The sequence below is a fragment of the Hemicordylus capensis genome, chromosome 5 (genome assembly GCF_027244095.1).
Source record: "Hemicordylus capensis ecotype Gifberg chromosome 5, rHemCap1.1.pri, whole genome shotgun sequence".
NCBI classification, from domain to species: domain Eukaryota; kingdom Metazoa; phylum Chordata; class Lepidosauria; order Squamata; family Cordylidae; genus Hemicordylus; species Hemicordylus capensis.
The window spans coordinates 134,133,631-134,421,988 of NC_069661.1; the positions used below are offsets into that span (position 1 = coordinate 134,133,631).

Here is a 288,358-nt window from a genome sequence, read left to right on the forward strand (position 1 = left end):
AAGTGACATGTGGGGAGCAGGGAGGGCAGGACTGGGATGACTCGCCCCTGGTGCTCTGACACTTTGAGCTGCACCCCCAAGACAGTGTTTGGATTCAAACCAGAGCCAGCATGACCAGTAACAGTAACTTGTGACTTCACAGTCAGCCACAGAATTCTGCCATCATGGTTCCCCTTGGAAACCTGCGAAGATTCTGCAGCAGGCTCACTTGGCAGCGTTTTAGATTAGCTGAAGCATCTTCGATGAATTGGCTGTCTTCGGCTGTCAGTTTATTAGCAGCTTATCAGCTTAGTTGTCAAGATGGGTGGCTGTTGGTCATGTGTGGCCTGTAGGTAAGTCTCTGGCATGGTGGGTGAAGCCAAATCTAATGGTGGTGTGGACTTGGTTTTTAAAGATGCCCTTCCGTTGTTTTAGCCTGTCTGGGCAGAGAACTGAAGCCCAGCCTGCTGTGTTCACACGTGTTTGTGCTCCCTGTGGGAACTGCAGTGGTCACAAGTTCACCACCACTATTCACACCACACAGCTTCTCCTTAAAATGCAGGTGGCCCTCGAAGGTCACCTGCTTGGCTGATTTCCACTGTGTTTCTTAAGCTTGGAGGTCCTAGACTTGGAAGTCAAGCTGTATCACTCAGGAGCTACTGGCTGGCTCCTGTGGGCCCACTTGGGGGGTTATGGGGAAATCCTGCCCACCAGTTGAAGCTGACTTCAAAAGCTGCCCCCCACCACCCCCATGTTATTTCCAAGAACATGCCTAACCTTTTCTTCTTTCATGTTCCCATAGGTCTCACCCAGAGGCAGAACCAAAGTGAGTTGCTCGCTTCTCTACCCTTGACTCCTCTTAATGCTTTTGGCTCTGGTGTGGCCAGCTGAAGGGATCGGGGGGGGGGAGTGATGAGGGGGAGGTGTTCAGACATAGCCCAAACCCAGGTGTGGCATATATTGCCTCATCAAGGTGAGCCCATCTCCTTTCCATGTTCAGAATGCCAGTAATTGGCTGCTGAATCAAATGCCAATTTCATCAACTGTCCCCTTTAAACCTTTGGCAGGCTGCCTCCCTCCTATTTAGAACACAAAACAGCATGTATGTGTCCCTTTGGGGGGGACCTTTTAAAAAGTGGGGAAACTACACTGGAGAGGGGTGGGAAAGCTGGCCTCATGACTGTGAACTACGAGAGCAGGCCCACCCCCCGCCTGGCCACAACCAGTCAATCCTCAATGAAAAATACTCTGAGCAAAATGCAGTGAGTGACATTCAATGGCAATTACATTCACTGCTCCCAACTATGGAATAATCCAAAATTAGCAGGGCCAGCTAGAAGGATTAGGGGAGAGGACATACTTGGCTGCATTTGAATTAAAATTAGAGGGAGGGCACATACTAGTAATACCCCTAATAATACTAGTAATACCCCTAGTATTACTGGGGGAGGAGACCCTCTCTTTCCTGTGATTTGCTACTAAGAATATTTCTCCTTATCTCTGCAGGGATGAAGATGAAGAGGGGGCACTGACAGGTAAGTGGATGATGAGAGTGCCTAGTTCTCCTCAGGGCTCCCCAGCCCCCCAGGGAAAGCCTCCTTGGAGAACTGTTTCTCTTAGACAATGGAGAGAGATGGGCAGACATCCATCTGATGGATGGATAGCAGGAGGGCAGGTTCAGCCACCTCTATCCTTTGCTGTTGATGCAGCCGAAAGTGTTAGAGGAGACGGGGGGGGGGCTCTGTGAGTCACATCTAGCTATCCTCCATTCAAGGAGGAGATGGGGAAAGGGCTGTGGCAGCAGGCAGGTAGGTTTGTTCATTCTCCTTTAGAGGTTGTGCACTTTTGAAAAAGTCCTGCGAGAACCCTTTGCCCACACCCAGCCCCAAAACATCCTCTGGGTCTTTTTCTCCCTGCCTTCAAGAAGAGGAAGGTAATTATTTCCAAAGTATCTCATTTTTTGACAATTACATGGGTCAAGATGGAATTGGAGGATCACCTGAAAACAAGGGCAACATTTCCTGGCCATTGTGCTCTGAGCTTGGTCCAAAGAGACTCTTTCTTTCTCCGACAACAGTTTTCTACCTCTAGGAGCCAGGCCCGCATTCCTGAGATCACAGCTATGCTTCCTGCTTATGGCATCCAGGCAGATTTTCAAGACCCCCAACCCACTAGGCCAAGAGGCTGTAACTGGGGGTTGGTTCGTGAACCAGAGATAGTCCATGTCAACCATCAGCTCCCATTCTGCTCAAAGGAGAAGCTTCTTTCCTCACACAGAAGGGAGAGCCCATAGCCCAGTAGTGGAACAATTGCTTTGCATGCACAAGGTCTCCTGTTGAGACTTCATCATCTTCTGTTAAAGGATCTTAGCTAGCTAGGAAAAGGCCTCTGCCCAAGAGTGGCTGCCAGCCAGAGTAGGGCAAAGAGAGCCAAGAGTATGACTTGGTAGAAGGCAGCTGCACTTGTATGTACAGCAGACAGAGCCTGGCCATTGCATTCCCTTCTGAAGTGTACTTGGTGAGGGCTGTCTTGCCAGTCAGTGCTATGCAATGTACTCCTCTTCATTCCTTGCTTGGTTCCTTGGGTGGCCCACCTCACCCACAATCCCAGGCTACTTCCCAGCTGGCTAACCTAGGCAGAAAAGGGAGGCCATTTCTATCAGGCCTACAAGCCACAATCATTTCCTGATTCCTGCTTTATTTCCTCTCTTTCAGATCATCCCAGAAACCCAACCCATGTTGCACCATTTTCTGGGGGACTCCCCAGTGTTTTGGGGGACACTCTGGGGAAAGAGCTCATTGAGGAATCCTCCTTGCCAGAACCCCTTCCAGCACTTCACATCACCAATGACATCCTGGAGGAAGAGCTCACTGAGGAACCCTCCGTGCCAGAACCTCTTCCAGCACCTCGCATCACCAACGACATCCTGGAGGAAGAGCTCATTGAGGAAACCTCAGTGCCAGAACCCCTTCCAACACCTTGCATCACCAATGACCTACTGGGGAAAGTGCTCATTGAGGTTACCTCAGTGCCAGGTCCTTCCATCCTCACAGACACTCCAAAGGAAGCAGCTTCTGTGTCAGAGCCCTTACTAGAGCCTTCCATTGCTTATAGTTATCTTCAGAAAGAAGTAGAACTCTTCAAAGGGTTACAGCATGACTATGTCCAGCAGCGTAAGTATTGCGACACCTCAGAAACCTTTTGCATATACACCCCGCACAAAGATCAGCTGCAGTTTTGATACCCAGCCCAGATGATGGACTAAGCCCTAACACTGCCCTTTTTGCAAGTCACCAGCACTCAGCCTGGTCAGCACATACAACATTTGTTGCTTTTTGTTCTCTTTGTTGCAGAAAGGTTTGCTGCATTTCCCAACAGTTCCCTCGTTCTCTCCGGGCCATCAACCTGCAAATTGGACACATGCAGACAAGGCTCATCCGCAGTGAAGTTAGGCTGCAGTGGTGGGAAAGGGAAGGTATGTTCACAGCATGCCCCTGAAATTGCTGCTGGGCTAAGAACGGCTCTTTTGTTTATTTCATGTTGAAATAAGTCTGCATCTAAGGTTTCGGGGGGAGGCCTGTGAGTGGGTTGTCAGTGCTTGCTGAAGTGTTCCTTCGTTTTCTGTCTTTCATGTGTCCAAGTTCCAGTGCCTGTAATCCAAGCAGCTTCTCAGAGTGAGCAGTGAGGGCAAGTGATGGTGGGTGTGGTAGGATGTCAGCCTTTGCAGCTGACCTCCTGCTTCTTCTCTCTTGCAGATGTTCCTGCAGGCCCTGCTGCACTTCTCCAGCCCTCTGGGTCTGATTCATCATTGTCCTCTGCCTCCCTTGAGGTTGCCTCCATCCCACCCTCCACCCCCACCTCTTCCCTCCTCCTGCATCCCTCTCCACCTCCTCCTCCTTCCCCACCTCCTCTGGAGCCGGACCTCAGCAATGTGAAAGAAACTCTGCAGAGTTTGGTAGAGATGCAGGTCCATCAGCTGCGTGACCGTAAGTCTCACAGAGGCAGCACTCCATAACCTCTACCTTTTCCATCCTCATTGTGATTTTACAATCTAAAAAACTTAGTCTAAAAACAGAGGCAGGGATACAATAGAAGAAGTAGAGGGAAGCTGAGGTGGGGGCGAGATGTGTATGTATTTCAGCTGCACCTCCTTAGGACCAGGGAGACCCAGGTTTGAATTCTCATCCAGTCATGAAACTCTCTGGGTGACGTTGGGCCAGTCACTTGTCCCACAGCCTAACTTACCTCTTAGGGTTATTGTGAGGAAAAAATAACCACGTATAAACCTCCCTGAGCTGCTTGAGGAAGAGCAGAATATGAATGCTAAAAGGAAAACAAATACCAGCCCTTTTGAGTTTAAGCTGAGATGAAACAGGAAACCAAGGAGGATGATATACAATTGTGCATATTGCAAATCCTCCTTATAGTGTCATCAATGTACATGGGCAAAAGTTCCCTGCCACCAGGAGCATACAGTCTAAAGTTTGGCTTTGGAGAGAGAAGTGAGGAAGAGGAGGAATGGGAGAGGAAAGCATAAGGGTCATTCAATTCAAGCCGATGGAGCTGCCTTTACTGAGGCATTACGCCAAAGGCTGCGCAGTGGAGGCGGGTTTTCAGGTATCATTGGAGGGATAGGAGAGAGACGAGGGGCCACATCTGAGTGGCTGTTCCAGACCCAAGGGTCAGCGAGAGGGAAGAGAAAGAGTTGTTTTAGAGAGCAGGAGACCTTCAGGTGGCTCCTGAAGACAGAGAAGCTGGAAGAGCAAAAATCAACCTGACGAGGTGTAAGTTCACCATGGGGCTGGGTACATAGCCATGGAGGGTTTTCAAGACAGAGAGGAGGAGTCTGTGCTGGGCATGGAAGGGGACTAGAAGTCCGTGCAGGGACTGACATGGTGGAGGACAGGTCCCTTCACCCTGTTTGTTTTCTCTCCTTCAAGGCCAAAGAGACCTCCGCAGCTGCCAGGAATGCTTACAAAGCTTCAAGGCACTGAGGGGACAGTTGAGGTGGCTAAGGAGCAGACTGGCCAGGGTGGAAGCCACTATGGGGATTGTGGTTCCTCCAATGGAGCTGGACGTTGCTGAGGAAGAAGGGGAAGGCAAATTAAAAGAGACAACTGTGCTACTATTTACATAAGTAGCAATAAAATGCTGTGTATATAATTTTTAAAAATTAAATATTTGTTTTAATAGGATGTAGAGATAGAACAGCAATAAAACTAGCATATTTATTGTTTAAAAAAATAAAATGTTTTATTTTAAAGAAAATACATTTGTCTTGCTTTGAATATTCTTTGGGTAGAGTTGGGTAAAAAGGTATTTGGGTCAAACTCAGCTACAGAAAAGATTTTCTTGGCCAGTCCACTCAGGGCCAAGAGATGTTTGAGAGGTTCAAGATGTAGCTCAAGATAGACAGTTCCTTGCCAGGAGGCTCATACAGAGCTTGTCTGCCCCAACATGTATGGCTAGGAGGCTGGATTTTGGCCCTGAAGAGAGATCTGCCCTGTTGGAAGAGGATGGAATGGTGATGCGGAAGAGGAAGCTTGATTCAGGGCAGGGCTGCACAACTCCAGCCCTCCAGCTGCTGTTTGGCTACAGTACCCATCAACCCTGACTATTGGCTACTGCGACTACTGGGGACTATGGGAGCTGTAATCAAACAACAGCTGGAAGGCCCAAGTTCGAGGCCAAATGTTATTCTCCAGCCCTCTTATTTTCCACCAAGAGCCAAAGCAGCAGCTGGAGGCTTAGATCCAGGCGGAGTCAAACTGAGTGACTGATTTGGCCCTGGGGGAACAGCTAGGAGGTGGCACCTCCATTTCCTTTACAGGAAGAAAAGCCGTGGGGGTGGCTCTCTGTAGAGCATGACAGGAAAGAACCAAAAAAGGCGGCCTCCATATCAGGCCACCTCACAGGAACTTCCAGCCTTGCTTGTACTCTGGCAGAAGAACCCAAGGAGACCACCTTTATATCATGAGAGCTCTGTATCAGACCTCCACCCAGGGCAATCCATCCCTGCTGATACTTCAGGGAAAGAGAATGAAGAGGCCCCCTACATAGCAGGCCTCCTCCCAAATGCAGGATCAGCAATGAGATTAGACCTTTAGCCTCCAGGCTGTTTTTCTGCCAGAGAAGAGAGAAGAAGGAAAGCCTGAAAGAGAGCACTTGTCACTGCAGATGTTAGATTTGATATGACAATGAAATAAGACAGCAATGCAGGGACCACTGCATTAGCTACACAACTCAGTGGTCGAATGCCTGTCCTTGACCATCTCTAAGAGCCCTTAAAGATGGACAAGTGTAAGGAAAAGAATACGTTTGCTCTTGAGGCTCATTGTGCATGCACTGAGAAGAATCATTAGAATCAACAGAAGATGCCTTCTTAATGGGATACATTGGGCTGAGTGTTTGCACCTAGAACAACACATCACCATTGGAGTGCTGTGCCCATGAATGCAGTAATGCAAAGAGGTGATGTTTCAGACAAATGGTGCGCCTGATTCAGACAGCTCTAGGCAACAAGCTTGATACTCTGGCAATGATTCAGGAATATCATCCAATCTTCAAGGTCAGTTTCCTTTTAAAAGTGAAAGAGTTTCTGTAATCCTGACACCATTATTAAATTTTATTAACATTATGCTAACTGGATGGTCATACATTGATTTTCTTAAAAGGATTCAATTTCCTGGCCAGAGCGACCAACATTTAGTCTACTAATTGTTTTAACTTAAGAGAAATAAACAGCTCCAGGAGATATGACTGTTTTGGATGCCCCTTAATAAAAATGGAACTACTTTTATAGAATTTCCTTATTTTGACAAGACCAGATGGCTGAATTTTGAAAGCACATTTAGCAAATAGTTTCTCTCTCTCTCTTTTCTTCTGATAGGGAATAGTTCATATCTGTAACAATATATGCTAGCCCAGGGCCAGCTCCAAAAGTAAATGGGATATTTGGCCCGGGGTCGGGGAGCCAACAAATCAGCAGCTGAAAGTCCCTTGCTGTTGCCTAGCAACTAATACAAATCCCTTTGCCTTGGCTCAGCAAAATTGCCAAATCAGATCTCAACATGGATATCACAAGCCAGTGCACACCTAACCATGACAGTGCCTGCAACGAGGCAAGAAAGGATGCATCTTGTCAAGAGAAAGGCACACCACCTGCATTCAAGGGTGGAACTTAGGGGGGCAGCCAGGGCACGTGCCCTAGATGCCACTAAGGAGGGGGCGCCACACCAGTTCCTGCCACCCCCACCCCATTGCCCACCGGCCCGGCCCCAGGGCCCCTCAGCCACTTGCCATCCTGCTTGCCTTGCCCTCCGGCTCTGGCCTAGGATCCGAGCGGCCTGAAAACTGCAGAGAACTCTTCTTCTCTCCCCGCCTCTCAGCTGATTGGCAGGTGGGCGGGGCTTCCAGAGAGCCCTCCATGTAGGCCTCCCTGAAGCCTGAACTTGGCATTCCCCAGCAAGCCAGGAAGGAGGCAGGAAGAGTTCTCTGCAGCAGACTCTCTGCCCAGACCATCCAGCACAGCTTTTGCAAGGTAGACCATCAATTCCTTTTTGTGGTTACCCCACCCCCACCCCAGGTCTATAGGGATCTGCTTGCCATAGGGCTTTGATATGGGCGGCAGGGGGGGGAGACTGAGATGTCTCTGAATATTTAATTTAAAACAGATTGAAAAATTTCTGGCTTTAAATTTCTGGCTTTTTACTATCTAAAAAGGTCTGTTGCTTGTTTCATGGCAGAAAATTACAAAAACTTCTGGAACAAACAATATTATATTCATTCATTCATTCATTCATTCATCCTATATAATAAAAGGCTAAGTGAGTGGCCATGGCTTTGGAACGTTGGGGATCTGCGTCCCTGCCTCCCTGGGCTGTTCTGGGCCTGCGCGAAGCGCAGGCCCAGAAGAGCCCAAGGGACACAGGACTGCAGACACCAGTGTCCCACAGCCACGGGCGGCCATTAGCCGGTGTGTGGCGGCGGGGGAAAGTGGCCGAGGCGGCGGCAGAGCCGCCGCCTCGGCCATGAGCTGCGGCACGGCGAGAGGAGGCCGAGGCAACCAGAAGCGGCCGCCCTGAAAAAGGCGAGGGCAATGGCGGCGGGGGAAGATCGAGACGGGGGACAGGGAAGCTGGGCGAGGTGGCGGCAAAGCCGCCAACGAGGCCCCCGCCCGCTCACAGCCGTCGCCGCCGCCTGCTCACCCGCCCTCCCAGCTGCCCAAAATGAAGCTGGGCGAGGTGGCGGCGAAGCCGCCAACGAGGCTCCCGCCTGCTCACAGCCGCCACCGCCGCCTGCTCACCCGCCCTCCCAGCTACCCAAAATCACCTTCCCCGCTCCCCCCCAAAAAAAGATTAAGGGCCAAAATGGCCCATGAGAAGGTTGCCGCCCCCGCCTATCGCCCTCCCAGCTGTTGAAGACCACCTTACCCGCTCCAGCCCGAGGGAAAAGAGAGGAGCTCACGAGCAGAGCTCCTCTCTGTGCTAAGTCACTGCTCAAACTGCCGCTATGGACGCAAAGGACGCCTATTGCGTCCATTGCGACAGTATAGGCAGCAGCTCAACACAGAGAATAGCTCTGTTTCCGAGTTCCTCTCTTCTCCTTCGGGCTGGAGCGGGTAAGGTGGGCTCCGGCAGCTGGGTGCGCGGGAGGGCGATAGGCGGGGGCGGCCACCTTCTCATGGGCCATTTTGGCCGTTATTCATCCACCCCCCCCAAAAAAAAGTAAAAGCAAAATAAGGAAGAACAAAAACAGAGAACAACAACAAAACAAAAAACAAAAAGAGAGAGGGGACAAGGGTGGGGGGAAGAGACAGAAAGAGAGAGAGAGACAGAAAAGACGGGATAGAAAGCTAGCGCCCGTTATCATAACGGGCTTAAAAATACTAGTTCATATATAAATGCACTTATGTTCAAGTTGTTTTGCACCCCAGGATGTCTGAGTGAGAACTGTGAAGCATGTCTTGTGCTTTTATTTTATTTTATTTTTCTTGTGTGTGAACTGCTCTCCAATAACTCACAGGACTTCAGGGTACATCCGGCCAACATGTGAATGCAGCACCTCCATTCCAGAGGAGATGTGTGTTAAAGGGCTTTAAAAGCCTCGTGTGAAAAACCTCCTGGAATCAAACTTTACTGAATTTGTTCAAGAATTCTGAGAAAACAAACATAGGCTCACCCTGCATGGTTGAAAGTCTCCTTTGCTAATCTGCAGCGAGGAGGCCATTTTAATAATTAGTGTTTCTAGTGTTTCTAGGCATTAAAAGCACAAATATATAGTACTCACTGTATATCACTATATATTGTGAAGTGTCCGTGTGAAATTCAGTGAAATGTATTTTCAGGCAGCATACTTATTTTGAAATATCCTTGGGGGCCTGGGGTGTGTGGAGGCCCTGGACTTTGAGGGGCTGGGGGCCCATTTTAAAATCTCATCTTGGCCCATTCCAACCTTGCTATGCCCCTGGCAGTCACTACACATGGGTTTCTGCACAACACCTGCACAGAAGAAACTTCCATGTAGAAAGTGTGTCTCTTGTAAACTCACCTTGAATTTTCCATCCATGACTGGGATATCTGAGATTAAGAGTCAATAATAAAAGAACAGCACACTGCTTGTGACAGGAAGGGGCAAATTACAATGATAGTCTGGCAGGGGCTGGTTTTGGCCCTGGCAGAACTTGGCTGTCTGCTCCTATTGAAAATTCCTCTGTCTAGTGTGGCAAACTAATGTATCCTCCTCCCTCCTGGTGTCAAAGTAAGCACTAGAATGGTGAATGTACATATACCCCATCATGAGCCAACAGTCATCACAAGACAAAGGCTGGTAGGAATCATTCACTGGTTTATAGACCCCACCGCCACCTTCTTCCCTTATTTTGCTAGTGGCTATTTGGGCAGGTGATCCTCTAGTCTAGGACAAAGTCATGTTTTTTAAAAAGCATGATATGAGACAGAGAAAATGACACCTGGAATCCTCACATAACTCCTGACTGTTGTTCTAAGTCTTTTACAGAGATGGCTCATGTTTTCAGGTTTTGATCAATAACCATGCCTAGATGGTACAGAGTTCCTTTTAACAGGGATTTCCAGATATTGTTGACTACAAGTCCCATCATTCCTGTTAGGACAAGGGGGCAATTTCAGTGTTTGCCCTAGGCGCTATTTTCCCTAGATACACCTCTGGCAGGATGAACCTACATCAGCCAGGTAAGCTCTTTTGAGGATGATTTGTTTGCTCTGTGGGTGCAAGTGTTGTTTGTCATTCACACCATCAGAGGAGAACCTAGTTTGAGGAAATGTTTTTTTCTTGGGTTTGTCAAGGGAAGAGTTGCACAAAATCTAACCCACACTGTGAATTATGTCAGTACACAAAATACCCCACAGAGATAAGAATGTATTTATGGAAACATCAGATAATTTGGGGTGTGGGTGCCTTCTAGTGCTATTTATTGTGCTGTGTCAGCTTGAAAGCCTAATTACAAGTGACTTTAGAACCCACTTGCCTATATGCACCTGGTGTATACAAAGCAGGATTTATTTATTTATTTATTTGCCTTTCTGCTTACAAATGTAAAACATATTTTTCTATACTATTAGCAAAATACTATGGTTGTACTTTCTGGGAGGCATATGGAAGTTAAACATATCTTGTATTGCTTTTTGTAAAAAAACAAAACACTTAGCAGTTAAGTAGCACATTTGTATTTATTTCAGTGGTTTTTTTTTGAGAACTTTCACTCATTGAGCATACACAATGTACCAAGAAACACTCTTAAAATGGACAGTAGAAATCAGATTCAGCTTTATTTGTAGGCAGAATTTCCTCCCCTCTGAGTTTCAAATATATGTTTGAAAGGTTTAATTTTCAAAGAACAGGTAGTTCTTATAAAAGTGTTCAGAAGTGATGAAAAATGAATATTTCATTAACCTGGTGGGAAATATGTACTTATTAGGATTTGGCAAAGAAGACAGTTCCTTATTCTGGAACTTACAAAGGCAGCAATAAGTCCATGAGCAGGGGGGCAATCTCTAGAGGTGGGACAAGATTAAGAGTTTGGTTTCACATGCATGTTCATCAGAGGATGGCAACAGTGCAGTAAGCGGTTATTTGCCTGTGTGAATAAGTCTTCCTAGATCATGCACCAACAAGAGAATGTTTATACCCTATGTTTATACCCTAATCCGACTAAATCTAATCACTGTCTGTCCTATTGAAATCAATGACTGACATTCAGTCGTGACTAGGGGTGTGCACAAATTGATTTTTAATTTGATTCAAATTCATTTTGATTCTGATTCAAATAGATTTGGCCCCTTTTTTTAAGGGCTGGGGGCACCAAAGCGGGTTGGGTGGCAGGGCCCCATGGTTGCCAACTGCCACCCAACCCCCAAAGGAATTGGGCAAAGGGGTGAATTTTTAGGAATGTTTTAAGTATTGTGGATTCTTGGTTGTGAAATGAGTCATTTCACAACTGAGAATCCACACATAAAAATTCCTAAAAATCCACCCCTAGCAGTGATGGCAAAAGCTCGGACAAAATGGAGGCTTGAATCACCGAATCAATTCGAGCTTGAATAGAAGGTGATTCAATTTGACTTTGAATCTGGTAAACATCCTCAAGGGTGATTCAATTCGAGGTTGAATCACACGAATAACCAAATTTGAGTCAAATCAATTTGGCCATGAATTGATTCATACGTTCTTCTTTGTGACTAGCTGGATTGAGCCCAAAACCTTTTTGATGAGGATCAGAAAGTCACTACATGACATTTGATATTGAGTAATTCAGTGATGCATGACCACCTGCACCAGTCCCTTGATTGCATTTTTAGTGCATCTGATCTATGTTTTTCCAGTGCTGCTTCTCTAACTGTTTGCCCTGCAAATGGAGCAACCATGACTTAATAGTTTTGCTTTCCTGGAACTTCTTCTTGTACTTATAGGTTTAGCCTACAACTCCACACTGGTAACTTTAGATACACTCATACAAACATACCCTAAAGATTTCAAGTTGGGGTGAGAGGTACTTCCATCTATTCAGATCCAATGTAACTAGGGGTTTTACTGAAATGCTCCCCCACATTTCTGCAATATTTTAGATACAAGAAATGGAGACAATTTCAGTGGGAATGGGGTCTCCAAGAGTGTTGCAGAAAATTTGGGTGGGGGGCAATCTATCTTGCTCTTATTGATTTTTAATGCATTAAAAATGGCCAGAAGCAGGCAACATACACACTGCCCATGATTTTTTAAAGGAATCTTCCTGCTCTTGCTTTTGGCAAGCTCTCTGCTTTCTTGAACCTCCTTGCGGCTTTATCAGTCCTCTTATGAAAATGACAGGAGTTCTGATTCCTGTCCATTATAACAATAATGCCGGAACTCCAGAGATTTGCTTGGATCAATGCTTCTGATTCCTGGCCCATTTATAACATCTGTTGACTGGAATCATGTTACTACCCACATCATCTCTGGGAACTGGTACTGCTAGAGTGGGATGTAATCATGTCACCATACAGTCCCTTTTATTGGCAGTACTGGTGTAGAGTGGAAGTAGTTCTGTGTCATGTTGGTAACATGAACCAGGCCAAAGTCATGGAATAATGAGGCAGGATGAGAAGTAAGAGCCTGCTTGCTCTTGACTTGATCCTACCATTAGGGAAGAGCTCAATAAGATTGCATGAACAGAAATTTCAAAGGAAATTTTATTATTTAGTGCTGGAGTTCTTGATCATTTGGAAAGTCAAGTGTAGTCAAACATGTTCTTTGGATTTCAGGAAAGCAAGTTTTAAGAAGTTCAGATAAGTGCTATTTAGGATTTCATGGCTAAACACACTAACAGGAAAGAGGCCCAAAATGAGTGGGGGTTCTTGAAGAAAGAGTTACTAAAGGCATAGTCACAAATGATTCCAAAGAGAAAAAAATTGTAGATGTTTTTAAAAACCAGTGTGGCTTCATTAGTGATTAACTTTGTGATTATCTGAACTTTATTTAAAAACACGTAGAAGAAATAGAAGGAAGAGCAGGTCACCAAGGACCAATACAGGATGTGTAGGGACAGTAACAGAAAAGCAAAAGCTCAGAATGAGCTGCTCCTGGTGAAGGGTGTTAAGGGTGACAAAATAACCTTTTTTGTGTATGTTTTGAGAAAACAGGTGGCTACAGTAGGTCCACTGCTCAGTAAGATACAGTGAAATATTACTGTAAAAACGGTGACAAAAAGTAGAACGGCTCAACTCCGGTCTTCTCCAGAAAGGGGGACTGCATGCAACCTCACAAAAGCAATATGAATGGTTTAGTCTCTATCTCAAGGATTAGGATCTATCTCAAGAGTTCAAGGCCCGATGAATTGCACTCGAGGGGACTAAAATGACTTGCTGATATACTTTTGGATTCTTTATCATCTGGGGGGGGGGGAGTATGGGAAATGGGTGATGTGCCACAAGACTGAAGTTGGGCTAATGTTGAGTTAACATTGACCCCATTTCTTTAAAAAAAGCGGGGGGATATGTTGATTTGGCTTAGATACCAGCAAAGTACAGTAATCCCTCGACCTACGAACTACTCGACATCCGATGTTTTCGAGTTACGAGCGACAAAAAAGACCGGAAGTAGTTGCCGGTTTAGATTCAGCTTACTCGACCTACGAATTTTTAGATGCGGCTTCCTCGACTTATGAATGTTTTCAGACTTCCGTGGTGCGCTCTTCGACTTACGAAAATTTCGACCTCCGAACGTGCGTTCGGAATGGATTAATTACGTAAGTCGAGGGACCACTGTACCACCTAAAGAACACTGATTTAGATAGTATAACAATGTAGCAAATAAACACACAGAGCAAAGCACATAACATGTAAGCATCTTGATGACAATGTGGTATAGTAGAAGCCAGCATGGATTCATAAAGAATAATTTATGCCTCATTAGTCTTAACTTTTTTTTTAATTAAAGGGGCAAGGGAGTACTCTTATAGTTAAGGCAAGTAGTGTTAAAAAAAAAATCCATCATTATAAGCCTCAACATTATATTCCTTACATTTGTTGACATTTGTTGAGCTAATCACTTAAACTTGGCATGTAAGATCTACTAGACAAGGTCTACAAGTATGCCTAATTTCAATGTGATCTGAAGAAAATTGCCACAGGTACAACTAAAACAAGTTAAACAGTCCTGAAAACTGACACACTGACTAACCCCTTTTTGCCCAAACTTTATCGAGGCATATCATATTTCTTTCAAATTTGGTGAAAATGACTGATGTAGTCTATTCAGTCTTGTCTAGGAAGAAAGCCTTTTAGTGGTTTGGTGAAGTTTTGAGCAGCAGTTCCTGCCCCATGAAAGCCTATTGCTAGCAAGTGCTGGCAACTTATACAGACCATGTTTGATTTGATAATGAAGCCAGATGCTCACACATTTGCCAGTACTCCAACACTGGCTGGAGGGGGAACAACTAATGGATTCTGTTGCAAGTGCAATGCCTGCTCCTTTAAGCATGGAGTGTGAGCTCTTGGGTAAGGGGGGCATGCAGTGGGCAGCTGGAGGAAGACAGGTGGGAAGCTAGTGCATTCTGGGGCAGGGGGAATTCTGGTAGTTTTGGTGGCACAGGAATGATTTTGGAAACATGCACATGCACACACAAACACAAGCAAACATAAACAGAAAAACAAATACATGAATGCAGCACGCATACAACCCAAATGCCCATGCAATACTAACACACACACACACACACACACAATCTCAATTCCAGCAAAGCATTTAACACCATTCTCTAAATTTTGGTTAGCAAAGTGAACAAATGTCAGATGCTTTCAAAACTGGTTAGAAAAATGTATTCAAAGAGTGCTCATCAAAAAGCTCCTCATCAAGACAGAGGGAGGTATTTAATGGGGTGGGGGTCATTCCTGGGTCTGGTACCTTTTAACGTATTAATGGAGGGAATCATCAGATTTGCAGATGACAGAAAAGTGGGAGGGATGGTTAACATAAGAAGACAGGAATAGAATTCAAAATGAACTTGATAGAATGGAAAACTTAAATCACACACACACACACGCACACACACACACACACACAGAGCCTGAGTTGCCAGGATACTTGGAGGATATATTTGGCAGTATCACATACATGAAGGATCTAAAGTTTGCAGTGTGTGTGTGTGTGCGCGCACACACACACACACGCATACACAGGAGCACACAGATGTAAATGCACAAACATATGCATACAACTCAAATACATGAAAATACATACATACGCAAACACATGCACATGACAAATATGCGCACACAGAGAAACATATACATGACAAAAACATCCATGCACATGTGCACACACAAACACATGTACAAATACACATATGTAAACATATGCATTTGTGCGTACACAAAAACACACTCATAAACACCTGCACATGTGAATGTGTGCACACATGTGCATACAAATGCAATGCAAACATAGGACACACATATACAAGGAAGTGTGCATGAACATGTGTGCACACTCACACAGGTTAACATACACAAGCACACACATAAGCACATGTAAACACACAAACACATGCACATGTATTTGTTAACCCAAACACAAGCATTCATGTACAGAAACAAACACATGCACTTACACACATGCACACACACAAAAACACAGGCATACACACCAAACACATGCACACAGTGCAAAGACACGTATGCACACAGCTGTGTACAAGTGAAAAGTTACAGGATATATTAGTTCGAGATCCTCTCTTTACATAAGAACTTTTTTCAGAGTAAGCCTGTCCAGGATTGCAGCATCCTTTTTCTCCCCACCCCGCCAAACCTCTCTTCATCAATAAACAGGAAGAGAGTGACTCCCTTTGCTCTCAAAATTATCTGTGTCCTACTGCCTACTCCCCAGTCAGTATGTTGACAGGAAAACTGCACTTGACGTCTGTTAAAAGAACCCATTTAATTCAATGGGCTGAGACACTTTCCACCTAATTTATAGAAAGAAAACAGAAGGAATCTTAAGGACATTTAACCTATTTACTGCCTATTCACAAAATCCTCTTCAGCCATTCCCAGCTTTCTAACTTCTTTTTCCTACCTCCTAGATTTTAGCAGGGAAAAGTCTTTGCTTTTACAGTGGGAGCATTTTTAGTTCAGCTGGGAAATTGGAACCTGATGCCTTAACAGATGTGCCACATGATCAATAATGATGTTGTGCAATGCCACAAATTCTGTTTACTTACAACTAGCCCTCCATACACCTACATGGACACCACGGGGCATCTTTTCTGTTGACAGGCATCTTGCCATCCTCCCCATCTTTAGTTGGGCCTCAAAGACCAGGTTGTGAGAATGCTGTGGTCATAATTTATCTCAATTCCAGCAAAGCATTTGACACCGTTCTCTAAATTTTGATTAGCAAAGTGGACAAATGTCAGATGCTTTCAAAACTGGTTAGAAAAATGTATTCAAAGAGTGCTCATCAATAAGCTCCTCATCAAGACAGAGGGAGGTATTTAATGGGGTGGGGGTCATTCCTGGGTCTGGTACCTTTTAACGTATTAATGGAGGGAATCATCAGATTTGCAGATGACAGAAAAGTGGGAGGGATGGTTAACAAAAGAAGACAGGAATAGAATTCAAAATGACCTTGATAGAATGGAAAACTTAAATCACACACACACACAAGCACGCACACACGCAGAGCCTGATTTGCCAGGATACTTGGAGGATATATTTGGCACTATCACATGCGTGAACGATCTAAGGTTTGCAGTCTATCACAAGTTGAACATGCATCAGTAGTGGCACAGTAAGGCGCTGCACAAGTGTTGGATGCATTAACACTGAATGTTGGATTCATTAATCGAACTACAGTTTCCAAGTCCTAAGAAGTAATAGTTTCACTAGGCAGTTCTGAACTGGAATACTTTGTCCACTTCTGGACACCAGACTTTAAGAGGATGTAGATAAGTTTATGCAGGTTCCGAGGAGGACAACAAAATTGGTCAAGGGTCTGAAAACAAGCCTTATGATAAAAGACTGAAGGACCTTCTTTAGTTTGGAAAAGAGAAGGCTGGCATATAGGATGATACTCTTCAAATATCTGAAGGGCTGCCAAATGGAAGTGGGTAAAGACTTGTTCTGTGTTGCCCAAAGGGCAGGATTAGATCAAATGGTTTTAAGTTACGGTAAAGTGGGCTAGTTTTCAGTTGAACATTAAGATGGACTTCTTAGTGGCAAGAGCAGTTTGACAATGGAACTATTTATCAAGCAGAAGGGGTCACTGGAGGTCTTCAAGCAGAGACTGGACAGCTGTCTGTTGGGGATGCTCTAGCCCTGGATTTCCTGGGTTGCCCAACCTTCTGTGCAACTGAGCCACAAGTCCAATTCAGAGTTGGAGAAAAGAGTGCTGGTCTAGTGTGTACTATAGTGGATGTGCAACCCCCAGCTCTTTGTTGTAGTGTTGCCTCTAGTGGGCAGAGCGAGAGAGCAGCCAGGAGGACAAGGCCTGATCATGTTCCATATCCTAGGTTCACAGTTCTCCATAATCAAATCTGACACCCAATCCTGCTGCCTGTGTTGCATGTAGTACCTATGCCTCAAGTTGACCACCAATGAAACAGAATGTTGCTGCAATGGGCTCAGACTGCCTCTGAAGCAAACTGGTAAACCCCACTCAAGCAAGTAGGGCAGACAAAGACACCTTCCAACAACTAAGGTTCAGTGGTATCATTTTTCTTCAAACCATGATTATCCACATTTTATATACATCCCTGTCACGTCACTTATTGATTTGGGACAATCCCTTTCCTGTGTAGCTATACATCCTTTCCCACTTGAATTTCTTCTTATTTTGACATTTCAGATGAACCCCTTGCACCATCCAGCTAAGAAGAGATTTTCACAGCATTTCAAAGCTGCATTCCTAAGTACCAATTAAGCTCTCCCCCCCCACTACCCCCCACATAATCCTTCAGATAATGCTCTGTCTGCTCACGTCCACATTGTAGCCTGATGAACTGGAATAGCTGTGGCCAAAATCAATGAAAATTCCATCAGAATCGGACTCGATAGACTCCAAAATCTGGTCCACTATATTCTCAGGGCTGGCTGTAGGGGCTATGGCAATTAAGTCTGGATCCCTGACCAGCTCATATGCCATGTTTTGATCATCTCTTGGATAAAAGAGTCCTTTTTGTTTTTCAGGTGCATTGAGATTGCTAGTGCATTGCACTGAGTCAGCAGAATGCCTTTCTGGCTCTGACTGTGAGTTCTTTGTCATAACCATAGAGTTCTTGGAGCCATTGTCCATGATGGTCGTGAGGTTGGAGTAGTCTTGCATTGCTGTGCATGAAGTCATTTCAGAAACGGAGTGCCTTCGGATGCCAGTGCCATTTGGGGCTGCACCTTCAGTCTCATACTCAGCCACTGGGGTCAGCAAGGGATTGTTGTAACTTTTGGATCTCACCACAGGGTTCTTGGCAACAATGTCCCCCAATTTAGAGCGTCGAAAGAAACGTTTTTCTGTTCAGAAACATACAGAACAATTAAAATCTGTTGATGTTACTACTACAACTAGAGGCCTAAAAGTCGACTGGTTATTTCAAATCAATAAGTTAACATTATCCTCCCTCACCTCTGCTATGTGCCTCTTCTCCTCTCCTTTTCTCTGGTTTTCAGGGCCAAACTATTTGTGACATGAAACCTATCTTTTATAGATGGGCTTAACCAGGAAGTGGACTGCAAACAGTCCTTTTTTTATTAGAAAAGCAGTCATGGGATGGGGATTTGGGATAATCCTGGCCTCAATCAATCAATCAATCAATCTATCTATCTATCTATCAAATTTGTATACCACCCCAAACCTACATCTAGTGTTGGGGGGATTAACATTGCCCCGGAACAATTTTTATGCCCCAGATCTCTCTGATGTGGCTATTTGCTCACAAAGTAGCTATTTGCTGTAAATAGTTGCTACAGGGGCAAATATTTATTTATTTATTTATTATTAGTCAAATTTGTACACCGCCCCAAACTTTCATCTCTGGCCACTGCAAGAGGCAATCTCCCTGTACCCATTCTCTCATTGCCTTGCATCACCTGCACTATTTCCAATGGATGTCACATCATGTGATGCATTTGCACAACTTCATATTGGAGCAAAACTGATGTGTTCTGCAACAAAGGGACATTAACAGGTGTCAAGAGGCCCTTTATTTTTATTTTTTTAGATTTTTCTCTTCACCCTTCGCTCAGCTGTGCATGACTCTCTTCCCCACCCCACCCCACCTTGTATTCCTGCAAATTTCCTGTCAGTTGATGGATGAGAAAAAATAGCAGCAGCACATTATAATTCTCTTGTATATCCCAACCCAATAACTAATAACTCACTTGTATGTCTAACCCAACAACTAAAAACCAACTAGAACATTTTAACACAGGCTTAAAATGATAAATAAAGCTTAGTCCAGTCAACCACTTTCTACATTTCTAATTGTGTGCTATACATACAACAAGTAAGGCGAGTGGCCTGGAGAAAGAAAGGTACAATTTCATCTAGCATACCCTTGCAAAAGCACTTAGCTCAATCTACCATTGCATCATGACAAAGAAGCATATCATGTTTTAGATGGCTGTATTAATGTTACCTAAAATACAAGAAGAGTGTGTGATGGGACCATCGCTGGAATATAAGCCATATGTGCCCAAGTAAGGAGATACAACTTTCTGTATCAGAGATTCCAGTTTTAAATAATCTTCAGTCACTGCTTTGGATTCATGAACACCCTAGAGATTGAGAAGAAGAAAACTAGTGTTAATTTTCTAGACTCAAGTTAGTCATCAGTATAAACCAGGGACAAATCAAATACTTCCTTGTCTATCAAATATAACTGTAGGGATACAAAATATTTAATTTATAGCCATAGTGTCAGGCACTATAGATCTCATACCAGGAGTCCTACAGATCATACACTGACTTCCTGCATCAGTTGAGGCAGCTGATTTGAGGGAGGAATTGCAGGCAGTTCATGATTGGACTTCAACATAACAATCCAGAATCCTCCTGGCCTGGAGATACCAGTACATCTATCCCATGTTCCTGTCTGATAGAAAGCTCCTATATTGGCTGCATTCTAGTCTAGATAATGTATCACTGAGGAAGACCAACAAATCATCACTGCATTATCACTGCAGGTAGTATTTCACCTCCCAGCTTGCTTGCCTGGAGCTTTTCCACACAGGGCTTTTATCTCACATCTCCTCCAGAATGGAGGGTGTGCATTCACATATCGGCCAGATTTACCCCCAAATCCCCGTGAGCTATCAGAGAGTACTTTACACACAATTTGGGGTTTTCATTGCACATTAGAGTGTAGACCAATTTATATCTGGGGTAAAAAAATCCACTTTTTGTGTCTATTTTGGGGGGCAGCTTCGAACTTGCAGTAAACACCTTGCTGCCTATCTGCTTCAAAACACTTGCCTGCCCTTAAGTTTGCCACCAAGGCTGCTTCACATCAGGGGTTCCTGGACCCCATGATAGAGCTTTGAGAGCTAGGCTGTTTGTCTATTTCATTCAAATGCTAGAACTTACAGGAAATGCACAGGATATGTTAAGCTAGAATAAAGCTAATGCCAGTATAATTAAGATGAAGCACTGTTTCAACGTTCTGCCAGTATTAGACCTGGTCATAAAATTCAAACCATCTATCAAACCTGTCCGACAGTTTGCAGACATCAATCAGGTGATAAGAGACACCACCCTCCAAACTTGCTGCAGATTTTTTGAAAACTGGCTTAGATATAGCAGTTTAAGAAATAATTCCTGTAAAGAGAAGTTTGCAGTGATGGCTACTTTTTTTTCACCACAGACAGAGGTGCACTTAGGTAATTTTGGAGCCTGGGCCTAAAGGCCTTTGGAGCCCCCCCCCCCACTGGATGTTAAGTCTCCTCCCCCTACACACACACACACACAGTATTTTAACACATGGGTTCTTGAGGGCACAAACAGCAACTGAACTCACAAGAATGTAAGAATATAAAACAGGTATATTAATGCAAATATGCATTACCAGAAACTTTTCAACATGTAACTTAACATATTTCCATCCCACATACTTCTTTCCCCACTCCCCACTCTGACTCTAAAGCACCTGGCACAGGTCCTAATCACACTTGGCTGCCCGGTACAGTGCGGGCCATCAGCATCCATACCACCCATGACAGACTAAGGAGGGTTTGGGGGCCCGCAGGGGATGTGGAGGCCCTAGACTTCGGTCCCAAAGTCCAGGAATAAGAGCGCCACTGACCATAGTTAACACATCTTTTAAGGTTTAATATCCATGCTTAGAGGCTATGTCACTTATGTACAGCTTTTAAAATGTACATCTTTCTAGACAGCAGGAAATGAGACAGACACTAATGTTATTAAAACATACCACAACTTTATTAAAAGAAGGAAAAGAGCCAAGGCGAAAAGAGCTTGCATTATCAGCTCCTGAGGGGTCTGGCCGGAAGGAAGGAAGGAAGGAAGGAAGGGAGCACACAGATTTCCAAACCTAAACAGGGTTGGTTTTCCAAGAATTGGGGAGCTGTTCTCTAGGGAGGACCAAATACTAAAGCAGAGTATGAGTTACCATATATAGTTTTAGAAAGGAGCAATTTTACTCGTGAAGTCTAGAGGTTTAGGGCCTATTGGCAAGCCATTATACGTTGACTATTTCAGGAGGTGGCAGCAAAGATCTTATTTCACCAGCATCCTGAAAGGATTTGAATCAAGCAGAAGAACTGTGTGATTTATCGGAAATTTCTGTGGACACAATCCTTAGTTCTGGACACAGTGTGAAGCAGGTCCCACCCTCCTGGACCATTGTTTTTTGTGGGTGTTTTTTAAAAAGAAAAAAGTGGGGACAAACCTTTTATCTGTCTAGCTCTGACTAGCAGTGGCTGCTCGAGATAAGGAGAATCCTGCTTTCCTTTCAGTCAGGGACTGAACCTGATCTTCTACATGCAAAGCAGATGCTCTACCACTGAGCCAAGGCCAGCATCCCCCACAGGCAGTATCCATGATACTGAGCACATGAAGACATGCTTAGCTTCAGCAAGGCGGCTGTATCATGTGCACCTCTGTGACTGCAAAGCACCCCAGAGATGTACCTTGTCCTATGTCTGATTTTCTCATGAAAAAAACTATTTTGTTTTACACCTTTTTGTATCTCCTTGTTCACTGTAACCTTAACATCCTGCTTTCTTATGAAACAAAAAATATGCCAGTCATTTAATTCCTGGTATTCATAATGATTTTTCTGATACATACTATGCTATGTAAAAGTTAACTACTTTGCATGGTGGAGGAGTGGGGCGGGGGGAGGTTGCCACCTTTCCCTTCCTCCTCACATCCTCCCCCAGCAGTGAGAGAAGACGAAAAAATCCAGTCAGTGCGGTGTGCTGCAAAGAGGAGTGGGGGGGGGGGGGAGAATGAGAATTCTTCGCCCACTGCAGCAACGAAGGTGAGCTACAAGGCTGGCCTATGCAAGCACTTTCGAGACTAACATCCTGAAATGAACTCTTGGTTTATAAAAGCTTTTGTCTAGAGGTGTGCACGGAACTGTGGAACTGCGGTCCGGCACTGGGGTGGGGGTTCCTTTAAGGGTGGGGGGAGGGTTTACTTACCCCTCCCGCTGCTTCCCCCCTCTGGTGCATGTATTTTAGTCACTAATTGGGGCGTCAGGATACCTCCCTGCTGCCCCTTCCCCCGCTCGGCTGCAAAAGGCTTCAGGATCCAGAAAAAAATCCATACCTGGAGGATAAGCAACATCTGAACTATTGAAGGAGGAACTCTTGCTCGGGAACGGGACAACGCATCTTCCAGTTTAATATTGAGAGTTATAATATTCCTGAAGTGCAAAAGAGCCAGTTGTCGGACAGAGGGTTCCTTTCCCTAAGCAAAAGATGCAATCAAATGGAAGTGTTCAACAATTGGTAATCATTACTTTCAGATTATCACATGGAAGGCAGATAAGTACATTTAAGTCCACTTTTAAAAAATTAAAATGTTATTGGATGCATATGCATATACAGTGGTGTGGGGACAAGAGCAAGGTAGAGTGGCCATCCCTCAGCCGCCAGGATCTAGGGGGCTGCCAAATCACCCCTCAGCCAGGGCACCCCCTTGCCCCCTCCTGCACCCAGCTGGTGAACTTACCCACTGGGAGCGTGAGGCACACCCCTCTTCTCTCCCAGCCAGCCAGAATTTCAATGACTGACTGGGCAGGATGGAAAGAGTTCCAAACAGACCTTCTCCAGGGCATTGGCTACGCCCCCCGCATCTGACATCAAACACAGGGGGTGAGGCCAATACTGGGGGTGGGGCCTGTGAGCCCCTGCAGAGCGTCCCCAGTCAGCGGTTCATGGAATCGCTGACTGGGAAAGGAGCTCCCGGTACTGTCCCCAGTACTGGCCACATCCCCTGCATCTGGCTTTGCATGCGCAATTAGAAATCCTAGAGGGTGGGGGAGACGCCAGAGGACTTTGTCCTCTGGCCCTGGGCAAACTCCCTATGCCCCCAAGCATATGCTTACATATGCAAACAGAAAATTTCTGCATAGCACAACTGTTTGAAAATTATACCAAATCCAAGTATCCATCATTGTCAGAAACAGGCTTTCTAACAAAGGCATTTGAAATATATTGGCTCACACACAGAGAGTGATGCCAGTGGAATGCAGACTCTGAGCTTCCTCTCCAGGGTGTTTTTCACACAGGGCTTTTAGCTCACATCTCCTCTGGAATCGAGGGTGTGTGTTCACATATCAGCCAGATTTACCCCAGTCCCTGAGAGTTATCAGGAAGCACTTCACACACAATTCGGGTTTTTCATTGTGTGTTAGAGTGTAGCCCGGTTTATAACCAGGATTACAAAATTCATTTTTTGTGTTGGGGTTTTGGGGCAACTTTGAACTCACAATAGAGCCTCGCAGTAAACTCACAATAAAGCCTGCCATGTGAAAAATACCCAGGAAGCCCTCTGAGCTTCCCGAAAAGCCCTTGCCGAAAGCTGCACAAAGCAGGGGAGAGAACCCAGAAACTGGGCAGAGTTCCACTAGCAATGCAGGTGCTTCTGCCCAGATCTCTCACTGAACTTCAGCCACCCATGCCACATCCCAAGTCCTGACAAAAATTCCTTGACCCTTTTCAAGATCAAGGGCTTGGGGGGAATGCCTGGGGAGGAAGCAAAGATTATGCAGACTTTGCAGTCTCTGGAGTGTTACTCTGTATGAAAGCCATTCTCTGTATGAAAGCCATTACTCTGTATGAAAGCCACAAGTCTCCAGATAATATATATTTCTTGATCATCATTACTCACTTTTCTTATAAGCATTTGGCCATTCATCCATTTTGCTTATGACCAAGACCCAGTTTTTGTTGGCTTACTTATGGCAATCAGAAATATGTATGCAAGGCATCACAATCCAATATGTAGTATATATAGAGAGAGTATTTATAAGCTTAATGTAGTTTAAACAAAATTTAATTGGCAATACATGGGATCAAGAACAATTTCTAGTTTGAATATTCCACTGAGTGCTCAGTTTTTCCAGAATCAGGACTACTCTTCAGAGCCTTTTTTCCCATCACATGTGAAAAGCCTCTTATCTGAGAGGCAACAACAGAATTCTTGATTTTGTTAATTTCCCCTGGACATCTTTATTTCATTTTGTTATATATACTTTTTGATAGAATATCTTGTCACAGAGAGTTAGGGATGCAAGAGTTTACAATGACTTATATCTAAGTTTGTATCTTGTTCTTGATTCTCCCAGTCTTGCCACCTGTAGGGCAATGGAGCCTACTGCAACCACTGATTGATCTTGACTTCATCCAATCACTCCATTTTACAGGGCCTGCTGTTACCATGACAATCTAAAGCAGGCAAGTCCCTACAGGGAGACAACTAAGGTTGATGTGAAGATATTTGACTGGTGTTAGCTAATTTGATGGGGTTTCTTACAGCGCTTGAAATCCAGGCTGTGTTCTTGGAGAGAGGGAGGAGAGGCATGCTTTGGATTCTAGAGCCAGCAATTGCCTCACAAAGCTCATAAGTTCACAAAGAGATGAACTGCCTGACTAGTATACCATCTAGGGGAAAAATGTTTTAGGAGATTAGTGCCAACTTTGCCCTTGTTTATTTAATTGACTGCAGTGTTACGTTCTGATTACTAACCCTAATTCTTCAGTTGAAATAATCTAGTGTATTTTGATATGAATAGATTCTGAAGCATTGCTATTAGGAACATAGGAAGCTGCCATATACCGAGTCAGATCATTAGTCCACCTAGCTCAGTATTGTCTACACAGATTGGCAGGGAGTCTCTCTCAGCCCTATCTTGGAGATGCCAGGGAGGGAACTTGGAACCTTCAGCATGCAAACATGCTCTTCCTAGAGCGGCCCCATCCCCTAAGGGGAATATCTTACAATGCTCACATGTAGTCTCCTATTCAAGTGTAAACCAGGGTGGACCTTGTTTAGCAAAATGGGCCAACTCATGCTTGAGGCCACAAGACCAGCTCTCCGCCTTGCCTTGGTCTTCTGCGTCCAAGCTATAAAAAGGGTGGATGCATGGTACTGACCCTCTTCAGGGGCTCGATGAGCAGAGACTGGCAGTTGGAATGATAGCAACTTGATACTTCAGTAAGATCTCTCCTCGCCACCATTACAACAGTTTAATGCCACCACTTTTCAATAGAAGTTTTCAAAGTGGTTTGCATGAAAAATAAATAATAAATAAGAGTCCCAAAGGGCTCACAATTTAAAAAGAAACACAAGTTAGACATAATAATAATAATTAGCATCTGGAGGGATGCTGTACATTAAGTAGGGATGTGCATGAACGGCTTGTGCAGGCGTGGGTGGGGTGTAGTTCCCTTTAGAGGTAGGTAAGCAGATCCTTACCTGCTCCGCTGCTGCCCCGCCACTTTTCTGGGCTCAGCACTCCCTCTAACAAAGGCTGCAGCGGCTGCAACACTGTTCCCTCCAGTTTGTGTGTGTGGCGTCGGCACACACATGGCCGCCGCGCATGCAGGGAACAGTGCTGCAGCTGCCGCAACCTTTACTACAGCACAACGGCAGGGCGGCAACAGAGCAGGGAAGGACCTGCTTATCTGTTTGTAAACCCCCCCCCCCCAAACAACAACAACCAGGTTGCTCACTTGTAATTTATGATCTGGTAGTGATCCGTGGTATTCATAAGGAATGAGTTCTGCACCTGTGCAGGGACCTTGTGGGTAAATAGACTAGTTCCTCATGATACCCACTCTGCCCTGCATGTGCTCTGTGCTACTGTTGAAATCAGCAGTTGGGTGTGTGTGCGTGCCATTTTCTCAGTTTCTTGTAGACTCCCATATTCTGACGATCTTCTTGTGACCCTTCAAGATAATTTTGTTTTTTAAAACTACTGCCGAGGAAAGGTTCAAGAGGGTCTTATGAATACGATGGACCACTACCAGATCATAAATACAGGTGAGCAACCTGTTTATCTGGATCATGATCCATTGCATTCATAAGGAATGGGTGATTAGCCAGCTTCTAAACATGGTGGAATGCCACCTAATGGTGCAGCGGGGAAATGCTTGACTAACAAGCAGAAGGTTGCTGGTTCGAATCCCCACTGGCACTATATCCAGCAGCGATACAGGAAGATGCTGAAAGGCATCATCTCATACTGCACGGGAGGAGGCAATGGTAAACCCCTTCAGTATTCTACCAAAAAAACCACCAGAAGGCTCTGTGAGCGCCAGGAGTCAAAATCGACTTGATGGCACACTTTACATAAACATGGTGGAGGGCACAGTAGATCCAGAAGCCTATAGCAACACCCTTCTAAGTAGGCTCCTCCCCAAACTGGCCTGTTCTGCCAATCTCAGGTCAATGGCATAATGTTTTATAAATGGCTGCTGAGGAGACCATGTCGCAGCAGCACAAATATCTGCCATCCTAAATGTGCTGCTGAATGTTCTCGTTGAATGTGCTCTTATTGTGGGTGGGGGATCCACACCCTGCTGTTTGTAAGTCTGCACAATCAACTCCACCAACCAATGTGCTAGTCTTTGTCTCAAGAATGGTTGGCCCTTGCCTTTTCCTTTACAAGCTACAAAAAGTTTGTCTTTTTTATTGCTTTGAGGTTTTTCCAAGTAATTATTATTATTATTTTTACATTTTATATCCTGCTCTTCCTTCAAGGAGCCCAGAGCGGTATACTACATACTTAGGTTTCTCTCACAACAACCCTGTAAAGTAGGTTGGGCTGAGAGAGAAGTGACTGGCCCAGAGTCACCCAGCTAGTATCATGGCTGAATGGGGATTTGAACTCGGATCTCCCCAGTCCTAGTCCAGCACTCTAGCCACTACAACACGCTGGCTTACCAATATAACAGTGAGTGACATACATCCAAATAATGCAGTACCTTCTCCAGTGTTGTCTAAGGATTTTGAAAGAAGGTTAGTAGAGTTATTTCTTGATTTTGAGCTTTTCCTTGATTAATTTTAAATTTTTTATTGATTACTTGTTTGTGGATATCCATCTATATATTTAAATATTTTACTTCCTTATTGTATTTCTCTATGCTATGAGATGTTGTTATGTTATGTTATGCTGACCTTGGGTCGCAAATAAAGAACTTTGACTTTGATTTAGATGAAACTCCGTCACTACCTTTGTTCGGAAACAACAAAGTTGTTGTCCAGTCTCATGACCACTTGCAGATGGACTCTACCGGAGTGTACGGGATGCCTGTATGCAACACTGTCAACTCGCTCACATGCTTGTCAGTAGTGATGGCAATTAAGAATCTGGTTTTTTAAGTGACCAATTTGAGAGTCGCTCCTTCATTGGCTCAAAGGGGCCTTCAGTTATGGATGACAATACCAAGGACAAGCTCCATTGGTTTCCTTATTGGTGGATATAAATTGTTAATTCTTTTTTAACAAAAATTTGCAGTCAGGATGGAAGAATACCGTTGATCCATCCCACCCCCTCTGCTTTGACGGTATAGCAGCTAGATGGACCCTTAGGGACACATTTGCTAAGCCACTAAGCTTCAACAAAGTCATGTACATCAACACCTGCACAGTGGCCTTTCTAGGGGGGTAATCATACTTACGTGCATATAATGCAAACCTTTTCCATTTGCTCTTATAATTTTTTCTTGTTGACAGTCTTCGATTAGTAAGTAAAATATTTTTAAAAACCTGATTTTCCATGCTGTCATTCACAGTCTTCACTTCTAGGTATTGCACCTTCCCGCCTTCCTGTACCAGAAAGTCTGGCCAAGGAGGAAAGCTGTGGTAACTCCTCCTTGAGAGTTTGAGTAGTGGTGCAAACCAGGGCTGCCATGGCCACCAGGGCATCACAAAAATGCAGGTTGAGTTGTCCCTCATGATCTGTGCTAGCACACAATTGATTAACGGTTGTGGATGAAATAAATATAGGAGGCCCTTGTTCCAATGATGTTGAGATGCCTCCCAGTGATCTCCTGCCAACTCCTGCAAGTGAGCAGTACCTTGGACACTTTCTGTTGGCACCAGTCGCAAACAAAGTCCACAGTTGGATGTCCCCACAGGTCGAAAACCTGCTGGAAATAGATGCTGTTGATCTCCCATTCATGGCATTGATCGAGCTGTATCAAGCAGCTGAGGTCATCCGCTAATATGTTTTCCATGCCTCTTACTGTATGTCCATGGCTAGAGGTTACACTCCATGGGTGCTTTATCATTCCCAAATTTGTATGCTCAAGGCACCAAGTGAATGGGATACTGTCCCTCCTTGTCAGTTGACACCACTGCCATGCCTTTCGTGAATACACGCGGGGCTGTTGATAACCCAAAGGGAAAGACAGTATATTGGAACACTGCATCTCCTACTGTAAATCTTAGGTACTTGTGGTGGTTCGTTTGAATTCTCATGTGGAAGTACGCATCCTTCAAATCTAACACTGCTGCCCACTCCTCTTTGCACAGGAGGGGCAGTATCACCTTCAACATCATCATTCTGAACTTGCGTGCCCACATGAACCAACCGAGACCCCGTAGGTCCATGACTGCCCAAATCCCCCCATCCCTCTTTGGGAACTGAAAGTAATGGGAGTAAAATCTGGACAGTCTCTCTGTCCACCGCACAGGGATGATTGCCTGCTTCTCCAGAAGCACCTGCACCTCTTCCAGCAACGTAGGAGTTCCTCTGGTATACTTCAGTCCTGAGAATAGAGGCAAAGCTTTGAATTCTATTACATAACCAGTCTCAATAATTTGAAGTACCCACTGATCTGATGTTATGTGGTGCCATGCTTGGGCATGGCTTGCCAACTTGACAGAATTGTCGGCAACCACAAAGCAGGTGTTGTGTGGCTTTGGCAGTCATCTGATGTTGTTTGTGCGGTGGACAGCTGTTTAGATCAAATAATCTGCTTATAATTGTCCTTGGGGAGCCTGATGTTCTGGCCCTTGTTCTTTTGGCCAAATCCTTTGATATGGCCAGTATTGATGATGATAATCCCGTCTGTCGTGCTGTTTGTATGTTGGTTGTTGGTGACCATAAGGACAGTAACGAGAAGATGTCACAGAATAAAATGTGGAAGCCATGAATGTTTTGGCTATGAATTTTGATTTTAAAAAATTGATTCCATCGTGGAACCCATGTTCTCACTAAAGAGGCCTTTTCCATCAAATGCCAGATTTTCTACATGATCACGCATGTCTTGTTGCAAGGCCGTGAATCTAAGCCATGAGTGACGGCGCAAAGTCACTGCAGTTACCATGACTCGTGACTCCGTTTCTGCCAGGTGCTTGAACGCACTAAGTTGTTGTCTAGTAATAGCAGTAGTCTTCTCATATAACTCTGCAGACCTATCTTGCAACTCTTCTGGTGTTAGTTAAGTGGAATCTTGCAATAAAGTGTCCCATAATAAGTTATTGAATTGAACTACACAGGCTGGATAGTTGGAAATTCATATAGCCAAGCTTGAAGTTGTATAGATCTTTCTACCAAATACATCCATTTTTCTCCATTCTTTATCTGAAGGTGTTGTATCCAGTCTTTGATGATGACACATAGTGAATTACCATGGAATCTGGGACAGGATGACAAAGCAAGTATGCATTTTTCTTTCTTGTATCCTATATAACCCTTGTAAGCACTTAGGTGTTGAGTTCTGTAGCACCTCCCAAGATGTCTGGGCCACCTTATTGATCACAGGCAGCATAGGAAGGGCAACTGGATAAGAGGTCTTTGCTGGTGACATCATATTGAAAACAGGACCTTTCCGGTCCATCTCAAGTAGCTTTAAGTCCATGCCCAATGCCTCTGCAGTTTCTCTTATGAAGACATAATAGCCTTTAACTCTTCTGATGAGGAAGTAGATGTTTTTGGTGGCACATCTGGGGATGGATCTGATAGATGGCTTGTGCTGTCAGAATCTGAATCCGCAGAGTCTGAAGAATAATCATCATCGTCCCCTGCCAGGGGCGGAGGTGATGCCACTGGTCTTTTTCTTTGGGAGCAGTGGCACTACCGGGTTATCTGGTAAAGGAGAACTTGGCTGCATAGGTCGTGTCTGGCAGACAGTTGTGTCAGTCTGAATAGGTGGCAATGCAGGGGCACTGTTTAGTAACCCAGTATCCATGGAGCTGGCCATAGTTTGGAGGTCCAATCTCTCTGGAACAATCATGATAGGCTGTTGAATTACACATTGCGCCTTCCACTGGAGGTATTCTGCATAAACATCCGGTAGATTAGGCGGTGCTGAATGCTGAAAACCACATGAATGTGTAAGCTCTCTTTGACTTTGCAGTCCTTAAATATTGTGCTGCTGATGTCATCATAGCTGGTGCCATTGGTCTCAATACAGGGACAGTATGTGTCACCAGAGGCTCTGGTATGCGCAAGGGAGACATCATTTGGAATGGCATTGTAGATGTTGTAGTGATGTGTAGTGCCAACATTGATGGAGTTTTTGGATGTGACATTGGCACCTTGACATCTTGTTCAATGTCGAGGCCACTACTAAGAAATCCATGAAAAGTTGAACCTGAAGCGGTGCTTGCTGAGGAATCCAGCATTGCTAGTAAAGCAGTGTTTTGGTCTAAGGAGACATCATCATCTTGTTCATGCTCCGCTGCCAGATCCAAGAAATCTCCTTTCTCCCCCATATTCTCATGTCAGGGAGTAGATGGGGGACTGCACTGGTGTTTGTGCTGGAGACAACAGAAGTAGTCTTCTGGTGGTATCACTGTTAGAGGAGAAGCCGCCAGATTTGTTGCTGATGCCAAAGGCTGTGTCAACATAGAAGTCAATATCGACATCAAAGTTGATGTCACTGCCGTCATTTGGTCCGAGGTTACGGTAGATGTGGAAGTCAGAGCCTCATCAACCCAAATGTCAAGATGCCAACCGAGTCACTCCTGACACCAAAGGCGGGCGATATGCTTGCATGGCAGTCGATGGTGTACTGATCTTTGGTTTGCTACGGTGCTTCTTATGGGGAGAAGATTTGCTTTCCTCATCTATGGAGTGTTTGTCTTTATGACGGTGAGCCGACTTTGAGACCTCCTTTGGTCTTTTGAAAACAGGCTTTACTCAGCAGAGGCATCCCTCGGCAGAGGTTTTGAAAACAGGCTTTACTCCCTCGGCAGAGGCATCCGCAGATCCCTGTATGCTCAAAATTGAGCTCGACATTGAGCATGACTGCGACCCGGATGTCGACAGGTAACTCGGTCTCGGTGTTGTCGGACATTAACGCCTTATCGTATAGTGCCATAAAAAGGCAGAGCACTCTGTTCTTCATTGTTTGTTTTGAAAATGAGGAGCATATTTTGCATGCTGCAGTGTTGCAGCACACAGCAAACCAAACACAGCAAACACGAGTCATGATAGTCCATAGATGGTAACTTTGCACAGCAGTCTACACATCTCTTAAAAGTTTTTTTCAATTCTATGTTGACAAGTAATGCCACAAGGCTTTTGCCCCGCGGCAGCAAAAGTAAAGTCCGTTTAACCAATCCAATATGTTAAGCAAAGAATTATCTCAAAACAGTCCTACAGTCAGTAAAGTACAAAGTATCAGTATTTCTTTCTTTTCTGTTTGTTTCTAGATAAACTGAGACGCCAGCAACGAGGTGTTGATAGAAACTGAGAAAATGGTGCCCCTAACTGCCGATTTCAATGGAAGCACAGAGCACATGCAGGACAGAGTGGGTGTCACAAGGAGCTAGCCAATCTACCAGCGAGGTCCCTCCCTGGGTTGCAGAGTAACACTGCTGTGCAGCTGAAGTCCTGGCTCCCTGTAAGGACAAACTCTTGCTCCACTCTCTGTGGAGAATGTGGACCAGTGTTTTAGACATTTTGTTCACAAATCTTTCTAAAACCATTTCACTCTGTTTCAAAAGTGGCTTGACAAATGGTGGAGAGGAAGCGGACTGCTCTTCACAAATTCCTCTTGGGCGTGCAGAAAAGGTTACTTGGTTCTTTAGATTATGGCAGTCTTTGGAGGTAACTTGCACAGCTATTCAGGAAGAACAGAGGGACTTCTGAAAGTCAAAGCTATAATTTTATAAAACTAAATACCATTCTTTGTAGACAGATACCATCTACGTAGGCAATTTCTTGTGTTGAAAGCACCCCTCTCCGACCCACAAGTATTTTGTAGGAGTATCTCTTCCATCCAAGTAAGTATCTGTCGAAACAGTGAACTAGGCTCAACCAGGTCTCTGGTTCTCTGTTGATGAACCAGTCAAGTAGCTTATTCTGGTTTTTCTGGATTCTAAAGTAATATTTTACCTGCACAGGATAGAATATAGCCTGAAGCATGGGCAGGACATCACTGAAAAAGAAATCCCAAGTTTCTGCCAAGGTATCCAAAAGTTTCTGTCCTATAAATAAAAACAAAGTGGTTTAGTCAAAGGGCACTGACCAAGGAATGTTTTGAATCTTTATTTATTTTGTTTATATATCCCATTTTAGCCCATGAATTCAGAGCAGCTTACAGTGTTTTTTCTTAAATGTTCATAGTCCTGTCCCTATGAGATTCACAATCTAAAATATTAAAAGAGATGCCCTGCTTGAAGGCCAGCCTAAGACATCTTCCTGTCTGAAATTCAACCCCATTTGTAGATGGGTACTCAACATTCTCAGGTCATGCTGGTGAGTTAGTGGCAGAGCAGTGGCAGATACTCTCAGAGCATGGCAGCAGCAGCATGTCTAAGTGGAGATTTGAACCCATATCTCCCTGGTCTAGGTGCAACACTAATAGTTACACCACATTGCCCTTTTAATATGGGGACTTAATTAAAACAGCTATTCCCTGAGACAGCTTCATCCCTGACAAGATGAACTAGAAAAGTAATGGCTTTCTTATTGGTTCAATTATTTCTTTGTTGCCTTTATATACCATCTTTTTGCTAAGTCACTGTTGCAATAACCACATTTCCTTCCTGTAAATTAAAGGTGTCTCTGTTCCCAGTGTGCATAATGCTGAAGGAGACATGATCAGAACAGGACTTAGAACCCTTAATTCTTTGTTCTCATCTGCACAGAAAGCTACTCATCTGTTCGATGTCAATGATGGGCGGAGAAGGGGGCATGTAGGGAGTACAAAAGAAGTCTGAAAGCAATAAAATCCCAGAGCCTTTCTGAGCTCAATCATCCTCTCCTCCTCATTTGCTTGGAAAGAAATTTGGGGGAGTTGAGAATTCATTCAGGATATGCTCTGGTGCGTGTATTAGGCATGAGAAGGGGACAGCAAACTTCTCAGCAGAGCATGGAGCACCCTCCCAATTATATCTGTAAGTCCATTGAAGAAAGGTTCCTGTCTGGCTTCTGCTCTGCTAGTGGAGGCAGTAGCAGCAGCAGCAGCAGCAGCAGCAACAGCAGCAGTTTACTTTGCATGAAGAGCAGCCTCAATCTGCTGTCTGGCTAGATGGCATGCTGCTCATTGTCATCCTCATGCTGGATTTTAGGAGGAGGAGGGAGCAAAAAAGGAAGTGGTAGGAGATAGAGTATCTCCCCAACACTTCCTCTCCCACTCTCTCTCCTCCTCCTCCCATTGGAATCCACTGTGGGAGGACAAGGGGGACAGAGGTCCTGTGGTGATGATGGGATTACTTCCCACCACCTGACTGATTTTCATACCCTGAAATATACCAAAAAAGATCAGGTGTTCAGGACAGAAAAAGCTCTCAAGTAAAGACCTTTCATGTAGGATAAAGAGATCAACTGGAAGGACATGGAAGTACATAATACACAGGAGCAGGAACACGCAAGACATTCAGTGCCACTGTTCTAAGCAACTGGTACAAGTCTCTAATTATTATGGAGCGTGATCTACTGCCTCATGGACAAGGATTGCCATTTAAGGCTGCACAGTAGAGAGCGGAAGACACCCAGTCCCCAATGGTCTACTGCTCTGATGAGCAGAGGTGCACCTAGGTAATTTTGGAGCCTGGACCTAAGGACCTTTGGAAGCCCCCTTCCATTGCAAATTAAGCATCATCATGCTCCACTGGGTGACCACACCACCCAGGAGAGACTAAAGTGGATTGTGGGTGGCGGGGGGGAGAGCCCAGGGGCTGTGGAAGCCCTGGACTTCAGCCCCAAAGTCCAGGGGTAAGAACACCTCTGCTGATAAGCAGGAGACATTTGGGGGTAGGTGACTCTTTACTAAGAATGGATCCAAATGTGTGCAGACCCAACAGATCATTGAGGGAGATAGGCCATCCTTCTGGTGCACATATCCAGAATGTGCCGGAGAAGTTGCTGAGACTTGTCAAACCAATCACTATCCTTTCCTGCTAATCAATGTGGGAATGAATGATAACAGTAGAAGAAACCTGAAATGAAACATGAGGGCAACACTTTCAACACTTTGTAGAAAGGTGAATGAGTGGGGAGCATTTCACTGATCCCCTTCCTGTGGACAGTCAAGATGCAGGAGGAGAATGCAGGATCCTGCAAGTAAACAGATGTCTAAGAAGATGGTACTGTCAACCAAGGTTTGGAGCCCTGGAACACAGCCTATAAAGAGGACTCCTGGAACTTGATGGAGTGCACTTCACAAGGACTGGGAAGAATGTGTATGGTAGGAGCCCCACAAACCCCATCTGATGGGGGAGGGAGACAAAAGCTTGGTACCAACTACCAAACATTAGGGAAAAGAAAAAAAGTGCCAAAGGCCGAAGCAAAATGGAGGATGAGGCACTCAGAAATTCACAAGTCACTACATCAAGCAAGCCAGACAAAGTTGATACCTACAGTCTCTGATGTCTGTATACTAATGCACAGAGAACAGGAAACAATCAAGAGGAACTCAAAATCCTTACGCAGGAGGGCAAATAGGCTCTGATAGGTATCATGGAAAATTGTTGGAATAAGACATGATTGAAAGATAGTACCTGAAGAATAATTTTTTTTGAAAAAGAATATACCCAACAAAAAGGGAGGGGAAATTGGGTATTTTCCTAACTCTCAGATTTCTTTATCTGTCCCATAGCTGCATTCAGTCACATAATTTTATCATTGGCTGCCAATATGTTTCTGAGCAAAATACAAAGTGCTGGTTATTAACTATAAAACCCTTAACAGCTTGGGTACAGGGTACCTAAGAGAGCACCTCTTTTGTCATGAACCCTGCCGCCTATTAAGATCATCTGGGCAGGTCTGGTTATGGTTGCCACTAGCTTATTTGGTGGCGACTTGGTGGTGCCTTCTCTGTGGTTGCCCCAGGACTTTGGAATATGCTCCCTGTCAAAATAAAAGCATCTCCATCTCTGATTCCTTTTTAAAAGACCCTCAAGACACATCTCAGGCTTTTAACTGAAATTAATTTAAAACTGTTTAACTATTTTTATTCTGTGAAATTGTTTTAATTATTTCAATTGTGTTTATATTTGCCACATTTTAAACTCTTTACACTGCCTAGAGATGCACATATCAGGTGGTATATAAATAAATAAAATAATTAGTAGGTAGTGAAACAAAAATCATTGTTTTAACTTTTATAGTTTTCAAGAAAATATACTTTAATGTTAGCCTGGCAACAATGGAGACTGAAAACACACCTCATTGACTGATATGATTATGATATTACTTTCTTGTTCTGCTCTGGAGCAGAGATACTACAGTGTATTCAGCCGAGTTTTCTCTGTTTTCTTATTTGCTGCTCCAACCAACAGTTCCTAAAATTGTTAGGGTTAGAAACTACATGGCAGGGGGAAGTGGGGGATTCATCCAATGGGGAGGTTGCAGCTCTGAGTTGGGTGGGATACTGCTGGGCTGGGGGAACTGAGGAACTCTCTCTGATACTGCAGGCCTTTGGTGTATGAGGTGGCAGCAGCTCTGATTTGGTGTGTGGGTGGAATACTGGAGGGGCCCGGAGGAACTCTTTCTCTAGCACCATCTCTAGTGATCCGGAGATGGGTGTGGTTTGTGTGGGGGAGCAGTACGCAAGCAACAGACAGCTTGTGGGGTGGGGGGGCCTGAGGAACTCTCTCTGATACTGCAGGTCTTTGGGTGTGTGAGGCGGTGGCAGCTCTGATTTGAGAGATATTGGAGTGGGACTGAGGAACTCTTTCTCTACCACTGTGATCCTCGGGATGAGGTTGGAGCATGGGGGAAGCAGTAGGCAAGCAAAAGCATCTGGGGAGGGGGACTGAGGAAGTGTCTCTGATACTGCAGGCATGTCGGGGGTGGCAACTCTGATTTGAGGCTATCTTATCTGCAACAATTAGACATCCCCAGATATAGGTTGGCTTTTACACAGGCCAGATGTAGATGCCTTTCCTCTGCCGTCCTTGAAGGTCGCTACTGTGGGACTCCTTATGCGGAGTGTCTATGCCCCTGTGGTGATGGGGAAGTTGAAACAATCGAACATGTTTTGCTTTATTGCTCTTTTTATAGGGACTTACGTTTAGAACTAATATCTCCACTGTTGGCGCTTTCCCCAGGAAATTCGCCTAGCCAACAAGTGGCTTTCCTGCTTGAGGACAGCAAACCTGCCATTACTCGGAAAGTGGCGGGCTTTTGTGCAGCAGCTCGAAGAGTGCGCCAGTTTTTAATTAACAGTCCTAGTTCTGCTGTATAACCTTTCAGTTATAACATTGTTGATGGGTTAGACTGTTGACTTTTTTTAAAAAAATATTTATATTGTAATTGTATTTTCCCCCACTTTGTTGTGCTGGTCATAGACCGTAATAAACTTTGAATGCTGAATGCTGATTTGAGGGAATACTGGAGTGGGGTCTCTACCACCATCTCTAGTGATCCTGGGAGTGGGATTGGAGTGTGGGAGAGCATGGAATGTGCGTTTCCGAAAGGGAGAAGACCCTGCGCTGGGAGGCCAAGAACATGAAGATGGGAGCAGAGCAGGAAGGGGATAACTAACAAGTGTGGGGAGAGTAAAGTGCCTTTTATATTTGTTTGTTTGTTGGAGGAGAACCCTGATCTTATGGTACTTCTGCTCCAGAGATATCAGACAGATCTATGGCATCACTCAAATTAAGGTAGGGATAAAATCATCCCCAGCACTCCTGCCAAGAAATATTCCACCTTCCTTGGAATCCTGCTTTTTAATCCTGGGTGTATGGAGGGAGGGCAGTCTGCAGTTAACAGTAAGGCAAGAAACACAATCTGTAGTTAATGGCGGTAGAAATAAAAAGGCACTCTGCACATGTGTTGGCACCACTGCTAGCTATTCTTTGGCTCTACTCGACAGCAAATTCCGGGCAGATCTCATCCTGTGTTGTGTGTGTGTTGGTGGGGGGCAGAGCAGAATCCTAACCACTTCACTTGAGGCTCAAAAGAGATAGACAGATGGGCAGATGGAATATTTCTTGGCAAGGGTGGTGAGAGTGCTTTTATCTCTACCTTAATTTAAGAGATGCCAGAGATCTGCATGATATCTCTGGAGCTGAAGTACCATAAGAGCAAGATTCCCCCACAAAAAAGAAAAGGGCACTTTACTCTCTGAACATTTGTTAGCCAGCCCCCTCCTGCTCTGCTTCTATTTTCATCTTCTTGGCCCTCCCAGCTCAGGGTATTTTCCCTTTAGGAACATGGGAGGACTCGGGAAACAGATTCCTTGGTCTTTCAGTGTAACTAAAAAAACAGCATCCCCTTGTGACGTTGTTGTCTGTAGCTTGCCTTGTGCTCCCCATGCACTCCAACTCCATCCCCAGAATCACTAGAGATGGTGTTAGAAAAGGTTCCTCAGCACACACACACACCCCTCAGTATCCCCCCAAATCAGAGTTGCCAACACCTCATACACCAAAGGCCTGCAGTATCAGAGAAAAAGAGAGTTCTTCAGTTCTCCACCCAAGCAGTATCCCACCCAAATCAGAGCTGCAGCCTCTTCATTAGTTGTTAGCAAAGTCAGATGAATTCCCTCCCCACCCCATCTCTCCCCTACCCCATTTAGTTTCTCTCCTTAAAAAAATAGGGCCTGTTAGTTGACAGAAAAGAAGGCAGAGAAAACCCAGCAGAATAAGCTGTGGTATCTTTGCCACAGAGCAGAACAGGAAAGTGATGTCATAACTGCCTAGAGACCTCGGCAGTGGGCGGTATACAAGCATGCTAAATAAATAAATAATCACATAAGCCAATGGAAGTGAGTTTTCATCTCTTTCTAGGATTGCAGTTTTCAGCATACTTTAAAGTACTTTAAAAAAAAAACTATAACAGAGCACTGATTCCCGCCCCACTCCCACACACTATTATTAAAAAAAATTTTTTTAATTAAAAAATTGTTTAAACATGGCACCCCCCTTCAACTGGCACCCAGGGCACGTGCCCTGCCTGCCCCACCCTAGATACGCCCCTGGACGTCCAGACAACTTGCTTCCAAGGACGCACATGCACTGGGGGCTGCAGCCTACCAAGGCAGAGTTTTGTCAGGAGGACATGCTTGTAGCACAGGAGGGAGCACACACGCTCCCCAGCCAGACTTCCCACCTCCAAGGCTGGCTGCAGTGGCTGCTTGGGGAAGATGGTGGCTGGCTGCTGCAGTGGTGGGGCCACTCTCACTATGTAGCCCTGCCTGTCATTCCTGCTTTCTCTAGGTTCACCTCCTTGCTTGCCCATGCCGCTCCTTCTGGGGCGCAATCTCTATGTGGCGGAGCCAAAATATGGGAGAAACAGCATCCTGGACAGGATGACCATTTCCTCCTGAAATATAGGACATTGTGTGTAATCTGAGACTGTTGGCAGCCCTATCTGTAAAGAATATACATATAATTTACCTGCACAGAAATGCATGAATCTGAGCATGGAGGCCCCGCAGAAAATATCTGAATAAAAATGAAAGGAGAGATAAATAGATAGACAGATAGATAAAAATATCATTGTGGGAGTATTCCATGTTGAATAGACCACCTGGCCAAGCAAAATACATCAGCAATGCTTTCTTTAGGCAGATTTTCAAAGAGGCAGGTAATAGTAGCAATAGGGTACTCAACTAATCTGTCATCTGCTTGAAGTCTAACTCTGCTAAAGTAGAGTGAGCTAGTGAGTTCTTTAACTCCTTTGCTGATAACTTCACCTTTCAGAAAGTGGAAGAAGAGGTTCAACTACTCTGAACTTTGTTCTTACCAAGAGGGAAGCATTGGTTGATGAAATGAAACAGTGGGAACGTAATCATGCCATCTGAGAAGTCATGATATCAAGGGATGGCGAAAGGTCAGGAAGTAAGAAGTGTACCCTTGATTTTAGGAAAGCTGACTTTAATGATCTCAGAGAAAACAGAAAGAATTCTATGGTTAGAAATTCTGAAGGAAAAGAGAGTCAAAGAGATTCTGAAAAGTGAGATACTGAAGGCACAATCACAAACAATTCCCATGAGAAGGAAAAATGGGAGCACTCTCAATAAGCCAGGTTAGATGTACAGAGAATTCTCTGAACCGTTGAGTAGCAAACAGGATACATCTAGGAAATGGAATGAGAGGAATAGAAACAACAAAGAGTCCAAAAGAACGGCCCAAACCTGTAGGGATGGTGTCAGAAAAGCTGACTCAAAATGAACTGATGTATGTCAGTTCCAAACGAACAAACAAGGGTAGAAATGCAAACTATAACTGCAATAAGTGCTATAAAATAATGTAAGCAAACACTTTGTAGAATGATTAGAAAATAGTTTTAATACAATTAATAGAAAGATTATTTGTTGATATATAAAAGCCAATACAAAATGTCAATTGATGTAATAGGCCATGAAAAGGTATAATGAAAAATCAAAGATAATATAAACTAATGTGTAGCACTAAAAACTTCCAGTAATCTTCCTCATGTATATTCGGTTTTTAATTGTAAAACGCCCAGAGACACAAGTTTTGGGCGGTATAGAAATATTTTTAAATAAATGAAAATATTCATCAATGATATACCCACATCAAAATAATATTTTGAATACAGAAAATGAACAGCAGACTTTGAATTTGATGCTCCTAATGAACCTTTAAAAAAATTGATGAGATGTCAATAAACAAACACTACAACAAGGTTGTATTCTTGCCCCTGTTTTATTTAATTTTTATATAAATTCAATAGTTTTACATATGAATGACCTTGCTCTTGATCCCCCTAAACTTGCGAATAGACTTGTTTCGTTACTGCTTTATGCGGATGACATTGTCCTATTATCTCAAACCAAGATAGGGTTAAGCTGTGCCTTAACTTCCCTGAGTTCCTATACTGTGAAGGTGGACTTGGAGGTAAACTATACCAAGACTAAGGTGATGGTTTTTGCAAAACGCCCCCAAACCCATAAATGGTCCATAAATGGACATAACATTGAGCAGGTCAAGGTTTTTAAGTATTTAGGGGTTGTATTTCATTCCAGTGGATCCCGGAAAGCTCATCTTAGCTTTGTTTCTCACAGTGCCCAGCAGACAGCAAATGTGATTAAATCTTTTTACTTCTCGAGAGGTGCTCTTTTTGTCCCAGCGGCTGTCAAATTATTGAAGGTTAAAATATACCCCCAAATTCTTTATGGTGCACGAATTGAGCCTTTTGATAGTTTTACATATTTACATAAATTTACAATCTTAGAAGCAGTCCAAACTAAATTCTTAAGGGCTATCCTTCAAGCCCCTAGAGGCACAGCTAACGTGGCTCTCTGTAGAGAGGTTGGGGTTACCACCTTGAAAATGAAAATCTGGCTTTGCATAATCAAATTCTGGCTGCATTTGGTTTTCTTCCCAGTCAGTTTAGCGCCTTTAGTGTTAACTGACAGCTTTACATCTAAATGGGAAATTGCTCTAAAAACAAAATTACATCAACTGGGCACGTCCCAAGAAGACCTTATAGCGAGGGGTTTAGATCAGGCGATATGTTTTGTTATGCAACAACTATTAGATATAGATCTACAGGAGGAGTGTGCTTGACTACCAAGGGGAATTTATATAGGTTCTCAAAATTTCAGCCACAAACCGGCTGAATACTTAGATCACATGTTTTTACCCAAGTTTAGGAGAGCATTGACCCTTGCTCGTTTGAACGCCCTTCCCTCCACACTCCTAGACGGGAAATATAAATGAGTCCCATATGCACTGTGTCATTGCCCTTGTGGCTCAGGGGATATAGAGTCAGTTCTTCATGTTATTCTGTATTGTCAATTTTATAGGGATGCTCGTAGTAAGTTTATTGCTCCTTTCTTAAAGAACCATCCTGGTCATACAGATCAATTTTACTTGGATGTTTTATTGTCAAATTTTAAACTTGTTACTTCTATAAACGTGGCCAAATTCTGTTTTGTTGCATCCAAACTTTGTAGAGCTTGTATTAGCAATCTGAATATTTTGTAAATTATAATTGTATTACTTTAAATGTTAAGCTGGTCGAAGGACCGTAATAAATTTACTGCTACTACTAATAAACAAACACTTGTTTGTATAATACACAAAGAACTCTGAAAAAGTTGGAAAAAGTATTTGAGAACAAAATGCTTACTTACAGGTGTTCTACAAAAAAACAGAACTCTCAATATGCAACCAACAATCAATATTCAACTAATAATATTATTCATTCATTCATTCAAATTTCCAGTCTTTATTTTGAAAATAAATACTGTGACATGAGCATAAGCCATGCCATTTTGTATGCTAAGTAAATGTCTGAAGCAAGTAGGTGCTTCTCCCTAGCATTAGGCCAGAGCTAAGAGCAGGAACCCCCTCCGTAGGAATGAGTGTTGGGCCTCGCTGAGATAAGCCGTTAGTTAAAACCCAGCTGCTGAAAGAGCAACAGCTGCAGGAAGAGGCCTTCGCAGCCCCCAGTAGAGATAAGATAAGTGAGCATACCAAGGGGGCTCATGTCATTAGAAATTGAGACCATATGGAGTGGAATTTTCCTGAACTTTTTTGGAAGTATGTAAATCTTTCTATACCATGATTGGATGAATGTAAATGCTGAGGGGTGGAGAAAAATCTTTATAAACTCTTGTTAGTCTGTAAGAGGCACGCTCCCTGGATCTTGGCCGAGAGGCACCAGGGACGTCCTCAGCGCTGTGTAATAAATAAACCTTTTTGTTTCCTTCACCATCCCGGACTCAGTGTTGATTTCTCAGGTAACATTTCCTGGGGGCTCGTCCGGGATGGTCAAGCTGGTCGGTTGACCTGCCCAGTGCAGCCAAGTGATTTCTCGCCCGACCACCGGAGTCAACTTCTCTCGGCGCCACTTCCCTCTTTGGAAGGAGACGGATTTGGACCCGTGGGTAAGGGCGACGGTCACTGGTTGCCACACGGGCGCGGAAGGAAACACAGAAGAGGAGAATTAAGGTAAGGAACCTCGAGGAAGGGTGGTAGGACGTCGTCCAGCCTACCAGGGGCACTGGGAGTGGGGGACACCACTCGCGAACCAGGAACGCACCCACAGGGAAAGGAAAAGAGTGTTAGAACAGCAATAGAAGGAAGGGAGGGCTGAAAAAGGCCCCCCTTCAGGACGTAGGAAACCAAGATCAGGGGGCCGAGACACCACAGAGGGTGTCGGAACTGACTTGGGGAAGAAGGAGAAGGCGTATGGTTGTGAACAGAGTGTAAGTTTGGTGAATGCAGAAGGGGCGCCCACAAGGGGCAAACCTACCGTGAGTGTGGACCTTGTCTCTGACAAGGCGGGACGCCCTATTAGGTTCATAAACCCGGCGACGGGAGTGAACTGAAACAGGCGGCGCGAATCTGGTGTCGGTGTCTTCCTACAAACGTCTAGAGTGAGTGAGAGAGTGAAATCCAAAGACGTCTTTTGGTTCTCTTCAGCCCAAGAGGGGCAAAGGGGGAGAAAAAGTCCAAGCAGGGGCGGTTTAATCTTTCAGCTCGAGGAGGGGGAAAGAGAGAGAGAGAAAACAAAAACAAACAAAAAAAAAACCCACAGCCGAAGTAGGGCTGCCTGGGAAGGAGTGACTTAAGCCAAGAGCCCAAGGAGGGGCGGCTTTGAGTCAGAAATAAACAGTCTAAGCCCGACCAACTCAAAGGGGGGGCTATGGGTAGCAGAAATAGCAAGTACACAAAATCTGAACGGATTTCATGTACACCTTTGGAGTGTGTGTGTTGAAAAATTGGGTGATTATCATGGGAGCAAAGAGTGCTCTTAGAAAACATGTTTTGAAATGCCTTTGTATGAAAGTTTGGCCACTATGAACTCGAGTTAGAGGCCTCCTGACTCCGAAAATAACATCCTTTTGCACTTGCCTCTGTTTTATAAGTGTTAAAGAAGGAAGAATGATTTGTCTTTTGCAAAAATCATTTCTCTCTCTGTGTTCTGTTTCCAAGTTGCTTCCAGGCTTTGGTTGTCACGAAGCCAAAAGATAACTGTCCTAGCTGCAAAAGTTTCTCTGAACAAAAGGCTGCTTTTGTTCTTTTTCTTTTTCCATCTCTCTTCAACTATTTGAGTTGGAAAAGAGGAAAGAAAATGGAGGTTTGAAGGAATGCATATGGGAATTGCGGACAAAAGAAGAAGGAAAAAACTAGAAGGAAATACGTAAAAGGGTTTTTTGTTGGAGGTTGTTAACAACAACAAAAAGAAAAATGCTTGAAAAGCACCAGTAAGTTATAAGATTGTGATGTGGAAAGGTAATATAGAATTACAGGTTGTTTTCATGGATAACTGTGATAAGGTTGTTCTGTTTTAACTACTTTCTTAACTGAGTTTATGGCTGACATATTTAAAATGCTATAAAATTCTTTGGGATTCATATGAAGTTTTCTTTGTTTAGTCCTTTGTTCTGTGAAATACACAAGACGAGCCTCTGTGTGTGTGTGTGTGTGCGCGCATGTTTCTGAGAGGGAGCCCAAAGCTCTGGTTCTGTATAGGAATTCAACCCACATCAATTTTATAGCTCATCCCTGTGAAGATGAGGTTTCTGTTGTATTTATTCTGTTTATTCTGTTGTATTTGTGAATGTATTTATACCAGTGACATGTTTTGTTTTGTTTTTCCTTTCTGTAAACTGTTCCAGACCAAGCTTGCTCTGACATTGAATTCCAAAATTCACAATTATTATATTAATTGAACATAAAATTGGTCATGGCCTGAGCAACACAGGGAACTTTCAGCGGTCGGCTGACCAACTGAGGGCTGGATCTTCCCACCTCTGCAGAAGTGCTGCTTGTGGCTAAATGCATTAGGCATGAGAGCAAGCTCTAATTCATTCATTCTTATATCAAGTTAATTGTGATATTTCTGCCACTACTGAGTATCATAAGCCTTTATATGTTATGTTTACTGAATTCCTTGACAATGATCTATCTTATCTTACCTATTTCTGTGAACTCAAGAGGTTCTCCGAAAAGCAGTTTGTGTTCCAGCCAGATTAATTGTGGGTGAGAAGGAAAAATGGATTTTAAGATAAATGAGTCTAATTGTATTACTGTCATGTTTGCAAAATCTATGCAATATTTCTGCTAGTTGAATTTGATGTAAACTGAAAGCTATTAATCAAATGGTCTAAGGTTCAAAAAAAAATTTTTTTTTAATTTGACTCATCCACCAGCCCTGCTTTGCCTTCACAGCAGCTGAATCTTAAAATCCCAGACATGAGATTTAATGAAAGGAATTTTGTTTTGCCAATCCTGCAAGTGGCAAGGAGTTCCAAAGCATCGGTTTGCAATTCACCTTGGAAATTTCCCAGCTAAAAGGGATTAGTCTGGGGCAGTAGATGGCTGACTCCCTCACACATGACCGAATATCATGTGACTTTGGTGAGGATCCTGGGGTTTCCATGGCTACTACTTTGTTCTTAATCCAGCTAACTTACTTCCTTTTGAGTCTACAGAAGACCAAGAACATGATTGCTTGCAAGCTGTGGACTGCATCTATGTCAAGCCATCCTGATCTTAAAGATGAACTGTACACAGATGGAGGCAGCTTCATGTAAGATGGACAACGTAAGCTGGCTATGGAGAAGTGACTGACCATGCTCTTTCTCCAGGTATCTCAGTCAGCACAGCTTGCAGAGCTCATCACCTTCAAGGTAATTTTTACACAACTCATGGGGCCACTTGGAAAGAAAGAAGATTTTAACAGTGGGAAACAAGGAAGTAAAATATGGGACACAGATATCAGAACTCTAGACTGCTGTTACACTACTAGAAGAGGTTGCAGTCATCCATAGCAGAGGTCACCAGAGGAAAATGACCCAGTGACAAAGAGTAATTGGATGGCAGATGCTGCAGTTAAAACTGCTGCTCCTTCTATTCCTGTTTCCAAGCATCTTTGATTCCTGTGCTAACTATCTTGGCACAACCCCCCCACATATTCAAAAAAAAAAGGACATCGACTTTGCACCACAGCAGGGGGGCGCACTTAGAAGAGGATGGCTGGTAAAGAACAGCAGATGGATGTGGAATTATTGCAGAACCAATCCTTTGGTTTTTTTCCCTAGTCAATACAAAGACACTTTTTGTGCCTCTTGGATGTACCCTTTTGCAGAACATGTGGCAACAGCCTGTGTAATTTGTGTAGTAAACAATCCTGCTTTACCAAGGTATAGTATCTCACTGGACATACTGTGTGGGCTATCTTTTTCCTTGTCTCGAGAGGTTGTTTTCACTTTACAGAAATGTCAAACCCAAACTTGAATCCATCAGTGACTGGTTAATTATGAGGCTAAAGATGGAGAACTGGGACACCACAACTATCTACACGTTACTGACGATGAAGTCAGTTATACTGGATGGAGATTGATTGCCCTGACGAAGGACTGTAAGTATGATTGTCAGCCAACGTAGTGCAGTGGTTAGAGTGCTGGATTAAGACCGGGAAAACCCGAGTCCAAATCCTCATTCAGCCAAGACACTTGCTGGGCGACACAGAGCCTACAACTCAAATGATTTGGCCTGCCTCACAGGGTTGTTGTAAAGAGGAAAAACAGGATGCAGAAGAGAATGTGAGATGCCACATGGAAACTGGACTTTGTTAGCAGTGACTGTGATTGACCTGAAAGGCTTTAATGCCTCCTCAAAACCCCAAACTCATAAGGGGGGTGAAAAATGTGAATGCCTTTTTTCTTTTTGACTTTATTGCTTTGCTATTGCCCAGGATTGCTGTTTTGTTCTCGTGAGATAAGCCGTTAGTTAAAACCCAGCTGCTGAAAGAGCAACAGCTGCAGGAAGAGGCCTTCGCAGCCCCCAGTAGAGATAAGATAAGTGAGCATACCAAGGGGGCTCATGTCATTAGAAATTGAGACCATATGGAGTGGAATTTTCCTGAACTTTTTTGGAAGTATGTAAATCTTTCTATACCATGATTGGATGAATGTAAATGCTGAGGGGTGGAGAAAAATCTTTATAAACTCTTGTTAGTCTGTAAGAGGCACGCTCCCTGGATCTTGGCCGAGAGGCACCAGGGACGTCCTCAGCGCTGTGTAATAAATAAACCTTTTTGTTTCCTTCACCATCCCGGACTCAGTGTTGATTTCTCAGGTAACAATACTGTTAAATACCATTTGCAAAAACAGAGAGAGAGTGTCATAATCAGCTTACTTTGAAATACATTTTTTTTTCAAAAAGCTGCTATTTGGTCAAACTAGATCACATATGCTTGATGAAGCTTTCTAGTAGGGATGTGCGTGAAACAGATTTTGTGTTCTGTTTTGACTTCCAAAATGCAGACAAAATGCAAACCCATATTTTTCAAAAGAACAAAACTCAAAATGTTTTGAATGTTTTGGCCATAGGGAACAAGGGCCATACGGATGGGTGCTACCTATCACCCAACCCACAAAAGAAATGGGCAAGCAGGCAATTTTAAATAAATGTTTAACCTTTCCCCCAAACCCCCATAGGATCAGAAGCCAGTACCAGAAAACCAATCAGCAAGGGAAAAACAGATCTACAAAATAGTGCTTGAAACACTGAAATGTTTCAAATAAAAATGGATTTGTTTGGTTCCAAGCTTTATTTAAATGGTGTTTTGTTTCAAGCTCAAGACACTCGAAACGGTCTGTTGCGAGTCCAAACGTTTCAACATGGTAACATTTTGCACATCCCTACTTTCCAAACCGTGATTTAGTTACTTCATTACACTTCCAGTTCCAGTGTGTTCAGACAATGAATTGCCCTTCTTGGGCAACAGCAGCGTGGAATACTGGAAATTTGGAGCAGCTGTGTGGAAAACTAAGTGAGTTGGAGGTGTAGTTATGTGCCTGGGGGTTGCCTTTGGTGTCAGCTCTACTCATCACATCCCCTTCATTCCACATCTGGGAGAACCTCTGCAGTCCTCTTTCCTGTGGCACACAATCCAATTCTGGTCACTTGCTGATGTCTGCTGGTGGTTTCCCTGACATTTGCCTCTGCCCCCCCTTAAAAAAACCCTTCAACGTCATATGCACACTTCTTTGTATTTTCACCAGCCTGCAGACCCACCAGGCATAACATATGTGATGTGGGTATTTGCGGGGAGTGTGTGTGTGGATTGGGGGTTGCTTTACCTCTGGATTTTTCCTGGGCACATGTGTCTTGTACATGTGGGGTCACTTTTGAAAAATATATATTTCAAATACAGGTTTTCACAAACTGGCAAATACATTTCAGTTGCTCTGTATTCCTTCTCTAGTTGACCTTCTATGGGTCATTTTCTTGGGGGAGGGGTCAGTGTCAGGGATTTTGACTGTGATTTAGTTTTTGGCAGGTGGCCGCCAAGTTACTTTGCTGGATTTCTACTCAGCATGTGTGTGTGTGTGTGTGTGTGTGTGTACACACACATTTTTTTGCACAATATTTGTGCATATTCATTGTTTGCATGCCCAAGAAAGCATATCACCACTGTATAAGTTCAGTTTACAAGGTTTTGACTGTGTTGCACTTTTGTGCAGGTGGTAGCCAAGGTACTTTGCTGGGTTCCTGTTCTGCACTGCTTGTATTGTTTTAATTAAACTGTTTTTAGGAGTTTTTGTAAACATTCCCTTCTTTTGTATGTCCAAGAAAGCTCACTATGGCAGTAAAAGCTTGGTTTTGGTGGGGTTGACTGTGCTTCCATTTGAGCAGGGGGTAGCCAAATTACTTCACCGGGTTTCTGCTCTGCACTTGCTTTTTAAATTTAAAATGTTTAGGTCTATTTGTGCAGGTCTATTTGTTTAGGTCTATTCTTGCCTGCCTGGGAGAGCATAACATGGCATTAAAATCTCAGTTTTCAGAGTTTTGCTTCTGCTTGCCCTTTTTCTTATTCTTGGTCTTTTCTGGTTTTTGCCTGAGGAGCATTCATGTCTGGAAGAGGTTCTCAAAATGGCAGCATGGGATCATGTACTACCTTGTCATTTTGTGGCTCCCTGCTTCTGCCCTCCATTTTGTAGGCAGTAAGATGAGGAAAACATTCTCAATTAAAGGTAACAGCCATGAAAACCAAGATTTAACATAAGAATATATGAATAGCCCTGCCAGATCAAGCCCAAGGCCCATCTAGTCCAGCATCCTGTTTCATACAGTGGCCCACCAGATGCCGCTGGAAGCCTACAGGCAGAGGTTGAGGGCATGCCCTTTCTCCTGCTGTTACTCCCCTGCAACTGGTTTTCAGAGGCACCCTGCCTCTGAGGCTGGAGGTGGCCTATAGCTCTCAGACTAGTAGTTGTTGATAGACCTCTCCTTCATGAAGTTATCCAAACCCCTCTAAAAGCTATCCAGGTTGTTGGCTGTCATCACATCTTGTGGCAGAGAATTCCACAAGTTGATTATACGTTGTGTGAAAAAGTACTTCCGTTTGTTGGTCCTAAATTTCCTGGCAATCAATTTCATGGGATGACCCCTGGTTGTAGTGTAGTGTAGTATATGTGAGAGGGAGAAGAATTTATCTCTATCCACTTTCTCCACACCATGCATGATTTTATAGACCTCTATCATGTCTCCCTGAAGTCATCTTTTTTCTAAACTAAAAAGCCACAGGTGTTGTAGTCTTGCCTCAGAAGGAAGGTGCTCTAGGCCCCTGATCATCCTAGTTGCCCTCTTCTGCACCTTTTCCAGTTCTACAATGTCCTCCTTTAGATTTGGTGACCAGAACTGTACACAGTACTCCAGGTGTGGCCGCACCATAGTTTTGTATAAGGGCATTATAATATTAGCAGTTTTATTTTCAGTCCTCTTCCTAATGATCCCTAGCATGGAATTGGCCTTTTTCATAGCTGCCACACATTGAATTGATGCTTTCAACGAGCTGTCTACCATGATCCCAAGATCCCTCTCCTGGTCAGTCACCGACAGCTCAGATCCCATCAGCCTATTCCTGAAGTTGGGGTTTTTCACCCCAATGTGCATCACTTTACACTTGACAACACTGAACTGCATTTGCCATTTTGTCGCCCACTCACCCAGTTTGGAGAGATCCTTTTGGAGCTCCTCACAATCAGTTTTGGATTTCACTACACTAAATAGTTTGGTATCATCTGCAAATTTGGCCACCTCGCTGCTTACCCCAACTTCTAGATAACTTATGAATACAGTAAAAAGCACCATTCCGAGTACAGATCCCTTGGGGACCCGACTTCTTACTTCCCTCCATTGTGAAGACTCTCCATTTATACCTACCCTTCGTTTCCTGTCCTTCAACCAGTTAGCAATCTACACATGTACTTGTCCCCTTATCCCATGACTGCTAAGTTTTCTCAAGTGTCTTTGATGAGGAACTTTCACTGCCATGGTAAGTTTCTCGTAAAGGCAAAAGGGTGAATGTGAACAAATATACTCTCTCTCTCTCTCTCTCTCTCTCTCTCACACACACACACACACAGAGACAGCAGAAACCCAGCAAAGTAACTTGTCTACCACTTGCCCAAATGAGAAGCACAGCCAAACGTCCCAAAACTGAGATTTATTACTGCAGTATGCTCTCCTGGGTATGCACAAGGGTGAATGTGCACAAATACTCCTTTTAAAACAAGTTAGAGCAGAGCAGAAACCCAGCAAAATACTATGGCTACCACCTGCCCAAACATTCAAAACACCAAAAGGATTCTGCCCCCTTCTGCCACACACTTCAACATGTGCTGTGTATTCTCTGCTGTGCAACCCCAGCAGAAGCTACAGTACTTGGCAGCATTTCTAAATGTGTGCATATACTCCAAAACAAAGCAATTTAAAAAAAATACTATTGACATCAAGTTTGTATTTCTGTGTGATCCCTGGGTACCAGGCATACACAGAATGGGGGTGCGTGGGAATGAAGGAGTGATATTTAGGCAATGGCGGTGGGGAAAGGGTGAGGGATTCCAGAGAGGATGGTGTGCAGGGGGAGAGGAAAGCAGGAAGAAGGTGAGGAGATAAAATATGTACGGTTTCAATATGATGGAACAAAGGCAGTCTGTCTGGACAGCCCATAGTGCTATCACACAGTAAATCTTCCCCTCTGGAAAATCGCTGTGAATTCAGATCTCAGCGGTTCATTCTTGTAAATGGCGACAGACAGTTGGTTTTCAAACTGCTGTAATAAATGCTCTGAACTACCAAAGAAAGCTGTGGCAACAGAAAGCTGGTTTTGAAATAGCTGTAATAAAAGCACAGTAGGCTCTCTTTCTCATATATATAAACACTCTTTGTTTTGGAATATCTATGTAATACAGTGTTATCCACAACCATAAGTACAAACTTTCTATAATCATGATTGTCAAGAAAATGTTTGATTAAAGCAAACCTTCCATGTGGAATCCCTATTATCTTTGTACCATGTGGGTGTGGGTCCCTATTAGAACTCTTTCTGAATACCTGGCTTTTTATTGAAACCCTTTGGTTACACAACAGAGAAGTTACATTAAAGATACTAAACTATGGAGCTATTCACACGATTGATCAAAACCAGGCTACTGGAGGTCAGCCCGGTTTTGATCAATCGTAGGAACCACTAGGCTCATGGGCAAGGCCGGTGGTTCCCTGGCGGCTAGCCTGCCTGGCACACTCGGGGTGCGGGGGGAGGGCAGGGGAGACCCCAGGAAGGCACTGTGCCTGGGGTTCAGAAGGTTGGGTCACTGCATAACAGCGCTCCCCTTCCCCCAATCCCTGGAGGTCCCGATGGAGCTGTGGCCAGGCAAGGGAGCACCCGAATGGACCAGCCACTCGTCTGGGCAGCTCAACCAATCATGTGAAGCGCTTCTATGTATGATGTATGTACAGTTGGTGTGAAGCACCTCTAATCATCTTATTTGTTTGTTATTTCTCTTTGTAAACCGCCCTGAGCCATTTTTGGAAGGGCAGTATAGAAATCGAATTAATAATAATAATAATAATAATTAATAATAATCACACCAATCATGTGAAGCACCTCTATGTATTAATATTGTAGAATATATAGAATTGGAAGATGTATGCACATTATATGTAGAAACATTATATACTTCCATGATGGAGCCAAGACTGTAGTCTTAAAAGGAGGAACCTCAGAGATCTGAACTCAGAGTGAGTATGTGGTTTAAGGTTTGACCAAATGCAGGCTTTTTACAAGTAGTTTTTCAAAGTAAGTTGACTGTGGCTCTCTTTCTTTTGGTGTTTAGTGCGAACAGTTAAAAACAAAGATCGGAATTTGAATATGATTAGCTGAACATTTATTGTTGGTTAAATGTTGAGAGTTCTCTTTTTGAGTAAGACAGCTGTAAGTAGCCATTTTGTTTCTAAAGGCCTTCTTTCTCATGTTTTCTTAGTTCTTTGTGTATTATATAAACAAGTGTTTATATTTATTGACATCACATGAAAAATATTTTTAAAGGGATTTATCAGCAGCAAATTCATTCATTCAACCAATCAATCTTTATTACAGTCTCAGACCAAATTCAAAGTCTAGGGTTGGTTTTCTGTATACAGAACAGTTCTTTGGGGTGGGGGCGTGTATCAGACATGAAGATACATGAGGAAGATTAATGAAAAGTGACATAATTAATACTGCAGTTGGCTTATATTATCTTTGAGCATTATTATTCTTTATGGTATATTACAATTGACAGTTTGTATTGGCTTTTATATATCAGCAAGTTGCCTTTCTATGCATTGTATTAAAACTATGTTTCTAATCCAAATGATAGGAGGCTTGTAAGGGATGCGAAAAACACCCCCCAAAAAAGGGTTTTCATGGATATGTCTGAAAGGAGAGGAAGGTCAAGGATCAGTAGGTCTGTTGCTTGGAAAAGAAAGTGAAATGGTAATAGCTGTGTGAAGGAGGGAACTGCTTAATGCCTACTTTGCATTTGTCTTCTCCCATAAGGTAAATGTGGCCAGCTGGGCAACAGATGCACAAATGAAGAAAGAAGAGAAATGCACCTCAAGATAGATAAAGACATGGTAAAGGAACACCCAGATATCTTAAACGAGCTTAATTCTCCAGGTGCTGATGAATTACATCTCTAGGTACTGAAGTAATTTGCAGATATGATCTCAGAACCAATGTCTGTAATATTTGAGGTGCCAGTGGACAAGCAAATGCTGATCCTATATTCAAAAAAGGGGAAAAGGAGGAGTTAGAATACTATAGACCTGTCAGCTTGGTACCAGTATCTGACAAGATTCTAGAATAGATGATTAAGCAGTCTGCTTGTGCTCACTTGGAAAAGGATCTGATTTGTCAAGAAAAATGTTATGCCAAAATAATCTCCTCTCCTTTTTCAATAGCTGCTAGTTAAGTAAATCATGGCAATGTTGTGGTCATGATATAGCTTGATTTCAGTAAAACATTTGAGAGTCTCCCATAGTAGCTTTGTTGACAAGATGGTAAATGTGGGCTAGATGATGCAACTGTTAAGAAGATTTACAGTGAGTACTCATTAATGGCTCCACATCATCCTGGAGGGAGGTACTGAGGGGTGCCACAGGGTTCTGTCCTGAGACCTTGTTGTTCCACATTTTCATTAATGACTTGGGGGCGGGAGTAGAGGGGATGATTATAAAATCTGCAGATGATATGAAACTGATGGAGATAGCTAACATCTTAGAGAGTCAAATGGAGATTCAATCCAGTCTACACAGACTTGAGTATTAGGTCAAAACTAACAAGATGGTTCGACAGACAAATGTAAGGTCCTGCATTTGGGTAAGAAAAATCAAAAGCATAAATATAGGATGGGAGACACCTAGCTAGGCAGCTGTGTGTGTTAAAGGGATCTTGTTAACAAGATGACTAGATGACACGTGATGCAGCTGCTAAAAATGCTAATACAATCTTAGGCTGCATGAAGTGTCCTGATTGTAAGAACTAACCCCTCTACTTTTTGGAACCTCAACAGATGAGGGCAACAAAATGGTGAGGGGTCTGGAAACAAAGTCCTATGAGGAATGTTTAAAGGAGTTCGGTATTTTAGCCTGGAGAAGAGAAGACTAAGGGGGAATACGATATCCGTCTTCAAATATCTGAAGGACAGTCACATGAAAGAAAGCGCAAACTTGTTATCTCTTGTTCCTGAGGGCAGGACTTGAACCAATGGGCTGAAATTACAAGGAAATTTCATGAGCATATTTCATGAATGCACAAAGGAGGAGGAAAGGGAAGGAGTCTCCTTGCCCTGCCTGCTTCCTCCTCTTTCTGTCTCCTCCTCCCCATGCCACGTGGGCAGAGGAGAAGGCAGACAGGGCAAGGAGAGGCAGCAAGCAGGTAGAAGCAGCCAGGCAGCCAGAAAGTGCAGATGAGTGGGAGCATGAGCAAAGCACATGCCACTAATGAGACCCCTCACCAAAGGGGGCAAACACAGGTCTCCCCTGTGTTAGCAAAGACAGTGGGTAGTTGAAATAGAAGGCCTCAAAAGTCCCAACTAACATCTGATGATTCAACAACATTCACATAGCTATTTGCATCACAGAGGTTTATAACTGAAGGAAAAATGACACTATTATTTCCATTATTATTTCTCCAATTATAATTGGAGGTAAAGGAGCTGTGGAGGCTGCAGACAAATCCCATTTCCTTGTTCAGCAGGCATTGTATGTTTTTAACTTTTGTAAACCGCCTTGGGGTTATCTTTTTAACGAAAGGCGGTATATAAATGCAAAAATAAATAAAAATAAATAATAAATGACTATTAAACTACTGCTGAGGCAGAAGCAGAATGTTGTTATGGATTCTGATCAGTGCTCTCTAACAGGGATTCCCAGAAGTTGTTGACTACAACTCCCAGAATCTCCAGCTGCAATAGCTTTTGCTTGGGAATCTGAGAATCTCTGTTAGAGGGAACGCTGGTTCTTATCCTAGTGAAGAAAGTTTTGAAGATGAAGAAAGTTTTGATTTTGATGAGCATTTTGGATGATCAGCAGCCATAATTGGTGGCTCAATTACCTTCATAAAACCGTATCTTGTCCCTCAGGATCACCATGCCTTTTGTAAGCAGTTGGTTCTGTAAATAAAATGAAAAATAACTTCATTTTCCTTACTCTCTTAACCTGAATCCATTGCAGATTTTTACTCTTATATTTTGACCATGTAGCACTTCTCTTTTAATGGCAGTTTATTAAAAGAGGTTTGGTCATCATTTTTGTTCATTTTTGGAGCATTTGGATAATGACAACAGTGAATTACAGGTGGCCCTCATGATCTTCAGTCCCAGCATCCGCGATTTCATGTATTCCAGGTCAACCAATGGTGACCCAACCTGGTTATTTGCATATACAAAAATAGTGAAAATCCACCTATCTGCAGTTTCTAGTTCTATTCACCATTTTGCTGAATAGAGCCATTTTGTGGCTCTTTCTTTTACCCTCCCCCCCCCAATTTTTCATGGAAAACTGGTGGAACTGGGGGTTTGAGGGGCATTGCTGTACAGCTGGAGACCTGGAGAGCATGGCACAGTACATTATTTCACTTATTTGTGCCTCCTCCCTGATTTTTTTGTTCTTCTAGTAGTCATCTGTCTGTTCACACACGGGCTCTGGACCTGCGCAGGAGCATTCTTTGGAACTCTCAAGCTCTTCCTGATTTTTGGCAGTAGTTCTGCCACTCCAGCCTCACTCCAATTCCGCATTTTTTAAAATTTTATTGATTTTTACAATACCTTAACAATCAATTTACACTTAATTAAGTAAATATAGCCTCACTCCAATTCCCACTCAGTTCAGTTCAGGAGTCCACTGATCAATATGCTGGCCTTGGTCCTAAATAAACAAATAAACAGAGTCCACTGATCTGGAGAAAAAATAGAAGATAAAGGAGACTGCAGTGGGGCTGGATGGGAGAGTGTGTGAACAGACAGATGACCACTAGAAGAACGTCAGTTACAGGTAAGCAACCTGTTGTTCTTTGGCGTAGTCTCTTTCCATCACACATGGGTGCATAAACAAGCTTACCTGAAAGGAGGTGGGATGGCAATCACTGAAAAATGGAGCGGAGCACTGTCCTACCAAAAACTGCATCCTGATGAGTGTGCACATCCAAGGTGAAGTGCAATATGAATGTGTGCGGAAAAGCCCATGTGGCAGCCTGACAGATGGTGTCCAAGGGCAGGTTGGCATCAAAGGCAACTGAGGTAGCCAGAGCCCTGGTGGAGTGGGCCTGCACAGGACCTGGCAGTGGCTTCTTGGCGAGAAGGTAGGCCAGTTTGATGGCTTCCACAATCCATCTTGAAAAAGTCTGTGATGAGAGTTGATGGCCCTTAGTGCGCTCAGCATAGGATATGAACAAGTGGGGCCCCTGTTGGATCTGTTTGGTCTGTTGGATATAGAATGCCAGTGCTCTGCAAACATCTAGGGAGTGAAGTTTGCAGTCCTCTGCAAACATCTAGGGAGACCCCCAAGGTCTGTTGAGGGGTTCTGGAAAAACATTGGCAGAGAAATAGTCTGGGCATGGTGAAACGAGGAGAGCACCTTAGGCAAAAACTCTATATCTTTTCGAAGTTGTACTTTATCCTTAGGTAAAACAAAATAGGATGAATCCACTTGGAGAGTGCGCAGTTCTCCCACTCTACTGAGTTGAGTGCAACCGACAGCACTGTCTTCCACTTAAGGAGTCGGAGTCGAATTTGCACCAAATGACCCTTAAGGATGTGTTGAAACCCCCTCAGCACCTTGAAAAATGCCAATAGTGCTAAGTAATGTATGTGGCGCAGACCTTCTTGTGTAGTCCATTCACCCCGAAGCATGGTGGTGGTGCAGTGGGTACCCCATCCTGTCTCCAAGGCATTGGTGGGTACTACGTAGTCTGGTGTCAATGGAAAAAAGAACGTCCCTGTACTTAGGTTTCTGCCGGAGGACTACCACATGAGAGAACGACGGATAGTTGGTGGAAGATAGAGTCTCTTTGCCTGGTTGTCCCTTAAGGTATCGAAGTGGGCCAAGAATGAATGCTGAAGCATCCACATATGGAGTCGGGCAATGGGGAGGACCGAGGCGGCCAACGCCATCAGACCCAACATCTGTTGGACCTTCCTTGCTGGAAGGCAACAATTGTGTGACATGTGACGTGCTAGAGCGGTGATGCTGTCTACCCTCTCTAAAGGTAGATACACTAGGGCCGTTACGGAGTTGAATTTCATTATTATTATGTCATGCCCACTGATTACCTAAGTAATATAACATTTCCTAAATTTAGGCGTGCCTTGACTCTCGCACGTCTTAATACTCTTCCAACAGCTGTTCTTAAGGGAAAGTTCAAGGTGACTCCTTACTCTTCGCGCCTTTGCCCTTGTGGCTCAGGTGCTATTGAGTCTACTGCACATTTTATTCTCTATTGTGACTTTTGTGACAGGGATGTTCATTTAAATTTTATTTCAACCTGGCTGAAGTCATTTCCTGGCCGTTTGGATGACTTTTATCTTGATTTACTATTGTTTAAATTTGATATTATGAGTACTAATTCTGTGGCCAAGTTTTGTTATATTGCATGCAAGTTGTGTATCGCCATTTTATGATGTCTTTTTCTTTTCTCTTTCTGTTCTGGTCGCTGATCGAAATAAAAGCTGACTGACTGGCATATCTGAAGTGAAGCAGCGACTTCACGTGAGAGCAAGGCTGCCAATCTATAAATTCTAGAGGCTTGCCAATTCCTGGTTTAAATTTGTCATCTACACCAGAATATTGCCTTCTTTTGTTCAACCATTCCAGAGCAATTTCACTATCTTTTGTAAAACCTACTTTTCAGACACTGCTCTTCATAAAGAGGCAACTGTTCGTGCATTCTTTTTATTCATCACTTCAATAAATTCAAGACCTTATTATTTATTTATTTATTTACACAGTGAGACAGGTGTTATTGACTGGTTTGTTTTATCCAGACATCGGGTCCTTCCCAAGGACCTGGGATGGCTGAATTTTATTGTCAATGTTGTTGCAGTTGTTATAGATATCATCACAGAATATAGGCTGTTCCCAGTAAAGTTGCTTTTTGTAATTGGCTGATGGTGATTTCTGTGGCCCCTATGGTGTTGAGGTGCTCTTCAAGGTCTTTTGGAACTGCACCCAGGGCGCCAATTACCACTGGGATTATTTTGGTCTTTTTCTGCCACAGCCTTTCCATTTCAATTTGTAGATCTTTGTATTTGGTGATTTTTTCTATTTATTTTTCTTCTATTCTGCTATCCCCTGGTATTGCTGTGTCGATTATTTTGACTTGTTTTTCTTTCTTCTCGACTACAGTGATATCTGGTGTATTGTGTGGCAGATGTTTGTCTGTTTGTAGTCGGAAGTCCCATAATAATTTTACCTCTTCATTTTCTTCAACTTTTTCAATTTTATGGTCCCACCAATGTTTGGCTACAGGTAGCTTGTACAGGTATTTTTTGCAGATGTTCCAGTGTATCATCCCTGCTACCTTGTCATGCCTTTGTTTGTAGTCAGTTTGTGCGATCTTTTTACAACAGCTGATTAGGTGGTCCACTGTTTCATCTGCTTCTTTACAAAGGCGGCACTTGCTGTTTGTTGTTGACTTTTCTACTTTTGCTCTTACTGCATTTGTTCTTAGTGCCTGTTCTTGTGCAGCCAGTATTAAACCCTCTGTTTCTTTCTTCAAGTAGCCATTCTTAAGCCATTGCCAGGTCTTGGTGATGTCTGATTTTCCACTTATATTGTGCCAATGTTGACCATGCATTGGCTTATTTCTCCAATTTTCTGCTTGGTTCCTGACTTGTTCTTTCTTGTAGGCCTGCTTTGTTTCATTGGTGTTGAATAGTTTCTCGTTATTGACCATCTGAAGTGCATCTTCTTCACTATCCTTGATATTTTCTTCAAGGCCTCTTTTCTCTTCCTCTACTGTTTGATGGACTTGCAGCATTCCTCTTCCACCTGAGCTGCGAGGGAGATATAGCCTATCGACATCACTGTGGGGGTGCAGAGCATGATTGATGGTCATGATTTTCCTAGTCATACAATCTAGCGTCTCTAGCTCTGCCTGGGTCCAGTCTATTATTCCTGCAGTGTATCTGATAACAGGTATAGTCCAGATGTTTATGGCTTGTATGGTGTTCCTGCCATTGAGTTTGGACTTGAGGATTTTTCTAACTCTCCTGATGTATTCACTTCCAATTTTTCTTTTAACTTCAGTGCATGCAATGTTATCAGCCTGGAGAATGCCCAAGTATTTGTAATGTTCTTTCTCTTCAAGGTTCTTGATCTTGCTTCCATTGGGCAGTTCTATTCCTTCTGTTTTTCTTATTTTCCCTCTGTTCATTATTAATGCAGCACACGTCTAGTCCAAACTCCATTGCTATATCGCTACTGCATATATGGATAGTGTTTAGCAGTGATTCGATTTCTGACTGGGACTTTCCATACAACTTCAGATCGTCCATGTACAGCAGATGGTTGATTTTACTGGATGTTTTAGATGTTTGGTATCTGAGGCCTGTTTTGTTTAGTATTTGTGAAAGTGGGGTCATGGCGATTACAAACAACAGATGGGATAGTGAGTCCCCTTGGAAAATGCCTAACCTGTCCAAGTGTCTTGCCATTGATTGTTAACTGTGTACTCCACATGCTCATTGCTTTTTTAATAAATATCTGAATGTTTTTGCTGACACCAGTTGTTTCTAAACATTTTAGTATCCATGTGTGAGGCAATGAATCAAAGGCTTTCTTGTAGTCAATCCATGCAATACTTAAGATTTCTTTTTCTTCTCTTGCAGTTTTCTAAAATCATTTTGTCAATCAGCAGCTGGTCTTTTGTGCCACTGGTGTTTGGACAATTTCCTTTCTGTTCAACTGGAAGCCGTTTGTTAGTTAATAAATGTTGCATCACTTCATCTGTTATTATTCCAGTTAATAATTTGAACATGATTGGCAGACAGGTTATCGGTCTATAATTACTTGGAAGTGCACCTTTTGTTGGGTCATTCATTATGAGATGAGTTTTCCCAGTTGTTAGCCATTGTTCAATATCACCTCCTTGCAAAATGTGATTGAACTGTTTTGATAGTTGTTTATGAAGGCTTGTTAGGTGTTTAAGCCAAAAGCCATGCAGTTCATCGTCGCCTGGAGCAGTCCAATTTTTAATTTTCTTTGCTCTTTCACTTATTAATTCTGGTGTTATTATTAGATCTTGCATTTGTTGGTTACATCTTTTGACTTCTTTCATCCAGCCTGCTTTTTTATTATAATCTATTGGATTGTCATATAATTTCCCCCAGAATTGCACTGTTTCTTCTTTATTTGGTGTTTCTATGTTTCTTGCAGTTTCTCCTTCTATGCTTTGATAGAAACATCTTTGATTCGACTGGAATTGGAGATTCTGCCTGTGTTGTGTAATTCTGGCTTTGTATCTGCTAATCTTCTTTGACACTGCTGTTATTTGCTGCTTTATTATTTCCAGGACTTCTCTAATTTTCCTTGAATCGAGGTGGTATTTTTGGATCAGATACTGTTTGGTCTTTTCTTCAGCTTCTTGTCTTTCATATCTTTCAATTTACTAGCATCTGATCTAAGCCTGGAGATTTTATTTTCTAATCTAATCTTCCATTTAGGTGATGTACCACTTCCCTTTTTTACAGGTCCACTGATCTTATATCCGAGCTGCACTGTACATTAGTTGGTTTGTTTCTTGCAAATTATTGGTTGTTATTTCTGCAAGTGAAGCATTGACATCTTTTAATGCCTGAGCAAGTTGTTTTTTGGCAACTGTTTTTAGCGCTGGAAGTTTAACCCTGGTGGTTGTTTGGTTCATGTGCTCAGTTATTTTTTGCTTTAGTTCTTGTTGCTTTTCTGTTAAACGGCATTCGGGTTTTTGAGGTGAAGGCAAAGGGGAGCTTAACTGGTTTTGATTTTGAAACAGTTCAGCAACAGTGGCATCCTCTGTTTCCAACACCTCCTCCACCTGTGCCTGAGCAACTTCTTCAGTTGGTGGTAATTCTTCTTCCATATCTTGAGCCTGTGTTGCTCTTTGCAGTTCTTCCAGCTCAACTCCTGTGAATACTTTATTTCTTATTATGAATCTTCTCTGGTCTTGTAGCCTTTGTTCTGTTATTTCTGTATCTGGATGCTTCTCTTTCCAAATTCGTACATTCTTTTTTAATAATAATAATAATAATAATAATAATAATAATAATAATAATAATTCAATTTCTATACTGCCCTTCCAAAAATGGCTCAGGGCGGTTTACAAAGAGAAATAACAAATAAGATGGCTCCCTGTCCCCAAAGGGCTCACATTCTAAAAAGAAACATAAGACACACACCAGCAACAGTCACTGGAAGTACTGTGCTGGGGGTGGATAGGGCCAGTTACTCTCCCCCTGCTAAATAAAGAGAATCACCACGGTAAAAGGTGCCTCTTTGCCCAGTTAGCAGGGTAACCTCTTCTAGTTGGACTAGACATGTAATAGCAGATCATTATTTCCTTGTTGGCATTTTTCATATATTTTTTTCCGGTTAAGCAACGTTTCTTCCAGTAACTTTGCAGTCTGAAGATCCTGAGTCCTGTTGCCCACTTGCCACCATATGTCCAGGGACTCCAGCACCTAGCGCGGTCCTTGTTGACCCGGGAGACGGTTAACAGATTTATTAAAGTTACATCTCACCATATTGTTGATGGGAGAGGCACTCTTTGTCTGGCTTCTCTAGTGAGACCTGTCCAGTATGGTTGGACCTCTGGCATAGCTCTCACTTTCCTCAGACCACGCAAGCCCCACAACCACGCCAAGGTAGTGCCTCACTGGGGGATGATGATGATGATGATGATGATGATTAATAATTCGATTTCTATACCACCCTTCCACAAATGGCTCAGGGTGGTTTACACAGAGAAATAATAAATAAATAAGATGGCTCCCTGTCCCCAAAGGGCTCACATTCTAAAAAAAAACCCCACAAGATAGACACCAGCAACAGTCACTGGAGGTACTGTGCTGGGGGTGGATAGGGCCAGTTACTCTTCCCCTGCTAAATAAAGAGGATCACCACAGTAAAAGGTGCCTCTTTGCCCAGTTCGCAGGGAATAATGCCAATGAAACGAATGACCTTCATGGGAATAAGATGTGACTTCTTGAAATTGTCTTGGAGGCCAAGATCCCTCAATAAGTGCATTGTTACACAGAGATTGTCCAGTAGCAGATTTCTTTGGAATCTGCTGTCAAGAGTCAGTTGTCCAAGTATGGCAGAACTTGAACACCTGACTCCTGCAGGTAACCCACTACCACGGCCATGCATTTCGTGAAAATGCGAGCAGCAGATGCGAGGCCGAAAGGAAGGGCTCTGAACTGGTATCCCATCTGTCCCACCTGGAAGTGGAAGAATTTGCAGTGTTGAGGATTAATGGTGATATGATAACAGGCATTCTTTAGGTTGATGGAGGCAAACCACATGTCCCTTTGGTGGAATGTAAGGATATCCTTTACTATAAGCATACAGAATTTCTTGTAACAAAGGTGAGTATTTAACTCTCAAAGGTCGAGGGCCACTGTGTGAAACAGAATGCTGGGCTAGATGGGCCTTGGGCCTGATCCAGCAGGGCTGTTCTTATGAGGACAAGATGGAGTTCTCCATTGTGCTTGGGGACTGCCAAAAAAGGGGAATAGAAACTGGGTACCCCTTCACAAGCCACCAGTTCCATAGCATCCTTTTCCAAGAGAGCAGTCACCTCTCCGGCCAGTGGGGTTATGGATTTGGTAGGTTGCACCTGGAATGGTAAGGCAGGGATGACTTTGAACTCCAGAGCATAGTCCACATGGATGATGATGATAACCCACTGGTTGGAGGTGATAGCATCCCAGCAGGACAGATAGGGGCAAAGGGAGGAGGCATGTGTTGGGGGTGCATCCGGGAGTGTCAGGCACATTTAGTGTAGGAGTCTGTTTTGGGCCTCAACTGGGTCTGCTTCTGAGGCTTAAAATGCTGGTATTGCTTTTTGTAAGACCCTTGTCAGTTTCTCTGAAAGGAAGATTCAATCTGCTGGGAATAAGAAGAAGCTCTAGACATGGAAGGTCTCATCCAACGGTATTGCCTTGACGTTTTATTCAAGGAAGTCTGCAGGCTAATGGAATGAGCGGTATTCCTGAGCTTCTGGACCTTTTTGAAAGTTTCATCTGTGGTAGGCCCAAAAAAGGCTTCCCCATCAAATGGTAGACCTTCAATTCTTGTATTAGCCTCTGAGGTCAGTCCTGATGAGTGCAGCCCGGCATGTCTGCAAAGGGCCACTGAAGAGGCCATTGACCTTGCCACGCAAATCAGCCTGATGCAGGGAAGAATATAGCTGTTGTTTAGGCAAATAAGTAGCCTCCCCACGAATTACCTGAGCAAGCTTTCTCTGTTCGTTGGCTAGCATGCCCAAGTGAGAGCCTATCTCTTCCCACATGAAAAGGTTGTACCTGCCCATGCATGCCTCGTAGTTTGACATTTTCAGCTGCAACATAGTGGTAGAATAAATGTGTCGGCTGATGGAATCCAACTTCCTACCCTCCATTGTCCACCAGTGCAGAGAGGGCTCTGTGTCTCGCGCGAGACTGGGCTGCTTCCACCATAACAGAATTCGACACTGGATGGCAAAGCAGGAATGGGCAGTCATCATACTGAATCTTGTATAAGCTCTCGATCTTCTTTGATGTGGGATGATTAGCAGAGGGTTTAGATCAAGGCTCCCTGGTTACATTCAGCAAGGGCTTAAATACTGGGAGAGCAACAGGTGTGTGTGCCTCCGAGTCAACCACCCCCCAAATCGGATCCACATCTGGTTTATCCAGTTGTTTGATCTTCAGACCCAGGGATGTTGCCATCCTTTGGACCTGCTCAGAGCAAGAGCGAAGGTCTTCAACAGAGGAATTGGGGTCTGGAACATCCCCTAATGGTACAGAATGGTCGCTGGATTGTGAGTCATCAGATTCAGGTACCGAATCTGGGACAAGATCCAATGTGGGAGACTCAGGTGGGGTCTCAGGTGCAGGTGGCTCCTGTGGTTCTGGTTGAGAAGGCAATACCTGAGACACTGGCCAAGTAGGCAGCAAGGGGTGAATAGGAGTAGTGGGTGGCAACGGAGCTCTCGGTTTCAAAGGAACTGTCACCGTCATCGGATTTTGGGGAGGTGGGACTGAACTGTTGATGTCCTCACCCCGATGCGTGTCAGGGCATGGCCTCCTTGGCTTGTGATGGCATCTGGCTGCAGACGAACTTGCATTCATTCAGCATTCAAAGTTTATTACGGTCTATGACCAGCACAACAAAGGGGGAAAATACAATTACAATATAAATAATTTTTTTAAAAAGTCAACAGTCTAACCCATCAACAATGTTATAACTGAAAGGTTATACAGCAGCACTAGGACTGTTAATTAAAAACTGGCGAATTTGAATGATTCATAGTATAGCCCCTTCAATCCCAGGGTCAGTCTCTGGGATAAGCATGATGAGAGCTGCCATAGTGCGGGTCATGATAGTGCTCCAAAGGCGGGGACGAATGATGGTACCAAGAGTAGTAGCCATCCCTGGTTCCATGTCGCCTCTCTTCATATGGATCCCAGAAATCATCCCAGTATGACCGGTACCGAGGATAGTAGGCATTTGGCTCATATGGGTCAGGGCCATATGGGTTGGACCCATAGGAGTCTGAGTGATCAGGCTGAGTATCATACCCCGATGAGCTATGCAGAGGGTAGTTAGACTCGTGTCTGGAGTCCTTAACAGGGACAGGTAACACTAGTTCTGGGTCAGGGTCCTGAAGGGTTATGGGCTCTGATGGAACCTGTTTCATCACTTTCTTCTTCTTTTTTGGTACAACAGGCGGACCCTGGTCCAGTAGATGGGCAGGGTGCTTTGAAGGGGACATAGGGGCATCTCCTGGTTGCAGCGCGTTTTTCTTTTTCTTGGAGGGTTCACCACCCTAAGAACCCTAAGAAAGCTTAGTGATCTGCAGGTGCACCGGGGAGACTTTCTTAGGCATGCCTCCTGCCCCTTTGCTCTGAACTATCGCCAATTGAACCAATTGGATATTGCCAATTGGACAGAGCGTTCGGTACAAAAGGGGCTGGTACTGAAGAAGGCAGCAGTACCAAGAGCCCTTTCACTCCCAAGTCTAGCCCTAGCCCTGGACCCCCACCTTGGGACAGGTCTCAATCACGTGGGTGGGTGTCTTCTGAGGTACTAGGTACCAAAGCCATAGCAGGAGCAAGCACCGTCTCCCTAAGAAGGGAGTGTAGGTGCAATTCTTACAGGCATGCTTAGACAGATTGCAACAGAAAATACAGGCTTCAACTCTATGAGATTTGCCGAGGCAGGTCAAGCAGAGCAAGTGGCAATGGTATCTTAGCGTTGCAGATTTGTGCAGCATTTAAAAATCTATCTACCGGCCATGCAGGAATGACCAGTCCGGGGAAAGGTGGGTGGCTCCGAATTCCCCACAGGAAAATATTAAGAGCGAAAGAGTGGCTGCAAAACATGGTTCATTCCATCACATTCTCCTCACGCGTCTTTTTTCTTTTATTTTCTTTTTACATTATTCCAGGATAATGGATGAGCACTGCCCCTGAATCAAAAGAAAAATTGGTGAAAGGAGGGGTAGTCACTGGAGAAGACTACCCTGAAAAATTCTGAGGGGAGGGAATGAATGAAAAATGGCAGTGAAAAAAGGCAGGAACGAGGCGGCGGGGGGTGGGGGGGAAACCCATGCAATAAAACAAGACACAAAAGGTGAAAGGCTAGAGGAATAATTGAGAAGTGGAGGCAGAATAAAAGGAGTGTCAAATTAAGAGTAGAAAGGAGAAAAAGAATTATTCAGACACTTATTCGATCAAGCAGAGCAAGAGAGCACTGAAGATGCTGCTGATCCTACGGCAGACAACGAAAAACTGAACTGAGGGGGAACAGGTGTAAGGCTGGAGGGGTGGAGCTACTACCCAAACCAGGAAGAGCTTGAGAATTCTGCAGACTTCTCCTGCACAGGTGGGGAGCCCATGGGTAATGGACAGAGACCATGCCAAAGAACCTAACCCCCCGCCCCCGAATTCCCATTGACTCATTGTCTCGTTATCCACGGTTTAGTTATCCATGGTTGTAGGCAAGACGGAACCCCCCGGATATCAAGGGCCAGCTCTATAGTAATTATACTGTAAATGATTTTTCATCTTAACGTTTTAAGGCTTTAGGAAGGTAAGTTGATTAAGTTTTAGAACAGTGAATGGACAAGCCATATTAAGACTCTTTGTTGTACAGGTTTCTATACATATGGGCTGACATCAAGACTAACACGGCACAATTGTTAGGGACATGTTTTTGAAAGGCATAGATGGCAGGGAAAATCAGCAAAATTTTCCTTGCCTCCATAATGCCAGTGCAACATTAGTCTGGATTTCAGTCATATACAGTGGTCCCTCGACTTACGAAGTACTCGACATCCGAAGATTTTGACTTACGAACGACAAAAAATACCGGAAGTCGTTGCCGGTTTAGATGCGGCTTCCTCGACCTACGAATTTTTAGATGCGGTTTCCTCGACTTACGAATGTTTCCGGACCTCCGTGGATGCGCTTTTCGACTTACAAAAATTTCGACCTATGAACGTGCGTTCGGAACGGATTATCTTCATAAGTCGAGGGACCACTGTACATGTTTTTGCATGAATGGCTGTATGTGTTTATTTTAAAAATTAATCTAGGTACAGACACTCTCAAATGTATAGTACAGATACGAAATACACTGCTGTATGTTGAACATTTGGTTTGGCAGTCTGGAGTTCAGGCCAGTTTGGCGGCAGGGGGCAGGGTTACCTTTAAGGAGCAGGGAGGGTGCTCATCCTCCCCGCATTTCCCCTGCTGACGCTGTCTCCAAACAGCTGGCGTGAAGTGGCAGTGTACCTCTGTGATGCCTCGGTCAGCGTTGGACCAGAAGTGGCCGGAAATATGGCGGGAGTGTGGGGGGGGGGTGCAAGCACCCTCCATGCTCCTTAAAAGGTAAACCCGCACCCCCACTGCCGAACTGGCCAAGCACCAGTTCATGCACATCCCTTGTATATACACGGATCATATGTATGTTGAAACATCACTTATTATTTGGACTATCGAGAGCTTAGCAGTTGTGTAGATCTAGTTGGACCATATCATTTCAGATCGCAGGTGGGGATCAGATGCTGGATTCCATTCTGTCCCTTTTCAGGCTTTCTCAGTGGTTTTAAAACATTTTATCTTCAGGGAACATTTTCCTGATTGACTTATTTGCTAGGAAATCCCTAGATATTGGCAGAGGGTACTGGGACATGACACATTCAAGTTGCTCCCACAGTTGCCCCATATTAATAGAGTATGTGCCTTAAACTCCCCAGCTGTTTATTTCCAAGATACTTTTCCGGAGCAGTGTTCTTCCATGGGAAGGACTGACAACCTCTCCATCTTCCACAATGACATATTGGGTCTGTATATAGCTGCCTCTGCCCCTCTCAGTAGTGAGTTACCCACCACTATCACAAGTGTCCTCCTCCTTGGGGCAGAGGTGGGTTCCTACCATCTGTGGGAGACTGAGAATCTTCCTACTTGTTCCATGGAAGCTGGATGGGAATCTTTGTCGATATGGCTGTGAATCACCTTCCATAGAAATAGCCTGGTATCAGTTGTTCATTGCCAGTGGCACAGAATATCTTCTGGTCTTCCTGCTTATTCCTAGCAGATGAAAGCACAGCTTTGCTATATCTCTGGAAGTTACTAGCTACAGCATTAGGGGTGTGGACAAAATGGATTTTGCATTTTTGTTTCAAGCTCAAAACAAAACAAAATGCAGACGGCTGAAATGTTTTGTTAAAACAACGGTTAAGCTGGTTGTTTCAACCAAATAAAACTTGAAAATTTTTGAGTGTTTCGGCCATAGTGCCAAAAAGAGTGCCCCGCTCTGTTGCCAGATTTGGCTTTTTAAAAGCCAAATTCTGGGTTACGGCTCATTTGACCCACGAGTATACCCCTTAGGTTCTGGCATCGATGCGAACTGCACCGTGTACTCACAGATAAGTTTGAGGGTCAACTCATGAGTAAAGGGTACTCATGCATGTTTTTGGAGCATGAGTTAAACTGAAAGCATCTTAACTTTCAGTTGAAACCAAAAGTTTTTAATGACTGAATTTGCAGCCTTTTAAAAAGGAAAATCTCACTGCACACTGTAGAAAATAGAAGTATAACATGGTGCTTACCCATACTGGCTAAGTGCAGTCTCCGTATTCAGAGGCAGTATACCTCTGATCTAGATCTACCTCTGATCTATGTTTAAAGGCAGTTTGACACTGCCTTGTGTGTTTTTGCAAGACCCCCTGCCATCTTGTTGCCATGTCATATTTCCGCCTAAGCCCAATTACCACCTCATCGCATCCTGCATGCCCTGACAAGGCTCCTTGCCTTGTCAGCGAAGGGAGAAAAATAGAAGCTCATAAAAGGATAGGGAGGGGAAAATAAAATCTGTTTTACTCTAGAAGTGCCAGAGTGCACTTCTTTGCGCTCCATATCAAACAGTATGTTCAGAACCAGGAAGTAACTTGCCAGGACTTGCCCCCACTTAGCTCTTGCTTCAAAAGGCTACAATTGTCAATCGTTGATTCATCCTGTTATTATTGGGACTTCAGAGACCAACAACTCAGGAAATATTGCAGCAATTTCCCCAAAACATTTATGCTCCAGCTGTACCTTAATTTTAAAGAAGATTCAAATGGACTTTATTAAAATAAAAAAGATATGTTATCTGAAACATATTGACCCCCTCTTTTTAGGAGCTGGTAGTTAAAATGCTCTATCAGCCATTTTTCAACAGTTCTGCACCAAATTTGGAGGGGTGGTGTCTCTTGTCACCTAGTTGATATTGCAATCAAGTAGATTTGACAGTTTTGATTTTTATGACCAATAGAATGTTCAGGGCTTATAACGGTAGAATGCTGAAATAACTCCTTATCTTAACTATACTGGCACTACTGTGCCTGTATAATTCTTTGTGCCATTAAAAAACTATGATTATTAACAGTGAAAAGAAACAGATGTACAGGTGGGCCTCATTATCCATGGTTCCAACAAACCGCGGTTTCGCACATCCACAGTGAGGTCCTAGAGACCTGGTTTCCATATGACTGCAGGTGCAAAAATAGGCAATTTTCACCTATACGTGTATAGGGCCACTAGAAATGACTTCCAGAGTCATTTCCAATCTTGAGGCAGTGTGGAGCCATTTTATGGCGTGTGTGTGTGTGTGTGTTTGTGTGTGTACACACACGAATGCCCGTTATTTTTTGCTAAAATTGGAGCAAATTTTGCAGGAACCTAACCCCTAGATTCCCATAGGGGTAAAGTTCCGTTATTCGCAATTTCCATATGCGCATCTATAGGCGAGAATACAACCCCTGCGAATAATGAGGGCCACCTGTATTTTGTTAGTAATGTGATAGCTTCATGTATTTGTCAAAGTGCTATGCCACGCCATGTTAAAGCAGTGACCATTTTTATTTCGTTATTTTCAAAACCTTTTCCTAAGTAATGCTATCTAGTTTTTTTTATTATGTTCAATACATCACTTGAATTAATAGAAACCAAACAGATTTTATTTATTTTGCAATTGCTTTGATGTGAAATCAGATTTGTACTGAACTGTGTTTTTTCTGTATAAAAGAGGATTCAGTCATAGTCCTTGTCTGCAGTTTAAAGGTTTACCACCACCATGAGAACTAGGGCTTCAACCTTTCTGTCTATATAAACATCCTCCAGTGTTCTTTTGGAGCATGCTTTTTGCAAGAGCACATGGGCCCTATATGAAACTTCAGTCAGCCTGGCATGTACAGTTTCTTAGAACGCAAATGTTCCTAGTTTGCTCAGCTCAATAACATGTTTCAGTCAAGTCAGAAATGCATGAACAAGTAATATCTATCACAACAAAGGAGCAAACTGTACAAACCTGTAAATATTCAGTAAAAAAGGATCCCATCTCAGTTTTCAGTAGCTGCCTGTTCCAAATAGAATAAAAAGATCCATATTATCATCACATTGTACTGTATATGTACTGTAATGAAATAGGTTTTTGGCTTACTCTGGTCATGCCAGAGTAAATTTGTACAATGTTTTGTACAAAATTATACTGCATATTAGAAGCATGATCTTTATGCATTATTTTTAGCAGTAATTAAAATTTCTAAAGTAAGATTTTTATATGAGTCAGTTCTCAACAATGTAAAACAATGTTGGTGTCTCCACTTCACTTTTCAAAACAAAAAACAACAACCAAAACCCTGATGTAAAAAGTGGATTTTTTACCCTGGATATAAATCAGGTTATACTCTAACACTCAATGAAAAACCCAAATTGTGTGTGAAGTGTTCCCCAGTAGCTCACAGGGACTTCAGGGTAAATCTGGCTGATATGTGAATGCACACCCTCCATTCTGGAGGAGATATGAGCTAAAAATCCTGTGTGAAAAATGCCCTGGTTGTGTTCAGGACTATTCTCCACACCAGTCAGCATTAAGTCTCCAGATAGTCTCTCTCTGTTCTTCAGCAAACATTTGTGCTTTGTCTCCTCCATTTTGGGGAGCAAAGTATGGAAGTTAATTGCTGGAAGGGAGAGAGGGTGCATGAGAATGAGGAAAACTAATCACTACAATGCCTGCTGCTTGCCTCTAGGTGGTGTGTCACTGAACATCCAGGGGAGGAGAGATGATTTTGTGGTAGCAAGCATGACTTGTCCCCTTAGCTAAGCAGGGTCCACCCTGGTTGCATTTGAATGGAAGACTTGATGTGTGAGCACTGTAAGATATTCCCCTAAGGGGATGGAGCCACTCTGGGAAGAGCAGAAGGTTCCAAGTTCCTTCCCTGGCTTCTCCAAGATAGGGCTGGGAGAGATTCCTGCCTGCAAACTTTGAGAAGCTGCTGCCAGTCTGTGCAGACAATACTGAGCGAGAAGGACCCATGGTCTGACTCAGTATATGGCAGCTTCCTATGTTCCTATGTTTGCAGCAGCAGTCTCTCTGGTTGTGCTTGCTGGCTGGCGCTCTCTCTCTCTCTCTCTCTCTCTCTCTCTCTCTCTCTCTCTCGCATGAGTGTTCATTTTTTCAGAGCATGCATGTTCAACAGGGAAAACCAGCAAAAGGGAGAGCCAGCACAGCCGGAGAGACCTCTGCCACAGATCCTGGATGTCCACTGCCTGCTACAGCAAAGAGCAACACTGCAGCCCAAGGGAGCCAGTGAGCATTGTTACAGCTGGTCTTCCTAGCAGTATGAGTGCCATTCAAAATCATTTCATTTGCTGCTTTTGTCACTTGTGCCATAAGTTGCTGCCCCTGTTTTAGGATAACCAAGAAACAACACCTAGGATGAAGTTGTGCAGGTGAACAAGAGATGGCGTTATATAAGACCATATTAAAAGTTCTGTTGGTTCCGGCTGATAGTTCATCAAGTCCCTTTTCTAGCAGTGACTGGCCAGATGCTTCTGGAAGACCAACAGAGCATGAAGGCAACCTCTCCCCAGTTGTATATCCCCATCAATCTGGTATTCAAAAAACAGGTTGCTTATCTCTAACTTATGATCTCCGTGGGGATCCATGGTCACTCACAATTGGATCTTCCGCACCTGCACAGTAGGCCCGTGAAAGAATCTTTAGTTCCATTTAGGTGATCTGGCCCTTTAAGGTATAGTGATATCAGAGCCTTCAAAAGGACCTACAGAATCAGCAGTCAAGCATCTCCCTCTTCGGTTCCTGAAACTACCGCTGCAAAGAGACTGACAACATCCAGAGGTAGAAGAAGACAGCGAGTTCACTGACCCGCCTCACCAATATGATGGCAACTAGGAAGGCAGTCTTCAGGCATAGCAGCCATGGGAGACAACAGTAAAGGTCGCCCTGAGCCTCTGTAAGCGTGGACAGCACCAGCGAAAGGCCCCAAGGCTCAATGGGTGCCCGCACCAGATGGTATAGGTTATTAACCCCTTTTAGAAAGTGTTTAGAGTCAGGATAGACAAAGATGGATTTGCCATCCCAGCCCTAGTGGTGTGCTGAAATGATGGCGAGGTAAGCTTTAATGGAGGTGTTAAAAAGTTCCAGTCCTTTGAGATAGGGGAGGTAGAGGAGTATCTGCCATATTGAGGCCTTGAGAGAATGCTTTAAAGGCTAGGAGAACAGACAGGAGCTCTAAAAGGTTATTATGGAGTTCCTGCTGCTCAGGAACTCCACAGGCCTCACAATTTCATAGTCTCACAATGAGCACCCCAACCCTGCATAGAAGCATCGGTAGTGACCGATACCATAGGGTTTAGCATTTGAAAAGGCATTCCTTGCGTCAGGCAGTCAGGCTGAGACCACCAAAGTATGTCTTGTAGGATATTATCTGGGACAACTAACCACTTGTTCTGGCTGTCTAGATTCAGCCAGACGACAGACAGCAGCCAGAGCTAGAGCCTCCTCACCCTCAAGTGTGCATTCGCCACAGTCATACATGAAGCCATCAGGCCCAACAAGCTCTGGATGGAACAAGCCCATTGCCCAGGGGCTGACTGGAAGGTGACCACCATGGAGGAGATGGCCTGGATGCGTTCTGCAGGTAAGTATGAATGTTTCTCACCAGCATCCAGGATCATACTGATGTACTGGAGGGCACACTGGGCGGGGGGGGGGGGGGTCGGGTCAAGACTAATTTTTTTAGATTGACACTGAGCCCCAGATCTGCCAGAAGACAGCTGTAGGTTGAATAATAGAGTTGATTTCTCCCTTGCTGTAAAAAGCCAGTCATCAAGATAAGGAAAGACAGATACATCTTGAACACAGAGATAGGCAATGACAGCCACCATGCACTGGTGCACCTTTTCACAAAGGCCGGACGGGAGCACCTTGTACTGGTAGGCCTGAGTGCCCAGACAAAAGTGCAAGAACTAGTGGCGCTGAGGACATATAGAGATGTGAAAGTAAGCATCCTTTAAGTCTAAAGATGCAAATCACTCCTCCTCCCAGAGCAGTGGCAATATTGACTGTAAAGAAATCATGCAGAATTTGGAGGTCCGGACAAATTTGTTCAGTTCTCTCAGTTCCAGGATGGGGCGGAGCCACAATCATGTTTAGGGACCTGGAAGTATCTGGAATAGAACCAAGTGTGCATGGGGGAAGGTGGAACTGGTTCTATGGCATCCTTTTGGAGCAGCGAAAACACCTCTTCTTCAAGGATAGGAGTTGCGTGGGTGTATTTTATGCCTACATGGGTGGGTACAGAGTCAAATTCAATAGCCTAGCCGTTGGTCACTATGCATAACACCCAGGAGTCTGCTGTTACTTAATGCCAAGAAGGTAGGAAAGGGGCGAGATGGATGCCAGCTGAAGAAACAGGGAGAGATACTTCCAGGTCCAAAACATTAAAACGACTGCTTTGGTTGTTCTTGAGATTTGGCTTTTTGTTGGCCCTTCTGACACTGATGGCCACCTGAAATATTACTTAGATCCACCATGGTAACATCCTCTATTTTGGGAAGGCTGAGGTTGGTACCTCTGTTTGAAAGTAGGACAATACCGCTGATGGTAAGACGAAGATAACCGGGACTGTGAGAAGGTCTTAGCAGTATAGAGCAATTTCTTTAGTTTTTCCATTGTGTCGTAAATGTCCTTTGAGAATAATCCTTCACCATCAAATGGGAGATTCTCAGTCTTTCCCTTTTTCTTGGCTCCAGATGTGTAGATCAGAGCCAGGCATGACAACAAAGTACAATGGATCCTGCCAGTACTTTCAACTCTGTCTCGATCAGGTGTTTGGCCATGCTTAGTTGTTGTCTCATGAAATCCACTGATTTCAAGAGGGTAGAAAGGAACCTGCCCTTAAAGGGCTCATGCAGAGCATTCTTCATCTTTAATGTTGTCCCATAGAGATTGTTGGTATTTGGCCATACAGGTCAGGTAGTTCGCTACCTTGACTGAAAGGCATCTTGAAGAATAAAACCTCCGTGCCATGGAGTCCAGCTTATGGCCTTCTTTATCTTCTGGGGCCGAGTGTTTCTGCATGGATTTGGATTGCAACACACAGTCCACCACTAGGGAGTTCGGTGCTGAGTGTTTGAAAAGGAAAGGGCAGGAGGCCTCCTGGACCTGATACAGGTACTCTAGTTTCTTACAGGAAGAGTAGGTGTTACCGGGGCAGACCAAGCCAAACAGTAGTATTAGAAGAGCAGGGGGATGAGCCACAGACATGGTAGATAGGTAACTGTACACAAGGTCCATGACCATAACCTCCAGTGGGGGAATCTCAAGGAGCAAGACCCTAGCCATTTCTTGAACTTGTACCCAATAGGATTTGGTTTCCTTGGATGGGGAGTTCGATGGTCAATTGCCAACATTATCATCGGGCGAGGTCCCCAGATGCACCTCTGACACATCAGAGTCAGGATCAGAGAAGTACGAGGACCCCCACATCGGAGTCAGGGTCCTCAGAAGAAGGATCCCTAGAAGCAGGCTGCAAGGGGAAAGACAGTGATGCCGGCACAGACGGAGGGCACATTGGCCCAGCATTCACTGGAGGAGTAGGTGTTAAGGGATGAGCCGGAATGAAGGGTAACTCAGGAGCAGGCAGCATCGGCAGCACTGCTGTGGGTGGCAGAGCCCTGGGCAGTGGAGTGGAGGGCCTCGAAGGCATAGGCGGTACAGCAGGCTTTTTGAAAGGATCCGAGGGAGGGATATTCAGTGGATCCAGCAAACCTCCCCTGAGACTCATGGTCTTCCAGAGTTTGTACTCCTCAAAATCATAAGGCAAAACTGGTGAGCTATATAGAGAACGGGCCCGAAAGCATTCTCTAATTCTGAGGTGTGATGAATCAAAGCCCCCTGGGGAGCTGTAATAGTCTAGAGGGTTGTGAGGAGCATGGGAAGCTGAGAAATGAAAACACTCCTTCCAGGGTAAAACCGAAGGACACTGTGGCGTATATGTGTACAAGCCACCAGTCAGCATCTTAGATATTGGCATGGGTGATTCAGGTTCCTCGGTGTCAAGTCCTTGTGACAGGGTGAACCCTTTAAAGGTAGAGCCTGATGGAGTCAAATTCGCAGATCCCAAGAGGCATTCCAGCTCCTGATACAGCAGGCTTTGGAGTGCCGGGGAATCCAAGGAAGGTGTCACTGGATGCTCAGGTGATCGATGAGAGAGTGACTGAACCGGTGTTGATGTTTGAGAAATGACTATGAGTGAAGACAAGCAGGAGAAAGACAATGTGGATCCGAAATCGTTACCAGCATCGACGTCTTTATGGAGGTTGAGGGTGTTGATGACGCCAAAGGCAAACCACAAGCTGGCGCCAATGAAGTGTGTGGCATCAATGTCAATTATGTTGAATGTCTCCGCACTGAGGGTAGATGAGTTTATGTCAGTGGAGTCTGTGTCAAGCATGCTGGCGCCATGGGTCGGGATCCCATTGACCCTGAAGGAGAGGAGCTTGGGCGTCCTGGACTCAACAAAGTCAATGAAGCAGTCATCAAAGACAAGAGTCGAAGGGAGAATGATGTTGCAGGTTGAGCCGAAGCAGGAGAGGGCATTCTTGTTGATGGCACAGTTGGTACTCTCAGCACTGAGCCCAACACCAAGCCTGACTTAGCACCAAATTTGCCATGGTTGACACCCCTGAGGAAGCATGTTTTTCCTTCTTTTTGTGGGGCTCTCCTGATGAAGAACGGTGGCAATCATGTTTATGCTTAAGCCATTCACACCCTCTTTCCATGGGTTTCATAAAAGTGCCAGTTGAGCCCAAGGGCATGGATGCTGATGGTGCGGGCGCTGAGGTCAATATCAATGACCTGCTAGATGCTGTGGTTTTTGGCAGTGATGGCCAGCTCAGGCTCGGCGTCCCCAGGTGAAGAATATTTTCATACAGAGACGCCTTCAGACAAAGTTCTTGGCTTAGTCGTGTCTTCTTCTTAAAAGACAGACAGATCTTACAGGCACTAGTGTTGTGGGAATCCCCCAGAAATTAGGCAGTCAGCATGCCCATCTGAGGAAGGCATAGTATCTTTACAGGTTGCATAGTGTTTAAAGCTAAGTCCAAGTACGGTCCAAGTCAGCCAAAAAAATATTAAAAAATCAGAGATAGAATGCCTAAGCCGAAGGGAGCCAAGTCCAGAAACAGTCCGAGGTCAGAATATCCAAGTTGAGAAACAGTCCAGAGTATTAAGCAGAAAGAATAGTCAAGAAAAGTCTGAGTCAAAAGTCCAAATATCAAAAAAGTTTCTAAACCTCTTACAGGAACAAGGGAAAACAGGAGCAGATCCTTCTCGAGGCAGCACGAGCAGCAAACGAGAAGGAACTGAAGAGGAAGGTGATAGACTGCCGGTTCTATAGGCATCCCTTGAAGGCTCTGATATCACTACGCCTTAAAGGGCCAGAGTGTCTAAACAGAGCTAAAGATTCTTCCATGGGCCTACTGCACAGGCGCAAAAGACCCAGTTGTGAGGGACCATGGATCCCTACAGAGATATCGTTCCTTGTGTTCATTCTGAATCTACAGCCAATACACTTTAATGAGTGATCCTGAGGTTTAGTATTACAATCAGTCATCCAAAAACCTTCAGTTTAAGATTACTTTACATTTCCATTTTCACTCATGCTCTAACAAGCATGCAAATTGCAAGTTAAGGTGCCCATCTTAACTTGCATGCCATATAAGCTGCAAAGACAGTACAGTTCTGTATATTATGCTGACCTCACAAATGAGGCTCCCAGCATCCAAACTTTACCTTGGTCTTTCAACTAGACATTGGGCTGGGGAGGGATGCATCCAGGCAGAAATGCAACCAGTGCACTTTCCATGATCACTTCCTGGAGGCCCCAATAAATTTCTGCCTGATGCATTTCTACAATGCACAGTGATTTTCAAAAATGCCACCTATACTAAATGTCCAGCAAGAAATTCATCAGGTCCCCAATCCAGCCACATCATTTCCTAAAAATACACCTGATGGATTTCTGTGTGATGCATTTCTGCAGGCACAGTTGTTCCTCCAAATGCTTTGTACTATAGTAAATACTAGCTGACCCCACACAGAGCATCTGTGCACTCTTTGGGGCCGGCGGTTACCTCCCCCCACCACTTCTGCCCGAGTCTCTGCTTCTGGGCCCAGCCACCTCTCCTCTCCACTGCCACTTCTGCACACACACACACTTTCTTTCCCCCTTCCTGGGCCTTGCTTCCACGGCCGGGCCCGCCACCTCTGGCCTCCATGGCTGGGCCACCGCCGCGGCAACCAATCCTCCTGGGTGCACCTCAGCCAAAGGCAGCATGTCCGCCGCCCAGCCAATCAGTTGGGCTCTGGGACGCACATTCCAAGGCACACCCAGGAGAATTAATATAACAGATTCAGGGAGGCTTTTCTTCACCAACTACCATTAGGCTGTTGCCAATACAAGAGCTTTCTTGACCCTCAATCTGAATGGAGGAAGGAGGAAAGATTGCTAGGTTAGGACACTTCCTGACTTTGTGGACTGTATTTAACTGTATTTCACCGCATGCCATTACAGAACAAGACGATGGAGAGCATTGCCTGATCGCATTAAAACATGCTGACACATTTCTTCCCCTAAAAGGACAAGAACATCTATTTTAAGGGTAGAGGTGAATATGTCTGTGAATTATGTGCCATCCTTTATTTGGCTTAATTTATTTGGCTTGGGAGGTCTTGGCGGGGGGGGGCACTGCACTGAGCCGAGTGCCTGGCCTTTTGCTCCTTCACTGGCTGGTGTCTGGTTCTCCAGTGAAGCCCCAGGTTGCTCTGACCACAACCTATAGTTAGGGTTGCTGAAGGGACACTTGGTCAGGCCACAGTTCAGACACTACATGATAGTCCATTGCTGATTACAGTGCTTTCTCTGGCACAGGGTTGAGCTGACTCCAGGGACAAGGAGGGAGAAACAAGCTTTGCAGATGGTTCTTTTCACAGAGGGATTCTGCGTTAAGATGAGCCATTGGCTGATACTAGTCTGTTTGTGGCAATAGTAATAAGCCAACTCCTGGCTGTCTGGATTCTGAGCATGTACACAATGTGCTGCCTGTTACAGAAAGCTCTGGAACGCTTCTTTGTCCTTTATCATGGCTGGTAGGAGAAGACCAGTAGTCACAGTGGTGAGACAACCAACCATAAACAGTAACTTTTTCACTGGAGGCTTTCTCCCTGCACAGTTACCCCAGCAACACTTGGTGGACAGATATCAAGAGCTGCTCATCATCCATGCACAACAGCCACTCCAATGTCATCACTTCCCCTGGTGAAAGATTATTTGAGGACTACAATTGAATCACTCAGAAATTCATCATAGGCACCTCTTTAAAGTAAACTGGAGAAGCCGCAGCTGTTAAATTTCTTCCTGGGTGCATCCCTCCCTTGCCCAATGTCCAGCTGAAAGACCCCTTAATTTGTATGTGGTAGCTGGGGTGCTTAAATGGCACAGGAATAGCACAGGTGTGACAGCTCCAACTGAGCTCCAAAAAATGAGAAATTTCAATTGCCCATGATGCTCACGTCATGAAGGCATGAGATCTGATGTCCAGTCTAAGCTATTGTACTGGCCTACAAAATAATAACCATGGAAACAGAATTTAGCTAGGTCTGCTGTGCTCCAATGCACTACCTGAGAAGGCTGGTGGCAACAGCAAAAGCTGAGGTTACAGCAATGTTTAAGAAGAATTTGGTAATGTGCCTATGAGCATATCATGAGTGTTGTTACCTCAGCAGGCTACAACTGCAATTAGTTCCAGAGCCCACTCTCCAGAGATTAAAACAGAAATGAATTCAGAGTCAATTAAAAGAAATCATAAACTATTAAATAATATTTTAAATCAACATGAACAAATTATTCACGTTTATTAATAACCCCCACTTTATTTTTGGTCATTTATTTGGCTTAGCTCTGAATGGGTTAGCTATGCCCTTGTTGCTCAATGTTTTCTCCCATCCAGTTTGTAGTCAGAGATGCCACCTCAATTTGCTTTGCTCTTGAACATAATCAAAATATATTTCGTTACTGCATCAAGTGTCACTAAGTTCCACTGATCAATTTGCAAAATAAATGGCAATGACTATGCAATCTTTTTCTGTTTGCAAACATGCTATTAATATACTATTAATATATCACTTTTCAGGTTTGAATAAAGTTCTTCTTAAATGATTGGAGGAATCAGATACTTTATTCAGCTGTCTCCAATTACTCCAGCTTTTGTTTCCAGTTTTGGCTGAGATATGAGGAACTGGTGTCAGTCTGGACAACTTTCTAGGACTGAAACTGCCTATTGAATCCAGCGCAGACTATCTGTGGACTACAGTTGAATAGGTGACATTTTGGGGAAGCACTGTGCCTTGTAGAGATGCATCAAACAAATGGGAGTTGTGGCTCAGCTAGCATCATAAACCTCTGGAAACCTTTGCACCATTTAAACACATGGCCCTAAAGCTATATGATAAGATTGCAGAGGAGAGCCTGGAAGAATTGAATGAACTTTGGATGTGTACATTTAGCATGTAGCATGATATACCAACGGCTCCTCAAAATGAAAGTAAGATTGCTTTTTCCAGGGAGAAAAGTGCTTTATTAGGAAGAATGGATCAACTGGAAAAAAGACTGTTGATGACTAATGAAGGAAGATCAGTGGGAAAGAAATGAAATAGGGCTCAGAAGTGAAACAGGGGCTAGGAGGGTATTTCTAGGGAGGAAATTCTATTTTTTAAAAGGGTGGGGGATTGATTGAAGGGGAGAGTGGAAAACATATCCTTCAAAAGAGACTTCCAGGGTGGATGCAATTTAACTCAGAACTCCTAACTGTGAGAATGGATATTTAGCAATGCTAACTGTGGAATGGGATTTTCAATTAGAATTGGTGATATAACCCCAGGACAGGGGCTGCTGAAGGCAAAATATGAGCTTCTAAATGCTGGTTATAAGGAATGTGACGAATATATTGAAACTTTAAATACTTGTATTATATCATTATTGAGTTGTGTTAAAACTCGTACACTTTTAAAGTCAAGTCTTTGTTTTGTGGTTATGGTTTCCCTTGTTTAACCTGCTACACAATATTATACTCTCAAACACAATTAAAGCCATCCCAATCAGCTTTCGTGGGATGGAAATAGGGACTGTCTATTGGCAAATCAAGACGGAGGGGAGGAGGTAAAAAAAAATACTGAAGGAAGGAAAAAAGATGGAAAAGAGGACAGTGCTTCAAACTGTATCTTTAAAAGTATCACAGAAGAGAACCTTTCAGCAGACGCGGCTTCTCCTTCTCTTGCATGATGACAATCTGCATCTGCTGAGATTCCTTCTTCTTTACACCTGTTGAAGATGCAGAAGCCCTGTCCTCTTTTTTATCCTGTCACCCTAAGATGGACAGTGGTTCCCATGTACGTATCTGTATTTATTGTGTACTTACTATTTCCTGTAACAGAGTTCCAGTGTCTGTACATATAAGTGTTGTTTTAATAATAAAATAATAACCTAAGATAGATACACAATTAAACGTTCTGAAGGCAGGAAGAACATAAATGATGGATTCCAGCTGAAATGCAGTTGGAATTGAGGATTCTTTTATTTCCACCCCCAAAGCCCAAAAGGTACTAGAGGAGTCCTTCCTGGGAGAGACATTTTCAAACCTCCGCTTCCTTTGAGGTGTTAATTAAACAACCAGGTTAGGGATATTTCCCTTTCCAAGGGAAAGCTAGGAAGAAATGGTGGGAGCAAAAAAGTAGAGGAATTTCAAATGTTGCATGAAAAGAGAAGAGTCAAGCTTTTCGGGGAGGGATGAAGAAAAATGTCAGTTTTTGAAAAAGGCTTTGGTAAGCAATGGGAAAGGTTGCATGGATTGAAACCTTAGAGAGCAAATGTGAAGATCTGTGAGAGGGCACAAGGGAAAGTAAATGTTTTAAATGGGAAAGACAATTTAGCAGTATTTGAGGAGCAAATAAATAAGGAGTAGTGGTAGTTGATTGTCAAGGGGATCCATTGTGGAGTTTTGAAGTGGGTTATAAGAATGAGAAAGTGGATTGGAAAATGGAAGGGGTACACAATCCTTGGGACACATTCTTATTGTTTTCTGGATTCAGAAGACAGTTCTTTTTATGCCCCTTTTCTCCTCCTTCTAATACAACATTAAGCCGCCCATCCCCATCCTTTACCAATCTGAGAGACTGACTGTGCTAAATTTACTGTCAGTTAACACTCTTGATTTTAATAGGACTTAGTAACATGCTAATTAAATGAATTGGTTGATAGAGCAAACTGTGAACTATTAACTTTGACTGCCAAGTGCTTTCATCTTAATTTCAGAGGCCACAGGACTCTCTCCCCACCACCCTTCCTTTTAACATTTTTGTCGCTAATTTGGGAGTGAAGCCTGGACATGATGTTACAAGAACCCTGAGGCAATGTAGTGCCCCTCATCTATTTTAACATCCTAAATCTATCCCACGCTGCCCTTTTTATTCCACACGATTCTTCTCTCTCAAGTGACTGTCTCCTCACCAGTGGTGTAGTCGCAATTTTTGAAGTGCAGGCACTCTGCAGGTCAGCCCCCATAGCCACGTCTATCCTGATGGCCATGTCCCACAACCATGCCCACCCCAAAGACCACACCCCCATGACCACATATCCCACTTGGATAGATGCAATAATTTGGGGGGTTCTGCTATGAAAAATTAAGGATATTTTCCTAATCCTACACAGCTTGAACCTCATGTGGTTATATGCTGCACATTGATCTTGACATTGCACAGAGTCATAGGAGAAACAAGAGGCATCTCCAGGTATAGCTAGGAAAGACCTCTGTCCTGCCTGAGACCCCAGAGAGACACTGCCAGTCAGTGCAGACAAAACTGAACTGAATAGATTAATAAGTATGACTTTCAAACATTTCATTGACAAAACATCTTCCACAAAGAAACAATTTTTCAACTATATCTATATCTATATCTGTCGCTAATCCCATGTGTGGCAGCTCTCATGAGATTTTGCGAGTGAGGGAAGGGGGAATGGAAGGCGAGCAGACAGTAAGAGAAAGTGGCGGCCAGGCTGGCCGGCCGCCAAGTTGCAAGAGGAAGCGACTGTCGGGGGAGAACAAACTGGGACTGAAGGGGCGGGGGGAGAGTTAGGGTCACAGATGCTCTGCACCAGGTCAGCTAGTACTATCTGAATTCCCTTATTGATAGACTTACCCCAAAAGGACACAGTTTAGACATATTTACAGAGGAAGATGGGTCTAGTACCAGCTCTTAAACATGATGGCTATGTTCAGAGGCAGTAAAGTAACAGTCATAATCTCAAGAGGCTTTCCTCATCCCCCCACTCCATTTCCTTCCATTTCTTTCTCCCCCCCCATTTTCTCCATTTCCTCCTCCCCTCTCTCTCTGTCCCCCCATTTCCTTCTCTCCCCCACCATTTCCCCCCCCCTCTCTCTCTCTGTTGAACCTCATCCTCTTGATTTTAGCCTGTATTAGAACCTGTTCAGATGAGATCAAATCTTGATTTTGTTTTCCAAGGTGTTAAGTATCCCTGCCCCCAAGCTTTGCATTATCTGCTAATTTGATAAGTAGTATATCTTATCAGTCTCTGGGCCAGTCACTTCTCTCTCAGCCTAACCTACTTCACAGGGTTGTTGTGAGGAGAAACCTAAGTATGTAGTACACCAATTAGGGAGGAAGAGCGGGATATAAAATGTAATAATAATAATAATAATAATAATAATATATGGGCATTTCTAGGAAATGATTTGGAATCCATGTCTGTTGAATGCCTGCCTGGACGTATCCTCCTCAGCCCGAACTCAAGCTGAAAGTTTGGGTGCATAGAGCCTAATTTCTAAAGCCAACATAATATATTAGGCTGTACTGTCAACTGCAATTTCCATGCTTTTTACAGCATGAGTGAGATTTGAAAACTGAAAGGCTTTTTAATCTTTGAATTACCCCCATATCAGTGAGTCATCAAATTTAATGCAAAAACCAATACTGTAGTATAAACATACATGAACTATTAGCAGCCTTCAAATATCATTTGAAATTCATTTTACAAATACAGGTATTCTACAATGCAGGTCACAGATTATACTAAAAGTAGAATTCATTTGTTTATTATCACTTTTTAATCTAAAGAGAATATAGTATTAATCTGATGTCAAAACACTTGACTCCAAGATAATCAATGTTACACGACAATTCTCTGACCCAGAGGCCCAGAGTATACCTTACAGTTGCCATTAGTATATCATTTCTGAGGATAATATTTTCAAGGACTCTCTGCATTACTCATGCTCTACTATTGTGAACTTCTATTCCTCTGCTCCACATTCTCACTCTTAACTAGGAGACTCTTAACATGATATAAGGTCAGTGTTGGCATGCTAAGTATCAACACAACCTGGGCAATAATTGGCCCTTGCATATAACACTGCAAAGATTATGAAAGTTTCTTAGGGCAAGGACCTATCTTTTCATGCCAGATACAAAAAAGAGAGTATATGATTCATCATATAAATCAATAAAACTAAAATAAAATGTGGTTTCCATTGAAGGTCACTAAAGAAAAAGAACCTGCAATGACAAATATGTCTTGCAGAAGATGCATAATCTCTTGAAGATTTTACTCACCTGACTCCTTCATTGAGATTGTAAAGCTCATGTTCTGGAAGCCCTTTTCGTTGGAATACCGCTATTACACCATTATGAATACTGCAGGAAAGAGGTTAGGAAATAAAATTATTAATAAGATATGAACAGAACATTCAGGAAATGTAAACAAGCTGTACAGCAAATATCCTTTAGGCACATAGTTCATAACCTGTATTTTCAGGAGAACCTAATGATTACATCCAAGGTACAGAAGAACAGACTCAAATGTGTTGGAGTTAGCCTGGTGGAGACAGAAGAGACTGAAGGTCATGCGTGTAGGCCATGTGCATACTGCTGCTGCACAAGGGCTGCTGGGGTGCACACCAGCACAGCACAAAGCTGTGTGGAACAGCGGATAAGCAGGTAAGGACCTGCTGTCCTCACTTTTAAAGGTGCCCCTCTCGCCCCCAACCCCACTGGCACCCTCCACCAGTCAGATTGGTTCAGCAACCCCACAAAACGGTTCGGCTTTGAATCTGTCCTCGAATCTCAATACGTGCACATCCCTAATGGACACCATGACCAATCTTGGTTTAAAATAATCTATGCCAGGCGGAGATGCTTGCATGGGCAAGGAAAGTACACACTCCTGAAGCTCAGGGATATTAGTTAGTTAGTTAGTTATTTACATTTTATATTCCGCTCTTCCTCCAAGGAGCCCAGAGCGGTGTACTACATACTTAGGTTTCTCCTCACAACAACCCTGTGAAGTAGGTTAGGCTGAGAGATAAGTGACTGGCCCAGAGTCACCCAGCTAGTTTCACGGCTGAATGGGGATTTGAACTCGGGTCTTCCCGGACCTAGTCCAGCACTCTGACCACTACACCATGCTGGCTCTCATGTTGTACAGAGCCAGGCTTTAACCATTTAAGCCTGGTTAAATTTAACCTTTTTTTTTTAACATAATGAGGCGATTCACATGAGCAGCAGAAACCAGGCTAAGGGAGCCAAGCCTGGTTTTTGCTGTTTGTGTGCAGCAATGGGAGCCACTTGGCGGCAAACACGCATAAATGCCCTCCCCCTTAAACGAGGTTAATGGAGTGAGCGCTCCGTTAACCCCGGTTTTTTGGTTGTGTGTCTGCTGCAGCTGCTTGTGTGTCTGCCTCAGGGAGACTGGACATCAGGTCTCATGCCCCTGTCACATGAACATCATGGGCTATCCAGTTTCTTCACTATTTGGAGCTCAGTTGGAGCTACCACACCCATAATTATCCCTGTAAACCCAAGTTTGTTTTCTTTAATTAAATTTGCTCACTTTTTAAAATTGTGGATGAGGCATAAGTGTTTGGGTTTAAAACAAGAGGCAGGCATGTGTGCTTGGGTTTAAAAAAAGCCATAACTTTATTTGACAAACATGGCAAATATAGCAAGCTGCTAGACCAGTGTGGAGGGAACAAAAAAATCACTGCTAAATGAGATGCCCCAAATGGGCAGCTGCTGAGGGGTGTCAGCCAAAATGCCCAAAGGAACACCTTTCCTGAACATGATGTTAAACCAGCCTAAAGGGAGGTGAGTGTGGGTCAGGATGTTACTACTGTTACTACTTTAAGCAGTACCCAATCCTTCTAGGCAGAGGCACATCAATGTTGCAGAATGCTGACCAATTACCGCTTGTCCCCAGGCAAACAGACAAATGATAATCAAATGTATTGAAGTTGTCCCATTCTCTGGTACAAGAATGGCCAGAGAGCCCAAGACAGCTACATGACAGGCAGACATATAGCAGGTGCAAGTAATAATAGAAGGACAGTATTTTTTTTTTAATACTTGCAGCATTACTTGCTTCTACCAAGTCCAGTGCTCTGAGTCCAACAGATAAATGAGAGGCACAAACTTGGCCGATAGAGTTTGCACCAGCATTTGAAGATGGGCGCTGTACCCAATGAAGTTCTGACTTCAAGTACCTGAAGTACAGACAGAATATCAACAGGTGTTGCTTGTACCCTCATGTCCTAGGCAAAGTTTTATTTTATTTATTTATTTTTACATTTATATCCCGCTCTTCCCCCAAGGAGCCCAGAGTGGTGTACATGGTTATGTTTATCCTCACAACAGCCCTGTGAGGTAGATTAGGCTGAGAGAGAAGTGACTGGCCAGAGTCACCCAGTGGGTTTTATGGCTGAATGGGGATTTGAACTCAGGTCTCCTGAATCCTAGTCCAACATTCTAACCATTATACCACGCTTGCACCTGTTGAATGTCTGCTTGTCATGCAGACAGGCTTGGGCCCTCTGGCCCTTATAAGAAACACAGCAACCCTTCCCCCTTATGAAGTTGGAGGGTGGTAAACAGGAGCACTGAGGACTAGCAGTTCCGAGGTACAATGGAGAAGGCCACTGACAGTTGAGGCCTGTGTGACAGAGGAACAGGCCCAATCTACCTCAGAGGCATGAGTTAAAGCATTCAAGTGTGATGGCTGCCCCAGGGTGGGGTGGGGCTGAGTCAATTAACCATTCTTGACAGAGGATCTTTTCAGCATTTCCAAGACCAACAACAACAGGAGCAGAGGACACTGAACAGCCAATGTTTGATCTTCTTCCCTTCTCTGCCCATTTGCTCCACCTCCTCCTTTCTCTCTGCTCACCAAAACTCTGCATGGTTGGCAGACTGTTACTGGGCACATGTAGATCTGACATTACCATTGAATCCAGTGAGAGTGATTTTCTTAATCTGAAGAAATTCAAAACATATCGATTTCAAAAAACCACATGAAAAACCCTAATACAGAAGACAGATTATCGAAAGAGACCTTAATGGAATCAGTCTGAGTGAACTATTAGTTAGGAAACCCCCCACTGTAAATCTAGGGTGAAAAACATGATGATGCAATTTCACATTTGCTTTTCAAACTCTGTTCCTCATAACTTATCCCATGGATTCATTAGAAAATGGACAGACTTGTTCAGCAGGTAATTCTGAGCTTAAAACTACCTGTTCTTGCATGAATATTAAATACTAATAAAGGAAAATCTTTGGGAAACCAAAGAAGGTGGGAGGTCAAGTGAAATAACATGATGGAATGTCATTTTACCTCTCCATAATATACAGGCACTGTAATACTGGAAGAGTGTAATACTGGAAGAGTGACTGAAAGTCAGTGTAATACTGGAAGAGTGATAAAGACAGAAGAGAAAATGTTTGTAACCAGCAACAAATATCTGCACGGATAGTTGAACTAGATTACCTCCAAGAACCCTTACAATCCTAAATGTCTGTTATTTATATTGCATACATTACAGTGCATACATGGCTACTCAGAAGTATATCCCATTGGGTTAAATGGGGCTTATTCCCAGTCAGGTAAGTTGGTATAGGATTTAAGAGACTGCATGAACAGTTCAAAGCAAACTGGTCTGCCACGAAATGGGCTGGTTCGATTGCAAACTGTACTGGCCTCCAGGAAAGGGGAGAACCCAGTTCAAAGTGAGCCAGTTCAATGGTTCAAGTGGTGTGGCAGGTGCCAATCTGTATAATCTGTTTTCCCTTTGGTTTTCTGCATTCTGACTGGCCTGAGATCTCTTTTCTCCTGGCTGATTTATCATTCAAAATCAAATATTGTCAGAGGCAACTCTGCCCCACTGGCTGTGGGGGAGCAAAAAAAGATGGAGTTTCAGTGTATTTACTCAGGTAGATACCACCTGCCTGCTGCCTCTGGATCTGGAGGAAGAGAGAGCTGCTGCCCTGCTGAATCACTGAGCTGACACTGCTCTTCTGCTGGGCCTATGCTGGAGAGTGGAGAGAGACATAGAGTGCCTTATCTGTCTCTCTCATTTTTATTTTTATTTTGCAGTACCAAGTGCTTTTTGTTTTCCCAAGTTACCAGCACTCCATTGACTTTAACTGGTTGCTGTGGGTCTCCCCACCTTTTCTTCTGCTGGTGGGCCCACCCCCCACTGCCGCCACCGCCACCTTTTCTATTATTGTCTGATAAAATTCAGATACAATTTTAAAAATAATTAAAAATCGCCTGATTGTTTTGTGGGTCAGGTGGTAGGTGATCATCATGCCATACCAGCCAACCTGCTTTGGTGTCCCCAGGAACTATCCATGGGGAACAATGGGGTGGTTCAAGTTCCCCATTGTTCCCTATGGGTGAACCACTCGAACCAGTTTGAGTTGGTTCATAGATCCGAATGGTCAGCCAGTCGATTCAAATGAACCAGTCCATGAACCCTGTAGTCCAGTTCAAATTCAGCTTGAATTCGCACTGAAGTGTGGAACACGGTCCACACATACCCCTAATAGGACTGCAACCAAAGACACTAAATTAAAAATATTGTCTTACGATGACTGAAAAAAGTGTTTTATCCAGTGTCTCTATTTCTTCTTACTGAGTTATGTGTGAGATACAGAGTAAGCATTGTTTTATTTTGACATCTCAACTTGAAGGAAATTTATTTATTATGAAATTGCTTTGTGGTTGCACTCCAACACTGATTATTCATACACATGGTTACAGAACTTGAGCTAAGCCCTTTAGCAGGGGCGTAGCTAGGGAAGAGGAGGCCCGTGTTCATCCCTCTCTCAGGCGGCCCCCCAGAGTGAGGTAGACAATGAAGAAAATAGGGAGGGATGGAGCTGGAGGACCTTGAGGAGCTGGTGCCCTGTGTTCTTTTAACCCTTTCGTTCAATTATAGCTACGCCCCTGCCCTTTAGTTAGACTCTTACTTGAAACCAGTAAGGGCTTATACATATTATAACATATTGCGGGAAAGGGTGGGGGGAACCTTTGTTCAAGGAGTCATTCTACACAGTGCATATCATTGCATCCAGTTATACTTGAGTACCATTCCAATCCAAACCTAATGTGCTTCTCTGTTTCTTCATCTACTGTAAGCAATCCATTCTTCTTTCAATAAGTTGCCAACTGCCAACGTTTTTTCTTCTAATGTTGTCAGTTGAAATAATGAGAGGATATGGCACATGATTGGTGAAGTGAATTAGTGGAACTTGGGTTGGAATTAAAGAATCTTCCATACACCAACTCTATAATAAACCTGTATTCAATGGGACTCACTTGAGATTGTGTTGAAGACTGTATCTGTTACCTATCGGTTAGTTGGCTAAACTGTACTTGAACTTGTGAAGAGGAAGGGAGGAAGGAAGGACACAATTCTTTCTGTCTTCCATATTTATGGTAACATACTGAAGCTATTCTCAAACCCAGCAAAAACAGGGCTTGAGGTCTGAAGGCGGGGTTAGCACACCTGTGTGAAACCTCAGTAAGCTCTCAAACAGGGCTCTGTTAAAACAGGGTTCAGTTCCCAGCCCCACCTCTAAGCCCAGGTTTAGCAAGCAGAGGGGGTTGCCTGCCCCCTCCCAGTGCTCGTGTGGAGCCATGGGACACTGTGGGACGCTGCTCAAGGCCCCCTCTCCTCCTCTTTACAGAGCTACCATAGAGCCTGGATACCAGAGTGCCCTGCAAAGCAAGCAGAATGCTTGGAAAAAGCCCACCCAGCAAAAGCACTGAGCAGCACTCTCTCCAACTTTCTTAAAATGACAGGCACCTTGCAAATGAGCTCAAGGGAAAACAAGAACATATTTTCCCCCATGCCATCCTCATGAGAGAGCAGCAGCCCCATCACCCATGCAGACCCTGCAGCTACCCTCCTGTTCCTTTCCCCCACTGCTGCACCAGAGGTGATACCCCCCACCCCCCAAGGCAAGGGCAACATCTCTCTTGCCCTTTCCAGGTGGAAACTGCACAGGTGATGGGGCTGCTGCTCCACCATATGGTAAGAAGAAGCCTGCAGCAGGGAGGTAGCACCAAGGGAGAGAGCAGCTGCCATGGGGAGAAGGGCTTCCATTGGCGGGGACTCCCTTCCCAGGGATAGCAGGGCCAGTGCACACAGCAAAGAGCGTTCCTTGCCAAGTAGGTGACATTATGGCACAAAAAGGCACAGGAGCTCAAGGCAGCAGCCTTGCAGATGTTTGGCCTCGGGCAGTGCTCTCTGCACACGCTCTGAAGCACTGTAATCCACATGAGCTCCCCCCTTGAGGAAAGATGCTGGGGCCAACGCCTTGAAACACAGCCCCCCCTTGCTTGTGCTAGCCTGCCCAATGGCCACCCTTGCCTGAGAGGAGAGAGGATGGGGTGTCTGGACAGTGAAGCTTGGGGGCCTTTGGTTGGGGAACAGGGTTTGGGCCCGGGATACCTGAGGGACCACCTGCTCCCAAGGGTTGCTGCCCGCCTGATGAGGTCATCTGAGGGGGCTCTGCTCTAGGTGCCAACAATGAGGGGGGCTCGGTTGTCGTGCACATGGGACAGGGCCTTCTCTGTTGCTGCTCCCAAACTCTGGAATGTTCTCCCAGTGGCTATTCGCTCCTCAGTCTCCATCACAGCTTTTAGAAAGCATGTTAAATCCTGGCTTTTTACCCAGGCTTTTATATGATTATCTCTGCTGCTGCTCTTTGTACTCTGTATTGCTTTTATGCTTGTGTTTTAAATTTTTGATCAGATTTGTTTTATATTTTTAGCTTAATATTTTGTGTGTGGTTTTTTTACAATCTTGTTTTTAAATTTTGCTGTAAATACCCTGGGATTGTTTTAATGAAAGGCAGTATATAAATTTAACAATCAATCAATCAATCAATCAATAGGCATGCAGGGTGTTGCAGGATGGAATGGCAGGGTGAGCTTTGTGGGGAGATAAGAAGGCTGCCTCTCCTCAAGGGAGGAAGGAAGTCCTGGTGCAAGATCCCTGGGAAGAAAGAAAATCTCCAGGCCCCCAAATAGATGAGTGGGGTGCAGAAGGATGGGTGGCAAGGGGCACCACTGATAGGATGGTGTGAGTTTGGAAGAACTGCTTGCTCAATCGCCTGCTCGCTCACTTGACTGTCTGCTTGCTCACCCCCTCCCCACCAGTCGCATGCTTGCTCGCCCCTCCCCGCCCGCCTGTTCACTCGCTTGCCACCCTACCAGAACTTTCCCCCAGGCCCCAGGCCCAAACATGTGTCCCTCATCCTGGCAATAAGATACTGGCAACTCTAAGATGTACGTGCATGCATGTGTCTAGGGAGCGTGTGTTTAAGGAGTGCATGTGTATGCTCTGGTGTGACATGAGTCCTGCACACCAAGAGGGATGGGGGGGTGGGACCTGAACTGCCAGGGATGGTGGCATGGGCATAAGCTGTGCAACAGTGCAGCAAGATCCCACACAGTCCCACAGGGACATCTATCTGACTCCCTGCTCCATCCGCCTCCACAAGTGCCTGCTAACTCTGCCCATGCTAGGGCTGTGAGAGGGGCATACTGTCAGTACATATGGGAACACATGCCCCTGGTCCCTGACACCTGAGGGTGTGCAGTGTACAGCCACAGTGTGCACTTGGCATGCCTTTCCTCACAGTGTAGTCATTCTGCGCAATAAAGGCACTTCCCAGGCAACCATCATGTGAATTCCTTGGGGAGCAGCTGGGGATGCATTGGGGGTGCTGGTGGGCTTACTAGCACGCAAGCCCTGTCCCATCTGCAGGACTGTGTTGCACAGAAGATGCAGAATGAGCTCAGCAGCAAGTGTGTGTGCGTGTGCATGCCCGTGCACACACATGTCATTTTTCCTTTGTGCAGCTGTGACAGAGGGGAGGGGGTCTCACACCATTGTGGCCATGGTTGTAGGGCTAACTCCTATGTGTGGGCAGGGCTAAGGTAAAGTGTGCCATCGAGTCGGTGTTGGCTCCTGGAGTCCACAGAGCCCTGTGGTTTTCTTTGGTAGAATACAGGAGAGGTTTACCATTTCCTCCTCCCGCGCAGTATGAGATGATGCCTTTCAGCATCTTCCTATATCGCTGCTTCCCAATATAGTACCAGCGGGGGTTCAACCAGCGGACTAGGTCCTGCATAACTGGCTCCCTGCACCCTCATTCGCATCAAGTTAGTTTGCAAATAATTTGCATATTGTGCAAATTAACCAATGCACTGGCCAATTGACTTGTATCTGCTCTGGATATCTACCAACAATAGTTGAGGTAGATACTTTTTAACTGATCATTTTATGCAGCACTAAACACCCAGACTTTATATTCCAACACAAGTTTATACAAGTATATACAAGTTTAGTTTTTAACCTAATTAGCTCTGTGCAGTGCTGTCATGCATTCCTCACCAACTGCTGGCTTGGCTACCACCCCATTCTTATTCTAAGCTGAAAAACAGGCATGGAGCAGGAAGAATTCATGGTGGTTTAAAACAAAATAAACACACACAAAACCAAAACAATATCTATAATTAATAAATGAAGACTACACTAAATCTGACATTAACAGAAGCAATAAAACAAAACAAAAAATGCACTGAGCTTTTCAATTAAGGTTGCAAACCTATACAAACGTACTTGGGAGAAAGTTTGGTTGAAACCAATGGTGCTTACTTCTGAGTAGGCATGCATAGGATTGCACTACAAAGCCCCAAACCTTACAAAATACACAAGTAGGCAGTGATTTAGATCAAAATGCAAGCTATCCTCTCAACTGCCCTCTAGGCTTTTTCTACTGGGGGGGGGGTACCCCAAAGGCAATATTCCTCAGTGAGCGTACTTATTGTGAATCTCTCCCAGGCAACTGCCTTCTGTGCTTCATCTGCCTTTCTCCAAGTCCAGTGATTGAGCAGAATAGTGCTTGCACATTTTGCTCCATATCTCAGGCTCTATAAGGGCTAGAGTTTAGCTTTAAAAAAAAAAAAAAGAAAGCTGGGTGTCTTGGCTAGCTAATGGGCTAAACGGATGCTGGGTGACATTCCTAAAGTCCATGAACTACCCAGAAATCCGGGGAGTATGGCAACCCTAAATGCCACCCAGTGTACCCTCTAACAAGGATTCCCAGATGTTGACTACAACTCCCATAATCCCCAGCCAAGGGTCATTGCAGCTGGGGATTCTGGTAGTTGTAGTGAACAACATCTGGGAATCCCTGTTAGAGGGAACGATGATGCCACCTAATTCTCTGCATAAACTTTCTTCCAGGAAATTATGCTCTTTTATCTCCCCAAAATCACAGCACTGAGAGGGAACAGAATATAATCAGACCCAATTCCTCACACTCCAAGACAGGATAATAATCCACATACTAGCTACTGCAACTGCTAGCACAATCACCACACAAATTTAATTTATTGTGCCATAATGCAATTTGCAGGGTCAGGGAGAACATGGAAAATTCAAGTTAAAGGGATCGCATCTTACCTTCTGCACCTTATAAGCTGCAAGGACTTTGTACAGTCTTGTGTATTAAGCTGGATTTACAAATGAGGCTACATGCAGACACTTTGCTTTGGTCTTTCACAGCTAGAGATCAGGCTGGAGAAGGATTCATCCAGGCAGAAATTCAACAGGTACAGCTCCCCCCCATCATTTCAAAGAGATGCCCCAATGGATTTCTACCTGATCAAAAATCAGAGGGATTTTTTTTTAACCTCTGATGTAAAACTCCAATGTAAAAAAGGAGTTCGCCAACACCATATATGCACTCAAAAGGCCCACATCACTTTGCTGCTGCTTCATGTTACCTCATAAGTACAATTACCACTTTGTCACTGCTTCAGATGCCTTCACTCCATTTGCAACCCTGTCCCTGCTGCCTCATATAGGCTTGAAAGCCCCCCTCCCCACCCGTGACTGCCTCATTTTGTTGTTGTGGGGATAAACATAACCATATACACTGCTCTGGGCTCCTTGGAGGAGCAGGATATAAATGTAAGCAATAAATAAAGAAGTCCATCTGCCCCACATACAGTTCCCTTGTGCTCTTCGTGTGCCACTCCCTCGCTGTCATGGTGGAACCACATTTCCCAGATGTCCCTAGATGCCTTCCCAACTTCTCTGTGCACCTTCCCAGGCAGCTCCAGAGGCTCAGGTTTCCACAGAAAAGCTTCCCACGCACTGCCAATGGAAGGAATGGCATGGAGATGGCCATGGTGAAAGTACCTGCTTCCATGTGAAACTGGGGGGAATGCTGTAAATGCATGGAGATCAGAGTGTCCAATGCACAGTCATAGAAGCAAACAGTGGGGGTGGGGTGGGGGTGGGGTACAACCACCAGTCACTGCAGAAGTTAATGAAAATTTAACTAAAGTTAATAATTATTAGCCTTGAATATTAACTTCAGTTAAGTTAAAAATTACCCAATTCTAAAAGTTTAACTTTTAACTAGGTTCAAAGAAACTAATTAGTGAAAAAGTAAAGTTGATGCATGAGAAGTGTGTGAAACACAGCAAATTGCCTACAAGCCTCATTTTTCATTTTCAGATGCATAAGCCCTTCTGTGGGCTTATGAGTGTACCCACAAGCCCACAGCAGCACACTGACTTACTTAGAACTCAACCTGCTTTACCTGAAATCACTGATATACTTGTCAGAATTTCAAAATAATAGAAATTTTATAATACCATCTTAGATCTTTCTCCTTGTGAAATACCTTGTGAAAGTCAGTGCAAAGTATACCAGAATACCTACACAGAATTGAAGATATTCATAGAAAGGTTAACAAATGAAAGCTGTTTCTGCAGAGAACCTCTGATGTACAATATACATCTGAATTAGAAATAACACTAGGGATGTGCACGAAATTCACTTGAATTGATTAAAATTCAAATTGAATTCGAACTAATTCGATTCAACTTTGGGTGAATTCAAATCAATTTGAGCGAATCTCCACTCTAGTCAATTCAAATCTGAATCGATTTGAGCAAATTTCATGCACATCCCTAAATAACGTAAGTGCTTGAAAATCCAAAGTGGAACGGAAATGAAAAAATCAGTTTATAGAAAAATGAGAAAAATGTTTATTTGCATCGTAAACACTGCTTAAATATGCTTATGCAACTTGAGCAAAAACTACATTTTGACATTTAACCCTTACATCATTTCACAATGAGTGATAACGTGCATGTTATTTTTGAAATAATCTCTGAACTATCTGATAGTATAAAGCAGGGATTCTCAGACTTGGGTCCTCAGGTGTTATTGGAATTCAACTCCCATAATCCCCAGCCTCAGTGGCCTTTGGTTGGGGATTATGGGAGTTGAAGTCCAATAACACCTGAGGACCCAAGTTTGAGAATCACTGGTATAAAGAAAAGAATGATAGTATAAAGGAGAGTAGCAGGCGCGTCCACTACTTCTGGGTACTCAGGGGCGGAGCCACCATTGGGCGAAATGGTTCAAAGAACCCAAGCCACCAATGGCAAGAAGCCGCTGAGAGAGCCCCACCCTGTGTGGCTCGGGCTCCATAGGAGCCCAGAGCGAACTCCCCCCTCCCATGCTCAGGCCGCGGAGAGCCCGGGCAAACTTTCTGCCAAGTATATCAGGCAGCTCTGACTGCCTAATAGAACGTTTTTCCCTTCCTCTCCCTCTCTGGAGGGAGGGGGGGAAACGTCCTATTAGGCAGCCGACCCTGCCTGAAATGACGCTCCGAGAGTGCGTCTGGGCTCTCGGCAGCCCAGGCCACGCCCCCTTGCACATGACAAAGTCACATCACGCGCACGGGCATTTCGGAAGTGGCTGCCGAGCGGGGCTGGACACAGGCTGCTGCTCAGTTGGCTCCGCACCTGTGGGTACTTCCGGAAAACCTAGCGAAGGGGGCAACAGGGAGGTACGCTGCTGCCCCAATGGCTGTTTCAGAAACTGAGCACCGGCAGGGAAAACGCAGCGGGGCGTGGGTAAGTGCATCCTCCCCTGCCCTTAAAGCTCCACACACACCCTGCCGTTGAACCAGCCCCCGACGGTTCCGTGCACATCTTTACAGTCTACACCAGAATACTCCGATACATGTTTACTCAGAAGTAAACCCAAGGAAAAAATGGATTTTCCCCTATCAGTAAGTTCTTCTATGCTTTGCTAAGGTGTTTGTAGGAAGAAAAAAGAGAGCACATATTCTTTCCTAGGAGAGCACATATTCTTTATGTTGTGTGCATGTTGTGTTTTTATGTATCTGTATTGGTCCCGATTCCTATGTGTGCTTACTCAGAAGTAAGCTCCAGTGAAATTAATGGACTTCTTCTCAGTAATTTATTCCAAGCTTTGCTGAGGGGTTTTGCTCCCCCTGCCTTTGATGAGATAAAAGAGTGAGGAAATGGTTGTTTCACTATACAAGTGCCAAAGTTCTCATAGACTCTCCTGATCAGTTACTTATGTTCAGAACAAGGTCACTCACTGGAAATTGCCAGGACTTGCCCCTCCCAGCTTTGGCTTCAGGACTCTGTGGGAACATTCACTGATTTGCATCCTTAGTTATTATTCACTGTTGTTATGGAGTTTTTGAATAGAAAGTATTCAAAAATAAGTAGATGGATTTTTTGAAAGCAGCAAAGAACACTAGCGGAATTTTGGGGAAACATTAAACATCAAAAATATGCATTATCTGCGGTGAAAGAAGACGGCCAACCTTCAGACCCCTGTGTTTAGGAGATAAATTTTAAACTGCTATATGTCCGACATTTTCCAGCAGATTTGCACTAGGCAAATTAATTAATTGGGCTTTTAGGCAATTGTGTCTTTTATTCCTTTTATACCTTTGTATGTCTTTTTATGCCTATTTTGGCCTTTCAATGCTATTTTGATGTCTTATACTTTTTAATGTCTCCATATGTCTTTTAATGTATCCCTCTGCATTACACTTTGCACTGTAATCATCTCCTGTATCTTATGGTGGTCTATGAACATAATAAAGAGGATTGATTGATGGTATCTCTTGTCACCCAGCAGATGTATGCCTAGATAGGGGGATAGAATGGATACTGTAGATGAGCAATAGAATGTTCAGAGCAATAGATTGTTCACAATGTTCCTTTAAAGCCATGTAAGCTATGGTAAATTGATGTGTATTCCCCTTTTTGGAGCAACTTGTTGGCAAGGTCATTTTAAAATTGAAGTTTGTGCAAACATTTTGTTACAACGTGGAAAACAGTTTAAAAGGAAGGTTTACCTGAGCAGAAAATCGACCCTAATATTGTAGGAAGTAGGAGAGTGCAAGAAATGGATTTTACATTTTGTTTTGAGCTTGAAATGAAATACAAAAATACTTGAAACATTTCATCAAAACAGTTGGCCATCCTCTCTAATAAAACGCTTGGTGTCCGTCCGTGGACGGACAACAAGCGTGCGTTCGTGCCTGGCCTGTTCTGGGCATGCCCAGAACAGGGCAAGGGAGGCACGAACGGCAGGACCCGGCGGCCATGTTGGGGCCGGGAGAAGGAGAAGTGGCCGCCGCCTACGCCAGGAGGAGAGTGCGGGAGAGGCGGCGGCGCAGCCGTGGCCACGGCCAGAGGTGGCGGTGGCCGCAACGGGGCAACTGGCGGCGGGAGTGCGGGTGAGGCGGCGGCGGGGCCAGAAGCGGCCGCCGCAAATAAAGGAGAGAGGCGCTGGGGGAAGAGGCGGCGGGGAAGCTGGCCGAGGTGGTGGTGGAGCCGCCGCCGAGGCCTGGCGCCGCCAGTAAAGCCGGGCGGGGGGGGGGAAACCTTGGGGCCCGATCCCACCATTCCCGTCCCCCCGCCAAATTACTAAGGGCCAAATTGGCCCTAAAAAATGCCGCCGCCGAACCGCCCTCCCAGCTGCCCGATCCCACCATTTGTACAGGAAAGAGGAGCTCGCTAGCAGAGCTCCTCTTTCTGCAAAGGCTCTTCTCAAACTGGCGCTTTGAGCGGAAAGGGCGTCCTTTCCGATCAAAGCGCCAGTTTGAGAAGAGCCTTTGCAGAAAGAGGAGCTCTGCTGGCGAGCTCCTCTTTCCTGTACAAATGGTGGGATCGGGCAGCTGGGAGGTTCGGCGGTGGGGCCGAAAGCATTACTAGCGCCCGTTTTTCAACGGGCTAAAATTCACTTGTGCTGAAATGTTTTGACAAAACAAATTCAAAACGTTTCTGTGTGCATGTGCGTGCACTGTGTTCATATGTTTGTGTTGTGTGCATATTGCATGTGTGTGCTGTATGCATGGGCATTTTGGTACATGTACATCTCTGTATGCACGACTTATTTATTTTATTTATTATTTATTTATTGATTTGATTTGATTTATATACCGCCCTTCCGAAATGGCTCAGGCTGTGCTTTTATGCATCTGTGTGTTTGTGTTTCTTTCTGTGTGCATGCATGCATTTTCAAAACCATTCAGTTCACTCCCAAACTCACCACTGCTTCTCCTCCACATTGCTCTGGCAACCTCCATCTCTCCATCCCATGTCCCTGCTTCCCAGAGAGCTCACATTCATAACCATAGACGGATGACAATAGAGGCAATTGCCTACAGCGGCGAATCCTGGGAGAGTGGCAGATCTGGGAGGGTTTTTTTTTCCTTTTTAAAAAACATTAAAACTTTTTATTTTAAAAAACGGTAAAACTGCCACTGTTGGTGGCAGCAAGGGTGAGATTATGCCTCTTGCCGCCCTACCGCCGCAGCAAGGAGGGTAGGGGTGGCGAGGATAAAGCCCCTTTACTTCTAAATGCCGCCATAGTGGCGGGATGGGGGGCAGCCAGTGACAGCCACACAGTGGCTGCTGAGGGGAGGGGGATGAGAGGCAAGTCCCCCCTTTTACATTAAAATGCCACCAGGAATGGAGTGAACTGGCCTGGGAGGGTTGTGGTGGGGGAGGAAGTTCCCCCGTGCCATTTTACCTTAAGCAGCTGCAGCTTTCATGAATGCACAGCAAGGGAGAACTTCTGCCCGCTCTCCTCTTCCCTCCCAAATGAGTGCACGCCCCGCCCCTGAAGTCCATGGATGGATTAATCAGCCCTGTTTATAACTAAAGCAATTAGCATTTCACTTGCAATATAATCCAATAGCTGTCCCCCGCTGCAAACATCTGAGGACCAGCAGACATGCCAACATTTCGACTTCATTCTCAGCAGGCCATGCATTGTATAACTTCACTAGAACTTGCTACTCATAGGCTTTAATGAGGCAGGGAAACCATTCTACATTTTGATCAACCAGTCGATCAATCAGTTCACAAAACCCAGTGGTGTAGCTGCAAATTCAGAAGTGCAGGCACTCACCATGATAGCTCCCAAAGTCACACCCAGTCCATCAGCCCCACATCCAATTAAAAAATCAAACAAATGACCTCTTTTATTATTCATATTTTATATTATTCATATTTTTAAAAATAGTGTTATTGTTTTGTGTGCAAACATGCAGACTGTAAAAAAAAAAAACCCCTTTTAAAAGAAACCTGTCCAAAGTATACTGGACTATAGTAGCACCAGCAATCAGTTATATTTTGAGCGAAGGTGATAAAAATGCAGCACTGTATAATTGGGTGGACACCCATAATTACAAGCTTTAGTTGTTTTACTATATGGCCTCCCAAACTGGATTAATTTCAACATTCTGGCTATCAGCCACTCTGGTCCTGGTGTCCCCAGAAGCACACTGAGTTCTTAGCCACAGATCAACACACCTCTTTGGTTGCAACTGTCCCAAAGGTAGCCCATTATTTTTATTTTTATTAACAGCAGCAGCTCTCCAAAGTTTCAGGGAAGAGTCAGGGATTGAACCTAGGACTTTGCATGTAAACATTTTAAACATATTCTGTACCACTGAGCTATGACCCCATCCCTACAGGAAGCTGCTGAATACAAAATCAGAACTTTGGTCCATCTAGTGCAGGATCTCTCCAAGGTTTCAGGCAAGGGTCTTTCCCAGCTCTGCCTGGAGATGCCAGGACTGAACCTCGGACCTTCAGCGTGTAAAGATGCAGATGCTATTCTGCTGAGCTATCCCCCACCCCATCCCCTTAGGGGAATATCTTACAGTGCTCACATGTAGTCCTTTCATCCAAATACAAACCAAGACAGTCCCTGCTTAGCAAAAGGGAAAATTCATGCTTGCTGTCATAAGACTACTTTACTCCTTCCCTGAACTGCTGTACTCTGAATTCAAGTGCAATTGGGAGCCAGCATAGTTTAATGGTTAGTATTAAACTAGGACAGGGGAGAAAGATCTGAGTTCAAATCCCTGTTCAGCCATGAAATCACTGGGTGACCCTTGGCTAGTCACTTCTCTCTCAGCCTAACCTACCTCACCAATTATGGAGAAGATTAGAGGGGAGTACAGGGAGCAGGTGCAGCCAGCTTGCCAGGAGAGGAGGTGTGGGACAGATGCCATTTGGGAAGTAGATCAGTGGGTGAGAGATGAGGGAGGGGGCAGATCAGTGGCAGAGGGAGTGAGGTGCAGCCAGACATCCAGCCGGGAGAGGGAGTGTGGAACAAGATAGGCAGCAGGACCATGTGGAAGCCTCCAGACATAAACCTGGAGCCAAGATGGATTCTGCTGTAGGGATGTGCACAAAACAGATTTTGTGTTTTGTTTCAAGCTCGAAACAAAATGCAGAGAGCCAAAATGTTTCATCAAAACAGATCAACCCAAAACATTTTGGGTGTTTCAGCCATAGGGAACCATCGAGAAACTGAAAACACTCCATTGTTCTCCATGGGTAGCTCCTACAAACAGAAACGTGTGTTGGGTGGTAGGGCATAATGGGTGCTACCTATCATCAACTCACCAAAGAAATGGGCAAGCGGGTGATTTTAAAGAAATGTTTAACCTTTCCCCCAAACTCCCAGAGGATTGAAAGCTAGTGCCAGAAAAACAATCAGCAAGGAGAAAAGAAGCCCTCCAAAATGGTGCTCGAAACATTGAAACATTTCTAATTGAAATGGGGTTGTTTTGTTCCAAGCTCAAAAAAGGCCCTTTATTTAAAGGATGTTTTGTTCTGAGCCCGAGACACTCGAAACAGCCTGTTTCGAGTCAAAATGTTTTGACATCAAGACTTTTTGCACATCCCTATTCTATTGCACTATACTTCTGAACCAGTAAAGACTTGTGTTCTATACAGGCCTGAACAGATCATATCAGTCATTTACACCAAAAATTGGAAGATATATAGTTAAAATGTTGTTGTTTCAACTTTTTGCCAATAAAAGCCCTGAATATTCTATTGGTTATGAAGTCAAAACCACTTGCCAAATCTGCCTGACTGGATGCAGACACCAATTAGGTGACAATAGACAAGAGACCCCTCCAAATTTGACCCTGTTTATTCTCTTGGATCTATCAGCAGCTTTCAGTACCACTGACTATGGTATCCTTTTGGATAGGCTGGCTAAATTGGGTGTGGGAAGCACTGCTTGGAGGTGGTTCCACTCCTACCTCAAGGCCTGTTCTCAAAAGGTGGTGCTGGGGGCAACTGCTCAATCCCTTGGCAGTTATGCTATGGGGTTCCACAAGGTACCATTCTTTCCCCTATGCTGTTTAACATCTATATGAAGCCACTGGGAGAAGTCATAAAGAAATTTGGAGTGAGGTGTCATCCATATGCAGATGACACTCAGTTGTATCTCTCTTCTTCATCAGACGCAAGTGAAGCGCTAACTGTCCTGAATCGGTGTCTGGATGCAGCAATGGACTGGATGAAGGTGAATAAGGTGAGGCTAAATCCAGACAAGACTGAAGTACTGTTGGTCGGTGGTTCCTCTGCCTGGGTGAATGCTGTTCAGCCTTTTCTAGATGGGGTTGCACTCCCCGTGACGGACCAGTTTCACAGTCTGGGGGTGCTCATCGATCCGGCACTGTCACTAGAGGCTCAAGTGGCCTCTGTGGCTCAGAACACCTTTGATCAGCTTTGGCTGATATGCCAATTGCGACCTTACCTGGACAGAGATTGCTCTGCCACAGTTACTCGCGCTCTGGTAATCTCTCGCTTAGATTACTGCAATGCATTGTATGTGGGGCTGCCTTTGAAAATGGTCCGGAAACTGCAGCTGGAACAAAATAGAGCTACAAGATTATTAACTGGGACTAGATGTTTTGATCATATTATGCCAGTGCTTCGTCAGCTGCACTGGCTCCCAGTCCGTTTCCAGGCCCAATTCAAAGTGCTGGTTTTAATCTTTAAAGCCCTAAATGGCTTGTTACCTGAGAGAGCACCTTGCCTCATATGTCCCTACCTGTACCTTAAGATCTTCTTGCCCCTGCCAAACGAGGTGAGGCAGGTGGCTACCAGGGAGAAGGCCTTTTAGATGGTTGCACCTCATTTATGGAATAGCCTCCCCAGTGAGGTTCGCCTGGCTTCATCACTTTGTTCTTTTAGACGCCAGGTCACCTTTTTGTTCACACAGGCCTTTTACATTCAGGTTTGTAAATCTGGATTTTCAGATTTATTTATTTTTTAGTTTAAATTTTTATTGATTTTAACAATATCTTAACATTCACATCACATTAAACAAATATTGACTTCCCGCTCACACCTCCTTGTGAATCATCAACTATAGAATTAACCCTTGCTATAATAATAATTCAAAACATATATCTTAAACCTTACAAACTCGATTTTGATCTATCCAACCTGCTAATATTACTAAATTTCAAACCCTGTTGTAAAATCAATATTAGAAAAATAGTTCTTTAAGTATAATAAGAATGGTTTCCAATCTTCTTTAAAGCATTCCAAATTTTGGTCTCTTATCAGTACTGTAAGTTTTGCCATCTCCGCATATTCCAAAATTTTTATCAGCCAATCTTCTTTTGAGGGCAGTTCATTACTCTTCCATTTCTGCGCATATATTATTCTGGCCGCCGTAGTAGCGTACATAAAGAATGTTAAGTTGGTTGTAGAAAACACTCCTTGCGTTATTCCCAGCAGGAAGGATTCTGGCTTCTTAGGAAACGTCATTTTGGAAATTTTCTTTAACTCATTATATATCATGTCCCAAAAGGCCTTAGCCTTCCTACAAGACCACCACATATGAAAAAAAGTTCCTTTAGAGTGTCCACATTTCCAACATTTGTTTGAAACATTTTTATACATTAATGCCAGTTTTTTAGGTGTCAAATACCACCTATACATCATTTTATAATAATTTTCTTTTAAAACATAACATGCAGTGAACTTTAAATCAGTTTTCCATAATTTTTCCCAGGCTGCCATTTCTATATTATACCCCACATCTTGAGCCCATTTTACCATAGTCATTTTAACCACTTCATCTCTTGTCTCCTCCAAAAGCAAGAGCTTATACATTTTAGAAACTATTTTTTCATCATTTTCATACAGCTCCTTCTCAAGTCTCGACATCTGATATTCAAATCCAACTTTAAGATCCTTCTTATAAACTTCATTTAACTGATGATACTGAAACCAATTACTAACCAAATTTTGTATTTCAATTAAACTTTTTAACTTACAGTCCTTTTCTTGAAAACATAACAAATCCCTATAGGTACCCCATTGCAATTGCACATTTACCTCTTTACGTACTAGAGCTTCAATCGGGGATAACCATAACGGAGTTTTAGGTTCCAACCATTTTTTATATTTTACCCAAACTCTCATTAAACTCCTTCTTATATAAGAAAATCTTTATGTACTTTACTTTTGTCATACCACAAATAGGAGTGCCATCCGAACCTTCTGTCAAATCCCTCCAGATCAAGTATTCTAGAATTTCTTAATATTATCCATTCTTTTAACCACATCAAACAAACAGCATCAAAATACAACCTTAAGTCTGGTAGGGTAAGACCGCCTCTTTCTTTTGCATCTGTTAAATTTTTAAAATTAATTCTTGGTCTTTTCCCTTGCCAAACAAATTTAGTTATATCCTTCTGCTATTGCTTAAAACAAGTTAAAAGTATTAATTATAGGAATAGTCTGAAAAAGAAACAACATTTTGGGTAAGACATTCATTTTCACCACTGAAATTCTTCCCATTAAAGATAAGTTCATATTAGACCATCTTTGTAAGTCAGTTTTTACTGTATTCCATATTTTAATATAATTATTTGAGAACAAAGAATTATTATTTATCAGCCAAACACCCAGATATTTAATTTTCTTCTCCACTTTCAGTTCACTTATTTCAAAAAATCTATCCTTAGATTCCTGATCCATATTTTTAGTCAACACCTTCGTTTTAGTCTTGTTTATATAAAACCCAGCCAACTGGCCAAATTGTTGTATTTTTTCCAAGAGTCTTCCGATCTTATCCAATGGATTTTCTAAAAAAACACACGACATCATCCGCAAAGGCTCTTAGTTTATACTCTTGTTTCCCAGTTTTCGGGCCTTGTATTTGATCATCTTCTCTAATATTTCTACAGAGCACTTCTAATACTAATATAAAAAGTAATGAGGAAAGTGGACATCCTTGTCTAGTTCCTTTTTGTATTTTACAATTGTCTGATAATTCCCCATTTACGATAATCTTAGCATATTGCTCCGAATAGATTGTCTTGATAGCCCTAGTAAAATTATTACCAACGCCAGATTTGGTTTTATTTTTAACTAATTTTAAGATGTGTTTTTAAGCTGTTTTATATTGTATTTTGTATTTTCTTTTTACCTTTTATTGGTCTTTTATGATTCAATGTGTTATTTTTATTGTATGTTTTATCCTCTGTTGTGAGCCGCCCAGAGAACAATTGGTTATATAGGGCAGCTAACAAATAAAGTTGTTTATTTTATTTTTTATTTTTTATTTCTTGTTTACACAGTAAGACAGGTGTTATTGACTGGTTTGTTTTATCCATACATCGAGTCCTCCCCAAGGACCTGGGATGGCTGAATTTAATTATCAATATTGTTGTTATTATTATAGATATTGTCACAAAATATAGGCTGTTCCCAGTAAAGTTGCTTTTTGTAATTGCCTGATGGTGATTTCTGTGGCATCATCATCATCATCATCATCATCATCATCATCATCATCATTATTATCATTTATGTGATCACCATATCTCTGTGTGCATTTTTGTCCATCTCTTTGCATATGTCCCTCTAATAAATTTTACATTTACAGACTGATACAAACCAAATTCACAGCACATGGGAGAGGGGACCTCAATGGGTTTTTGTTTGTTTTTACTGCTGGTTCAAAATAGCAGCCACACGAAGTACAGACAACACCCCTCAGTAACGCATGTGCTGACGGTTGGATACAAACCATACTGACAGCATGCAGGAAGGGTTCTGGATATGTCACCATTTTGAAAGAAGTGGAAAGTAGGCTCTTTAAGTTTCCCCTTTGAACTACTTGTTTGCTTTCTCCACAGGAATAAGCAGAGACAATTCACTTATGTGGAGAAAGTACATGGGGACAACACTGGGTTGGGATTAACCCTGCCCCCTACCAACCCAGCCTTTAAGCATCATTGCCCTCGTGCCCCAAGAGTCAGCCATTCCTGAATGCCATTCTATTCTTAAATAAGATGATAGCATAACTGATGTGAAGTAGCAAATTAACTGCCACCCTAACATTACTTAAAACAGTGGTGGTGTTGGGAACTCATGATGTGCAAAAAAAGCTCTAAATCACTTGTGTGCAAAGGAGTTCTGTTCTAGACTCTGTGTTGTTCAACGTGTTTATAAGTGACTTGGATGAGAGAGTAGAGGGAATGCTGATCAAATCTGCAGACTACACAAAGCTGGGGGGAAGAATAGCTAATATTTATTTATTTATTTATTTATTTATTTATTTATTTATTCATTCATTCAAAATATTAATACCCCACCCCTCCGGTACACTACTGCTCGGGGCGGCTCACAACAATAAAACAGATACAATATACAATAAAGGCAATAAAAGTAACCAAATTAAGTGAACAAGTTAAATGTCAGGTTAAAAACCACAATCAGTATTAAATTGCAGATTAAAAATTTTAAAGGCTAAAAATTGAAAATTATACTATAAATAAAATTATACTACAAAAATTGAAAATATACTACCAGACATAACCACAGCCCTCAACTCCTGCCTGTGGCTTTCAGTGGCATCTGGTGGGCAACTGTGCGAAACAGGATGCTGGACTAGATGGGCCTTGGGCCTGATCCAGCAGGGCTGTTCTTATGTTCTAAGGGGCATTAAAAAGCCTCTTTAAAAATATATGGTTTTAGTTGTTTTTAAAAAACACTGAGGGAGGGAGCATGGCAAAACTCTTCAAGGAGGGTGTTCCAAAGCCGAGGGGCCACAACCGAAAAGGCCCTGTCTCTAGACCTCACCAACCGGATACTAACAACACCAATATCCATTGGTGTTAGCACTGAGCACAAGGGGCATATGCTTCTATTGTCTGGCTGGGTGCCCCAAACTTATTACGGATGGGGCACCCCCCACAAGCACTTCCCACTAATCTTGTCTGGATAAAGCAAAATAAGATGGTGAGGAGGCGTGCTCTGGGTTGGAATTTCCAGCTCAGCAGGTGCTTCCCATCACTGCTTTGTCTGTGACTGAGCCTCTGTCCTTTCCCCTCCATATGGTTGTAATAGAAAAGGGCAGGGATGGAACCAGTGTTCCCTCTAAGGTGTGCGCGTGCGCTCACATGTTTTCTGAAGTCCACTCAGTTAATTTTAGATCCCGCTCAGGTTGAATCAAGTTCACATTCTGAATACGTGTGCACACACTGCCTTGATACTGCCGCCCAGAACAAAATTTGGGAGAACACTGGCTAGAGCTGGGCACCTTCTTCCCATTTCCTCCTCCACTCTCTGCCCCTTCCCTTTCAATTGTGTGCAGCTTCCAGCGTGTGGGACTCTTCCAGAGTGTGGGACCCTTGCCCTCATGCCCAATGGTATGTGAGTTATTCTGCACAGTGGAGGTGGTGGCACCCACTACCCCCTGGCAACCCAGCTATCAGGTACAGTGGAGAGAAGAGCATGTAGCTCTCACATCCAGTGGCAATCTAGCAGCTGGTCATGGTATAGCAGGTGGCAAGTGATCCTCATACCCAGTGACAACCCAGCTGATGTGCATGGGGGAAGGAGTGATAGGCGGCCCTCATGCCCAGCAACAACTTAACTGCTGGGTAAAGTAGAAAGGCAGCGGAAGGGGTGGCAGACAGTTCTCAGGCCCAGCATGTTGGGATCAGTGGAGGGGGCAGTGGGTGGCTCTCATACCTGGTGACAACCACGCTGCTGGCCTTGAAGGAAGGAGTGCCCTCCCAGCAATCTTAACCTCCCGAAAAAACCTTTATTTTAAAGGGGGGCAGTATCGTAAGACACAGTGCAAAAATTAGGATAACCCAATAACACAACTGAAACAGTATATGTTGTTTCATTGTTACAACGGTCTTTCACTCTTGCAAGATGCTTTATCACACAATATAACAAAACAAAATATGACTGTGGTGAACAAACAGTATACAATGATAGATTTTAAACCATTTTTTTATATCTCCGAAGCAAAAATGCTGAATGTCAAAAAATAATGGTTTGTCCAGTTATGCTGGCTGAAAACACAATGTTCCACAAGATAAGGTGGCTATGAAGCTGCAATAGGACAAAAACAGCTGCAAATTCTAGTGACTGAAAAACAGATTGTGCTAATTCTCTGTTAATGCTTCTTCTTCCATTTCAGTCACTATTACCAATTCAGGTCTAAGTCAAAAAGATGTTTTGTTAAGAACAATCATGATGATGTGTGCTGGATTAAATGGATTAAATTTTGAATATAATAACCTATTGTCAGAAGAAGAAGCATGAGAATCCGTATTCCTGCTGAGAATGGACTCTTCAGGTAAGTACAATGTTGCATTTCCTCCCTCCAACACAACAAATTGTGAGCCATTTGTGGGGATCAGTGAACCATTTTTTAAAACATTATGCTACGTAAGGCATTTTGAGTAATTTTTGTTTAAAAGTAGTATATACATATTTTAGTAATAAATGTAAGCCAAAGGCACAAGAAAAATAGAACACAGACCAATTAGAACTAGCATATTGAGAATCTATACTATATTTTTATATCTACATAAAAATGAAGCTTTCTTTTTAGTTGGGTTAAGAGACCACACACTCTCTCTCTCTGCTGCTGCTTTTCCTTCAACACACATACAACACAACACACACAATGCACACGCACACACTCACTCACTCTTCCTATGACCTTTCACTGTTTCATTCTGGGAGGAAAACAAGCCCAACTCTTTGTGGTTCAAGTTCCCAACTCAGTTCAAGTTCAGAGTGCAAAGGATCACATGGCCAGAACTAGAGAAGGGGACCAAACTGGCACCAGCAACACAAGGATCCTTTAACTTTTTCTCCTCCTCTTAGCTGCTACCCTTAGTAAGGGAGACAGACAGGAGAGGGAGAGTAGGGACCTGAAGGATGGGGAGCATTTAAGACATGTGATACTAGCAGAAAGTGACGCAGCTCTGGGGCTGAGCAAGTCACGGGTGATACCGTGTGCTGGCTGGCAGAGACCAGCTGGGGGAAGGCGAAAGTAGGGGGGCCAGTCAGTGTGTGCGCACGCATGCGCATGCATAAGCAGGGCTGCTGGAGAGGGGACCAGCTCTATTCTGGGAGCAAAAAAACTCCTGTGAGGGTGTCTTGGTGTGACGATTCTCACTTAATTCTTTGTACTCAGCTTACACATTAATCTAAAGTTCAGGAAGAGACATTAAGAGGAACCTGCTTTTCAGAGAGTTGTCAGAAAATAGATCAATGAATTGCTCCTCTTCACTAATATGGACGATACCACTTTTCATTTCAGCTAAAACCGTAATCCAGGCATAGTTTTCCATTTCCAGATTAGGAAATAATTTTCCAAAGTGAAAAGTTAGTGAAGAAAGGTGACCCAAATAAAGTTTCTCACATCTTCACTGATGCATAAACCGTTTTAAACTAGGAATCTTATCTGCACATTCACATGCAATTTTCCTCTGCCACAGTTCAATTTTTTAAAGAAAAAACTGCTTCGTTTTGTCACAGAACTGAAAAATATTATTATCTCTTGTCCAGGATTCACTAGTTGCTGGGACGGGGAGATTAGTGTTTAAAATATATAGATGTTACAATTAACAGTAAATATGTTTGTGAGCCTTTTATTTATTTTAAACCCTTTATATATTTTCGCTGCCACCACAAAATTAAATCTTAATTTGAGTTTCCAACACTAACTTTGGCATTGCACCCAAGTGGTAACATGGAGAGAAGCAGACGCAGTTGATACAGTTTTAAAATTCTAAATCAAAGAAAATAACTTTCTTGTGGTACAACAGCTTCAGTGGTTTCTATTTTCTACAATGTAGGGTCAAACACATAATGGTTTCTGAAACAAATGAACAACCTTAGTATTTACTTGCAAGTCAGTACACCACTTCTTATATTTCAATCCAGTATTCAACACTCTGGTACTTAACACTCTGGTACTTAAATAAGATGGGGTCAGTGTGTCAACAAAGTATTTACTGTAAAGTTACTGAGGTAACTCCAGCCCTATCTGAGAATGTCAGTTAGCTACAGCTGAATTTTATAGACACCTGTTTACTCCATTCTATAGCCTCTCCCTTAGGAATTCTCTCCAGAGGCAGTTCCTAAGTTTAAATTCCTTTTGATTGACAGTGTGTACTAGCCAATCACCACATCTCCGCCTTGCAGTGAAGAGTTCAGCTTCTCAAATATGTCACTTCAATATGCCAACTTCATGATGAAATCATTGTCACTAAACATGTGAGCATTGACATGATTTTTCTTGGTTAAGTTCCGGTAATGTTTATCCATCAATTTGAAAACTACAGGTTATTCACCCGTACTGTTGGTTCTTCTAGTGGTTATCTATCCTTTTTACACTAATGGGCTATGCGCCTGCGCAGAGACCTCGTTGGAACCTAACAAGCTCAATTCTCCTGCTTTGGGTGGGAACCCCACTCCCAGTCACTATATGCGGCTGCGCCACTCCCCATCCCCTCAGTCACGGAGTCATGCTTTAGTAGACCCCGCGGGGAGGATGGGAGGGCATGTAAAAGGACAGTTGACCACTAGAAGAACCAAAGTTACAGGTGAGTAACCTGTAGTTCTTCGACATGGTCTCTGTCTTTTACACTAATGGGCACATAACAAGCTAGCACCCAAAGAGGAGAGAAGAAACAGAAGCAATATATAATCTGCCAGAAGTATTTATTTCAGAAACAAGTACATCAACTGAAAATGGATTGCAGGACACTCCTGTCAAATACAGCATTATTCCATGCCCTGGCAACAATAGCATAATGATGGATAAATGAGTGAGGCGAAGCCCATGTGGCTGCTGCTTATGAGCCAATTGATAGCAAAGTTCAATTGTGGAAACTAACCATCTAGACAGGGATTGGGCCCAAACTTGAAGACTCTTACAAGGCCCATCATAAAGAATGAATAAGGAAGGAGTTTTCCCCCACTCAGCAGACCTCTGGACATAGAAGGATAATGCCCTTCGAATGTCCAAACAATGTAACCTTCTCTCTGCATCAGAGGAAGGATTTTGTGAAAACACAGGTAATGTGAGTGGGGACAAATGATGAAACATAGATACCACCTTAGGAAGAAACTGGACATCTGGCCTGAGCACAACCTTGTCCTTCTGGAACTGGAGGTATGGTTGATCACTCATCAGGGCTCGTAATTCACTTACCTTCCTAGCGGAGGTAATGGCCACCAGAAAGGCGACCTTCCGGGCAAGGAGACGGGGTTCAATTGAAGCCAAAGGCTCAAAGGGAGGCAGGAGCAGACCAGCTAAAACCACAGATAGATCCCAGGCTGGTGACATGACTGAGTCATCCGGCAAAATATGGGACAAACCCTTTAGGAAACTCTTCACCTTAAACCATGAAGCCCGGGTTGTTGTGGAATGCATCACAATGGCAGCCAAATGTACCTTAAGGGATGAAAGCTTCAACCCAGACTCTTTAAGGGCCAACAGATACGTGCATATGTTCGGTACAGAAGGATTAAACGCATAAAACTCATGCAAAGAAGCAAATGAAAAGAAACGAGTCCACTTATGATCACAGGATTTCCGCGTGGACTGTTTTCTAGCTGAAACCAAAACTTAGGAAGTTGGTAGGACCTTCCAGGCCATCAGATAATGGGGCCAAACATCCGGGTGAAGCACCCATCCCACCTCCCAGCAGGTGCAGTAGGGCAAGAAGGTGCTGCCAGTCCACAGCCAATCGCCTCAGGGCTGGAAACCAAGGCCTCCTGGGCCACCATGGGGCTATCAGGATGGCCCTGGCCCGGTCCAACCTCAGTTTGCACAGCACCCTCAGAATGAGGGAAAATGGGGGGAACACATACAGTAAAGACAGGACGAAGGCATCGCCTAGAGAGCACTCTCCTTCTCCTCCCCTGGAACAATAGAGGGCACATTGGGCATTGTACCGGGAGGCAAATAGGTCCAGAGTTGAGACTCCCCATTTTACAAATATGTCCTTGAGAACACCTCAGTCCAAGGCCCACTCATGGGAGGCTGCCGTCATCTTGCTCAAGGTGTCTGCCTGGACGTTCCGGGAACCCTGAATGTAGATCGTCTGAGGTGACAATGCAGGTGCCACACAACAATGCCAAAGGTCCAGAGACGTGAACAGAAGGCTCCTGGAAGACATGCCGCCTTGTTGATGGATGTAGGCCTTTGCTGTCGTATTGTCCGTTTGGATTGTCACTGAGCAACCCCCAATCATGGACAAGAAACCCATTAGAGCACTGAATAGGGCCAACAACTCCAGATAATTGATATGCCGGGTCCTCTCCCTCCAGGTGGGCCCCCCAACTGAGCTCTGACGTGTCGGTTGTAATCACCCATTGGGGTCGGGGAACCTGAAAGGGGGCACCAACATTCAGGTGCTGAAACTCAGCCCACCATGCCATCATCGACCTCACCCAGCAAGGGGGTGTACATTCCTAATGGCTTGGATCCCAAAGAGGATCAAATATGTCCAGGAACTACCTTTGGATAATGTGCATTTGAAGGCACGCTTGAGGCAGCATGTAAGTGATGGCTGCCATATGCCCCAATAGGCGCTGTACCGAGTGCATAGTCTGTGGGCTAAGATAGTCCGGCTAAGAAAGCGGAAGCCAGCATCTGGAAAGTACTTATGAGGGCATCCTGAAGGAAGACCTTTTCCAAGGTTGTATCGAATATCAGCCCCATGAACTGTATCCTGTGGGTCAGTTCCAACTGAGATTTATTGAAATTTATTTGGAAACCCAGACCCTGCAGAGTGTCTACAATGATCCTGAAGGTGTCCAGGACCACTTGTCTGGAGCTCACCAAGATGAACCAATTGTTTAGATATGGCAGTACCTGCAACCCTTGCTCCTGCAGGAAAGCCATCACTGGGGCCAGACATTTCGTAAAAACCCTCTGCGCCATCATGAGGCCAAACAGCAAGGCTTTGAATTGTTAGAGGATCCCCCCGATCTGGAAGCGCAGGAAGCATCGACGCTGAGGGCATATGGAGACGTGGTAATATGCGCCTTTCAGGTCCAGGGAAACCATCCACATGTCCTTTTCCGGTATGGTCATAATAGTTGGTACAGATGGGGCCAGGCGAGTCTGGAAGTGCCCCAAGTCATTGCTTCTTTTGGAAGGTGTTCGGGCACTGTTTCTGAAGGGACGGCTTACTAAGCTAAGGGCCCAACCCAACTGGTACTTTGACTGGAACTTGTTGCCATGAAAGGAATGTTCTGATGGGGACTGCTGTTGAGAAGGGGTCTTCTGTGGATGATAAGGCGACCACCTGGCAGTTTTTTGTGGTTTGGTGGTTGATGATGAGTACGACATGGAGTGCGCCATGCTCCTCAGCTTCTGAACTTTCTGGGGAATGTCATCCATCTACTCTGTAAAGAGGCTAGAGCTCTCAAAGGGCAGGTTCTCGACCCTGGCATGGGCCTCGTAGTTCAGTCCAGAGACAAACGCAACCAAGCATGTTGTCTGAGCGCCATGGATGTGGCTATCACCTTAGCTGCGCACTCCACTGAATGCCAGGCCAAATAAAGCTCCTGCTTCGTCACCTGAATAGGTTTGCGGATAAATGCTTTCACCGGATCCCTCTTGTCCTGCGGCAGGAGATCCAGGAAAGGACCCACTTTCTCCCACAAAAAGTGGTTATATCGGGCACTATAAGCCTGATAATTGGCCACTCTCAAATAGAGGGCTGAGGCCGAGTACAGCCGCCTCCTGAAAGAGTCCAATTTTCTGCCCTCTTTGTCACTCGGTGCTGACTGGCTGTGACTCCTGGTCCTTTGCAGGGAGGCCTCCATGACAATCGAATTCAGGGTAGGATGATTCTTCAGAAAGGCCGTATCATCCTGCAGTTGCACCCTGCAAAAAATCTCCAAGCACCTATTAGGCTGAGAAAGAGTCACCGGCTTTTTCCAATGACCCCCGAATGACCCCCAACAATGCCACGTTCAGGGGCAAAGCAGCCGGTACCCTGGCCTCTGAATCAATAAGACTGAACAATGGGTCCAGTTCTCCCTTCTGCTGGATACTGAGGTTCACGCCCAGGGCTGAAGCCATGAGGGCCACATACACGGAGTACTGTTTGAGGTCCTCCGACGAGGAAACAGTTTTTTAATCTGACTGTATGTCAAGTGAGGATGACCCCAGAGAAAGCTCTCTGTGGAAGCTAGTATCACTCTCATATTCTGACTCTAGAGGAGCCAACGAGCCTTGTGCCAAAGGCATCAAACCTATAGGGGAGCCTGGTTTTCTTCCCAGATTGTCTGGTACCGAAGTGGAAAGTTCTGCCGGCAGTACTTGGACAGGCACAGCAGCCTGTTGTAGCACTGGAGCTGAAGAGGGCGGTTCGCGTCACTCATTTTGATACCGAGGAGAGCATTGTGGTGAGCGGGAACACTGCCTCCCTTCCGAATGTGAGGGGGGTTCATGCCAGCCCCTCACAGTTCCAGGTTTCCCATACGTGGGACCTTCCGAGTAAAGAGGTCCATATCGGAGCCTAACATAGTCCAAGTAGTCAGATCGATAGTCCATTTGATATTGATCATACAATCCAGAGTCCCTGCACCAAGCGCCATAAGAAGGCTCAACCTCACTCAAGGAAGAATGATGCTCCGCTGCCCGGTACCGATCCATATTTGATGGATCACGACAGTCCCAGGACTGATCTTGCCTGTAAACCAAGGAGTGTTCTTCCGAGTCCCAACGGGCACTACAGTCTGTGAGAGATGCGCTCCTGGTGCCTTCAAGGGGGCAACCGATGCCTAGGTAGCCATGATGCGTCTTCCACAGGCTTGGCTGGGGAATAGGCCTCCTCTTCCAATGAAGCGTACCCTGGTTCATCCGTCACCACTGAAGGCTCTCTACTCGATTGAGCGTGAATCTGGGCTAAGTCCAATGAATCTGCAGCCAAAGGTGAGCAAGGCCATCTCGAAACCAACGACTTCAGTACAGGATGATGTGAGGCCACTTTAGGCTTCTTCCACAGGGGCCTCCGACGCAGGAACCAATGCTGCCTTCTTTTTCTTCGGTATGGGAGGAAGGTGTTGATCTGCTGGCAAGTCATGAGGCAACTTTGACTTCTTCTTCTTCTTCCTCCTCTTCAGTATCGACACTGAGGGATTCGGGAAAGACTTTGGTATCACCAGCGCAGAACGCTTAGGGAGGTCTTCCGAGCACACTGGCTCACTCGAAGGCAAAGGATGAGCACTAGGGGGTGTCCAAACCAGTATCGGGCCAGGTTTTCAGCCTCCACAGGAGCAGATACTGCACGCTCTGACTGCACTGATGAAGCCATTTTAACAGAGTGCTGCAATGATAAGGCTTCCAAGGAACGGAGAGCCAGATCCCACAGGGCTGCACGCAGGCGAGAAGCTCTATTTTTGCGAGCCTACTTCACAAACTTCTGACAATGAAGACAGGTCTCAATAATGTGGGATTCCCCCAGGCACAAGAGACATTTGGTATGAGTATCGGGGGAAGGGATCTTAGATCTGCAATAAACACATTTTTAAAAGTTCGTCCTGCCCGGCATAAACACTGAAGGCCAGCCGGCCACCACACTCTGTCCCAGCCGGGATCGGAGCTCCAAGGAAGGGAAAAACCCACAAAAAACCAAAACGCCAAGAAAAAAATGCTACTACGCGAAAGAGATAAAGAAACAAACAAAGAAAAATGAAGAAAATTGAAGAAGCAGGGAGAAAAACAACATGGGGATAGATAGATAGATAGATAGATAGATAGATAGATAGATAGATAGATAGAGCCTACTCGTTGTCAAGCTGCAGACTCCATGATGCTTACTGAAGTGTGGACGACGAAAGATTGAGGAGATGAGGAGTGGTGCAGCCACATAAAGTGGCTGAGGGCGGGGTTCCCACGCAAAGCAGTAGAATTCAGCTTGTTAGGTTCTGACGAGGTCTCTGCGCAGGCGCATAGCCCATTAGTGTAAAAGACAAAGACCACGTCGAAGAACCCATGAAAACTCCTCTGAGATACCTGTCTTGATTCACAGTAAATAAGTGGATTCTGCACCCAGCTCCTAACATAACCAAGAAAAAGTATTTGCCTTTGCCTTTAAAGGTCTTGTTTTGATGTTGCTCACAACTACTCCAAACAATTACAGCCGTTTGTAGACCTTTCTCTAATACTGAGCTCAAATCTTTGGAAGCAAGAGCTTGTCTATCAATAATGTAGTGTGTCCATGTGGCATCTGGAGCCCTGCCAGATGGCAATTTTACTTTGGAAGGTCAGATGTGCATTCACCTCTCATGCGAATTTACATAAAAGTCCCTGCGAGCTATCGGGGAGCACTCCACACAATTTGGGTCTTTCAGTACGCATTGGAGCTTAGCCCAATCAATGTCTGGGGTAAAATAATTCCACTTTTTGCATCAGGTCTTTGGGAAAATGTGAACTATCCATTCAACTAAGAGAAGTAACTAAGCAGGATATTTCACCCCTCTTAATCCCGTCATAAAGCCTGCTGTCTGGGAAAGGCCCAGGAGATTGTCTCCAAACTAAAGTTTGAAGTCTTTCATGATGGCCTGACATGGAGTGTGCATACTTCCACACAGCTGAGCTATCAATAATACTGAAAAAATCTTCAGCTTTACTGTCCTTATAATATCTTTAAAGAAGAAAAAATCTTCTTTGATTTTATTGTCATCAATGAATCTTATGTATAAGAAATAAAAAGTCAAGAAAGTGGGATAAAAGTTATTATTTTCATGTGGAGGTTTTCTAGATGGGGATTTGTAATTGTGACTTCTAATTTGTAATGGTAATTAAAATTGTAATTTGAATCTGCTTTTAATTGGTTTTTTATTTTCATTATCAGGTATTTTTTATTTTAGTTTAAACCGCCCTGAGTCACCTTGGAAGGGCAGTATATAAACGGAAGGAAAGAAGGAAGGAAGGAATAAATAACCAGAGTCACTATGGACTGTATGTAACAGCCACAAAAATCAATATTACTTCTGCTCTACGTTTTACCAGACAAGCAAAATGTGTGTACAATACTTTATGTGTGCAAATACTTTTAAAAAAATTAATTTTAAAAAGTACAAGCAAGTGCAAAGCAGAAACCGAAGGCAGTAACCTGACTGCCCCCTGCCCCCAAAAGAAGCACAGAACACCTCCAAATAACACTCCAAGAAAACGACCCAGATATGTTATGGCTATAGAAGGAATGCAGTGGTATTAGCTAACTCCTAGGAGGCCTTAATTGAGCAATACCACTTCCTCCCCCCCTTCCCCCCTTTTTGAGGCATGTGCTCTGCCAGCACCAGCACCGCCACTGCCTCAGCTCACCCACCTGCCTACTAGCTGCTCTACAGCCCCCACTCACTGCCAACATTGGCTGCCTGCATTTCTGCCACGGAGGGTGAATGGTGGGGCCCATGGTGGCCCCAGTGCCCTGCATTTTTTAAAAAAATATGGCTGCACAATGGTAGCTCAACCCCCAAAGAAATGTCCAGCAACTGAAATGTGTTTGTTGGCTTGTATAAGTGTGCATTCACACAAATATTCTATATAAATATATGTTTTCAAAGGTGGGGAGGAATACAAGGCACACATGTCCAGAGAAGAATCCAGAGGTAAAGCAACCCCCACCCCCACCCAAAAAACAGCCACACTACAGATGTTATGGCTGGTGGGTGAAAATACAAGTATGTATACAGCATGCAATTTTTTTTTTATAAAATAGAAGAGTGGGGGGTAAGGGAAAACACCAGGAAACAAGCTAGTGATTGGAAGTGGCCTACACGCCACAGTGTATTGCGAAGATTCTCCCATGTGCAGAATGCAGAAAGCATGCCAGGCAGAGCCAACACTCCCAAAGGCAGTCACCAGGCAGGTAGCCACACCTCCAACTTATATATTAGTTTTTCTCTACCTCCTACAATATTCCATGCTGCAATTTTCAGGACTGTTTAAAATGACAACTTTTAAAAAGCGCCTTGAAGGCCAATCATCAGGAAAAAAGTCGGGAAGGACTGTTCACCATCTGAACACCCCACAACTGTAATCATAATGAAACAGCTTTAAATCACCATTTGGAAAACTTCTCTACTAGTAACTGCAGTTTCTTTTCATTTCACATCTGAATGTTTTTCCCATTTTACGCAAAAGTTTGAAATTATAACTGAACAATGTAACTCAGAACCAAGAAATGAAAATAAAGGTCTTAGCAACAGGGAAATGGAGAAGGTTCAATCATCCACAACACTCTTCTACTCCTTTACTGGGCACCAAAGCTCAACACCCAACAATTCTGGCTTCAACAGGTTTTAAGGAGTACTAGCCGACCCCGCACAGAGCATCTGTGCACTCTTGGGGGCTGGCAGTTAGCTCTTTGCCCCCCCCCCCCTTCTGCCCCAGTCTCCACTTCCAGGCCCAGCTGCCGAAAGGCAATGCTCATGTTCCTTTGCAAAAGTGATGGAATAATGCCATGCTATGACCAGAGCCCAAGTAGCAATGAGGCATCCTTTGGACCAACCTAAGTGGGTCGCTTTTCTAAAAGTTCAAAAGATCCACTTTCTGCCTGCATTTGCATACTGGGCCTTTAATGTCACAAAGCCCCCACTTGGTACCGCTTGGCACAGCATGTTTACGTCTGCAGCGAGCAAGTCCCAAAAAATGAGAAAGTGTTCTCTGCCTCACAGTGCCCACTGTCCGTGTACGGGGGAGGGCACGGTTCACTCGGTTTCCATGGAAATAGGTGCCTGCAAGTTCCGTCTAGCAAAGGGTTAACTGTCAGGAGCTGCCTCTCCTCCCCACCGTCGCTTCTGCCCCCCTCCCCCCTGGGCCTTGCCTCCGCGGCTGGGCTGGTCTCCTCCGCGGCCGGGCCCACCAGTGCTGCCGCTCTCCTCTGCAGCCAGGCCTGCCGGACTCCCCGTTCATGGCCGCCGCCGCGCCGGTCTCCTCCGCCGGTGCTGCCGCTCTCCTCCGCGGCCGGGCCTGCCAGGCTCCCCGTTCATGGCCGCTGCCGGTCTCCTCCACGGCCGGGCCCGCCGGGCTCCCCGGCCATGGCCACTGCCGCTGGTCTCCTCCACGGCCGGGCCCGCCGGGCTCCCCAGCCATGGCCGCCGCTGTTCTCCTGGGTGCACCTTACCCAATCAGGCGCCCCCGCAGCCCAGCCAATCAGCTGGGCTGCCGGGACGCACATTCGAACGGCACACCCAGGAGAATTATATATATACTAGTGGGCCCGGGCACAGAGCATCTGTGCCTCTAGTTGGGCTCTGCCGGGGCCCACCACCGCCGCCCGTGGCTCCGGCCGGGCCCGCTGCCGCCTTGCCCGGCCCGCTGCCTCCTCCGGCTTCCCCCGGGCCGGCTTCCCCCAGCCTCCGGCTTCCCCCGGGTCTGCCACCTCCTCCCAGCTGGGCCCGCCACCTCCTCCGCCTGGGCCCGCTGCCGCCTCACCCGGCTTCCCCCACCACCTCCTCACCTCGCCCGGCCAGGCCTGGCGCTTCGGCTCCTCGGCCTGTACCTGTCGCTGCCAGGCCAGGCCCACCAGCGGCCATGGCCGCCGCCGCCGTTCTCCTGGGTGTGCCGCCAGGACCAATCAGGCGCCCCCAAAGCTCAGCCAATCAGCTGGGCTGCCGGGACGCATTTTTCCTGGGCACACCCAGGAGAATTATATATATAGATAGATAACTGTGCAGATTGCAAATATGATTAAGTGCAGGTTTCAGATTTTCATTCCTGGCAATATTATATATTCAGTCATCCAGGCCTGTAGCCAGCCTAAACGTTTAAGGAGGGTGCCAAAAAGGGTGGGGGAAAGTTTAGTTGCTCTTCATCACAATACAGTACAGGTTGAGCATCCCTTATCTGGACTGCTTAGGACCAGATTTTGGATTTTTCCAGATTTTGGAATATTTGCATAATGAGATATCTTGGGCATGGGATCCAGAGCGCCAAAACAGAAGCAGGGGCCAAACTGAGCAGGGAGTGGAGGAGGGGGGCTTTCCCTTTTCCCTCTAGCACCAAAGCGAGAACATCAAAAACATTAAAAAGCTTCACAATGAAAACAGAGCCGCAACTAGAGAGAATTACAGACAAAACCCCTATCTCTAACAGCCTTCTGAAATAAATAGGTTTTGACTGCATGTTTAGAAGCAGCAAAACTGAGAATCTGTGGGCAAGTAAGCTGAGGCGTTTTGTTGTTATTTTTTGTTACGGCGTGATGTCCGGATTTTGGAGCATTCTGGATTTTGGATGTCCAGATAAGGGATACTCAACCTGTATAGCAGTTTAAAGATTATTTATTTGTAAAAAAACTGGGGGGAGGGGGAAAGAAAAAATGGGGGGCCTGCCCTAGCCCCCTTCACTCTATGAGTCTGCAGTCCAAAAACCTTCTGTTTAAGATGAAAGTTAAGATGCTTTCAATTTTAACTCATGATCTAAAAAGCGTGGAAATTACAAGTTAATGTGCCCATCTTAACTTCTATGCCATATAAGTTGTAAAGACTTTGTTCAGTCTTATGTATTATGTTACTTTAGAAGTGAGGCTCCATGCACCCACACCTTTATACAGGAGTAGACCTAACCCTTGAAAATACACCCCATGCCCTTACTTGTGAGTAGACCCACAATCTTACTCTTGTGAAAACCTTGCTTCCTTGATTGCAACTAGGGTTCATTCTTACGCATGACCCTAATCCATGAGTAGCCTTTCCATCCTTACTAATGAGTAGATCCAACATTTATGCATAATGTGAGGGTCCATTCATGAGTAAGGCATCTATTCATGAGCAGGCATACACCCTTACTCAGCAATCAAGTCCCTTCTTCGCTCACAAGTAGACCACATCTTTACTTGTGAGTAGATCTGCACACTTACTCAAGAGTAATTCTTACCCCTTTCTCAAGAGTAGACCTACTCACAAGTAAGTGTGAGGTCTACTCATAAGGCTGAGGGACCACTCATGATACACTGTCTACTTTCAAGTTTGAGGGTCAACTCATGAGTAAGGCTGATGGTCTACTCACAAGGTGGGAGGCCTACACATTAGGAAGGACATTATGTCTACTCACACATAAGATTGGAGAGAGGTGTTCCCTCTAACAATTTTTAAAATGTCTGCTCTGTTAATTTTAGATCCCGCTCAGGCTGAATGAGGAAGGCCCCACTCTGAATGCATGTGCGCGCACACTGCCTCGATACTGCCACCCAGAACAAAATTCATTCTGCACAGAGATGAAAAAAATTAGAGGGACCACTGTTGGGGAGTTACCCATGAGTAAGTTCAGGTCTACCCATGAGTAAGATTGGGGGTCTAGTGGCAAGTATGAATGGAAGGTCTATTCATAAGTAAGGTTAAGTGTCTACTCACAGCAAGGATGAAATGTTCCCATGTGTAAAGGCACGGGTCTACCCACAAATAACACTGAGTTCTAATCATGTATACAGGTTCCAAGTGGGCCTGTGTAAATTCAGATTTTATGTAAAATTGTGCAAAATCGGTAAAAATCCCAATCCGATTGTTGTTGTTTTAAAATTGGATTGGTAAAGTTGGAATTAATTCCAAAATATTGAAATTAATTTCTGAAATACTTCTGAATCTTGGAATTAGTGAAATGGAATAGGATTTCCTTGCACAGAGGTGAATGTGGAAATACACTAAAAATCCCTTGTTGGTCCTAGAGCCAAAGACTGGGGGAAATAACACAGAGTCCTTCCAATGTGGACTTCATGTGCACCAGATTTCATAACTGTATGCCCATCTGTTCCAGAAATATAAAGGGGAGGCAAAGGGGGCATGCTATCACCCCTTTTGGTGAAGGCAAAGGACAGATTCTTCCACATGCTGGTGGAATTATGGTCCAAGGAGGGACTTCAGTTTCAGAAGATTTTGTAAAGTTCTGGCACTCACCATATTAAAAACAAAAATTTCAAAAATTCACCAAAGCTCAGGGGATCAACCAGTTCTGTTCACATTCACTACAGAGGACCCTGACTCCATGTGTGGCAAGTTTCAAGGCTCTTGGGTCAACTTGTGATTTTTTTTTTAATTTTCCCATTTATTTTCCCCAGAGCCCATAGAATCTGAATCTGATAATGACAAAATCAAATCTGGTCAAATCCGAATTTTATAAACACACACAGGCCTAGTTCCAAGCCGATCTATGGAATATAGCAGTTGGATAAATAACTGTGCCTTGTAGAGATGAGGACTGAAACATCAGGTATATCTGTAAGAAGTTATTGTGGCTGGATTGTGGGACTCTTGAATTTCTGGGTGCATACACTGTGCCTTGTAGAGAAGCATCAGACATTCTTCAGGGGCATCTCTAGCAAGTCACTGCACCTCTCAAATTCATGCCTGAATTAATACAACCCTCCACAGCCCAATCTTGAGCTGAAAGACTAAGACAAAATGTGGGTATACAGAACTATCTCTAAAGCAGCATAATATAAGATACTTTACAATGTCTTTACAGTTTATATGGCACAGAAGTTAAGAAAGGCACCTTAACTTGCAGTTTCCAAGCTTTGTAGAGCATGACTGAAAATTGAAAGAATCTTAAATCTCACCCTAAGGTTTTTGGATGAATGCATTTGAAGGCTTTTTGAAAAGGAAAATCTGATTATGCACTGTGGGAAAACGTAGTTTAACAGTGGCTCTTACCTATACTGGCTAAGTGGTGCCTCCATACTCATAGGCAGTATATCTCTAATGCAGAAAGTTCATCTTCAACGGCATCTTGCCGTGAGATCTGTACTGGGACCAGTGTTTTTATTTATTTATTCATAAATGATCTAGAAGTTGGGGTAAGCAGCAAGGCGACCAAATTTGCAGATGACTCCAAAATTATTTAGGGTAGTGAAATTCCAAACAGTGTGCGAGGAGCTTCAAAAGGATCTCTCCAAGCTGGGGGAGTGGGCAACCAATTGGCAAATGTGGTTCAATGTTAGCAAATGTAAAGTGATGCATGTGGGGGCAAAAAACCCCACAACTTCACATATACATCAATGGGGTCTGAGCTGTTGGTGACTGACCAGGAGAGGGATCTTGGAGTCGTGCTGGACAATGAGTTAAAAGTGTCGACTCGATGTGTGGCAGCTGTGAAAAAGGCCAATTCCATGCTCGGAATCATTAGGAAGGGGATTGAAAATAAAACTGCTAATATCATAATGCCCTTACATAAATCTACGGTGTGGCCACATTTCATATGTACAGTTCTGGTCACCATATCTCAAAAAGGACATTATAGAACCTATGGAAAGATGATCAGGGGCCTAGAGGATCTTCCTTATGAGGCAAGGCTACAACACTTGGGGCTTTTTAGTTCAGAAAAAAAACAGCTGAGGGGAGACATGATAGAGGTCTATAATATTATGCATGGTGTGGAGAGAGAGAAATCTTTCTCTCTCGCGCGTAACACTAGAACCAGGGGTCATCCTATGAAACAGATTTAGCACCGACAAAAGGAAGTACTTTTTCACACAACACATAATTAACCTGGAGGACAAATCTATCAATGGCTACTAGTCTGAGGGTTATAAGCTATCTCTAGCCTCAGAGGCAAGATGCATCTAAATACCAGTTGCAGGGGAACAACAGCATGAGGGCATGCCCTCACCCCTTGCCTGTGGGCTTCCCAGAGGCCTGTGGGCCACTGTGTGAAGCAGGATGCTGCACTAGATAGGCCTTGGGCCTCATCCAGCAGACCTGTTCATATGGCAGTTTGCCACCACCTTGTATACCCCTGCAAGGCCTGCTGCCATCTTGTTGCCACCTCATGTTCCCTCTTTAGTTCATTAGCCAACTCACCCCATCATGTATGCCCTCACAAGGCCCCTTGCCACCTTGCTGCCACCTCATGGGGGTGGTGGGGAGCTCATAAAAGGAAAGAGAGTGGGGAAGGGAACATTTATTTAACTCCCGAAGTGCTGGAGTGCTCTTAGATTCTCCTTATCAAGCAGCTGCATTCAGAACCAGGAATTCACTCTCCAGAATTTGCCAGGACTTGCCCCTCCCAAATTTAGCTTCAGAGCTCTCAGTTGGCATAATCAACTATAAACTATCTTCTTTGATTCCACTCTATTCAGAGGCTAATAATTCAGAAAATACTGGATCTCCTACCACCCCCAAAATTACAAAGAAGTATGCTTCAGCATATATTTGAATTAAAAAAAAATTAATAGGAATTTTAAAAATATTAGATATGTTATCTGATGGCAAAAAACATAACAAACAATGCAAGTCCCTCTTTTTAGGAGTTGATATCTTTGCCATTTTTCAACATACCTGCACCAAACTTGGAAGGGTGGTGTCTCTTCTCACATGATTGATGTGTGCATATTTTGATTTTATGACCAATAGAAAGGTCAGGGCTTATAGTGGTAGAATGTTGAAACTGTTGGAAGTTAAGGACTATGCGCTGTCTCTTGTCTCAAAGACAGTAGAAGACAGACTAGTGAGTCAGAGGGCTAGAGGGTCAAGACGTTGGTCATCCCTGCTCTACTGCTCTGACACTATCCCTTTGAAATGTAGATTGGTACTCTTAGGGATTAACTTCCTCCCTCTCTTCTCTTCCTGCCCTACTACCTTGCAACATGGCAAGCTCCTCTCCCTGCACCATGTATGCAGAGAAAATGCAGAATCCATCTGCATCCAGCTAGCTAGATAGATTAGAGATCCTAACTCCTCACTTTCCTATCTAGAATGTTCCCTAATAAATGCCTTATATATTGATTTGAAACTATGAATTGGCTCCAAGTTACTTTACTCTCAGCATACACACATGCCTACCTAAATTCCGCTGTGTTTTGCCTCTGTGCACTCTGCTATAATTGAAAAAGGGTTTCTCTACCAGAGAGAATTCCCAGCAGAAACAACTCCTTACCTTAACTGTACTGGCACTACTGTGCCATTATAATTATGAGAATTACAAGGGCTTGGAGTTCTGTTTTGGTTTTTTTAACAGATCTGATACGATCACTACAAACCTCATTTCTTTACCTTTTGGGCAGCAATAAGGATCTACCAGACTGCTCTATTTTAGGGGGATGAAAAAGAAAAAGAAAAGCCATGAAAACAAAGATGCGGAATGGCAGAAGAACCTTAAGGGCAGATCACACATGAGGAAGGTGAAGTTGAGTAATGGAGACTGGGAGAGAATGGAGACTATTAGAGATACCTACATACCCACCCATAGTTCATATATGAGAACAAGGAGACTCCTGCATGCAAATACCTGTGTGAGGCAAGGTCAGATCTGGGAGGGGAAAGAAAGAGAGGTGATAAAGAAAGAGGCTGAGCTCTGTAGCAGAGTCTCTTTTGCTGGGAAATTGCAACCTGTTCCTTTCCCACACTGTTAAAATTAAGGGTTAATATGCCTCCGATCATGTACAGAGTACCTTTTCCTGCAGCCACAACCTGTTGCTTCCCTATACTTAAAAATAGGTAGCTGCTTCCCCACCCTTCTTAACAAACTGTACCAGACTACACATTCTGTTCCATAATTTACAAAAATCCACTCTGTCATTTTGAAATCTTCAACTTTCCCCCAACTCTGCCTTTTGCTTGTCACATACTTAGAATCAAAGAATGGGGTGCTTCTGAACACATGCTCAGCCCAATATTTTATTTTTGGCCACAGAGTGAAGTGCCCACTTTTTCTACAACAACAAAAAAATACACTCCTGGTTTTCCCTAGCCACCTGCATTTCTGTGCTGCTTTCTTACCAGCCAGATGGGAATCAAGCCACAGGAACTTCAGAGGTAGTTGGTATATATTGGGCCAGTTTGGACACTACATCCAAGCTGGCCCTGCCCATAAACAATTAGGGACTTGAATGAGCACATTCCTCTCCCCATAGCATGCCATTCTGGTTTTCATTATTGTGTTCCAGGCCCCATGTAATAATTAAAACCTGAACAGTACACCAAGAGCGAGAAGTCCTTGTTAACATCCTGTTTCATGGTGGCACATTGGTTCAAATGTTAAAGCTGAATCGGCTCATTTGGGGAGAAAGAGGGAGCAAAGGAGACTGCAAAGGCAAAAAAATAAACCTGTGTGGGGAAAGTGGCTCCTCATACATAAAACCCTCAGCATACAAAGAGAGAGATTGTCAGTGGTATGGCCACGCCCCCACTCAGCCAGCCAATCAGATTTTCAGTATAGCTGGGAGGAAAAGGAGGAAGAAGGGAAGCTTACTACAAATAAAACTCCAAAAGCTTACTACAAATAAAACTCCTGAGTTATGATAATGTAGTGTATTTTGATCACAGATAGATTATCTTCATGTTTACAGTATTTGTCTCTGCAGACAAACATTGTAAGTGTGGACAGCACGGCCTTGAGGTTTCTGAGCACATTAGTGCTGTGGTTGGGCTTGTGGGAGCAGTCACGGCAGTCATTAAGATGATACATGGGTACAGCGTCCCTTTTTTAAAAATGTCTTAAGAGAGCTATGTAGTTCCTCTCTTTCCAAAAAGCAAACAATGCCATTATTTTTCCTCTTCTGATAGGAATAAAACACCTACTTGCACACAAAACAAAGCAACTAGGAGACAATAGAAAGAAAGGTACAGAAATATTTGAAATGTGTTAAAAGTCACCAACTGCCAGAATGAAATAAATGTGAGAAATATTAATTATATATTTCATATCAAAACTACAGTACTGAATAAGAGAAAATATGAAAAAACTAATATGGCAGGCATTTTCCAAATTTTATATATATATCTCAGAACTGCATTGTACATTTGTTTTAAATATATAACTGAATCAGAATTGAAGTTTACAGTCTGATTAGTCATTGATTTTTGTGAGAAAATAAGAGGGAGGGAGGGGATGCAAGATCCTACCTGTTCCAGGTGGCGTTGGAGCAGGCCCGTCGTTGCTGGGTCCCCCGCTCATCCAAGGCTGCCTGCTCTCTCTTGCCCAGATCACTGAGGCTGGGCGAACTCATGAACTTCAACCTGCGAAGAGTCCTCATGGTCAAATGTGTTGTTTGTGCGTGGCAGCTAGAGAAACACCATCCTTTTTACAACACACACATACGCAGCTGGAGCAGCAGCACCAATGCGAGCAGTTCTCTCTTTGCTGTTCAAAAATGAAACTTAAAAAAAAAACACAAAGAAAAGAGAACCAGTCTCTACAGAACACTCCTCCGTCAACAAGAAAACAAACCTTTAATCAGATAAACTCTGATGTCATGAATTGTGGTTAATGATTTCTCCAAGTTTTTTTTTTAAGATGAACTTTTTGCTGCTTTTTAGTACACATCAGGGGCCTTTTAAACTAGAAAGTTGCTTCAAAGTTTTTCTCCCTGCTGTCCCCCAAAAACAAAAAACTTGTTCAACATGTTTGTTGCACCTGCCCTAGCATAGGGCTTCTTCCTTTGCTGAATCCTCAGAGGGTTTTTCCCCACCCTCTTCTTTTGTAACTCGAGATGAAGCCAAACGGGGGGAGGGGGGAATCTACCCACAATATGTGACGTATGGAGAATTTACAGGAAAGTTTCATAACTACTGGTGCTTAGCCACATTTCTCCCTCTCTCCAGTACACAAATCTGCTACTTGCCTAAGAAGCTGTTTAAGCTGAAAGCATGAGATAAGCCATAGGAGTATGTCTGGACTGTTAAAGAGATAACCACCAACTAGGCATCCCCCCCACCACAAAGGTCCATGAACTACACCACTGATTGTTATGGGGATGCTACTTCCCACTCTCCTCCCCACAACAACTTTAGGAACATAGCTTTATAATAAGGTACATATTTAGCTTAAATGCTAACCAGTGATGACTCAGCTTGAAAGGAAATGAGAGAAAGAGAACACACTAGCCTCTATAACAATAGTAAAGCAGTTTGTTACTGAAATAATTTTAACCGGTCCAACTTCATACTCAAGCTGTGCATTTTCTACATATCCAGCTTTTACCCTGGCATCCTGAGAATTTTAATTCTCATGTAAAAATATTATCCAGCCTTCCCAGTACACAGTGAGTTATTGGGAGTAATTATTTGGTGATTACTCCGAGCCAGCACAAACATGAACAGACTTCCTGTGCAAATAATTTAACACATTTATACCCCATTTTTCCAGAGCTTGAGGTGGCTTCCAGCAAAACAATTTTTTAAAAAAGATAACAACACCAAGCCAGTCAATGAGTACAAGCTCCATCTGTTTCTATTTACCAGGGACAATCTCAGTTTTCTGGAATCCATTCCTGGTAAATCATGGCCCCCATTTTTGTTTCTTGTGGGCACTTCCTTCAATCTCCGCCCCCGCCCCCCCCCCCCGCCATGTGAGTTGCTAGAGATCATTCTTCAGGATTCAGTCCCTCCCTAGAGTTTCTAGAAATGAAGTTTCTGAACAAGCAGGTGGATGCATCATGTCTCTAGTACACCTGCATGGAGATGGTGCACAACACTAAGGCATTATGCAGTGCATAGAATAGAGTGAGTGCAATCCAGTCTTCAGCAGTGTGTAATAGCAGGTGGGATACACAGGGACTTGACCAGTAATCCTGGGTATGAGAATTGGTTGTTCTACATATATTCTTATTTTCATCTGCAAAATGTTGGAGGGCGTTGAACAACTGTTCAAAATCTAGAATAATGTGCTCTGTGTGCCCTTAATTACCTGTTTTCCATTTGTGGCATGCTTATAGTCAGAACTGTATGCCACATCTCCAAGTTTCTTTGGCTACATCCCCTACACATTCACAGGCATGTCCCTGTTTTCACTGGTGAAATTTTGGAGGATAAGCGATACAATCAACAGAAGCAGCAACACTGGATGTGCATTCGACAGTTAAAAACCATTTATAACAGAATGAAAATAAATAACCTATTTCCAAGATAAAGCTTAGTTCTGGTTTCAGTTACAGTACTTAAGAGTTGTTTTCAGAGTTCTAGAGGCAGAGATAATTGCTTGTTAATCCAGGACTGGGCAGATTTAAACTTTCTGGGAGCTTTCTTTCTTTTTTCGCTGGACCTTCAGAGTTACTAGTGTGAAATAGTGGCATGGGGAGATGTAGTCAGTCACAAGATGGCTGCATAGAAAGGTAGAGCCAGCTGCAAAATAGCAGCTTGTACAGAAACTGACATCAATTAAGGGATTATAACATCAAAACCATGGAGTTCAGGATAATTTTGCTGAAGCCAAAAGGGAAGGAGTAGAGCAAGATAATGTGCTCTGTAGGGGAATCAAATGGAGAGAAATGGATGCAAGGGAAAGTAGAAGCAACCCTGAGCATCCAAAGAGAGAGAGAAAATGTCACAGCCATGACCCCAACTCAACCAGCGAATCAGATTTTCAGTTTTGACTGCAAGGAAGAGAGAAGGGAAACAACCCAGCCTGGATTGTAGCTCAATCCAGGTTGGTAGCAAAATCCAGCCTGGGTGCTTTCCAGATTAGAACCTGCATCAGAGTCACAATGTATCTCCGAAGTCTGCTTCCGTACTTCCTGTGTTGTGACACCACAGTCCCTACTACACTGACAGCAGGGTGCCATTCACATTTCCAATGTTTTGTCTCGGATTTAATCACTGCAATTTATTGCTAAAATGCTATATGTCTGGCATAAAAAGGTTGATGTATTTTCCAGTTGTTAATTTCTGTGAGACTGCTCCCCCTGCTGGGTGCTTTGCTATTTATATTTTGAATGCGATTTGCCCAAACCAAAGCATTTTGCCACTGTTAAGCGGGTAATCTGGAAAGCGCCCAGGAGAGCTACATTAAATAAGTTCCAGAGTTACCACTAGCTCCCAAATTACCTGATGCCCACCCCTGTGTTAATCAACTCTTCTGTCATTTACTTTAGGACAGATACCCCCTCCTATCTTTATACTTTTCAAGTACCCACCTCAGCCAGTTATTCCTACCTTAACATAAGACACACTCCTTTGGTCAGATTCACAAAGCTTGGTTAAGGGCCTTGATACATAATGTGGATAGTGAGGCTATTTACACACACATGCAAAACCGGGCTAAGGGAGCCCAGAGATCCCAGCAGCACCACGGCAGCAAACCCTCATGAAGACTCCCTTGAAAATGAGGCCCTGTTTTCCGGGTCATCTGTCAGCCGCGGCTGCAAGCAGCCGTGGCTAGCAGACTCAGGGGGAGGAGGGATCCTCATAATGCACCGCGCACCCATGCAGTGCATTATTGGAGCTCTGAAGGGTGGGGTGATGCGTCCCGGTACCTCGACCCTCGGAGCTGCCGGAAGGAGCTGGTGCTCATCTGCGCAGGTGATACAACTGCCTAGGGACGTCGCAAGGATTGTCTGCGAGGTGGTAAGTGCTTTGGGGCTTCCTCCCCGCAAAAACGGGTAGCCCTTTCTCACTGTACATGAGAAAAGGCTCTATGTATTAAGAGTCCTAAACAGTTCAAGCACCACACAGTCAATGATACAGCTAGGTGTCTGCTCCCTGAAGGCTCCCTCTCTCTTCACTACACTTTCGCAGCACACTCCACTACACATTGCTGAGTACTGGACTCTGCATCAAATCAACCAAAATATCACTTCCAGCATATTACAGGCAGATGTTGTATGTATATGGAAGTTTACAAATCCACCAGGAGACATGCTCTCATACTAGGCAGTAGCCAATAAGGGGACACTTTCCAAAATGGCCCCATAATATTATTGTGAAAGTCCCTCAGTTGGTTGTTGAGCCTAAATGCTACACATGTCTCTCTCTTCAACCTTTCCAAGTGTTCACAGAACACATCACCAAACAATACCAAATACAGTAAACAAAAAACCTTCTTTTAAGATGAGAATTAAAATGCTTTCCATTTAAATTCATGTTCTAAAAAGCATGGAAATTAAATGTGCCATACCTATAAATTGTAAAGATTTTGTACAATCTTGTATATTATGTTGTCTTTAGAAATGAGGTTCCGTACACCCACATTTTGCCTTGGCCTTTCAGCTGGACTCAGGCGAGCTGCATCCAGGCAGAAATTCAACAGGGACAACTCCCTCAACCACATGTTATAGATGCCCCAGATAAATTTCTGCCTGAATTTTTCTGCCTCAATTTCTCTACAAGGTACCGTGCTTCCTCAAAATGCCAGCTATATACTAAATGTCCAGAGAAAAATTCATGATTCCTGATGCATTGTGATGCATCCAACTGCTGATGTATCCATAGCATCCCACAAATGGGCTGTTAAGTGTATACACTAGGTAGGTAGTGTACACTACCCTACACTAGGTCTGCATTCTCACAGCAACTAGCTGTAGCCTTCAAATAAACTGAAATAGATTAAACAGGCAGTTTCGATCCTGGAATTTTGCCCACATTAACAATGAAAGTTGCCTCAGCCAAAATTGGTAACATCATCTAGAGGAATTGTGGACAGCTGGTCCAAGTTTCTGATTCCTCCAAAGCATTTAAGAGGATTTTTTCCCCACCCTGAAAACAGATACATTAATAGCATGTCTGCAAACAGAAAATACTGCATAATCATTACCATTTATTTGCCATGTGATCTGTGGAGCTTAATGACATTTGATACAATAATGGCATCTATTTTGATTAAGTTCAAGAACAAAGCTAATTGAGGCAAATGATCTGACTAAAACTGGAAGTACTGAAGAAAATACTGAGTAAAAAGTGCAGCAGCTAGTACATTCAGAGCTAAACCAAATAAAGAAGGAAGTATAATTTACAAACATGTCCCTCTCCCCTTCAAATATATATTGTTCTTTTAGCAGGGGAGATGTGTCAGCATGTTCTGAGCTGGTAACCAAGCAATTCCCCCCATCTTCTTGTATGATTACAAAGTCAGGAAGGAATAAATAAATTGAATCATTTTGCATAGTAATGATATATTTGTAGAAGAAAATTTATAAAAGAAAAAATAAACCTTACTCAAGGCTAGTTTCAGAATCATCAGTCAACGAGAGAGAGAGAGAGAGAGAGAGAAGATACTAGGCTCATTCACATGACTGTTTGGGGGAGCGAGATGGTGGGCGGGGAGGAAGGCTGCATAACCTTGCTTTCCCCACAGATGATCACCAGGACATGCCAGGCACGCAGATCACGCACCCAGAAACTCTGCTGCTGCCCCTGGCAGCGTGCCAGGATGTATCTTTCCAGGGAATCCCACAATGCACTGTGCCAGTGTGTGGTGCATTGTGGGGATCCCCCCAGTGACAGGCAGGTGCCCATCAATGTTGCAGCACTGGCTGAAAGCAGCCGGTGCTGCACACAGTCAGGCAAATGGGGTTAAGGAAGAGCTCACTCCCTTAACTTCATTTAAGAGGCAGGCTTCCTAGGTGAGTTTGCCACCAAGGCACTGCTTGGCTGCCCTAGCCCAGACCTGGCTGCTCATGAGAACAGCCTCACTCTATGCTGCTTCTTAGACCCAGATTTTAAATTATGCCTCATCCTAAATAATTCCATATTCTGCAAATTTTTAACTGGCCCTACTCCACTAGTCAAGGCATTCAAAACAGTAATAAATATTTACACAGGGAAGGCCAAAAAGAGGTGTTTTGCAAACATAATCCATTCAAAATCATTACACAATGATCATGCACTAATACTGGTATGCCCAAATTGTGAGCCAACAAGCTGAATTCAGGCGACTATCTATCCAGATACTTGATAACCCCTCCCATGACAACAGCCATACCAACAGTGGGCTGCCATACATTTAATTAGCCATATGTAACTTGATGAGCCATTAATTATAAAGGTCAGTTCTACCAGCTGAGAATCAGAAGCTGTATCACAGAGATATTTTTTACAGTCATGGTGAGCTAAATTAGTTTAGCTCTTCACCAACAAATATATCAGCATGGTAATGCCAGTATTCACTGCACTATCATGTGAGTGTCTATGTATCATGGGTGGAGAGATAAAAACAGCATTCTGTCATGCTATTTCACCCAAGCCCCTCATCCATCCCACCTGTCTATGGCTTCTCAAAGCTTTCTGTTTGCACTACTCATGCTAAGAGGGACATTTTTACTCTTGGTATCGCTTCAACAAGTATGTCAGTTTTAAATTGAATCCATGGGGAAATGGCTGTGTTATGAAGATTAAAAGTTGAAAAGCAGACATGAAGCCTCAAAACACCAGTTGGGTGTTTTTCCCCTCCTTATCTTTATAATGCAATTTTTCCTTATCCAAATAAAGAAGTACAGATTAATTCAATTGCTTTGGGAAAGGTCTCTTTAGATGATATATCTTCTGTATGAGGCTCTTTGCTGGGCTTGTTCAAGAAAATATGTTTTGAATTTCTACAAATTAAGAAAAAAAGATGGTATTGTAGAGTCAAGTTGGCAAGTGCTCAGTTCAGTCATAATGTTTGTGAGAAGAAAAATGGAGGGGTAAGGGAGTAAGTAGGCAGAGAAGGGAGGGGGAATAAACAGCCTTCTGCCCTTGTTGTCCTGGAAATAGCTGTGAAGGACCTCTGAAGGGACTGGCTGGTGAAATCTCCCCCCACTCCCAGAGAAAAAGTGGCTTGAAAAGCTAACTGTTAGAGTTGAATGGTTCAACTCTGAGGTAAATGGAACAGGCTCAGTCACATGGGCCTTACATTTTTTCTCTGTCTGCTTCTGTTTTGCTTCATTTGACCTCAGAAATGGAGGGCCTCACTGCTCCTGTATGACTTTTACAACCTTATTCCGCATAAGGGGGAAGGGCTGCTGAGTTCCTTGTAAGGGTCAGAGGGTCCAGGACTTTTAACAGTTGTGTGGCAACAGGTGTAACCTTGCGTAGCATATAAAGGTGGAAGCAGCACCTGTTGACATTCTGCATGTATTTCAGCTGTTTGACAGCCAGAACTGAAGCAAGTAATGCTTCAGCTATAAAAATTACCACTTCACCACCATGCCTCTATGTGCCCCATTTTTGTTAAATAAAGCTATGGCTTGTTTTAAACCCAAGCACTCATAACTGCCTCTTTATTCTACCTGGCAATGCTAAAGCAATATTTTTCACTTTCCCTGATCTGAATAAACTTATACTGAGTGTGGCACATATGGTACCCCAGGGGCATAACTCTAACTGGGTGGATGTGTTCCAAGAACATAGTCTGCTCATGTGCACTCCGAGAGGAGGAACTGCCAAATGTCCTTCACCTGTTGCTCACTCCGTACCACTGCCACTGCTCTTGCCACCACCCTGCTGCTACCCCCACATTTGCCACTGCTGGCCCTGTCCTTGCCAATGCTAGCCCCGTACTAGCGGCTAGCCCTGCTCTTGCTGCTGCCCCCACTCTTGCTCTCTGCTCTTGTGACCCAGCTTCCCACCGGCTCCACTCTAGATGCCACCACTGGCCCCACCCTTGTTGCCTCTGCTGGTCCCACTCTTATCACCCCACTTGCCACCAGTAGGGATGTGCATGGGACTGGTGGGGGCTGGTTCGAAGGCAGGGGGTACACCTTTAAGGGCAGGGGAGGGTGCACTCCCCCCCAGCCATATTTCCCCCACTGGCACTCTCTTAAAAACTGGTCTGGTGGGGTGGCAGCGTACCTCCCTGCCGCCCTGTTCCCTCCTCAGTCTGGAAGTGACCAGAAGTCATGCGCACATGCACGGGGTACTTCAAGTCACTTCTGGACCAAGGAGGGAATGGGGCAGCAGGGAGGTATGCTGCCGCCCCACCGGACCGGTTTTTAACAGAGCCAGCGGAGGAAACGTGGCGGTGGGGAGTAAGTGCACCCTCCCTGCTGTTAAAGGTGTCCCCACCAGCCTTCTAACCGGCTGTACTACCAACTGTTCAAACTTGTTTGGAGGCCCATAAAGGGGCCTCTGAACTGGTTTGTGCACATCCCTAGCCACCGGCCCACTTGCAACTGACCCTACTGTTACTGCCACCACCGGATCCACTCTTGCTGGCCTATTTACTGCCAACTCCACTCTTCACATCCCGCATGCCACCGGCCTTGATCTTGAGAGATCAACAACTCTCATCATCTTTCACAATACAAGAAAATGATCCCTTGTCAATGGCTTTGTGAGTACATCTGCTAAAAGCTTTTCCATTGGGCAATATTTCAACTCCAGAAATACTGGACTCTTTTTTTTCTACATTACGTATATAATGAAATGCTTTTATGGTACATTACATAAATAATGGTATTTTGTGTCAATATGCTTTGTTCTGGATTTTGTCTTCGCCATTTGTGAAAGCAAAAGACAACTTTGATTGTCCTCAAACAATTCAGTTGGTTTTGGTTCATCAGCTCCAAAATCTTGCAACAATGTGCTTCTCCATACCACCTCCTGACGAGCCTAAATGGCTGACATATTCTGCTTTCATAAAGGAAAGAGCAACAGTGTTTTGCTTTCGACTGCACCAACTAATCACTCCACCTCCAAAAAAGAACAGGTATCCACTTGTGGATTTATGATCTGTTTGATCTTCTGCTCAGTAGTCACTAGTCTAGGATTACTAAACTCACTAGTCTAGGATTACTAAAGGAAAAGTGTGCCGTTGAGTCAGTGTTAACTCCTGGTAACCACAGAGCCCTGTGGTTTTCCTTCATGCTGACAATTTCAGTTTTAGATGAGCTGTACCTTTAAGGTACCTACCCAGTCTTTTAATTGCAATCCAGTTATATTTGGTGGATGTACTTTTACTACTTAAAATTCCCACAGCTCCAGCAATGTCTGGTCTAGTTATTGTAGCAATATATAGAAGTTTCCCAATTGTTTTCCTTTATTGCCTGGAAGAAATTCACTGTTTGCATCTTGCCTGAAGAAGCTGGCTTCCATTGGAATGCTGACTTCTTCGACATTTGTGAGACCCAGACATTCCAAAATGTCTTTTATCGTTTATTTCTGGTTAAGAGGATAACCTCCATCTAGTTCTCTTTCTATTTGTATTCCAAGATAATAGGAAATGTTCCCCAGTTGCTTTACTTCTATTTCTCTGTATAAGTGTTCTACAATTTCATTACTATCTTCTCCGTCTTGACAACAAACTATCAAATCATCAAGAGATATTAGTACATCTATTGTTTCTAAACCTTTAATATAGACAAGAGTAAGCTTTTCCTTGAATAAACTCTTGTATAACTAGCAACTGATTTAACTTTTGCTTCTTGCTCTTGCTTCTTGCTTTGGACAATAAGTGCTCTTTTGGAGCTTACACACAAGTTCCTCCCTACCAGGTTCCTCAAACCCTAGTGGATGCTCCATGCAAATGTCCTCTTTAATATCACCTTGTAAAATGCAGTTTTGACATTGCAATGGTCTATGTACATTTTCCTCGCTGCTGCAATACAGAGGAGCATTCTTATAGAAAAGTATTTTACTACTCTGGCAAATGTTTCATCATAATCCTCACCATATTTCTGAAAATATTCTTTGGCTACTAGCCTTGCCTTATAGAGCTGGACATCTCCTCCATCATGCTTCATTTTGAAAACCCATTTGCACCCTATAGTTTTTCTTGCCCATAGGCAGCTCCGTAAGTATCCGAGATTTATTTTTATAGAGAAATTGGATCTCTTCTTCTGCAGCTTTTCTCCAATTGCAAGCTTGATCAGCTGGTATTTTTTCAATATCCTCCCATATAATAGACTCTTGTACATTTTCTTCTCTAGTCGTACATGAGAGTCTTTTTGATGTAACAACTTTGTTGGTTCTTGCTGAGCACCTTATGTCTGACTGAGCCGTTAAAAAAAATTTCTGTAAATAGTTAGTGGACACAATAATTACATCAACATTTTTCTGATTTTTCTTGTTCAGGTTCCTTTTGCATCTGAATGTCCAGTTTAACATCTCATACTTCATCAGCAGTTGGCTTTTCTTTTTCATCAAAATACACCTTACTATGCATTTTTACAGTTCCTGTGCCAAGATCAAGTATTCTATACCCTTTACATCCTGGTGCATAGCCAACTAATATCCCTTCCTCACACCTACAGTTGAATTTGGTTCTTTTAGACTTTGGCACATAGGCATATGCTTTTGAGCCAAAAACTCTAATATGCTGCATATTAGGCTTCTATCCATACCACAATTCAAACTACTATAACTTAGTAGGCAATCTGTTTTGTAGATGTAGCAGTCATAATTGCCCCTCCCCAAAACTTACTGTGTAGTCCTGTATCCAGCAGCATGCACCTGGCCATTTCTATTAAAAACAGATTCTTTCTCTCTGCAACGCCATCTTGTTCTGGAGAATATGGCATTGTCATCAGATGTTCAATGCCCTCCATTTTCAGATATTCAGTTACCTCATTTCCTGTATATTCCCCTCCATTGTCTGATCTCAAAATTTGAGGCTTCCTTCCAAACTTATTGCAAACTCTTGCAATATATTCCTTCAATTGTTCAAGTACTTTCTTCTTCTCACTAATCAAATAAGTAAATGTATATCTTGAATAATTATCTATGAAAGTTAAAAAAATACTTGTTTTCTCCTGATGAATTGATCTGCATGGGCCCACAATATCACTGTGTCAACTCAAAAGGTTGCTGTGTTTCTCTTTCTTTGCACTGAGGAAAGGTGGGTTTAGTTTCCTTTGCCCTTACACAGCATGTGCACTTGAACTCTACATTACAGGGACTTATATTTGTGCATCTGGCTAGACCCTCTTTCTCTTGCTGAAGTATTGCAATTGGATCTCTGTGACCCATTCTTGACTCTAGACTCTAGACCTTGTAGAAGTGGAGTTATGGAACAACCCCTGCGAACTTGGCAAATCCCTGCTAACTTGGCAGAGTCACCTTTTAACGTGGTGATTCTCTTTATTTAGCAGGAGGAGAGTAACTGGCCCTATCCACCGCCAGCACAGTACCTCCAGTGACTGTTGCTGGTGTCTATCTTATGGTTCTTTTTAGATTGTAAGTCTTTCAAAGGAGCTATCTTATTTGTTTGTTATTCCTCTGTGTAAACCACCCTGAGCCATTTTTGGAAGGGTGGTATAGAAATTGAATTAATAATAATAATAATAATAATAATAATAATATGTGTGGTCACTATTTTTTTCAAGTGTTTGGATTCTTTGGTGTATAATAACTTTCCCTCAGTGAATCCCTGTAAGGATTCATTACACACCTTCATTTCTTCTATTCATTTTGACTGTCTTTGGACAATGCCAACTGTCAATTACACACACACACACACACACACACACACACACACACACACACACACCTTCAAGCCAGTCGTGTACTACTCAGTTTATGTTCTAGGAATTTTTTCAAGTGTTTAGATTCTTTGGTGTCTAATAACCTTTCCTCATAATGAACCCCTATGAGGATTCATTACACAACAAAGAGTCTAAAGACATCAAAAATTCCTAAAATATAAACTGAGTACCCTGTGGCTTGCAGGTTGGGGGGTAGTTTGTTTGTTTGTTTGTTTGTTTTGTTTTTTACATTTATATTCTGCTCTTCCTCCAAGGAGCCCAGAGTTAAGTACATAGTTAAATTTCTCCTCACAATAACCCTGTGAAGTAGGTTAAGCTGAGAGAGAAGTGACTGGCCCAGAGACACCCAGCAAGTATAATGGTTGAATGGGGATTTGAACTCAGGTCTCCCAGGTCCTAGTCCAGCTCTCTAACCACTACACATGAGATGCCACTAATTCCTCACTCCAACTTACAAAGCAGTGGGATCAAAATGAATAGAAGAAATGAAAGTGCGTAATGAAGACAACAAAGAATCTAAACACTTCAAAAATTCCTAAAAAAATAAACTGAGTACCCCAGTGTGTGTGTGTGTGTGTGTGTGTGTGTGTGTGTGTGTGTGTAGTGGGTGGGGGTGTAGTTGATAAAGGGCAGCTGATAGTTGGCACTGACCAATGACAGTCAAAATGAATAGAAGAAGGTGTGCAATGAAGACTCACAGGGATTCATTATAAGGAAAAGTTATTATACACCAAGTAATCCAAACAATTGAAAAATAGTGACCACACATTTTGCCCCATAACTCCACTTCTGCAAGGCCTACAACTTAGCTCTTTTCCCCCCAAATTAAAACTGGGGATCCATGTTAGGGTTAGGATAGGGCAACTTTGACTTCTCATTATGTCCTATGGTGGAAATATACAAAATCAGTAAAAGCGAAACAAAAACAATCATTAAAAATCAACCAGTGCCCCCACAGCCTTGAAATGTGGGTGGTAGGTGGCAACCATGTGGACCTACCCACCACCCAAATTTGGTGCCCCTAAGACCTTTATAAGTGGTCTGAATCAATCCAAATCCAAATCAAATCAAAATCGAATCTGTGATGATTCGTAGGGATTCGGACACAAAACAAATCAGTGGTGATTCAATTTGGGCACAAATCAAATAGAAAAAATTGATTTGTGAACATCCCTAATCTGCTTCCCATCCACTAGAAGAATGCGAAGCTTATAATTTGTGTCCAACTTTAGTAAATCTTTCTCTTTCTTTAATCAAATTGCTGGTTGTGTCTGAATCAATACAAATACCAGAATTACATTTCATAGAATTGGCTCTTAAATGTTTATCTGTATTAGCAACATGTTTTATTTGTCAGACTTATTTTCTTCTTGCTTCCATGTATTTTTCTTTGTATGCTAATAGGCAATAGCCTTCAAGAAAAAATGTTAACTGTTCTAACTCTTAACTGACCCAAACAGACCTGTTAACATCTCATCATCCCTTTAGTGGCCAGAAGAGGTTATTGCGGTACAAAGAGCAATACTTTAGAATTCTCACTTCTAACAAAAACTGCCTATATTGCCTATTGGGTTTGGTTGCCCCTGCAAGGAATGTTACAGTTGAAAAAAACAGTGTCAGAACACTGAAAGGTAGCTTACCTGATGAAAGGCCCAGTGATCAGCAGTAGTCCTAGTGTCACAACCAAATAATTCTGACAGTCTACAGAAGTTGTGTGAACTAACAAAGAGCCAGCAACTCTGCAAGAAACAAGATGCACTGGGTAAAGTAAAAAGTTTGTGAATAATATCTCAACACAAGCCTGAAAACTGGCTCCTGTCCTAGAAATTAAAGGAGCACTGACATGCCCATTTAATTCAGATGAGTGGCAAAAGAAAAAGGTCCTGCCATTATAAGCCTCAAAATTTTATGGCTGATAAATATGACACTTGTTGAGCTAATAAAATGAGACTTGACATGTGTGATGTACTTGATATAGTCTACAAATATTCCTGATTTCAAAGTGATCTGATAAAAATTACAGCAGGCACAGAACGTTAAAAAGTGCTGAAAACTGGCCTTTTTTGTTCAGTATGTAAACAGGTACCTTTATATATAATACACTAAGGTAGTACGTGGCACTAAGGTAGTATGTGGCAATACACTAAGGTAGTATGTGGCCATCCCACACAGGATGTGGGATCAGAGGTACCGATCAGATGTAACACAACAGAAGCACCATGCTGATTGGGTAGTGGGAATTCCATATGCAGATAGGGAAGAGCAGTGGGTAGGGGATGAGCGAGTGGCTCCAAGGGGGCGAGCAAGTGGCAGGGAGGGGACGAGCGGGCAAGCAAGCAATGGGGAGGGGGTGAGCGGGCAGCAGGGAAGGGGTGAGTGGGTGAGCAGGCAGCGGGGAGGGGTCGAGTGAGTGCGTGAGCGGCGGGGGGGCGAATGAGCGAGCAGGGGAGGGAGCGAGCAGCGGGAGGATGAGTGAGTGAGGGAGTGGCAGGGAGGGGTGAGTGAGCAAGCAAGCAGCGGGAAGGGTGCAAGTGAGAGTAGGTGGCTGACACTGAGCAATAAAGCAGGTTCTGTGGCGGGGGCAAGGAGAGCAACAAAGTCCTAGCGCACAGATTATCTGTGCGGGTTCAGCTAGTAGCATATATTTAATTAAAGCAAAAAAACCCTCCACATACACACTTGACTTACAGGGATAGTTATCGATCTAGCAACTCCAATTGAGCTCTAAAAAGTGAGGAAATTCAATGGCTCATGATGTTAAGTTTGTTTATTTACAGTATATATCTACCATAGTTATATACTGCCCGATATGTGTATCCCTAGGCAGTGTACATAATTTAAAATACACACAATAACTTAAAATACAACAGATGGGGATGTGAGACCTGATACAGGCATAGCAAAAGCATGTATAGGCAAAACATTACTTGCTTCCACCATGCTCATTGCTCTCTGCATAACAGCTGAATGACAAAAAGAAACTCAGCTGGTGAAGTTCTCCCCAGCATTTGGAGATGGAAAATGTACCTGTTGAAGTTCTGGCTGTCATGCAGCTGAAGTATAGGCAGAATATCAACAGGTACTGCTTGTATCCTCATAATAGGCAAAATTGCACCTCTAGAATGTCTGTCTATCATGCAACTGTAAAACGTCCTGGGCCCTCTGGCCCTTTCAAGGAAAGCAGCCTTTCCCCCTTATGAGGTACAAGGTTGGAGGGTGATAAAAGCTGAACACGAACGCTGAGGCCTAGCAGTTCTGAGGCACAATGAAGCAAATTAGAGGTGGCAGTCACTGGCACATAGAAGCAATAACACACTTAAGGAGCCAAGGCCTATGTGATTGAGCCTGTTCACCTATTTCCTTCAGAGACATTTAGGTGTATTTTCAAGACATTTCTCCTTCTCTGAGAGAGGGGAAAGATTTCACTAGCCCTGAAAGAGGCCCTTCTCAGCTGTTTCCAAGGCTAAACATGACAAAGGCAGAGGGCACTGAAAAGCTGTTATTTGCCCCTCCTTCCTTTTCTGCACAATAATCCCCCTCCCCTCAGAAATATTCTATACTAAATGGAGCATGTCAAAATCTGATATTATAGAACCTTCACAGATGAAGAAAAAGCCATTTTCATTACATACACATTATATTACACACAGTAAGTTTTGAATTTCTACAGATAAAGAAAATGGCTTTTTTCTTACACACACCCATAGAAGATGTTTGTATGGAAGACAGACTACTGGAAGAGATATTTCCCAAAGAAAATGAGTCAGACTGGGCTTCGATATTAATTTGCAAAACCTCCCATTGTAACTATAGGAAGGAAAAGACCCAACCTCGGCTTTTGGGTTTCGTGTGTGCTTTACAACTTCTGTTCCTCATAACTCAGTCATGCTTCCACGAATTCACTAAAAAAAAATGACAAACTTGTTCAGCGGGTGATTCTGAGCTTTAAAATACCTGTTCCAACATGAATAGAACAAAGGGAAAACAATGAGAAGCTACAGAATATTGAGGGGTCAGGTGAAATAACATGATAATCAGCTGCTTTACCTCTCTACCCATAAAACACAGACACTCTCATGCCTGCATAATTTGTAGAAATTTGTTTTTAAACTATTAATAAACTATTAATTTTTTAAAAACTGAGAAGAACCAATTTAGTATATATGCTGGTTTTATGTACAAATCAGAGTTGCCAGAAATAAAATATGAGCTCCATTTACCACATGTTGGGCATCCCCACCCTCCTCTGTGAAACAGGGTTGTTTACCCAGTCAAATAGTGACGTGCTAGGAGAGGCAGGAGGCTCCGGTTACTGGGACCACCCAAGTAATTCCCTCCCTAAGGATAGGAAGGGTTTGGGGAGGCGGGCGACGGCTGCTGGGGGTTGGGCTGGTGCAGCCCGAGATGCAGAGTGGTGGAGATGGAATAATGATGACTAAACATCATTGAGCCACTGAATTTCCTCACTTTTTAGAGCTCAGTTTGAGCTGCTACATCCATAACCGGTCATCCTCATCTTGAGGTGACAGAAGATATTTTTGTCCAGTTTCAAAAACTTATCTAGCACCTAATAAGGCTGATCAACATGAGTCTGCATAACTCCTGACTCTATAAAAGTCTTAAAACTTTTATAACATGCAGGCATATGGGGATTATTTCATCAGCACCCCCACTTTTTGTTCTTCATGGTTCATAGTTCAAAAGCTAGCTGTTCAAGATTTTGTGTCATTTTCACTCCCCCCCCCCCTTTTGGGTCAATTTCTAATGCAGCTTAAGGCTAGGGCTGTGTGCGACATGCGTTCGAAGTGAGCAGCGAGCACGGGTGTGCACCAGCACACACATGCACAGACTGTACTTCCTCATTTCCGGCCAACAACAGGGGAAGGGGCGGCAGGGAGGTACACTGCTGCCCCATGTATTTTAGAAAATAACGGAGTGCCGGTGAGGGAAAAGTGGCGGGAGGCATGTGCACACTCTCCCCTGCCCTTAAACAGCCACCCCGCCCGCCGTTGGACCACACCTCCGCAGTTCTGTGCACATACCTATAAAAAATGTATACCCATTAAAATCAATGTAGAAATTAGCCCTACAAACATCTGTGAAGGAGAGGAAAGCTGGTCTTGAGGTAGCAAGCATGACTGTCCCTTTAGCTACGCAGGGTCTGCCCTGGTTGCATAGAATGGGAGACTAGAAGTGTGAGCACTGTAAGATATTCCCCTCAGGGGATGGAGCCCCTCTGGGAAGAGCAGAGGCTTCAAGTTCCCTCCATGGCTTCTCCAAGATAGGGCTGAGAGAGATTCCTACCTGCAACTTTGGAGAAGCTGCTGCCAGTCTCTGAAGACAATACTGACCTAGATAGACCAATGGTCTGACTCAGTATATGGCAGCTTCCTATGTTCCTATGACCTCGGTCAGGGCTGTCTGGTGAAATCTTTCCCCCCTCCAGAGAAACATACATGTCTTGAAAATAAAAGGTAACCATTACACTTCATTGGTTTTGCTCATGCCTCTGGGTAGGAGAACAGGCTCAATCACGTAGATCTCAGCTTCTTAGCTCTGTATTGCTTCATTTTACCTCAGAACTGGTAAGCTGCAGAACTCCTTTACAGCTTTTACCACCCTCTAAATTTGTCCCGCATAAGGAAAAAGGGCTGCTGAGCTCCTTCTAAGGTCCAGAGAGTCCAGGACTTTTAACAGGATGACATTCAACAGGTGCAACTTTGCCTAGCATGAGGGTAGAAGCAGCACCTGCTGATATTCTGCCTGTACTTCATATGCTTGGCAGCCAGAACTTCAACAGGTACAGTTCCTATCCTGAAATACTGGAGAAATTTGACTGTCATTCAGCTCTTAGACAGAGAAGTAGGCATGGTGGAAGTAAGTAATGCTTCAACTATAAAAATTACCATATTTCCACCATGCATGCTATATTTCCCATTTTTGCCAGATAAAGTTATAGCTTGTTCTAAACCCAATCACTGATGTCTGCCTCTTTATTATGCCTGGCAATGCTAAAGCAATATTCTTCACTTTCCTTGTTCTGAACACACTTATACTGAACGTGGTACATATGGGACTCTCTCCTTTAAAAACCAAGCAAATTCAATTAATGGAAAACACTCATGATTTACAATAGTTATGGGTGTGGCAGCTACAACTGATCTCCAAAAAATGGTCCAGAGAGTCCAGGACTTTTAACAGGATGACATTCAACAGGTTCATTCTTCAGTGCCTGACTATGTTCACGCCATGAGGGCATGTCATCTGATGTCAAGTCTGAGATACTAGCCTACAAAACCATAACCATGGAAACACAGTTTGGCATGCTCCAATCACTATTTGCATATGCTAGTGGCAACAGCAAAAGCTCGAGATAAGTGTTACAGCAATGCTTGGGAAGAATTAGATAACATGTGCCTCTGAGCAAATGTTGAGTGCTATTACCTCAGCAGGAAAAAACCCAGCACAATTAGTAAAAGAGAATCCAAGAAGGAATGCCTCTTTGCATGATAAAGAAGTGCCCTTTTGAGTTCACCAACCCAGTGAAAATTCCTTTAAAATGCCTTTTGCCTCCTCCTGGCTCAGTCAGCTTAAGCCACTGCCGCCGCCACTTCCATGCTGCAGAGATCCACAGCCCTCTGCACATGTTTAGAATAATTCTCTAATAGTCCAGGGACTCTTTCAAAAATAACATGAGCATTATCATTCATTGTCAAATTATCAGATGTAAGCAGTTTCTACTATACAAGTGATTTCCCCCCTCATCTTTTAATAAACTGATTTTTCCCCATTTCAGTTAAATGTTGGATTTTCAAGCAGTTGTGTTATTTCTAATTCAGATGTATTTTGTACTTTTACCACATTTTGGTACCTAAAAATGGTAACAACTGGCATTCCCTGTGCAAACAGCTTTCATTTGCTATCTGACTATATCGCCTCTTTCTAATGCACTGACTTTCACAAGGTCCTTCACATGGAGAGAAGAATCTAAGAAGAAGAAACTTTTTATTTTGAAGATTCGGAAACGTATAACATTGTTTTAGGTAAAGCAAGGAAAGTTCTAAGTAAGTCATTGTGCTTCTGCAGACCTATGGGGTTGGGGGGTGGGCCCACTAACTGCATGTGAAAATGAAAAGGAATGCTAATAGGCAATTTGCCATGTTCCACACACTTCTCGTGAATCAACTTAACTCTTTTACTAGTTTATTTCTTTGAACTAGTTAAAAGATAAAAAGTGGAATTGGCTAACTTATCATTCAATTTAATAATTATTTATGTATTTGTTCGATTTCTAGACCACCCTTGTAGAATAGCTCCGGCTAATTTAAGGCTAATAATAATAAACTGTAACTATTTAAGGTTTTCATTAACTTATCCAGTGACTGATTGCTGTAATTGTCCCCCCCCCCACACACACACACTGTTGGCTACAATGGCTGCACATCAGAAACCCTGGTCCCTCCCCCCAGTGCAACATGGAAGCAGCCACACCCACTGTGGCCATCTCCATGCTAGCCCTCCCACTTTCAGAGCTGTGGAGAGCACTTCTGTGGGAACCTGAGCCTGTGAGGCTGGCTGGGAAGGTGCACAAAGAAGTGGGAACATCTGCAAAGTGTAGTTCCTCCAAATGCTACTGCAATGACAGCAGCAGAGTGGTACATGACTTTTGTGAGAGGTGGCAGCAAGGGGCCTTGCAAAGGAACTTGATGTGAGGCAGATGGACTTATGAGGGAACATGAGACAGGGGCCTAGCAATGCTATATGGGGCAGCAGGGGTTGGGTGGCAGTTGGAATTGTGGCAGCATCCAATGCTACAACGGGGGGGGGGGGGTAATTTTACCTACAAGGGGATGTGAGGTGGCAGCAAAGTGATACAGGACTTCTGAGAACATACAAGGTGATGGCAGACTGCTTTTTTTACACAGAAGTTCTACATTAGAGGTATGCCCCTTCCTATGAGCAGCCAGAATTCTGCATTTGAATGTGAAGGTTCTAGAACAGAGATAAACAGCCTATGAATATGGAGACTTCACATAGCCAGCAAGGGTAACCACCATGTTATACTTCCCCCCCCCCCAGTCCCCAGTGAGGTTTTCCTTTGCAAAAAGCCTGCAGGTTCAGTCCTCCAAAAACTTTAAGTTTAAGAAGAGAGCTAAGATGTCTTTACATTTTTCATTTGTCCTCTAAAAAGCATGGAAATATCAAGTTAAGGTGCCCATCTTAACCACCGCACCACAGAAGCTGTAAAGACTTTGTACAGTTTCATATATTATGCTGGCTTTACAAATGAGGCTCCATGTACCCACATTTTACCTTGTATTTCAAGGGCTGGAGAGGAGTGCATCCAGGCAGAAATTCAACAGATTCAGCTTCCCCACTGCTAGTTTAGGACACTTCCTGACTTTGTGCATTGTGTTTAGCGGCATCCTAGTTCAGAATATGATGGGGAGCCTTACCTGGTGGCCTTGTTGACACATTTCCTCCTCTAAAAAGGCAAAAACATTTGTTTTAGAAGTGGAGAGGAACATGTTTGGCAATTATGTTTGGCAATTATGCTCCTCCTTTATTTGAATTAGCTTGGAATAGTCACAGCTTGATTCTGAGGGGAAGAGGCTTGACACATTTAAATTCTTGGTGTGTGGGGGGTTAAATCCCCCAAATAACATAAGAACAGCTGTATGTGTGTGAACACTCCTGAGGAACAGAGGCGTGTTCATGCACGTATAATTGTTTTTACATGTTTTTAAAATCAGGTGTTGGGGACAGCAGCAGCAGCTGCGGCGGTGTAGTGTCACTGCGGAAGATATGGCAAGGAGGTTTAGTGATGTGGTCCACTTTTTCCCTCTGTGCATATATGATTTTGTAGATTCCTTATATGCATAGAGGGTTTTCATTGCAGACTTGATAATCTTAAGATCTTGTTTTTCTCTAAAACTTGGGGGTCACTTTTATTCCTGTATTCATGTTTTAGATCTTCTATCTTTGTGCCAATTAGTATAGCAAGGCAGAGATAACGTTTACTTAAAACATACTCCCTAGTTGACCACCTGGAGAAGGGAGGATAGATAAGATGTTCACCAAGGACGGTATTCTAATTAGAATGTCCTTGGCAGCTGGTCAAGTGTTTGGGTCTCACACATTCCATTGATAAGATGTACCCATCAGACCATCTCCAGGTGTTGTTTAAGAGTCTTGTAAAAGTATAAAAAGGCAGTAGACCTAGAGACCCAGGAAGGTGCTACACAACCAGCCGGCTTCAGGAGGTCCATCGGCCGTCATTTGGGGTTCCTGCCGAGCAGAAGGGACGTATGGTATATCCTTTGTTCTGTCATCCTCTTTAGGTATTATTCAGCTCTGCCTAATAAAACTACTTTGACATTTACCCTGGTGTGAGCTTATTGTCTTCAAATCCTAGAAGCAGAGGAGAGCTGGTCTTATGGCTGCAACCTAGTTTGGGCCTCTGCACATGCACAGAAACCATTTTCGTGACCTCTGCACATGCACACAGGCCATTTGCATCACCACATGAATCACATGCACAGAGACCCAAGCTGGGCCACAGCCAGTCTGGGCTGTCATTTGGAAGGCCAGGAGGGGGCTGGAGGAACCCCTGCCACCTCTGATGTTGCTGCCACCATCCCCACCGCCTGGTTTTTAAAAAGGTAAAAACTACCTTTTTTACTTGTGAAGGGGAATCTTTGCTGGATTCCCCTGTACAAGTATACCTCCCTGAGCTAGCCCACAAGCCAGTTCTTTGGACCAGGGGCCAGGTTTGAACTTGGGCCGCCCTGACCGGGCCAGTTCAATGTCGAGCCTGGCTTGTTGGGAGTTGGCTTGCACATTCCTACTTACTCTCCATGCACCCACATGGGGCATCTCTGCTGATGCCAGGCACTTCATCCTCCCCATTTTGATTTGGGTCTCCAAGGAAAAGTGTGAGTGCATGAAGGGCCAGTTGTTAACAAGCACAATTGGTTATATTGCAACACATCATTCTTATCACATGACATGTTTGTTAAGGAATCAGTCTTAGCTTCCAGTTTTCCAGCTCCCTGAAGCTTGAGTCAAAATGTGGTAATTCTGGTCTGAAAGCTGCAAGATTTTAAATCAGCAAATTATTGCTCTTAAGAAACACCTAATTTAAATGCATAAAATGCATCTAACAGACTTTATTACCTCACTGTTTCCCACTTCTTTTAGAGCACTCCCTTCTCTCACTCTGCCCCTCCCCAGAACTGGTTCAAAGCCTTAGCTGTAGCTACTGTTGGTTTTGCTGCTGGGCCCAGCTGACAGTTTTCTTCTGAAAGCACATCTCTCACAAGCTGCAGACTTGGATGGCAATCTTTCTACAGCTCAAAAGGACCAAGATTATCCTCCAGTCTAGCAGCTTTCTTACTTGACCTTCAGGCCCTCCTTAAAGGCAGAACTCTCCCCCTATTTCTTATTTTCTCCCAACTGCTCTTTTTCAACTGTCCTCTTGCCACTCAACAGCATTCTCCCACCTCCTTGTAAAACAGTGCGGCAAGTCGCACAATCAGTGAGACTTGCCTGAAAGGGGTTAGCGGGGAGAGCGGGCTTATCCCATTCTCCCCGCAGACGAGCACACCGGCCGCCCACGAGCAGACGAGCACGCCGGCTGCGTCACGGAGCCAGTGGGGGCTGTGGGGATCGCGCGACCCCCGGAAGTTCCAAGCACGCGGGGCATCCTGGAGAGACCCCCAGGGCTGGGAGGCTTGTTTCAGCCTCCTGGTGGGGGGGGTCTCCTCGTGTGTTGCCGCCGCACGAAGCTGTGCTGCAGCAATACACGATCAAATAGACGGGGTTAGCGGAGCACTCGCTCCGCAAACCTCCTCTAAGGAGAGGGCTACCTAAGCAGGTTACCTGCTTTGAGGAAACCGGGCTCGCCTGCGAGCCCGGTGGTTCTCACCCTCACCCAAAAGCGGGCCAGGCTCCCTTAGCCCACTTTTGTCCGATCGTGAGAATCTCCTCCCTAATTCACCTGAGTTCCAATCACCTGACCACTCATTTTTACAAAGCTTACTACAGTAAAGTAATTCATGTAACTTTTCTGTTTGCCAGCTGTAGCTACAATACACTAGTGTTACACCACCATTGCCCCAGAGTAGGTATATAAATGGAGAAGGACTGGCATGCCCTGTCCCCAGTGCCCCTTTAAGGGCACTGGGGCACTGAACACATTCTAGGGAACCACAGTCCCTTAAGGGCACTGAACTCATGCTAGGGAACCACAACCAATCACAATTCTCCATCACAGTGTGAGGTGGCCAGTGTGGGATACAGGTAAACCTGATTAGCCACAGGGGTCCCATTCTCCACTACAACTGTGGATAATGGGTCATTGAATCAATGGGTGGTTAGGTTCCTGGAGGAGCAGAAAATGGCAAAAATCAGTGGGAAAGGGTCCTAAGAACTTGGGGGGGGGGAATGTCCTGCCATGCTCTGTGGTGTCCAACAATGTCTCCACAAGTGTCCAACAATGCCTCCACAAAGTCCCAAATGTGGCATTTTCACATGATAAATCAGGATTTTAAAAAAAAATTCAAACCAATGAGCCACAGAATGTCTCCTCTGCTCAAAATGGTGGCTGGAAATGACCTTGAAGATCTTTTCCAGCCACCTCTGACCCATGGATACACAAAATTAACCCTTTGTTGACCCATGTTTTCTGCATATGTCAGGGTCAGGTGTCAATTACCCGACCACGGATGCTGGGTCCGTGAATGCCAAGGTTTGCCTGTATTGGATATAATATTGGTTTGAACTGGGCTCAAGTTAGCCTGCGAGTACCATTTGATTATTTTAACTTTTGTGCATTTCTAGGTTTGATTTTTTAATAAAGAAGTTTTGTTTAAAATAAACAAGAGTAATTCAGAGAAACTAATAGAATTTGAAATAATTTGATGGACAAAAAACCTGCCGGAATGAGACCAAAGTGCAGACTATTTCATTTTGGCTGAAGCTCCACAAGCCTAGAAATTGGAACCTAAGGCTGATGTCTTAGACATTCCACATGACCAGAAATGATGCTGTGCAAGTCACACACTGTACTCACTTACAACTTGCCTTCCATGCACCCACAGTTTTCCTTTGTCTTTGAGGTCCAAATTAAGATAGGTAGGATGGAGTGCCTGTTACCAGCAAAGATGCCCCACAAATATGTGGTGCATGGAGGTACACTAAAATAGTGTATTCTGGAGCTGTGAAATTAGGAAACTATCCATGACTCCTTGTAATAGAATCCCCCAAATTATTGCAGTTATGTAAGTTGGGGGCAAGGCCAGAGGAGCATGACCAACTGGTGGGTGAGGCTATTCGTATGTGACTATTGGGTTGGGAGTGGCTATGAGGGCTTTCATGGAGAGCTCCTTAGGCAATAATAGGCCTTTCTCCCAACTCCCATGGTTGGATAAGTTGATTGAGAGGAGATCCCATGTTTGGATAAGTTGATTAAGAGGGTGGTGACTTCTCAGCTTCAAGCAGATTATCTGGACCCATTTCATATCCTTCCTGTCTTAAGGAGACAATTATTAGACCTCTTCTGAAGAAGCCTATATTGAATCCCTCAGAGTTAAGCAACTATCCGCCTGACTCCAACCTTCCATAGCTAGGCAAGGTAATTGAGAGGGTGGTGGCCTCCCAGCTCCAGACAGTCTTGGGGGAAACCGATTATCTAGACCCATTTCAAACTAGTTTTAGGGTATGCTATGGGGTGGAGACTGCCTTGGTTGGCCTGATGGATGATCTCCAACAGAAATTTGACAGAGGGAGTGTGACTGTTGGTCCTTTTGGATCTCTTGCAGTCTTTGATACTATCAACCATAGTATCCTTCTGAACCATATGAGAGGGTTGGGAATGGGAGGCACTGCTTTGCAGTAGCTCTGCTCCTATCTGGAAGATTCCAGATGTTGTTGTTTGGAGACTGTTGTTTTTCAAAATGTGAACTTTCATATGGTGTCCCCCAGGACTCCATACTGTCTCCAATGCTTTTTAATATCTATGTGAAATCACTGGGAGAAATCATCAGGAGATTTGGTACCGATTCTGTCCGGCTCGCCCTCAAGCTGGACCAGGCCAAGCCAAGAGCCATTCAGGTAGGGTTTTTTAATTTTAAAAAATGGTGGACTTACCACCATTGCAGGACTTCAGGGGGTGCTGCCACGGCCGGGGGAGGGTCTGCTGAGATTCCCCCTCCCCCCACCAGCCAGTGAGTCAGTGTGCCTGTGTTGCAGCCTCCAAAATGGCCACCACCAATGAACAGAGGCCCCAAACAGGCTGAAAATGGCCCAAAACAGGCAGTTGGGGGGGGCAGCTGGAGAAGGGGGAACCTCAGCAGGCCACCACCACCCCAGCGACTGCAGCACTCCTGGAAGCCCCACAATAGTGCTAAGTCCACGATTTTGTGGGATTTTATATTACATTTCCATTCCCCCTCCCAAACCAGTCTCGCCCCCTCAAAGAACCCCAAAGGCCTGAGGTAGGAGTTCTGCTAATAAATTACTTATAATATTTATACATTATAAATTATATAATATTTATACATTAAGTAATAATTGCTGCTATGGTACTGAATACACAATTTTTGGGGGGACCTACATGCCAAATCTGGAATGAAAGGGAATTTTCCATTTTTCCCCCCCATCAAGAAATTAATATATACTTTTGAAACTTGACTTATTAGTTGAATATTAACTGAACTAGTTCATTTTTTTAAATGTGCTTTAAAAAAATCTTAACACATAAGGAAAAAACCCTACACACAGCTCCCATTTTAACTTCCGAGTCCCCTCCCTCCCTCCCCTGCAATACTTTGTTTTATTTTTATATCCATCCCTGTTGGCTTTTAGGAAACAACTAAAGACACATCTTTTCAGCCAAGCTTTTTAATTATTTGGTAGCTTTATGGGTATTATTTTAATTTGAACTGTTTATATGTTTTTAAGTTTAACTGTTTTAAACTTCTTGGTTTGTTCTATTGCTGTATTCTACCATACTAATTTGAATATAGAAGTATTATCATTTCCAATAACTGTTTGTTGAAGAACATGTTTGTTGCCTTGTTTTTATTATACTTTGTAATAAAGTCTGCAGCATGATGATACTATTTTCACCATACTAATTCGAATATTGAAGTATTATTAAGCTGCAGAAGAAGAGAGGTGGGGGCCTGGGGGCGAGGGTAGATTTAAAATGTGTGCGCTGTGATACTTGTGTCCGTGTGTGTGCGTGTGCATGTGTGAGAGAGATGTGCGCACAGTGCCTTGATACTGCCACGCAGAACAAAACTCTTCCCACACACTCATGATAAAAATTAGAGGGAACACTGTTCCATTGAAGTCTAAGGAGATTTCTTATCAGAGAAGTCAAATACAGGCCTTCTCTGTAGCCACTCCTGGACTGTGGAATGCGCTCCCTGCAGACATCCGTAATTTGAAATCTTTATTGGAATTTAGGAGAGCCCTAAAGACCTACCTGTTCGGCCTGGCCTTCCAGTGCTCTTAAATTGTTAAAGGGTCTTTGATGTTTGTGAACCACCCTGAGCTATTTTGTAAGGGCGGTCTAAAAATCGAATAAATAAATAAATGTGGGGGGCATAGCCAGGTACTTAAAAGATTTGGGGCTAGGCCTACAGCCTCCTTTTGATAATTAAACTCAATCATATCCCCCCAAGAATAATTATGTATGCTTTTAAAATTCTCTAATATTATAATACAGCACCTATAAAGGTGGAAGCAGCAGAAAGCTAGGTAAGGCTAGATGCTCTCTCCCATGCTCTGTGCAGGTGCCTCGCTGCTGCATTTGCTTTCTAGAAAAGGTCATGGAGGTCACTGATGCAAGGCCGGTATAGTGATTTTTTTTCCTTGGCCTGTCAGATTTTCTTACCCTATGCAACTGAGCATGCTCAACTACAGTTGAGCATGTTCAGTATGATTAAAGAAAGTAGCTTTCTTTTTTTCTGCCCACAATTCCTGTCAGATCTTATTACCATGTTTAAAATTGGAACAAAACACATCCAAATTCTACAGAAAAGCATGAGATTTCACTATCTGGCACCCAAATAATTCTGAAATACAAAGAGGGAAAGAAAGACTGCAATTGTGTTTATTAAGGCAAATTTAGTGCTGGGAAATGCCTGGAAAGCTGGCAAGAAAAGAGCACGCTCAGTCTCTCCATTTGTAGCCAATGCCCTTACCCTAACAGAGCAATGAAAAATTATGGCCCAGTCCATCAGAAAAAAATACTGGGAAATATTAAATCTGACAGAGTAATGAGAAATTATGGTCCAGACCATCAGAAAACATTACCCATTAGAAATGTTTACCCCAGTGCTGAAATCTGACAAGTTAATGAAAAGTTTCAGTCTTGTCCATCATAAAACATTACCCATCACTGAAGTTTCCCCTGTATTGAAACTGAATGGGTACTGGAAAAAATTGAAATCTGACAGAAAAATTAAAAATTATGATCTAGTCTAGGAATGTGCATGAACTGGTTCAGAGGCCCTTTTAGGGGCCTCCGAACCAGTTCAAATGTCCGGCAGTTTGGCCAGTTCAAAGGTGAGAAGGGATACCTTTAAGGAAGGGGAAGGGTGCTCTTACCCCTCCCGCCCCATTTCCCCCACCGGTGCTGTCTTTTAAAACGGTCCAGCGGGGCGGCAGCATACCAGCTTCCCACCCTGGTGCCTCTGTGGACCAGGAAGTGGCTGGAAGTGTCCAGCACGTGTGTGCAATCGTGCATGCACACGGGGCACTTCGGGCCACTTCCGGTCTGAGGAGGCACCAGGATAGCAAGGAAGTATGCTGCCACTCTGCCAGACTGTTTTAAAAGGCAGCACCGGCTGCAGAAATGCAGCAGGAGGAATAAAAGTACCCTCCTCTGTCCTTAAATGTATCCCCCCACCTTTGATTCGGCAGGTGCCAGCTCCATGCACACCACTAATCTAGTCTATCAGGAAACATTACTGAAAATCTGACAGAGTAATGAGAAATTATGGTCCAGTACATCAGAAAATATTACCCATTGGAAAAGCTTGCTGTGGTATTGAAATATGCATAGGTGCTGAAAGATTTCACAAAACATTATCCATCATAAAAGTTTGCCCCAGTACTGAAATCTGATAGGGCACTGAAAACCTACGGTCTCATTCATCAGAAAATATTACTAAGAAAATCTGATGGGGCATACGTGCATACATGTGTTAGTGTGTTTTCCTCTGTGTGTGCTTATGTGTATGTGTGTATCTTTGTCCTGTGTGCATGTTTGCATATGCATGCATTTGTGCTGTGCATATGTTTGTATGCACATGTGTTTTTGTATATTTGTGTATGTGTTTGTATCTCTTTGTATTTCTGTTATCTGCATGTGTGTTTCTGTGTCCATGTGTCTGTGGAACATGCATTTCTGTGTTTGTTTTGCGTACACATTCATGTGTTTTGTGTTGAGGTGTGTGTGCTGCATGCATGTTTGTTCTGCTTGCATGTGTGATTTGTGTGCATGTGTGTGTATTTGCATTGGTGTGTTCGGTTTGTGGTTCTGTTTGTGTGTGAATGTGCATTTATTTGTGTGAGAGCACTTTCAAATTCATTCCATACACCCCCAAAACTGCTTCTCCCCCATGTTCACTTTCCCTACCTGTCCATTCCATGTCCCATGCCACCCATTCCCATAGAGGTCACATTCCATCACTAATGGAATAGGCATTGCACTTGCAATAGCATCCACTAGCTAGCTCCCCCTGCCAATGTCAGACTACTGACAAATGTGTCAGCATTCCAGCATAATTGTCAAACTGGCCATGCTCTTTATAACTTCACTAGTACTTGCTAGCCAGGTGCACCTAGGTAATTTGGCCGCCCAGCCGCAAGGCCGCCCCCCCCCCCGGCACGAGCCTCCCCACCCAGCGTGAGGCCCCCCGAAACCCACTTTTGGGGGCCAGCCCTGCCACCAAACCTCCGTGTTTGTTTTAATTACAGCTGCCGCGCTGCCGAGGGGTGGCTGCTGGGGCATGAGCAGAGCAGTCCTTCTCTCCCCTCTCCGTTTGGCCCAGCATCTCTTGCCAATTGCGAGGCACACCTGTGCAGTTGAGAGAGATCGTCACAACCCCGGACTTGCAACAATCTCTCTCAACAGCGCAGGCATTCCTCGCAGTTGGCAAGAGACACTGGGCCAAACAGACACCCAGTGTCGCTCCAGTCACCGCCACCGGGGGTGGGAGGGGAGAAGGGCTGCTCCACTCAGTCTGCAGCAACCACCCTTCGGCTGCATGGTGGCTGTAATTAAAACAAACAAACAAACATGGAGATTCAACAGGGCAGGTGCAGGCTGGCTGCCGGAGGTCTCCCCGGACCTTGGAGGCCACAGACCGAGTCCCCAAGGTCTGGGGGTTAGAGAGCCTCTGTTGCTAGCCATAGGCTTTAATGGGGCAGGAAAACCTTAATAATTTTTGAACTGCTGCTCACAACTTCACCAAACGATTAGAAGTCACACTTCCTAGACAAGTCTGGACTGAGAGTCATTTTCACCAAGTTTGAAAGAAATATAAGCTACACTACATCTAAAAATTGGACCAAAAAAGGGTGAGTGTTGATTTTCACCACTTTTAAAGTTCAGGAGTCAGCAACCCATGACACGGCTGCCAAAGGCGGCATACAAAATTATCCTGACCTGAGCAGCACTCACACTGCTAGGAAGACCAGCTGCTGGCCTGCCTCTGGCTGGTGTATCACCGCTTGCTGTAGCATGCAGCAGACATCCAGGATTAGCAGCAGCAGAGATCTCTATGGTTGGCTGGCTGGCTGTTTCTCTTGAACTTGCATGCTCTGAAAAAATGAATACACACATGCAAGAGAGAGCCAGCTGGACAGCACAGCCCAAGAGACCTCTGACACCCACCTTGGATGCCCACTGCCTGCTACAACAAGCAGTGACATGCCAGTCAGAGGGAAGCAATTGGCACTGTAGTGGCATGTCTTCCTCATACATGTGTGCCCTCTCTCCCCTCCATCAACTAACTTCTGTACTTTGTCTGCACTCCACTTGGAGGAAACAAAACACAAAAGTTTGCTGAAGGATAGAGAAACTGATCATGCTTAATGCTGGATGGAGAATAGCGCAGAACGCTGCCAGTAAGAAGAGAGGTAGGGGCCATTCCTCTACATTCGTTACAGAAATTCACCAACATATTCCTTCTGATAGCATAAAATTTTCTCTTGTAAAAAGAGAACGAGGGAGAGAGATCATGTAGTAAGTTAACTCAATTATTTAAACCGATATTTTAGAGAGCTATGTCCCTAGTAAAGAAATTTCTTTCTGAAGTCTGTTCTCAGTAATCGGTAGACAATAAATAAAAACAGCAATTCTATATCTAGTGTGGATACAAGCTGCTTTTAAAAACTCATTAATACAGCAGGGTGCACTGCTATCACAACATTTAATGCTTGATATTCCTATTCAGCACCCCTACAGTGCTTATGGTTGAAGTACAATAACAATCACCATCCTCATCTCCTCCTACAATAACTCAGCCATGAAATTCACTAAGTAGCCTTTGGTAAGTCACACTCCTTCAGACTCACAGGAGGTTGCCAGAATAAAATGAGATTGTGAAGAACTGACTGATTAAGAATAGTTAATGTTTTTATATGTTGCTTGGTCTGGGGGTTAGTGAGTTAAGCACGGCAGCTGCTGCCAGGTACTTGGATTGACAGGAAGAGTTCTATAGAGGTGTGCTGTGGAGTCAGTTGAAAGTTAACTGTTGAGGAAGAAGCTGGGAGAAAGGGATTCACACTGGTTATGCTTTGAACTGTGTATTTCTTGGACAGGATTGATTTTTTTGGTTTGATTCTTTTTTCTTTGTGAAACAATAAAACTTTTTATTTTAAAAATTACTTTAAAAACATTTCCCTTTACTGGCTGGTGTGTTACTCTTTGGACCAAAAAGTTATGCTGATGTCATGCTACTGGAGTAACATCCCATGTCTACAGCATTCCCCCACTATCTAGGTCAATAAAGATATTCTAGGAGAGGAATATTGAAGATAAATGGTGGCAAGGAATTCAGGAACCATCGCAGAGATAATATCACTTATGTGCCTCAGAGGAAAAGTGAGATACAAACTTAACAAACAAGGGCAGGTCGTTTAACTTCTAATGAGGTTTGTGAATCTAACGAAAGTCTGCTGTGATTTAAACGTGCATGCTTTTCTCCTTTGATTTGCAGGTAAGCAAAGGGAAGTTGATTAAAGCTAGTTGCTGCAAACCCCAGAGAGAGAATTGTGAGCATCCAGTTCAATTGCAGATCCCTATTCAGCTCCAGACTATTCCCGTTTAATTAAGGTTCCTCCACCTTAATTCACTCCCACAAAGGTGTGGCAACCTCACCTTTGTAAGAGAACTGCAGTTTCAAACGGGGCGGGGGGGGGGGAGAGAATTAAGATTGAAGAGCATCCTAAAACCGTTTCCAAATGAAGCATGGCTGACGATTCCATCCTTCCTTCTTTCTTCAGGAATCTGGAAGCTCCAGTTTTGGATTTCTTTGCCCACCCCTCGCGTCGTCTCTATAGAAAAAGCAAAATCTGGGACGAGCAAGGCACGCCCGCCAAGAAAATCCGCAGCTCCTTCAGCTCCACTTCAGGTTCAGGAAGAGAGCAGCAGCTGCCTTGCAGATTTCCCCACCAAAATGGCCAGGAGAAATCAGCCAGAACGAGGACATAACACATACACCATACATACACACAGCCACGCGCGAAAAACAACTCGCTTCACTCACCCTTCTTGAATGATGATGAGAGATTTCCTTGCTTGCTACATGCCGGAGGTAGAAGGCGGCAGTGGCTTTAGAGGGCACAAGAGAGCAGCCTTACGGGTGATGTGATCAAACGCTGCCCAACTGAGTCTTTTGCGGCTGTTGCATTTCGCTGCCATTTTACCCTCCTCGGAGCCGACTTGCTTGATGTGGTTCATTCATTGCTCCCCCGGTCCCAGCTTTTGGTTCCGTTTGGCGGCTGCGGCAGGCAAAGGGGCATGCAGGACACTTTCTCCCCGCTAGCAGAGATGCGCTACGCCGGCAGGGAACGAAGGCGGCAGAGGGTCCCTCTCGCCCTCGGCGGGAGATCGGCCAGACATGGGGGGCGGGGAAGCGGCGAGCCGGTTTTCCCTCAGTTACAGTGGGAAGAAGGGAGGGGGAAACGAAGGCCAGAGAACACACGGCGGAGTTTGAAAAAACGAGGGTCCATTTTAGCCAGAGCCCCTTGGGCCTCCGAAGGTGTTTTTAATATTTCAAGGTAACGCCCCTGTGCATGGGAGATACATGTTTTGTTGACAAATAATCCTAGTATGTAGGACTTCGCTTTTATCAGCATGTGCAGCAGTCCCCCAGTGAAAGGGTTAAAAATGTAAGAAGTGTTTTTGATCATGCGTAGAGTGCTTTTCATTGGTGAAAGGAACAGCTTCTTGCTTTTGTGGACTGTTCGACGGTGCTGTGGAGTCTGGTATCTAGCACGACAGGGGCCCGCAGATGCTCTGCTGGCTGAGTTATGGTCTGAGAGGAGATGGGCCAGCAGCTAGGCGACTGAAGGGGTGAGACTTAGTCTGTACACAGGGCTAAATCTACACATCCGTGATGTCAGGGGCAAGACCTCACTCCAAATTAACTTCTAGAGTAAGGGAACTGTTCGACGGTGCTATGGAGTCTGGTACCTATATAAAAGGCTTAGGTGGTCCATGGTCCATGGCAAATGGTGCATGGCAAGCCCCGCCCACACAGTGCTTAACCACCAATTGGCAGTGACATTGGAGACTCAATGCCCTGGAATTCGGGCCTGTGTCCAGGGCCTCCACAGCCCCTGGGGGCCTCCCAGTGCTCTTTAGTCTGACCTGGGTGATGTGGTCGCCCAGCCACGCTTGATGATGCTTAATTGGCGGGTGGGGGGGGCTCCAAAGGCCTTTTGGTCCAGGCTCCAAAATTACCTAAGTGCACCTCTGGGCTCAATCAGCAGGCTTCTCCATTGGTGAGAATTCTGTGCCATGGCAACCAGGATTGAAAGAAATAAGCCAGAGGAAGAAATAAAGAGTGGGAGAGAGGCAGGGATAAGAAGGGAGGGGCAGAGAGTAAGAAAGAAGGGCAACATTGTTGGGAGGAGTGGTTTCTGAGGAAAGTAGTGCTGCTGCCACCACCGCACTGGAGAGTGGGGAGGTCTCTGGGGTGAGGGGGCTGTTGGGGGGATGAGGATAGCAGTGTGCATGGGCAGGGCTACCGAGGCCGGCGGGCTTATCCAGTGGTGAAGGCCCTGTGCCATGCAAGCAGCCATGGCGGTGGCAGTGAGGAAGGGCCAGGTCCGCCGCTGCCACTCCTGTTTGGGGTTACTGGGCCATTGGCTCAGGGAGGCAGGCAGGTGAGGGACGGGCCCAAGACCGGGCCTGTCAGCAGCCTGAGGGAAGCCAGCTGCCATGGTGGCGGCAGTGAGGAAGAGCCCCATCAATCGCTGCTACTGCTGCTGTTCCTGCTGCTCCTGCTCGGAGCCACAGAGCCCATTGGTGGAGGGAGGCAGCCAGGTGAGAGAGGGGCATGGGCCCAGGCCTGTTGGTGGCCTGTGGGTAGCGAGCGGCCATGGCAGTGGCAGCGAGGAAGGGCCCAGTCAAAGAGGAGAAGCAGGAGTGTGGCTGAGGATGGTGGTGGGGCTGTAAGCAATGACATAGGCAGGGATGGGTGGGAGAGGGGTGTGTGGGAGAGAAGCAATGTCATGGGAGACACTGGGTATTGGAGTAGAGAGAGACTGGGTGAGAAGCAATGACAGCAGAGGGGATGTGGCAGTGTGTGCAGGGCTCAGGTGAGGGTGGGGAAGCCTCTTGGGTGAGGGATCTGTGGTGTGGGGGCAAGGGGAACAAGCAAGCACTAGTGCACAGGTGCTCTGTGCGGGTTTAGCTAGTATTTATTATTCCTTTTCCTTCTCTGTTTTGAACTTGTTCACCATGGATCTGCCTCCTCGGTTTTAAAATATCTATATTACCAGTTGACTTACCATTAAAAAAACAAACAAACATAAGTTAATTGTGAAAGGAGCACTATTAAGTCTTGAAGGAAAGCCACTCCAAATGCCTGCCCAAGGTGTAAGGAGGACATAGGATCATGCACCTCAGATATGTGGGCTGGAACATTTTCCCATACTTTAGTTTTCCGTGGAAAATTCCCCATTGATAAAAATTTCTGCTTGGCCACATGAAAGGCTTTTGAGATACTATGTGGGAAATTGATATGGTGGGGGTTTTTTTGTTTGTTTTTACTGTATAAATAAGTCAAACAACATGCCAGATCAGATCACAATCTGTTTAGTGCACCAGGAAAAATTTGTATAGTGATTTTCTTGAGAAATAAATTAATGCAAAATTTATGCAAATGAGGATTTTTTGGCAGAAACGTTTTCAGTTCAATTTCTCTCTCCAGAAAACCTACATCTCTGCACCTTCTCACCCCGCCTCCCTTTTTACTTGTTTGGCAGCTCTTCAGGCCACATCTGTTTTCTGTTCCATTCTACCTTCATACAAACATGCGTGTTTTTATTTCTAAGTAAGCTGACTGGAGGCAGTGGCGTAGCGAGGGCATAGGCAGTGCATGTTCTCACGGGCAGCCCTCCTGCCACAGTGGCAGTGTGCTCCCTAACCAAGCGATGGCTTCCCTCCCCCCACCAGTGACATTAGTGGCATACTCCTACCGCCCCACTTCAATCAGTTCTGACCCCTGAGTCACCTGGGAATGAAGAGCGCACATGTGCCCTCATTCCCAGCTGCCCTGAAGTCAGAACCCCAAGCAGCTAGGAAGCAGCTGCAAAAGTGCAGTGTGGTGCTGGGCATTGGCAGCGTGGCACACCGCAGGGAGAACAAAACTATTAGGAGTATAGTGGTGGGCAGCAGGGGAGGGGAAGCAGGGCAAGGCAGCTCTGGAGGCAGGGCGGCAAGTGTCCTTGGTATGCGTTCACCCAATTGTAGCTCCACCCCAACTGGTGGAGCGTTTGGGGCCATGACACTGATAGCACTGTGCTCCTCTCTTCCTGGATTAGTTATCAGAAGGATGCGGTTACCTGCTACCTCTGCTATCAGGCTGTTGTGGCTCGCTTCACATTTTTTTAAAAAAATTATTATTATTATTATTATTATTATTAATTTACATTTATATCCTGCTCTTCCTCCAAGGAGCCCAGAGCAGTGTACTACATACTTGAGTTACTCCTTACAACAACCCTGTGAAGTAGGTTAGGCTGAGAGAGAAATGACTGGCCTAGAGTCACCCAGCTTGCATCATGGCTGAATGGGGATTTGAACTCGGGTCTCTCCGGTTCTAGTCCAGCACTCTAACCACTACACCACGCTGGATCTCTGTCCCCCTCTGTCTCTGACACCAGTAGAAGACAGACTCAGAGCATGCATAATATATATCTTCTTCTTTTTTGCTAGAATCCTGAAATCTACCAACTGAAGAGATACTCAAAATGGTGTAGGCAGGAGGGCTGCCCATGAGAACATGGAGCGATACATAGAGAGGGAGGAGAGCTGATCTTGTGGTAGCAAGCATGACTTGTCCTCTTTGCTAAGCAGGGTCTGCCCTTGTTGCATATGAACAGGAGACTACATGTGAGCACCGTAAGATGTTCCCCTTAGGGGATGGGGCCGCTCTGGGAAGAGCATCTGCATGCTTGCATGCAGAAGGTTCCAAGTTCCCTCCCTGGCATCTCCAAGATAGAGCTGAGAGAGATTCCTGCCTGCAGCCCTGGAGAAGCCACTGTCAGTCTGTGTAGACAATATTGAGCTAAATGGACCTGACTCAATATATGGCAGCTTCCTATGTGGTGACAAGGAGTGGAGCCAATTAGCTTCCTTACACCATACACTGGAATTAACTACATATACAGAATAAGGGATTTTTCCGATGAATGGGGAGGGCATCCTAACTTGACGGGTTGTCAGCCTTCTCATGCTTCAAGACAGGGCCAATCAGATTTCAGATCTGTATATACTATGCTGCTCCAGCCACACCCAACCCAGTTCCGGTCCTGTCTCGCTTCAAGACAGTCCACAAGCTGCCCAGTCTCTTCTAGCTTCTAGCTGCCTTAGGCTTGTTTTTCCTTGGTTATCCTCTCTACCTTTTTGGTTTGTGTCTCTGCACTTGTTCCACTCATGGAGCTTTCACATTGCGGCAGCATGCTGAAGGACGCCCTCTCAGAGGGCCTCCTCTCAGATGCTATGTTGGCACCCGCCTCTACGGTGTCTGGGACCGCTGCCGTGAGCACTGCTGGGCTTTCTGAGGGAACGATTGCTAAAAGCTCTGAGATGGCTCCGTGCCTAGAGCTCGTTCCGCCCCGAAAAGCGGCAAAGACCAAACACTTAAAGGGCCCAAATGTGGCCTAAAAGAAAAAGGAATGCAAGCTGGCCTCCGGCGGAGCTCCGCTTTGTGAGAGGCTTCAGCTACAGGCAGTACGGGCGTGGCTATCACTGACAACAGTCTCTGAGATTCCTGCCAAAACCATAGTGGCCGTTATGGTCTCTCCTCAGCCCGTGTCTGTTTCTAAGGCTTTACCTTTGGCCTTGCTGCTTCTGCACTCCTACGGGGGTGCGCTCAGAAACGCCTGAGATTATTACCGGGCCTAACAATGAGGCTTTGTCAGCCGGTGAGTTGCAGTGGTTGGGGGACTTTGTTGAAAAACAATGTTTGTCCCTGGTGTCTCCTTTGTTGGAACAGTTGGGTTCTTCAGGGCAGGTAGCTGCCATCGCTCCCCCACCCCCTGGGTGCCTTGCGGGGGGGGGAGTGGCATCTGAAGCCCTGGCTAAGTGCCCTAGGTGCCTTTCCTTTCCTTCTTCCCCCAATTGAAGCCCTCAGAAGGGCTATTCTGCAGAGCAAGTGGTTTCAGTTTTCCCTCCCCTCTAAAAGGAGGCTGCATAAAAGAAAAAGAGTGCCACTGTTGGATGAGGGCATTAGGGCACCTATACGCCCCCTAGTGGCTCCTCTGCCAGCAGCAGCCTCTTCTGTTGTTACTGCTGTGCCTCCTCCACCTCATCGCTCTGCTGCTGTTTCTTCTGACACAGTGTCCTCTGAGTCAGAAAAGGAAGAAGGGGGATTATCTGATGAACAGAACCCTCCTCAAGAGAAGCCCAGCTCTTCTCGTTTGTTTTTCCTTGTCAGAATTTGAGGTTTTGTTGGCCAAAGTGAAAAGAGTTATTGAGGATGTGTCCCCCAGAATCAGGGATTCCTTACACTTCAGGTTTAGATCAAGAGGTTTTTCCCTTTACCTCGGCTTCAACAGCCACAGTTCCTTTTCAGACTCTCTTCAAGGATGTAGTAGTAGTACTTTATTACAGCCAACAGCCTCTCAATACAACAAAACCACACACAAAACTACATGTCACTTCAGAAACATCAAAAGAAACTGCAATAGAAACAGTACAGTAAGAGTATCCTACATGAAGAATTTTGTCTAGATAAAATCTGCTCACCCTCCTACTATACTATGCCCGCATCAAACCTCTCAACATGTCTTCTGCGGAATTTACTTGCAATACAAAGAAACTTGGCTGCTTTTGTCGGGATGAAATCATCCAAGTCTGCAAGTAAAAACTCCACTTTCTCCTGACCTGAGGTCAATCTGCGATCTCTTAAAAGGGTGAAAATTAATTCTGTTCTTAGCTGCTTATAGAAACAACAATTCAACAACACATGTCCAGTAGATTCAACCTCTCCCGCATGACACGGGCACAATCTCTGGAGATAAGGGATTTTCAGAAATCGCCCTTCCAGGATGGCTGAAGGAAGGACATCTTCAAGGTGTAATGTTCGCAGAATGGGGGGGTGCCTGTTACCACTAAACCTGTTTTGACTTTTCCTAAGAAAGTATATACTCTACCGCCTGACATTATGAATAAGGGATTTTAACATCAGAACTTCTCAAATGGTCTGCAGAACTGGACAAAAACCTGATCAATGGCAACCACTTAATGCTCGTTTTGCAGGTGAGCAGCTGAGGTTGAGAGAGAAGCCCAAGGCCACCCTTGAATCCATGGTGGAGTCCCCCCACCCCAATTATTATTTGTAGTGTTTAAAGAGAAAGCAAGTTGTGTCAGCATTTTAAATCATAGTCCCATTTTAGAGCTAAGAAAACTGATTTTCAGAGATATACAAGTAATTACATATGTGCAAGTGTAACTTGGCAAAGAGGCACCTTTTAACATGGTAATTCTCTTTATTTAGCAGGGGGAGAGTAACTGGCCCTATCGACCCCCAGCACAGTACCTCCAGTGAATGTTGCTGGTGTCTATCTTGCGTTTCTTTTTAGATTGTGAACCCTTTGGGGACAGGGATCCATCTTATTTATTAATTTATTATTTCTCTATGTAAACCTCTCAGAGCCATTTTTGGAAGGGCGGTATAGAAATCAAACAAACAAATATATGTAGAAATATACAATTTTATAGTAACTGTGTTTGAATAATTACGTGCCTGGGGAAGCTGTATATCTCTGGCACTCATATTGCATGTGATATGAGTGCCATATCTCTCTATCTTGCCACTTCAGCAAGAAAGCAGACTAAAAACCTAATCTTAAACATTTTTATTCCAGTTATTCAAGTAACTGTATATTATTGAAGTCTCAGAAGTCAAATTGTAAATAAAACCAACATAGTTAACTTGCTGTCTTACTATCAAGAACCGGAAAATGGTGCCTAACCACACATCACAATAATTTTATTTTGTTGAGCATTACTAGGGCTTGGAACACTGTTTAGTTTGTCTTTACAGGAGATCCAACACATCGTCTGACTAATGTAAATTCTGGAAAGCGTTCTATGTACACAAAAGAGGAGGTTTGCCTCCACAACTTCTAGGGACGTATTTTCAGGAGATGGGCTGCAGATTATTTCAGGAGGTGGGCTGAGAGCCAGTGTGGTGTAGTGGTTAGAGTGTAAAACACAAGCACCATCTTAGAAGCCACACAATGAGTATTGGGAAGTGTAGTCCTTCCCAGTGCTCTATCCATAGAGCTCTAGGGGGAAAGTGTGAGGAAGGACTACACTTTCCAGCATTCCATGTGCACCTACCAAGCTACTGCTGTAAATACTGTAGTATATCACAACAATGATTATAAGACTGTACTATAATTCTAGTGCTATAAATATTGAAGGCCTGATCAGAGTAAGGGGGTTTCAGCCTGTTCTGGATGGGGTTGTACTCTCTCTGAAGGAGCAGGTTCTCAACTTGGGGGTTCTCCTGGAGCCAGTGCTGCTCCCAGAAAATCAGGTTGTGGCAGTGGCAAGGAGAGCATTTGCTTGACTTCAGTTGTTGCACCAAGCTGTGACCCTCCCATGGAAATTGCTGATCTGTAAGTCACACATGCATTAGCCACATCACATTTGGATTATTGCAGTGTGCTATACATGGGCCTGCCCTTGAAAAGTATTTGGAAACTACAGATGGAGCAGAATGTGGCTGCCAGATTGATCTCTAGGACTGCTCACAGTGCACATATTACTCCAGTCTTGAAGGTACTGCCAGCCTATTTCCAGATACAATTGAAGGTGCTGGTTACTATCTTTAAAGGTGTAAATGGCTTGGGCCCTGTGTATTCTATCAAAGACAACCACAGGGCTCTGTGGTTACCAGGAGTCGACACTGACTTGACAGCACACATTACCTTTACCAGGCACCTTAGGGACCATCCGCTTCCAGGTGAATGTACCCACCTAACTAGATCAGCCAGGAGGGCTCTGCTCCGCGTGCCGACACCTGCTTAGGCCCATTTGTTGAGCACCTGAAAGAGAGCCTTCTCAGTTATTGCCCCCGGGCTGTGGAACTCACACTCAGCTTAGACCTGCATGGCTCCCTCTCTCCCAGGCTTTAGGAGGAAAGTGAAGACTGCCCTTTTTATTCAGGCTTTTGGCCAATGAGTTGTCTCATGCTCTTTTTAAATTTTTAGTTGCAATTGTTTTGTTTTTATTGAATTGTTTTCATCTTGTTAATTGCCCTGGGGTCTTAGGCCGAAGGGCAGTATATAGATATAAATAAATAAATAATTTGGAATATACTACAACTAATTAATTGATTAGTAATTAAAATATGCCATTGAGTTCCACTGATCAGTTAGTAAAATAAATTATAATGGCTATGCAGTATTTTCTGTTTGCAGACATCATATTAATATACCACAAAAGTATATCTGCAAACAGAAAATACTACATAGCCATTATAATTTATTGAATAAAGTTCCTCTTAAATCCTTGGGAGGAAGCAAAGACTTCATCCAGCTGCCAGCAATTCCTCCAGTTGCTTCTCCCACTTTTGTCTGAGATGTGAGGATCTGGTATCGGTCTAGACAGCTTTGCAGAGCTAAAACTGTCTATTGAATCCAGTGGAAGTTATTTGAAGACCGCAGCTGGTTAGGTGGCCTTTTGGCAAAGAATTGTGTCTTCTACAGATGTATTCGCCACCTAATGGTGCAGCGGGGAAGTAACTTGCCTAGGGAGCAAGAGGTTGCTGGTTCAAATCCCCGCTGGTGTGTTTCCCAGACTACGGGAAACACCTACAGTATATCGGGCAGCAGCAATATAGGAAGATGCTGAAAGGCATCATCTCATAATGCATGGGAGATGGCAATGGTAAACTCTTCCTGTATTCTGCCAAAGACAACCACATGGCTCTGTGACTCGACGGCACAACTTTACAGATGTATTCAACAGAAATAGAGGGGAATCTCAAGCAAGTGATTGTGGAAGCTCTCCCTGGTCAGTTTCTGCTTGGATGCAGGTATCTACTTGGAGAAGAGACATAACTTGAAAAGAGGGTCATAAAGCACTTAGGTTCTATGGCCTACTGTGGAACTTTCACAATGTCACAGTGGTAATATTTTGGAAAGTGCTCCCTACAAAGTGTTTGAGAGTGTACCTCCCAGTGGATTTGCCGACTTCCACATGCGCATTACATCTATCTGCAGTATGTCACTGGTAGCAGAAATTAAATGTCTCGCCACTATTAATAGTGTGGCCATGAACAGCCACAGTTCCCTGGCATTTTGGAGCTTGAGTGACCATGGAAAGCCCTTAATTCAACATATTAAACTGGATGTTTTTCTGAATGTACTTAAGTTATGGTCCAGTACTGTTGATATTTGGGCCACTCCTAGCAATGGAAAAAGAACTCTAGTTCACTACATCCTTTCCAACACTAGTTTTTATTGCACATTCTTTTTAAAATAATTATGTTTATTTATGTTCTTATACAGAGCTAAATAGCACAGAAATGTATTTCTCACTCTTGTGAGTGATTCATTAGTGAATCAATAAACAACATAGACCAATACAATAATCCAAAGCAGTATACAAATCGTCTTTAGCAAGGGAGGAAGCAAGCTTATACCAGTACACAATTTTCTGGCAAGTAAGACTGATAAAGGGGAGAAAAGAATAGATTGACATATCTCATTTATGAAAGAATATCCTTCCATAGGCTTATCTGATCAATAAGGGGGTAACAATTATTTACATATTGAATGAAAGGATGCCATGTTACCATGAATTGATCTTCTTTTAGCAGACCATTAATCAATCAATCAATCAATCAATCAATCATATCTGTATACCACCTGATATGTACATCTCTAGGTGGTGCACACAATTTAAAACAATATTAAAAAGTAAAAACAGATTTAAAACCAACAAAACACAATTAAAACAGTCTCATAAAACAAGTTGTTGAAACAAATTATCAAAATTAATTCCTGTTAAAAGCCTGCGAGAACAGGTGCGTCTTGAGGATCTTCCTAAAAACAAACAGAGAAGGAGATGCTCTTATTTCAACAGGGAGCATACCGGTATTCCAAAGCCCTGGGGCAGCCACAGAGAGAGACCAGTCCCAAGTCACAACCAAACGATCCAGCGGCAACCATAACCAGACTTCTCCATAAGATCGTAATAGGCAGCAGGGTTCATGACACAGAAGGCACTCTCTTTGCCAAACCCTACCTAACCATCCTGATATTGTGAAGCTTTTTTCAGAGTTCCAGTTCTTTACTACCTCCATCCTGGTAGCTGCCAGGAGAAGCAGTCTGAAATCTTTGTGAAGAGTTTTTTTATAAGCAGTTTTGAAAACGTATAACAAAGCTAGTGTGGGGTCTGGTGCTATGCCTTACATCATAAAATCCATAATCATGCCAAAGACAAGCCTCCAATCCATTCTAACTTCTGGACACTCCCACCATAAATTTATAAGAGTCCCATGGCCCTGATATCCCCTCCAACAATTTGGAGAGAATGTTCTGTTAACACAGTGAACCGACACTGGTGTTAAGTGCCCCTTGTGAGTTAATTTGAGTGTGGCCTCTCATGTTCCCGCTGAAATTGTTTTGAGAGTTTTTCTACTCCATATTTCATCCCACTCAGAGTCTGATATTTGAATCTTAAGGTCAGCTTCCCACACCAATTTCAGGCCTCCTGATGAACCATTAACTTCCGTAAAGGATATTGTATGGAAGTAAAATTAAACCCTTTGTTCTGAGTGACTAATGAGTGCATATGCTTTCAAAGGCTTAATTGTCTGGTTGCTTCATTTTTCTTATGAAGAGATAAAGCAGAAGATATGATCTGTGCTTTCCAGAGCCAAGTTGGATGAAGTCCCACTAGTAGTTGGTTGAAAACTAGTAGAAATTGACTTACCACTCTCAGATAAATCTCACAGTCTGAAAATACCTCTCAAGTGCCAAAAGAAGTGCCATTTTTGTTTGTCCTAAATTTAAATAGCTCTGAAAAGAGGGAATGATTAAAAATAGGGGTTAGTGGGAAGGGCAAGAATTTTGGACCATAATTTCCAGCTGCATAATGTGGTTGCTAAAAGGGGTTCTGGATGTTGCTTAATTTCTTAATGGTTAATAGTAGAAAAGGTGGAGCACCTGCTGGGTCATCTTGCAGAGGCTGGTAACCTATTTTTCATTCATTATATATATGTTGTTTCAGTTGGCAAGAATCAAAATAGAGGTTAGGATTGGGGAGGCCAAATCCTGCTTTTGTACTGCCATACATTGTTTTTCAGTTGGTTCGAGTTCTTTGTTGCTGCTGCTGCAAAAACAATCTGTTCTGCTCTGCCATTTTTGGCACATCTGATAGTTTAAATATCAGGAGGAATCACAACAATTAAGCTCTGAAAATAGAAAAAGAAGCATGGTAGCACCATTATTTTTATGGTGACAATTTTGCCTAGCCATAACAGGTTAAGTCTTTTCCCGGAAGTCAGTTCAGATTTAACCTTTTAATGCAAAATTTGTGTTTTTTAATTGGGAAAGATATTTATTAATTATGATCCTTAAAATTGAAACTGAAAAACTGTAATTTAGAAAGGATACTTTTTTTGAGAACTTTTTTTTCAGATAAAGGGATAAAATAAATTAGTTTCGATTTGTTATAATTAAAGGGGCATGGGAATGCCGCTTTTGTTAAGGTGAGCAGCAAAACAACAACAATCAGATTCTGCCATTATAAGCCTCAAAATTGTACAGGTAGCCTTCATTATTTGTGGGGGTTCTGTTTCCGCCTATAAGCATGATTATGGAAACCACAAATAACAAAAGCTTGAGTCAATGGGAATGGGGGGGGGGTAAAAGGTGGGGAATAAGGGGGCAGAAATGAGGACAGTATCTTATTCTCCAGCTTACCCCCACCAAAAAGGGAGAGCAAAGGCCCTCAGCAAAATTCAGAATAAGTTACTGAGAAATAAGTCCATTTATTTCACTGGAGCTTACTTCTGAGCAAGCACAGAAGCAGAAATCCTACTTACTGAGGGGGAAAACACCCATTACATTACCTGGGACATACTTATGAGTAAACATGTAAAGGATTAGAACCGAGGAGGCCTATAAAGGGTCGCTGCCCGTATTGGTGGGCCCGCCCACCACTGGTGGAGTTGCTACTGAAGGGGTAGCAACTTTGGAGGAGTTGTTCCTCCCTTTGGGGGAGCCACTTTGGGGATAGCAAGGGCAAGGGCCAGGCTCCCTGGCCTAAGATTTTATTTGTGTCTGGGTTGATCTGGAGATAGGGAGACAGGGGGCTTACCCACCGACTGTAGGGCAGCTATTTCAGTGGTGGTGGGGAGTAGAAAAGGTAATTTTGGCAGGTGAGTGGGCTGTCACAGGGGAAGGGAAATCAGAAATCTAATTGCTTTTTTCCCTTCCGGCTATCCTGCCAGCTCTTTGACCTTGGGGAGAGCAGTGCAAACCATCCACAGAACTTCACATTGCTCCTTTGTAATGCCAGGTCGGTCCAGAATAAATCAGAAACCATCCATATTTGATTCTGGATGAAGGGGTCATCCTGGTACGTATATCAGATACTTGGTTGGGGGAAGCTGGTGGCCCGGCCTGGTCCCAGGTTCTCCCTCCAGGGTACTCTGTTGAGGAGCAGGTGAGAAGATGTGAACGGGGAGGTATAGTGGCTGTGGTCTATAAGAACAACATCTTCTTTACCAGGATCCCTGTCTGACCATATAGAATGCGTGTGCTTGAGCTTGGGAACCAGAGGTAGTCTGGGACTTCTGTTGGTGTGCCAATCAACCCACTGCCCAACATAGTCTCTAACTGAGCTGATGGACTTGGCCTCAGACATGGCATTGGAATCCCCCAGCAGGAGGACTTCAGTGTTCACTTTGTGACCAATTTGTTCAGAGAAGCTCAGGAGTTCGTATCGACCATGACAACTATGGGCCTATCCCAAGTTGTTTCGGGACCTACACACATTGCTGGTCACACTCTTGATCTGGTCTTTCACTCTGATTAGGGTGGTGTTCCGTGGGTGGGACTCCTGTGATTTCCCTGTTGTCATGGATAGACCACCATCTGGTTAAAGTTGCAGATATGATAGGCCTATTAGGTTGGTCTACCCAAGAAGGTTATTGGATCCAGTGGGATTCCAAAAAGCCTTGGAGAGATTTAGTGTTGGCTCTGCTGGTGATCCTGTTGATGCCCTGTGGAGAACTGGAACAGCATACTCACCAGGGCGGTATACATGATCGCTCCTTAGCTCACCAGGGTGGTAGACATTATTGCTCCTCTTTGACCCGCAACAAAATGCTGGGCATGGGGCTTTATCCCTTCCACATTCTCTCCTTGGGCTATGTAAAAGTGAAGGCCATTGTCATTCAGCGCCTAAAGGATATTGAGCATCAACGTCTGGTTGCCCTTGGAAATAGACGTTGTTCCCCCTTATATCTTGGCATCTCCTTCCCAGCTGGAAACCAGGCTGCCAGATATTTATCTCCCCTTCACTTTGTTAAATTCAGGTTGGCCTTTGCTAGGGCCAGGTTGAATGTATTACCTTCTGCTATACTCCTAAGCAGGTTTTCTAAAGATCCTACTGCTTTGGGGTTGTGTTCGTGTGGAGAGGGTAGCCTTGAAACTGTCATTCACATCTTGCTATATTGTCCCCTATATCGTGATTCTAGAAGAGAATTATTGTCTCCAGTTTTAGAGCAGTTCCCTGGCAGGCCTGACTCCTTTTATCTTAACTACTGCTTGGCTGACACTAATGATGAAGTCACCAAAATAGTAGCTAAATTCATTTATGGGGCTATGAGACAGACATCCCGCCATGGTTTTCTATAACGTATTTTTAGCTTTATTTGCATGCTTGTTTTTACATTTTTGATATTCTTTCTGATATTTGTTGTACCTCTGTATGTTTTTCCTATCATTTTTCTTCCTGGTTGGCTTAAGGCTATAATAACAAAATTGATTGATTGGTATTTTTATTGTAAACCTCCCAGAGGCATGAGTTTGGGGCGGAATAGAAATTTGTTAAATAAATAAATAAATAAATAAATAAATAAATAAATATGTTGATTTGCTACTTTACACCGCTTCAGCCATTTGAAAAATGTTAGTCAGTTTCACTGACAGATTGGCCCAGTTCATACGTACAGTTTAATTGTAGTTAAAGCTACCAGAGTTTGTAACTGTAGTATGCCCGAACGTGCAACACCACAGTTAAGCTTCAAAAGTAAATTCCAGTTTGCCCCAACAAATTCCAATTGCGACCTGAGGTTTTCTCCAAGGTTCTCTGCCGGAAGCGTTACACCTGAAGGCAGACCCGTCCCTAACTGCAGTTAAGCACCCATTTCCAAATTCCAGTCATACAGGCGGTGGTGCAGACCCACCTGAGGATGCAGCTGCTCCATGCTTTTGGCACTTCTCACAGGGACCCGCTTGGAATACCAGGCCCGTCCCTCCTGTCAGCTGCGCAGCTAAGGAGTTGCCAGGCTAACGGGATGCCAACACGTTCCATCCCAGACCTGCCATCCTGTAAAGCCACACAGCTGCTCAGGGCAAGCAGTCATGGGTGTCCACAAGCACAAACATCCCAAGTGGAAGCACAAGCAGGGAAACAAGAAGGGGAAGCTGAAAGACAGACCCAAGCAGGGAAGCTGGAGCAGCCAAGTTCTACTGTTCACAAAGAAAGGGTGGGGAATGGGGGACCAGACCTTCCCCAGGGAGGGGTTTCTACCTCAGGCTGACTCATGAGAAGACCCAACCAGGGAAGCAATCAGAATTCTCCTGAGTTGCTTCTTGATATTGCCCTGCCATTACAGATCAGGCCTGCTCTCTCATGAGAGTGACAGGTCATAGAGGCACATATGCAGGCCGGAGGGCTGCAGATGCCCAGTCAGGATACTATGTCTCTTCAAAGGAAGGGTACAGATGGTGGACTGTAGGATTTCCGGTCTTGGCAGATGGTGGACTGCAGGGTTATAAGCACTCACCTGGCAGTCAGGCCAGCCCCCGCACATATGCATGGTTCTCTCTGCCCACCACGCCCACATGGCTTGGCAGGGATTGCTGGAAATGCCATCCCCTTTGCCTGGGGTTCCTTGTGATGGATCATCTACATATGCCACAACAATGGCCCTGGCCTGGGAGCTTCTGAGTGGCTGGAAGGTTCCGCTCCACAGCCCACTGTCCATGCAACTGGTTTGTGTGTGAGTGTTCTTGGCAGGGTCTGAAAGGCAGACCCCCAGAAGGGATTCCAGAGTGGCCAAGTTCTATTTTTCACCAAGAAAGGGTGAGGAAGGGGGTCCAGACCCTTCCAGGGGGCATGTTTGCTCTCTAAGTCTTACTCATGAGAAGAACCATCTATTGGGCACTAATTGAAAATTTACACAATGGAACTCACGTTGTACAAGCTTGTGCTCTCATTGCATGCTGCAACTTTAGCCCAGAACCCCAAGGACCGCTCTCTCACGAGAGTGGCTGACTAAGGGGAGCAAGGGAGGATGCTCCATGAGGAAAGCTGTGGGGAGGAACACTCAGGCAAGTGCTTTCCTGATCTTGGCAATCACCGGCAAACCACTGTCAAGTCCTGTGCCCTGCTAACCCACCTGCCAATGTGGAGATGTGCACCTCTACCCATGGCCCCCAACATGAGACGCTTCCATCCCGGGATGACTGGAAACCAGGGCTCTCTACTTCTGGGAATCTCTGTGCCTCTAGTTCTACATACGCCACAATGCTGGCCCTGGCCTGGGAATTTTGAAATGGCTTAAAGGGTCCACTCCACTGCCCAATCATCCTTGCGATTGGTTTTTGTCAGAGTGCTCTGGGCAGGCTCTGAAAGGCAGACCCCCAGAAGGGATTCCAGAGCAGCCAAGTTCTGTTTTTCACACATAAAGGGTGGGGAAGGAGAGGCCAGCCCCTTCCCCTCAGGGTGGTGGTGGTGGTGGTAGATGTCTACAGAGCCTAGCTCATGACCAGGACAGGTCATTGAGGACAGTCTTGGGTCAGTTGAGATCCTTTTTCAAGGAAACCACCACCAGACCCAGGGTTCAGTGTCTAGGCATGAGAGTAACAGGCCACAGGGACACCCTCAGACAGCACATGAAATGGATTATCAGAGTGGAGCGGAGAGGAGAGTACTGCCTGAAAACAGCAAAACTGATTCAAGCGGGCAATCCATCCCCTTCTCCACGTAACACCTCGCTTATGAGAGTGTCATGCCATGGGTGCTCTGGATAGAGCAACGATGGTTTCTGGCTCACAGCCACGGGGATTGCCATCCCAGGGAACACATTTCTAGTCTTGGGGACAAAGGCCAAGTTGCTACGATACCATGCCCCCTTCCTACCCGCATTTCCATGTGCACAGGTGTATCCTTTCCAGTGCCCTGGAGCAGCAAGCCCACTCTACAACATTGTCCAGATAGGAGAGGGGCTCCCATCTCCCATCCATCCCCGCACCTGCAGATCTGCATATGGTGGTAGGGCGGACCGAGAACCGGGAGTCCTGAATGAGCAGAAAGCTTTGTGCCTGTGTCCATCCCTCCACCAACACCGTGCATGCAGAGAGGGGAAAGGGGGCATCTCGATGCCCTCTGAGTGCTTGCAGGTCTGCACAGGGAAGGAGTAGGGGGACGTTTCAGGGGGATCTGTTCTGTTTTTTTTACAAAGAAACGTTGGGGAAGTTGGGCCCAGCCACAACCCCTTTTTACTCATGAGTAAGGCCTTGGTCACTCTTTGTCAAAACATGATGATGGGTGTAGCGACAAAATGGCCACACAGACTGTGCACACACACAAGAGTGTCAGTCTGTTGGTGGTCTAAGCTGAGCTGTGTTGGGACTCGATGGGCAGGGATGTCCCAGAGACTACTTTCCTGCTCCCAGGGATGGCGGCCGAGGTGCCAGGGAAACCAGCCCCCTGCCTGGCCATCTGTACCTGTGCACAGGTGTGCCAATCAATTGAGGGAAGGGAGGGGGAAGGGAGTGATTGGACAAAGTGTTTTTGTTTAACTGATATATATTAGGTCCACAATTATGTCATAACCACCTTTTCCAAACCTCACCCACCTAGTTATATCTGTTTTGTTTTCTTTAGTCTAACTGCCACTGTCTCCTGCATGGAATGTTGGACTCATGAATCCATTACAGTGGACACCCTCATCTGAAAAGAAACTTCTTTGCACAAAGCATAATTGTTCTAAAAATCTACCACTACAAAATACAGTGATAGCCTCTGACTTAGAGGGCATTAGAAGGGGAAATAGATTAATTCCTGAGCAAGAGTTAATCAATGGGATTTTTTTGTTAATCAGTGCCCATTTACCCTAACCTCCATGTTCGTAGGCAGTATGACTCTGAGTGCCAACTGACTGGGTAGGCGGGGGGTGGGGGGAGTTCAGCTTCACAGATGACATCACTACAAGGGGGTGCATCAGAGTGCCACTACTTGTACACTGGGCTTTACTTTCTCAAATCATTTGACTTAACTCTCAAAAATAACTCAAACATTTTATTTATTTATTTATTTATCAATCACATTTATATACCACCCAAACTTTCGTCTGGGCATTATTAGAATAATCTGGGATATAAATTCACTAGAAATAATCAATAAAATATTTCCATAATGGCCTTGCAGTGCTGGAGTTACCTGTGTTTTTATTGATGCCTTTGAGAACCCCAAGCACAGGAACTCGAATGGGTAATGTATTTCTCAGATCAAGTGAAAGCAGAAATCACTTCTGTGATGTATAAGAATCACTCCAGATAAAATAGTAACTACAATAAATAGCATGTACCAGAAGGTGGCACTCATGAATTATGTTTTGGCTCTATGAGAAATACACAAACACAGAGATGTTTTAAATATCTTTGTGAGCATTAGGTCATGCTAGAATATTCAGATGAAAACCCTTTGGCGAAAAAGCCAGTGACAGTGTGGTTAATATATAAAATTAAAAATTAAAAAACCTACCAAAGTTAAGGTGAGCTCATTTTGGCTAAATAAAGCCTCACAAAGCTGGAAAATTGGAACCTAAGGCTGAACCCTTAACAGACGTGCCACATGATCAGTAATGATGTTGTACTAGGTCACCAATTGTGCTGGCTTACAACTTGCCCTCCATACCCACATCTTTGTGGGACATATTTGCTGGTGCCATGCACTTCATCCTCCCTATCTTGATTTAAGCCTCAAAGACCAAGGAAAACTGTGAGTGCATGGAGATAAAGTTGTAAGCAAGCACAATATATGACAGTTCACAACATCATGATGCATTTTTAAAGGTATCAGTCTTAGGTTCCAATTTCCCAGCTTTGTGGCCCTCAAGCAAAAAGGAGTGAGCCTCAACTGTGGTCTTAAACCAGCAGGCTTTTTGACCAAAGAATATTAAGATTTCTATGTATATTTCAAAAAAGACTGTTTGATCTTCATATATCTTTAGGATACTATATCTTATAGTTTAGAATTGTCTTGTTCTTAAGTGAGCCCTTTAATGTTCTTCCTCTAACTTAATCTGATCAAGAAATTCCTACATAATCTTTGTACAAGTCTAATATAACTAGACTTGTATATAAATCCTCTCTGAATAACTGACTTTCATGCTTCCCACAATATAACCAGATTAATTTCGGGTATACTGTTAATTTTAAAATATTGCTCTAAATAATTGGTAATAAATTGACACATTTCTTTGCTATATAATAAGGAATTCTCCAGATGTCAGTACCTTGAGATGCTCCATCTGTAAAGCAGACAGTTGGCAAAATGATCTGCATACATCTGTGGGTCAGTCTTTACAGTTCTTCTTGCTTGGGTTAAACAGGGGGTTGTGACAAATAAGTTAATGTATGCAAGAATAAGAATTATGAGGGACAGAAAAAGAGGATCTTCCCTTTGTGATGGAAGAACGCACAAGTGGTCAGATTTAAGGATTAAAAGCTTGAGGAGTTAAAGTCATTCACAAAATAGTGGTTTCTGGAAGCAGAGTAAGTTAACAAAATAGCAGCTCATACAAAAATTTATACTGACATTTTGAAAACACTTGAATTCCAGGATAATTTTGCTACAGGAGAGGAACAAAAGAAGCTTCTTTGTGGGAGAAGAAACTGGAGATAAATGAATGGAAGAGAATATAAAAGCAACTCTGAGTACCTAAGAAGGAGATTAAAAGTGGCATACTTTTAATCAGATTTGCAATATTAGCTCAAGGGGTGGGGGTAGTAAAATCAAAGCCTTGCAGAGCTATTTCTGAAAAACTCAAGAGCTACCAGTAGATCCTGAGCTATCTAATACTCATTTCTGGATTAAAGGATGAGCATGTATTATCCCTTTTATCAGAAAGACTTCTTTGGAATTCATCCAGATGCTATTCTTGATTGATTGATTGATTGATTGATTGATTAGTTCTGTCGAGATAAATTAGTTCTGTTGAGATAAAGTTGAGACAAACCACTCCATTAAGGCACCAATCAAGCTTTTCCATCAAAATATTAATTCTAACCCCCCCCAAAAGGATTATTATTAGGAGCATAAATAAATCCAAATACGTATTTTGTATTACCCTTTTATGCTTTTCCAAATATATACTGCCAAGGGTAGTGCAATCTTATCATGGTCAGCATTGTACAGCTGATACTCGGGATGAATACAATGGATTGCATTGTGCTAATATATCACCTGGATGCATTGAATGGGGCTCCCCTGCTTATTCAGAAGCCGCTTCCATCAATCTTGCAAGTAGAAATTAGCTGTCTTCTGGGAGGCTGCAGCATTTTAGAACATCACATTCTTTCCATTGTCTCACCACACAGTGCAGTGAGGAAGGAAAGCAGTATCAAGACTTTGTGTCCTTTCCCCAGCCCAGTGTATTTCTGTAGGGGAGGGGATTGCCACACCCTCTAATTATAGAGCATGGCTGGGTTTCCCCCCCTAGTAATGCATTGGGGAAAGGACACAATGTCTTGACTTTGTTTCCTTCCTCATTGCATTGTGGGCAGGAACGTAGCTATAACTGAACAAGGACAAATGTCCCTGGAGGTTTTTCACACATGGCTATATGCCTCGGTGTATCTGAAGAGCGAATCTGCTTTGCAGCAGATTCGAGGCATTTTAATTTGAGGGATTAGATGGACCATTGACATAGCCATCAACACCTTTGGAGAAAGCAGAAGCCCCAGAGGTTTTTTTGGCCCGAGACCAAAAGCTGCTGGAAATAGAGGATTTTTTTTTTTACCCTGGACATACCTTAGGCTAAGCCAGAATTCACAGCCTCCCTTTGGAGAAAAACAAAGCCCTTTCTGTCCTGATCCCTGATAGCCCGCAGGGAGGTTGGGTTAAATCCAACGAATATGTGGACTGGCACACTTCATTCAGGAGTGGATTTGGGGGAATGCCCTGTCTGTAAAACCTCCTGGGCCTGTAAAGGAGAATGGGCCTGTTTCCTGAGTGACTGCTGGCTCTTCGCTCTACCCCTCCTGCCTCTTCAAAGAAGATGGCAAGGAGGTTGGGGAACAGGGGCCCATCTTAACTTTTTGTCCCAGGAATGACAACATTGCTAAGGCCCTGATTGTGCAGCAAGACAATTCAAGGACAGATGAGAGCCAGCATGGTGTAGTGGTTAGAGTGCTGGACTAGGACCGGGGAGAACCGAGTTCAAATCCCCATTCAGCCATGAAACTAGCTGGGTGACTCTGGGCCAGTCACTTCTCTCTCAGCCTAACCTACTTCACAGGGTTGTTGTGAAAGAGAAACTCAAGTATGTAGTACACCGCTCTGGGCTCCTTGGAGGAAGAGCGGGATATAAATGTAAAAATTAATAATAATAATAATAATAATAATAATGATGATGATGATGATGATGTCTTGAAATGCTGCCACAGCAGCTTCCAAAAGACAGCTGATTTCTATTTACAAGACGGAAGAAAGCTGCTTCTTCAGTGCGCTCTCTCTCTCTCTCTCTCTCTCTCTCACACACACACACACACACACACACACACACACACACACACAAACAGCATATCCAATTCTATCAGATTGTATAATTTTATCAGATAAATTTTTTATCAGAATAGTTTCTGGTGGAAAATTCTCTGATATAACTTCCAATACCTCAGAATCTCTTATTAGCCTGATTCAATCCACAGGCCGAACAACGTCCTCCTTGATCAATAACCCATTCTAAAAAAGTTGAGGGTATGTTCATTTAAAATAATAGCACATACTTATTTCTGAATGAAGAGGCAGCACACACCTCCCCAGATTTAATACATGGAAATATGTATGACTTTCCTGTTTAATATGAGTTCCTTGTAGCATAATTATAGATACATGTTCTTTTTAATAACTTGGCAAATTTCCTACACTTGGGTGAGCTCAAACCTTTAACATTAGAGACTTTAAAACTAATTTGGATAATTAAAAAAGTTCTCTTTATATTAAAAAATAATAATCAGTTGAATATAAGCTTCTCTCATTTGATTCCAGGCCTGACAATTTTGTACTGTTGGGACATCCTGAGAATTACACTGTTTGGGAGCCAAAATTGTATGGCACACCAAAAACGTACGTGTGTGTGTGTTGTTTTGTTTTAACATTTATATGCTGCTCTTCCTCCAAGGATCCCAAAGCAGTGTACCTGGTTATGTTTATCCCCCATAACAACTCCAACTCCGAGTGGTAGGTTAAGCTGAGAGATAAGTGGCTGACCCAGAATCACTCAGTGAGGTGTGTGTGTGTGTGTGTGTATAAATTGAAGTTTATTTGAATTGGGCTTCAATTAATCCTTATGGAGAAGTTTTACTGTTAATTTTAGTGTACCAGCAAAAAAACTGAATTCTGTGATGGGAAGAAAATATGTGAATATATCATAAAAATTTGCTTAATCTACAACTTTTATTATTCTACCTACAGAAATCCCTTCTGATTTTCTCAGAAAACTCAATTCTTCAACTAATATATTTTACATTATGTCTCTACTTGCACATACCCACAACCTTGGGTCCAAATTACTTTGTCATCACACTAAAACAGAATTAACTTGCTTCAAGACAGTAGTGCAGTATGAGAATATGTTTTGATACTTGGTGATTGAAGGAGCTATCACTTTGTTAGTGTGACTTTCTACTTGGGGCTGCATCACTGGAGAAAACATTTACTTTTTGTCCACAGTATAAGTCCAGAAGACAAACTAAGGGAATAGCAAGGTCACTAGAATAACGATCCACATTGAAGTGTGTTTCACAGAAGTTTAAAAAACATGATTCTGCACTTTTGGTTTCATGGGTAACATACTGAAAATTGAAGGTATGAACATCCCTTAATCCCCCTTTAACTTAGTCATTAAAAAACTTACTTGGACCTAGAAAATCTGCACTGGAGCCAGGGATGTAGGGAGCTTGCTGGCAGCTGGGGACAAAGTCCTGACGGTGGTCCCCCAAACCGGTGGATTGCATTTGTGGGGGAGGTTGCAGAAGTCAGGGGAGGCAGGTTATAAAATGTTCAGTGAAAACAGTCAGTGAGGCTGTGGAGGAAAGAGAATTTTTTGGTGTGGCAGGTACACACCATGCCACCAGCTGGCTACGGGCCTGGGAAGAGGGTCTATTCAGATCCTCTCCTGATCCTCCTCATTCAGTGGTTCACTGAATCGCTGTCAGGGAGCTCCTTTCTCTGCCTCCTCCAGTGATGTCACGGGCTCATGACCCTCGGGACTCACACTGTGCAGGCACTTGGAAGCAGCTTGCCTGCTCAGGCCTCTGGCGGCAGCCCAGTTCAGGATCATTGGCTTAGCTGCTGCTGCCGCCACAGAAGCCCACACGATCCTGAGCCCAATGACATAAAAAAAGAGATTGGTATGGCAGGGGGCTACAGGGTGGCAGCATATTTTGAGCCTTTGGAGGCTCTGCAGACAGGAGAGCGGTGGGTGTACCACGCGAAGTGCAGGTCAGTGCCTGCCCTCAGTTTTTTTTTTAAATCCAGCTTTCCCTAAAGTATATTGTGGGGGGGGGGGCATGGAGGGGGCAAAGCCCTTTAGGTCTGGGCTCCTAAAATGTCTAGGTGTGCCACTGGTTGAAGCACTAACTGTTGTGGGGGGGATTCTTTCTCTGCCTCACTGGCAGTAAAGCAGGGAAAGAAGCCCTGAGACAGCCAGCATTTAAACAAAGCACTGGCTGGGCAGGAGGGGACAAAGGGTGCCCTGGGGGAGGAGCCAGATGGCGCCTTGGTGCCCCCTTCAGACCCTGGTGGCACAGGGACGGTCATTCCCCCTGCTCCATTGTCCCCACAACCCTGACTAGGGCACAGAGGAGGAGAGGCAGCTGGAGCCAGAAAAGAGTTGTGTGCCCCCAGGGAAGGAGTGAGGGCATGCCAGCAGCAGCAGCAACTACAGCTCCGTCACACACCAGAGCTAGCAGAGAACCAGGGAAGGAGCAAAGGTATCCCAGGGCCCAACCACGCTCTACTCACTTGTGTGGCTTGTGGTGGTGGCAACAGCAACTACAGCTTCATCAAGAAGCAGAGCTAGTCAGAAAACTGGCCACACTCTCCTCACTCATCACATGACTGGCATCGACAGCACAAACTGTGGCTCTGTTGAGCAGGGAGCCAGCCGAGAGCCAAGGAAGTGGCGAAGGCACACCAGGGCCAACCGCTCTCTCCTCATTCATCATGTACCCATGCTCCACCTATCAAGAGTTGCACATGGTTGGGGGGCTCCTGCGTACCCCTGGGATATAAAGTACTGAATCCCTTTGGGATTCAGAACCTCTAACCTAGCTGATATCTGCATGCAGACAGGTAGATTTGACAGACAGTATTCATTATATGACCGATATAATGTTCAGTGCTTATCACGGTAGAGTACTGAAACAACTCATCTTTAATTAAGACGAGGAGTTCTTTCAGCATTCTGATACCATAAGCCCTGAAAATTCTATATGTGATAAAATCTAAATTGTCTGTCCAATTGCCCTGAAAGTTTGCAGACATCAACTAGATGACATCACCCCTTCAAATATGGTGCAGATATAATGTAAAGTGGCTGAGATGCAACAATTTAAAAATTGACCCTTCAACTCTAGAAAACAGGTGTTGGCTACTAGGAGTATTCACTGGACTCTGCAATCCCAATGAATCTGCCCATGGTGCTACATGAGGTGGCAGCTCGCAGCACGGCCATCTCCCACTCTTGGGAGCAGCCTCTTTTGAGGTAACTGGGACTCATGGGGCTGGCTGGGAAGGCATAAGGGACATTGAGAAAGTGTGTGGGGACATCTGGGGAGTGTACTTCCTCCCAACACTATTCCCAGAATGCAAGGAGGTGGCAAGTGGCGGTGCAAGGGGACTCGAGGTGGGAGCCAAACCAGTTTGGAGTTCTGGCAAACCGGTTTGGAGGTCCGGCGTTCGGCTGGTCCAGCGGCTGGGGGGGGGTTACCTTTAAGGAGCAGTGAGTGTGCCCTTACCCCTCCCCACGTTTCGGCCACCGGCACTGTCGCTAAAATTGCTGGAACAGGGCAGCAGCATACCTCCTTGACGCCCTGGTCAGTGTCAAACCAGAAGTGGCCAGTGAGCATCTGAACTGGCCAAACACTAGACCGTACACAACCCTAGTCATATATGGAGTTACCCCAATTTCTTAGGATTTAAAGACAATCAACCATTTCATGGGCAAGGGAGTTTTAAAAAGGAGTTTCTTGTGATCTGATTTGCAAAGCCTTATTTTGAAGCAAGTGTATAAAAATAGACTTTTGGGGGGGGTGCTTAATGTTCATTTTATCAATTTGTGAAACTACTTTCAAGAAGTTGGGGTATATTAGTCCATTACAAGTGTATTAAAAAGACAATATGTAAGTTATTTATATATAAACTACTGTACTGTACTTATTTATATATGAACTACAAGCACAAAGCAAAATAAAATAGTAATGATTATAAGGGGAAATGTTGAGAAAGAACAATTTTCTCATATTTTGCTATTTAAGCCATTCTGAAAACGTTGTTGCTAAAAAAGCAGCGTATAAATATTTTTAATAATAATGTGGTGGGTGGGGACAAAGAAACCCACAGACAGAGACCAGCTTAGAGCTATAAGCAGTTTAGTATTTTCAATAACGCAAGGCAGGAACAAAAACAAAAACAGATCCATTTTGTAAGAGCATTTTTTTCTTCCCTCGTTATTTTTAAAGCTTTTAATTGTTTGCACTAATTTCCTCACAAGAAGGCATATTGATCATCTAGACCCATTTCAAACTGGTTTTCGGGTGGGCTATGGGGTGGAAACTGCCTTGGTCGGCCTGATGGATGATCTCCAATTGGGAGATCACAGAGGCACAGAGGAAGTGTGACTCTGTTGGTCCTTTTGGATCTCTTGGCGGCTTTCAATACTATTGACCATAGTATCCTTCTGGAATGTCTGAGGGTGTTGGGGGTGGGAGGCACTGTTTTACAGTGGTTCCGCTCCTACCTCTCGGACAGATTCCAGATGGTGTTGATTGGAGACTGTTGCTCTTCGAAATCTGAGCTTAAGTATGGTGTCCCACAAGGCTCCATACTTTCTCCAGTGCTCATCTACGTGAAACTGCTGGGAGAGATCATCAGGTCATCAGTATGCTGATGACACCCAAATCTACTTCTCCATGTCAACTTCTTCAGGAGATGGAATAACTTCCCTAAATGCTTGCTTGGAAGCAGTAATGGGCTGGATGAGGGAGAATAAACTGAAGCTGAATCCAGATAAGACGGAGGTACTTATTGTGCGGGGTCAGAACTCTAGCGACGATTTTGATCTCCCTGTTCTAGATGGGGTCACACTTCCCCAAAAGGAACAGGTTCGCAGTCTGGGAGTACTTCTGGATCCACACCTTTCCCTGGTTTCTCAGGTTGAGGAGATGGTCAGGGGTGCTTTCTATCAGCTTCGGGTGATAAGCCAGCTGCGTCCATTTCTTTAGATGAACAACTCAAAACAGTGGTACATATGTTGGTAACCTCCAGACTTGACTTCTGTAATGCTCTCTATGTGGGGCTGCCTTTGTACGTAGTCTGGAAGCTTCAGTTGGTACCGAATGCAGTGGCCAGGTTGGTCTCTGGGTCATCTCGAAGAGACCACTTCACCCCTTTGTTGATAGAGTTACGCTGGCTGCCAATAGGTTTCCGGGCAAAATACAAAGTGCTAGTTATAATAAAATAAAATATTATAAAACCCTAAACAGCTTAGGCCCTGGGTATCTAAGAGAACGTCTTCTTCATTATGAGCCCCACCGCCCATTGAGGTCATCCGGAGGGATCTGTCTCCAGTTGCCGCCAGCTCGGCTGGTGGCCACACAGGGATGGGCTTTCTCAGTTGCTGCCCCGAGACTGTAGAATGCACTCCCTACTGAGATACGATTCTCCCCGGCAATTTTTAGAAAGCATTTGAAAACCCACCTCTTCACCCAAGCTTTTTCTGTTCTTTAAATTTTTAAGGTTTTAATTTGTGGATGATATTTAAATTGTTAAATTGAAGTTTTTGTATATATTTTAACTTGTTTTATACTATTGTTAACTGCCCAGAGATGAAAGTTTGGGGTGGTGTACAAATGTAATAGATAGATAGATAGATAGATAGATAGATAGATAGATAGATAGATATTGTTGGGATGGGGAGGGTTTTTCTTACAAGTTTGTACTAGAACAATTTTGGCATACTCTGAAAACGTTTTTTTAATTTTTAAAAAAGTTTAAAACCCACTCTCAAACATACACATGGGGTGAGACTTCTCTTACATATACAACACAGAGATGGTTCATGGGAATGGTGGGGAGAAATACAGTGGCTTAAGCAAGGGGAACAAATCACACACAAACATACAAACAGCTAAGGGTTGGTTTTAAAAAAATGTTATACTTTCCTTCTTTGAGAGAGACAACAAGCCCAACAGCCAGCTTCCAGTGCTGAGCAGGGGAGGAGCACAAGACTCCAGGAGAACCAATAAGGCTGGGAGACGTCAGGACTAGTAGCAAACGGAAGTTAACACTTGCTTACACTCTTCTACTGACGATCTCGGTAAGATTCAACACAAATGCACAGGGGGTGCAACTTTACCCTTGCGCACACACACCAAGATACACCCCTGGGAATGACAACAGGAGATGAGAGGTCCCCCAAACAACCCAAAATGTGTAGATCTGCCTTTAATACTAAGCCAGCGGATTATTGCCAAGCTCTAATTACCTCCAAGTACCATAGAGCATTTACAATGGCTCGCTTTGATGTATTGCCTTCGGTGATTTTATATGGTAGATATAGTAGGGTTTCTTATTCTGAATGCTACTGCCATGTGATGCACAGGCCATAGAGGATGTGGGTCATGATCTTTTATATTGCAATTTTTATAGGGACTTAAGTGAATTTTTCCTCTGATTAAGGACCTGCCAGAGAAGATAAAGTATGTATCTCATTTCTCTTGTCAGACTAGCAAGCCAATGTTACCTACAGTGTGGCTAAGTTCTGTTTAATAGGAATGACTATATGACAACACCTAATGACTAATGTGGTAGAATAATTTACTATGTCGTATATTCGTAAAACTATATAGTTGCTATATTGTTGCATGGGTGTGACAAAGTGTCCTTTTCTTCATGCTTCTGTACTGGTCAGAGACTGTAATAAAGTTTATCTATCTATCTTTCTGTATAATCAACCATATAGTCCCAGCATTTACATTTGATAGTCGAGCTTGCTCTACAGAGATCATGCCTGGGGAGTAAAACCTACCTACCAACCTCCCAATTCCACCCTCAGTCCTGCCCTAGAGACCCTAACCAGAGATCCTACTTCTAGCCCTAACCATCTCTATTTGAACCTGTCAGTTAACTCTAACTGAATTTTATAACCACCTATTTACTCCATTCCAAAGCCCCTCCTAGAGGAGGTTCCTAAGTTTATATTCCTCTTGATTGACAATGTTGACTAGCCAATCACCACAGCTCCTTCTTGGGGTGGAGATTATGTAAAGGGGGAACTGGCTGGACAAAAAGGAGGGAGAAGAAAACTTAGCCCAGAGAAGAGAGGCAGATGATGATACCCCTCTTAGGAACACAGCAAGCTGCCTTATACTGAGTCAGACCACTGGTCCATCCAGCTCAGTATTGTCTACACAGACTGGCAGCAGCTTCTCCAAAGTTACAAGCAGGAGTCTTTCTCAGCCCAATCTGGAGATGCCAGGGAAGGAACTGCATGCAAGCAGGCAGATGCTCTTCCCAGAGCAGTGCCATTCCCTAAGGGAAATACCTTGCAGTGCTCACATGTAGTCCTTTATTCAAATGCAAACCAGGGCATAACCTGCTTAGTACAGGGGAAGATTAATGCTTGCTATCACAAGAGCAGCAATTCTCTCCTCTTAGCATATCTGCAGGGTTGTTTCATAGAAGAAGGAGCTGACTAATTCTCTGTTGTTCCTGAGGGCAAGATTAGAGCCAATGGGTTGAAACTATAAGGAAGCAGATTTAGGCTAGGCATTGGAAAGAGTTCCCTAACTGTAAAACTGTTTGACAGTGGAACAATCTGCCTTTTGCAGTGGTGGGCTCTAGAAATGTACGCAAAACCGGTTTTGCTGGTTTGGGTTTGTGCCTGGTTGAACTTGACCCAGTTCGAGTTCAGACTGAGCCAAATTGAACTGGCTTAGAGCTCTACTGTTAAAGGGAAATATGGTAAGGATTCCTCTTTCCCAGTAAAAGGGCAGGGAGGCTTGCCTAAGGGTACAGTGGGTGGGAGGCAGAGGCGTATCTAGGGAAAATAGCGCCTAGGGCAAGCACTGACATTGCGCCCCTGTCCAAACAGGAATGATGGGACTTGTAGTCAACAATATCTGGCAATTTCTGTTAAAAGGAACACTGTACCATCTAGACATGGTTGTTGATCAAAACCTGAAAACATGAGCCATCTCTGTAAAAGACTTAGAACAACAGTCAGGAGTTATGTGAGGATTTAAAGTGTCATTTTCTCTGTCTCATCTCATGCTTTAAAAAACACACACATGACTTTGTCCTAGAGGATCACCTGCCCAAATAGCCACTAACAAAATAGTGGAAGAAGAAGGTGGGGGGTGGGGGGTGGGGGAGCCTATAAACCAGTGAATGATTCCTGCCAGCCTTTGTCTTGTGGTGACTTTTGGCTCATGGTGGGGTATATGTGCATTCACCATTCTAGTGCTTACTTTGACACCAGGAGGGAGGAGGATACATTAGTTTGCCACACTAGACAGAGGAATTTGCAACAGGAGCAGACAGCCAAGTTCTGCCAGGGCCAAAACCAGCCCTTGCCAGACTAAGAAACCATTGTAATTTGCCCCTTCCCGTCACAAGCAGTATGCTGTTCTTTTATTATTGACTCTAACGCTCAGATATCCCAGTCATGGGTGGAAAATTCAGGGTCCGTTTACAAGAGACACATTTTCTACATGGAAGTTTCTTCTGTGCAAGTGTTGTACAGAAACCCATGTGTAGTGACCACCAGGGGCATAGCAAGGTTGGAATGGACCCAGAGATGAGATTTTAAAATGGGGCCCCAGCCCCTCAAAGTCCAGGGCCTCCACACACCCCAGGCCCCCAAAGATTTAAGTCTGATATTTCAAAATAAGTATGCTGCCTGGAAATACATTTCACTGAATACACACACACACACACACACACACACACACACTTCACAGTATATAGTGATATACATTGAGTACTATATATTTGTGCTACTTTTAATGCCTAGAACACACTAGCAATGCTAATTATTAAAATAGCCCCCTCGCTGCAGATTAGCAAAGGAGACTTTCAACTATGCAGGGTGAGCCTATGTTTGTTTTCTCAGAATTCTGAACAAATTCAGTAAAGTTTGATTCCAGAAGGTTTTTCACACAAGGCTTTTAAAGCCCTTTAACACACATCTCCTCTGGAATGGAGGTGCTGCATTCACATGTTGGCCAGATTTACCCTGAAGTCCCTGCAAGTTATTGGAGAGCAGTTCACACACAAGAAAAATAAAATAAAATAAAATAAAAGCACAACACATGCTTCACAGTTCTCACTCAGATCTTTTGGGTTGCAAAACAACTTGAACATAAGTGCATTTATAAATGAATGAATGAATGAATATTTGTTCCAGAAGTTTTTGTAATTTTCTGCCATGTAACAAACCACTTATAGGCCTTTTTAGAAGGTTTTTGTTTTTAAAGCCAGAAAATTTTCCAATCTGTTTTAAATTAAATATTCAGAGACATCTCAGTCTCCCCCCCGCTGCCCATATCAAAGCCCTATGGCAAGCAGATCCCTATATACCTGGGGGAGGGGTAACCACAAAAAGGAATTCACAGTCTACCTTGCAAAAGCTGTGCTGGATGGTCTGGGCAGAGGGTCTTCTGCTGCAGAGAACTCTGGCTGCCTCCTTCCTGGCTTGCAAGTTGGGGCCTGCCGAGTTCAGGCTTCAAGGAGGCCTACTTGGAGGCCTCTCTGGAAGCCCCACCCACCCGCCGATCAGCTGAGAGGCGGGGAGAGAAGAGCTCTCTGCAGTTTGCAGGCCACTCCGATCCTAGGCCGGAGCTGGAGGCAAGGCAAGCAGGACGGCAAATGGCTGAGGGGCCCTGGGGCTGGGCAGGTGGGCAATGGGGAATTGGTGGCAGGAATTGGTGTGGTGTCCCCTCCTCAGTGGTGCCTAGGGCATGTGCCCTGGCTGCCCCCCCAGTTCCGCCCATGGTGGGAGGAGAGTAAGTAACGTAAGGCAACAGCTCCCCCCAGCCCTGCTGGCCTCTCCCAGAGTAGGCAGGGCCAGCAGAGGCCTGGTTCAGGCCTCTATGCATGCATGGAGGCCATTTTAGTGACCTCCATGCAGGCACAAAGGCCATTTGCATTACCACTGCCACCAGCACTTGTAAGTAGTTAGTTACTTCCCCTGCCTGCTCTACTCTTAGGCAACCCCCACCCCACCCTTTACTGGTAAAGAGGAATCCTCATTGGAGGAGCTCTGAGCCAGCTTGGTTTGAACCAGGCCAAGTTCAACCCCAAACCTGTTGAGCCAAGCTGGTTCGACATCGAGCCTGGTTCATACTGAGCTGGCTCACACACCCCTAGTGGGCTCTCCTTCGTCAGAGGTTTTCAAAAGGAGGCTGGATAACCATCTGTCATAGATGCTCTGAGCAGGGGGTTGGACTACAAGACCTCCAGGTTCCTTTCCAACTCTAACATGCTATGATTATATGAACTGTGGGCTGTCACCTCTTGCTTGGGATTGGAAAGAATACCCCTTAGGGAAGAAGTCTTATCCATCTGGTACATCTTTGGAAAAAAGCTCAAAATTTCTATTCTTAAAAACACACACACACACACACGAACACACACACACCCCCAAAGAATGAGCAGGTGGGCTGCCTTGGTCCCTCGTGTTTTCTCTTTTCCACAGGAGGGAGGGAGGGGAGGACAGATTATACTGCTACTGCTGCTCTGGGCTCCCAATCTGAGTTGTCAAATATGGGGGCTCTGAGCTGATGCACCAGCTCCTCTCACCTCCTTGGATGCATCATCCCAGTATGCATTGTATACTATTTATTTGTTTGCCTGGAGACAGGCAATGATTTGTCAGCATTCTACATCATTGATGTGTCTTTGCCTGAAGAGGTTGGTTACTGCTGAAAGTGATAACAATGGTAACATCCTGAACCATGCCTATCTCTCTTTTTGCTGGTTTATGCCTGATTAACATCAGGTTCAGAGGAGGTGTCCCACTGGGCATTTTAGCGGGGCATTTCATTTAGCAACTTTTGTTCCCTTCCATACTTTCCTTAGCAGCTTGCTATAATTGCCATGTTTGTCAAATCAAGTTATGGCTTGCTTTAAACCGAAGCACTTGTGTCTTGCTCTTTATTATGCCTGGCAATGCTAAAGCAGTATAGCAATTTCAATTAACACAAAAATCTTTGCTTTACAGGTAAAGTTATAGGAGTGGCAGCTCCAGCTGAACTTAAAAAAGCAAGGAAATTTGATGGTCCATGGTGTTCACTCCATGGGGACATGAGACCTGATGTCCAGTCTGCGACAATTTTGTACTGCCCTACAAAATTATAACCATGGAAACATAATTTGGCTAAGTCCTCCATTCATTCTTTTACTAATTGTGCTGATTGTAATTGTTGCCTGCTAAGTTAACAGCATTCATCATAGACTCAGAGGCAGCTGGACTAGGACCAGGGAGACACAAGTTCAAATCCCCATTCAGCCATGAAACTTACTGGGTGACTTTGTAGCTCTCAGTCTAACCTTATCTCACAGGATTCTGAGTTTATTAGGGCTGTGCGAAACATTTCGGATACAAAATGTTTTGTACCCAAAACAGCATGTTTCGGGTGTTTTGTAGACAAAACAAAACACCCATTTTCCAGATCCAAAAGTTTTATATACAAAACAAAACACCCCTGTTTCGGCTACAAAACGTTTTGTTGTTTCGGACCTCCATTTAATAATAATAATAATAATAATCTTTATTACGGTCGTTGACCAGCACAAGTTGTAAAACAGTAATACTATACAGTAAATGCAATATAAGGAAAGTGTTGCAGTATTACAGAGATTAAAATTGATGTAGCATTAAGACTGAGGGGGAGGGAATCTAAAAATACAAAATTTTAAAACATGATATAAAACACAAACAGAATAGATAAAATGCATGTAAGCTAAAAAGGACTCAGCCAAACACTTTGTTTCAGTCAAAAAGCAGTATAAAATCAGAACAAATTTAAAAGAGGGGATAATCAGCATTCTATGGGGTCCTGCTCAGCACAGAGTCACTGAAAATGCTAGTAAAATACTAGTGAAATAGATTAAAATAAAAGGGCAGCTTATTCCTGCTTATTGAACAATTACAACTCCAAACACAGCTCAGCTCCCAATCTGGGAGGAGATATACAATTCAGGGGCTCTATAAAGTGTTAGCATTGAATTGGCTACTTTAAAGCTGGCAATACCTATCCCCACATGCCCAGCTACAACTAGCCGAGATATGAGTACAAATTGCTCTGGCATTGTGTCGTTTATTTGTCCATTTTTAGGCTCTTCCGAAAGCGAAGGGCTGCACTGCAAAATTTGGCTACCTGTCTAGTGGAAGAGGAATTACTTCCTTCCAGGAGCCTGGCAGTCATCTGAGGTAGATCAAGACCTGGGAATTTGACTGTCAGAGGGTGAATGAAATCCCGGCGCAGGTCTCTGTAGAGCAGGCATTCCAATAGTACATGGGTAACTGTTTCAACTTGACCCTCGCTGCATGGGCAAAGCCTCTCCCCATAGGGGATCCCTCTGTATCGTCCCTCTAAAAGGGCTGAAGGCAAGGCATTACATCTTGCCAAGGTGAAAGCTTTTCTAAGAGGGGGCACCTCCAGGGCAGTAAGATAGGGTGACCTCCATTTTGTGGTGATCTCTGAGTCAGTCTCCATTTTGTGTTTGACATCTCTTTGAATTTCCCACCCTTCCAGCCTTCTGATTAGTGACCTAAATCATGGGCTGACCTGATGACAATTCCCTCCTTGTTCCCCATTGGCTCTTTTGCTTCTTCCCACTCTTTACTGACCCCACATTGGCCAGGGGAAGGGTTGCTAACCCATGGGGTGCTGGGTTCTGCTGTTTCTGTGGTGTTCTGAGTGTAGATTCTCTGGTAGCATATGAGAGTGGATTCTTGTTTTTCACTGAAAATCTCATATGCTGCCAGAGAATCTACAATGAACACCTCAGAAACAACAAAACCCAGTACCCCACAGGCTTGTGGGTATGGGGGTGGTTGACACCCTATGTGCACTACACAACCCCTCGCTCCACCCCCCCAGTGGAATTATGGGGCTGCTGAAACCTCCATTATTCCCTATGGGAGAAATCTTAAAAGACACGTAAACTTCAACAAATCACAAAAGATCAGCCCTTTGCCCAATTCCGTTGAAATAATTCAGGAAGTTTCCTTGCCCCCATTGGGCACTACCACCCACCACACTCTGCTCTGGGTCATCCCTTTCCCCTTGATTTGAAGCAATACATTTGCTGGAATCCCCATTATTCCCTATGGGAAAATTCTTAAAGATGTGTAAACTTTAAAAAAAATCACACACAAAAATCAGTCCTTTGCCTAATTCCTTTGAAATTTGGGTGGTAGCTTCCACCCATTGGACACTACCACCACCACCCACTCTTTTTGCCCTGGGACCCTTTTTAAAAATCCAAATCGATTCGGATTCGGATTTGGAAAATTTGGCTACAAAACAAAACAAGGCAGATTCAGAAAATTTGGGTACAAAACAAAACGGGGATGTTTCGATTCGGATACAAATCGAAACAAGAAAATTCCAAAATGCACATCCCTAGTAAATATAAGCACGCACATTGCTCTGGCCTTCTTGGAGAAAAAGCAGGATTTACATTAAATAAATAAATAAAAATATATTACCAAGTACTTCTTAAACATCTTGAGAGGGGGAAGACAGTTTTGAAATGACCTTAAACAGAGGTAATATATTTCCTCTCCCCCACCACCACATGGTCCACGCAAGAGCCCTGTCTTAGCAATGGCAGTTGCTATCTCCTCCAAAAAATTTATCAGGTGCTAAGGACACAAGGTTTTTTCAAAAGAGAGAAACCCCTCCAATATGCCACCACGAACAGGAGTAAGCCTCTGGGGCATATTTCCCCCAGACAAAAACTTCAGACATTCTGGCAATTGCTTCTGAGCTGCACAAAAGTGCCTCAGGTTGCTGTGGTTTAAAGATTCAGTAATATTTGTAAATTGAGATTCATTCTGAAAAGGCCTATGCATCTTCATGCAGAAGTAAGTCCCACTTTGTTCAATGGGGTTTATGCCCTAGTCAGTGAGTTTAGGACTGGCATTTTAAAATTTGCTACCTGATTAACTGGGTATATATATTTTTTTAAATCAAGAGGTTTTAATCAATCTTACCAGCTAACCACGACATCCCTAATAAGTAGCCAAATTAAATCCCTAGGGTAGACCTTGTTCTGTTATTTTATAACACAATTTGATTATATTGTCCCTCTATTTTGATTGATTTTAAAGTGAGATTGTAAGTTGGTACATAGTAGCTGTATAGCTTGCTGTGGTTGTTGATTTTAAAAACGCTTAAAGTGTAGGGTGTTTTTTTAAAGCACCCATTAAGAGACAAGTTTTAAAACATTTGCGCAAACTGTTAATCTCCTCTAGGCATTAGATGTAGAGCATACCAAGTTGGCCCAGGTTAACTGCATTGGAGATACACCCACCTTCGTCTCAGGTCTGATCTTCATTGTCACTTGATATGATTGAGCATATGAAACTGCCTTATACTGGAAGGCATTGGTCCATCTATCTCAGTAATTTCTACAGACACTGGCAGCTGCTCTCTAGGGTTTCAGACAGGGCTCTTTCCCATCCCTATACATTTCCATCTAAATTTACATGCTTATAAGTGAAGTTCACGTGGTGAACAGTCAACACAAATGTGCATATGTTGTGTATACATAGTATACATGCATTTTATTATGACATTTATATTCTGCCCTTCTTCCAAGGTTCTTCCTTTCCACTCCTCACAATAGACCTGTGAGACAGGTTAGGATGAAAGAGAGTGTAACGTCTAAGGTCACTCTGAGGTTCATGTCTGAGTGGGAAATGATTTGAAACTGGGTCTTCCCACTTCTAGTCCAACACTCCAAACACATTATCTGACTCTCAGTCATTCAGATCTGTGCAGTAGTGATTGCAGGAACAAAGGAGGGATTTAGATCTTGGTTTTAGCTGTGCCTTGGGCCCCACAAAATCTAGAGAGAGCCACAACTTACACAGATTGCACAAATGAAATGTTACTAGGCTGATGTAGTCTTGCTCAGTATGTCAGCTAGTACGTTTTCTCTCCATCCTCTTACTCTTTGTGTTATGTTCTAGAGGGCCAGGAGCGTTACTTTTATGACCAAAATCCTTTCAGAAGCTATTTAGAGGCATTTTTGTGTGGCCTGAACAATAATTACAGTGATGTGGCTCACCTGCTGAGGTGGAAGTGTATGAAATAGAGCTCTTGTTGCATTCTTAACACTAAACTATATTATTTTCTATCTGAACACCTGCCTCAGAGCAGCAGGGGACAATGGCTCAGAAAAGCACACCTTTTTTAATGCACAGCTGCGGCAAATAATAAGTTTCTTTAAAAGAATAACTTGGAATTTGAAACTTCTTGGACTCAGCTGTTAAATTAATCAGCTTCTTTATTGTCTCAGATTAATTAAGTTACATGTGAGGACTGCTGCTATGAACATTTGAAGTACCCATACATAGAGTCAGTTGCTTTGTCCATCTAGAACTGGCCTGCTCAACTTTGCCCCCCCCCCAGCTGTTTTTGGACTGCAACTCGCATAATCCCCAGCTACAGTGGCCAATAGCCAGGAATTATGGGAGCTGTAGGCCAACATATGCAGGAGGGCTAAAGTTGAGCAGCCCTGATCTAGAATGACATTGGTTACTCTAGCAGTGACCTTCCAAAGTCTCAACAAGAGGTATTTCCTTGCCTCAGAACCACTGGGCCAATTCGAATGATATCTCAATTGTGCACCAAATCATGTGGAGAGGGATGATATAGAATTTTAGAGTTAGAAGGAACCTCAAAGGTCTTCTAGGCCTAACAGCTCAGTGCAGGAACAGCTGCAGTGAAGGAGAGCTCGCCATAGCACAAGACAGACTGTTCCACTGTTGAACATCTCTTATAGTTAGGAAATTCCTCCTAATGTCTAGCCTAAATCTGCTTCCTTGCGATTTCAACCCATTGGTTCTAGTCCTGCCCTCATGAGCATCAGAGAACAAGTCTTCTTCTAGAATTCTCTCCTATGTGTAGGGGAAGAATGGCAGTTCAGTCTCCAGTTTGGTGAGAAAGCAGCAAAGCAAGAGGTCTTGAGACAATTCTTTAGTATTGAAGAACTACAAGGATTTATTTAAAGAAAAGGTTACAAACAAATGAGAAAGAGCCTGCAGCTTATTTCAGCTGTCGCTCATGACTGAAGAGAGAGACCAAAACAAATAGCCATCTCTGGAGAGACAAAATGGAGACTAACACTGGAAGAACAAAGAAGGAAGGAGTCCAACACTTTTATCCATGACTCTAAAAAACCCCAGTGGTCACTATGAGACATTGCAGCTGAGAGCTGATGCTGCCAGGGCCCTAGCTCCAACGCTATGTGACAGCTCTTCAGATATTTGAAACCCATGACCAAAGATAAAACCTTGTCAGCTAAGGTGTGCTCCTAGCTAATGCCTGCATCTTTGAAAATTTGGTAATCTGTATAAGGGAAGCAGCATCCATGTCATCTGCTTAGCCAAGTGGTCTATAAAGAACACAATCATATCATTTCTCTCTCCTTCATTTTTACTCAGATACTTTCAAAAGGGTTTCCCTGCACAGGTTCATGGATTTCTGTGAAGGTGTCAAAATTCTTTACTCTCTCTCCCTTTTTGCTGGGTTTATTCCTTTTGTACAAATTATACTCTTCAAGTACTTCATTCAAATCATGAGTCTCTTCCCATCAATTTCCAGTGATACTTGTTATTATATTTACTTCCTGTGTTGAGATTTCAAGCTTGTTTCCCATACTTTCAACTTTGTGCATTAGTATACAGACACCTGTGACCTTGGGTATCACTGTTTTCTGGCTTCCTTGATTTAATGCCTTGCAAATTTTGAAATAACTGAGCCTCCACTCCGCTATTTTGTTTCTGCCTTTGGCACACATTTTCTTCTCCCTAATACTCTTCTTTATGTTTGGTACTTAGCTTTTCTCTGCTTCCCCCATTGGTTCAGTTTAAAGCCCTTCTGATGAGATTTGCAAGGCTCCTGCCAAACATATTCTTCCTAGTCCTTTTGAGGTACACCCCATCAAGTTCCAGGAGTCCTTCATGTAGGCAGTGTAGGCTGTGGTTCAAAAATCCAAACTTTTTTTTTTTACAACACCATCTTTGAAGCCAGCTGTTTACTTACAGAATCCAGCAAGGATACTTTGTGCATCTTGATGGTCCATGAGAAGGACCAATGAAAGCACTACTTGTGCCCCCTCCTTCACTCTTGTAGATCCGTTTCAAGTTTCTTCTGGCAGTCTCATAGATTCTTGCATGGATCAGCAGGAAACGGTAGTGGCTACTAAGTATGATTAATCTCGGCAACCCCTCCATCACATTCTTGTGCACTTCAGAAATACAACATATTTCCCTCAATGATCTATAAGGCCTACAGAAATGAAATTTCATTTCTCTCAGCCGTAAGTCATTCACAACCACCACGTGTTTCCTACTTGTCAGGAGAGTAGTTGAATTCCTTTCAGTCGTGGGAGATAGAGTGCTTTCCTCTCTTGTGTGTGAAGAATATGGGCTCCCATCTGCTGCTGCATTGGCAGCATCTACAGCTAAAGTACTGCTTAGCAGCTTCAGTTCAGCCAGATACTTTAGGGCATTTGAAACTCCTGACCTACTGTCTGATCCAGAATCCCTGAGAGTTTGGTCTAAACTCCATCTCGTCATAATTTCCACTCTGAAGAAAGCTATCCTTCCAAAACTAGATATGACCAGATTAAAGTGGAAATCGAAGTTAAAAGTAGAACTTGGCTTTGGCTGCAATAAGGACCTTAACACTGGACCGGAGGTTATTTTATTCTATTCATTTATTCAAAATATTTCTATACTGCCAAAAACTTGCATGTCTGGGCAGTTTAAAATGAAAATCATTTAAAACATCAATTCAAAATCAGTTAAAACATTAAAAAACATTAAAAAAAACATTTAAAACATTTATAACCCAGTATTAAAAAATCTAAAATTATGAATCTAATTAAAAGCCTGGGTGAATAAATGTGTCTTCAGTGCCTTTTTAAAAGTTGCCAGAGATGGGGAGGCTCTTATTTCAACAAGGAGTGCATTCCAAAGTCCAGGGGTAGCAATGGAAACGTATTGGCAGCCAGTGTAATTCTTTCAACACAGGAGTAATATGGTCTCTCCTAGACTAGATGACCCAGAGACATAACCTGGCTGCCGCATTCTGGACCAACTGCAGTTTCCAGACTATGGACAAACCCACATAAAGTGCAGCTCCACATAAAGTGCATTGCAGTAATCCAGCCTGGAGGTTACCAGCATATGTACTACCATTTTGAGGTTGTTCAAATCAAGAAACGGATGCAGCTGGCATATCAATTGAAGCTGATAAAAAGCACCTTTGGCCACCACCTCAATATGGGACACCAGGGAGAGGTTCTGATCCATAAGCACCCCAGACTGCATACCTTTTCCTTCTGGGGGAGTGTGACCCCATCCAGAACTGGCAGATCAAAATTGTCTCCCAAGTTCTGACCCCACACAATAAGTACCTCCGTCTTATCTGGATTCAGCTTCAGTTTGTTATTCCTCACCCAGCCCATTACTACCTCCAGGCAGGCATTTAGGGAGGTTATGCTTTCTCCCAATGAGGTTGACATGGAAAAACAGATTTGGGTGTCATCAGCATACTGATAGCACCCTGCACCAATGATGATCTCTCCCAGCGATTTCATGTAGATGTTAAACAACATTGGAGAGAATATGGAGTCCTGAGGGGCACCATAGGAGAGTTCAGATTTTGAAGAACAACAGTCTCCAAGAGACACCATCTGGAATCTGCCCGTGAGGTAGGTGTGGAACCACCGCAAAGCAGTGCCACCCACCCGTCTCTTCAGACGTTCCAGAAGGATACTATGGTCAATAGCATCAAAAGCTGCCAAGAGATTCAAAAAGACCGACAGAGTCACACTCCTTCTGCCAATTCCCAATTGAAGATCATCCATCAGGCTGGCCAAGGCAGTCTCCACTCCATAGCCCACCCGAAATCAAGTTTGAAATGGGTCTAGATGATCAGTTTCATCCAAGACCGCCTGGAGTTGGGAGGCCACCACCTTCTCAATCATCTTGACCGGCTATAGAAGGTTGGAGACAGGCCTGTAATTGCTTACCTGAGGGATGCAAGGCATGCTTCTTCAGAAGTGGCCCAGTGATTGTCTCCTTAAGACAAGGAGGCATCCTGCCCTCCCTCAGAGAAGCATTTATGATTCTCTACCAGGCCCTATACAACAACTTCCCTGCCAGATATTATAAGCCATGTCAGGCAAGGATCAAGAGGACAGGTGGTAGGCCACACCATTCCAATCAACTTGTCCATATCCTCAGGGGTCACAAACTGAAACTGATCCAGGGACATCACATAAGAGCAGCTGCTGGACACCTCAGCATCAGATTCTATAACAATTGTGGAGTTTTAATCTAAGTTGGCCCGAATACGAGAGATTTTGTCCACACAAAAACTCATTTAAAAGGTCAGAGTGAGTAATTGTTGGCTCCAAGTACTGATTCAAGGGGGAAGGGGTGCACATTAGCTTTAGCCCTTGTAGAAGTGGAATTAGGGACCAAAATATGTGGTCACTGTTTTTTCAAGTGTTTAGATTTTTTGGTGTATAATAACGTTTCCTTAGTGAATCCCTATGAGGATTCATTGCACACCTTCATGACTTCTATTCATTTTGACTGTTGTTGGACAATGCCAACTGTCAGCTGCCATGTGCCAACTACACTACACTCCCACCCGCAAGGCAGTGGGGTAGTACTCAGTGGCAACTCAGCTACTATTCATGGTGGAAGGGGTGGCAGGTGACTCTTATGCCCAGTGGCAACTCAGCTATACAAAGTAGCCACCAGATGCTGATCTCAGTAGAAAATATTCAGGTGGCCCTCACACCTAGCGGCAACAGAACTGCTAGGCACAGAGGGTGGGGTGGAGGTTAGGGATGTACATGAACCTGTTCGGAACAGGTACATGAACCTGTTGGCCCTTTTATAGGCCTCCGAACAGGTTCAAACATGGGGAGGTTGAAGTTCGAAGGCGGAGAAGTCTAACTTTAAGGCCGGGGAGGGTGCATTTACCCCTCCCCCCCACTTTCCCACTGCCAGCGCTCAGTGTCAGTAAAAGTCTTCAAGGCAGCAGTGTACCTCTCTGCCACTCCTTCCCTTCCCTCTCTTCGGCCAGAAGTACCGGGTGCACAGGTGCACGTCACGATTGCACACTCACACGTCGTGATTGCTCATGCGCCCATCTGACCGCGCAAGCATGCGTGCAACCCTTAAAGTAAGACCCTCTCAAGCCACCCCCACCTGGTTCTATGCACATCCCTAGTGCAAGGTTGTGGGTAGCCCCTTTGCCCAGCAGCAACCCAGCTGTCAAGTAGAGTGGAGAGGATGACTGACAGGTAGCTCTCACATCAAGCAACAGCTGCTGGCCATGGTGGAGGGTGTGTTCAGCAGCAACCCCATGGCCAGGCTCAATGGAAAAGGGAGTAGCAACAGCCCAGAAGAAAGTGGGCAGTCCTAAAAAAAAGTACTGTTACTCTTCCCCCAAACCCTCTGCTTTTGAAAAAGCAGTGCTGTGGCAAAGCTGCAAAAGAGAGAGAAAGAAAAAGTATGTTTCACAGGTGAGATGCTAATGCACAGCAATCCCCCCTCCCAAATATCATGCAGATGATTGCAAAATGGAGGGAAATATTAGAACAGAGCCAGAGGCCAGAGGCCCAATCCTAATAAAATATAGTAACACCCCTGGCCAAAACACAGCAGACTTTTGAAGAGATTGCTGAATACCTCCAAAGAGCATGAGAAGGTTTAAAACTGGGGGAGGCTGTGAGCCTTGGGCCTGACACTTACCTGGCAACACCCCTAGAGAAAAATGTTCACAGTATCAAATGAAACTCTCATTGGGAACAGGAACTCTTTAAACAGATCGTAAGTACTATTTGCTATCATTAAATGGTGCATCTTACATGAATCTTGTTTTTCTACTTTTCTAGATATTTTCTAGATATTCCCAATAGAAACCACAGATTTTACTCACTGCATTGGTGCTTCCCTTTAAGTCAAATGCAAAAATGCTGGCTCTAATGAGGTCCTACTTCCTATCTGAAGACTATAATTGCTACTTCCTTAGAACAGGAATGAAAGCTTTTCACTGACCGTGGCTTTGTTGCTATGGTGACATTTGGTGTTTACCATCTTACAATGTTTCACAGAGAAATAGGGTGAGAAAAGCCCTCCCCCACCTCTATAAGTGACGGCAGGTGTGTGTATTTGCCACTCTCCAGTCTGCAGATCCCTTCTAAAAAGAGAACAAATTGTGCTCTCTTTCATAATGGCCCTCTTAAGGAAGAAGACGCATTTGTCAGCTGAACAAAGCCTGATCTTCTCCATTGTCCTCTTCAGTCATTCTGCTGAAGTATTTGTCAACCATTCAGACCTTTTCTTTTTTTAGCCCAGGGGAAAAAATGGAACTTTGACACCGGGTCATCTTAGCAACAAAGGGTGCATATTAAAAAAACTATTAATATAGTTTAAGCATTGTGAGCTAGTATTCACAACACAATGGAAAGCATCTCTTATGAAGATAATCTATGTGTTGTTTTAAATCATCCATTTGCTCAGATTTAATGAAAATCTGTTTTGCTATTTTCCCTGACCAGAAATGAATACTACTGTGGACACCATACACCAGATATACAACTGGAACTCAATACTGTTTATACCAGTGGTTTCCAATTGAGGATGGGGGCGGGGGGGGGCGCTCCAGATATTGCTGAACTACAACTCCCATCATCCCTAGAGATGATGGGAGTTGTAGTTCAGCAGCATCTGGAGGCCCCCAGGTTGGGAACCAATGGCTTATACCAACATTCTAAGAGCCAGAAATTGAAAATGTATGGCTTGCTTAGTTATTTCCCAAACTTTGTGGGCTCCTTCTGTTCTCATGTTTGCTTCAATTCTAGCTTTCTCTTTTTTCCTCAGAATCTACAGTTAAGAGAAGCCATAACTTTAGAAGATAATGGCGGGAGGGAGCACAAGCCTCAGTTTAGGGACCCATTGCTCATTTCAAGTAGCCACTTGCTTGGATTTGGGTGCATGCATGTACAAAATATATTTTCCCTATTGGCTCACTGAAGGGCTGTTTGTTACCTGACAGACAACACTACAAAGCCTGTACTTTGCTCTCCTCTAGGCCAAGGCTGGCCTTTTCTTGGTGAGGTAGTCTCTTCGGAATGCAGATAACTGGGGCACAAACAGGGCAACAAGATATCTCCCCACCACCACCAGAGCAACTCCTTGGGATTGATCTGACCTTTTGCAAACGTTGCAAGGAGTTCCTCTCCTTACACTCCTGGCAGAACTTGCAAGAAGCACAAGGAGCAAAGCAAAGGCTGCTTGCAACTTTCCTCCCTCACTGCTTGCTCCCTATGCATTTTCAAAGCTCAGGAGGGTTGGTCTGGAAAGGGGGCCGGTTCCCACCAGGCACATGGGCAAGGCAGCACTTTGTACCTTGGCACTATCTTGGGCTGTCCCTATTCTCAGCTAATAATGCTGAGTCCTTTTCTAATGCCAAAGAATGCCTCTTTTTCTGTCATTTCATACAGATCGAGAAGCATGGCTATAACTGAATAAAAGGAGCACAAATGCATACCTGCCAACATGTGCCTATTTTCCGAAATAGGGACATGTTGGCAGGTATGCAAATGTCTCTGGGCCCCTGACCTGAGGCTTGCTGGCTGGGCAACAGTACTTTCTTTGCACTCGCCCTCCCAGCTCACTGGCACATAGTTGGCTCCTGCCTGGAAGACCTATCTTGGCTTCAAGCCAGATGAGTCCTCGCCAGGAGGGGAGGGGGGAAGAGTGTCCAGACAGCACCCCTCCCTCCTCCTGACTAGCTGGCAAGTGCTCAGATTTAGTCCAACACCCCCCCCCCGCATTCTCCCCCCCCTTACCTTTATTTCAGCTAAAATAGTAAATCCTCCTCCTCATTGTCTACGTGAATAATCACATAGTCAAAAGAAAAAGAAAAGAAAATGCAAAAAAGAAAGAAAGAAACCTTAATCATTTACATAGTATAGAAATAATACTAATTTTAGTAATAGAGGGAGGAGGGAAGCTTGCAAGGATATTTATTTGTCCTTTAAAATGCCAACAGTTCATTAAAATTAGACCAGATTCTACAAATTTCTCTTTACCTATCAAATGAAAGAAAACGAATCCATATGCCAACAAGGAGCACATATCAGTTATCCAAAGCTGGAGGTCAAAAGTGGATCTGTCCTTTCAGTGTTGCATAATAATTCTTTTAGTAACTCCTCATGCTTGAAGAATTCTTAATTCTTGATGTAAGGATAAATTCCATATTCGAGGAGTTTACCCCCAAAGTACATGAACATCTTTAACAATCAAAGATTGTTGCAGAGATATAGTAACAATCTTTTGAATTTCAGAACAAAATGAAACAACAGAGGGACAAGACCAACCATATGCAGTATGCGTTCCCATTTCTAAGTTACACCTTCAGCAAACAGGAGACTGTCAAATAATCTTTGGGGTATCCAGCAGCGTTCCCTGTAACAAGGAATCCCGGATGTTGTAGACTACAACTTCCATAATCCTCAGCCAGAGGCCATTTAAGGTAGGGATGATGGGAGATGTAATCAACAACATCTGGGAAGCCCAGTTACATGGAACACTGGGTTCCAGAAGATATGAAATAAAAGTTTGTGTTGAATCAACCTCATTCTTAGATCAAACAAAGCACATTTCACTTTCTTCAAAGCTGCTTGCCATTGATTTAAAAGATTAGAGAATTCAAGTTCAAAAGCAGTACATTTTAAAAACAGTACATGGGCATATTGAGCATACTCCGAGCATACACAGAGTGTGTCTCTCCTTTAAGCTTCTGCTTAATTGCTATTATCTCTATCTGGATGTATTCTCTACAAAGTAGAAGAGGCGTCATTATTGGCATTCTTTTTAAAAAATATACAAACAGATCTTGTGCCCTGTGGGATGCTGTGGATAGTGTCCAATTTGTGTGAGAACAATCTGTGTGCTGGGTGCACAAATGTAGAACCTCCATGTTCAAGACCATTCTACCACAAAATGCTGGTTTCTTGGTGCTGGGTAGGAATGGTTACTGGGCTTTCCTTCCTATACTTATTTGGAGCTTCATAGCATGAGGTTCTTGGTCTCAATCCTATATATTATTGAAGTAAGCCCCATTAAAATAGATGGATTTCCCCCCTCAATAAGTTATTCTGTTTTTTCTCTTAGGAAGGGAGAAGAGAGCCCACATTCTTGCCTAGGACCCCTGCTGGTCCTGAATCCTGTGTGTGCTTACTCAGAAGTAAGTTCCAGTAAAACCAATGGTGTTACTTCTTAGTAGGGATGTGCAAATTGATCTGAAGTGATTTGACTTTAATCTGGGTGATTTGAGTTATTTTAATTTGAATTGAATCACTCCTTAAAAGGGCAATTCGATTCAGATTGGATTCAAGAACCTTTTCTGAACCATTCAGCCCCCCCCCCCCGATTGTTTTTAAAAGGCACCAAAACAGGGTTGAATCAATTCAAATTTCATTCCAATTCAAGTGGAATTTTCTGACTGAATTCAAATCTGATTTGAATTTGAAATGAATTTCAGAATTTGATTTGAATTTTAAATGAATAAAAAAAACCTAATTTCATACACATCTTTACTTCTCAGTAATTTATTCCAAGATTTGCTGAGGACTTTTGCTTCTCTCCTTTCGGGGAGAGGGAGAGAAAAGACAGAAAGGGCGCAGAGAGAGAAAACAAAAGCTCATAAAATAAAAAAAGAGGGGGGAGGAATGGTTGTTCAACTAACTATACAAGTGCCAGAGAGGTCATAATCTCTCCTTATCAGGTACCTATATTCAGAGCCAGGAAATTATTCCCTAGAAATTGCTGGGACTTGCCGTTCCCAGCTCTGGCTGCAGAACCCTCAGTGGACAAAATAACTGACCTGCACCCTTAGTTATTTCCCACCCCTCTGTTATTGTAGGGATTTCTAACAGTAATTATTCAAAAACAACTAGGTGGATGTTTTTCAAACCAGCAAAAGCCTCTAGTCCAGCACAGAGCTGGATTTTTGAGGAATATTAAAAAGACATTAAAAATTTTAAAATATACATTATCTGTGGTGAAAAGGACACCAACACTCCGTTCCCTCTTTTTAGGAGTTCAAATATAAAACTACTGGATCTCAGCCATATTTTAACACATTTGTACCAAATATGGAAGGGTGGTGTCTCTTGCTACCTAACTGATGTGTGCAAAGCTTCGGGGTGATTGGATGGCTCTTACAGATTCCATGAGCAATAGCATGTTCAGGGCTTATAATGGAAGAATTCTAAAACAACTCTGTATTTTAACTATACTGGCACTACTGTGCCAGTATAATGTGTGTTTGTGAGTGTGCTTTTGTTTATTGTGTGTCCATCTGCTTTTATGTCCATTCATAAGCATATGTTGCATGTTTGCATTTCTGTGTGCATTTCTTTCCTCTTTGTGTGTTATTGTGTTTAGGTTACTCTGTATGAGCTGTATGTGTTTGTGTTTCTGTGTGTTTGTGTATCTGTATGTTTGTGTGTGCCTGTATTTCTGTATGCATGTATTTCTGTTCCTCTGTGCATGCATGTGTGTGTGCAAGTGCTTATGTGTGTATATGTTGTCTATATGTTGTGTTGTGTGTGTCTGCTTGTGTTTCTTTATACATGTGCATGTGTTTGTGCTTTGGCATGTTATGCATTTGTATTTCTATGTGTGCATTGCATGTTCATGTTTGTATTAATGTGTTTGCTGTATGTATGTGTATGTACAGTATATGTATGTATATGGGCACCTGTGTGTGCATGTGCGTGTATTTCCTTTGTGGGTGAGTGTGCAAGTTTGTAGTGTATGCTTCTGTGTTTCATACTTGTTTGCATTTCTGTGACTGTGTGCGTTTGTGTGTTGAGTGCATGCATGTGTGTGTCTGTGTTGCATGCAGGTGTTTATGTTTTTGTAACACAAAAACATAAAACATGTGTGTGTTGTATGCTTTTCTGCATTGTATTGTGTTGTATGCTTTTCTGTGGTGCCTGCATACACAAAACACCCCATGCATACACAAAACACAAATGCCTCCCATGTAGTTACAAACCACACACACACACACCTACCTGCCTTATCTTGTATCAGCCCATTGGTCCATCTAACTCAGTATTGTCTACAATGACTGGCAATGGCTCTCCAAGATTACAGGCAGGAGTCTCTTCCAGCACTACCTGGAGATGCCAGGAAGTGAACCTGGGACCTTCTGCATGCTCAATCCCTCCAGGTAGGGCTGAGAAAGATTCCTGCCTGTAGAGAGCCATTGGCTCTCTAGATTCCTGCCTGGGAGAGCCACTGCCAATCAGTGTAGACAATGCTGAACTAGATGGGCCATGCAGGACCCACACTAGTAGCAGACACAAAATACACATATACCACACCCCTTACAGAAAAGAAACACACACAACCCTTACAGACACAAGTCACATGCACCTCTTGCAGACACACCAACCCCAAACACAAAGCACATAGCCTCTGCAAAGATGAACATATCAGACACACACAAACACATAGAAAATGCACACAAACCGAAAAACAAAGAACACACACCTCTTGTAAACACTCTCTCTCTCTGTCTCTCTCTCTCTCACACACACACACACACCCCTACCTCAGACATCTTATTCAAACTTGTTACTTGCAAATAAGCAATTTCCAAAAAGGAGTTTACAAATGAGTGTTTCCTGGGCTGAAGAAGGCAGAAAAAGGAAAGAAGAACTACTGGGATCAGTAGGAGCAGATAGGAAGTGAAGCCTCCTTAGAGAGAGATCTGCCTGAAGGAACAAGCAGGTAAGGGATGGAAATTTAAAGGTGGCATTGGATAATTGGTGTTGCTGGGAAAGGCATGAGATGGCAATTTGCTCTGGAGGTGTGTGTGGGGGAGATGGAACATCAGAGTGGGAGGTAGTTGCCAGAGATTGGGTGAGAAGGAAGTTCCTGCTGGGTTGCAAGATGGAGGGATGGGGAAGGATATAGAAAGGCTGGGTTACGGGAAAAATGGAAGGCCATGGAGGGAGGGATATGAAAGGCCAAAGTGGAAGGCAGTGGAAGGCCATGCCAGAGGTGGCGGGAAATTGATGACCACTCCAGAGGTGGGATGGGGATTGATGGGAGGCAGGCAGGGTGATAGGGGACAGCCTGTCACAGCATGTGGGCAGCAATTCTTATCCGGAGAGGAAGAAACAAGGAGGAAAGGCGATCCTGGCTGGACCCACACAGCATTGGCTACCACCAAGGTCTCTGAAGGGGTAGGAAAAGTCCAGAGGAAGATGTTTGGGAGGCAGACTGCTGGATGAAGTGACCCCACCTGGCAAATAATTTTTGTCAAAGTTGAATGTGGTATAGAAATTTTTAAAGCCTGTTCTGAGTTTGCCCACATTTTTTTGTTCTGGGTCCCTTTGAGACTTCAGAGCCTCCATCGTACAGAATTGACTATGTTTACCCTCAGCTGATTGACATGTTTAAAACAGGCAATTCAAAGAGAAAACATTAAGAAAAATCAATTTAAAACAACAATGACATGGAACCTAGTATTTGGAAATGTTTAGCAGGACAAGAGAATCAATTAAAAGTGTGCCAAATCCATGCCTGAAAAAAATCATCAACAGTCAAACACCTGCTATAAAGAGGGGGAAAGATTAATCTGTGATATCATGGCCATGTATAATCAGATTTGCTCCATATGTTGAGGGATGGTGGAGGTTGTCCACTAGATAAGATATGCAAAAGTTGAGACAGGTTGACAAAATAGTTTTGATTTTAAGATGGATAGAACATTCCAGGCTTAACATGGGACGTTGAAAGTACTCCTCATCTTAACTGGTACTACTGTGCCGGCATAATTGCATTAGTTAAAGCTCTGATGTCACATCTGACCCAAATGACTTCCTAATGATATCTGAATACCCTAATAACTTAGTCCAATCTCCCTAAAGGAAATTAGACAATAAAAGAGGTGCCTTAATGATATGTAGAGCTCACTGACAAGGCCATGCTCCTTTTCCTAAGTGATAAAGTATTAGTGCTTTAGAAGAGCTCATCCTCCAGATTATTATCTGGACCAACGAAGTTTCATTTAAAATGTAATTAAGAGACTCTCTGGAAAGAACTGCAGTATATCCATCATTCTCAAATTTAATCACCAGATCTTTTTTTATTCTCTGTTACTAGCTCATTCCTCAGAAAAGTTCACCTTCTAGAAAAGGTCAATTCATCCTGACAAGATCTGTATTTATATGTAGATAAATTCGATGGTCAAGGTGCCAAGTGGGTGCTGGACATGGAAGGACACTGGCAGGGACAGGTGCAGGTGTCCTCTTCTTGTATCTGCAGGACCAAAGGGTCACTGCCCAGAAGTGTGCCTACTGCTTTTGTGATCTGGTTTTGTGGGCAGGCCCAGCCATTCCTATGGCCAAGGGCTGGCCTCACTCACCCCTATCTTGCCTGGGGCCTATGGTGATGAAGCCTTGGCAGGGAGCAGTGGTGCTGCAGCCACCCACATTTTGGAGACTACTGGGGGTCATCAGTAATACAGATAGTATAACTAATGCAGATAGTAATACTGCAGAAGGTAGGCAGGTAGCAAAGCAGCTAGTCATGTGGGCTGCACCAGCTGGGCAAGGTGGCCAGACTTCATCTGCACAAGCCTCTCAAGATGGAGTGGGTGCATTTCCATGGAATGCTAAAGCTCTCATCTGAATGGTGGAAGCACTCATGCATGGCCTGGTGGTGCTGTTGGTGGCATCAGAGTTGGCCATGACACTGCTGGTCATTGTAGTGCTTCCTGCCAGAGCCTCACACCTGGCATGGGTAGCAACAGCCTCCATGGTCTGCTAGGATGCCAACATGTGGGCACACCTGTCCACCCTTTTCCTCTCCTCATACTTGTCAAACTCCATCAGGGTCTCAGCAGGGCGAGCTGGATCTTTGTGGAGTCCGACCCTGTTTGCCTTCTTATTCCTCTTGTGGGCAGCTCATGTGGTGTTCATGAGCTGCTCCCCTCCCATGGAGTACTCACTGCCCTCATCATCAGGTAGGGAGCTGGTGCTATCATCTTGCAGGTCCAACTCCACAGAAATGGCATCTGCTGTCCCCTGCCACATGCATGGTACACTGGAGAGCCTTCAGCTGTAGGAAGAATATATGGGACAATGAGGAATCACAGTGTGTATCTCATGGTTGTGCCCCAGGACAATGGGCAGTGGTACGCCTCCCTTGCCACATGAGCACCCACTGACTGCCAGCCAAGAGTTGGGCAGGAGTCCCTCCCTGGGTGTAGGGCTTTCCCTGTGGCATGCTGGTGGACAACATGTCTGGGATGGTGTAGGCAGGAGGCAAGTGTTACATGGTGTGGTGCCATATACATTCTCCCATAGGGCTGTCTACCTGAGTGGATGGAAACCACTTGCAGACAGCCGCTCCTATGCAGGTGGGAGAAGGTTTCATCTACTTGAAGAGGGCATGTATAGGCAGTTTGCTGGCATGCACAACTAAGGGAAGGGACACCTGGGGGACTATAGTGGATGCTCACCTACAATGAGTGACCCATCTGACAACAACTCCCACTCCTCTCCACGTGCCAGAGCGATGGCTGTCAGCATCTACTTGTGAGCTTGGTCTGATGCCTGGGGTATCATCTTCAGTCCTCTGGAATGTGTGGAGGTACTCACAGATGTACTGGAAAGATCTAAGGAGAGTTAATCCCAACCAGAGATCACCAAGTACCCCTCTGTCTCTACTTCCATGTCTTCCATTGTGTCCCTCACATCCAAACCTACCTCCTTGCATGTGGTCATGATGTACTTCAAGATCACTTTGGGAGTAATACACGGAAGTTCCTGGGGGACTCATTTCCACTGCTGCTGCTCCACCTTATCCTACTCCTCCCTACTCTCTTCTTATTTGTTTGTTTGTTTGTTTGTTTGTTTGTTTGTTTGTTTGTTTGTTTGATTGATTGATTGATTGATTGATAAACTACCTGATATGAAACATCTCCAGGAAACTTCCTTCTCCTTGCTGCCTTGACTGCCATTGTCCTCATTGTGGGTGCCCCTGGATCCCCCATGCCCCAGGATCTCTGGCATCCAGCTTCAGGCATAGCTGTAATTTGGGCACTGGAGGGGCTTGACCCTTGGTGTTGGGTTCCTTGCCCTTCCCTCCTGAATGTTTCTGGGCTGGTGCAAGTGCAGGTGTGTGGGTTGGTGCACTGCCCTGCCAGCCAACCAGGTTGCACTGTAGACTTCTTGATCAGCTACTTCTTTTTTTCCTGGTTACTGGCCTCCCTGACATGGATGATGTGGCTGCTATTAGAGATGTAAAATTTCTGGAAATTTTGAATGCATGGGGGCAGGTTTTTCTGAGGGGGAGGGGTTGTAGGGGGGACACAAAAATCAAAATATATGCAATACATTTTTATTTTAGTGCTCCTTAGATATCTAAATTCACTTTGTTTCTCAGGAAAATAAAATGTATGATGTATAACCTCCTTTGCTCATAATATTGATCATGTTTGGTATATTATATTTAAATGTATAGTTTATTCAAATTTAAGTACAAATGTATTAATTAGCTTTTCTTTTAAAAGTGTTTTAAAATTTTAAGGTCTACAAGGCATCCAGCATCTCTTACTTCTTGACAGTTTGTGAGAAGCAGAGAAGAAGTTAATGTTGAAACCAGAAGAAACTGCATTACATACAACACAGTGCCTACTAATTCAAAAGTGGGGCATTCACATCCCTCCCATGCATCCCCAAACCACATTCTTTCTTCTACCAATCTTGCAGAGGCTTTGTTTCTAACTGTACAGTTGCTGCGGCAATCAGCCTCTCATTATATGCAATAGGAGTCTTGTTGCTGCAGCAATGATACAATTCTTAGTACCCATGGAGGCTCTGCGAGCTCAATAGAAGTGAATACATGGTTTGGGGATGCACAGAATGAGCATGCATACCCAACTCTTGGATCAACGGGACACTGTGCTGCGTCTAAGCCATATGAAACTTTGTTTAATCAGTCTCATTTTCTACTATCACTGACATCAGTTTCTGCTTCTTCTGGTGCTTCATTTTTATCATCTTTATGAAAACTGAAGGTTGGCCTGGATTGAGTCAAGCTTCTCTACCTGTTTACATTTCTTGATCTGGTATGAGTATTTCCAAATATCGATAATTTTTTTCACATGCTACAGAAGATGGATAAATCTGAAGCAAGCAAGAGGCTTGGGAGAATAAAGGCCAGAACACATTTTATTAAATATTTCATTCATCATTGCAAAAGAAAATATTTCATAATCCACCACCCCCCGCCCCGCTTTCTCCACCAGGGCATCAACAGGATCACTGATAGAGCCAAAAGTAAATACCTCCAAGGCTTTTTGGAATCCTTTTGGATCCAATAACCTCTTCGGGCAGACCATTCTAATAGGCCCCTCACCCCTGCAGGGGTGGGAAGTCGTTGTAAGCCTAACCTTAACCAGAAGGCAAACTCCATGACAATAGGGAAATCATAGGAGTCCCCACCCACGGAACACCACCCTGATCAGAGTAAAAGACCAAATCAAGAGTGTGACCTGCAACATGTGCTGGTCCAGAGAACACTTGGGATAGGCCCATAGTTGTCATGGCCACTATGAACTCCTGAGCTGCCCCAGACAAGTTCATCCTGAAGTGAACATTGAAGTCCCCCAGCAACAAAAGTCTGGGAGACTCCAACACAAGTTCCGCAACCAGTCCGTGAACTCAGAAACGGATTCTGTTGGGCAGCAGGGCGATCGGTACACCAACAGAAGTCCCAATCTATTCCTGGTGCACAAAATTAAGTACAGACATCCAATATGGTCAGATACCCCAACAGGGATCCTGGTGAGGGAGATGTTATCCTTATATACCTGCCACTCCACATCCGCACCCACATCCCCTCACCTGCTCCTCTACAGAATACCCTGGAAAAAGAAGCTGGGACCAGACTGGGCCACTAGCCTCCCCCAGCCAAGTCTCTGTGATGCATACCAGCTCAGCCCCTTCATCCAGAATCAAATCATGGATGAATTCGGCTTTATTCTGGACTGACCTGGCATTGCCATGGAGCAAGGTGAGGCTATGTGGGTTGTTGGCAGTGCTCCCCGAGGTCAAAGACCTGGCAGGACATCCAGAGAGGAAGATAGTTATTAAATTTCTGACTTCCCTTCCCCTAGAACAGCCTGTTGACCTGCCAACATTACTTCTTCTATTACCAACCACCACTGGAATAGCTGCCCCACAATCAATCATGAAACCTCAATCAGAAAACTGTGTTAATGGAACACACAAATACAGTGAGAAAATATTATTATCTTGTTTAAACAGTCAGACAGGTGTTATTGACTGGTTTCTTTTATCCAGACATCGAGTCCTTCCCAAGGACCTGGGATGGCTGAATTTTATTAATTGTTATAGATATTGTCACAGAATATAGGCTGTTCCCAGTAAAGCTGCTTTTTGTAATTGGCTGATGGTGATTTCTGTGACCCCTATGGTGTTGAGGTGCTCTTCAAGGTCTTTTGGAACTGCACCCAGGGCGCCAATTACCGCTGGGATTATTTTGGTCTTTTTCTGCCACAGCCTTTCAATTTCAATTTGTAGAGCTTTGTATTTGGTGATTTTTTCTATTTCTTTTTCTTCTATTCTGCTATCCCCTGGTATTGCTATGTCGATTATTTTCACTTGTTTTTCTTTCTTCTCGACTACAGTTATATCTGGTGTATTGTGTGGCAGATGTTTGTCTGTTTGTAGTCGGAAGTCCCATAATATTTTGACATCTTCATTTTCTTCAACTTTTTCAATGTTATGGTCCCACCAATTTTTGGCTACAGGTAGCTTGTATTTTTTGCAGATGTTCCAGTGTATCATCCCTGCTACCTTGTCATGCCGTTGTTTGCAGTCAGTCTGTGCAATCTTTTTACAACAGCTGTTTAGGTGGTCCACTGTTTCATCTGCTTCTTTACAAAGGCAGCACTTGCTGTTTGTTGTTGACTTTTCGACTTTTGCTCTTGTTGCATTTGTTCATAGTGCCTGTTCTTGTGCAGCCAGTATTAAACCCTCTGTTTCTTTCTTCAAGTTGCCATTCTTAAGCCATTGCCAGGTCTTGCTGATGTATGATTTTCCACTTATATTGTGTAAATATTGACCACGCAGGGGCTTATTTTTCCATTTTTCTGCTTGGTTCTTGACTTGTTCTTTCTTGTAGGCCTGCTTTCTTTCATTGGTGTTGAATAGTTTCGCGTTATTGACCATTTGAAGTGGATCTTCTTCACTGTCCTTGATATATTCTTCAAGGCCTCTTTTCTCCTCCTCTACTGTTTGATGGACTTGCAGCATTCCTCTTCCACCTGAGCTGTGAGGGAGGTATAGCCTATCGACATCACTGCGGGGGTGCAGAGTATGATTGATGGTCATGATTTTCCTGGTCTTGCGATCTAGCGTATCTAGCTCTGCCTGGTTCCAGTCTCTTATTCCTGCAGTGTATCTGATAACAGGTATAGCCCAGGGGTTTATGGCTTGTATGGTGTTCCCGCCATTGAGTTTGGATTTAGGATTTTTTAGGATTTTAGGATTTTTCTAACTCTCCTGATGTATTCACTTCCCATTTTTCTTTTAACTTCAGTGTGTGCGATGTTATCAGCCTGGAGAATGCTCAAGTATTTGTAATGTTCTTCTCTTCCAGGTTCTTGATCTTGCTTCCATTGGGCAGTTCTATTCCTTCTGTTTTTGTTATTTTTCCTCTGTTCATTATTAATGCAGCACACTTGTCTAGTCCAAACTCCATTGCTATATCGCTACTGAATACACGGACAGTGCGTAGCAGTGATTCAATTTCTGACTGGGACTTTCCATACAACTTCAGATCGTCCATGTACAGCAGATGGTTGATTTGACTTGAAGTTTTAGATGTTTGGTATCCGAGGCCTGTTTTGTTGAGTATTTGTGAAAGTGGGGTCATGGTGATTACAAACAACAGAGGGGATAGTGAGTCCTCTTGGAAAATGCCTCTTCTAATGCTAACCTGTCCAAGTGTCTTGCCATTGATTGTTAACTGTGTACTCCACATGCTCATTGCTTTTTTTATAAATATCTGAATGTTTTTGCTGACACCAGTTGTTTCTAAACATTTTAGTTTAGTGAACTGCACCTTTTGCTGGGTCTTTCATGATGAGATGAGTTTTCCCAGTTGTTAGCCTCCTTGCAAAATGTGATTGAACTGTTTTGATAGTTGTTTATGAAGGCTTGTTAGGTGTTTAAGCCAAAAGCCATGCAGTTCATCGTCACCTGGAGCAGTCCAATTTTTAATTTTCTTTGCTCTTTCACTTATTAATTCTGTTGTTATTATTAGATCTTGCATTTGTTGATCACATTTTTTGACCTCTTTCATCCAGCCTGCTTTTTTATTATAATCTATTGGATTGTCCCATAATTTCCCCCAGAATTGCACTGTTTCTTCTTTATTTGGTCTTCCTATGTTTCTTGCAGTTTCTCCTTCTATGCTTTGGTAGAAACGTCTCTGATTCGACTGGAATTATTATTATTATTATTATTATTATTATTTTATGTTACACAGTCAGACAGGTGTTTTTGACTGGTTTGCTTTATCCAGACATCAAGTCCTTCCCAAGGACCTGGGATGCCAGAATTTTATTGTCTATGTTGTTGCTGTTGTTATAGATATCGTTGCAGAAAATAGGCTGTTCCCAGTAAAGCTGCTTTTTGTAATTGGCTGATGGTGATTTCTGTGGCCCCTATGGTGTTGAGGTGCTCTTCAAGGTATTATTATTATTATTATTATTATTATTATTATTATTATTATTATTTATTAATTCAATTTCTATACCCCCCCCTCCAAAAAAGGCTAAGGGTGGTTTGAAACCCTGTCCCCAAAGGGCTCACATTCTAAAAAGAAACATAAGATAGCCACCAGCAACAGTCACTGGAAGTACTGTGCTGGGGGTGGATAGGGCCAGTTACTCTCCCCCTGCTGAATAAAGAGAATCACCATGGTAAAAGGTGCCTCTTTGCCCAGTTAGCAGGGGTTAGATACACATACTTAATAAACAGTGTGATCAATCCATGTATTCATATATTACTGTCATCTAATAAGGGCTGGTAAGAACAGCCATGTTATTTACATATATCATGAAGTGACAAATAGTCATAGGATATCACATGGTGTAGTTACAGACATGAGGCAGAAGAAATACATAATGTGCACAAAGTAGGAGCCGAGCTCCTATGTGGACCCAGAGAGTATAGTTTCTGATGTTTCTTTGATGGTTTCGTTAATATCTTTGATAGTAAACCTCATGGGTCACTGAAGAAACAAAGAGTTATAGGTGCACTCATTCCAGATCCAGAAAGTAGAGTAGCTGACTAAGATGGATAGATTCCAAGTTCAAAACCTTGAGCAGCTGACTGAGGTGGATGTATTCAGATTTCCAGAATTCCAGAATGCATAAGAGTAGTCCTTGAAAACTGCCTAGGTACCGGGTTTTTTCGCCATAGCTTCCTTACGAAGGAAATAAAAGCACAACATAAATAAATAGCACAAATAAAATAAATAAATAAATAAATAAAATAAAAGCACAACACTGTCTGCTACAATATGGATAAACACCATGCCACAATATCTTTAGAATCCATGATAACATGGTGCCTAATTAACAGTAAATTCCATACTCCCATGGTATAAAGCTGACTCTTACCTGAAGATAATGCTTCAAAATTTTCCTCAAGGTTGAAACCTTATTTTTACTGAGTGCTACTGCATAACCTTATATGTCCTGGCCTTATAAGGGCCCGGAGTTCAATTGCCTGACCAGTGTACTCCCCGGTCAATTTTTCCCTAAGGGGATGAGGCTCAGTGGTAGAGTATCTGCTTGCATTCAGAAGGTCCCAGGTTCACTCCCTGGCATCTCCAGGTTGGTCTGCGAGATACTCCTGCCTGAAACTTTGAAAGCTGCTGCCAGTCATTGTAGACAATACTGAGCTTGATGGACCAATGGTCTGACTCGGCATATGGCAGCTTCCTGTGTCCCTATGTTCCTCCTGCCATTATCATTGTTGTTTTTTCTTTGAGGTAGCAGTGACAAGGGGAGCTGTCCTGGGATGTTGGCATACATAGTGGAGTTGCCTAGGAAGTTGGTGTGGTAGTATATCTGGATCACCCATTGGTTGGGGGGGGTATAGTGTCATATGGGGACTAGGGCCTCCCACAGGGTCCTTTCCCCCTGTGGCTGTTCTCAGTGTTGTGCATTGCACGGGGTGAGAGGAAGTGATAAAGTAGTGACTCCAATAGTTTCCCAGGATTCTCTTGTTTTTGGCTGTGCAGGTGATGGGTGTCCAGCACTTGGGACTGTTGCCCTGGAGAGGGGAGGGTGCAGTGGTGGCAAGCTGTCAATGGAAGCTGGATGCCCCCAGGCTTGGAAAGCTCTAACCCATGCACATGTGCATGTGCTCACAAGTTATTTGATGTCCACTCAGTTGATTTTAGATTCCAGTCAGTGGAAGGCCCCACTCTGAATGCATGTTCATGCACACACACTGCCTTGATACTGCCACCCAAAACAAAACTCATTCTGCACACAGATGAAAACCATTAGAGGGAACCATGGGTTCCTGGGTGCTGTGACATCGTGTGTGTGTGTGTGTGTGTGTGTGTGTGTGTGTGTGTGTGTGTGTGTGTGTTGGTTCCATGCCAGGGTGAAGGGCTGAGGAAAGGGAGGCAGGCAGTTATGAGGTGGAAGGGTGGGGAAAGGGGCAGACAGTCCTGCACAGGAGCTGCTTGCAATGACTAGCTTGCTATCATGTGTGTGCTACTGGGTAACAATAGCTTTTAGATGTTATAATGCAGAAGGTTAATAAATTTTTTGCAGTGATCCCAGGAAAGAGAAACTGGGGGTTAATTGGATAGCAGAATTCCCGGCAGTCCAAACAAAGACACAGTGGACTTTATTTAACTACTGTGACATCATTATGATGACAAAGGGCAATTTATGGTTCCTGAAAGAATATAATATATCTGATTTCCTTACCCTGAACAAAGCATCCTTTTGAAATATTCATGCATTCAGGCTCACAGTCTACTGAAGTCTGTAATAATTGAGGTCCAGGTTCTGGATGGAGTGTCTGGCACAAGCAAAGATGCCCCCACAATTGTCCTGGTCCATATGAAGCATCTGCCTTGCTATATTGCTAGAGGAAGTCTTCTTATAGTGTGACCCCACTTACTTGACCTCTCACATCATTTTGCAGGGTAGCTCCTAGCTCAGGTGATGCGGTCACCCCTCTGGAATGCCAGAGCAAGTCTCCCTACTTGGGGCATGGTGTGCTCTTCAGCCACCAGAGCAGCAGCATCTGTGATGACTCCCATGAGGGTTGTGGAGGAGGAGTCCTCAGATGAAAACCCAGAGCATGGGTAGCAGGCTGAAACTCCAGTTGACTCAGCAGAGCCAGAGCTGAGCGGCCTGCAGGCACCTCTGCCTCTTTCTCTCCCTTCTCCTGATGAAGCCGCCAAGGCCACTGAAATCAAGGTGCCTGCCCCAGATCCGTGACAGCAACATTTGGCCAGAGTACAGGCTCAGAGGGAGGAACTCCATAGGTCGGAAGAGGCTGGCCAGTAGGAACAGGTGTCCCAGCTCTGGCCTGGCTGCATCTCCCTGACAAGGCCCAGCTTCAGCGATGGGCGGGGCTTTCACCACACTGCCTATTTAGAGCAGCCTGAAAGTTGGGTCTGTGCTGGAAACAACATCCGTGGTGACCAGCCCTACCGTGAGCAACCTTGACCTAGAAATCTGGACCTGTTTGTTGTCTGACTCAGATTCGTTTGCCCCTAATCCTGTGGAATTCCCGGTATTGACTCCTGGCAACATTTCTGACTACTCTCTATTTCTGTCTGTGACAGCAACATCCCCTCCCCCTCTGAAAAGAGTGGTTTTCTCAGCTGCTAGGCAGTCAGCCAAGGCAGTTCATTACAGCATCCTCCTTCTCCTCAGGTGCCCCATGAGCTGACTGGGGCAAAGAGTGGCTCAAAATTTAAGTCACATTTCTCTCTTCTGTTCTATTCTGTTGCCCATTCCCACTGTCAAAACACTGGCATTTGACTTATATGTTCTTCTTACTAGTTTAAAGGTATTTGGAGCCGTCATTTGGATGAACAGCGCCCACCCCACCTCCACCCCCACCCCCATTGTAAAGGGACATGTCAAAAGGACATCAGGTGTAATGCCATCCCTTATAGCCTCTTCCCCCAGAGGCTTAGCAAGGACTGACCTCTGAGGAGAGCAGCACAGATTTACAGCTCTCCCTATCTTCCCTTCATGTCCTGTCATTCTGGCACAGAATGTCTCTCTCAGCCCCCAAATCCCCTCACTCTGCTGCCTACATTGACAGTGTTATGGTGCCCTGCCCCCAACTCCCTGTCAGAGAGGAATTCTACAGGACACATTCAACTTTAAGTAATAATTGTTAACAAATAAGCATAAGCAGGGGGGAATATATGTGCCAACTATCCTGTTGTGGTGGTTCTACATTTTTATCCACTTCACCTCAGTGCGAGATCCAAGCAGCATTTATAACTCTCGCAGAGGCTTTCAAAATGAAATGTAAAACAAAAAAACAGTGAAGAGAGTCAATGAAAAGCATGGCCAGGTTTCGGGGGGGTGTAACTTGTGCAAACGGTGCCACACTTTGTGCATGATGCACTGACACTGAGACAGGCTGGGTTGGCTATCTTCTGTTGGTAATTTGTTCTCATTTTCTCTCATATTTCTCATCTTTGACACATTTCTACTGTGTCAAAGATTAGACTCCAAGGCTCCCCATGGTAGCCCATGACAGCTGTACAATTCCTGAGCTGATAGCTGAGTAGCTCAAGCAGTCTGGCCACCTTGACTTTACTTGACTGAGGAGAGAGGAGGCACAATCCAGCCAGAAGGTGAACAGACAAGCCTGCAAGCAAGCAAGCAAGCAAACAAACAGCCAGACAGCCTGCCTTCCAGCCTTGCCAGCAGCACTGCAGCTAAACCTGGCTGGAGCCAAACACACCCTCTCCCACTCTGTCCTTGGCAGCACTTCCCTATGCAACCTAGGACATGCCTGCTTATTTGGGCACTCCATGTGTCTGTCCCTGGTTACACAATGGCATCCTGCCACCACCACCCCCTCACTTCACTGCTTCCAGGGTATTAACCTGGAAAGAATTCTTTCCCTGGAAAGAATAAAGCCAGTTCAAAAGTGAAGTGAAGGGAACTCTCCCTGCACTAAGATATTTGGGGAACTGTGAGAGAAATAACTGAGGCCACTCATGGGACAGGCATGAACTTGTGGGCAATAATCTCCTCTCTCGCCTTGGGGAATCAAACATTTTCAGCGGGCAAACTAAATATGAAAATGGAGAGGACTGCAGGCTTAATTTCTTGGCATTTTGGAGCATGAATGGGATAAGCCCTTAATGTAATACATCAAACAAAAAAGTAATATTTGCACTGCAGGACAGTAGAGCAATTGAATAAAATAAGCACACACTTCTATTAGTTGCATTTTGTGTTATATTTGAGAAATATTGTTAAAAAGAAAAAATGAAATTATTGCAAATCATTTAGTCATTGAGCTAATGTGCATCGCTTCTTGTTGATTTATTACCTGAGTTGCTGCTTTCAGCTGAAATTTTATCTTTTAATTAAACATGCATTAATTTTTAAATGACATTTAAATTTTCAATAAATATGTCCTTAGCAAATGACATAAATATTAAAATGGAATTAATTTTGAATAACATTCCCTATTCTCAATTTTTACATTTGTTTGCTGCCTCAAAATCAACAAAGCATAAATCAAAATGTCATATCTTTGTAAGAAGCCTTTGAAGAACATACCTGTGTACATGGTAAGCTGAAATTCCAAGAAAGAAATATTCTGTTGACTACAGGCTTTATAAATGTCTACCTGTTATAAGACAGAGAAGAAATATCTAAGCTTCTAATTATCCTATGTAACTACAGATTTACAGACTAGTAACAGCTGATCAAAAAGAACACAATTCCAGAATAGGAGAATGTGAGGTAAAAACATTTAATTATTTGTAGAGTTCTTGAATAATTCAATATGGTTGACCTGAATAGGAGTTTAAAGGCATTCTAGTTATCGGTGAGTTCATTGCTTGAGATAAATATTTCAGTTTATATTCTAGAAAGTAAAGAAGAAAACCTGGAGACAATTTTGTTGAGTGAATATTTCTACATATTTGCTGCTGACTGTGACATTTTGCATATAGCATTATGATAGATGGTTATAGGTTATCACTATAGAACTTTAGTTCACCTTTCAAGAACTTAATTTTTTTCTCTATTTGCTAATTTGTAGGTCTTATTTATTTATTTTTATTTATTTATTGTTGCATTTCTATACCGCCTTTCATTAAAAGACAACCCCAAGGCAGTTTACAAAAGTTAAAAACAGACAATAAAAACATCAAGCTAAAAAATATAAAAACATATAAAAAACAGGCATAAAAACAATACAAGTAAAAACACACAGAAGCAGCAATAAAATGATTATGTAAAAGCTTGGGTAAAAAGCCAAGTTTTAACAAGCTTTCTAAAAACTGTGATGGTGTCCGAGGAGCGAATGGCCACTGGGAGAGCATTCCAGAGTCTGGGAGCAGCAACAGAGAAGGCCCTGTCCTGAGTGCATGACAGCCAGGCCTCTCTCATTGTCGGCACCCGGAGCAGGGCCCCCTCAGATGTCCTCGTCAAGCGGGCAACAACCCTTGGGAGCAGGTGGTCCCTCAAATACCCTGGGCCCAAACCGTTAAGGGCTTTAAAGGTCAAAACCAGCACCTTGAAATGGACCCGGAAACGAACCGGCAGCCAGTGCAACTCTTTCAGAGTGGGGGTGATGTGCTCCCAATGGGCAGCTCCGGATAACACCCTTGCTGCCGCGTTTTGCACTAGCTGCAGTTTCTGGATATTTTTCAAGGGCAGCCCCACATAGAGCGCATTACAGTAATCCAGCCGTGACGTGACTAAGGCATGAGTAACCGTGGCCAGATCTGCCTTCTCAAGAAAGGGATGCAGCTGGTGCACTAGCCGAAGCTGTGCAAAGGCACCCCTGGCCAATGCTTCCACCTGAGTTTCCAAAAGCAGAGCCGGGTCCAGTAGTACCCCCAAGCTGCGTACTTGCTCCTTCAAGGGGATTGCAACCCCATCCAGAACCAGTAAAATCTCCTCATCCCGATTGGCTCTCCTACTGACCAACAGTACCTCAGTCTTATCCGGATTCAATTTCAGTTTATTAGCCCACATCCAACCCATCACGGACTCCAGCCCCCGATTCAGGACATCCACCGCCTCCCTAGGATCAGATGACAAGGAGAGATAGAGCTGAGTGTCATCTGCATATTGCTGACAACTCAGTCCAAGTCCCCGGATGACCTCTCCCAGCGGCTTCATGTAGATGTTAAACAGCATGGGGGACAAGACCGATCCCTGCGGGACCCCAAAGGCCAATGGCCACAGGACTGAGCAATAGTCCCCCAGCACCACCTTCTGGAACCTCCCCCCAAGAAAGGAGGTCTTCTTTTGATTTATTTCTCTTTAAATATTGGATTTCATGAAAAATACAAGGCAAAGCTTGAGTTCAAAGAAGGTCAAGAATAAAGAGGGAAGAGGAAGAAAAATGACGTAGCACCAGCAATCCGAAATGGAAAGGAGGGGGAAGACTCCCAAAAGGTGCTGGAAAATTTCAATGGATTTATTTAATAGACCTTTTTACTGATGCATTTCATATGGATGAGTTCAATATTGCCTAACATGTTTCGAGCTGAAATGCTCTTTTCAGAGGCAATTCTTAAAAAGCAGTATCTTCTACCTATATATTTCTCTTAGACGTACCCGTCGCTAATCCCAGCAGCTGAAATGCTCTTTTCAGAGGCAATTCTAAAAAAGCAATATCTTCTATCTATATATTTCTCTTAGATGTACTTGTCGCTAATCCCATGTGTGGCTGCTCTCACGAGAGTTTGCGAGCAGCTGCACAGATAGCGTCAGGGATGGGGATTAGGGTTGGGACAGTAAGTGCGGGTGGGCAAGCAGAAAACGGCCATGGGGGAGGGGGAGAGAAAATGGCTGCAACAAACTAGAGGCACATATGCTCTGTGGCCGGCCCAGTTGGGACAGAATATTACAAAAGATTTTATGCATATGTAGTATGATTATTATAAAGATTAAAATTATCAAAATATGAACATGATAGTGTAAGGATAAATCCAATCATAACATTATATTATCTAGCCAAATGCTAAATAAATAATCAATGTTATTGGGCCTTAAAAACTCATATTCTTATGTCATAATATTTTAAAAATTATAAATTGTAAAAACCCATGTAAAGCTAAAGATATATCAAAAATTACCCATGTAAAGTGTCAGTGCAACCAACCATCTGATATAAATCATTAGACTGGAATTGTTAAAAGAATGAATTAACTGGCACAGAAACCTCTTATTGAAAAACCTCTTTCTAAAAAAGCAGGGGCAGGGGGGAAGATGAAAAGATGTGAAACATACCTTCAATAAATAAAGTTGATCACAATAATTGTGTTTGTTTCTCTGCATCTCTGCATCATAGCTTGAGGAGGTGAGCAAGCTTTTCTAAATGGAACATCTAGCCTTTCCGCCCTTCAAACTAACTAACAGGAGAAGGAGAGATTTTGAGAGGCTGGTTTCTCTTTAAGGGATAAGTCCTAGTCTGTGTGTTTGTGTGTGTTATTTGCCAGGGCTAGCAAACTCCAGGGTTTTTGTTTGTCCCTTCCTGGAGGGGGTGGAGTCAGCTAGGGCTGTGGGAGGCCACACTGTTGTGAACAGTCTGGCTGCCACCAACACACTGTAGCCCACTTTGCTAACTCAGATTCTTTATCTGTGAGGTCACATGCATTTTGAGGGAAAGGGAAGACAAGAGGCATCCCACACCAGCTGTAATTTAAAAACTTTATTGAAAACTTAAATGATTACATATGGCAAGCAGACAGATAAGAGCAATGGATCAGTTTCCTAATATCATGTCTAAAATACAAAGCAGTACCTTGGCAAATCAGTATGTATGCAACTGAGTACATAACACAAGCAGTTGAGACATTTTGGGCATAGAGTGAAATGTGAGGCAGTTTCAATCCTATCTGGCTAAAGTAACAGTGATATAAAGGCTTCTTGCAGTGGAAGGATGCTTCCATAGAAGTGAAGTCCCTGTGTGTGAGAAATCTGTCAGCCCTCCCCCCATCAGCTTAGCTAAGAGCAGTTTCTAACTTTTACCCAGTGCCATCAACATGTTCCCCAGCAACATGAGCTTTTATCTCATCGGCAGCATTCTGGGGTTGGGGGCTGTAAGCCGAAGAGGGATAGACTGAGTCAAGTTCAGAAAAATCAGGAAAGAAAGAAGGAGGGGAAATGGCCTAAAATGTGTGATAGGTTCAGAGCTGGGAACTTTGCTGGAAGCTCCAATCAGCAGGAAGGGATCAAGAGGAACATGCACAGAGGAAAAACAGGAGGAGAGATGCATGTTGGGAGAGTGAGAGAGATGGAGCCATGGTGAGGACGAAAGACTTGGACTTCACTGGAACTTGGATATGTAAGAGAGAGGATCCAGGGACAGAAGGGAGAGGGAGGAGAAAGAGGGAGAAAGGGTGGGGGGAGAAGCAGGGATGTTAGTCAGAATTGGTTAGCTGTGAAAGGCATGGCGTGAGCAATAATTATCAGTTTCCAGGTGAGCTAGAACAAAAGCTCTGCTGGCTTCCCTGATGGGAGGGTGACTGGCTCTGAAGATACAGGGAGGGGCTCCATGGTGCCTCTTCCATGAAGAATCTCATGCCTACCCTTCCTCCATGAATGGCTGTCTGCAGCTTTTTATACCTTTTTGGCCACTTCTCAAAGCCCAAAATAATCACCTCATCTACTCAGAGTGTCTCCTCTTTGATAAACAAATTCCAGCCCAGCTCCCCAAATTCCTCTCTCGCCCTTCAGGGGAGGAGCCAATCAGGAGCCTGGCCTGGTTCTTTGTTTGATTAAATTCAAGGTAGAGACACTTTTTTAATGTCCTGCTGGCCCTGGCTTGTAGCCATTTCAGATCCTTGTTGATGTTCTTCAGCCCAGAGAAATATGTTAGAAGGACAGGGAATGTTACATAAGCAAGTGTTATATGAATGTGTTAGCCCCCATAGCACGGTGTAGGCGTTATCATCTATATGTGGTTTCTTATAATTTCCTAAATCAGCTAAATATGATTATGCTTGACATGTCAAACTAGTTCTCATGAGTGGTTTTAGCAAGTCATGAGCTGCCCAAGGCTCTTAGCAAGGCAGTAAACAGCTTCAAGGCTGGGAGAGAATATGAGGGAAAATTCCCCTCCTTTCTCAGACTTCCAGAATACACATTTCTGTTCACTGACCTGGCTTAGAGAAAAAATCAAAGTCAGGCTTCAGCTTCCTGCCAGAATGGCAATCCAGACACAGGCCTCAAGCTAGCCTTTTGGGGGGTCTCAGAGCAGGCCCTGGTTCCAAAAAGGGGTCCACCCACCTGTTCGTATCAGTACATTCCTTTGACCCACATCCTGTGTCTCAGTGTGAAACCTACTCTCTACTAGGTACCCGAATCTAGCTGATTCGAGTGATTTGGAGACAAAACAAATTACCCCTGTGGTCCATTGGCTAGATTAGAGTCCAAATCAAATCGTGCCTGATTCTATTCGAACTGATTCGGGAGAGAGAGAGGGAAACCCCCATAGCCAGCCCAACAGCCAACAACTCCATTGTCCTCGTGGCAAATTGCAGTACATTCAGCGGCCAGCCAGAGCAGGGGAGGAGCGCAAGACCCAGGAGAACAAATCAGGCTGCTGCTGCTTCAGGGCAGGACTAGCACCACAAAGTGAAGTTGACCCCCTTTAAAAAAAAAAAAACTCTGCTGCCACTGAGGAACTGCTAATCTGGATCCAAATTCACAGGGGGTGCAACTTCACCCTTGTGCATGCGCACACACACCTTGCACAAAGCCATTACCAAAATATCATTTTCTTGCATCATGAGAGATGATGGGAGTTGTTGATCAGTGCTTGAGAAATGAGGAGTGTTAGATAGTGGTGTGCAATTTGGATTGTTGGTGTTTCGATTTGGATCCAAATCAAAACACCCCTGTTTCATTTCGGGTCAGAATCTGATCAATTCGAATCACCCCAGATTCAATTCGGATCCAAATTAATCTGAATCTGTATCGATTTGGATCAAAAAATGGGTCCCAGGGCCCAAAGAGTGGGGTGGGGTGGTAGTGCCTAATGGGTGGAGGCTACCACCCAAATTGCAGAGGAATTGGGCAAAGGGCTGATTTTTGGTGAATTGTCACACATCTTTAAGGTTTTCACATCAGGGGAGAAAGGGGTGGCCTAGACTGGAGTGCGGTTGGTGGTAGTGCCCAAGGGGGGCACAGAAGCTACCAGAATTTTTTCAAAGGAATTGGGCAAAGGGCTGATTATTTGTGGTTTGTTGAAGTTTACACATCTTTAAGGTTTTTCCCCATAAAGTATAATGGAGGTTTCAGTAGCCCCATAACTATACATGAGGGGGGGGGGTGCTGGGGTGGCCCAGAGCTAGTGGTGGTGTAGTTCACATAGGGTGCCAACGACCCCTATGCGTTCTGTTGTTTCTGAGGTGTTCTTCTGAGTGTGGATTCTCTGATAGCAAATGAGAGTGGATTCAGGGTGTCTCATTGAAAATCTCATTTGCTATCAGAGAATCCACACTCAGAAGAACACCTCAGAAACAGCAGAACCCTGTACCTCATGGGTTAGCAACCCATGGGTGTGGTTGGCACCCTATGTGCACTACACCACCACTCACTCTGGGCCACCCCAGTGCCCCCCAAGTGCAGTTATGGGGCTGCTGAAACCTCCATGATTCCCTATGAGAAAAACCTTAAAGACGCATAAACTCCAGGAAATCACCAAAAATCAGCCCTTTGCCCAATTCCTCTGCATTTTGAATTGGGGTGGTAGCCTCCATCCATTAGCCACTACCACCCCATTCCACTCTTCCACCCCAGATGCCCCCTTTCTGACCCAAATCTGCCCCAAAGGACATAACAGCGCAAACACAACAACGGCAGAGATTCGCAAAGGACCAGATGGAACAAGCATGATATCACACAGAAGATGCAGCAGCAGACCAGGTCCTAGGGCTAGCAACAACATTGCCCTGCCCTCCCCCCCCAAAAAAATATATATTTTTTGTCCATCACAAGCAAGCAACAGAGAGAGTCAGACAGAGACACAGTCAGCAAGCAACATCTGTGGCACATGGCAATGTGTTCAGTAAGGATGCAAAAACAACATTCTTCCGGTGGTGCAATGAGGCAGGCTTGGCCCACCTCCCACCTATGGCACCTACATAAGTTGAAGGACGGATGAATTGACAACAACAATGGCAGCACACAATTTTTTGGCGCATTTCTGCAACGGATCAGAGCCTTGTGGCATGAGCTGACTGTGCACTGTGAGCACAACCTATGTGGATGCAACCAAGCAATCTTTGAATAAAAATGCTGACAACTCACTATAAGCCTCCCCCTTCCTTGCACCCTCCCTCATTCTGCTGCTCTTCCTCTCCCAGCCATCTGTTTGTTTGGGGGCTTCTTTTTAAAATCCTGGCTTAAAAAGAAAAGAACCTTTTTTTGGAAAGGATTGAATGGGGAGCGAGGGGCAGAGTGGATGGGGTTGTTGTCTCAGGGGGCAGGGGACGACACTCAAAGGGCCAAGAACAGGGGCTGCTGTGTGTTCCGAACTTGTTCTTTGCTTAAGGCTGGCTGGCACTCAGCCAGCAGAACAACAGAGGAAAGTAGATTGTGTGGTTAACTCAGAAGTTACAATGTATCACACACAGTTTAGCGAGAGATGGATTGATATACAACAAATATGTCAATATCAAATAGCAGACAAGCAGCCACAGAAGAAAGATATAATGTAACTCCTTAACTTGTGGTGCTCCTGCAGCACTGGAGTTCTTTAAAGCTGGCACTCAGCCAGAACAACAGGGGGGAAAGTAGATTGATTCTCCCTCTCTGTGGTTATTAGAAGTTACAATGTATCAAAGTAAAGTTTAGTAAGAGATGGACTGATACAACAACAACTATGTCAATAAGCCACAGAAGAAACTATAATCGTGTTGGGCCTAAAACACACAAGCAGCAATGTTTTAATTCACAAATTATGGGCAGAGAGTGAACAGAACAACTGGGCAGTCTTTTTTTTTTTTAACACAACAACACAAAGTGTCCAGGAGGAGTGCAGAGCCAGGCAGCCTAGCTTGCTGAATTAATTTATTAATGCTAGTAGCACTGGAAGACAGGCTTCTTTTCTCCTTTTTTTTAAAAAAAAATTATTTGGAAGGGGGGGAAATAATTATGTTTTAAAAACCACTAGGTTACGTCTACCAGTCTAAACCACCTACTACCTAGCTAACTGTCATGGCTCAGATGTCTGACTCAGAAGAGTCAGAGCAGGAGGATTCGCCTGCTAGTGAGGGCTCAGAGGCACAGCAACAGGATTTGGCAGGGAGACCCGACTTTGGAGCTGAGGATTCGCAACAGCTGCCTGACATGATTTCTGATGGGGAGAAGCCTGGGATTTCACCTGTCTTGAGAAGGTGTCTCAAGAGGCAAGCTTGATCACAAGAGAGGAAGCCAAAGTGTTGACTCAGGGAAGCCTGATTGGGTGCTGGTTCTCTTGAGCCATATATATTTATCAGTCTCTCACTTGCTCAGATGCTGTTTGCAACTTTCGCTGGCAGCAGACAGTGTGCTATTTAAATTCCAGACTTTTCCGAGTTCCAGTTTGCCTTATTTATGCTTTCCTGCTTTGTTCCATTTGTTGCCTCTAGGGCCTCACAGGGACCATCTGACCATGTGCAGTGGCCATTTCTTAAAATAGTTGTTATTTTTTAAATGGCTGCTGAAAACAAAATGGCCACCGCGCATACTCAAATGGCCTCTGTGAGGCCTGGCATGGTCTAGGGCCTCACAGAGGCCATTTGAGCATGCGTGGTGACCATTTTATTTTTTGTGGCCATTTTTAAAAAAAATAATAATATTTTTTTAAAAATGGCGCCCCCTTCAAGTGGTGCCCAGGGCATGTGCCCTGCCTGCCCTACCCTAGATATGCCCCTGCCTGGGGGAGTGCAGACCCATAGGACAGTCCCAGGATCCAGCTACATGTGCCTGTGAAATCCCTAAGAGCCTGCTGTCTCAAGGCGATATCTGTCCTAGGTCATTTTCATTTAGATGGACAAGAAGGACCTGAGGGAGATTGAGTACTTTCCAAATATCCCAAAGGATGGAGATGAGTTTATTCCACAGCATAACTCTCACCCACTCAGCTCACAGTTGTGATGCCATTCAAGCCTAACTTGCACCTCAAAGCTCCACTCACACACTCTTGTGGGCCCAAAACACAATAGAATAGTTGCAGATCACTACCCACCATGATTTCTACTGGTGGGTGCATTGATAAGAAAATAATGCAGCACATACACAATATGCAACAATCCTAGTGTATGGAGCAACAACCCAAAACTGATATTGCATGAAGAGCTGCAACCTAGAAATAAAGGGGGAGGGGGAGGAAAAGCAGGAAGACCATAGTTGTCCTAGCCTTAATAAATTTTTGCAATAGAAAAAAGACAGCAGGATCCCACACCAGCCAATCCTATTTTGAGGATCTCATCTGCCAACACTAGTGAAGCTGCTATATAATGTATAGGCACCACACCTTGATTTGCAGCCATAACGGGAGGTGAAAGGGTGGCTCACACTCTCCCCCGCACCATACCTTATATTTTCATCATGTGATAACAAACATATGGAGCTGCTTCATCTGTCAGACATCCTACTCAAAATTGCTTGCTACTGGAGATCATTTTTTTATTAGAGATACCAGGAACTGAAGAACCTTGGATCAACTGCATGGAAAGCATGTCCTCTATCGCTGAGTCACAGGCCCTTCCAACATTTACAGACATTAGGTTTTGAACCTACATTAGAGCATTATATTGGAGGTACTCTTCTGAGTTTTATTTTATATAGATGTACAAAAGAATGTGGACCAGGATATGGTTGTAGAAAAGTCTGGTAGAAATGTTCCACAATTTGTGACCAGTGCCATAGACAGTCCGTGCATTAATTCAAATCCACCAGATCTGCCTGAAGCAGGTCAAGATGATATTGACCAAAACTGACACATCCACATATCTTAAACTTTTCAAATGAAGAATAAAGTCCAAATGTTGCCAATGACTTTCAACATTCTGATTTATATTACATAGTGAGAATTTTGGACAGACATTCATGATCATAATTATGAATTGGTGCTCCCAGCACAAGCCAAGCTGTGAAGAAAACAAGATTTTTCTAAATTACAACTTGTGGATCAGGTCTAACATTAAAAAAAACAAAACAAAACAAAACAAAACACAAAAGCACTAATACTCCACCTCCTCATGGTGGGGAAATTAGTATGTAGAATGTACATTTCACAGCTAGTATGTAGGAGGTACTTTTCTCTCCTTCATGCATTCCTTCATGGAGAAGGGACAGAGCCAACCCTTGTATCTGACAGCAAATTTCATGTTCTTTAATTCTATTTATGTTCAGCTTTGCATGAAAAGTTGACATACATGAGCTACAGATTTTTTAAAAAGACAACAACAATGTCATTAAATACTGTTCCACAAAATTTTTCATTTTATGGCAAAACCATTGATTTAATTTTACATTTGTATAGCTATTTTGGTGCTCTACAATTTTTATGTCAAATATTGTGCCATCAGAGCAAGGGTTTTCAAGAGACACACACAAAACTGTTTTGGATGTCATTTTTTCAAGATGATGGCTGGAGCTCAAGTCAGAGTGTTGGGGACTCTCAGTATGCCACTTACAACACTGTCTTCAGTGTTTGTACTATTTTCAAATGTTTTGAAATTTCCCCCACTTTTTGCTAAAAACGAACCTTAAATAACCAGGCTATTTGTAAAATGTACAATTTAAATCTCGACCTCTCTGCTGGGCTGAGTGGAGTGCTGTTGTGACTGATACTATGTTTCTAAGTAATGATGATGTTGTCAGAAAATACAAACTAATCTGTGGTACTAAAGTGACTGTCTGTGAATTTGAAGAAGTCTCTCTATTGCTGTGGAGAAGCTGTGGGTAGTCACTCATATTTAAAAAGGCTTTAATACACTATAGTACTCTCCATAAGAACATAGATTAAATCAACAATTCTTCCATAGAAATGAAAATGTATCCTGCAAGTGCCAAGGCAGCTTTTAAAGCTCTTACCAAAGAACCTTTTCTAATGGCACAGTGATAGGGATGTACACAAAACCAGCTTGGCCTGTTTGGTTCGAATTTGAACCAGCTTCGAAACAGGGTGGGTAAGTTCAGTTTCGGTTTTGCTCAAACTCCCCCACACCCACTGGTTTGGCTCAAATCTGAACCCAATTCGAACTGGTTCTAAAAGTTTCTACATAGTGTATAATGGGGACTTGAACTGACCAAATACTCCCTATGTAGAGCACCTAGTGGCACAAAACTGGGGTTGGTGGTAAGCACCCAGGGGTGCCAACCACCCACCAAACCACAAAGCAATCAGACACTCCTACGATTTTTAATGAATGTTTGAAGATTTTTCAAATTTTTGAGTTTCTCCCATAGAGAATAATGAGGATTTGAGGCAGCCCCATTCCCCCCTTTGGGGAGTGCTAGGGCTAGGGTCTGGGGGCACAGTGGGTTGTGTCACAACTCCTCCCAGGCAGCCCCAAGCCAGTGGGGTTTATGATTTTTCCCCAGTTACTGTCCTTTTAACAAGTCTATCTCTATCAGAGTAGCTTATCTGGTGTGTGTGTGTGTGTGTGTGTGTGTGTGTGTGTGTGTGTGTGTGTGTGTAGAGATCTTCATAGGGATTCATTGAGAGAACTCATACACAGCAAGTCCAAACACAAATTGGATTCTTTGTGACTGTATGAGTTCTGTCAGTGTATTCCTATGAAGATCTCTCCACACACACACACACACACACACACACACACACACACACACACTCAGACCAGAGAAGCTGCTCTGATAGAGATAGACTTGTTAAAAAGACATTAACTGAAACAATTCCGGGGGGGACACCATGAACTCCACCGGCTTGGGGCTGCCTGGGGAGAGTTGTGGCACAACCCACCGTGCCTCCAGACCCACTTTGAGGTACCCTGGCACCCCCAAAGGGGAGAATGGGCCAGCTGGACCGCCTCAAATCCCCATTATTCTCTATGGGAGAAATGCAAAATATTGAAAAATCTAAAATCACAGAAGTGTCCAATTGCTTTGGGGTTCGGTGTGTGCTTGGCACACCTGGATGTCCACCACCCACCCCAGTTTTGTGCCCCTAGCAGGTCAAGTTCAAGTTCAAGGTTTATTACAGTCTATGACCAGCACAACAAAGAACTAGAATAGAACATATAACACAGTTTAAGATAAAAACATAATACCACTTATATCACAATACCCTAGGGTATATTACTGAAACCACCAAAAGCCTCCCAATCTTAAGGAGGGAATTAATTACTAAAACTAAAAAATGTATAAATAAGACAGAGTGAATATACAACTGAAATAAAAACATAAATAACAATTAAAAAGATAACAGGTCAACAGTCTCAAAACCGATGCAATCTTTGAGCTGCTGCACAGAAGCCCGCCACTTTCTGAGTAATGGCAGGAATACTATCCTCAAGCAGGAAGGCCACTTGTTGGCTAGGCGAATTTCCTGGGGAACGAGCCAGCAATGGAAAGATTAATTCTAGACGTAAGTCCCTATAAAAGGAGCAAAGAAGCAGAACATGTTCGATTGATTCAACTTCCCCATCACCACAAGGGCATAGATGCTCCGCATAAGGAGTCCCACTGAAGCGACCTTCAAGAACAGCAGAGGGAAGGCATCTACATCTAGCCTGTGTGAAAGCCAACCTATATTTGGGGATGTCTAATTGTTGCAAGTAAGTTAAAGGAGCAACAAAGTACCTCGTAGTATCATTACAATAAAAACCCAGGGACTTAGATAAATCTTCCTGTCACTCCGTGTCTAATATTTTCTTTTTCACCAAGGCATGGGCTTGTTGTGCTTCCATTTTAAGCAGGCTAAATGGAAGCAACCCCAATGTTGCCAATTTAGTAAGTGTTTTACATTCCCAGGAGGCATGAAATGAATCTTGTAATGTAAGAGATACCAGACTACCATGGGAATTATGAATCTTAATCCAGTAAAAAATAGTAAGTATCCAATATCTAGCCTCCACCTTGACTAGACCTTTCTCCAGTCTCAGTCTGGCATTAGAGACACAACGGGGGGTCGAAAGTACAGTTCTAAGAAATTTAGATTGAATTCTCTCCACCTGCTGAAAACTAGATAAGGGCCCTATCTGTGCACCGTATGTAAGCTGAGCAAGAGATTTGGCAAGAAAACATTTAATGGCAGAGGGTGTAAAATGCCCCCCTTACTCTAGAAGAACCTGAGAATAGCAGACGCACTCTTCTGAGCATTCTGGGACACTAGGTAGCATTCGGCTTCCTAGAGCCTGAGGCATGGAAGAGGACCCCCAAACAGTTGAAGGTAGAAACTTGCTGAATAGGGTGGTCATCAGTTTTCCAATTGTGATGTTTAGGTTTTTTACCAAGGGCCATAATCTTTGTTTTAGCACAATTAATTTCAAGACGATTTTCTTTACAATAGGAGGCCAATACCCCTAGGGCACGTCTGAGGCCCACAGGTCATCTTGCCAGGATAAGAGTATCATCAGCATACAGCAGTGAGTTAATGTGTCTCTCTGCTAACTTTGGAGGGTGCCTCATCTGCCAAATGAGTAACCACGTCATTCATATAAAAATTAAAAAGAAATGGAGCCAGTATACAGCCCTGGCACACCCCTTTCTGAGTGGGAACTGCAGAGGACAAATGGCCCCAGGGGGAGAAGCACACCTTCAAGGCTGAGTTCTCGTGTACAACAGAGATCAAGGCCAAGAAGTGGCAATCGATCGAGGAAGCTCTTAATTTCTCCCACAGTCTAGAATATGAAATGGAATCAAAGGCAAATCTTAGATCTATGAAAGCAGCATAAAGCGAATTAGGATACTTCTCACAGAGACGCTGCAAAATTAAACAATTATCCCTGGTAGTTCTTCCTGCCCTAAACCCAGCCTGTTCCTCCACCAAGATTGATTCCCTGTCCATCCAGTCCCTTAGCTTCCAATAGAGATGTCTTGTATACAACTTACTAATAACACTAAGGAGACTAATAGGTCTATAACTGGATGGATCACCTCTTTGTCCTTTTTAAAAAATAGACACGATAACTGCCAACCCCCAATCCTGAGGGATGTGCCCCGTCCTGTCTATCACAGTAAATAGGGTGGCTAAAGCAGGTGTCCACCAATCAATATTATTTTTAATCAGCTCTAGAGGAGTGCAATCAATTCTAGCAGCCTTGCCAGGCCCAAGTTGAGCAATCAAATCTTTAATATCTGCCTCCAATACTGGTGGTCAAGGGGGTAATTCATTCCAGTCAATCCCTGTAAAGACAGAAGGAACAGTATCGCTATTAGGGATGTGCGAAACGTTTCGGATACAAAACGTTTTGTACCCAAAACAGCCTGTTTCGGGTGTTTTGTAGACAAAACAAAACACCCATTTTCCAGATCCAAAAGTTTTGTATACGTCCCTGTTTTGGCTACAAAACGTTTTGTTGTTTCGGACCTCCATTTTGTGGTGATCTCTGAGTCAGTCTCCATTTTGTATTTGATATCTCTTTGAATTTCCCACCCTTCCAGCCTTTTGATCGGTGACCTAAAGCATGGGCTGACCTGCTGACAATTCCCTCCTTGTTCCCCATTGGCTCTTTTGCTTCTTCCCACTCTTTACTGACCCCACATTGGCCAGGGGAAGGGTTAATAACCCATGGGGTGCTGGGTTCTGTTGTTTCTGTGGTGTTCTGAGTGTAGATTCTCTGGTAGCATATAAGAGTGGATTCTTGTTTTTCACTGAAAATCTCATATGCTACCAGAGAATCTACAATGAACACCTCAGAAACACAAAACCCAGTACCCCAAGGGCTTGTGGGTATGGAGGTGGTTGGCACCCTATGTGCACTACACAACCCCTTGCTCTGGGAAACCCCAGTGCCCCCCAAGTGGAATTATGGGGCTGGTGAAACCTCCATTATTCCCTATGGGAGAAATCTTAAAAGACACGTAAACTTCAACAATTCACAAAAGATCAGCCCTTTGCCCAATGGAGAGGAGAACTGGTCTTGTGGTTGAGCATGACTTGTCTCCATAGCTAAGCAGGATCTTCCCTGGTTGCATATGAATGGGAGACTTGATGTGTGAGCACTGCAAGATATTCCCCTCAGGGGATGAAGCTGCTCTGGGAAGAGCAGAAGGTTTCAAGTTCCCTCCCTGGCTTCTCCAAGATAGGGCTGAGAGAGATTCCTGCCTGCAAGCTTGGAGAAGCCGCTGCCAGTCTGTGAAGACAATACAGAGCTAGATAGACCAATGGTCTGACTCAGTATATGGCAGTTTCCTGTGTTCCTAATTCTTCTGAGATAATTCTGGAAGTTTCCTTGCCCCCATTGGGCACTACCACCCACCACACTCCGCTCTGGGTCATCCCTTTCCCCTTGATTTGAAGCGATACATTTGCTGGAATCCCCATTATTCCCTATGGGAAAATTCTTAAAGATATGTAAACTTAAAAAATTTACCAAAAAAATCAGCCCTTTGTCTAATTCCTTTGAAATTTGGGTGGTAGCTTCCACCCATTGGACACTACCACCACCACCCACTCTTTTTGCCCTGGGACCCTTTTTAAAAATCCAAATCAATTCGGATTCAGATTCAGAAAACTCGGCTACAAAACAAAACAGGGCTGATTCGGATTCAGAAAATTTGGGTACAAAACAAAACAGGGGTGTTTCGATTCAGATACAAATTGAAACAAGAAAATTCCAAAATGCACACCCCTAATCGCTATATAGAGACCGAAAATGGCTTTCCCATGTCTCGTGAGATGCAGCACTCAGGATAGAATGGCCTTTCTATCGATAGACCTGCTATAATATGCCAGAATAATGCAAAATGCCTTCCTCTAACTGCCTCTATAATAAGCCTTCTCCAAATTGACTTCACTTCCTCTTTTTTTTTTTTTTTAAGCTAAAAGCTGCTCATAATTCTTTTTTGCCTCTAAAAGGGCCTGTAATGAAGATGGAGTACAGGATTCTTTATAGGCCCTAAAATGAGCAATTAAACTTCTTTTAGCCGTAATACATTCAAAATCGAACCATGGCTTCGACCGAGGCCTAACCTACAGTGACCTTCTACAAGGGTCTGCAAACAGGTCCTCATAGTAAGTTAAAAGCCTCTCAGGATCCAACTCAGAAACAATAGCAGTGGCTATTTGACTATATTGTTCAGAATTCAACAGTGTTTTCAACTTATCCCCCTGAGCTTGGGACCATTTACCACAGCAACCCTACGCCAATTGTCGTATATCATGATCCCTAGCAGGTCACCATACCGACACACAGTGTCACAACTAAGAAGACAACCAACTGGAAACCAAAAAACCACCTTAGAAACAGACCAGCTGCTGTGCCTGCACAACTGCAAAGCCAAGGGAACCAAACCAAACAACAGCACAGACTACACAACAACAGACACAAACCAACAAGACCTAACAAGATGGTGCAAGGCAGTACAACCTACCTGGCACACAAACTTCAAAGAAAGAGGGGCAAGACAAAAACACACAAACGCACTGAAGGAAAACTTAAAGTAACACATGCCATGCACCTGGTTCTTCTGCTCTTCTCTTTGTGTGCAATGCATGCATTTTGCCTGTAGGGACAGAAATGCCCCAGAGTGTCTGGTCCACCTCATCTTTGCGGGAGGCCACACAGGGCCCCAGGCACGTGGGGGCACCAGAGCACATATAGTCATCAGCGGTGTGCATGCGTGTGTGCATGCGTGTTTGCGTTTGGTATGTGTGTGCTGCTAGCTAGAAGAGGGGAAAGAGAAAGAGGCTCTGAAAAAATTAAAGGGATAGGAAAGTCCGGCTCAGAGGTGGGTGTTTGTGTGTGTGTCAGCAGAACCAAACTAGAGAGGGGAAGGGGGGGGGCACACAATAAAAACAATTCACAAATACATATATACAAACAAGTACATGTACAAATCCATCTATACAGCAGCTATACAGTCATATTTACACCAACAACATCTATCTATCTACACAAACCAGACCCAAAACACTATCTACAGAAAGGGAAGAAAAAACTTCTACTACTACTACTGACAACATCCACCACCCCCACACAACAGAAGAAATCTACACACACACACACACACACACACACACACACACACACACACACACACACAACACCTATGCAAGCACATATTTACACACAATGAAATATTTACAGATATACATTTTGGCACTCCTGCTGCCCTCCCCCCACAAGTCAACTATGTACAACATATTTACACAGTGCCACACTGGCACAAACCTCCTAGTGCCCTTGTGTGTGCCCATGCCCCCAAGTGCTGTGGTCAGGTGGAACCTGGGGCTAGTTCAGCATCGGGTTACGCCAGTGGCGGCGGTATCCAGTTGCCAAGTCACAGCACTAGTGGACACGCTGCAACATGGCACGGCTGAAGGAGGGAGGGGAGGGGAGGGATGAGCAGAAGCTGCTGCCAGGCAGGTGACCGGCACCATGGGTCAACCATGGGCCAATCACTCACCCAGCTCAACCTCCAGCTTGGGGTAGTCCAGCAGGGGGAGGTTAACCTTGAGGAAAACCAGCTGCTCGACCATGTTACCATGTTGCCAGCACGTGAAAACACCTGCTTACTCTGGACACTGGTTGGCGGGCAGGAAAGGAGGCATGTAGCAACCACTGCCAGGTCCGGCCAGACTTGGTGGTGGGTTGCCTAGAACTGCGGGTGGTCCATCTCAGGGTCTTTTTCCACAGGCTCCTCCAATGCATTGCACAGCACTGGTGGACCTGGTAGGCTGAGCCTCCCACAAACTGGGTAAGGCACCAAGGCACACCAGCTTAAACCACTGGGCTGATATAGCGGGAGGAACTGCCTGTTGTGCTGGTGCCACTGTCTGGGATGCCGTGTTGCCAGACTGGGAAGAAGAAGAGGTGGGAGCTGAAGGGTCACCCTCACTGCTGCTGCTGCTGCTGCTGCTGCGTGTGGGTCGCACACACTCAGGGGGGTACACCATCACCACCCTCCTGGTCTCTGCCGGCCCTAATGACCTCCTCTTCCCTAACTGTATTGACCAGGAGGTCCCTCCACCTGGGCAGGTCATCCTTGCAAACGACATTGCCCTTGATGGTCAGGTCACAGACAAGCCAGGACATACTCCTCCCTGTCTTCCAACTCATCAACCAGCCTGTCGACAACCCTGTCCCCCAGCCTTCCAGCCAGAGCACACCCCTCTCATGTGGTCAGCAAAATCCAGAGTTCACCCATCAGCTTCTTCAGGAGAAGAGCAGGGCCTGGCTCAGAGGAGTGGTGTGCCACAAGCCACTCAGAGGAGTGGTTTGCCACAAGCTCTTTGTGGCAAACAGGAAGGGACTGAGTGCTGACACCATCTTGGACATGAGCTTCCACTTCAAGTTGGATAGGTCACACACACCCAAGGACTCGTTCCTCACCAGGTCCTCGAGGGCCACCTCCTGCTCCAGCAGGTGCTGGAACAAGAGGAAGGTGGAGTTCCACTGGGTATCTACATCTGTGGGGATGAGATGTTGTGGAAGCCCATGGACATACTGCCACTCACCAAGCAGGCACCTGGACTTCTCACTCTGGTGGAAGTGGGCTGCAAACTTGCGGAACTTCTCCACACATGCAGCCTTGGCAGCAACAGCACCTACCATGGGGTGGCCATGATACCTGGATGCCTTCGCCTCCTTGAGACCAAGGGTATCCCTGACAGTCAGGTGGAGCATGTGTGCCATGCAGTGGATGTTCATACACTCCAACACTGACTCTACCGCTGCTGTTATATTGGAGCCCTTGTCTGTCACAATGAAGCCCCAGGAGAGTTGTGGCAACCCACCTATCCACTCTTCAATTTGGCTGCCACCTCCTCCTTGGTATGCTTGACATCCAAGGACTCCACGTGCAAGATGGCCCACCAGTGCTGAACTGCAGTGTGGGACATGCTGGAGCCAGAAGCAGCACCGGAGCCCCCCCTCCCCCCGGGTCCCACCAGCGGGCAGTCAGGGCCAGGAAAGCAGCATGCATCCCACTCACACTGTTCCACAGATCAGTGGTGAAATGCACACTGGTGCCAGCCCTGTACCGCCTGTACAGGGAGGGGACCACATTCTGGCTGAATGTGGTCCTTGAGGGGATGGTGTAGTTGGGCACTAGCAGTTGGAGTATCCAGTGGAAACTGGAGTTCTCGGCCACCTGAAAAGGCTGTTCGTCAGTGGCCATCATCTCCCCTATGAGGCAGGTGAGGAGACGTGGGCTCACGTGACCAAGGCGCTTCTTGCCTGACGACTCCATCCACCTCTTGACTGGCAGCTTTCCCTGCTTCATGGAAGCTGGAGCACAGCCCTTGTCAGAGCAAGTCGCAGGCACACAAGACACACTAGTGCTGCCAGTGTAGTCAAGGACATCCAGGTGACACCATTGCATATGTTGCCACATGGAGGTCATCCCCAGATGCTTAGCATCCTTACCTCAAGTGACCTGTGCCCTGCAGCAAGCAGAGGTTGGGGCATCTTGAGGGACCTCAAAATGCTGCCAAACATCACTGCTCTGGGAGGCCTCTGACACCCTGGGCACTGTCTTGGGCCTCTTGGTTGACAGCGGACCTAGGCGGGCTACTGGTGCTCACCCACTGCTGTCACACACATCCCTTCCACCCTGTGTGGAAGAAGAAGGGCCCGGCTTGACTGGAGGAGGGGCCGCCTCCTCCACCTCAGCAGCAGACCCTTCCCCCTCGGAGCCAACTGGGAGGACCCAGCACTAGACTCCGCCACGACCATGGCATCATCAGGGGGGCCCACTGAGTGGCAAGAGGAGTGTTGGAGGGGCTGCAAAAGCGAGGAAAAATCTGGCTGCACTGCCAGCCATCAAACTCCTGCCCTCCACCCCCGCCACAGAAGAAGCTTCTCTGGCAAGAGAGCCCCCCGCACTGCCAGGCTCCACACAGGGCAGCAACACTATTGGCACACCACCCAATGGACCCGCCACTGGATCAGGAACTGGCTTGGCTGTGGCAGGCTCTTCTGGATAGGAGTGTCTTCACACCACCACCTCACCTAGGACAAATAATTTGTCAATGGGGCCATATGGGACTGCATGCTTACATCTTCTCTGCCTCCCACCAGCTTGGGGACCCCTCCCTCCCACCCTGCTGCGAGCTCTGTTTGCCACACAGTGCTCTAACATTCCCAAAGACCCTGAGGGCTTAAAAGAATGGGAAAAATGTAAAATAAAGAATGGAAGGTGTTTTTAAAAAACCCTATTGAGGGAAACCTTTTTTAAAAAAAACAAACAAACCCCTATTGGGGTGGACCTTTAAAAAAAAAACCCCTATTGGGGGAACCTTTTTCAAAAATACCCTATTTAAAAAAACCCTTTTAAAAACAAGCCTGCCCACTCCACCCACAACAGTACAATACAATTTTAAAAACAATGCAATAAAGTACACAATTTGGGGTGGACTAAGGGGGAACCTGTGAAAACAAGAAACAACTTGTAAAGACAAAACACAGAAAATATACCTCCCCACACCCAAACATGAAAGGAAGCCCTATTTAAGGAACAGTAAAGGGGACAAAGAGGGCAACAAAAAGTAATAACTTAGGCCCTCGTTGTCCTGGAGATCTTCTGCCCCACACACTGGCCAGGAGAAAAAAGAAGGAATTCTAGACCAGTGGCAGGCTGGCACAGAGTGGGTGGGTATGCACAGCCAGGGCAAAGCAGAATGAAAAGCTTCCCAGCTATTTCACCCACCCAAACAAACAAATCAAAGTAAAGACACTGATTAAATAAATAAAAAGGCTGATGGGGGGAAAGGTTGTGGGGGAGGGGAGTGGAGGAAAGGGGAGGACAAAGAAGTGCTGGACTCTGGAGCAGGCGGTGTGCTAAGCACAGCAAGAAAAGGATTAACAAAGAAAAGCACCTGCTCCAGAGAAAACAAGGAACCCCCCCTGCAAAAAACAAAAAAACCCCAAACCAGAATAAAATAAAAACAACTGGCAGTGGCTGTTGAGCTGAGGAGGACTATCTCAACTCAGCCAACAGATTTAAAAGCAGTAGCCACCACAAAAGCAAAAAAGGTGGGGGGGGGAGTGAGAACTGGGTTAGGGAAATGGGCCAGAGAGAGGCCTCAGGCCAAAGGGCCCCGGCTGAGAGGAGAGGGGGGAGAGAGACACTCACTCACTCACTCGGGGGGAATAAAAGCAGCAGAACAATCACACATACAGTCACACCAGGGCAGGGGGAGTTTAAAGCAGGGGAGAGAATGTGGGGTGGGGGGAGAAAAACAGGCAGAATAGAGGATTGGAAACAAAAACACAGCAGTCTGCCAGGCAGACTCTCACCACACCACCAGCAGGCGAGAAGTAAGACAAGAAAGACTGCAGCTAGAGTCATTTTGCTAGACCAGAGGCTTGGCTTTAAATAGGATTTGAAACTCCCTCCTTAGGGAGCCCCCACCTTTGCCCTCCCCCCTGGCCAATAGGGTGCCAGTTCTCAAGGACTGGCACAGTGCAGAGCCTACCAGAGAGCCAGACTCATTTGGCCAATCAGAGAAACAAGAGCTCAGCCAATGAAATCAAGAAACACAGGTCACACAAAATGGAGGACAACATCTAAAATGGCCTCTAGAACCTTCGAACAGGCTCGAACAGGCTCAAACCGAACCTGGCTCAATTGGTTGGAACCCGGACTGGCATTGCCAATGCAATGTCCTGTTTGGTCCAACCTTTGAACTGAATTGGTTTGAATTTGAACCAGTCTAAGTTGGAATCTGTTTGCACATCCCTACACAGCAATGCCAATATAGTAAAGATGAAGAGTTGTCTCAAAATACTACCATTATCAGCTCTGAACATTCTGTTGGTCATTAAATTTAAACGGTGTCTCCAATCTTCCTGAAATTTTGCTGGCATCAACAAGTGACACTACCCCTCAAATTATGGTGCAGATTTGATGTAAAATGGCTGAGATGCAGAAGTTTAAAAACTGACATTTAAATTCTAGAAAATAAGTGTTGCGTAATAGGGCTGAGTATTGGGCACTCCAGTTCTGATGAATTTGCAGCAACCACTTCCCCATGCCAAGTGAAAGCAGCAAATCCCATTGTGGTCATCTGCTTGGAAATCCTCCCATTTCCAGTGTTGGGAGAGTTCTTCTACAGGAATCCAAGTCCTGTGAGACTGGCTGAAAAAGTGCATGGAGAAATCAGAAAGGCATACAGGTATGTCTAGGAATAATAGTTTTTCCAGTTGCTATTCCCATAGTGGAGAAGAGGTAGTACATAAACTGCAAACCTGGTCCTTCAGGGGAAGTGCAACCCCATCTAGAATATGCTGAATAGGGATGTGGGAAACAATTGAGGTACAAAATGATTGTACCCGAATCTGGCTGATTCAGGTGATTTGTAGACAAAACAAATAATGCGCAATTGCCCAGATTCAGGTACAAAACAACTCATCCCAGATTTGAGCCCCCAGAATTCAGAGATTTTGACCTCCATTTGTGGCCAAGTGGGTTGGGTGGTTCTGCCCAATGTGTGGAAGCTACCACCCAAATTGCAAAGAAATTGGACAAAGGGGTGATTTTTAAATAATTTTGTTGGCGCATCTTTAAGCTCTTTCCCATATGGAATAATGGGGATTTCAGCAGCCTTATAGCTCCATGTGGGGGGCACCAGGGTGGCCCAGAGCGGGTTGTGGTGGGTGGTAGTGCCCACTGGGTGCAAGGAAGCCATATTTGAAATAAAATTGGTAAAGTGTTTTTTGGTTGTTTTTAAAAATTGAAGTTGGCATGTCTTTGTGGCAGATTTGGGGCAGAAAAGGTGTTTAGGGGCAGAAGAGTGCATCAGGAGGTAGTGCCCCAATGGGATGCCTGCTACCACCCAGATTTCAAAGCTTTTTTCTGAAGTTTCTTGAAGCTTTCCCCTCATAGGGAATAATGGGGAATTTCAGCAGCCAACTCCATTTGGGGAGCACCAGGGAGGCCCAGAGTGGGTGGTGGTGTAGTGCACATAGCATGCCAACCACCCACAGAATGACAAGCCCATGGGGCACTAGGTTTTGTTGTTTTCAATGTCTGGGGTGTTCCACTCTCATTTCCTACTCAGAAGCTTATAGGGGTATGGATATCAAGATGGGCACCTTAACTGGCAATTGCTATCCCTTTTTGAGCATGAGCGAGAATTTAAAACATCTTAACTTTCATCTTAAAGCAAATGTTATTGGATTACAATAAAGAATAATGTGTTAAATGGCATTATCAGTGCTTGGCAAGTAAGGTTATATTACTTCAACTTCTTCCTTATACCATGCCACCTAATACCCATCTGTAGAACCTGCATTAAATGAAACTGATGTACTGTGAATAGAAGAATGTGCTCTCTCTCTCTCTCTCTCTCTCTCTCTCTTAACTGGGAAAATGAAACAAAGAGTTTCTCAGCAAAGAATCCTCCAAAACTATTTATACTCACAGGAAAGATTCAAAAATGCTGCACCATGGTGGAATACATTTTCTTTATTTGTTCAAATAAATAAATGAATTCTCCAGTTAAGGTGAAATGTAAAAACTGTATTCTGCCATCATAAATTCTGAAGATTATTTTGGTCATAGGGTTCAAATCATCGGTCCTTTCCAAATGTGATGCAGAAATAACCAATATACAGGAATTTGAATACAGATCCATAAGAAACAGATTTTCACATCTAAGTTACTTATATATAGTAACAACTTCTTTAAACTTGTCATTTTGAAATGTAACCAAAACCTGAGGTGCATAGTGGACTTTCTTGTATTATTTCTGGAGTTGACTTTGAAGTACCAATAGGATAATCAGTTTTGGATGGGGCTGCACAGCTTCCCCCTCGCCCCCCACCCTCCACCTGCATATGTTGGACTACAACTTCCATAATTTCCCATCGTGGCTGGGCATAAGGGGAGCTGTAATTCAAAAACAGCTGGAGCATTGCAATTGTGCAGCCTTGGAACATACATCACAGCACAGCACATATAAAATGGCCTGATAGATTCTTCCTAGTAGCAACTTTCCCCTTAATATAGATTACCTCAAGAAAGGCAAAGAGAAAGGCAAAGAATCCCTAGCTACCTTATGTGAATTTATGTCTTCATGTCTCCAGGCTCATATGATTTATAGCCCCAGGCACTGAAGGAATTTGCAGATGTGATCTCAGAACCACTATAATCTTTGATAACTCCTGAAGAAGAGGTGTGATGTTGAAAGACCGGACAAAAGCAAATGTGGTCCTCTTTTCAAAAAGGGTCAAAAGAAGGAGCCAGGAAACTATATGTCGATTGATGTTGATTCCGGGACAAGATCCTAGAAAATATTATTAAGCAGTCTCTCTGTAAGGATTTAAAAAATAATTTTGTGATTAGTAGAAGCTAGCATAAATTGTCAAAAACAAGTCATGCCAGATTAACCTTATCTCCTTTTTGCAACAATTAACATAACACATGATGTCTAGGAACAACAAAGTACCATTAACAGGAAAAGCCCAGAAATATGCCAGAATGTGTGTCCAGATGCACACACACACAAAAGCTGGTTGTTATAGGTGGTACTTAATGAGAGCAATGATCAAGAAAGAACATTACTCTAGAAACTGATTTGAGAAGTGGTTATTTGCCTTTTTAACAATATACTATAATCCTGAAAAACTGTGTTATTCTTTAGGTAAATGGGAAATCAAGGGAAATGATAACACTTCATCACAAATTAACAAATTAATTTAATATGAATTAACAAATATATACAAGACATTCACTTTTGTGAGGAATGACTCACTTCATTAGATGCTGGGCTTGAAAGTACAGTGCAAATTTAAGCTGGTCAAAAAAAAATATTCCAAACCTTTTAAAAGGGGCACAGGAATGCCCCTTTACTTTAGGTGAGTAACGAAAAAGAAAGCTTCTACCATTATAAGTCTCAAAACTGTATTGCTTATAATGTGACATTTGTTGAGCTAATAACTTGAAACCTGGCATACATGATCTACTAGCTAGCCTACAAATGTGCCTAACTTCAAAGTGATTTGATAAAAATTGGCACAGGAACAGAAAGTTAAAATGAGCTGAAAATTGACACTTTGACCCTTTTTGTCTCATTTTTAACCAGGCCTATCATATTTCATTCAAATGTTGTGAAAATGACTGATGTACTCTGTTCAGCCTTGTCTAAGAAGAATTTGGTGAAGTTTTGAGTAGCTGTTTAAAAAGTATTAAAGTTTCCTGCACCATCAAAGTTTGTGGCTAGCAAGTTCTGGCTAAGTTAAACACAGTGTGGCCAGTTTGATAATGAAGCCAGAATGCTGGCATGTTTGCCAGTACTTCGACATTATCAGGGGTAGCCAGATAATGAATTCTATTGCAGTGCAATAGCTATCCCCTTAGTAATGAAATGTGAATTCTCAGGGAACAGGCTGAGGAGGGAGGATTATGAAATTGATAGATGGGGAAAGGTAGGTGGCCACTCACAGCAGTGTGGGGGAGAAGCAGCGGTGGTTTGGGGGATATGTGGAATGAATTCAAAAATGTACATAGACAGAAACACACACGCACACTCACATGTGAACAGAAATATAAATACATGCACACACAGAAATAGAAAAGAAAAGAAATAGAAAAGCAAACTCATGCAGAACACACGAATGTGCACACAACAGACATGAACACAAACACAACAGAAACACACACAGAAACATACACCCCCCCACATACACACATACCCAGGCATACAACACAAAAACATGAAAACACACACATACCCCAAAATACACACAAACACACACATGCAAACATACATGCATAGTAATACATGCATAGTAACACATGCACACACACATAGTCACATACACATAGTCCAACACACACATATGCATATGCAATCACACACACACACACACACACAGCATAACCACACACATGCATATAAACAAGCAGGCACACATATATACACACACACAGTCACATGCATACCAACACCCAATGGAACATAACATACATGCAAACATGTACAAACATTTATACACACACAGGCATGTGTGTGCACACACAAACACACACATGTGCACAAGCACACACATACACAGGCACACACACACACACATGAACATATACACATGTATGCAGATGCAAATACACATGTCCACACATGCACACACAAAAACCAGAGATGCATACATATGCATACAACTACAAACATGAACCTAAATATAAACTTTCTCACACTGAAATGGACACACAAAACACAAACACAGATGCATGTACAAAAACACACACATGCACACACAACCACACAAGATGGCTATTCTCACGAGCAGCCCAACCCAGGCTAGGGGAGCCCGGTCTGCATCAGGCAGCTTGTGTACAGCACCAGGGTCCACGTGGATCCTGGCACTGCCTGCATGCCTAACTCCACTTTGAAGCTTGGCATTTAGCTGAGGTTAAGAGCGCAAGTGCGCTCTTAACCCTGGCACTGGATTGTCTCTGTGCCTGGGCTGCTTGCAGCCTGAATGCACAAAGAAACAGGCACCTAGAGCGCCCATTTATTTAGTTATTTATTTACAATATTTACTACATTTATATCCTGCTCTTCCTCCGAGAAGCTCAGAGGGGTATACATGCTTATTTTTATCCTCACAACAACCCTGTGAGGTAGTTTAGGCTGATACATGATTGGCCCAGAGTTACCCAGTGAGTTTTATGGTTGAATGGGGATTCGAACTCGGGTCTTCCCGGATCATGCGAGGTATCCCGCAATTCACCACGTTCAATGCACAGTGCATTGTGGAATATTGGGAAGCCAGGACACATTGTCCTAACCTCCAGAGATCCACGCTGCTTGGAGCAGCATGGATTGTCTGGGAACACAAGCCACACTCCCAGCAACATTTGCTGTTCATCTATGGGTAAAGTAAGTTGGACCCTGCTTTCCTCCTTGCCCATCCGCCTCCACAATCATGTGAATAGCCTCAAGGACATGCATACAACAAGGACATGCACAAACAAAGTTAGCTGTGTAAATGTGTACCAGTGAAAAGATACAGGAAATATTAGTGCAAGTTCTTCTCTGTTCATAAAGGCTTGCTTCGGAGTAAAAATTGCAGCATCCCTTTTCTCTCCCCACATCCTCTCTTCTCTGTCAGGCAATAGGGCTCTTCTCACGATCCGTCAGTCTGCGGCTCCATGATCCACAGTGGCTTCCCACACGACTGCCGGCTCCATCACAGAGCCGGCGGGGGCTGGGGAGTTTGGGGGCTGCACAGCCCCCGGAAGCTCCAGCATGCCCTGCACAAGCATGAGTGACTCAATGAGTGACTCCCACAGCTCTCAAAATTACTTCGGGCTCCTGCTGCCCACCCCCACTGTCAGAATGCTGACAGGAAAACTGCATGACTTTTGTGATAAAACATTTCCATTTACTTCAATGGGCTATGTCACTTTACACGTTCTACAGGGAGTATATGTGTAACATTGGTGGAGAGATAAAATATCCTGTCTGCACTATTCATGCTAGAAGGGGGCTTTTTAATGCTCAGAATTGCCTGCTGAACAAGTGTGTTAGCTTTTTTTTGAATCCATGGGGAAATACCTATGAGGAACTATGAGGAACAGAATTTGAAACACAAACATGAAACATCAAACATGAAGCATCCAAATAGGAAAGCCCAGTTTCCTGATATCCAGAGGCGTAACTATAGGGGGGGCAGGGGGGGCACGTGCCCCGGGCGCCATCTTTTCTGGTCATGTGGGGGGCGCCGCCATGACAAAAAATATTTTTAATTTTTTTTATTTTTTGTTAATACAAATGTTTCCTGCTCAATGCAGCAGCGCTGCAGCAGTCAAGGGAGCACATCAGCGCCCCCTCCCCCACGAGCGGTCCCTTCCGCGCCGCCCGTGCGCCCCCCCCATTGCTTTGCTGGCGCCTGGCGGCCAGTCAGTGGCCTGGCTTGGCGGCGGCGGCAGGCGCTTGTGAGGAAAAACCTAAGTATAATGCAGTATGTTGGGGGGCGGGGGGGGCGCGGGGGGGCGCCATTTCAGTGCTTGCCCCGGGCGCCGTTTTCCCTAGTTACGCCTCTGCTGATATCTATCTATCTATCTATCTATCTGTCTATCTATCTATCTATCTATCTATCTATCTATCTATCTATCTCTGTCTCATTTATATATCATCCATCCAAAAATGGCTCAAGGAAGTTCACAATAAAAACTTAAAACCATTTAAAATATCTATATAATTAATTATCTTAGGGTTAGTTAGATGACACTGGGGTTGAGAGGGTTCTCTTTCTATTAAGCATTCTCTTAGCCGATGCATGTTCTGAATTTGGAGGTGGAACTCTTGTGACAGATTGCGAGAGTTCCTGGGCCCAGCGAGAGTTGAGGGGAAAGAAAAAATGGCGGCGGTGGGGGCGGGCCACAAAACGGCTAGAGGAGGTGGCCTTGGCTGGCTGCTGGGAGGCGGAGGTGGCGGGATGGGCTGGCCTGTCCAGGCCAGGCCGTCCCAGGTATGGAAGAGGTGGCAGCAGTGGCGCGGATGGGCGGGAGGTGGCAGGGCGGCCTGGCCTGGCCAGGCCATCCCAGGTATGAGAGCTAGCGGCGGCCGCGGCCTGACCAAGTGGGAGGCAGAGGCAGTGGGATGGCCTGGCCTGGCCATCCCAGATATGGAAGAAGCAGTGGCCCAGCTGGGCCTGGCCACCAGAGGCAGGAGGCATCAGAGGCCCGGATGGAAGGGAAATGTTTTGGCTTGCCGTAGCCGCCTCGGTAAGAAGGACCTGGCTGTGACGGGAGGGGTAGGGGGGCAAGAGAGAGTGGGGGAGGGGGCCAGAGGGAGGCAAAGAGAGTGGGGCCGGAGGGAGGGGGAGGGGGGCAAGAGAGAGTGGCGGAGGGGGGCAAAAGAGAGGGGGGCTGGAGGGAGGGAGCAGCAGGCCCCCAAAGAGTGCACAGATGCTCTGTGCGGGTTGGCTAGTTAATACAAAACTCATTTAAACATCATTAAAACCATTAAAACTTGTCTTCTTAAAAGTCAAGCTGAAGAATTAGTCTTTATGGCTCTCTTGAGAAGAAAACGATAAACCTCAGAAACGATAAACCTCTTCTTTAGATGGTCTTCTGATGGTCTTCTGAATGAGTTTCTTGGATGGGTTTGTCAAAGTAAATATGTTTTGAATTTCTAGCAGTTAAGAAAATAAATGGTATTGTAATGTAATGTCAAATTTCCACATGCTCAGGTCAGTAGGAATGTTCTTGAAGAGAAAAGGGGAGGGAGGGAGCAGTAGAGTAGGGAGGGGGAATAAGCAGATCTCTCCTATTGTTGTCAGGGCTAGCTGGTGAAATCTTCCCCCTTCTCAGAGAAGGAGAAATGTCTTTAAAATGCAGTTGAATAGTTTAATTCATGTCTCTGACCTGAACAGGAGAACAGGAGAATATCAGTCACATATAATGATAGGCTTTCGTTTCTTAGTTCTGGCTGCTTCTGTTTTGCTTCATTTTACCTCAGAACTAGAAGGCATTAGTGCTCCTACGTTTGGGCTTTATGTAAGGGCTTTGAAAGGGTTAATGGTAAAAATCAGTTCCCAGGAGTTGCTAAGCAACAATAAACTTGTCTCTGGATCACTTATCAACCAACTGCAATTTGTTCCACTGATGTGATTCTTCTACCTTCAATATTTGTGCAGAATCACTGTGTGGGTGGAATTCTGTGCAAATCTACCTGAACTGGTCCTAATTAGCACCACCCAATAAGATTATTTCCCCACAATTTATCTTCACAATTTAATAACATTGATGGAACAGTTATTAGCTGTCAAACATGATGATTATTAGCTATTGTCAATCAAAATTATTGGTTGATTTTAAAATATTTGGGTCCCAGAATTTGTTCTAATGCTGAATAGGTTTATTATGATTATTATGCCAGTTTAAGACCAGAGTCAAGGCTTTCTCAATCTGACTGAAGCTCCACAAAACCAGGAAATTGGAACTTAAGGCTAATGCCTTAACAGATATGCCACATGATCAGTAATGATGTTGTGCAATTTCTGTGTTTATGTTCTGGGCACGTATTTGTGCATTCTATGTGTTTGTGAATTTGTATTGTGTGTGTCATCTGTTTTGTGTACATGTTTGTGTGTTGTCTGTGTTTGTGTTGTATGCATGCATTTGTTTTGTGTGCGTGTTACATGTTTGTATGTACGTATGCATGTGGTGTGTGTGCATGTTTGGTCATTTGTGTATTATGCATTTGTACAGTGTGCATTGCATGTTTACGTGTTGGTGTTGTATGCATTTGCGCATTTGTGTTTAGGCATTTATGTGCCTTTGTGCACATTTGTGTGTTGTGTTGTCTGTATGCATTGAATTTGTGTGTGTTGTGTGTGTGTTTGTGGTGTTTGTACAGTTGTGTTGGATTGCATTGCATGCACATATCTCTGTGTTGTGTGCATGTGGGCATATTTGTGTTTTGTGTGCCTGTTGGAATTTGTCTGTCTGTGTGTTTCATAAGTGTGCTTCTGTTTCTATGTTGTGTGTGTGTGTATTTCTGCATGCATTTGGTTGTGCTGCATGTGTGCTCCTGTGTGGCATGCCTGTTCTTGCATCTCTCTCTCTTTCTTGCATGCACACATGCATGTGCACACGTGTGTGGGCGTGCCTGCCTGCGTGTATTGTTTGTGTGCTTCTCCTTGTGCTGTGTGGTTGTTTCTGCTTGTTTCACTGTGTGCATGCGTTTTCAAAATCATTACACACACACACACACACACACACACACACCCCCTAAACCATCAGAATTCTTTCCCAAGAGTGCTTTTACTACCCACCTAGCTTCCACTTGTACATTCCAGGCATTACACATAACATAGCAATACTATACAATGGCTGGCTCCCTCTGCCAATCTCAGACTACTGGCAAATGTGTCAGCATTCCAGTTTCATTGTCAAACCAGCACTTGCTTCCCATAGGCTTTCATGGGGGCAGGAAAATAGCCTTTAAACTGCTGCTCAAAACTTCACCAAAACACTAAAAGGCAACCCTCCTTGAAAAGACTGAATAGTGTACATCCGTCATTATCACCAAAATTCGAAAGAAAGATGCTACATTCTTCTAAAGAGTGAGGACTGGGGAGAAAGGATCAATGTGTTAATTTTCAGCAGTTATTAATTTGCGGTGGCTGCAGCAATTTTTATCAGATCTCTTTGAAATTAATCACATTTGTAGAGCTCATCACATAGATGCCAAGTTTCAATTGTTTAGCTCAACAGTTGTCATATGTATAAGGAGGCTTATGGCAATACCTTTCTTTTTTCCATTTTTGTTACTTGCCTTAATTAAAGGGGCACTGTATTAACTACATGCCTTAACTACTCACCTTAAGTAAAGTGGCACTCCTAGAGTCTTGCAGTCATCGCTATGATATACTACAGTATCTTGGAAGTTGCACACAGAATACTGAGAAGTGAAATAGTTCTCTTTGGGGCAGCGGAACTCTATGCAGAAAACTTTGGGAAGAGATACACTTTCTAGCACTTCATGGGCACCTTCCAAGATGACACTGGGGTTGAGAGGGTTCTCTTTCTATTAAGCATGCCCTCCCCCCATCCCCTAGCATTGGAAAAAGCACAGCACTGTGCAGAAGTTAGTGCAATGTGATATGGCTGCCTCATTGGACACTTTATTTATTTATTTTTGCCAAAGTGCCCCTCACTTGGCCTAAGGAGTTTTCCCACTATAAAAAGAAAGACTTACCCAGCCCTAAAGTCTAGGAGTAAGGGGGGAGGGGATTAGAGAAGTAGGAATTGGTGCATAAATTGAGTTTTGCAAATAGGTAGCAAAAAGGCTAAATTTTACAGGGATTCGCTCAGTGTTCCTTGTAAATTAAGCATAGAACCAGTCCACTGAAGTCATTGAGAACTTGATGAAGAGAGAATAGCTATGGGAGAGAAAATGGATTATGCATTCCTGGGCAAACTGAAGATGTGCACAAATCAGATGCTGTGATTCATTTTGAGCTCAAAACGAACCGCAAAACCTTCCAATTGATTCGTCGGAACAGTGGCCAAGCTGGCTGTTTAATAATAATAAACAGCTTTATTTCTTACCCGCCTCATAACAAATTTTGATTAATCAACCTTGAAACAATTCAAGTATTTGGGCCATAGAGAACAATGGGGAACTCAAAACACCCCTTTGTTCCCCATGGAACAAAGAGACAGCAAAGTGGGTTGGTGGTAGGGCATGATGGGTGCTACAAGTGGGCAATTTCTAATTTTTCTTTAACTTTTTCCCCAAAACCCATAGGATCCTATAGGGGTTTTTTGGGGAAAGGTTTTTTAAAAAATCATCCATTTGCCCATGTCTTTTGTGGGTTGGGTTAGCACCCGTCATCATGGCCTACTATCCAACCCACTTTGGTGTCCCTAGGAGCTACCCATGGGGAACAATGGGGTGTTTCAAGTTCTCCATTGCTGCTATGGCCGTGCACACATTTTGAAACTCCGCCCCCACATTTTTAGCCTACTTTCCAGTAGGCTTATGAGATCACCCAGCATTCTGTGTGTGTTTGTGTGTGTGTTTGTGTGTGTGACTGTCCATCCGTATGTCCCCCCACCATTAACTTCTCAACACCTGGACCAATATGAACCAAATCGGGTACAGTTGTAGAGACACACACGGATACCCCAATGGCATAGTTTGTGATGATGTCATCTTGTGAACCACCTAACTGATTTGAACCAATGTGCGACACTGTAGGGGCACATAGGGATGCGCTAATGGTGTGGTGTGTGATGATGTCATCCATTCCAATTCAAAATGGCAGCCATGTGAACATTTGAGATGCAAGTGGGCTAATTTGTGGACTGCCTAACCCATTTGAACCAAATTAGGTACAGTTTGAACCAAATTTAGTACAAATTAGGTGAAGTGAGTGACACACAGGGACACCTCAATTTGGTACACCTGTAGGGATACACAGGGACACCTCAAAGGCATAGTTTGTGATGATGTCATCTACCCCAATCCAAGATGGTGGTCGCATGAATGTCTGAGGTGCAAGCTGGCATATTTGTGGACTGTCCAACCCATTTGAACCAAATTGGGTACAGTTGCAGTGAGTGACACACAGGGATACCTCAGTGGCATAGTTTCTGATGATGTCATCCAACCTGATCCAAGATGGTGGACGTGTGAACCCTTGATGTGTAAGTGCACTAACTTGAGGACTGTCTAACTGATTTGAACCAAATTTGCTACAGCTGTATGGACACATAGGGATGCCCCAATAGTGTAGTTTGTGATGATGTCATCCACCCTGATCCAAAATGACGGACACATGAATATTTGAGGTGCAAGAGATCTAACTTGTGGACCTCAATTTGCACCAAATTTAGTCCAGATGTAGAAACAGTGAAAGGAAAGTAGGCTGATTAGTTCTTACTAGAACAACTTGTTTCCTTTCTTCTTTTCTCCCCTCTCCCCTCCCCGCTGCATTGGTTCTATCTCAATCAGTTTAAGCTCTGTTTAAGGGATTTTTGCTCCCTCAGCCCAGTTATATTCACATGTATTGTTGTTGTTGTTGTTGTTGTTGTTATCATTGATCATGTTTATACACTGTAACCTTATTGCAATAAAAGAAAAGAGAAAAAGAGGGGAAAGCTATTTTCTTTAAAAACAAAACAAAACAAAAACACCCTGCCTTGAAAAACACTTTAAGCACACACTAAAAGGAATCTGTCCCTCCCAACACAGAACACACATTTCAAAAATTTGGCAAAAATGGCCAAAAGAGAATCACTGTCCCAGAATCCACTGCCAGCCGCAGTGCCTGCGCTGCAGTAACATCATGGTCACAAGTTGCTCTCTCTCACACAATTATGACTCCAGCATTGCAACAGCTGCCACAGGAGCACCCTGAGCAGCAACCATAGCCATAAGTTCAACTAGAACAACATTTTCCGCCACATTTTGACTGAGTACACCTTGCAATGCAGATTTACAGAACAGATCAGAGAGCGATGAGTGAAGCACAAGTTAGTCTCAAGGCCAGACATGGGGCTCATTTCACAGCAATCACCAATAAAATATTACAAACACACACACACACAGACACACACACACACACACAGTTCGGAAGAACTACAGGAGCTGAAGCAGTGCGGTAGACAACTAGCGTGCAAGTGGAGAAAGACTTGCCATGAGTCTGACAGGTTGACAGAGCACATCTGAAGAGCTGTGCTCTAGCAGTGCAGGTGGCAAAGATATTGTTCTGCGTTCTACAACCTGCTCTCTTGACCCTTGCCCAACTTGACTTATTTCATCCAGCAACTGTATTATCATAAAGGGTCTGGTAAATATTATAAATGCTTCTCTGAGAAGGATGCCTCCTTCTCTTAAGGAGGTTATTATTAGACCTTATTTGAAGAAACCTGCATTGGATCCCTCAGTGTTGGCTAATTACAGACCTGTTTCTAATCTTCTATGATGGAGCAAGATGATTGAATGGGTGGTGGCCTCTGAGCTCCGGGCAGTTTTGGATGATACAGATTATCTAGAACCATTTCAAACCAGCTTTTGTGTGGGCTATCAATATGCTGATGACACCCAGATCTATTTATTATTATTATTTTCTTGTTTACACAGTCAGACAGGTGTTATTGACTGGTTTGTTTTATCCAGACATTGAGTCCTTCCCAAGGACCTGGGATGCCAGAATTTTATTGTCAATTGTTATAGATATCGTCGCAGAATATAGGCTGCTCCCACTAAAGCTGCTTTTTGTAATTGACTGATGGTGATTTCTGTGACCCCTATGGTGTTGAGGTGCTCTTGAAGGTCTTTTGGAATTGCACCCAGGGCGCCAATGACCACTGGGATTATTTTGGTCTTTTTCTGCCACAGCAGAAAAAGAAATTTGGTGATTTTTTCTATTTCTTTTTCTTCTATTCTGCTATCCCCTGGTATTGCTATGTCAATTATTTTAACTTGTTTTTCTTTCTTCTCGACTACAGTTCTGTCTGGTGTATTGTGTGGCAGATGTTTGTCTGTTTGTAGTCGGAAGTCCCATAATATTTTTACATCTTCATTTTCTACCACTTTTTCAATTGTATGGTCCCACCAATTTTTGGCTACAGGTAGCTTGTATTTTCTGCAGATGTTCCAGTGTATCATCCCTGCTACCTTGTCATGCCTTTGTTTGTAGTCAGTCTGTGCGATCTTTTCACAACAGCTGATTAGGTGGTCCACTGTTTCATCTGCTTCTTTACAAAGGCGGCACTAGCTGTTTGCTGTGGATTTTTTGACTTTTGCTCTTATTGCATTTGTTCTTAGTGCCTGTTCTTGCACAGCCAGTATTAAACCCTCTGTTTCTTTCTTCAAGTAGCCATTCTTAAGCCATTGCCAGGTCTTGGTGATGTCTGATTTTCCACTTATATTGTGCAAATATTGACCATGCAGGGGCTTATTTTTCCATTTTTCTGCTCGATTCTTGACTTATTCTTTCTTGTAGGCCTGCTTTCTTTCATTGGTATTGAATAGTTTCGTGTTATAGACCATCTGAAGTGCATCTTCTTCACTGTCCTTGATATATTCTTCAAGGCCTCTTTTCTCCTCCTCTACTGTTTGATGGACTTACAGCATTCCTCTTCCACCTGAGCTGCGAGGGAGGTATAGCCTGTCTACATCACTGCGGGGGTGCAGAGCATGATTGATAGTCATGATTTTCCTGGTCTTAAGATCCAGCATCTCTAGCTCTGCTTGGGTCCAGTCTATTATTCCTGCAGTGTATCTGATAACAGGTATAGCCCAGGTGTTGATGGCTTGTATGGTGTTCCCGCCATTGAGTTTGGATTTAGGATTTTTTAGGATTTTAGGATTTTTCTAACTCTCCTGATGTATTCACTTCCCATTTTTCTTTTAACTTCAGTTTGTGCGATGTTATCAGCCTGGAGAATGCCCAAGTATTTGTAATGTTCTTTCTCTTCCAAGTTCTTGATCTTGCTTCCATTGGGCAGTTCTATTCCTTCTGTTTTTCTAATTTTTCCTCTTTTCATTATTAATGCAGCACACTTGTCTAGTCCAAACTCCATTGCTATATCGCTACTGAATAGGACAGTGTTTAGCAGTGATTCTATTTCTGACTGGGACTTTCCATACAACTTCAGATCATCCATGTACTGCAGATGGTTGATTTTACTTGATGTTTTAGATGTTTGGTATCCAAGGCCTGTTTTGTTTAGAATTTGTGAAAGTGGGGTCATGGTGATTACAAACAACAGAGGGGATAGTGAGTCCTCTTGGAAAATGCCTCTTCTAATGCTAACCTGTCCAAGTGTCTTGCCATTGATTGTTAACTGTGTACTCCACATGCTCATTGCTTTTTTAAATAAATATCTGAATGTTTTTGCTGACACCAGTTGTTTCTAAACATTTTAGTATCCTTGTGTGAGGCAATGAATCAAAGGCTTTCTTGTAGTCAATCCATGCAACACTTAGATTGGTTTTTCTTCTCTTGTAGTTTTCTAAAATCATTTTGTCAATCAGCAGCTGGTCTTTTGTGCCTCTGGTGTTCGGGCAATTTCCTTTCTGTTCAACTGGAAGCTGTTCGTTAGTTAATAAGTGTTGCATCACTTCATCTGCTATTATTCCTGTTAATAATTTGAACATGGTTGGCAGGCAGGTTATCGGTCTATAATTACTTGGAACTGCACCTTTTGCTGGGTCTTTCATGATGAGATGAGTTTTCCCAGTTGTTAGCCATTGTTCAATATCACCTCCTTGCAAAATGTGATTGAACTGTTTTGATAGTTGTTTATGAAGGTTTGTTAGGTGTTTAAGCCAAAAGCCATGCAGTTCATCGTCGCCTGGCGCAGTCCAATTTTTAATTTTCTTTGCTCTTTTCACTTTCTGGGATTATTATTAGATCTTGCATTTGTTGGTTACATTTTTTGATCTCTTTCACCCAGCCTGCTTTTTTATTATGATCTATTGTATTGTCCCACAATTTCCCCCAGAATTGCACTGTTTCTTTTTTATTTGGTGTTTCTAGGTTTCTTGCCGTTTCTCCTTCTATGCTTTGGTAGAAACGTCTCTGATTCGACTGGAATTGGAGATTCTGCCTGTGTTGTGTAGTTCTGGCTTCATATCTGCTAATCTTCTTTGACACTGCTGTTATTTGCTGCTTTATTATTTCCAGGACTTCTCTAATTTTCCTTGAATCTAGGTGGTATTTTTGGATCAGATACTGTTTGGTGTTTTCATTCTTCAGCTTCTTGTCTTTCATATCTTTCAATATACTAGCATCTGATCTAAGCCTGGAGATTTTATTTTCTAATCTAATCTTCCATTTAGGTGATGTACTGCTTTCTTTTTTTACAGGTCCACTGATCTTATATCCGAGCACTTGTGGTGTTATTGTTGCTGCACTGTACATTAGTTGGTTTGTTTCTTGCAAATTCTTGGTTGTTATTTCTGCAAGTGCAGCATTGACATCTTTTAATGCCTGAGCAAGTTGTTTTTTGGCAACTGTTTTTAGAGTTGGAAGTCGAACCCTGGTGGTTGTTTGGTTCATGTTCTCAGTTATTTTTTGCTTTAGTTCTTGTTGCTTTTCTGTTAAACGGCATTCGGGTTTTTGAGGTGAAGGCAAAGGGGAGGTTTCCTGGTTTTGATTTTGAAACAGTTCAGCAGCAGTGGCATCCTCGATTTCCAACACCTCCTCCACCTGCACCTGAGCAACTGCTTCAGTTGGTGGTAATTCTTCTTCCATATCTTGAGCCTGTGTTGCTCTTTGCAGTTCTTCCAGCTCAACTCCTGTGAATACTTTATTTCTTATTATGAATCTTCTCTGGTCTGCTAGCCTTTGTTCTGTTATTTCTGTATCTGGATGCTTCTCTTTCCAAATTTGGTACATTCTTTTTAAATAACCTCTTCTAGTTGGATTAGACTTGTAATAGCAGATCATTATTTCCTTGTTGGCATTTTTTGTATATTTTTTTCGGTTAAGCGACGTTTCTTCCAGTAACCTTGCGGTCTCCAGCCCTGGTTGCTCAACTGAAGATCCTGAGTCCTGTTGCCCACTTGCCACCAGATGTCCAGGGACTATAGCACCTGGCGCGGTCCTTGTTGACCCGGGCGACGACCGATCCAGTATAGATTTATTAAAGTTACGTCTCACCATATTGTTGATGGGAGAGGCACTCTTTGTCTGGCTCCTCTGGTGAGACCTGTCCAGTATGGTAGGACCTCTGACATAGCTCTCACCTTCCTCAGAGCACTCAAGCCCCACAACCACGTCAAGGTAGTGCCTCACTGGGGGTATTATTATTATTATTATTATTATTATTATTATTATTAGTTCGATTTCTATACTTCCCTTCCAAAAATAGCTCATGGCAGTTTACACAGAGAAATAATAAATAAATAAGATGGCTCCCTGTCCCCAAAGGGCTCACATTCTAAAACGAAACATAAGATAGACACCAGCAACAGTCACTGAAAGTACTGTGCTGGGGGTGGATAGGGCCAGTTACACTCCCCCTGCTAAATAAAGAGAATCACCACGGTAAAAGGTGCCTCTTTGCCCAGTTAGCAAGGGTTATCCATATCCATATCAAGGGGTTAGCAGGGGTTACCCATATCCATATCCATAACTTTATTCATTATCCATATCAACTTCATCAGGAATAGGCATAACCTCCTTAAATGCCTGCCTGGATGCAGTAATAGGCTGGATGAGGGATAACAAACTGAAGTCGAATCTAAATAAGCAAATGAGATTTTCAGTACAAACCATGAATCCACTCTCATTTGCTACCAGAGAATCCACACTCAGAACACCTCAGAAACAACAGAACCCTGTACCCCATGGGGGTGGCTGGCACCCTCTGTGCACTACACCGCCACTCGCTCTGGGAAACCTCCATTGTTCCTTATGGAGAAAAACCTTAAAGACGCGAAAACTTCTAAAATCACTTAAAAATCAGCCCTTTGCCCAATCCCTCTGCAATTTGGGTGGTAGCCCCCACCCATTAGGCACTACCACCCCACCCCACTCTTTCACCTCAGATCACACTTTATGCCCCAAATTTGCCCCAAAGACCCTAAAACTTCAAAATATCACCAAAAATCAGTCCTTTGCCCAATTCCTCTGCAATTTGAGTGGTAGCCTCCACCCATTAGACACTACCACCCCGCCCCACTCTTTTGACCCTGGGACCCAAAATTCAAGTAGACCTTCAGACCTTTTTGCATTGAAGTCAATGGGAGGCAAAAATGCGGGAAATTCAAGTAGACATCAGAACTCAAAATGAAGAAGAAGCACTTTATCGGCCACAAAATGGAGGGCCAAAACTACATATTATTCAGAGCTGAAATGGGGGTGATTAGTTTTGGCTCCAAATCATTTTGGGAGGGCAAGAGGGTGATTCGTTTCAGCAACGAGTTACCCAAAACTGGCAGTTTCGGGTACAGATCATTCTGTACCCAAAACATTTCGTACGTCCCTACTGGAAACTATAATTGGTACAGAATGCGGCAGCCAGATTAGTCTCTGGGACAACCCAAAGGAACCATATAACACTGATTTTAAAAGAACTGCACTGGTTTCCGAGTGAAATACAAAGTGCTGGTTATTACCTATAAAGCTCTCAATGGCTTGAGTCCAGGATACTTAAGAGAATGCCTTCTTTATCATGAACCTTGTTGCCTATTAAAATCATCTGGAGAGATCTGATTACAGTTGCCGCCAGTTCGTTTGGTGGAGACTCGAGACTGGGCCCACTGTGCCTGCTTTGGAATATGTTCCCTGTAGAAATAAGAGCATCTCCTTCTCTGCTTGCTTTTAGGAAGACTCTCAAAGCACACCTGTTTTTTCAGGCTTTTAACTTGTCTGTTTTTAATCTTGTGAGATTGTTTATATTTGTCTTGTGAATTTTAACTGTTTTTATTCTGTTTTACATGGTTGTGTTTTTAACTCTGTACAATGCCTAGAGATGTAGATATTGGGTGGTATAAAATATAATATAATATAATATAATTAATTAATTCAAATATATCCCCATATATTTTAATTTGTACACATCTACACAGTCAACTACATGTGTGTGTGTTTGCATTTGCTGTGTTTTGTGTTTCTGTGCATGTGTACATCTGTGTGCAAATATGTGTGTATTTCTATGTGTAGGCATGCATGTGTATGTATGTGCGTGTTGGTGTTGTATAACTGTGTATGTGCATGTGTCTATATTGAGTGTGTGTCTGTGTTGCATGTGTGCTTGGGTTGTGTGAGTGTGTGCTACTTTGTACGCATGTGTGTGCATGTACATATACACATAACTGCATTTGTGCTGTTTGCGTGTGTTTATTGTGTTGGGTGTGTTGGGTGCATGTTCATGTGCATGAACTTGTGATTCTGTGTGTGTGTGTGTGTGTGTGTGTGTGTGTGTGTGAGAGAGAGAGAGAGAGAGAGAGAGAGAGAGAGAGAGAGAGAGAGATTTGTATGTTTGTGCATGTATGTTTTGTGTTTGTGTATGTTATATATGTGTATACACATGCCTTTTTCTGTGAATGTTTGTGTAGGATGAATATGAATAAACATTTAGTGTCGATTCTAAAGAGACACTAAACTGCATTATATTTTATATATGTCTTAAACAGTTGCACTATATTCTGCATTATAGTAGAGTCTTACAATCCTAATTGTGATATACTGTAGTATGTATAATAGTATCATGGAAAGGCTGAGCCTGCTGGAGACCAGTGGGAGGGAATTGGCTGGACTGCATGAATAAGTTCTTTTTTTGCTTAAGACTGCTCCTTCGCTCCCTTCTTTGGGTACTTATTTAAAGGCTGGACCTGCTGGAGGCATAAGTCTCTTCTCAAAAGACTATGTGGAAATTGCACTGGCATGGTAGTGTCAGTATACTTAAGAGGAGAAGTTGTTTCAACTTTTCACCTTTATAAATTATTGCTCAAAAAATCTATAGCAGCCAATCAGCCTGAAATTTTGCACACATCAACTAACAAGAGACACAACTTTTCCACATTTGGTGCAAATCTATTGAAACATGGCTGAAATACAGTGGTTTTACATTTAAATTTTAACTTCTGAAAAGAGGGGTCTGAGTCTTGGCTACCTTAATGTATATTTTTAAGAGGGCCACCTTAAGTGGCACAGCGGGGAAATGCTTGACTAACAAGCAGAAGGTTGCCAATCCCCGCTGGTACTATATTGGGCAGCAGCAATATAGGAAGTTGCTGAAAGGCATCATCTCATACTGTGCGGGAGGAGGCAATGATATACCCCTCCTGTATTTTACTAAAGAAAACCACAGGGCTCTGTTGGCACCAGGAGTCGAAATTGACTTGACAGCATACATTACCTTACCTGAGTGTTGGCCACAGAGAATGTATGTTTTTAAATGTTTTAATGTCTCTCTAACATTCTACAAAATTTCATTTCTATTGTGCACTTGTGCCTTTTGCTGATTTGAAAAACATGAAACTACTGATTTTCAAATAATTACTGTTCAAACCCTATAACAACAGGGGAAATAGATTAAGGGTGCAGATCAGTGATTCTGCCCACTGAGAGTTCTGAAGCCAGAATTGTGAGGGGCAAGTCTTGGCAATTTCTAGTGAGTGACTTCCTGGTTTGCTGAGAGAGAGACCTTTTGTTTTCTCTCTATGCCCCCCTTCTTTCTTTTCCCCTCAGCAAAACGGAGTAAACTACTGAGAAATGCATTGATTTCACTGGAGCTTACTTCAGAATAACCAGATAGGAATAAGGACCAGCAGGGATCCTAGGCAAGAATGTGGATTCTCTCTTCCCTTCCACTGAGCCCCTCAGCCAGGGGCGTAACTACAATAGGGCAAGGGGAGACAGTTGTCTGGGGGTCCACTGCCTTGGGAGGCCCCCCAGAGGCAAGTCATATGACTGACTCCCCCAGCCTCATTTAAGATTTATTTACTTCATGAGCTGAGCTTCAGTGTGGGGGGGGGTGCATTTTAAAATCTTGTCTCTAGGCCCACTCCAACCTTGCTACATCCCTGCCCTCAGCAAACCATAGAATAACTTATTGAGGAAGGGAACTCATTTATTTTTATGGGGCTTACTTCTGGGGGGGGGAAATATATATATATATATACACAGAAGTAAGCCCCATAATATAACGGTACAAGAAGTAAGCCCCATATATATAACGGTACAAGACCAAACATAAGCATATATAGGATTGGGACCCAGAACCCCATGTTAGGAAGCTCCAAAAAAGTGCCACAAGGAAATCCCAGAAACCATTCCTACCCAGCACCAAGAAACCAGCATTCTGTAGTAGAGTGCTCTTGAGCATGCAGCTTCTACATGAGAGTGAAACTGCCTGTGAATATAGAAGCCTCACTTGACCATACTTAGGAAGTGAAGTAATCCATATGAACAGGAAATGATGAAACCCATATTCACAGGCAGTTTCACTCTCATGTAGAACCTCCATGTAATTATGAAACATTTGCTCTAAATCAGGGTTACACAGTATGAACCCTCCTGCAGATATTAAACAACTCCATAATTCCTATTGGTCACAGTGGCTGGGGATGATGGGAATTGTAATTCAAAAACACACAATGTTGTATCATTTGGAGTTATGCAGTGTAGTCCAAGTATTTCTTACTCAGAAATCAGCCCCAGTATGATCAGCAGCGCTTATTCCTAAAGTGCAAAATTGCTGCTTAATCTCTCATCCATGCACAGTGAATTTTAAGCAGTTACTCCCATAAACAGAAAAAGGATTTGGTTTATTGTACATGGACCTCTAATACGATAAAACCTTCTGACTATATAACACTGTTAATTTGTTTCTACCTGCTTTGTGCTGATGGAACCATGGACACCGAAAAAACATAAACCATGCAGAATTTGCTTCAAATTGTGAGTTCAAACATTGTTAAACCTAACTTCTAGAAATTTATTACTCTATAGTGAAGAAATCCCTTGGTGATACAGCATGTTTCTTCTCAGCAATTACTCCCCCCGCCCACTCATTTTTATTTAAGCATCAATGACAAGAAATCTTTCCAATTAATTTTTAAAGAAAAAAAAGAAACTTTAATCTTTATTACTGTGAAACCATCATAAGATGAAAAATAGTCAAATTTTCCATGAACTTTGTTTCTTTTGTTAATCTCCCTCTTCCTCTCCTTTGCCTTCTTGTATACCCCAACCTCTACAATAGAAAGGGATTACTGTGATGTCCCAACCAAGAGATTATTTGAATTACACATCAGATTAAAGAAGATCTCATCAGCATCAGCATCAAAATAAAACCTTCAATGATTAAAGGGGGAGGAAGCCTATTTCCATCCTTAAAATAATGAAGCTGATGCCTGGCTCTCCAAGTTAATGGACTGATAGCTTGCAACACTGCAATTCTCAGAACAATGATCACTGTCTGAACAATTCCCACATAATACGATCACATATTGCTGAAGATTTTTCTTTGCCTGCTATTTATATTTGATGATCAAAAGCCCTGCAGGTATAAGACCAGAGTTAAGGCTCTCTGATTTTGGCTCAAGCTCCACAAAGCTGGAAATTGGAACCTGAGGCTGACACCTTAACAGACGGGCCACGTGATTGGTAATGATGTTGTGCAATGTCACATATTGTGCTCACTTACAATTTGCCCTCTATGCACCCACAGTTTTCCTTAGTCTTTAAGACCTAAATCAAGATGGGGTGGATAGAGTGCCTGGCACCAGCAAAGATGGCTCACAAAGCTGTTGTGTGTGCCAAGGGGCACACCTAGGTAATTTTGGTGCCCGGACCTGAAGGGCTTTGAAGCCCACCCCCCACGAGGTGTTTTTTTTTTTAAAAGTTTACCACAGCACCGAAAACTTCAATAATTCTAGCCACCATGTGCGTGACTGGGATGTGGGGTGTGTGGGGATGAGCTGAGCAGGCCTCCCCCACCCCTGTGGTGGGGGGGGCAGGTGGAGCAGGAATGGCCACTTGACCTGACCATTCAGCCCACCAGCCCTTGAGAACTGTCAGGCACTTCAGTGGGCCTGCGCAGTTGGAATAGAGTGTCGCAAGCCCCAATGTCACAGGCTTGCAACACTCTCTTCCCAATACGCAAACATGTTGGAGCGCCTTGCAGTTCTCAAGGGCCATTGGGCTGAACAGTCAAGGCCAGTAGCCACTCCCACCCCACCTACTGAGGCAGTAGGCCACCATGGGGGTGGGGAGGCCTGCTCAGCTGACCCTCACACCCCAGCCATGCACATGGTGGCTAGAATTATTGATGTTTTTGTGCTGTGGTTTGGTTCCATGGGGCAGTGGTGGGGCAGGCACAGGGTGGTGGTAGGAGGCACTTTAGAGGCCCCCCTGGACCTTGGAGGCCATGGACTGGGGCCCCAAGGTCCAGGGGTAAGAACACCTCTGTTTGTGCCCTGCGTCAGTCCTTGCCCACCCACAGATACTTATCAGGCCAATCCCCTCTTGCATATGTTAGGATGGGGAAGGGTCAAGAGAGAATGTGGACCACCATTCACTCCCAAGAGTCTTGTTCACATCCACAGGCTACACAAGCTGAAAAGAGTTTAAAACAAATAGGCAATGAGGTGCAGAGGAACTGTCAATCCATAGGAGCTGTCTATGTGGAGTTCAGGTGTTCATGGATGTGAGTGATATTATCCATAAAGTGTCTCACAAATTAGTCACAGTGGGCTACTGAGGTATCCTCCACCCCCTTCAATCACTAGCATTTCCAGTTCAAAAGGGAATTCATGCTGTACAGCTGGGAAGCTGTCTCTGAGAATTTGGACATTTAGTCCATTGCTTTCTTTCAGCAATATTAACCTGGGTAGCAAAAAAAGGGTCTGGAATGCTGATTTTTATTTTATAAGCTCTGCTCTTGAACTTGTTATACTATTAAGGAAAATGCATTTCTAAGGAGAGTACAACAAATCACACTTCCCCTGGTGCTTCTCAGAGCATCATGGTGCAAATTCACAGCTGGAATGGGAGCAATTATGAAGAAAAGACTGTGACCCATTCAGAAACAGAGCTCATGAATTTCTGCATCTCATTAATTTTGCCTTGAAACTGGAAGAAGCCAGGAAGCAATCATCTTCATTACATAGGACATTTATTTTTATTTTTCACCCAGGTAAACAGAAAGCTTTTATTACATGTTATAGAGGTCATTCACACAATCAAAAACTGTGTTCAACCTGGGTTTGGAAAGCTGTGTGTGCTCCCAACTTTCATTTGTGTGGAAGCAATATAAGAGGAAAATCTGGGTAGAAGTGTATGAGGCTATTCACATGTACGTGCAAAACCGGGCTAAGGGAGCCCAGCCTAATTCTGCACACACATGTGAACTACTGGGATCAGGCCCAGTCCCGGTGGCACCATGGCGGCAAACCCACCTATGAAGCCTCCTTTTAAACCGAGGTTAAGGGAGTAAGGGCTCCCTTAACCTCATTTCTATGATCGTCTGTAAAGACATGGGGAGGGGAGGAGGGATCCCCACAATGCACCACACATTTTGCGCTGCATTATTGGAGCTCCGGTGGGGGGGGGGATGCAGGGTAACACACCCCAATACTCTGACCCTTGGAGCAACCGGCAGCAGCCAGTAATTGTTTGGGTGGGTGATCCGCCCTGCCCAGTGGCAAGGACCTGCTCATCTGTGCGGGAGGTAAGCTTTTTGGGGTTTCCTTCCCTCGCCCTGTAGGAGCCCTTTCTCTGCTCGTGAGCAAGGGCTCATTGTGTGGAGGCAAGGTAGGAGGAAAACCTCCTACCTTGCTTCCACACCATCACTTCTATGCAGGTTTTCCTCTCACCTTGCTTCCACACAAACAAAAATTGGGAGCACATACAGCTCCCAAACCCGGGTAGAACACAGTTTTTGATTGTGTGAATAACCTCATAGTTAAAATAAGCCTTTACATGGGGAGTTATAAGGTTGCCAACTTAAGGTTGCCAACTTTTACTGCACCCTGCTCCTGTGTCTTTAACAGCAGTTTCATCTGTAGACATTGGCAGGTGCGAACCCTTAATGCCATGAAAAATGTTTACCATTAAAGCAGCTAGTAAGGTACAAAGTCAGCAGGCTTCATCTTTTTCTGTTTGACAGTCCTAAATGCCCCTGTGGTAGTTATCTCTCACAAGCCCTGCCTGCTTGTTTTATTTATATTTATTCCCAAGTGATCTGCAACTTTGCTTTTACAGTAACCATGATGTGGATAGGGCGGTGGAGATTAGACTATATAAGTGACTGATTATATTTATACTCGACCCTATTCTGTGGACTCAGAGCAGCTTGTTGTGATTTCATTCAGTTTCATTTGATATTAACCCGTCTCTAAGCAAATGCTGCTGGTTGGCAGCCTTGATATCAGAAAGTACTGCTTGCGTCATTCTGTTCCTAGGAGATGCTATTCAAAGAAAGTGTCTTTAACATATCCTCAGAACAAATTGTATTTGTGCTTGCTAAGTTCATCTTTTCCTCTAACGGACGTCTGGCTGGGAGTACCACAGACAAAAATGCAGTCTTATCTCCTTTACCATAGTAACCTTGCCTTCATTACCAATTTGTTTTCCTTTATCCAGGTTGATGCATGGAGTGAAACAGCTTTTAATTAATGTTATTTATCTTAGAACTGTGTTTTCAAACAGTATTCTAAGGGGAACCCTGGTGTTCCTCAGAAACTTATCAGAGGTTCAGCAAGAAGATCAATAATGGTAGACAAGCTTCTCACAATGACAAATTGCCTAGCACTGCTTAGCCTCTCCAGCTTGCAATGTGCAGCTGCAGGGAATGTTGGATGCATTCTTAAGCATGTGCTCAGTTTATGCAGGGCAATACTGAAGCTCCATGAATTTTAGCCAGGGCTTCACATGAACTGAGTGTGTATCTCCAGATTCCTTTCCTTTGCAATATGAAGAAGTCCTGTCTGGCAAATGCATAGGAGTTCAAAAGACAATATGGTACATGTTCCCCGAAGACTACAAGTTTGGAAAGCATTGTTTGTATCAATCATGTCCACCTTTTTGGACATAACCCCATGCCCATTTTTTGTTATAGCTTCATAGCCAGACTCAGGAAATGTTTTGTTGAGATTTGAAAGCTTGCTATGTGATTTTTTGGTTAGTCCTAAATATACTTTCCCTGTATTATTTTTGTGGATTAGCAGGGTTGCAAAGGGCTCCATTTCTGCCCTGTGCTTTCAAACTATTACTGTTTGTGTTTTAAAAAACAGGTAAGTTCCTTGCCTCCTTTATTTTTTTAACAACCAGTGATCTGTGGCATATTCAGTGATTTAAAAGCCAGTCATCAACCTGTCAACGTTTTGGCTCAAGCTCCACAAAGCTGAGAAACTGGAACCCGAGACTGATGCCTGAACAGACATGCCACATGTTCAGTAATGATGTTGTGCAATGTCACAAAGTGTTTGCTTACAACATGGCTGCTATCCATGCACCCACACTTCTTGGTCTTCGAGGCCCAAATCAAGATCGGGAGGATAGAGTGCCTGGCATCAGCAAAAATATCCCACATTGTCCATGTGGGTGACCATTACTGATGGTGTGTCTTGTATATGTACAGTATCTGTCTACTTTCACTATAATCTTAACTGATAATTACCATTTTCACAAGTTAACCCACTTCCACCACAAACATTGACACATCTGCCATCTTGAATAGGGGTGTATGACATCATAACAAACTACGCAATTGAGGTATCCCTACAACTGTACCAGATTTGGTTCAAATTGTTTAGGTGGTTCACAAGTTAGCCCACTTGTGCTTCAAATGTTCACATGTCCACCATTTTGAACTGGGGTGGTTGTCATCATCACAAATTGTGCCATTGAGGTATCCCTATGTGTCATTACAAATGTACTAAATTTAGTTAGAATTGGTTCTCACTTCCACCTCAAACATTCACATGTCTGCCATCTTGAATTGGGGTGGATGACATCATGACAAACTATGCCACTGAGGTGTCCCTTTGTGTACAACTGTATCAAGTTTGGCTCAAATTGGTTAGGCGGTTCACAAGTTAGAGCAGTTGTGCCTCAAAAGTTCATGTGTCTACCATTTTGAATTGCGGTGGATGACATCTTCACACATGACGCTGTTGAGGTGTTCCTATGTGTCACTACAAGTATACCAAATTTGACCAAATCAGTCCAGGCATTGAGAAGTTGATGAGACATACATGGATACACAAAGCTGGGTGATCTCATAAGTTTACTATCTTTAATGAAAGTTGGCTAAAACGGAAAACTCATAGCACTTGTAATAGAATCCAATAGCTGCTGGCTTCCTCTGCCTTAGAGTACTAGCTGTCAGTTTACTTTCAAATGGGCCATGCTCTTTGCCAGCACTTGCTAGCCTTAGGATTTAATGGGGCAGGAAAAGCTTAATAATGCTTGAACCACTGCTGAAAACTTCACCAAACCAAAAAGGATTGCCTTTCTAGACAATTCTGAACAAAATACATGAATTGCTTTCAATTTTTGTTGTTGCAAGAAATATGATACAAATTGGACAAAAAAGGGCCATTGTGTCAATTTTCAGCATCGTTTAACTTGCTGTACCTCTAGCAATTTTTATCACAACATGTTGAAATCAGGCACATTTATAGACCTCATCAGGTAGATCACACAGCTGTTTCAAGGTGTCATTATTTTAAGTAATACAATTTTGCGACTTATAATAGTGGAATTTTTTTAAAAAAATTTGCAACTCACCCTTGCACCCATACCCAATGAAGACACGAGACAATCAAATTGGGCCACAACTTTATTTAAACTACACAAGCTGAAAGGGTAAAGAGGATTGGTTCTCTATCCCCTACAGTGCTAGGTAGGGGACTCACTGCCATCAGTGCAAGTCCCACCCCTCCTGCCGATCTATGAGATCACAGCAAGGTGGCCCAAGCTGAGCGTGTGCCCCAGTTGGATTATTGTGCCTGCTTGTTGACCCAGAACACAATAGAGTGTCCCACAATCAGCACTCTGGCTCACTGAACCAGCAGACCAGGCCCTGCCAAAGAAGAAAACACAAGTCATGCACTAGAAATTACTTCCATATGTATCGCTTTGTCAGAACAGACGGTGAAAATTGCCAAGAAGAGGAGAGAAGTCAAAGTCAAGAAAGATAAAGACCTCAGGAAGGAACTTAATAGGGAATTTCAGAAAGCTGTTACAAGAGGCAAAGAGCAGTACTACAATGAACTCTGTAGAGACCTTGAGGATGGAAATAGACATGGAAAAACAAGGAAAGTTTTCCAAAAGGTCTCTGAACTCAGAGGGAGGTTTCAACCTCGCATTCGTATGTTAAGGGATGCCACAGGACAGATAGTAACTGATTCAGAGAAGATCAAAAAGAGATGGAAGGAGTATACTGAAAATCTGTACAGCAGGGATGTCAACACCCAAGATACTCTAGAAGATATTACCTACTTGCCAGAACCTCTAGCATGGCAAGATGGAGTTAGATCAGCACTCCGGTCATTACCAAGTCAGAAGGCTAAAGGAACTGATGGTATAGCTAGGGATGTGCAAACAGGTTTGACATCGAACGTGTTCAATGTTGAACTGGTTTGGTTCGACCGTTCATGGTCAAACTGAACCATCCCCTGTTCAACTGTTCGAGGGGTTCACAGACATTTCTTTTTTTAAAAAATAAGGGGTGTGCACAGAACTGGCTGGTCCAGTTCAGTTCAAGTCCGGACCAGACCCAAACTGGGCCAGTTCAGTCCAGCACCCCGTCAAAACCTGCCCCCAGTCCAGGGACATTCGAAAACTTCTTTTTTAAAAGGGTCATGCAGAGACCAATTGCACAGGCATGGCGGCCTCCAAAATGGCCACAACACAGGAGGGGGAAGGCCCAAATGGGCCGAAGAGCCGGCTGAAAGACCGATATGGGCATAAAGGGAGGCCAGTGGGGGGAGGGGGAACTTCTGTGGGACCCCCCCCCCAGCTGCCTCCAAAAACTGCCCTGAAGGGGACAAGTTTAAAAAATAATAATAAAATGTTTTTAAAAGTCCGCAAACTCCCCTAGACTAGACTGGGGGGGGGGGTTTCCAAGGGGTTGCTGGACTGAACTGGCCCTGTCCAGTTTGGGTGCGGTCTGGACTTGAACTGAACCAGCCAGTTCCAGGCACACCCATAGGAATAGCTACAGAAATATGGCAGGCAACAGAAGAAGAATCAGTCAAGGCTCTAACCAAACTATGCCAGCAAATTTGGAGAACAAATGACCTCTGTAGAGCAAGTTTGACTATCAAATGTAAATGGTTGATTATACAGAAAGATAGATAAACTTTATTACAGTCTTTGACCAGTACAGAAACATGGCTTAGTACTAAAGGCAAATCTACACATTTTGAGTTGTTTGGGGGATCTACTCATCTCCTGTTGCCATTCCCAGGGGCGTATCTCTGTGTGTGTGTGCACGTGTGCACGTGTGCAAGGGTACAGTTGCACCCCCCCCATGAATTTGTTTTGAATCATATTGAGATTGGCAGTAGCAGAGTGTAAAAAAAGTGTTAACTTCCATTTGCTGCTAGTCCTGCCGTCTCCCAGCCTTATTGGTTCTCCTGGAGTCTTGTGCTCCTCCCCTGCTCAGCACTGGAAGCTGGCTTGTTGTCTCTCTCAAAGAAGGAAAGTAAAACATTTTTTAAAAACCAACCCTTAGCTGTTTGTTTTGTTTGTGTGTGATTTGTTCCCCAGGCTTAAGCCACTGTGTTTCTCCCCCACATCCCCATGAACCATGTCTGTGTTGAGAGAAGTCATGTGAGAGAAGTCCCACCCCATGTGTATGATTCAGAGTGAGTTTTAAACTTAAAAAAAAAAAAATCATTTTCAAAGTATGCCAAAATTGTTCTAGTACAAACTTGTAAGAAAAACCCTCCCCATCACAACAATATGCCTTCTTGTGAGGAAATTAGTGCAAAAGTATTAAAAGCTTTAAAAATAATGAGGGAGGGGGGAAATGCTTTGACAAAATCTATCTGTTTTTGTTTTTGTTCTTGCCTTGTGTTACTGAAGATACTAAACTGCTTATAGCTCCAATCTCGTCTCTGTGTGTGGGTTTCTTTCTCCTCACCCCCACTGTCTTATTAAAAAATATTTATATGCTGCTTTTTTTAAGCAACAAAGTTCTCAGAATGGCTTAAAAAGCAAAATATGAGAACACTGTTTTTTCTTTCTCAGTGTTTCCCCTTATGCCAGTCCTAAACTCACTGACTAGGGCATAAGCCCTATTGAACACAGTGGGACTTACTTCTGCATGAAGATGCATAGGCCTTTTCAGAATGAATCTCGACTTACAAATATTACCAAATCTTTAAACCACTGCAACCTGAGGCACTTTTGTGCAGCTCAGAAGCGATTGCCGGAATGTCTGAAGTTTTTGTCTGGGAGAAATACACCCCAGAGGATTACTTCTTTTGGTGGTGGCATATTGGAGGGACTTCTTTCTTTTGAAAAGCCTTGCTTCCTTAGCACCTGAAACATTTTTTTTTGGAGGAGATAGCAACTTCTATTGCTAAGACAGGGCTCTTGCATGGACCATGTGGTGGTGGGGACAAGGATGTATTACATCTGTTTAAGGTCATTTGTATTTGTTATTATTTTTATTTATTTAGCGCATTTTTATACCGCCCCAACCCAAGGTCTCAGGATGGTTTTTAAACTGCCTTTCCCCTCTCAAGATGTTTAAGAAGTACTTGGTAATATGTTTTTATTTATTTATTTATTTATTTGATGTGGATCCTTCTTTTCCTCCAAGAAGCCCAGAGCAGTGTGTGTGGTTATATTTACATCTAGAACCCTATGAGTTAGGTTAGACTAAGAGCTACAAAGTCACCCAGAAAGTTTCATGGCTGAATGGGGATTTGAACTTGTGTCTCCCTGGTCCTAGTCCAACTGCTAGCAAAATAATGCTCAGAATCATCCACCACAGATTAGAGCCCTAAGTGGAATGGGAAATGCCAGATTTTCAAGCTTGTTTCAGAAAATGCTGAGGAACAAGAGACATCATTGCTGATGCACGCTGGATAGGAACTTAGGAACATAGAAAGCTGCCATATTCTGAGTCAGACCACTGGTCTATCTAGCTCAGTATTGTCTTCACAGACTGGCAGCGGCTTCTCCAAGGTTGCAGGCAAGAATCTCTCTCAGCCCTATCTTGAAGAAGCCAGAGAGGGAACTTGAAACCTTCTGCTCTTCCCAGAGCAGCTCCATCCCCTAAGGGAAATATCTTACAGTGCTCAGCTCATATTTCTAGTCTCCCATTCATATGCAACCAGGGCTAACTCTGCTTAGCTAAGGGGACAAGTCATGCTTGCTACCACAAGCTAAAGAATACCAGAAAGAAGTCAATATGTGCTTTATTGACTACAGAAAAGCCTTCGATTGCATCGACCATGTCAAGTTGTGGAATATCCTTAGCAAAATGGGCATCCCAGAACATCTCATTGTTCTCATGAGAAACCTATACACAGGACAGGAAGTCACAGGCCAGGCAGAACATGGTGAAAAAGACTGGTTCCATATCAGCAAAGGAGTACGATGAGGCTGGATACTTTCTCCTTTATTCAATTTATATGCTAAATGTATACTGAGAGAAGCTGGATTGGAAGAAGATGAGCGTGGTTTTAAAGTTGAAGGAAGAAATGTCAATAACCTGTGCTACGCTGATGACACCACTCTGACAGCTAAGAATGTGGATGATCTGCAAGCTCCAGTAATGAAAGTCAAGGAGCACAGTGAAAAAATGGGACTACAACTAAATGTAAAGAAGACTAAACTAATGTCAACAGGTACAGCAACCAGCCTCAGAACTGACAATGAAGACATTCAAGTGGTGGATAGCTTCTGCCTTTTAGGATTGACTGTCAGCAGTTAAGAATCCAGCAGTCAAGAAATACGCCGCAGACTAGCACTTGGTAGGGTTGCAATGTAGGCCTTGGAAAGGATATTTATATGCTGTGACGTGTCTACACCTGCAAAGAATAGAATCGTTCAGGCAATGGTTTTTCCCGTGACACTCTATGAATGCAAAAGCTGGACTTTGAAGATAGAAAAAGCACTGATGTTTTTGAACTTTAGTGCTGGAGAAGACTTTTGAGGATACCATGGACTAGGGATATGTGAACAGGTTCGACGTTGAACCTGTTCGGTTCAACAATTTGGGGTCAAACCGAACCACCCTGTTAGGTCTGACCCCATAATGAACACCCCTGAATGGTCGGGGGAATTGCGGACCATTTTATTTTCTTTTTTAAAAAAATGTTTAACCTTATTCCCCCTTGGGGGAGTTCCTGGAGGCAGTGGGGGTAGGGTCCCACAGAGGTCAAATCCTCCATAATGGTTGCCGGGCTGCAGGGTGAAGGCCGAAAACCAGGCGAGGAGTGCCTGAACGGGCAAAGAGGGGCATGAGGAAGTCTGGTGTGGGGGGGAACCTATGTGGCCTCCCCGCCACCTCCATGAACTCCCCCAAGGGGGAATAAGGTATTAAAAAGTTTAAATAAAATGGTCTGAACCCCCCCCCAGACCAGACCAGACTGGGGGGCGGGGTGTTCGAGAGGGTGCCTGACCGATCTGGTTCGAGTTCAGTCTGGACTCGAACTGAACCGGGCCAGACAGTTCTGTGCACATCCCTACCATGGACAGCCAGGAAAACAAATGGATCATAGAACAAATCAATGCAGAATTTTCACTTGAGGCACAAATGACCAGGCTCAAACTATCATACTTAGGACACACTATGTGAAGATCCAGCTCCCTTGAGAAGTCCATAATGCTTGGAAAAGTTGAAGGAAAGAGAAGAGGATGACCAGCAGCAAGTGGATGGACTCAATTACGACAGCAATAAATGCACCACTGAGAGCCCTTAAAGGCCAAGTTGAAGACAGATCATCCTGGAGAGAATCTATCTATGTGGTCGCTAAGAGTCAACACCGACTTGATGGCACTTATTCACTCACTCACTCACTCACTCACTCACTCACTCACATATTGCTTGTATAGTCTGGACTGCCAGCACCCTATGCGCTTAATGCCTTATTCAGAATATTCATGCCTCACTGCCACAGACACAGCCAGACACCTTCAGGTGATCTGTAGGTACTGACCATGCATTGACCAATCCCCACTTCACCCTGAAGGACTCAAACGTCCTGATCTTCCTAGCATTCTTGGGGCCTGGGGACTTCCTGGCTTGGGGCCAACAGGCATCCTGTATTTTTCTATGTGCCAAGGTTCCAAAGCCAAAGCGACACCCTGTCTAGCTCCATACATGTCTCCAAGGCTAGCTAACAAAAATGTTCCTCCTGTAAATGAGAGAACACATCTGCAATACTATTTTGCAACTCTGGAACATACCTGGTAACCAACAAAATATTATGCTGCAAGCACTGCAACACAAATGCCATAACCAGACCCATGACACACTGTGATTTGGAAATCTGGGTATTTATAACATGTACAGCAGTCAAATTATCACACCAGAAGTAAACCATGGAATCCACAAATAATTCCACCCAATTTGAAGTGCTATGACAATGGGGGAAATTCCAAGAAGGTGAGGTCCCTAGTCAGACCCCACTCCACCCAGTCAACTGGCCAGGCTGTTGAACACCAGCAGCCCCTGAAATAAATTGCAAAGCCTGCTCCGCAGGCTGCATCAGAGTGCACCTGAAGGTCAGCTTCAAGCAAGTGCTAAGCACACCAAAAGGAAACTCCATTGTATGCATCCCAAAAGGAAGCCCAGACTTCAAGATCTGCTCTCATGTGTGCAAAAACCTGTAGCCTGTGATGAGGTTCCTTTAAACCAGCTATCACGTCAAAAAGATGTTAGAGGAATGCCCTGCCAGTGCTACAACCTTACAAGCAAAGTTCAGATGCCCAAGCAGAACATGCAACTGCCTGAGGATAACCTTCTTGGCTGACAGGCATAAATGCAGCTTGTCTCTGAGAGCCACCAGCTTATCCACTGACAACCAGGAACAACTTGCCTCTATATCCAGTTCTATACTAAAAAAAAACTGAGTTTGGTAACCAGACCCTCAGTCTTGTCCCTTCCAAGGGACAGCTCCATAAACGTGCATTAAAAAAATGTGCACACCTGCCAGAATCACCTGGGCCCACAAACAGAAAATAATCCAACAAAAGGTCAGTAGCCTGCGCCTAACAGCCTACTGTAAAATGGTACTGAATGTTTCAGAGGTAGCACACAATACAGAGCAGACCACCAGCAAAGCCCTGACACTGTAAGATCCCACCAAAGGCAAAACCTAAGCAACAAAAGTCAAGAAATAACCGAAAAGCAGATTCTATATCGCATTTATCTAGAAACACCGCAGGCCCACAATTGTGTACAATGTGCACCGCCTGATCAACAATGTCTACCAAATGGAGCAAAGCTCCACCTGTATGCCTTCGTTGACCAAAGAACCCTTTGATAAAGACAGATGATGGATCAGCTTAAATTCCCCAGGCCCCTTCTTGGGCACTACGCCCAAAGGCAACACCTGAAGATTGAGCAGTGGTAAGGCCTCATAAGGCCTCAGCACTCGGCCCAAGTGAATCTTTTGGATGACAATGTCTTCTATCCCTTGTAAAATAAAGGTAAAGTTGTGCCGTCGAGTTGGTGTTGACTCCTGGTGACTGCAAATTACTGGCCTCTGCATGAACCCGGCAGAATTCTTATGGAATCCTAAGCCTTCACTAAAACCTTGTAAAGATTACTCAGTGGCAGCCCTTGAAGGATAATCCAGAAGCAATTCAAGCAGCATCCATGCCTTAATAGGGATAGGTCCCTTTTCCAGCAGGGGAGGGATTGACTATAGTTCCTCAACACCCTGACCATTGTTGCCCCCCACACACATACCAAAAGGCCCACACCATGGCAGTTGGTGCCAGGTGCAGCTACAGAAGCTGCAGTTGTGGTGAAACATGCAGGGGGACCATGTGCAGCACTCCCCACAATGCATTCAGTGGGTCTCCACTTGCTTTTCTCATGATCCCTAGCCTGATCGCCTCCCTTATGGACAATCTTATGTTACCTAAACAATAACTGGAAGATGTCAACGTACTCACCTCTCCATGTGCACCTTCATGGCCTGGAGAAGGTGATCACCCATGGGGAGTGATACCCCTCCATATGGGTAATCCTCCAGAGAGGGGGGCACCAAGGCAGATCCTCAGAACCAGTGCCCGATGAGCCAGCCCAAGTGCTCTGGCCAAGTGGACCCCCACTCTGCCAGACCTGATTACAAGCCCCCCATGGGGCAAAATGCTGCCCAGACACCCTTGAAGCCCAAGGCAGGCACTAGGCAGCCCAACTGGTAGCCCTGGAAACAGCTGCTAGTAGTAGTCCTGTGGGTGAAGGAAAAACCCCTAAAGGCACATCACCTGTTTCAAGATCCATGGGCACACTACCTGGAGCTGACAGTACCTCAATCAAGTCCATTGGAGCAGGACTTGAGAGCTGCACCTTCAGCTTCCAACCCAGTAAGACAATCAGATAGAGATTACATGAGCCTAGCTCTCTTAACCACAGTGTCCTGTTTAGGGCAAAATGGAACTCCAGATCCCACCGCCCAGATTGGGACCCGCTGGCAGATTCTTCTTGGCCTTCCAGGGCTATGAGGGCCCACAAAGTGCCAAAGTCCTCCTCATCCTCTGAAGATGAAAATTGGTGGTGGGAGGAGGCCTCACTGGATTGACCCCTTTCCTCCCAGTAGTCTTCTTAGGTGGTTAGCTAACTGTCCTCTACGAGCGGTACCCACCAACTGCCTGTGTACCAAACTCCCCCCAGTAGCCTGTGTCAACTCCCACAAATTCCTCAGGGCCTTAAGCCAAACTGGCAGCCATTGCAGCCAACTGCTACCCTTATGGCTTACCACCGCCAAGCAGCAAAACCACACCCCCAAGAGGTGACAGAGAGTGGTGGGTTAAGTGGGTAGCAATACTGATATCCCCAATACACAGAACACAAGTAGCCACTAAAAAGGCCTCCCTACAATGTAGGCCACCAAACTCCTTTCTCAAAGGGTAAGATGTGATAGCTGATTTTTAAAAATGAGTTTTCTAGGTGGTCTCCTGTACCCCTTCCAGGCACTGACCACAGCTATACTTGTTTAACTTCAGAGCGGTAACGTGATCATGTGCTCTCAGGCTATGTTCTGGGCACAAAATGCTGGTTACCAACCAAGTACAGGGGTGGGCGGGAGGCACAACAAATTGCTAACTCCCCTAATGGGGTAGGGCATAGACTCAAACCCCATGGGGGGTAATTGTGCCACTGGGAGGGAGGATTCCCGAGTCACCCCACCCAAAAACAAGTCTGCCCCCGGCCCTCGAAAAGGCAGGAATCCCAACCTGCAGGCCCACTCAGCCTGCCAGGTCTAGTCTGGGATTCGCCCCAACTCAGCCTCTATTCTCCCTTTACAGGAAACTGCTACTGCTGCTGAATCATCAACAGGAGCCCTGCAAAGCTGGGTCACTTCTTCCGCATCCCTAAACTACCACAGAGAAGTGAGAAGGATGTGTCCAATCTACTCACTTCTCTAAACATAGTTGAAAGGGGCGGGGAAGTTCCCACAGAAATGGCCCAGCAAGCCCTGCCCCCAAGGCCCCATCCACCAATAAAAAAACTCCAGTGCCTCATGCTTCCTCATGCAAGGTTGAGGCAAAGAGGCCACGATCCAGATGAGGTCGTGAGTTGACCAGCAGCCACGTAACTAAAGGGACACTCTTGTGCCCCTTTTAAATTTAGTAAGTTCATTATATATTTATCTATTATCTATAAGGAAAATTAAATCCATGTTTATCCCACACATGGAACTTGACACACAGGAGATAAAATAAGCAATGGAAAAAGGAAAGGAAAGGTTGTGCCGTCGAGTTGGTATCAACTCCTGATGACCACAGAGCCATGTGGTTTTCTTTGGTAGAATACAGAAAGGGTTTACCATTGCCATCTCCCACACAGTATGAGATGATGCCTTTCAGCACCTTTCTACAACGCTGCTGCCCAAAATAGGTGTTTCCCATAGTTTGGGAAACACACCAGCGGGGATTTGACCCAGCAGTCTCTTGCTCCCTGGGTAAGTTACTTCCCCGCTGCACCATTAGGTGGCTACAGGTCTCTAAAATCCAGAATCCATGCTGCAAACATAAAACTTTCTCTGGTGATTTAACAAGGTTTTCAAATATTATGTTAAAAGAACAGCCCTTCTGGACCAGGCCAAGGCCCATCCAATCTTTCCTCATGCAGCGGTCATCTGGGAAGCCTGCATGCAGTCAAAAGGAATGACTGCATCCAGTTGCTGAAATACTATTATGTAACAATGCTCTTAAAACAGAGTATACATTTAATCTAAAGGGCCGTCATTAAAAACCAGAGAGAAGGCAGAGGGTGGGGGAGACAGACCGATATCCAATAAAAAGTACTGTATGATAAGATTATCCTTCAATTACAAGTGATCATTTATTCAGAACGGGGGGTGGGGGTGGTTGTTAGCTGTTGAGGGGGATCAGGGGACATTATTATTATTATTATCTTCTTTATATATATTTATGTAAGACGTACCTGTGACTAATCCCACATGTGGCAGCTTTCATGAGAGTTTGGAGAGCTGCCAGATAGCCACAGGTGGAAGAAAACAGTGGGAAGAAAACAGCGGCCAGCAGGAGGAGAAGCAGCAGCAGCAAACGAGAGGCCTGCCGGGCCAAAGGAAGGCTGGCCCGCACTGGGGCCCAATATGAAGCATGGGCCTCCCTCTCCAGCCCACCTGCTGGCTGCACTGCATCCAAATGAGAAGCACGGGCAGGCGGCGGAGAGGGTGGTGCAGCCTCTCTCTCCGGCCCACCTGCTGGCCGCACTGGGGCTGAATGTGATGCGTCTATAGGGCGACGCCGCTGCCCTCTCTGGTCCCAGGTCAGCCCACACTGGAGAACGACTGAGCAGGTGGCGGAGAACCAAATAGCAGGCCAGTGAACGGTGGCGGGGAGCGGAGCGGAGAACTTGAGGAGCAGATGCTCTGCACCCAATTCAGCTAGTTATTTATTATGTGTAAACCATTTTGATAACTTTTTGTTGGAAGGCAGATAGGAGAACTGGTCTTGTGGTAGCAAGCATGACTTGTCTCTTTAGGTAAGCAAGGTCCACCCTGGTTGCATATGAAGAGGAGACCAAAAGTGTGAGCACTGTAAGATATTCCCCTTAGGGGATGGAGCCACTCTGGGAAGAGCAGAAGGTTCCAAATTCCCTCCCTGGTATCTCTAAGATAGGGCTGAGAGAGATTCCTGCCTGCAACCTTGGAGAAGCCACTGCCAGTCTGTGTAGACAATACTGAGCTAGATGGACCTATGGTCTGACTCAGTATATGGCAGCTTCTGATGTTCCAAATAATAATGTTTTAAAAGCAATCTAATAAATTCACATGAAAACTTTACATCACAGAAACTCATCTTCCACTTCCTTATTTTGGAACATCACATATTTTTTCTTGGATAGGTTAATAATAACTTGACTCATTAAAAACCTTCAGTATAATATGTGTTAAGATATTTTCAATTTTCACCCGTGCTCTATAAAGTGTGGAAATTGCAAGTTAAGCTGCTCATAAGTTGTAAAGATAGTCTCCTATATTAATCTTCTTTAGAAATGAGGCTCCATACTTTTATTCATGAGTAACCCACTTCCTTTTGTAAGTAGACCACATGTCCTTTGTCGTGAAAACAACCTTTGGTCAGCCCAAAGGCCTGAATATTTCTTCATTCTCAACTCCATTTTGAGCCTTCTCTGCCTTGTTAGATAAAATTACTTATATAGCAGAGTATTTCAGGAGCTAAGTCACTCCCATTACAGCAGAGGTTATCAGGGTCTCTGGGCAACATGTTGTAAATGATAAGCATTGAGATTCATGTAAGGTTAAACTAATCTACATTATTCAGAAGTCCATGATAATAGAAAAGACCTATATCTAACAGCTGGCTACATGTTGGTCAGAGAGAGACCTATAGAAGCACGGTGCTCAGAGAGAGAGAGAGAGCTAGAAGCATTGTGAGGAGAAGCAGGAAGTCACTCTCAGGAAGTTCCGGAGTACATTCTATCCATAGAGGGATCACAGAGGCAGAAATAAACAGGAAAGAGAAGGAGAACCTAAATATCTATCTCTACGCCCAATGCCCCTAGTGGTCATTAGGGTTACTGGTGCAAAAGGTCGATGCCATCTGGACCTTGTTTAAGGATCTATCACTACCTGTCATAAATCTCTTGGCCTGGCTGACTAGACAGGATTTATAATCCTTTCAGCTCTACTTCTGAACAAGGACAGGCTGAAACACGAAAGGTTGACTAACTCTAAGTACAAATACTGTCTGCTCTAGGCAACGTTGCTGACAGTAACTGTAACAGGAACAGCGTCTGCTTAATATAGGGCTCAAGATAACTGGCAGCCAGTCAGGCTTTCCTGACTCAGCACTTCTATTTCCTCTCCCATGAGATCTTGTGCCTGCATGTCTCCCACTGAGCCTTTCTCTTGAGATGTCTTCTTAACACAGGTGAAATTCCAGCTTCCTCCTGATCAATCTCCTTATCCTTCATCTCTGCCAGCTGTTCAGATTCCCTGGTCTGCTGCCGTTCCAGCTCAGCATCAGAGTCTGTTCTCACAGCCAAATCCTCCTGGTGTGCTTCTGAGCCTGCACTCCCAACCAAGTCCTCCTGCTCTTCCTCTGACTCAGAGGTCTGGGCCATGACACTACCAAGAGAAGCATTAAGTCTTTGAATCTGGTTATCAGAGACATCAACCAAAATCCTGCATAGATGTCTGTTCAAATTAAAAGGGAGACTTTTTAATTATCACCTAGCTCTAGGAACATAGGAATCTGTTATTAATTGTTTATTAATTATTATTTCTTGTTTACACAGTCAGACAGGTGTTATTGACTGGTTTGTTTTATCCACACATCAAGTCCTTCCCAAGGACCTGGGATGGCTGAATTTTATTGTCAATTGTTATAGATATCATCGCAAAATATAGGCTGTTCCCAGTAAAGCTGCTTGTAGTTGCAAGTCCCATAATATTTTTACATCTTCATTTTCTTCAACTTTTTCAATTTTATGGTCCCACCAATGTTTGGCTACAGGTAGCTTGTATTTTTTGCAGATGTTCCAGTGTATCATACCTGCTACCTTGTCATGCCTTTGTTTGTAGTCAGTCTGTGCAATCTTTTTACAACAGCTGATTAGGTGGTCCACTGTTTCATCTGCTTCTTTACAAAGGCGGCACTTGCTGTTTGTTGTTGACTTTTCGACTTTTGCTCTTATTGCCTTTGTTCTTAGTGCCTGTTCTTGTGCAGCCAGTATTAAACCCTCTGTTTCTTCCTTCAAGTAGCCATTCTTAAGCCATTGCCAGGTCTTGGTGATGTCTGATTTTCCACTTATATTGTGCAAATATTGACCATGCAGGGGCTTCTTTCTCCATTGTTCTGCTCGGTTCTTGACTTGTTCTTTCTTGTAGGCCTGCTTTGTTTCATTGGTGTTGAATAGTTTCTCGTTCTTAACCATTTTAAGTGCATCTTCTTCACTGTCCTTGATATATTCTTCAAGGCCTCTTTTCTCCTCCTCTACTGTTTGATGGACTTGCAGCATTCCTCTTCCACCTGAGCTGCAAGGGAGGTATAGCCTATCGACATCACTGCGGGGGTGCAGAGCATGATTGATGGTCATGATTTTCCTGGTCTTACGATCTAGCATCTCTAGCTCTGCCGGGGTCCAGTCTATTATTCCTGCAGTGTATCTGATAACAGGTATAGCCCAGGTGTTTATGGCTTGTATGGTGTTCCCACCATTGAGTTTGGACTTGAGGATTTTTCTAACTCTCCTGATGTATTCACTTCCCATTTTTCTTTTAACTTCAGTGTGTGCGATGTTATCAGCCTGGGGAATGCCCAAGTATTTGTAAGGTTCTTTCTCTTCAAGGTTCTTGATCTTGCTTCCATTGGGCAGTTCTATTCCTTCTGTTTTTGTTATTTTTCCTCTTTTCATTATTAATGCAGCACACTTGTCTAGTCCAAACTCCATTGCTATATCGCTATTGAATATACGGACAGCGTTTAGCAGTGATTCGATTTCTGACTGGGACTTTCCATACAACTTCAGATCGTCCATGTACAGCCGATGGTTGATTTGACTTGATGTTTTAGATGTTTGGTATCTGAGGCCTGTTTTGTTTAGTATTTGTGAAAGTGGGGTCATGGCGATTACAAACAATAGAGGGGATAGTGAGTCCCCTTGGAAAATGCCTCTTCTAATGATAACCTGTCCAAGTGCCTCGCCATTGATTGTTAACTGTGTACTCCACATGCTCATTGCTTTTTTAATATATATATCTGAATGTTTTTGCTGACATCAGTTGTTTCTAAACATTTTAGTATCCATGTGTGAGGCAATGAATCGAAGGCTTTCTTGTAGTTAATCCATGCAACACTTAAATTTGTTTTTCTTCTCTTGCAGTTTTCTAAAATCGTTTTGTCAATCAGCAGCTGGTCTTTTGTGCCTCTGGTGTTCAGGCAATTTCCTTTCTGTTCAACTGGAAGCTGTTTGTTAGTTAATAAGTGTTGCATCACTTCATCTGCTATTATTCCAGTTAATAATTTGAACATGGTTGGCAGGCAGGTTATCGGTCTATAATTACTTGGAACTGCACCTTTTGCTGGGTCTTTCATGATGAGATGAGTTTTCCCAGTTGTTAGCCATTGTTCAATATCACCGCCTTTCATAATGTGATTGAACTGTTTTGATAGTTGTTTATGAAGGCTTGTTAGGTGTTTAAGCCAATTTATTATTATTATTATTATTTCAATTTCTATATCACCCTTCCAAAAATGGCTCAGGGTGGTTTACACGGAGAAATAACAAATAAATAAATATACTGAGTCAGACCATTGGTCTATCTAGTTTAGTATTGTCTTCACAAACTGGCAGCAGCTTCTCCAAGGTTGCAGGCAGGAATCTCAGCCCTATCTTGGAGAAGCCAGGGAGGGAAAGTGAAACCTTCTGCTCTTCCCAGAGTGGCTCCATCTCCTGAGAGGAATATCTTACAGTGCTCACACTTCTAGTCTCCCATTCATATGCAACCAGGGCAGACCCTGCTTAGCTAAGGGGATGTCATGCTTGCTACCACAAGACCAGCAATCCAAATCCCAACCCATTACATCACACCCTTATATCCACAATCTTACTCCTGAGAAAACACCTTTGTTTGTGAGTAGATCTTCCATGCTTACCAATACACTAGCAACCTTGTTCATGAGTAGACTGTGCTCTCTTACTTGCATGTAGACCTTGTGTATCCTTACTCATCAGTAGATCCCATGTTTGCCATTGATTTCTACTCATGAATAAGGCCGGCAGTCTGCTTGTAAGCAGGAAACCACCCTTACTCACCAGGAAGCCCCAACTTCCCTCAAAAGACAGCATCTTAATTCATAAGTAGACCTGCAATATTACTCACAAGTAATCCTTGTAACCTTTCTCAAGAGTAGACCTTTTGAGAATAAGGTTGAGGTCTACTTGTGAGGGGCTACTCATGAGCAAAAATGCACTGTCTATTTGCAGGTAAGTTAAGGGTCAATGTGTGAGTATTTCCTTCTAAGTCCATTTGCCCCCTCATGCTGCTGCCTCAGCAATTGTCTATGACTTGCCAGAACATGCCTTCCCAATTCTGACTTGAGTGAGCAAAATTGATGCTAAGAGACTTTAGTATATTTTCCCATTAATATGAGGACTTCAGAGGCCAAGGGAATACTGGATCAATTTTTGTTTATTTTAATGTTTTTTGACATTTTGTATTTTACAACATCTTTCCCACCCCCACCCAGCCCTGGGCCTAACCTTCCCTTCGCCATTCAGTGCTGGTTGGAGGGAGGGAGATGGGAAATCTCCCATCTCCATTCAACAATAAAATAAAAGAAAGGAGAGATGGAAAGAGGAAGAGAGAGAAGGAGAGCAGAAGGGGAGGGAGGAAAGAGAAGGGATACTCACCTTTGCACGAGTAGGTGTGGGTAGATCAGAGGGGTTTTTATTCAAAGAATAGTTTGAGGAAGTTGTCCCAGATTTCTGACCATTTATTCAATTTATTTACTTTTATGAGGGCCCATTTTCATGTGCTGCTAACTCAAGTAGGTCATGTACCCAATCCTAGGGGGATTGGGAGACTTCTATTGCCTCAGTATTAATCTCTTGGCTACCAGTAAGCAACTCCATAGCCATTGTTTAGAATTTGCATTTAGTCCCCAGTCGGATGGGATATACTGCAAAGGATTATGCTCCACCATATACTTGAATTTTTAAAAACAGATAAAGGGGCATTACACAAATTATACGGTAAGATGTAATTTCTGATGGTAGAAAAGGTACTTTTTCTGATGGCAAAAATGGTAGGTAACACTTGTACCCCTCTTCTTATGAGATGGCATTTAAATTGCTGTATCTCAGCCATATTTCAACCCATCTGCACCAAATTAGGATGATTGGGTTCTTTTGATTTGCACCAAATTAGTAGGGTTGGTTTCTGTTGTCACTTAGTTGATGTCTACAAATGGTGAGGAAGATTTGACAGATGGCTTCAATTTCAACTTCCACTATGTAGGAGTATGGGTGTAAAGTTTGTGAAAGGATGGCTGGCTTTAAAAATATCTTTTGTAACAGATAGACTTGCATGGCAGGTACAGAAAGCTTTGAGTAGACGTGGAGTTAGTACAGCACCTAAAAATTTAAAACAACATTTAGTTAAATCCCGGTTGTATAATAGATGTGAAGTATGAGATTGCTCTATCTGTGAGGAGGATGAGAGCTGGTGTAAGGTGAAGGGGGTAGTTTATAAAACTGAATGTGTGGAATGTGCAGCATTCTGTATTGGAGAAACAGGAAGACCATTAATGAAAAGATATAAAGAACATCTGGCTGATATGCTGCATAATGAAAGTGGAACAAAACCGTGGGTGATACATATGAAAGAACGCCCCATGGAAAAGTGATCAAAACAAAAGTATCATTATGGAACTTAATAGGATGTAAGATCAAGGAAACAATGTTCATAGAACAACTAAAACCTAATATTAATGTTAAGGATGAGATGAAAAAAGCCATGAGATACATTGATCACTGAAAGAGTTAATATCTTCTTGGCAAAAGGTCTGCTCTCTCTTTCCTCATGTGTTATCTATTATCTGTGTGCTGCTTTCTGTTCTCAGCTTCTGTATTTAAGTGCCTTCAGCTGGCATGCTAGATGCAGCATTGTGGATGGTGCATTACATCAAAATATTTGCTTGGTTTTGCTTTAGCTTACATATTTTGTGTAAAAATCTGTAAGTTATTTTAATATCTTTTATGCATTAAAGAGGTCATTTTGAAGTTTGTCTTCAATTCTATGACCAAAAGAATGTTCAGGGCTTATAATGTTGAAACATCTTTATATTGGCCAAGGGTGTATGTTCTATTGGGCAAGGGGAGACAAATGTATCAAGGCCCCTTAGCCAGTTCCCTTTGCTTTTCCTGCTGGCCCCCTCTCCTGCTAGCCCTCCTGCTCTGGCCAGGGGAGTGAAGCAGCCTGCAAGCTGCTGCAGCCCCTTCAGTCTCCGCCTCTCAGCTGTTTGGTGGGTGGGCGGGGCTTCCAGAGAGGCCTCCGTGCAGGCCTCCCTAAAGCCTGAATCCAAGTGCTGGCAGGCAGGCAGCAAGGAAGGAAGGAGGCCGGGAAGGGTGGCCAGCGCTGGCTGCTCTTGCCCACCACAGCTCTGCCCAGCTTTTGAATCCTCAGGCTTAGTAATGCAGATAGGATGTGATTTCCTTTTTGTGGTTATCCCCCCCCTCCACACGGGATATTTAGGGATTGCTTGCCATAGAGCTTTAATATAAGGTGTGAGGGGGATGTAGGGCAGATTGAAATGACTCTGGATATTTAATTCAGAGATTGAGGAATTTGCTGGTTTAAAATATTTTTTAATTTAAAAAACCCTATTTTTAAAAAAGTAGTTCCATCCCAATATGGAAGAATCTGTCCTTTGCCTTCATAAAAATCCCTAACCGCCCTGAGACCTTGGGTTAGGGTGGTATAAAAATGCACTAAATAAAACAAAATGAAAACAAACAAACAAACAAACAACCCCATTTCAGCCCCAGCCTTTAGATCACCTGGAATGTCTGGGCATAGGGCTTCGGTTTTGAGCAGAGAGATGTGGGAGGCATATGTATATTTAAATTGAAGTGGATTGGACCAATTGTTGGTTTTTAATATTTTTTAAAATATTAAAGTCCTATAAGTGGCTTGCTTCATGACCAAAAAATGACAAAGTCCTTTAGGTTTCAGTGAAGTGTACTTCCAGCTAAATGTGGTTAGATTTGCTGCCTGAGGCTGCAATTCTCTACACACTTACCTGGAAGCAAACTGTACTGAATTTGTTAGGGTTTATGAGAAAACATACATAGGATCGCATTGCATGGTTGAAAGTCTCCTTTGTTAATCAGTAGTGAGGGGCCCATTTTAAAATCTTGTCTCCACTCCCACTCCAACCTTGCTACGCCCCTGATACTGGCACTAAGGCGACAGTATAATTAACTGTAAATCACATTGTAAAAACATTGTCTGTTGCAGTGCAGTGGTGGGGGGGGGACAGAGAGAGAGAATGAGCACTGACGCAGAATGCTACATCAGAATTGTTTTCAAGGCAGTAATTGGATGCAGACTAAAGGGCATACTGCAATCAATGATACTGAATACCACACATACAGGGAAATTAGTTCAAAGGACTTTCAAGTGAGCATGCACAGAATTGTAGCAAAGGCTACAACAGTCTACAACTCTGTTTGGCTACAACCTCTGTTTTCTCAGAAGCAAGTCCCACTGAGTACAATGAGACTCCCACATGAAGTGCATAGGGTGTCAACCTTAGATATTCTCCATTGTTAAATAACATAGCACAGGAGAGGAGGAATCATTAAAACAATATTTCAAGGCTGCAAATCAATATACACTTATTTGAGAGTAAGTCCCATTGAACTGTGGAACTTTCTTCTGAGTAAGCATGCATAGAATTGCACTGCAAACTAGAGATCCATACCTTTTATTTGGAGTCCCCACCAGTGTTCCTTCTAACAGGGATTCCCAGAGATTGTTGACTACAACTCCCATAATCCCCAAGCAAAGGCTATTGCAGCTGGGGATGCTGGGAGTTGTAGTCAACAACATCTGGGAATCCCTGATAGAGAGAACACTGGTCAATGTAAAAGTTGGAACAGACCAGATCAGAATGGGCCCTTTATAATTAAAACTGATGCAAGAAAACAGTGGGATGTGTTGTTGATACTTGAAACCAAAATTTTAAATATGAAACCCTTCTAACAGTATACTTCTAGTTACCCCTTCCCAGACAGAATCTGTTCAGATCAGAATAGAATGGTCTAGAACTGTCATAATCATAAATAATACATAATTATTGTGCAAAAACCCCCACAACTGAGATATGTTAAACACATACACCTGTGGACAAATTTGTTGGTACTTGCTCAGTCCTTCCTAATCAAAATCAATATTTGACAAAAAATAGTTTAGAATGACATGTTCTAAGCCCTGGTTCAAACATAACCAGATTCACACAGTACAAAGAATTAGGTAGGAATTATGTAGTGAGTCACAAAACTTTCCTAAAATTAACTTTTCAGTTTCCTGTTCTGGGTATAAATGGTATTTCATTTTTAAAAGTGTGTGTGTGGAGGGGGAGGCCCAGATGGAAGCTACCAAACAGGGCTGTAGCTATAATTGAGTGGATGGGTTCAAAGAACCCAGGCTCCCCAGTTCCTGAGGGGACCCCAGCCTCACCCCTCCCTATTATCTTCCTCACTCCAATGGGCTGCTGGGGAGAGGGGTGGATATGGGTGAATACTCTTCCCTAGCTACGCTCCTGCTATCAAACTATGCTTCTCAACCAAAATCACAAATCCAGTTGGATGAGATGATTGTGATGCAATAAGTTACAAAACTTGCTCAAAATCTACATTTAAGTACATATACCAGACATTAAAAATAAGAGCCTGGATACATAGTTCTAAGCAATCTAGATCAATCAAATCCACATCAATCAAATCCACTGCCAGTCAGTGTAGGCAATACCAATGGTCTGACTAGGTATAAGGTGAATACCTTATACCTAGTCAGACCATTGGTATTGCCTACACTGACTGGCAGTGGCTCTCCATGGTTTCAGTTGGGTCCAGCCCCTACTCCTACCCTACCTGGAGATACCAAGGATTGAAACTGGGACTTTCTGCATGCAAAGCAGATGCTCTTCGACTGAGCTACAGGCGTTCCGCTTTGGTCCAACATATTCCATTGGACGAGATGGCAATGATGTTATAAGCCAGAAAATTGCAAAATCCATGCTCTACTACTGGGAGTATTTCCAGGCAGCAATTTATTCCACATGCACTGTTTCCAATCATGGAGAGAGACTTTTGGGGGCACCCAGATGATATCAAAGATTAAGAACAGTGTGCAATTTCTTAGTGCCATCTGCTGGCTATTTGCTGACAATCCATGAAAAAATCCATCCCTATACTACCTTTAAAGTATTATTTAAAGTAGATTTTAAAGGGATGGGGGTTTTGTGGATTTTGCACAGCTTGTCAGCAAATTGCCAACATATGGTGTTGTGTGACATCCTTTGACACCATCCTGATGCTCCAGAAAATATCTCCTTGCAATCTGTGTTCATGTTGTAATAACTTGCTGTACGCATTGCCCTACCTGGCTTAAAACACCAGCTCCTGGTGAACATTCCAAAGATTCCATTTGGCAGTTTTAGGACAATGGAAAAAAAATTTAATCTTTGGAATGTTCACCAGGAAATTCCATTGAATCCATCAAATGAATCAATGGAGTTGTATATTCCATTGAACTTGGTAGCTGACATCCAGCCTATATTACTCCTTAGTAGTCCTGTTGAGTAACTCCTGAGTAGTACTAGTACATCCAGAACAGTCTGGATGTCAGTCACTGAGTTCAATGGAATTTACTACCCAGTCAGTATGTTTTAAGACTGCTGTCCTAGTTTGTTTCAGGGCCAGTTTTAGAGTTGCCCTCAGTTCCTTGGAGGAGGGGCAGTGATTTCTGCCCCATCTAATAAGAAGGGATAACATTTGGAGAAATGATATTAATTAAAGGGGCACGGGAGTGACCTCTTAGTTATGGCAAGTAGCAAAAAAACTACAATTAAATAAATGGGGACAAATGATCCTGGGCCCTGAAGAGAGTGGGGCACACCAGCTAGATGACAGCCTGCTCTTTGATCTCCCTCTCATGCCTTTCTGAAGATGAATGCCGGAGAGGGGGCTGTTATTGTTATGCTAGCAAGTACTGGTGATGTTGGCAGGAGGAGCTAACTAGTGCTTGGGCCTCCAGATGTTAATGTACTACAACTCCCATCATCCCCAACCACAATGGCCATAGCTGGGGATGATGGGAGTTGTAGTCCATCAACATCTGGGGGCCCAGGGTTAAGAAACCCTAAACTAGTGGATTCTATTGTAAATGCAAATGCAACACCTGTTCTGTTAGTTATAGAATGGGAGCTCTTAGGAAATGGAGTGTGGATGGAATGGACAGGTAGAGAAAGCCAGGTGGGTAGCAGTTTGGGAGGAGGAATGAATGAATTTGAAAATGCATTTGTACAGAAACACACACACACACACACACACGCATACAGCACACAAATGGAACACAAATGCATAAACACACATGCAATACAATGAACCCAAACACTCTCACAGAGAAATACACACATATCACAAATATGCATGCACACAAACACACTTGCACCACAAACACACACAAATATACATACATACATTATTATTATTATGTATTTGATTTCTATACCGCGCTTCCAAAAATGGCTCAGGGAGGTTTACACAGAGAAATAATAAATAAATAAGATGGATCCCTGTCCCTAAAGGGCTCACATTCTAAAAACAAAACAAAACACAAGATAGACACCAGCAACAGTCACTGGAGATACTGTGCTGGGGGTGGATAGGGCCAGTTACTCTCCCCCCTGCTAAATAAAGAGAATCACTACGTTAAAAGGTGCCTCTTTGCCAAGTTAGCAGGGGTTTTGTACATGCACAAATATAAACACATGCATACATGCAAGGTTTGCATACATGAAAATGCAAATACATGTACACATACTCACACATACAGAAACACACATGTGCATATGTACACACAAGCACATGCACACAAGACAAAAGCTTATTTGCACTGTGCACAACTGCTTGTACAAACATGTAAAAACATAAAACCATACAAGTACACATACATACCTATATGCACACACACATTTACACACGTACGTACACACACAGGCACACATACACGCATACATACACAAAAGCACGTGCATGTAGATGCAACTGCACACACATGCGTATATATATATATATATATATATATATATATATATATATGCATGTGCACATATATGTGCATGTATGTAAGCACACACATACATACATGGAAATACACATGTGTGCGCACGCACGCACACATACATGCATGCAAACTCAAGCACAGACACAAGTACACACACACACACACACACAGAAACACAAGCAAACACACACACCCTAAACGCAAAGATATGCACATGGAAATAAATACATGTGCATGTACAGAACACATGCAAACACACACAAAAACACACACACAGTAATCACATGCACACATACACAACACAAAGACATATGAATGCAAACACATTCACATAAAAACAAGCAAATGCAAATCCTCAAACTCACATACAAATATTTAGCTGTGTGGATATGTGCAAATGAAACAATCTGTAATGCTGAACAACTATAATGCTGAAATCTGGTCAAGTACCTCAATACAGGTATTCATTCATTCAATGAAACAATACGTGATATATTAAAATCCCTCTTTGTTCAGAAGTGCTTACTTCTCAGAACGTGTGCCCAGGATTGCAGTATCCCTTTTCTTCCCCCATTCCCAACAATCTTCTCTTCATCAATTGCCTGTCAGGCAAAGAACAACCCTCCCAGACCTCAAAACTACCTCAGTTCTGCTGCCCACCCCCCACTATCAGAACCGCACCTGACTTCTCTGATAGGAAGACTTATCTGACTTCAATAATGGGCTGGGCCACTTTACACCTAATTTATTAAAAACACTGAGGTAATCTCAGCAAAATTTAGTGTTTTTACTGCCTGTTCACAAAATCCAATTTATTCCTTTCCAGTTCTTTGACTTCTCTCTCCTATCTGTTAGACCTAGGGGTTTGGAGTTTTTGTTTTTACATTGGGAGAACACCATATGTCACTATTTTCACTGTTTTTCAAGTCGGGGCCATTGTGGCAAAAAAACCCA

The 288,358-nt window shown here is 43.9% G+C and overlaps 2 protein-coding genes and 1 long non-coding RNA gene across 17 annotated transcripts; 2 read left to right on the top strand and 1 right to left on the bottom strand.

Moving 5' to 3' along the window:
- Positions 1 to 201: 201 nt before the first annotated feature.
- On the top strand, positions 202 to 6,224 carry LOC128327577 (uncharacterized). 4 transcript variants are annotated; one of them, XR_008308687.1, is made up of 7 exons: positions 202 to 332; positions 782 to 805; positions 1,486 to 1,514; positions 2,694 to 3,152; positions 3,333 to 3,653; positions 3,735 to 3,965; positions 4,920 to 5,241. XR_008308687.1 is itself a non-coding variant. In XM_053256503.1 (5 exons), the coding sequence occupies exons 1-5, from the start codon at positions 301 to 303 to the stop codon at positions 3,521 to 3,523; spliced, it is 735 nt and encodes a 244-aa protein (XP_053112478.1). In that variant the 5' UTR covers positions 202 to 300; the 3' UTR covers positions 3,524 to 4,890. The 4 variants fall into 4 exon arrangements, 1 of the variants encoding a protein (XP_053112478.1); XR_008308686.1 differs by lacking the exon at positions 4,920 to 5,241 and adding an exon at positions 6,110 to 6,224 and having other exon boundaries at positions 3,333 to 3,965; XR_008308685.1 differs by having other exon boundaries at positions 3,333 to 3,965.
- A 1,217-nt stretch (positions 6,225 to 7,441) lies between these two features.
- On the top strand, positions 7,442 to 33,958 carry LOC128326370 (uncharacterized). The gene is made up of 4 exons (XR_008308004.1): positions 7,442 to 7,519; positions 30,050 to 30,120; positions 31,597 to 31,732; positions 32,119 to 33,958. It is a non-coding gene; the product is annotated as an uncharacterized LOC128326370 (long non-coding RNA).
- PRR5 (proline rich 5) lies at positions 10,670 to 156,935 on the bottom strand. Of its 12 annotated transcripts, none has more exons than XM_053253075.1 (11): positions 156,486 to 156,935; positions 138,339 to 138,437; positions 125,432 to 125,545; positions 83,389 to 83,469; positions 69,706 to 69,754; positions 54,731 to 54,788; positions 39,256 to 39,303; positions 32,804 to 32,895; positions 22,774 to 22,914; positions 19,622 to 19,760; positions 10,670 to 18,497 (listed from the first exon to the last, which is right to left on the bottom strand). In XM_053253075.1, the coding sequence occupies exons 3-11, from the start codon at positions 125,533 to 125,535 to the stop codon at positions 17,947 to 17,949; spliced, it is 1,263 nt and encodes a 420-aa protein (XP_053109050.1). In that variant the 5' UTR covers positions 125,536 to 125,545; positions 138,339 to 138,437; positions 156,486 to 156,935; the 3' UTR covers positions 10,670 to 17,946. The 12 variants fall into 12 exon arrangements, with proteins under 12 accessions (XP_053109050.1, XP_053109048.1, XP_053109056.1 ...); XM_053253073.1 differs by having other exon boundaries at positions 125,432 to 125,685; XM_053253081.1 differs by lacking the exon at positions 156,486 to 156,935 and adding an exon at positions 145,155 to 145,173.
- Between the last annotated feature and the right edge of the window lie 131,423 nt (positions 156,936 to 288,358).

What these genes read in the sequence shown, in the direction of transcription:
- LOC128327577 (XM_053256503.1), top strand. Translation starts at nt 301, where the DNA reads ATGGGTGGCTGTTGGTCATGTGTGGCCTGTAG. An exon ending in TGGTCATGTGTGGCCTGTAG is followed by an intron (nt 333 to 781) that starts GTAAGTCTCTGG and finishes ATGTTCCCATAG; the next exon opens with GTCTCACCCAGAGGCAGAAC. An exon ending in GCATGACTATGTCCAGCAGC is followed by an intron (nt 3,153 to 3,332) that starts GTAAGTATTGCG and finishes TCTTTGTTGCAG; the next exon opens with AAAGGTTTGCTGCATTTCCC.
- PRR5 (XM_053253073.1), bottom strand. Translation starts at nt 125,562, where the DNA reads ATGAGGACTCTTCGCAGGTTGAAGTTCATGAGTTCGCCCAGCCTCAGT. An exon ending in AATCTCAATGAAGGAGTCAG is followed by an intron (nt 69,755 to 83,388) that starts GTGAGTAAAATC and finishes TATTTGGAACAG; the next exon opens with GCAGCTACTGAAAACTGAGA. An exon ending in AGATGTTGCTTATCCTCCAG is followed by an intron (nt 19,761 to 22,773) that starts GTATGGATTTTT and finishes CTCAATCTCTAG; the next exon opens with GGTGTTCATGAATCCAAAGC.